Source organism: Mugil cephalus, chromosome 10, assembly GCF_022458985.1.
Source record: "Mugil cephalus isolate CIBA_MC_2020 chromosome 10, CIBA_Mcephalus_1.1, whole genome shotgun sequence".
Taxonomy (NCBI): domain Eukaryota; kingdom Metazoa; phylum Chordata; class Actinopteri; order Mugiliformes; family Mugilidae; genus Mugil; species Mugil cephalus.
The window spans coordinates 14,887,226-15,175,583 of NC_061779.1; the positions used below are offsets into that span (position 1 = coordinate 14,887,226).

At 43.3% G+C, this 288,358-nt stretch overlaps 7 protein-coding genes across 12 annotated transcripts; 4 read left to right on the plus strand and 3 right to left on the minus strand.

The window, feature by feature from the left end:
* The first annotated feature begins 495 nt into the window (after nt 1-495).
* roraa (RAR-related orphan receptor A, paralog a) lies at nt 496-173,140 on the plus strand. 3 transcript variants are annotated; one of them, XM_047595795.1, is made up of 12 exons: nt 496-880; nt 65,098-65,106; nt 115,169-115,198; nt 158,095-158,180; nt 159,573-159,714; nt 162,064-162,459; nt 163,080-163,201; nt 163,308-163,440; nt 164,453-164,560; nt 165,527-165,637; nt 165,845-165,957; nt 166,370-173,140. In XM_047595795.1, the coding sequence occupies exons 1-12, from the start codon at nt 727-729 to the stop codon at nt 166,532-166,534; spliced, it is 1,569 nt and encodes a 522-aa protein (XP_047451751.1). In that variant the 5' UTR covers nt 496-726; the 3' UTR covers nt 166,535-173,140. The 3 variants fall into 3 exon arrangements, with proteins under 3 accessions (XP_047451751.1, XP_047451752.1, XP_047451753.1); XM_047595796.1 differs by lacking the exon at nt 65,098-65,106 and having other exon boundaries at nt 497-880; XM_047595797.1 differs by lacking the exons at nt 496-880; nt 65,098-65,106; nt 115,169-115,198 and adding an exon at nt 127,669-128,473.
* Nucleotides 173,141-174,745: 1,605 nt separating this feature from the next.
* On the plus strand, nt 174,746-183,720 carry ice2 (interactor of little elongator complex ELL subunit 2). Of its 3 annotated transcripts, XM_047596918.1 has the most exons (15): nt 174,750-174,904; nt 176,153-176,254; nt 176,363-176,594; nt 176,683-176,802; nt 176,892-177,026; nt 177,192-177,308; nt 178,033-178,192; nt 178,785-178,966; nt 179,058-179,826; nt 179,914-180,083; nt 180,185-180,314; nt 181,759-181,843; nt 182,057-182,107; nt 182,543-182,786; nt 183,304-183,720. In XM_047596918.1, exons 1-15 carry the CDS (start codon nt 174,891-174,893, stop codon nt 183,448-183,450), a joined length of 2,658 nt encoding a protein of 885 aa, XP_047452874.1. In that variant the 5' UTR covers nt 174,750-174,890; the 3' UTR covers nt 183,451-183,720. The 3 variants fall into 3 exon arrangements, 1 of the variants encoding a protein (XP_047452874.1); XR_007113569.1 differs by lacking the exon at nt 183,304-183,720 and having other exon boundaries at nt 174,746-174,904; nt 181,495-181,843; nt 182,543-182,564; XR_007113570.1 differs by lacking the exons at nt 182,543-182,786; nt 183,304-183,720 and adding an exon at nt 181,495-181,653 and having other exon boundaries at nt 174,746-174,904; nt 182,057-182,112.
* A 181-nt stretch (nt 183,721-183,901) lies between these two features.
* On the plus strand, nt 183,902-188,280 carry anxa2a (annexin A2a). Its single transcript, XM_047596919.1, has 13 exons — nt 183,902-184,023; nt 184,602-184,660; nt 184,765-184,858; nt 185,751-185,845; nt 185,938-186,051; nt 186,179-186,269; nt 186,464-186,543; nt 186,633-186,692; nt 186,987-187,080; nt 187,167-187,262; nt 187,414-187,472; nt 187,743-187,865; nt 187,980-188,280. The coding sequence occupies exons 2-13, from the start codon at nt 184,613-184,615 to the stop codon at nt 188,037-188,039; spliced, it is 1,014 nt and encodes a 337-aa protein (XP_047452875.1). The 5' UTR covers nt 183,902-184,023; nt 184,602-184,612; the 3' UTR covers nt 188,040-188,280.
* Nucleotides 188,281-218,452: 30,172 nt separating this feature from the next.
* On the minus strand, nt 218,453-221,005 carry foxb1a (forkhead box B1a). Its single transcript, XM_047595315.1, has one exon. The coding sequence runs from the start codon at nt 220,436-220,438 to the stop codon at nt 219,497-219,499; it is 942 nt and encodes a 313-aa protein (XP_047451271.1). The 5' UTR covers nt 220,439-221,005; the 3' UTR covers nt 218,453-219,496.
* A 26,504-nt stretch (nt 221,006-247,509) lies between these two features.
* Nucleotides 247,510-258,630, plus strand: bnip2 (BCL2 interacting protein 2). Of its 2 annotated transcripts, XM_047596701.1 has the most exons (11): nt 247,510-248,507; nt 252,048-252,143; nt 252,263-252,330; nt 252,776-252,952; nt 254,081-254,263; nt 254,374-254,476; nt 254,547-254,678; nt 254,800-254,886; nt 254,974-255,072; nt 255,644-255,679; nt 258,014-258,630. In XM_047596701.1, the coding sequence occupies exons 1-11, from the start codon at nt 248,149-248,151 to the stop codon at nt 258,066-258,068; spliced, it is 1,395 nt and encodes a 464-aa protein (XP_047452657.1). In that variant the 5' UTR covers nt 247,510-248,148; the 3' UTR covers nt 258,069-258,630. The 2 variants fall into 2 exon arrangements, with proteins under 2 accessions (XP_047452657.1, XP_047452658.1); XM_047596702.1 differs by lacking the exon at nt 255,644-255,679 and having other exon boundaries at nt 247,511-248,507.
* On the minus strand, nt 258,362-265,188 carry LOC125014621 (beta-1,3-galactosyl-O-glycosyl-glycoprotein beta-1,6-N-acetylglucosaminyltransferase 3-like). The gene is made up of 2 exons (XM_047595865.1): nt 263,903-265,188; nt 258,362-260,053 (listed from the first exon to the last, which is right to left on the minus strand). The coding sequence occupies exons 1-2, from the start codon at nt 265,186-265,188 to the stop codon at nt 259,534-259,536; spliced, it is 1,806 nt and encodes a 601-aa protein (XP_047451821.1). The 3' UTR covers nt 258,362-259,533.
* A 4,804-nt stretch (nt 265,189-269,992) lies between these two features.
* Nucleotides 269,993-271,282, minus strand: LOC125015190 (beta-1,3-galactosyl-O-glycosyl-glycoprotein beta-1,6-N-acetylglucosaminyltransferase 3-like). The gene has a single exon (XM_047596888.1). The coding sequence runs from the start codon at nt 271,280-271,282 to the stop codon at nt 269,993-269,995; it is 1,290 nt and encodes a 429-aa protein (XP_047452844.1).
* Nucleotides 271,283-288,358: the final 17,076 nt, after the last annotated feature.

The window sequence follows — 288,358 nt, forward strand, 5'->3', positions numbered from 1 at the left end:
TCGTCTTCAGCTTTTCAGATCATTTGCAAACACATGATGATGGGAAATACTGACGATAAATATGGCGAATGTGGAAGAAAAGTGGCCCTATCTTACTGGGGGATTTGTGATTTCAGGAAGTTAAAAAAAGCCCACTTAGATATAAATATACATATGTATAAGCATATACATATGCATATATATATATATATATATATATATATACACACACACACACACACACATATACGGGTATGTGTTATATATATATTATAGTCAAGAAGTCAAATAAAGGCTCGTGTACAAATGCAGTTCCATGACATAAAGATGTGTTTTGTCATTCTTGACACACTAACATAACATATTAACACAATTTGTGCAACTCGGCTATAACCCAATAACACAATGCCTTGTTACACAAAGCCACTGATAAGGGTTGGACAGTTATAAAATATTATGATCCCCGTGTAAAACTGCGCAGGGTCGATCGGCGTGGATTACTTTCAGGCCTACATCTATTCTTCGGCTATTGACAACCTCTCCCTTTCCAGTTTCTCATGACTGGAGCTCTCACTAGCGCTGCTAGTGGACAATCAAACCTACACACCCACCTCCAGACACGCTCGCATTTCTCATTTCTTACTTCTAGTCTAAATTAGATAGCAAGACGTAGTGTCGGAGCTCACAGATCGCACACAATTAGTTCTAAGTACTAGCGGTAGTTAAACAGAAAATCCGAAATTCAACATGGAGTCCCCTCCAGATCCAGCGAGCGACCCGGGCAACAGCGCCTCGGAGCCGGCTACCCCGGTCAGGGAAACCCCGGTAAACCTGGAGACGCTCCGGAAAGCGGACCATCCAGCCCCGGTTCGAAGGCAGACCTGTTCAAGCACTAACAGAGGTAAGCGGACCGCGTTTGCCCTTTCTCTGGATGGAGGAATAGACGCCGATCGAGGAATTTTTAATCAAACTTCACAATGAATTAAAACGCGTCCCCATAAATAACTGCACACTAGTCTAAATCCTGCCCAACCACAGGCTCTTCATTATATATATATTTAGTTAACACCGCGGCGTTCGCTCGCTCGCTCGCTCGCAATTAGTGCTTCGGTGTGCGTTGCTGGTGTTCAGGCTCCTCTGACAGCTCAAATCATGGGGGGGTGATACGGTCACAGATGTCACATTTACTCTGACTGCAAGATTAATCAATTATCCAGGAACTCCGAATTGACCAACTGGACCTTCCCTCGGTGCCAAAACAGGTCGACGTGCGCGCTCAGACGCGATATTGTCAAAGTGTCGAAAGTGAACTTTGGGAAACTGTGGGTTAGTTTATCGATCAGTCACATTCTCCTTTGCAGGGACGTGTCCTCCGCTATCCCTCACACAGCACACAGCGCCGTCTGGTTGGATTTTTTATTATTTTATTTATTTTTTATTTTTTTACATCTCCAGCTAACAGATTTAGGCTGTTGCTGTGTGAAAGAAAAATCCGCCCCAGCAGCTGGAATTTGTTTAGTGCCAGCAAACACTGTTGCAAGCATGAAGACTCTGCACGGATTCAGCGACTCATCCTCCCCCCTCAGTTTCAAATGATTAGACAATACGCACCACACGAGCCTACATATTGTCAGCGAGCACGTCAAAAGTCTGAGTGCACTGACGCACGAGTTTTATTTTTATTATTATTATTATTATTATTATTTTTTAACATGATTTATCCATCACGTCCCGTCCATGTTGTACAGTACAAGACAGTATTTAACCACACCCCCTCTCGGCTGTCTCCAGCTCAGGCTAACCGGGCTCACCCAAGTTCAAAGAAAATAGTGATTTCTCTGCCGATTCCTGACGCGCAGAGTTAGTGCAGATACGCGGCGGTGAGGCGAACGGGTGTTATGTGTGACAATTAATTCACCGAACGGCGTTTTTTATGTGTGTGTGCATGTATGTGTGCGCACTCCTCCTGTGCGCAAGGGTATATTTAGAGTGTGATATGGTGAACGTGGAATGTAAGCTGGTTATGTAACAGGTTTAGCCATAAACAGAGGCGCGCAGCTGAGAGCAGAAATCACCACCTCGGATCTGTTCCTTCATAAAAAAAGAGTTCACTCACTTCCACACTGACCAAACGGCCGTTTTTTAGTGCAAACGGCGCTTCACTTCAGCGACTTATTTATCCAGCAGTGAAGGGAAACTGTCAGACTTGGTGGGTTGGCACGAGCCTCTGCGATTATGTAATAGCGGGGCAAAGACAGGTAGTTGGGAGGCTTCTTGGATTGATTTCTTTTTTCACAAGTCTGACTTTGAGACACTCCTAACCTGCTGACCCATATTCACCCCACCCTTTTATGCACAGGATTAAAAGTGTGTCTGGGAAAGAGAAAGACAGGAAAAAGAACGCCTTTGGTCTGTTATGTAATCCTGAGCGGTGAAAAAAAAAGTAGTTTCAGTGGGGACAATCTGCAGTTTTAAAGGAGTTTCTCCACACAGAAACTTTATTTCGCCCCCCTCTCCACCCGTTTATTCATTTTTTATTTTTTTGAAGAATAAAGGTGATATTTAGTGAACATTAACGGCGGAGAGGCCGAAGGAAGAGTTTGGCAAACTTTTTAAAACATTAGCTGTAAGCCAGAACTTGTCTGGAAATGGTGGTGATCAAATTCTTATATTATTTTTGTGTAATCTTAGTGTGTATTCTGTCACAGGGTCTTGCTCAGTAGGGGTAAGAAAAGATATATATATATTTCTTTATTTATTTTTTGCCTTTTAGCCTCATTAGGTTGACATCTACGGCACTGCTGTATTGTTACTGTGCCGCCGATCTGTTGTGGTTCACCATATCTAATCCACAGACTCTTAAAAATGCTGAAGTGCATTTACAGAACTGCTCTAACAGTCTATAACTGTTAAGACTCTTAACCGAGGTCACAAAGGACGGGGCAGGGGAGCAGAAGAAGAGCCTGCTTTCATGAAGAAATAATGACTAAATTGCTTTATTTAATAAAATGTTCATGTAAAAGTACACATGGAATTGCAGTGGCGTTGGCACAGAAGGCAGGATGGCTTCAAAAAATAAAAAAAATAAAGCCAGCCAAACAAACATTTACGGTCCACGGCAGTGTTACAAACTTGTAAGGCATTTTTTTTGGGAGGGGGGATTACAGTGCTTACTCTCGGGCTCGGGCTTTTCGGGCCAGCCACAGAAACCAACATCTGAAAGGCGGCGGACACTTGCTTAAGCGCAGTTTCCCTCTGTACGCCAGCTGTATTAGACTTTCTGAGGATGCATATTTCTTATCCTGTATGCGGAGCGTTTACTGTTTTAACCCTGAGTGCTAATACCTTTTAAGTAGAAAGGGCTTACATCAGCAGAAGCTCTGCCGTAAGACTTGAGTGGGTCAGAGAACAGGCCTTGAAGGGCTGTGGATATCATTACTGGGAAGAAGAAAGGGTCTTATTTTCGTGTAGCGAGATCTCTCCGTTTGAAAATTTGGAAATGATCAATATTAATGGCTTGGTTATGTAAGGTGACGGTGTCTGCAGCGGCTCGAAGCCTAACAATTGCGCAGGGAAGCTGTGTGGCAAGAATCTAGGTGTATAGGTGTGCTTTTAACATGTGTTTGAGTATCGAATAGTGAGTGTCTCAGTAGTGTTTTATCAGAGTAAATGACCCTGCCTGCCATGCTCGGCTGCGTTGTACTGTACATTGACAGTACAAGAACAAGGTTGTTATTGTTACATTAACCGTGAGTCATCGGACAATCATTTCCTTCGTTAGGGAGAAAGAGGCCATTATGAAGAACAAAACCCGTAACACTGTGCTGCTTTTGTGAAATCCTTCACCAGGTGAGGTGTGATTTGGTTTCACGCAGTACGTCATGCATACTAGTTTGCCTAGATTAAATCTAAGGATTAAAAAAAAAAAAAGAAGAAGCGGTTACAGGTCCTCTCCCTGTTATGTCACAACATTTATTGTCATCATGACTCGTAGATCATGTAATTATTGGCCTCGCAGTATGGAGGAAGTCTCACCTGACGCCGAAGTGCACTGTGACAAGAAAATATATTCTGTCTTCTCTTAATGAACACGTAACCAGCTGTTTTATTTTTGGGCAGCGGAATGAGAGCTCTCGGCAAGAGTGGCGGAATTTATTTAGTAGTTGTCGACAAGACAGATGAGGTGCAGGGACAAAACAAAAACAAAAAAAAAAGTTTTACACAAATCTCAGAAAGCCGGGAGTTGGCATGGGGCTTGCACGCCACTCGAGTGGACAGCAGCATTATTGTGGCTGTGGCATTCTCAAATTCAATGAATCGGGGCTGTCTGCCTGCTGGAGAGCATGAAGATACAGGTACAGGCTTAAAGCTGAGCATTCAGCTCGGACAAATCCAGGAGAGGAACTCCATTATGTGTCCGTTTTGTTTTTTTTTGTTTTTTCTGTCTGGCTGCCTGTAACATAATATCGAGTTTCAGTCGCCTTGTGATTTCCGTTCTAAAACTTGAGTGATGTAATAATATTATGAACCCTTTTCTATTGGTACCTATCAAACACTTAACGTTGTTAAATGTTAACAGTCGGCCCGGGTCTTCAGCTGCGCTCAGGGCTGTTGCGTCGGTGTGACATCTGCTCCCGGTTTAGACTTTGGCACCGTTGCCTCTGAAAAAAAAAAACGATTCCTCCCTGAGCTTCAAAGGTCAAATAATATTTAAGTGGGAACAGGCTTATCTAAACGGTGTACTGTACATGTCAGCATAACATTAGTATCATTAAATGAGCAGAGATCTTGTCGAGTTAGGTGTGAATCTAATTCTTTCTTGTTTTTGGTTTAAAATAATAGGGAAAGCGTGTAAAATTATTAAAGTGGATTTTTTTAATTTCCTGAATTCAACATGTTTAGTAAATTAATTATTTCACATAGGCACTCTGGTATCCCTATTTGGTCCATATCTGCTTTAATGTGCCTCAGAGTTCACTTTAGGGATGTTGTGGTAGCAAAACTTCAGTAGCTAGTACCAATGTTACTGGTATTCCTTTCCATTTAGACACAAATAAAATAAAATCAATCAAATCTTTGTATTTTAATGTATTTTTCTGAATGCTACACCTATGCTAATGTACACATAATGTTATGCTTAGACTCTCAGTTGCCCAGTTTTGAGCTAACGCTGCATTAGCCTGTGCGTGTTGAGTTGCTACCACAGATCACTCGTAGTACTAATACTAGTTAACCAAAATTATCTTTAGTTGTTGTTATTGTGCAGTATTTCTAGTACCCACAGTATCGAAGTACCTTCAGGAAGTATCGCTAAAACACAACTACCTTCATGTTTTCAGAAGTTTAGCATGGCTTTATTAGCAAGAGCTGGCGTGGGAAAAAGAAGCAGTGTTAGCGGGGCGTGTACGTCTTGCCTTAAGTTAACACAATACAGAACAGAGTGGAGTTACATTATGCATGTACCCTAAGAAAAAATGTTGCCACATGGGAAACATGACTGACAACCAGCAGGCGCCTATAGTTTCCAGAAATAACAAGCGATGACAAACAATCGTAGAGTTTAGTTTTGTGCCTTAAGTTTGCGTCTTACATTTGGTGTTTAAATTCCTCCAGTGAAATTCACTGATCCACTGAATGTACATAAAAAAGAGAGGTCAAGTCAAATCAAGGGTCTTAGTTGTGATATAACCACATTTTGGATTTCAAGTCAGTCCCTGGCATCCAGATTTTCGGATTTGTGAGACATCTCATGAGACAATTTAATGATTATTTATTTTTAGTTTTGCGTTTAAAGATCAGAAGATTTCAGGGTCAAAGGTTACTTTGCTTGATTGGTTTGTTTCAGCCCTTTTGGGGCCGCTACCAGGGGTTTATGTTATTATTATTTTTTTCTTTTGTATCCATTAACATTAGACCATTTAATCTTTTTATTATCTATCCCATGAAGGGATTGCAAATGCGTGCACTATAAGCTGTGACGATCTTTCTGCTGTTGGCTGCTCGGGATACGAAGGAAGCCGCACGAAAGGCCCCCCGTGGATTTTGCTGTAGGAAAATGTGCAGAAGCGCTGTTGGTCCTCCTTAGCCTATGAAAATTTGCACTCTGATGGAATATTGGTCGCTGTTAGCAAGTTACACACTCGGTAGCTCTCAGCAGACGTGCCATAGCTTGAGTTCTTCACTTGCCTCATGATTCTGTCTATAAACAGCTGGTCTAATAGCTTCAAAGTTCACGCGACTGAAATCAGCAAGTGGTTGTATAAGTTGTAATTGGTGCTGGTGTGTTACAAAACAGTTTGTTACTTAACTCAGGATGCCTACCGTAGAGACAGGATGATTAAAAGGGTGTGACGAACTAACCTTTAAAACACAACCACAGGAGTGCAAAACACAAATGTTTTGGTGTGGCTGTGTTTTTTCTTTTTTTTTTTTTCCGCCCCCCCTAGCTTTTAAATCAGCAGTTTATTTCAGGTGTGCGTCGAAGGTGATGCGCTGCGAGCCGACAGTGGTAAATATTAATTAAAGCAAGTTTAGAAACTTAACCTAGACCGGCTGTGAAAGTTTTATTCTGGTGGGGCGGCTTATTTTGGAGTCTGAATCACCAGTGGCTTAACTGGGGCTGGCGAGGAAATTTCTACTGGTGACAGACAGCAGTTTTGATGTGAAGTCTCCAGTGGTGAATGACAGCTCAGATCTATGGCCCATTTACTGAAGTTCGTATCTTAGATAGAAAAATTTGAATAGTCGCGAGCAGAAATACTCCAGATGCATTATTGGAGGGCGTTAAAGGAGTCTAAATTTAATGTGGTACACTGTGACCTAAGTACTGGTGCTGCTTGGCTCCGCGCTGCCTCTCTGATACCAAATGTGCCCCTTAGAAGAGGCCTAAAGGGACAGAGGTGGCGCGAGGGGGTGCGAGGGATCGCTCGGAGGGATTCGCGTGTCACATCTGGCGCCAGGCCTTTCGCATCTCCACCGTAGTGGGCGGTGGGAAGCTCTCGAGAAGGTAGGTGAGCTCCTCACGTGGGAAATCCAGTCAGGAACCCTCAGTCTCTCGAACCATTGCTCCTTTGTCTCTGAGCTGAAACGCGCCGGACGCGTACGTGAAACCATGCTGCTTCAGGTCATGTGAGTCTGCTCATGTGAACCTAAAGCCAGTGTCTGTTCTGCTTTACTTTTAACCACAAGTCCTTGCTGCGCGGGCCGAGGAGCGCCGACTGGCATGTGTTGAACACTGATTTATCCTCCAGCCCAGACGTTCTGAGCACGTGTCGGTTTTATAACAGGAAGAGGAAGCGTTGTAAAATCTAAAGTATGTTAGTCAAACAGCACACCTCAAGAGCATCTCAGCTGTTGCTTGCCTCGCTCTCTGTAGGCTAAGCTTTAAGGACACTCATGAGCGGTGCAGTGTGACACCTGACTGAGATAAAAATGGAAATAACTGTTGCGCGTTGTGCCGCGTCTGATGCGGGCGGAGAGCGGCGGACGTTACCAAGGCCGAATAATCCGCGTGCTTTCTCCTTTGCTTATGGTAATAATGCAGTTTACCCATGGCCGCACTTATTCTCGAGGTGCGTCGGATGTAACTGGTGGAATACCAGAAAAGCAGGTTTCGGGAAATCGTATAAACATGTTCTTTCCCTGCTTCTGTCCCACGCATCAGATCTCCCTCGCTGTTTTTTTTTTGTTTTGTTTTTTTTCCCGTCACCTCCGTAGCTGCTCCGGCGTTACTTCCCAAAGTTTATTAGCCACCTGAAATAAACAACAAACTTAGGGAGACATGAGCGATAAAACTTGAAAATCAGTGTCATTTCTGTTGGCTTGATTATTTATATTGGGATAACAAGCGCAACTTAATCTCATAAATAAAAAAGGGAGAGATACAGATCCGTCCCCTCCAGGTACTGCCACCACTTAATCGAATTAGCTCCACTCGCAGGCTTGACGGGCTCTTCAAACACCCCTGGTGACTTCTGAGTGCCGATTACAATCAGCTACTATTTTCAGCCTTTGATTAAAATCTGGTGAGGTTGGACAGATTTTTTTTTTTTTTTTTTTTTTTTTTGAGCCCTGAACTAACTAATTATTAACATTGCAGCCCATCTCTCTATTTTCTTGCCAGTTACTAAGGGCCAATGGGCTGAAGTAGTTACACAATACCCATATTATTATTCACGTACAATCGCTCCGTGCGAGTCTATTAGCGCTGAAACATCCCACATTAGTCAGCGTGTTGTCCAAACACAGTCACTTTGCTGACCTTTGTGTCACATTAAAATCAAAGAGGCCTTTTGTGTTTGTTTCATGTTCTAAGAGTTTCAGATGAATCACAGCGCTATAATCTTCGTCAAATAACACAGTTGCCGAGACGAACGTCCTCATTTGTCAGACAGCTGCAACCAACACAACTCTTTCGCTCGTGAAATAATGCAAGATGATCACAATTGTTCGCGCCTCACGCAGTACGTCGCACAATCATTGTAACGCGCCTGTCAAAGACAATCCCGCTCTTTTGTTACTTTCCAAAGGCAGCTTTTGAATATGAATAAGTCGCTAATGAATATTTGGTGCTTTGCGTGTGCCTGTGAATTGATTGCTTTAGGAGGCGTACTAAGACAGAGTGTGGCACGATGGGGCTCAATCAATGCGGCGGGTGCTGCCGTGCTGCTTCCTGACAGTGATTGAAAGACGGAGTCGCTCTTCCCCGTGTAACCAACCTCGAACCCTTACTCACTGACAAATATCGTCTGTCTGATCAATCAATATTTGCAGCTTTATTTTAGTAATGCAGGGCTAAAGAGGCAATAATTAACGCCACGCTGGGTTGTTAAAAGCCTATTTTTATGTGACAGACCGAAATAGACATACAGAAATAGGAAGATGAAAACCTTCGGTTGATGTTGGTGGCGGCACGTGGTGCAGACGTTCCTTATACGCTGCACTGTGAACCTCTCGAGAGATTTTCTCGCGGCATATTGATTTTCAAGTTAATGAACAAAACATTTTTTTTTTTTTTGCTAATTGTTAATGTCTAAGAACTATTCAGAGTTACAGCTACTTCAGTGACGCTCAGAAAGTGTCAGACATATAAAAGCCTTAAAAAAATTTCAGCATGACGATAGCCTTGTGCTTTGGCCGCAGGTTCCGCTCGCGCAAATTGAAATATTGTATGAAACGGCCTAACTGAGGGAATATTCATTCAGTGTCATTTTGTGTTAAACAAGTGTGGCTTGTGATGCTCATTAATTTCTGCTTGCTCCACTTGCGGTGTTTGGGCTCTCTTCGCTGGCTCACTGCCACAGTGTCTTCTGAAAGAGCCACTTCATCTCTGTCAGGGGCAGGTGGAAATTTGCTGCACACTTCTAATTGGACAAAGTGCCTTTCAAACTCTGAGCCATCATACACAGATCAGATTATCATACAGACCAGGTGTCAACCGAGGTTTTTCACCTCCCTCTTCCCCTTTTCTTCCCCTCTGGTCGGGTTTCAGAGCCTCCCTGGGTTGTGTCACTTTTTTCAACTTTTTTGCGCCCCCTGCCACACAGGTCAGATTGAGCCTTCTACGCAAATTAATCACAAGACTTGGGAACTTTTATTGAGCTAAAGACATCAACATTTAGTTGAGCGGTTTAACAGACGATGAGGATTTGATCGTCCTATAAACCTGGCCACCTTTAGTCTCAAATACTGAAACATTTGCTCCAGCCAGGAGGAGTATCTGAGGCTGCAGGCTAGCTCACAGAGGGTTTTAAGGTCTGCAGTCTAGCTCGGGGCCAGACCTCCCCGTGCTTGTAAAAGTAATGGGTGAAATCTTCAGATCAATTCTTCATCTAACAAGTTACCAGCGCAGAGAGCAGCACATCGCGGGGTGTTATTTTGTCTGTCTGAATCAGTTAAAAGCATAACTGTATGAATTTTGAATGAGCCAGGGAAGTGAAAAAGACTTATGGTCAGTGTCAGGGAAGAGGTTGTACAAATGTGCAGAGATGAAAGTTTCATTCTGTTCATACCAACGTATCTTTTTGTATTTATATTAAAAAGAAGAAGCAAAAAAACAAAAAAAGAGCAGTCTGCAGTGAAGGCTTCCCCGTGCCTCCGGGGGCTCTGTATCTCTTGCGTTTGTGAAGCGGCGAGAGGAAATGTTTAGTTTTCTGTTTAAAACTGAACCCTGGAAGGGCGCAGGTAATGTGTTTTGAAAGGTGGGACATTAGTGCGTAAGAGGTTTAGCGCAAGCCCGAACCAATTAGACTGAGTGTTGTTTTCATAACCGAGAGCCTATTTGAGCCCCTCACTTTGTGGCTGCGTTCAAAGCCGGCGATAAATCTTAAAGGATTGAACTCGGACCCCTTTCGGTCGCCTTAATGAAGGTGGCGTTCGCGCCGCGCCTCGTGTTTCTCGTGCGTAAAAGGTGGCTCGTAGCAACTTCGCACCTGGATTGTTGCTGCTCTGGCTGCGTTTCCTGGGGGAACACGGATGAGAAAGCAAAACGAATTAAATGAGGGATTAAGAGAAAGAACTGCGGCGTCACGTCGTATCACGGCGTCGTAACGACGAAGGCGAGACCAGTTGCGCCGGGTGATAAACGCGCTATCGCCGCTCTCCCCACACATCAGGCGAACGTGGCAGAATTTTGACATGCTCAATTGCTTATCTCGTCTGCATGTTGTCAGCGCAGATGTACTACACTGCGCTGATTTGATTCCCGGGCAAAGCAAAGTGGACAGGAGAGATTGATGGCGGTGTCCCCAGTCAGACAGATAACACCTGATTCTGCCTGCAGGGGGCTGGTCTAGCGCGCTCCTCTCCCCGCGCCTCGGAAATGCGTCGCAGGCAGTTGCCGGGGAGGTGAACCGTTCCTCCGCTCGATGCAAATTTCGGGGGGGGGGGGCGCGTTCGGAGAGGATCCCAAGACGATTGAGCCAACGTGGCCCCGAGCGCTCGGCGCCACATGATCCATGCATCAGCCGCACCTGGGAAAAACCCACACAGGCGTGTGGGGTCATTTGTTCGACACGGGCGCATCATGTAACGCACTCGAACGAGCACACATGAGTACCCGCGCGCTCGAGCACACCCTCGGAGGCGCACGCGTGGCCGGGTGCACACGGCGCTAATGAACGGCTGTCTGCACATGTGGTTATGTGTTGGAAAAATGTCTGGAGTACGCCACCTTTTGTCATGACCCGTGGTTCCTGTCACTTTTTACTTGCTCAGCGTGGGGAGCCTGTGCCGTAAAATTTATTGCTACATCCACTGTTTCTTACTTTTTGTCTTTGGTTACAGTTGCTGTGTTTCTATTACCCTTGGAAATGTGCAAAACCCAAGTATCGTAACACAAAACTGGTAACGGAAACGCCTACATTTCAACAAAATAAAACCTCAAATATCTCTAAAACATTTTCCCGTCACCGGCGTCACTGGAGATGATGCAGGGGGGGTCATGTGACCAGTTCACTTGAAGTCCATCTTCCTCAACAGCTCATTCGGAAAACACCTTTCAGTGGAAACACGTACACAAAGCGCAGTCGTACTTTATCGAAATTTCAGAAAAATCCCGTTTTTTTTTTGTGAAAAACTGCAATGGAAACGCAGCCAGTGAAACCTCAAATCGAGCAAATCTTTTTCAATATTTTCTCTGTTTTCCACTTACGCACATACCTGCCATCAGTGGTTGGGTGTCTTGTGACCAAAATGTGCTGCTACGTCCTCAAAAAGACACACAGTGCAGCAAAACAAAATATTCCCTTTTTTTTTTTTGCTTGCGTCGAGTAACAAGGTGTGCAGCACAGGTTCTCGTTGTGTGCGAAGCAGATGGTGAAAGGCTAGTGTATAATAGATCTCAATATTAACTGTAGCGCACGCTGGGAGTGTTGGTGGATGGCGCGCGGCGGCGTAGAAAGGCGAGCGATGACCTTCTGTCCCGTCATTTACCCTCCCGTGCCCCCCACACTGCTCTCAAATTACTTTGTTTTAGCCAATTAAAGCGGCCGGCTGAGCGTCGAGCGGGCGGCCATTTTTCGCTCACCTGGACCCATGTGACATTATCGCTCTGTCATCGGGAGAGATTGGGCGTGAGCGGGGAATCTCCGGGATGGCGACGTGCCACCTTAGACCCCACTGTGTTTACCGAGATTAATGCAGTGGCTCCCTCCGACTCGCAAGAATCAGTCGGCGTCCTCATCTGTTCCCGGAGATAGCGCCGCACTTGGGCCTCTCTCTGGGGTTCTCCGTGTCATATATGTATATGTGTGTGTGTGTGTGCATACTGTGTCTACATGTACACATATATCTTTAATGCACAAAATATAGTCAGTTTCTAAAAATTGCAAGAAATCTACTGTCTTGTTTTTGTCTCTGATCAAGATACCATATGCTAAGGAATGGTTCCCCATCCAAAAACCCTTTAATGGCTAAATAATAGAAAGACTGCAGACACAACAATGCCATGGCACGGAATGAGTGAAGGACCGGAGTGTGTGGTGTTTAACAGCCATACGAGCACAGATTATGTGCTTGAAGGGGCTGAACCGAGTGCCAGCAGTGACAGTTGGGCTGGGAATTGAGCGTGCCTGGGACGTGCGGCTTGACTCCGCTCGGAAACACCACTGGGTCCGGGGCTCATCTCTGCAGTCCTCCGCCTCCCTCCCCCCGGTAGAGGCACCGCGGCCCGCCGCTTCTCCGGGGGAACGGACGGGTCCCCCCCACCACTCCTCCCCACCACCACCACCACCACCACCACCAGCCCCCCCGCTTGATGAGCGCTCGCTAATGGCTGCTCCTTTGAAAGCCGACGGGCCCGTTTGAGGAGGAGTGTCTTTCACTTCCCTCCAGCCTGCCTTGGCCGGGCATTCGTCAGGCGGCCTGGCTTTGCTGTCCTGCCCGCATGACGGCGCGCCAAGGGGCTGAAACGTCTGTCATTTGTTTCGGTTTCAAATAAAAGTTGACGATTTACCAATAAAAAGTAAAAATAGCCTTTTGATGATGTCTGGAGGCATATGGAGAATAGTGTCGCGTTTGTGACACTTGGTGGCACTTTGTCAGACTGGACATAACAAAACACAAAGGAGATTTGTGATTTTCGCCTCTGATAAAGAGTTGCACGTCCGCGGTTTAAGGTAAAGCGAATGATTTGAGTGCAAAACGTGTGATAGGCGTTAAAATGCGGCGGAGGAAACACAGACTGAGGTTGCATTAACGCCGGCGAGCCCCTTTAATGTTTGATTGTGCATCAGTTCTTGTAATGACTTGCCAAAATACACCCTGATGTCATGAAAGGAAGCAGAAACAATTGCGGCCCCGTTCATGTTTTATTTAAGAGTAAGGTATTTTTACAGTTTCGGCTCCGCGGAAAGGACTGCAGCAGCAGTCTTGAAGAGATGTATTATTTCTGCTACGTAGAATTGGGAGGCCTGCGAAAACAAAATAAGCACCTGGGTTTGAAATTGGGCCACCAGACAGTTTGTACACTTCTTCCAGTTTGTCATACATCGATATTGTGCTGAAATGCACATCATATAAGTCAAGGAATGCGGCGAACATTTACAGTAAGTGCAGAGGAAACGGAAATTTTTAAGAGATCTCTGCGCAACGTAGCTGGGAACGATGCATGTTTTATTCGCACAGCTGATCAGCAAAGCTGCGAGTTATCTGGTTACTTACCTCAGCGCTGCCCTTGACCACTGCCCTGTCTTTTCACCCCAGAGGGAGCTGTTGTTCCCGTTGCCCTCCTCCTCCTCCTCCTCCTCCACCGGCGTCCAGCTTCTGGAGACTCCATTAGGAAGTTTGGAGTCGTCCTTGGAAATCTCCTCTCCGTAACTTCTCTCCTCTTTACTCTCTCCCACTCCGCTTCACGTGCACTCCCTTTCCCCCCCCCCCGCCTCGCTCGAAAACTGGGGCGAAGGTCAGGATGGCGAATTTGATATAAGAGCTGACATGCTTCCGTGGAGCACCTTGTCAACTCAAAACAATAGGTTTGCGGGAGCTGTTACGCCGAATAAAGAATGTTCGCATATTCCCACTGAAATGCCCTCCGCTAGACGTTCCCAAAAGAGATGGGAACATTTGTCTGCATACATTTCGCAGACCTGGCTCGGTGGAAAGTGGAGGTTGAAGCCAAATGAATTCATTTAACATGTGAGCAAATAACGTCGTTTCGCCGGGGGAAGCTGAAAAAAAGTCAACGGCTTTGCATGTCAGAGCATTTATCCTCGCGATATTCAGTTTGGTCATTAAAAGTTTGAACGGTCGGCACCGTGCTTTCCTATTGCGTTTTGCATAAATCGAAGCTCTCGTTATGAGCCGGCGTACAATGTTGCAGCTCTGTTAGACCACACGTTATGTCTATGAAGAAGTAACAGATGTTAGCGGTTGCATAATGGCGAGAAAAAAAGGGAGAAAAAAAAAAGAAAGCAGCCGGCTGTGGTGTTGTACAGCGGCGCGATCAGATAGTTTTAATTTGATCTGACCTCTTTGTCTCAGCGGTATCTCTGAGCTGCCTCTTGGTAGGATCTAACAAAACACGGTGTCACCAAACAGGTCAGGGCAAATGGAGACCGCAGCCAGAGGGCTAAGTGTGCTCCTTCTTCTTCTTCTTTTTTTAATCACAGCAAACAATTCGGTATTTTTGAAGCAATTCTGTTCCTTATGTCACCAAAGATGATCTTTAGGTATGTGAAATAATGGAAAAAAAACGCCCTCATTAGCAAAAAAGCGCGACTCTAAAATGGATGGATGGGTGTTAATATCACTGCTTGAGAGATCTTTCTCCAACCAGTTGTCACAGGCAGTTTCATCTCAAATTAAATTCATCTGGATATGACATTTTAATTGGAACACTATTCCCATTAATTGAACAAATTAGACGAAGTCTGCTGGGGCGAAAGGTAATCTCTGGGAGAGATGATTCGGAATTCACCGTTTAAAATGGGAAAAGGGAAAAAAAAAAAAAATCAGCTGCTCAGCTTTGTTTGTGAGGCAGCCAGTGCACGCAGGCTGCGCCGGCGTTCAGGGTCTCTGTGGCTCTCGGGGCTCATATTGTCTTCATTAAATGCGATTAAGGAATAGGTCAATTCAGTCTGCGTGGCTGCTTGAGCCAGGCGCTCTTCTTAAATGTCTTTGTCTTCATCTGCCTTTGCTCCGTGTTCTCCGGCAGTCCTGCGTGTTTACGCGTCGGGCCGAACGCTGTAGTGAGTCACGGCAGTTTCGTTGTAAATGCCGTCTTTGAGTTTTTTTTTTTTTTTTTTACGTCCACGTTTACTGCGCGAACGTGAGAACACACGTGCGTTCTGGGTTTTCATTCTCCTGCTCTCTGCTTGTCTGGGTGCACTGAAAGGCACCGCTCACCCTGCAGCTCTAAGCAGTTAATTGCGCCAAATAAAAAGCACCTTTAAAATTTTGCGGTTGCTTTCACTGACACATGCGGATACAGAAATGTGACGTTCCGGCGCTGAACGGGAGCCAAACACAGAGGTTTATTTAGGATTCACAATTTACAAATTGAGCTGCCACGTGTGTAAGATTGCAGATTATCTGTGTTCTTTTTTTTTTTTCTTTTTTTTTCCCTGCTTTGACTCTCTCTAAATAGAAAACATGTTGCGAATATTTCATTTCAGGGTGGCCACCTGTCAGTCTGGGTAGACTGGCATTTTGGCCAGGAGGAGAAAAAAAGAAAAACAGTGCCAGGAAAAACCAGGTGTAGATAAATATTGCACATATGCCATCCCATCATAAAGGAAATTGTCTACTCATCTTGCATGTGCGTGGGCCGAGTGCTAATAAACGGTTGTTCTATTATTCTCTCATTTTATTATCCTGCTGTATCGAATAAAAACCAATATCGCCTGCGTGTTTAAAAATAAATTACATTTGCCGCATTATTCTGCGTCAACCTGTGACCATTGAGCTGTAAATACTGGAACTGAATCACAGCGCATTTTGATCCATTTGTCTGCTTTCAAACAGAGAAAGAAATCCATGCTTTTCATCGACCCTGGAGGTTATTTTATATTTTTTTATTTTTATTTTTTTTTTTTAGCATCCTTGAAAATGTTTCCAAATTGAAACACTACTGACGCTTCTGATAAAAAAAAAACAAAAAAAAAACACTAAATAATAACTTTTCATCTGGTCTCGTGATTATGCAAAGTGGTTGCGAGCCCCTAATTGGAGCTCTCTGTAGTAAAAATGTGGATGGAAGGCAAGCAGAGCGTAGGATGGAAGGAGGAAAGGGAGAGAGCCAGACAGAGGGGGGCTCTTAGATAGCGAGGCCAGGGGGAAAAAGTTCCCCCATGCTTGTCAGAGTTTGAGCAAGTTCAGAATTGATGGAGCCCACAGGCAGCACTGCTAATTTTAGTTGAAATCACCTAAGTGGTTTGGCTAATTTATCCAGGCTCCTCGGCCTCAGCCCCTGGTTTCTGGCTCTCCCCTGCCTCCCCCTCCCTCCCAGATATATCCACAAAGCGTGAAGGTACCAGGAGGTGACAGTGGGAACAGAAGGGTATTTTGTGCCCAGCTGATTTGCGCGAGAGCTGGGTGGTTTCAACCCGTGTCACACATTTGGATATTGCTTGACCCTCATCGACGGCCCGGGTTCAACCGTCTATTCTGTAAAATGATTTATGCCACTCCGTATTTAATGGAAAGCGAAATGATGTTCGAACGGTAAAGAAAAACAGATGCACTCACCGGTTTTCTGTTAATGATATTTCGCATTTCTGCTATTTCTCGGTAGCTGTTTAGATATGAGGATTTAAATACGAGGGAACTCTTTTAGAGTGCCAGTGAGTCTGATTTGGTGTAATGACTGTCTGCCAGCTGGATAAACTGAACATGCTGAAGCTTAACAAGCAACATTGCTGGCTTTTGAAAATTTAGCAACAAATCACAGAGTCCCTTCCTTTGTGTGCCTTTTGAGCAAAAGTTGAGAAAAGGGAATTTAAAATGAAACTCTAAATTGCTATGAAAGCTGTTCTATTCTTTGTGGAGTCTCGTAGGCTTGGATTCAAACGGCAAGTTGTGAGTCTTGGATCCTGCTGGACGGGAGTGTTAAGCTGTGGGTTGTTGTGGGTATCATTTCTCACATGACGAAACCAGAACAGGTTGTCTAAACAACCAGCCCCACTCAGGGTGACTGAAGTGCGTCAAAACTTTTAGGCGTTGTGAGGTTTTCTAATGGGGAGTGTATCAACCTCCCGAGACCTGAGCTTTTATTTGGTCTGCGTTTTTAATTTCTTCTAGGTGTTTGGGATCAGTAGGATGTATAAAAACCATGTATCGGGAAGTAGTATTTTCTGAAAAAAACAATGTCCTCATATGTGGACACTGGGATTATTTTATTATTTATATTATAAAAAAAGTCACCCAATGTGTGAAAAAATATAAAACTGTTTAGTTTAATACCTGTACATGGCTGAGCAAAACCAGAACAATGAAGTCCCAATGTCCTCAAACGAGTACTTGCTAATTAGCTTGTTGCCATTGATAACAATTTGATAATAATTTGTTAACTTTGTGGGTCCTGTCAAACTAGAAACATTAATAAATAGGTTTCAACCATAAAATTCATTGATGTTTCTCTACCTCGTCCACTTTTGTCCCGTTTTTACACCGACTAGTGTATTTACCCTTTGCTATCACTAGATGGGAGCCAAAAATGTCCACTAATGAGGACAGCGGGTTTAATTGAAGCAGAATAAGCTGCGATAAACCCCAAAACCTAATGTCCCCATATGAGGACGTGGGGTCTCAGGAGGTTAAGTGGCATGGATGTGAACGCCAAGAAGCCCGATTTCTCATGGAGTAATTAGTGTCATAGTTGGTATACATTTACTTAAAATATACAATGATTTACTCATTATTAAGCGACAGCGCATAATTTAGAGCTGTTTGGTGTATTTAATTAATCCAGTAACAACAAAAGATCACTTGTTAGTGACTCTCTTAGACAGGATGCCTTGGGATTAATGAAAAGCCTATCTCGGAAAATGTGATCACATCTGCGAAGTTATAATAAAGCGCTCACAATAAAACGTGCCATCCGATCAGAATGGATGTAACATTACACGGGAAACATTTTAAGATGTTTAAACAGACGGTTCTGGCAGCATAAAAGAAAACGCTGCACACCAGGCCTGTGCAGTCATCCATTCACGAATCAATCATTCTGAAAGAAAAGTGCAGCCAAAACCAGGACGGTGAGGGGAGTGTGGCAGCCCTGGCGTAATGTTTCCTTGAAACACAGTCAAATTAATCTAATAGAAAAACTCCTGTTTTCTCAATATTTAATTTGCAGACAGATTAAATATTAATTGGTCTTCGCAAGAAACCTGTTAACCCCAGGTTCATATTCATCTGAAGGCAGCACAAAAGGCTACATTGCACAAGGCCGCTCTCACCAAACGCATGATTTGTTTAATTTACGTGTGATTAGATGAATTTCATTAACTGAAAGTGTGTCGTAACAGACTGTGACAAAAGATGGATAATGATGATGTTTCGTTGTTATAAAACCATTACGCTCTATACACAGTTCATAAATATTTGTAAAATTGTTTCCCCCTTTTGAAAGATATATCTCTATATAAACACTCGGCGCTTCCACATGGAGTGCAGGTTCTTGAAAGAATTTGCTTCGGCGCAGAGATGTTTGAAGTCTTGTGCTCGAGCCAGCAGTTTTTGGCAGATAAATGTAGGGGTTTTGTGTGCCAAGCACCTGGTCAAACTGCAAACAATGAGGGGCTTATGGATTCTCTTTATCCAGCGACGACTGAGACGATAGCGAGAACGTTAGAGCTCTTATGGGCCCTTTTAAGAAATGCTGATGCATGATAATGCTCAGCACTTTTGGACGCTGTAGAAATGCTTCATATACCATAAGGTTTACATGTAGTTGGAGCTCTACAGGCTACACCGTTTACATATTATTGTCTGCCTCTATGTCAAATGCACTTGTTTTTGCTGCCAGATATTTAAATAACTCATTGCCATAAGAACAGAGTAAACAGCCTGCCCGGTTTGCCAAGCTGACCAGCACAAAGAGGCAGCACCAGCTTCCTCCAATACAAATATTTGAATGAGGAATAAGTAAGGACAAATGTGACTGACTTTATGAGCTGAACGAGTAGTATGATACTGTATATAGACAGCATTTAAAAATGCAGAATTGAGAGTCGGTGCGGAGGGTCTTGTTGAGTCTTTAGCAGTGATCTAATAATGAGTTCCACAGATGGGTTTGTTGGCTGAAGCTCTGCAGAGTCCACCGTGTATGCAGTAGAGAGTGTCAAAGTGTCTCCTGTGCAGGATCATCTCCAGGTTTGGGGAATGGATGGTTTCTGCCAGACATGCTGGCAGTCGCTGGGCCTTCTCTCTCTCGCACTACCTGGGCTGGAGCTCAGCCAGGGTTAATTATAGGGGAGCTCCAGAGTCTTGTGTCACTAAGGATGGTAGACAGAATATTGTCACACAGCCATGTCCTATACAGAAAAGACCGGAGTGAACACGCACCGGCTCAGCCGGAGCCTCTGTGGCATTTCTCTCCTCCATAGTCATTTTCGCTGTAGGGCTGAAATCAACACTGGGCGAAAGCCGAATTACTGGCAAAATGTGCGTTTGGTGGTTACGTTAATACAAAAAAATCCAATAGAATAGCTGGTGATACTGTAATGGATTACCATGTCTTGTCTTAACACGTTAACACAGTGCTGGCTGGCATTGTATGGCACTCTGGAGGGTGGGGCAATTAAGTCTACTCCATTCTTTGTAGTTTAAAAAATAGTTTAAAAAAATATAGTAATCATTACACAACGTAACCAGCCATATTGCATTTTCTCCCTTATCGAAAACCCGCAATACAGTTAGACTGAAAAGTTTGGTCATAGACTTGGGTGTAAAAGGAACATACTGCTCGTTTATCAGAATTTGTTTTGGTTCAGGGTAATAAGAGTAGCTCTTAACGAACCTCAGAAGAATTCATATTCATGTTAGGTTTGTCCTTTCGGAAGCGCCACACTTAATCCTCTGACTGAAACCAGCAGTTGCTCTTCAGCTCCCTCCGCCAAAGCCCCACTAAATAACATTATTCCTGTTTGGAAGTGACAGCGTCTCACATCCATACGTATCTGAGCAGTAAGTGGACAGGACAAACACTGCAGCAGCAAAGATTACAGTGGGATGACTCATATGGTTCACTCTTGCATACATTTTTGTTTATATATATATATGTATACGCTGTGATGGAAAACAACACAAAGCCATGTTTAAAAATTAGCAAGAAGTGTCAATGACAGCTTTGATTTTCTTTGACAACTTAATCTTAACAGGCAGTTTTCTGCTTTTAGACTCATTTTTTTTTTTTTTTTTTAAAAAAGGTCTCTTCTACGACTAGCATGAATTTTCACACATAACATATCCATGCAAATTACTGAACACTGTCATATTCCTTAGAGGATTCCCAATTATTCTGTAATTTTAACACTGTTTCTTTGGTGCAACTCATGCAACAAATGCTCAATTTCTGCACAAATTCATTTCGCGAACTTGTTGTGGATTCTGCTGGCCTCCAGATGATGAGCTGCGGTGATTGCAGTGATGGGGCGACCTGTTTTGTTGTTGCATTCTGAAGTCGGACTTTAATTTCGACCACCTGGCAGCAACACTCCAAGGACGTCTGTTTGGCACTAACACTTTGGCATCGTTTGGCTCATTGACGTTTTAGCTGCTTAGGGTTTAGTCTTGTTTAATGTATTCAGGTGGCGCTACTATTTCCTCTACTGTACGCATTTAAACCAACGGTTCTAGCGTCCCCCCCTCAAGCAGGCTTGGGTCAACAGCTTAAACTGGTTCGTGTGAATTCGTCGGGCCGAGAATTTTCAAGGTCTTTCGCAAAGTTCCCCAAAGTGAACGTGAGCCGGAATTCCAAAAGCAAGTTACGCATCTATCAACTCTCATCTGGCTTTTCTCTAAAGTGTGTTACTTCCTACTTTTTTTTTTTTTTTTTTAACTTAGACAAGTGTCTAGTCATGGCAAGCTGGTGCACACTGGCCTAGAAAAAAAGAACAGCTTGTGTTTCTGAAGTTTCCTCTCCTGTCTAGTTATTTTTAAAACGCCCCATTTCCGCCATTGTTGTGGCATTGTTTTGACCTTACGCAGAACAATTTTCCCCAAGTCAAATTAGCTTTCACTATTCAAAGAAATGTTGTAATATAATAGTTTGACGGTTCTGCCAGGGAAATATGAAGAAATGGAGGGCCATGCCACTGGGGTTAATAATATTCCTCCTCTTCAACAAGTACCTTGGGATCCTAAGTGTCCTTGAAAGCAAACGGCATCTCACTTATGCTGGGCATCTTTCAGCACTCATGGGTAATAGCAGTCTACTTTCGGAAGTCCGTGCACAGCAGCGAATCAGGCTGCTTCTCATGCTTCCTCCTCCAGTGGTAGCGGTAACAAGTCTTGGTGGTAAAAAAAAAAAAAGAAATCTGAATGTTTCTGCGGGTGTAATGTTTTCGAGCTCGCTACAATAATAACCAGCGAAGATAATTGGCGAAATCCTTGTCTTGCTATTCCTTACATAATCTTCTTTGTACATGAGAAAAAAAAAGCATCTTCTGCGAGAGATCAATAGCAGCTCATCAGTCTTTTCGAATGCGCCGGCGTGAGAACTAAAGTCAGCCTTCATGCAAGTCAATGAGCACCTGGAGTGCTTTTCCCAGAGGCCGCTAAGTGCGCATAGCAAAGGGACTAGCGGGGAACTGCAGCGAGGTCTCGCAACCCGCTTTGATAGGACGGAGTCGGGGAAGGCTTCTCGCGGAGGCGCCGGGCCCGCCGAGGTTTACGCCACCTGTTTGTTCCCCCCCCCTTCTCCCGCGCAGCGCACATCTTACGCGCCGTTCTGTGCGCGGCCCGCGGGGAATAACGGGGTGTTAGATACAACAAAAAAGGTGACTGAGGAGTGCTGAGCTCGAGATTATGATTTATTAATCTGCACTCCTTTAAATTCCAAACCAACGGCTGTGGGTCTGTGACGCGCACCCTGGAGAGCAATCCCAAAACAGGGAACAATTCAGACTCGCCGAAGCAATGTCTCCTCGAACTGATAGAGGGAAGACAATGTAGTAGCGGCGAGGTGCAGCTGAGGGGCACGGAGAACAAAAGCTCTGAAGCCAAAGGTTCAGAAAATGGAGGTCACTGACAAAAAGCTGTGGTATGTGCTTCCCCAGACTATATTTTTTGCCCTCAAGCAGTTGCGGGTGTGCCGCAGCCTTTGGCTGTTATATGCTCAAATTCCATAAGAAGATAAGCTTCCGATATAAAGTTTTCTGTCAACTGTAATTTCCAAGGTGTAGTAATTGAGAAGTTGGATATGATTACAGTTAATTTGGTCCCACCTGTGAGACTCCAAACACAAAAAAAAAAAAAGTCAAAGTCAACTGTTCAGGTACAGCATTGGCCTCAGGTGTACTTTTCTACCGTGGAGATTTATCCAGCAGGAGAGATTTTTTTTTTTTTTTTTTTTTTTCCTGCCAGACATTTCTTTGGCAATCTTTCACTTCTTAACTTGGCTCTGCGATTGCTTGTACCAGCCCAGCCAACAAGGCGGTTAAAGAAGCAACGATGTCGAGGCGCGCACATTTCGGAATCCGATCCTCATTAAAGCCTTTTTTTTTTTTTTTTTTTTTTGTATGACGCGCACTCTCTCGCGTTGTCTTCACACGGAAAAACCGGTGGAAACATTCACGATAAGCCCCGTAAGAGAAGGTGTAATGTGAAATTAGAACACGCCGAGGCCATTCACCAAATATTTGGCCTTCGCAGTCTGTCATCCGCCGCGGCACATCCTGTGCAGTGTAAAATTTCACTATCTCCACAGAGCTGTCAGCTGCGCGCCAGCTCTCACTCCGGCTGCATATGAAGTCAATTATGTGCAACCATTCCCCCGTGGTAATACATAGATGTCACTCCGAATGTATTTCTTTTGGGGTTACTTTGATATTTTTAATGTGATGGCCATCCATCATTACAGATGTTGTGGTCTCTCGCCTGGCGTGTCAGGTAGCTGCAGCGGTCGTGAAAATGTGTTGCCTGTCCTAATAGGGCCAGACTCGTACGTGTTCCCGTGTGTGTCTGTTTGTGAGCGAACAAGAGAAACAGGGGGCTTTGGGGTCACCGTTTCAATTTAAAAATATGTGGCTTCAATAGAGAAAAAGAACGAAAATAAACAGAAGAATTGAGATTCCTGGATTAGATCGTTAATATATAAAGTGGACTAAGCTCTAACAGGCGAAAATAAAACCCACGGATGCTTTTCAGCTATTGAAATGACAACTTTGGTAATGAACTGTACTCATTTCAAAGTCGCAAGTGTGTCTTGAGGTTGCCTTTGTGTCGGCTGTCTGGGGTTTCCTTTTAAAGTGCTGTGTAAGTGAGAGGGCAAAGCGGCTCCTCTGTCCATTAGAGCAGAACCACTATCCTTCACCTGACAAAGTTTGGGAAAGGACACGGATGTTTCCAGTCTACTTCATAGAGTTCAGCCTAGCTCCGCCTTGGGAGCCCAAGTTTTTTTGCGTTTGAAGAGTGGATGTGAGGGGTAAATGGGACAGGGGGTGATGGGCCGGTGGGGGTCTGTATGAGCGGACACGGATGCGGGGATGCGAATAGATGGTCTAAAATAAGAAGTAGCCCCTTGGTCAGAGTCGTGGCAGATGGAGGCTCGAAGAATGAAATGATGCCAGCATTCTTTGTGCAGTCCGGTGCCAGCAGTGCACTCGATGGACCGCCTGAGACCTGGGTAGGGCCGATGTGATAAGACAGCTGCCTTAGCCTAACCTCCACAAGGTCATTTTGACCGGCGTGGACTACCCCGATGACGGGAGGCACGCGCGCGCGCGATCCTCGGCGAGACTGATGAGCCGAAAGTGAAACGAGTCATGATTTTTTTAAAACCACGGAACTTGAAAGAAGCGTTTTTCCCGAGAAGCGTTATTAACGTTTGCGCAATTTGAAGCGGGTCCTCGTACGGCGACGGCGGAAAGGAAGTTGTATTGGGTGTAAAAGTTTTAAACATTAGCGCTCTGTTTCTGAACTATGTTTTAAATGAGCTACCCAGTACTGTATATCAAAGCAGAAATTAGCATGGAGAAAGTTTGGAGGTGCTAATGACTTTGACTGTCCCTGTGGAAAGGCTTACTGTTCCGGAGAAGTTGTGGAGTAGCGTGTGGTGTGTGTGTGTGTGTGTGTGTGTCTGCGTTACGGAGCGAGAGCAGAGTGTGAATCACTAGTTAATAAATCATGCCAGATGAGTTTATCATGGAGATACAGAAGCTCCTCTGGGTCCTGAGCTAACAGCGAGTATCTGGGAGCTGGTACAACACATGATGAAATGCCGTTGTCATGTATATCATTTTTATAGCCCTTAACTTTTTACCTTCACCGCTGTCAAAGGGGCTGGATGAGTGACTGTGTATCAAATATCCCAGCGTGCTTCAAGGAGGAGCCGGCTGACTTATCAAACTGGAAGCACTCTGGCTCTCTCTGCGCTCGCTGCCACGGCACCTCAAAATCAGTCTTTATCAGCTTAATCCGGTTTGATTATCTGCTGGCAACAAATTAACTATTCTTGTTTACTATAATTGAGTTCTTCGATGAGCACTTGGCAATTCTGCCCAACTTTCTCATCTTTGCTTTCACAGGGGGCATTGATGGTATCTCCCCAGCGTGCGCCGGAGATGCGCTTATCTTTATGCAGATGATGCAGCTTGTCATCCACTGGGGAGTGTACGTGGATAATCATCATTAAATTGACTTGATAGGTTCTGACTTGGCGACTGAGTAACTTGTACCGCGCTCAAACGGGTGAGGGCGGAAAGAGAGAGGGAAAAAAAAAAGAAAGACCTTGATCGCGTCGACAATCTTCGCCGTTTCGGAATCATGCTTCTTGAAATCTTGTTTTATTTTTGAGTAGACGAAACTCTTTGGAATGACATTGAAGGCAAGAACGGGCAGTGCTCCGTTCCTCCTGCGCTCCTCCCAGGGAATAAAAGTCACTATAACGGCTATCTCAGCTAATGACTTGGGAGAACAAACCTTGGTCTCTTAACATCTAAGACTTATTATTTTTAGCTCCGGCCAATGCTAAGCTTATCCCTCTTACAGGGAGCACGTTTTGTGATATCAGATGTGGAAATTAAAGCTAAATGACTTAAGGGGAAGATTGCCCACACTGCAAGTAGGCTACTCTGACCTTCAATAAAGCTAAGCTTGACATGCCTATTTCCCCCTTTTTTGCTCAAGTCCTTTCAAATCAGTGGCTCTTCTAACACGACGGCTCGGCATTAACTGCCGTCAGTTTTCCTGCTTTCTCCCAGTTTCTTCCTGGAATTCAGGCAATGACAAGAAAGAAAAAAAAAAATACTTCAGCTCGTGTTTAGTTTCATATTAACATTTCACCTCAATTAATGTGGCATTAAATATTGATTGGAGTTAAAATAACTGGCTGCGCGCTTTCTGAACGGACAAGTACAGACGCCTCCTCGGCTTTGTCTCCTGTTGAGTTTGCTTTGCGCTGTTTGTTTTTGCATTCTCCAGCTCTCCGGATGGTTTAACATGCAAAGAACATTTACATAAACAGCTCATTTTCCCATGTTAGACTTTCTGTTTAGTCTGTGTGATTGAGAAACTAAGACGGAGATGATAACTAAAGTCTGCTTCGCCGTGTCGTTTGAAAGAGGCCTTTTCACAACACTTGTTGTGCGGATGCACTTGCGGCTTATTTTGTATTTTGTAACACCTCGGTGGGTGGACGGGACGGACTATTTTGAGTGTTTATTTTTATAGATTTCTTTTTTTTTTTTTTTTTTAACATGCCCACTCTCACCTCTGTGCCTTCCGGTTCACAGGAGAGCTCAGAGCTTCAAAGTTCCTGTTGATGTTTTTGACTCCTTCTAGTAATGAGATGAAGTACAGTGCATGAGGGGAAGAACTTTCAAGCTGCTTTTCCAGGGGGCTTTGGAATACATTTGGTAAAATGTTTATGATGCCAAAGACCAGGGCTGGCTTCTCATTAGCTGATCTGCTCGTTGCAAGTGTTACAGCGGCATTAGTCTTTTGGGTTAATCTTCAAACGTTCCCATATTTATACCCATCAAATACAAGTGACTGCCTGCGACACCCTTGTGTGCATTCGGGGAACTTGCTTAGTTAAACGCCACAGAATAAATGCAGAAATGTGAGCTAAACTTGACAAGATCAAACACACGGGGTGAATGTACAGACGCTGGCCAGTGTTCTAAGTGCGCTGCATTATTCATGTTCTCCAACATGGGGTTCCTAATGAGAGTCTGGTGGCTGTTTTTGGAGTCGGAGTCATGGAAATCAGCGTGACCCGCACTCGAGTCTGTGGACAAAGCTTCGCATCTTCGGTTGCAGCGAAAGTGGAATTAAAGGCCAACCAAGTTCATCAGCGCTCCAATTTGGGAGAGTTTTGATTCGAGTCCCAGAAATCGTTCCCATTCATCTCGGCCGTGTGTCTTTTTCACGCCCGCCTCTTGTAGTTTTGACTCTGCGCTCATAAATCTTTATTTTAAGCGTAATGTAGCATCAGTACGGGGGATGGCGATAATTAACGTCGGGAGCGAGACCGCCGCGCGCTCTTCCTCAAACGTGATGCTTAGTTCTTCCAAGCATAATTTCGAACTTCAAAAGTTTTCTTAACCGCACAATAGGCCATTTCATGATCTGCTGTAGACTTGACACTCCCTCCGGAGGCTCGCTCTCACATCACAGCAGCTAGGGCCTGTGGTTAAATGCAAAATTTACTGCTAGCATTGTAATAAGCCAGTGCAACAAAATAAGGATTATCACCCCGCGGCGCGCTGGTTCAGTAGGAGGACGATGAACCAAAGGCTGAGCATCCATCCTATTAACACCACATATCCCTTGAAGAGTGAGCAGCAGGCTGCAGCTGAGCATGTTGTCTTCATTCTTGAATCAGAATTGGCAATAACATATTCAGACTGAAGGGCCTCAATTAGACACTTTAAAACTCTGTGTAATTGGTGGCTTTCTGCCGATCGCCCGTGGATATGTAATGCTCAAATTAACACAGCTCAACTTTGTGGCTGTGGCGCTGTGATTGTCATGCAGTGTGGTGGTGGCAAGGTAACGGGGACGCAGTGATTTTCTTCTTTTTTTTTTGTGTGTGTGTGTGTGTGTGTGTGTGTGTGTGTGCTTTGCTCCTTCAGGAACCTCTGAAGTCATGCACATATTGCTTCAACCGCAGCTTCCAACGCAAAGAGTGTAATTATACACATTAAATACATGTGAGGGATCGGATATGTTCGGGCAGATGCACATTCCTCATCGAAATCCATCATATTGTTAACTTTATTATTATTATTATTATGGAGGAAAGGCTAATTATGATGATTAGCAATTACTACAATTAATAGCACCATTTTAAGTGATGCTATTAATACCCTAGATTTGTGAACTGTGGAAAGCTATAAAGGTGTTTTCTATTTTAAGCGCCCTGCAAGTTTCTAAATTGCTTTTCATTGATATTAGTTTGCCTCATTATGTTATACTGCTGCGGCGCCGTTTCCTTCCTCTGTTTAAGTTACAGGATTTATACAGTAGTGTCGGTGCGCGTCGCTCCTGCTTTGTGTTACTATAATGAGGTGATTGTAAAAGTGCAGAAAAGAAGACAAAGCGCTCGCTATTTAGCGGCTGACGTTCGCAGTTGGCAGTTGGTGTGGAGGCAGAACTGACTCATGTTACTGTAACTGACAGATGCCTGGCACGTCTTCCATCTGTGGTCAGGTAAACTGTGGAAACTGGAGGAAATGATTTTGGATCCCCTCAAATTATTTAACGACTTATGACACTGTAGAGACCCTTGAAAAAGTCAATAGTCAACGCTTTCAGATTCGGAGGAAATGTTTGGTTCGAGTTCAGGAACAATTAGTGCGACTGCCAAGTTGCTGTAAGCCTGTGACCTTTCTGTTATTCTAACGGTATCCATGAGCACCTAGCTACAGTATAAAAACATCCTGATCTGTGCAGTCAGGACTATTTCCTCCGTCAGTATTAGCTCCATAGCACACCCTTGTTGCTTCGCTGCAGCAATGTAGACAGGCCCGACTGCTCTCCAATTCAAACATGTCGGCCTCGCCGCGTCTTTGCCGCACGCACAAGCGGCCCTCTGTTTGCCCGCCGAGGAACAAACACATGTGTAGCAAGGGAAAGCGCTAACTTTGGCCTCTCAAGTGTGAGACCTCTCAGTTTAAAGAGCACCTCAGCGTGGCCACCAGACCCTTCCAGGAGGGACCTGGTTAGTGGCCAGGACCTGCGGAGCCCACCAGAGTCCCGACAGATGCCCACAGCCAGAGGCTGATGGGGTATGTGAGGAGGGCTTGTCACACTCACCCTGGTTAGGGGAGCAGCTGGGGGTCCAGTTCCGGCGGAGGAGCTCTGTCTGCGGATCAGACGCTGGCTCCTATCTTCGCGACTCCATGCTGGCTCCCTCATGAATGTTTCAGAAAAGCGCTGCGAGGTCTGCCTGGAGAGCCTGGCCCATGCGTGTGCCGCTCGGGCCGCCTCACCTCGCTACAGAGACGCGGCTCCTCGTCGAGGGGGCCGAGACGTGGTCGAGCAGAAGCAGATATTGACGACCCCGGCGGCTGCTTTCGCCTCTCCCCCCCCCCCCCCCTCCGAGCGCATAGAGAGGCAGGTGGGAACGGCACAGCCGGGCGTCCGGCCTTTCTCTCTCTCGCTCTCCCTGACTGTTAACAATCCTCGTATCGAAATCCTGTCAGCGCAGTGCTTTGTGTGTCCCATTAGCATTTCGTTGTAGTGTGCATCTTGAACGGCTCAGTCCACTTATGGAGTCGCTCAGTCTGGCAGACGTCTTGCCAACGGAGGTTACATCCAATACTAATGAGGCGTCTTTCACACCGAAACTACATCGGCACTTGGACACTTTACAGTTTGTCTCCATTTTCGCTTTATTTATTTGAATCATGAAAGGGAGGCTCGCTGTTGACAAACTGACAAAAGGACGAGCGCACATTAGAGGGAAAGACATTTGCGAATTCCTTTTCATTTCAGGGAAAACGGCGATTACCGATTCAGTTCACAGTTACAGTATTGTGGTATTTTGTCGTACCCAGTCAGCAGGGGTGTCTCCCTTTTTTTTCCCCCTGCGGTCATTGACTTCGGCTTGTAAGCTTCCTGTTTCCAATAATTAAAGGTGAAGTGTGTTTGCGCAAGTGTGTGTAAATGAAAAGGAGGGATGAATGTGTTGCTTGACTATGGGCTCCCTCTGAGCGAGTGCGGCGATAGCCTTTGCCCCGTACGAAGCGCTAGATGCTGCTGCTGCCCACTCGCTGACTAAGTAAAGGCTGCATTTGCATAATTATCTGTTTAATTGGTGGGCCAATGCCAGAATACAGACCCTTTTTTTTTTTTTTTTTTTGGGGCGAGCCACGGAGTCCACACACTAAATTTGTTACCAAGATATGGGGGGGCGAGATTGCGAAGCAAGCAAACTGCTAGCTCATGGGTTTCTTCTGCTTAACCTGATAATGGCTTGTGCTCATAAACACTTTTCTGCCCACTCACATTTTCGTGAGATAATTTGCCAAACGATTTTGAAAACCGTCGTGTTGCTCTGAAGTGACAAGAATATCCGCCGCGATTAGGGACTTTATCGTGTTACTTGTAATAAATGGTGGATTTCAGGAGGAGGGCGAGTACCACTTTAATACCATAGGCTTTGTGAGGCACGCGATTAATATCAGTTGTTAATAATTAAGGACAGACGCAGAGTTTTTAATCGTATAAGGTTGTGTCTGCACTGAGCAGCAACACATGATGGAGGCCCCATCTGCGTTTTACAGTCCAGTGACAGTGGAAAAGCATTAATGCCCCTCCCCCTTTCCTGAACGCCTCACACCCCCCCATCCCCACCCCATATCTCCATCCTGTTTTCATCTCCCAGGCTTCAGCTGCGGCCCTGTGAAATGCTCTACTGCTGAACAATTAACTGAGAGACTGTGAACTATGATTCATGTAATTAATATTTTGTGCAGAAGAAGTGGAAGAAGGATCGAGAAGGGAGGAAAAAAAAAAAAAAAAAACATAAAGCTACTTTTAATTGAATCAATCCCCGCGAACAGGTCAGGGGAGCGCGCTGAATTTATCTGCGCCATCCGATCCCCACTGGCCGGCGCCAGACATAAAGGTGCGCGCGCGTGTGATTTGTTTTTCTGAATAGTGTTGCGGACACTCCGAGCCTCCCTCCGAGAGACTACATTCAAGTATGCACTTATCTTTTCTCCTCACGCTGGCTTGGCGCGCTGAGAAATGCAGTATTTAGGAGGAACTATGCAAGAGGCTGTTGAATCGTTAACTTTGTTCCATACGACACTGCCTGAGCTCTGCGGGGTGTTGTGCTTTGGCATACAGGCTCAGTTTCCCTCAGTGGCAAAGCTTGCGCTCGCTCTGTGTGTAGGCTATCAGTGGTGGGTAGAGGGCTCCTTTGAAACTGACTGAAATCGTACGAGTGTTTGTGCCCACTGCTTCTGCATTTGCTGCGCTGGGCAGCCTCTGATCAGCCTGAGCCGTGCCTGCAGAGAGCTGGCGCAGCCTCCAATCCTATTCTATGTTCAAAGGTAAAGCAGACCTCTCATAGGCCCCTTCTTTGATGTGCTCTTCGACACCACAGTCATATCTCTGCCACTGCACATCTCCTGGCAGACAACAAGAGACAGTCCAAGGGAAGGAAGCGGGGAGAAGAAGAAGAAGAAGAAGAAGAAGGAAAAAAAAAAACCCTTAATTTGCAAGTCGCAATTCATTTCTACAGACATGGTTCACATTCAATTGCGGGCCTGTTTCTTGAGCCTGCTGGTATTATTTATGAGAAGAGGCACAACAACAACAACAACAACAACAACAACAACGGCACAAAGTGGAGAATTAAAAAGGGCTGCTGCATTTAAGCCTCCAGTGCTGGTTGGTTGAGAAGCTGAGCCAGGATTAGCAGTAGAACAATGAGTCTCCTCACAATGAGCATCCTCCATATAGCACATCACTGCATCTGCCACAGATGGAAGGCTCACCTATAAGCATTGGAACCGGAGACTAAATTTACCATTTGCTCATCAGTTGGTGGGTTTAAAAAGACTCAAGTGACATGTTATGTATCATTTAATCTGAAATACTATCCCCCGGCCAAAGCCCACAGCGCTCGCTTTGCATATCCTGCTACAGGGATTTAAATGAGCTGAAAATAATGCAAATGATCTCAACAAGGGGTTAAGTTTAACATCACTCAGCTTGTTATGTGGTTTGCCAAAGGAGGAGCATGGAACACATGAAATCAAATTCATTTTGGCACAAGAGGTATATGACCACCACAGCATCTCTGAGGAGTATCTGTCTTAATGATTTATACCACCACAGAGGCCTCTGAGAATTAGCAGTTGAGGGTGATATTCACGGCCTCGCCTCTGTGTTGCAAATGAGTGTCCCTCGGATGCCTAATAGGAGGAAGAGGAGCCGAGAAAAGTGAGGAGATGCCCCCTTTGCTGGCTTTTGTTGGGACAGTTTTGAGGGAAAAGGGATCGTACTCCCTTGTTTCCATTTTATTGTGGGGATAGTCTAAACACTTACTTCAGCTTGGTTTCTGAGTTATCACCTCGGCCTTGAGGAGGCTGAGTAACTCCCAACTTTGAGTTAGTGAGTCAGTGTTTAAGGTTTATTTATTATTGGTTGTCATGAAAACAAAGCGGAGGCCATTGAATGGACATCTTTGCACAGGGACACACCCACATGCGTGCTCAGCTCGGATAAAGTCAGCTGTGATTGTACCGTGGCGCTGATGAATACAGTGCAAATACATTCACTTGGAATCACTGGATTTACTTCCTGATTCCTTAGGGTAATATGTTCAGTGGCTTTGCATACATGCGGTAATCGGGGCGGGTGTCCGGTTTCACCCACTCTGTACTCATTGTGAACGCTTACCTTGCTCGCTGCCAGACAAGTTGTCATGTCGGGCTTGTCTACAGGCTCAACCATCGTAAGGGTGATTTGGCAACAGAGAGATTTGCTGCGCGCCACACCCATACTCTTTGGTGCTGTGTGAAAAAGTACAGTTCTGATGTGGAAAAGCAGCAGTTAATCCTCTGTGATAAGCTCTTTGTCAGCTGTTCATGGTACAAGAACAGTCAAGAGAATTCGATCCTTACAAGCGCACACGCCATAGTCGGGATTATGGCAGGTTTTGTTTGCACATTTGACAAACGGTTGAAATGGATCCTTGTGAATGAGTGGGATGTGCCGAGATGGATGCGGGAGTAAAAATATCTCCCTCTTCACCCCAGGAATCGAGTGCCGAATACACTTACAGGACCATATGGGTTTAACACTATCTTGGTTTGAGGTCATGTTTGTGAAGTACTTTCAAGGATTCATCTCACAAAATGACTCCATTTACAACTTGCTGTAGCTGTTTATAAGCAGAGGTGTCATACCGACAATAATGTGAGATTTGTTCACTTACATGCCAACTATAATTAGGGCATTTCTCTCATCAACCTATTTGATCTTCTGTAAACAGGCAAAATCAGTGATAATCTACAGCATCGTGCAGTGGAGTGTGACGTCTTGACATGCACCGTGGAGAGTTATGTCCTGGTTTATCTACTGCACTGAGGTCCAGTTGAAACAATGCTTCATTTAATTTCAGTGAGATTCAATCCAATGAATCTCACTGAAATGGGATAATGTGATTGAATGTAAAAGAGAGTATGGTGATGGATGGTAGAACAGCTCCTCAAAATTGAGGTCAAAGCGAGTAGAGCTCCCCCTGGTGGCTGACTGTGGTATAGGTCATAAGCTCCACCCTCTTCCTGGTAGTGGATGGCGCTTGGTCCAACCTAAAACATGAAAGCACACGTTAAAATATTTTTTTAAGGGTGGTTTCTGTCCATTTTTCGAATAAGATTTCATTTATTTGACGCTATAGAGAAAGGATGACCTGCCAACCTCTTTGTTAAGCGGTCCCATAGGACAGTGAGAGTGTGCAGACTCTTCAGATTTGGATTCACAAAACCAGGTGGCAATTAACGGCACACATACTACGTAACGAAGACATAAGACTGAGTGGAAAAGCCCACTTAAAAGTAACATACAATAAACAATTTGGAACAAATATATACTTAAAATAAATGGAAAAAATACACACCTGGTGATGAGTAGTGCAATGCCTCAACATTATATACAATATATACTTTTACGTGGAAAGTTGGCAAGGAGCCAATGCAGACTCTACACAGTCACAAAATGGCGCTACATTGTCCCCACTTTGGCCATTGTCAAGAAGTGGGAATGCATTGTCCATATTTATATACAGTCTATGCTACAGACAAGCATTACTAACTTATACAGCGAGGCAGAAGCCTGATAAGAGCTGTGGTGGATCAACCAAGAGGCAGCCAACACGGACTGAGAAATTAATTTGCTGGGAAACCAAAACATTAAAACTAAAAAAAGGTTGATTAGGTTGCAGTTAAATGAGACCAGATGTGTTACAGTCAGATTGTAAGCAAGTCAAGCACACAGCCAACAGATCACAAAATATAATACGTTCCTGAAAAACAACAACACTGCCGTCATTGGACTCACACAACTGCAATCTAATCATCTCTTTCAGACTTTTAGCATTTTCATTTAGTTATATCATGGCAAACTAATTTCTGATTAAAGCCTCTGCAACATGTCCAGCACCAAACGTTAGACAGTGTTAGTTAGCGTTAAGTCAGTGTTTAGGTCCTAAAAGGCCTGGAATTTTCCACAGTAACCAAACTTCACGTTAATGTCGATGCGTCTCTGTGGTGCTTGATGTAAAAATTACAAATCACAATATTTGCAAGCTAAAATGCTATTTACAAAGTAATTACAAAGCAACAATAGGTTTGCAACTTAGTCTGCTAATCCCAAGTGCAAAAAGGAGCCCGTTATTGCAGCTTTAATAGTGTTGTAGTGCAGCAATAACCCCATACTGCTCGTGCACACACTCTAAAAAAACACAACTAGAAACAATTCACTTCAATTGGCTTTTCTTTTTCTCTTTTTTTTTTTTTAGGGACACAACTGAGGCTTTTCTAATGGACTTCAATACGATCACCTATTTCTATTACTGGCCAGTAAAAATACCGGCTACGTGCGTCACCGCAATTTAGAAGCTCCAAGAATTGAGCACACAAAGAAGTAAAGAACATTTTAGTCCAACAACAAGCACCACACTTATATTCAGTATAATGATTTAATGCTCTCTCTTTCTCTTATGTGCACTTTTCAGAACTTTTGACGTGCTCGCAGCACACAGTACTTTATAGATTATGATTTTATTCTCCAGATGCAATCAAACCGGTGATATAAATTAATATGCTGGCTTTCCATGCTGCCATGTTTTTTTTTCTTTTATTTAAACGCTCTGCAATCATCATAACAGCAACGAACCTAAAATGTTAGCCCTCTACCATCTCTACCATCTATTTTATTACCTTATAATCTCCTGGACAGAGTGGAGCTTTGCAGCGACCAGCGCGTTTAAACCCATTGGAACCAATTGTAGGAGAAAGGCTGTCTTGGGATGCCCTCGTTGGAGAGCAGCTAGGCTCATTAGTTAAATCCCCACCGTGGGCTAATACAGCCCTCTAGGAGTGAAGGAGAGAGGGGGAGAGAAGAAGACATTTCTTTGACTCCTTCTCAGGGGTTTCTTTCCCACATTTTCCTGCATGCATCAGCAGCTAAGAAGGTGATGCACGTCGCCCGTTTCAAAGCCGCCTTCAGCGGTCTTTTGAAGCCCTTCATTGCCGGTTTTCGCCGAGCTGGGTGCTGTGCCGGTGGTCAGATGAAGTGAGTTTGTCTTGATCAAATATAGCAAGGGTCATTATGCTATTTACTACAATGAAAAATACAAATCTTTTTGTATTTTTTAAAAAAATATATAAGTTCTTGTTTCGGACATTGAACAAAATAGTCAAGATGTTTGCATACACATGCATGCAATTTGACCTTTTCCATTAGTAAGTGAGAGTAAAACTCTTGTTTTGTTCGTAATGATCGGGGAACTGGAGGCCACGATGCAGGCAGGTCCCCACTTAACCAGAATTTATCTTTTTGGCAGTAAGAGGAGGGGTTTTGAGGGCTGTTATCTATGGCCTCCCCCTTGAACAAGTAAACAGCCCATTTATTATTAACTCAGGTTTAAGGTAGAGCATTAATCCTCTCTGACAGTTTGCCTACTTGTTAAGGCAGCCAGTTCTTCCTCCACAGCAGATGGCTTTCAGCTGCTGTTACTCCACGATGCGGCCCCGCTAGATAAGCGAGAGCCCCTCCAAAGTTTGTGCTGCATTGTCTGGATCCGCAGTTAATGTGAGACAATTGCACTTATCAGTTTCGATGGCGTAGCCGCCGCGTAATTGGCAACATCGAGACGCGGCGGAGGCCGTTCGTCAAAGTCACGCGCGTGGTTCGTCGCTTTGAAGAATCCCTCGCCAGATATTTCATCTCCGTCTGACGCAGCCGCTCCAGATTTCTGGTCAATTGAAATGTTTGCTTCAAGTGCACTTCATCATAAATTTCAGACAGTGGAACAGGCTGCGGTGCTCTCCCGTTTGGATGACATAAAAGTTTGGCCCCTTCTTTCACTTTCCCCGCTGTTGCTGTTGATAATTGCACAAGAGCTCCTGTAGAGCCAGCTGTTGAAGTGTGTGTCCTGACTTGAACTCGCAAACTGAGTCACCCTGAGACTGCCTCGTCGGTTTTCTCGTCTGCCGCGAAGTCTCTTTCACGGTGGGACAATGGGATGACGTGCGATGCAATGTCTCCGTTCGGCCACACAAGGTTTGTCCGGTGACGATGCCGCGCCCGGTGTCTAAGTGGCGGTGCGCGCGCGGGGCCAATTCTTTCGTGTTTGGAATGAAGCTGAAGCTGTTTCTTTTTTTTTTTTTTTGTGTGTGTGTGTGTTGTTTTTTTTTTTCGTGGAACATCCGGGCTGCCTTTCTAGGAATCAAAATGGAGGAGTTCTGTCAGTATGCAGGCTACGAAAGCCAAAGCAGACTTTAGTACACTGAGGAAGGGGATATCTGTTTGCTCTCTATCAACACCGTAGAGCATGAATCAATGGAAGCCTGTGGGAATCGAGTGTGAAGCCGGGAGAAAAAGAGCCGAGGGAAGGAGGGAGCACTTTTGGACTAGAAGCCTTTGTCCCTCTTTTTTGAGTAGTGGTGTCTCTCTCTGTGTAACAGCCTCTGTGAGGAGAGAAAAAAAGTCCCCCCCCCCTCTTTTTTTTTTTCTTGTAAAAGTGAAGACAGGACTGACAGCAGAACTAATACTTGTAATTTATAGCTTGGAACTAAAGGCAGGCACTCAAAATATCTGTGAACTAGTCTGTCTTGTATTTGGTTGCTTCAGCATCTGGTTTTCCCCGCACCGAGTTTACTTTAGTGACATAAGGAAGGCAGCGAAAATGATCAAAGTGCGTCGCTGCAGAGAAACAATTTAAATTCCCACTTGATAAAGCCTTGCAAGCCTGAAAGTAATGGAATAAGTTCAAATAGCTGAACGGGATAAAAGTTACGCAGTTCCAGTGTTTCTCTGGAATATCTATACACTTTTGTCTGGAGTATCTATACGTTTCTTTTAATCTCAAACAGGGCACACAGCAGTGGGACTCGAATGAAGAAATTGTTTTAATGAACGCAGCTCTAATTCCCTCTTCGTCGCTGATTGTGAAGGAGGAAATGTATCCAACCACTGCTGAGATAAATCAGCGGGCATAAAGAGCCGCATGAATTATGACATGGAGATAATTCCATCATTCTCTCAGCTGTTTCACACATTCTTGTCTGCTCTGTTGGTTTTAGAGAGGGAACGTGAACGTTACTCAATAGAGTATCTGGTCCAATTAAGCAACTTTTTCCTACTGAAACGTACTTTCTCTAAGCCACTAAAACACTTGAATGCTGCCACATTCAGCCCCCGTGCCACGGCAAATACAGAGGATTGTCTTGTACAAACACTTTTGCCCCGAAATTGGGTCTTTTCCGAGATTTGAAGTTACTCATTCAGAAGTGCGCACGGAGGAGGAAAGGAAAGATTTGTTGGAATCATCAGCTATCCAAATGAAATGGAATATCTTATTTTGTGGGCATGCTTAATTTGGATTAACCATGTGAAAGCAATTTAACGGAGGCTTCCATTTACGGGGACGGCGGGAACAGAAAATGTCAATTTAACTGTTACCACTGGAAAGTATGAAATAAGAGTGGGATTCTTGTAACCGAGCTCTATTCCTAATTCATCTGTGTGCGTGTGTGTGTGTCTGAAGCTGTCTGTTCCTGCCTGCTCATAGCACAGACTCTCTGCTCTGATGTCACCAGCAAGGTCACATTGAAGGCACTGTATCCTCCCATTCAGCTGGAGGTTTAACCCCACCCCTCCGCAGCCAGACTCCATAGCTAATAAGTGGATAAGTATTTCAGCGTTAAAAAAAAAAAAAAAAAAAAAAAAAAAGAGGCGGGAGGGGGGGCACCTTGTGTACACAACAAATGTGGCACAGTGACGGTGTGTGTGTGTGTGTGCGGGCAAGACAAAGACTGTTTACATGCCGACGCGCGCTTACATCTGACGGCGCTCCTCGTTACCAGATCGCTGCTCCGTTTGGGAAGAGGCAGACGGGAGAGCTGAAGCCGCAGTACGTACGTGCTGCTGTTGCGCGCCACAGACAGGACATTTCCTCATCGTCACCTCAGATTGACCTCATCTCTTCAGTCAGACCAGACTACTGAGTAGCAGTGAACCTGAGAAGCACCTGTAAGCGCGAACCCATGCAGGCAGCGAACAAGGAGGGTGCAAATAACAATTTTGCTCTAGATCTCAGTTTAAATTTTAATCATGTGAAGGTAACCATGACTAGTGTTCAATCTACTTTAGTTCTTTAATGTGTTTTACCTTTATGGGGACTGTACTGTCAGCAGCATTATGTATAATATTATTAGTGCAGGCATCCGTGTGATCCCACATGTGTAAATCCCTTAAATGTTCACCTGAAAGTGACGCGTTAGCGACAGGGGCCAGCTCGGGAAGAGTTTATTTTGTGTTACAGGAGCAGGCAAGCAGGTGAGCCTGACTCTGCCTGTCAAACTAATGGGAATTAAAGGAACCAGCGGCAGCGGTGGCAAAAAAGTAACGCTACAGAGGCAGCGGATAAAACACATGGTCAGTATCGTCTCTTATAATTTCTCAAACTTCACACAGTCCCTGTAAAGTCAAACTTCCACACTGACGGTGTGGGACTGTCCCATAGATTTGCACCGAACAAACAATCGGTTATGTCATTGTCGGCTTACTGTTTGTGTGAGCTGTGTTGACAGTATGAAAAATAAAGGATGTGTAGGGCGATGTTGTATGGTGTTGGTCGCGCTGTCGAGAAGGAAATGGGACCCACTCGGGGGAAGGAAGGCAGCAATCTCAACGTACAGTATGTTACATCCTTTCTCAAGACAAACACCACCCTGTTTGTTGGGCTGCTGCACGGTGACTTAATTTACTGATTTGAAAGTGGATTTATTTCTTCTTACCTAATATACGCTTGCACTTCACAGGGCTTCCCCGTTTAGTGAACCGTTTTGTGATTAAAGTTAACTGAAATAAATGTCTACATCCAGTCTGCCTTGCTGATAAAACCACGTGGATAATAGTGAGAAACTTAACAAGGAGCATTCACACAATTTTAAAATCTGTAACTATAAATCCATTGAAGTTGATATATTTTGTGTTTATCTTTGCAGAGGCGTGGTAGTGACCTTCAGTTCTTGCAGCTTACTGGTCCAAATCAACACTCGGCAGCCACTGAGTGCATTAGAGTGTCATCTGTACACGTGTGAATGTGTCAGGAGAGATCGAGACTGAATTTGTGAGGTGGAGTGCATAAATGTGTGACACCAAGTGTGAGAGTGGCAAGGTAGAGAGGATGCATGTGTTTCAGTGTTAGTGCAAGACTATGCACACATGTGTGTGTACATATTGTCTGTGCACTGCGTAGCTTGTGTGCGTGCGTGTGTGTGTGTGCGTGCGTGCGTGTGGGCCTGCTCTACACTGCGCTGGGGGCCAAAACACTAGAGATTGCTTTGATCTGGATTCTCTGTGTCTCGTCCAATCACAATCATGTCACCGGCTCCCCACGGCAGGAGCGACTCATTCATGGTGCAGAGAGGAGACCCTCCTGCATGTTATTACTTTATATACACTTCGTTTTACAAGAACTATGTTCACAAAATGGCCACATCCGCATCCCACAGAAGCAACATTGATGGTCAGAAGGGATTTTACACACACTGGCAAAGGATGCGGCGCACCACCGGATGTATGTGTGTATTTAGGAACATCTGTAAAATTTGTCGGTAGAGACGATAATGAAGCAAGAGCCGAAACGTTCTGTCGGGTTTGCGCGCAGTGGATTGGATCTATTAGCGGAGGGGAAAAAAGGCATTTCCTCTGAGAAACTGGTAAATAAATAATACAAAAAACACTGACTATGCATACCCATTTGACCCTTCATTGCACACAGAGGTTTGTTAAAAAAAAAAGAAAAAGAAAAAGACAAAGAATCAGTCCAGCACAACCGTTGTTTACATCCTTTGTGATTCACAAAAATGCTTCTAATGCAAGAGACATGTCTTGACTGCAGCCAACACATGTTTTGACTGGAGGGTATGAAGACAAATTTCTGGCCAGTTTCAAAATGCATTACACCAAAATAGCTGCCTCAATGTGAAAGCACAGAGCAGTGTTTGTTTAGATGGCTGTTAAAGTTAGATGAAAAGACATTGTAATCAAAATGGATTAGGGAATTTAATTTGTCTTCCTCCTGGCTGTTTTGAAACTGCAACAGAGTTAAGGGTTTCTCTTACTCTAAGTATAAACTGTCTCTTGAAACACAATCAAGCCCGGAGGGTTTAGCCTGTGAGCATAAATGAAAGCTATTTCAGTGCATTTACAAATTGTTTCTGTATAGTAGCTTTGAGTCACCCAAATGCAAGAGAGATATGAACAGCAAAGGTCTATAAGTAACATTCATGGCTCATTCCTCTCATTCAGCTTTAACGCTCGCGTTGGAAAGTGTCTCGTATATAACACAGTAATGCTAATTTCCTCCTGCCTCGAAGCTGGAAAAATGTTGGAACAACTAAACCGAGTGGAGATTCGAATACACTCGTCCTAGGCGGAAAAAGAAAATGTGACAGCTGAAGCAGACGCGGCGAATAAATCATGTCTGAAATGTAACTTAAACAGGCCACAAGCTTTCGCTGCAGAGAGACAAAAAATGGAGACAGGAGAAATTGAACCGATTAGGAGAGTGTAACGTTCTGAATTAACAAAAAAATGAGGCATGGATGCTACATTTCCATAACATTTTCTGTCCTCGTTGTGTGAAATAGCTCTTTGTTTGTCCAGAAACTTGATGGTTAGCATTGCTGATTTCACAGCATACAATATCACAATATCTTATTTTGTGGGCATGCTTATCTATCTAAACCATAGACTGTATATAAATATGGACGATGCATCCCCATTTCCTTGCATTGGCCAAACTCATGCTATTTTCTCGGGGATGTGGGCGGTGCCATGATGTGGCTTTGGTGCCAGAGCCTGCGAGGTACGGTCCGAGAGTGGAGCCACACCAGTGACCCACTCACACTTCGCTCAAGTCCCATCCACTAATATGAAGTGATTGGAACCTATGACCTGTACTGCATCCAGGGTGAACTCTACTTGGGCTTTTTTAGGAGCTGTTCTGTGTAGGCCTGTCATGATAACAAATTTTGCCGAATGATATATTGTCCCTACAAATTATTAAAGATAAACGATATTATCGTCAAGAACTCCATTCCCATCCTGCTAGCGGCCCAGCCCCCAAAGCCCAACCCCCACTGGGGCAAAGGGAGTGGATGACTGACAGGAGGGTTCACTCCATTCATTCCTGTGGAACCAACACACCCAGGTGCTGAGACCGATGCACAGAGTGAACTCTCTTCTCATCCATCTTTGGTGGAAAGAGATATATTCAGACTCAAAATTAACGAAGTTGTTTGTCATTTATCGCGCGATTAATTGATTTATTGATTATCGTGACAGGCCTAGTTCTGTGTCCATCTTCATATTATCTATGGTCTAGATCAGGGTCTTCAGTGTTTAGCAGGCCACGGACCCCAAACCGATGGAGAGATTAAGTAGGGACCACCCTACCTACTGTATGTGTTCTATATTAAACTCGGCCTATTTACAAATAAATCGCAAAATCTTTGGTTGATTAGACATTTTCATAGATTTTTTAAGTTTCCCCTACAAATTAAAATTTCTTTAAATACACATTAACATGAATCCAGCATATTTTAGCAAATGGATAAGGGATAGTTTAATATAATATGCAAAATGATAGTAACACATATAATAGGTAGGGTGTCCCTACTTAAACTCGTCATCAGTTTGGGGGTCCTTAGCCAGAAAAAGGTTGGGTTACATTAAACAGCCAAACAGCACAGCTCCCTCTGGTGGATAGTATTAGTAGTAAAAACAAAGCAATGTAACATAAGTAACATTTAGTTTGAAATGGTTATTCATGTAACTGTGAAAGATGAACCCCACATTAACTGTATAGTCATTCATTTGCATGTGAAGTTACACATCTGTGCGATAGCGCCATTTATTTTTTTTAATTTGTGTTTTGTCTGAACTGGAGTTTCGGCCCAGCAGGCTCATCTCCTTTGTCGTTCAAGTTTCAGAGCGCGTTCGGCTTCCCGAATTATATATTTTCTTGAATTTAGACAGAGTAGTAATAGGAGAGCCCACTATAGAGTGACATCCTGACAGAAAGACAAATTTGTTGATAACTGGCATTGACACTGAGTGATGGGGAGCAAAATTGTCTGCTCCCATTACCTTTTGGAATTGAAATACATGTTGTGTCATCTCATTCGTATTCACGCCGCCTGTGCTCCTCACTTAACATAAAAGACAAAAAAAAAACACCGAAACTTTCACATTACCTGACATTAGTTCTTGAATAATTATTAGCAGTAGGAGAACAATTAGAAAACAAAGCCGTGGCATTCAGCTCACACCAATATACCTAAATGGATCCTAAGACAGATATCTAATAGAATGTGTCTAGAATGATATAATAACACGTTATTGCTATTATACGTGGGAATGCATATTCAGTAAATGAAGCTATTCACTCTGTTAAACAAGATGTGAAGCTCATCAGCGTGCGTTCACTTTTCTGCTGCACGCCAAGCCAACATTGATTGAATTTATGAAACGGCAAAATAAACTGATTCCCTGTCCAATTGCTGCATTAGGGATTTTTATTGGACTCATATTATATGATCACAAGCTCACAGCAATAGCCCGGAACAAATTGATTAGCTCAAAGAGGCAGTGGGTTAAAGGAGAGAGAAGAAAAAAAAAAAAAAAGGCATGCAGATGACTCCTTGTTACCAGACACGAGGACCAGCAGATGATGAATAGCGCGCCGAGCTCTCCGTCCAAACACCTGTGTGACAGGAACAGATTTTTTTTGCCCACTGGTGTTTAACACGTGGGGGTAAAGAGCTCAGGAAATGAACATGCAAATAAAACAATAATGCCTTCTCCCCTGCCTTGCGAAACAGAGAGGTCTTGCATCTGTGAGAGAGGTGGGATGTCTAACAAGAACTAATGCTGTTTATGAAAGCAGAGTTTTTGCATCTAATCACAATGTCTATTCCCATGGGCCTGCTAGTTCTTCATGCTCCCCTTCAGACTGGTAGTGCACCTCTCTTCCAGGAGCGCTGTATTTTTAGGATGTTGTGAAGCTTCCTCAGCTGCATACAGAATGAGACGCTCGCCTTTAGGGGGATGTCGAGTTTGAAGATGATGTCCTTTGGATTTGATTAATTCAGTAACGGAGAGAGAAGCTGTCCCTGACTCAAAATAGACTCCCTTTAAATGACTATATTGCTGTTGTTTTCTTACTTTTTTCACTGTTTGGTCTCGTTGCCACTTGTGAGCTCAACACGACAGGAAGCAAATAAATAGGGGAGGGGGAGGGGAAAAAAAAAAAGGAGGAAAGTTGCGGGGCCATCAGCGACGGGAGGCTGTTTATGAGCGGATCCACTCGCGCACACGCGTGTGTTTTACATGAGCACAGAAGAACAGGCTCGGCAGAGAGAAGCCTGTCGCCGTTCCCGGCACAACTGTCTTCTTTTCTCCCCTCCCCTCTTCTTCTCTTGTCTGCTGCCACGCTTGTCCAGAGCGCCGCTGTCTGAAGTTTACCATCAAGGCTCGCATCCATTGCTACCTGGCTCACTCGCGCTTTGCGTTTGTAGTGTATCTGCCCGTGATTTGCGGTGTCAAAAGAAAATGTGAGCTTCGCAAAAGAGCAGCAGAGTGAGCATTATGGACGCAGAGGTAAAAATGCAGCTAGTGATATAATGGTGATCTAATAGTGGACACAGGAAGACACACGGGTAGAAATTAAAGTCCATTTGCGGCTGTGGAAAAGCAGAATAAATGGATCAGGCTAAATAGGAGATTTTATTCTAACGCAGTAAGTAATTTTAAAGCAAGGAGCCTGTTCACCGGAGTCTTAGCGCGCTTTGTAATGGATATTTGTCTGATCCGTCTCATTTATCATCATCTGTGACTGGTGTTGCTTTAAAAAAACAACAACACCACCAACAAAATGCTGTCCCCACTCGAAGGGGAAAAAAAAAAACTCTCAAAGATTACATTAAATCTTCAAAAAAGATGTCTAACAAATCCGGTTGGGCTAGAGCGTGTCAATCACCTCCTTAATATCCTGGCTCATTTCGCATCTTGAAGAGAGATTAATGACACGAACAATCTTTACAACAATCCCCCAAAGATGAAAGAACTCTCGCACAAAAGCACATGTGCTACAACTTTGATTTAGTGGTTTAATACAATGCTAATTAGATCACATGCGGCGTCTCCTTATGAAATCTGCTCTCATCGTTCTAATTATAACGGCCAGATACGGCGTAATGGGACACATGTATTCGGAATCAAAGCGTCTGTGCGACAGAGGCTGGGGATCGGCGAGGGGACGCTGACAGCTGACATTGCGCGCGGACGCCGCGGACGCCCCGTTTCCGCCCGCGTCCCGTCAAAGTGTGACAATGCCACCTTAGTGGAGAGGTGGGCTGCTGTTGGCTGTTGGTGGTGGGGGGGGTTGGGAGGGCTAATTGTGCGCCTGTATGACTAGCGTGCAGCCGCAGGATGACTAATGAAAAATCCTCAGCCTTTGAACACGTTGTTCACCTCCTTCAGCGCTAATTAATGGCTCATTGGAGGAGGACGGTGTTTCAACCCTAGCCTTTTTCACCCATTATCCACTACTTTAACTTAGGGCTCCTCTGCATACTCATCATGTATTAAAGCAGCCCGAGCAACGTAAAGCCTCCGCCGAAACTCTTCCCGCAAAGTGTGTTTTTCTAATGAATTAAAGATGGCTTCCCCGCTCTCTGGCTGGTAAACAGTGCCGTTTGCCGCATAATCAGCATACGGATTTATCCAAATGAATGCCACGGTTGTGTTAAGAATTTCAGATGGTGTTCGGAAGTGAAAAGGGCATTAAAAGCCGCGCACGTGGGGCGCGGTTTGTACGCTCGTAACGCACAGTCGCTGCCAACGCCGGCGCTCGCGCCCCGTCTTATCAGCCGTGAAAAATGATCACACGTCCTGTTTTGTGTTTCAAGGAGACGTTTTCCCAGCTACGAATCCTTCGCCGGGGTGTGTCAGCCGCTGCGAACGGGTTTATCTGTACCAACGATGACCTTCCGTCATGATGAGGAGGGGGGGGGGGTACAGGAGCTGAGGATCACAGCTGGGAGTGGGAGAGTAGTTCCTGATCTGACAAAAAAAAATAAAACAGCCGCTGATGTGAAAATGGCTCAATTAGGGCAGCCATAAACTCGTTAGGGCCCACGTCGTGCCCGCCTGGGCTGGGGCCTTTCTTTTTTTTCCCTTTTTTTTTTATTTGCCGCTGCAGTTAATATTGCTTCAGCACATTAAAATGTGCGGTTGATGGGCGCTCAGGAGCCCTGGTTGTGTCAGAAAGTGCTCTCCTGGTGGACACTTAAACAAAGAGCGAGCCTACCGCGCTCCCTCGGCAGAGGCACAATTATCAATGCCGGTTTTCCTGCGGAGAGAACAAAACACGGTACGGCTCTCAGGCTTTTTTTTTTTTTTTCTTCTTCTTCAGGCTAATAGAAGGGCTTCACTCCTTCAGTTATACGGCTGGCAACATGATGTCAGCGGCAAAATATCTAGTAGCCATGGATCAAAGCAATAGCCTTAAATCATGGGTTTTGTCGCTGACAGGCTGCGACGATAAGGGTCCTTTTTTCCACTGCGTCTGTCTGCCAGGCAACTGAAGTAAGCACACCTTTTCTCATGCAGAGCCAAGATGTACACAGACAGATGATCACAGTGGCGGCCCGGGCAGCCGATAGCACTATCCTCCGGCTGCTGCCCACGTTTGTGTCTCTGACAATTAGACTCCAGGCTGACAGGGGAGCACGGTTCAGCCACTGTGTTAAGAGACTTTGTCAAACGTGCAGCCCATCAAAATGCACGGGCGGCCCCAGCTGAAGTCAGTCATCCCCTATTAACGATGGCCCTATTAGCTCCTCCCGTGACCTGTGAGCTGGGAAATGAAAGGCGTGGAGGTGCATTCATTTATATAACCAATGTCAGGGTGCGTCGGACATGGACACCCCTCGTCTCCCCCGCGCCTCATCAGCCTCTCTGATCAGATGGGGATGCATAATACATCAGACGGCCAGTAAGTGGAGGAAAGACATTCATCACTGTCCACCTTTCAAATTAAATCCCACAGACGTGGCAATCAGTCAGACGCATCAGTATTCAGCCCCGGCTGAAGGCTCTCCTGCAGAGACATCTCCTCCATTACAGCTTTACAAACCTTACTTTGGTGTAACAACTGTCCCCGCCGCATAATCTGTCGCACCAAACGCCGGTGTTTTTCCTCCCATTGAATTTCACTCAGATGTGTTGACGACCCGCTGTTACTGTCTGTATGGATTCATTGATACCGAAGCTGCGAGAAGAGTTTATACGTCTTACAACCTTAACGGTTTAATGACTTGGAGATGAGTGGGAGTGTGCGCCTCGCACACGCACAGACGAGTCCTACAAAAGACAAGTTTCCCTTGTGGTCTCGAAGGTTTTATTATGAATTGTTGTTTTGTGAAAGTTCTCAAGGCTGTGCGATCAAAGATGTTTAATCAGATTTTTTTTTCTCTTTCCTTCTCATGTTGCCGTCTCATTGTTGGTGGCCTCTTCAATCCGTATCTCAGGTAAGAAAGCGTTTTTTTTTTGTTTTTTTTTCCTTTCTTTGTCGAACCACAAACTAATTAATCGTAATCAAATATTGAGTTTAATATTCTGGGACAGACCAAGCCTTGCAAAGTTCACTTTTGCCAATTTTAATTCCCGTCAGATAAAACTTTCTGCTTCTAATTTTGGTAATGTTCAGAAGGCAGCCGGTCCTTGCGTGTGACGACATCTCCCCATCCACAAACGCATCTACAACATGTTTTCCTCCACATCGTTCCTGCAGATTAAAGGAAACACAGAGTTCAGCGGAAGACGTGTCGTCATCAGTCGGCCACTATAACAATAAAAGGCTTCAAAGGAGCATGAGCCTTAATTCAAACCCCGTCACAATAACATTAAAACGTTTTCGGAACTTTCCGCGGACATTTCATCAGCTTAATTCATTTTGCACTAAGCTCAATTACTTCCGTCATATTCCACTGAAAATTGCACATTAAATCAAAATCACTGTGCTCTGTTGCCGCTGAGGCACGTCCTCTCGCCGGCTCTGGGTCCACGGTTAATTACGTAGTACGTTAAGCCAATCTCAGCACTTCTGTCTGATGTGCTATGCAGTGGCCTCTCTGTTTCTTGGTTTTTCCCCAGCAATTAAGATGGTGCAAAAAAAAAGGATTTTCTGAAAGGCTTTTTTTTTTTTTTTTTACCCACTCAGACCTCGGGGATATACTTTGTCTGGGCCGTGTAACTCCTCATTGACTGATACAGACTGTGGTGCGACATGTAAGAGAGTTTCTAAGGATGCCGGGGTGCGGAGGAGCAGTTGTAGTGGGTGACCATCATGACCCTCAGCCACAGCTCCTCTTCCTGGATGTTTGGTTCAACTATAACACCTCCCCTGAGGCTATTCATTAAAAGCAATTAGTTCCATAGTCAGGGTTGTCTGTTGTGCGGACGGATTCTTCCTCGGAATATAGAAAAGGATTTCGCTGTGTAAGCTGGAGGAAGCTATAGAATAGAGGATGTAGTTCCACGAGCTAAACGTTTCCTTCTCGTGTTTGGGAATTTGCTTTGGAATGTGACCAGATGAGCCTCCGACTTTACAGCTAACAAACAACAATGGTGGTTAAATGAGCTCAGCTCTTTTACTGAAATAGCCGGCCAGTGTAACCTGTTCTATGTGCAGTGACTTGAAAGTGTGGAGGCATCGAGGCTGCTCTCGGAGCAGCTTGGAAGGTCTCCTCAGTCTCTTCTCATCAGATGTCTGGCTTTAATTTGTCTCAGCGCGCCCGAGGAAAGGTCATGATCCAGATGCTTTCACCCTCCTCTGCTGGTCTTCAGCTTTCCACTGGAGGAAAAGAGAAAGAGAGGGACGCGCAGAGTGGGAGGAATGCTGCGGTGTTTCTGGCGAGGCTCTCCCCTATTTCCAGCCCTCAGTTGTACATCCTCGTTTATAATGAGCGGACCTGTCCAACAGAGTAAGGGCTCATTTGTTGGTTAGGAGGGGGGGACTGGCTGGGATGACCGGGGACACCTGGATGTCTGGCTGAGATCTACATACTCAGGGTAGCGCTGAGGTGATTGAACAAGTCCCAGAGCGCACCTCGTCTCTGGGAGCCCTTCCGCACATTGTGACAGAGTCCCTCCTCTCCTCACTTTTTCTTTCCTTTTCCCCTCGTCTCCTCACCTCTAGGAGAAGCTAGCCTGTGATTATTATTGAATGGAAAAAAAGATAACCGCGTTGAGCTCGTAAAATGAATAATTTGCAAAGACAAGTCACAATACGTCTCCGTCAAACAGGAAAATGTGACGCCGAGGTTCGTTTGGAAGTCTCGCCAAAACATTATCAGACGATCCCCGTCGAGTCTGGCGCTACGAACGAGGAGGAGAGGAACTGTAATAGATATTAAAAATCGGGAGGTGCGTCACCCTCTTTTAGCCCACAAAATGAGATTGCATACACCGGGACAGATAATTGATGACAACAGGGGGAAAATGTTTTTAATAGGTTCTGACCTTAAGGCAATCATTGATTCAATTCGCCTCATCACAATTCACTAATTTCTGTGGGAGGAATAGCTGAGGGATTTTCAGTTTTATACGGGTTGGGGGCAGAGGGTGGGGCGGGGTGTGGGGGGGGTCTTAGATGGCTGGAAGCGCGCACAATTACTCACATGAAAGAGCTCCTGTTAAATGAGCTCGGCACTCAAGAAACAAACCTCAGAATGTGCATGTGTGGACGTCCGTGTGCATGTTAATCAATAGTCATGATTTATTCAATGAAGGGGTTGTCAGGAAGTGGTTGCGCGAAGTGTTGAGAGGCGGATGAGCGGCACGCAGTGGTTTGTATTAGTGTCCACAGAGATGATGGAGACGTTTTCCTTTTAACCGGAGCCAAAATTTAGTGGCCAGCGTGTATTAACAAATAAAACGTCTTTTGATGTAAAACAAAAAGATATTTATGTGCACCAGTTAATGAAGAGGAGCGCGTTTCTTGGGCAGTTGCTCTGGTTTCGCGCTTTTCCCTCCTTTTTCCCTCCTTTTTCCCTCCGTTTTCAATTGAACTGAATTGCGTTTAAATGAATGTGGCTGCCACTGCAGACAGTTCATTGAGGGCATACAGCCACTTTCTAAATTGGCTTCTGATTCATTTCTAATCTGGTAATGTCTAAATACTGCCTTTGGATCAGGGTTTTACTAGCTATGTCCTGAAAATAGAGTGAAAAACAAGCGGAATCAACCATGTCTGTGTTTGTTTGGCCCGCTTCGTTCAGGGCTCTTGCGAAATGTAACCAGCGTGGCATTGACAAAGATTACGGTCCCACAGGCCACAGTGGGTGTGCAGAAAAAAAAAAAAAAAAAAAAAGTGGCCTTGCTCTGGCAGTTGGCACTGAAACATATATACTTAGGCACAGCAGCATACGCTGGCACACAGCGACGTACACAAACACGCTCAGACACACACACACGCGAAAGCACATGGAGCAAAGAGAGGCAGACTTGCAAAGCGTCAACAAGGGGAGAGTCAAAGTCCAAACATCCGTAGCAAGTGTTTGACTCAGCTCAACCCCTCAGACGCTCTTAATGGAGTTGGCCATCCCTCCGCCCTCCACCCTGGATCCAGCCCAGATGGAACGCCACCACATCTCTCTCTCGCTCGCTCGCTCTGTCTCCATCGTCTTGTCGCTCGGCAAAAAAAAAAAAAAAGTGGTGGGAAGGGGAAGTTAATGGTATAAAAACCACCACACTGTCTCTTTAAGTGGGGATTAGAAAAAAAAAAGACGAGTGGAGGCCAAGGGAGAAGAGGGGGCTGTGATGGGGGAGTGTAAAAATAAGAAGCCCGGCAGGAGCGGCACTGCAAGGTCACCTCTGCTGTAGTGTCGGGCCTGTCGGATCGAAGGCATGGCTAAGGGGTTGCCGTGGTACGGTCCGGTCTCCCAGGAATGCTTCAGGAAGATCTCCTGCCATACCTGAGGCAGCCGCTCATTTATCTGGAATGCCGCGCTCCGACTGCTAACGACCAGCTCAAATTGGACTATTTTTTCCCATTTGTCAGTCGGCCAGCTGCACTGGCTCAGCTGCGCATCTGTGTGCAGGGGAAGGCTTAGGACAATGAAAGTTCCAAACTCATTTTTCTCACTTCTCTTCATTTTGTGTCCCCTCTTCTCACAGTTGGGAGAGTTTTCAGTATTGTTGCCGCCTGTCAGTCTAAGTAAGTCTCCCCCTGGTGTAGCGTTAATGGAGACAAGTGCCTTTGGCATGTGGCAAAGCATTTCCTTTGACATTTCGGAGGCCCCTGCACGGTAGGGGTGCTCTGTACGGCTTGTAATCTGTGTTGCTGGGGATATTTACCGTTGACGGCGAGTTCTCTCCTATGACGAGGTTCGATGTTTTAACTCATCAGAAACAGTTTACCCCTGTTTGGCCGTCTAATTTCATTGAATCACACGAAGCAGTTGAGAAAAGATCCGCGCGCAGCTCCGATACCTTCAATTTAGTACGACAACTCAACTACAAATTGCGGCAATTATCTGGTCCCGCTAAGTAAATAATAAACGCACGGCCCTGTGTTAGTTACATTACACAATACTGTACTGTACTGTACTGTACTGTACAGTCAGTGGCCACTTCCATGGCGGCGTTCAGCACAGCGACGGAGCCGGATCCTGTCACTCGTCAGACTATACCTTACCCCACCTTACTTTGTTCATTAAGATGAAATGAGAAGGCTTTCTGCAACATTTTTATCATTTAAATGAGCTTCCTCAAATAGGTCATTAATATGGAAATTACCCTCCTTCAGCTTTAATGCAAACCCCTTTCTAAGCCCAGGGAAATGCCAAGCGGTTACTGTAGGTTTACCCTGACTTCACAGACTACTTTACCAGGTTAATTCAAAGTCCTGCGCAATTTACCGTATGGATTATTTCTCTGATTACAAAGAGAAATCACTCACTAACGGGTTTACCTTTGAATGGTCAGCATGTGTGTGTGTATAGCACTAAATAAAATATTGTAGCTTACTGTATCTCCAGTTTATTCATACACACACACTTGACGTAAGAAACATTTAAAAAATATATATATTCACAGCTGAGATCCTAATGCCAAATGAACAAGGCATGCTATTATATGGTATATGATATGTTTTTACTAAAAATTGGAAGCAAGGAGGAAATGCTGTCCTGTACGTGAATGTTGGTTTTGGTTGAGAAGTTGGAAATATAACCGTTCACCCAAACCAGTGACAGGCATACTTTGATTAAAAGTTGCTTTAAATATATGGCTTTGTATCTATTTTTTTTTTTTTTTTACCTGTCTTCAAGCACAACTTGCTGATGTTCCTCTAGTAAAAAAAAAACACTGAAACACTGACCAGTCAGGAACTGGTCGAGGCGAGTCAGTCTGACAAGGTGTGAAAAGAGTCATGATCTTCTTCTCTCTCCCTCTCAGATCTCACTTTGATGGACTGCTTTGTAGTGCGAGGAGCTGGGCGAGCGCCGCTAAGCTACATTACAATATATGGCGTGTTTGCCCAGCAGGTGCCATTTCCCCTTTCGCCATAATATGAATCGCTTTGCATTTTTAGCGCGCTGAATGCCAATGTCAACTTAAGTATGTAGCGCGCGCAGACCCTCCTCGTTTAACAGCCTCCTGCACCACCTGGAAAAGGGATCAGCAATGCGCCGCTCGCTAAGCTCGACAGGTATTAGGGTAATGTTTTAAACTCTATTAGTGCTCGAATTTTAAAAGGCTAATTCACTAAAAACGACAAAACATCTCACCTGTTGTGGCACTCAGCCGTAAAGAGACACTCATTTCCTGGCGTCAGTGTTTTGTGCTTGAGCAGTGCACATTTGCGCATTTTTTGTCGGAAGACATTTAAAGAATTAAACAGCAGTGTTTCCTTTCCGGGGGGAAGAGCAGTGTTCCTGTTGCTCTGCGTGATCCACACACTGTACCTGACTGTGAACTCTTTTCACTCGATCTGTTTCTTTGGAGACAATATTTCCAGTGGAAACTGTGGAAAGTGAAAACAAACTTTCGAGGATTTGAGGATTTTTTCCAAAGATACAAGGACACTGACAAGATCTGTAGCTGTAGATCTTTTTTATTTTATTTTATTTTATTTTTTCAGTTTCGGGCACCACAAATGAAAAGAAATCAGTTAATGTATTATTTATGTGGTGTAGCGGTAGCGGAAAGCAACGCCAGTCTTAGCAGCCTAAGCTAACCAACATCAACTGTATGAAAGTTTTAAGGGCGCTATTGTAAAGGGACAGACGTGTCGTGCATAGGAGGTGCTTTCCGAAGAAAGAGGGAGACGCATGCATTGCAACCCAAGCAAGGAGCAAATCGTAAACACTAAACGTACAACTGCGCGCGGCGCTGGCTCCTAATTGTTTCTAATAATGACTATGAGCGGTAGCTGTGGTGTAATTAAAACATCTCGGGGGCCGAGGGTGAGAAGAGACGTGCTTTTATAGTGTAACCGAACCGATACTTTGGATTTAATGGAGTCGTGTTCAGTGCTGTTGTTTATCCGAGATGCATATGGCACTCTTTGACAGCGCAGCTGAAACCCCAGTCTGTCACTTAGTGGGCACGGCAAAGGAAAGGGGACGTGTCACGCGGAACATGGTGATGCACTGAATGAACGGTGATGTGTGATGACAGGCCGAAGCCACTGAACACACCTATGACTGGCTCCGGGCTAGTCTGCAGAGGCAGGTGAACTGCCTTTCGCGAACGCTGTTTTAATGTTATGTGACATTCCCCTTCGCTTGTCGCCAAAACAGAACAACTGAGCAGCTTCTGCCGCCTCTGTGTTTGCATTTGTTTGCTCGGGCCCTGTTTGCGGGACGCGGTTTTCGGGGCGTAATGAGGAGAGTGTGGAGGTGGCGCTCGGTGCCGAGCGTCAAGGTTAATGAAGTCAACGCGCAATTAACTCGGAGCGGACCTCGGTTGTACGGCGACCTCCTCGCCCTCTTTGATAGCGACACTGGCCGTTCTATTACGCGCCTTGTTTACCTCTTAGATTAAAAAGCCACAGAGTGGATGTTCCGCCGCTTCCCCGTGTCTGTCAACTTTGATGTCAAAAACTCACCACAGGATCCACACAGATTAATTAGTATGAGGGGTGGGGTTGGGGGGGGGGGAGAAAAATCATTACAAAGGCTAAATTTCCACTAGATGAATAGAGCTCTTTTCAAGTTCAGGGAAAAGGCCAAGATTCTTTCAACATTCTGTAGGTGTTTACCAAATAATCCCACACAACAAGTGAAGCAGAAACTTAATTGTAACTAATTAGCTCCCTAGAGGTTTAATTGGATCTGCATTCTTTATTCCCCAGTTTACCTGCAATATGTAAATCCCACATCCATGCTGAGGAGGGGAGGGAAGACGGGAGAAATGCTGGGGTACGGAGGAGCTCCGTAAAGGGAGGCAGAATTAAGTGAAGTTGAAAATCAGTCTGTAACAAGCTTAATTTCTGTCTTGTCTGGCTCTCCTCACCCATTCAGCACCCCGGAGCTGTTTCCAGCTTGTGTAATTGAATGTGCATTCACTAATGGTAGAGAGTTCGACTCATCTCGGAGGTCAGGTAATAAGAAGGCTTTGTTCTTTGCTCGGATGAGTTGCTAGCTCTCGATTGAAAGTGACTTTGTAGGCATTCCTATTGTTGTGTGGAAAACGTCTTAAACTCAAGAGAAGAAAATGAGCAACCTGCCTGTTTTTTTTTCTTCTTTTTTTTTTTTTTTTTTCTAACAGCATTCCTTTGAGGGAACGCACTTGTTTCTTTTTGCATGATTTCATTTAAAACGACGAGGCTCAAACCGGAGCACCACCATCTGTCCACCTTGACTTTGGAGTACCCTTTCCTGGGCTGGGACCTTTTCTGTTTCAGGTTCATCTGCACTGTCCCAAACCGGGGAGTGTGTGGTGGGGGATTGTTCATTTTTCCTCTTGACAAATTCCATGATGGGTCAAAGGTGAAAAAAGCTCCGCGGCGGCCAAAACAGGATATTACAGCTTTTTTCTTTTAGGTAAATCTCATTCAAGTCACCAATCAGAAAACACAATGAGACACTATTCGTCCCAGACCTTCAACCACAGCGCCGACATAACTGTCCATCCTGTTTTGTTTCTATAGCAACTGAAACTTTTAACTTGGCCTGACTAGGCCCGAACATAGTATAGAGTTGCTAAACTAGTAGAAAACAGATGTGGGCGGACCGCTTGCCAGATCCACTCCAAAGTAATTTTTGTTACGCAGCTTTCTTCTTTCTCATCACACTTCATCAACAACTCCTTTCCAGGCAGGCTCCAAGAAGAGGTTCGAGCTCCGGCGTGAGGATTGAACTCACAATTACGGCGTCGTAATTTAACACGGGCGGACGGGGCGAATGGCGAACCGTGAACAAAAATGAAAACATTTAGTCAAAAATGCGGAAAGCTCGGTTTGTGCCTGGTCAGTGTTTGCAAACACGACAATTAAACGGGCTGGAAAATAAGTGTCACGGAAGGTCGCAGTGGTAGCGCAGACAGGAACAGGGTGTGGAGCATCCAGCCTCAGAGGGTGTTACATCACCAGACTTTTCCCCTTTTCCATCAGGCCACACGTACTTCACCGCAGTGAAAGAGAAGAAAAAAAAAAAAAAGAAAGAAATACTGCAGGCTCAGGATTTTGGTCCTCCATTAGATAACCCAGACACAATAAAAAGAACCCGAGATACATTATGCTGCTCTTTTGTCGTCAGAAGTGAAGGATATTGGACCAAACGCGGATGAAATACTGTGCCTATAAATGTAACTTTAGAACTACAGTGGTAAACATTCACCCGCTCGCCAGTTGCACCCGCCACACCAGTGGAAATGAATACTTCTCCACTAAATCTTAGCTCCGTGAAGGATGTGGTGTTTGGAAAGTGTCTGAAATACCCAAGAGAGTTGTTGATTCGACTGTATTTTAATTTTGGTTCGTTGTACTGTTTAATTATATTGTGTTGTACCAATATGTGCTTGTGTTATTTTGACTGCCCCATTCTAGTCAGGGAGAGGGTTAGGCTACATAACAGAAACACATTAGTGCTTAATTCAATCCAGTTCGACACCACCACCGCACATTTTAAAATGCTCATAGGGTTTGATAACTATCTGTCTCACCCCGTTTCAACATAAATTAAACTTTACAGCAGTTATGAGGGATTTAGTGCAGGACTGGTATGTTAGAAAGTATTCATTTTCACCCGTGTACCTAATATTTTGACAAGTATTCTTTTTTTTGTGAGATTTAGAACTTTAGACCTTATGCGAGACAGACCATATAAATGCACAACTTAAAAATCAAAAGTAAAAATAAAAAGCAAGGTTCATTCCAAATTTTTTTTAAACATAAGTAAATGTTTAAATTTGTTTTATATCTTCACATAATCAAATATCAATTCTTAATGATATTTCTTCCTTTCTTTTTTTTTATCCTATTTGGGACAGAACTCTTCAGTATTTACAGACAAAGAGAGTAGCATTAAGTGGGACATTTAAGCAATTCTACTGATGACCTTATAAGAAAGACCCACAATGAAACCAGTTCAGTTGCAGCTGCTGTTCTTTTTAATGCAAATTGCTACTCTGGCGCAGACTATTAGACTTTAACAGTTAATTACAAACATTGCATGAAGGCAAAGACGAGTGTTAAATTAAAGCACGGGGTGCGGGTTGAGGGGGGAAAAGATTAAGAAATATAGTAATTTTTTTTGTCACAATTACATGGACATCACTTATTAAGCCTGTTAAGCTGCTGCTTTCGCTTTTAGATGCTCTGAACTTGGCGAAATTATCTTGTTAGCTAACTGATTAAAAATGCATCGCCACAGGGACTGCAAGTGGTTTTAGCAATATGTTTAAAAATTCTCGTGTGTTTATTTCAGTTTGGACCCCCTGTTGAAACGCTTGGCCCCGTCACCGTCCCCGTTTGCTTTAGTTTATTTGTCGAGTGCGCTCGTAGTGACGCACGCTAAGCTTTTAATTTGATAACGTGCTGTGGCAGCCTGGATGTTCGTATGAAAATTGTGGTGGGCTTTTATGAAGTAGTGATACTTATTCTAGGAGGTGGTAGCAAAAGTAGCGGCGGCGGCGGCGGTGGTGGTGGTGGTAGTAGTCGAACTAGCCGAGGCAGTGGTATATATTCCACAGATGAGAGTCTGGCACCGTCAGTGACAGAGTGGTGTCATGCCTGCCTGAGAAGGTTCATCATGAGCTCTAGCAAAGCATGTCAGGCATGCAGGTGAAAGACTGGAATGTGATTAGTCTGTCCTGCAGGATTGTGATAAGGGGCCACAGTTCATGCATATCAGCGACGGGGGGGTGGGGGGAGGGACTGTTCGACTCAACTCCCAAAAAGTGATACTTAATAAAGACTCGCTAAAAAAGTACACGTTCAAGTCCATCACCTTGCGTTTGCTAATTGAGCTGCTAAAATTCATTTGAGTAAGACATCCTCCTCCTGAAGAGGATTTTTTTCCCCCCGCTCCGCTATAGATGTCAATACCTGGATTTTTTTTTAAACACACACATATATATATATATATATATATATATATATATATATATATATATATATATATACACACACATTGATGATAGCAAACAGCGCTCCTTCGCCTCCTGTAGAAAATAATGATGGACCTCACAGTTCATGCATAATGCAAAGGCTGTGAAAATAGTGTTTCCTGAAAGCGCGCAGCACCGCCTTTGGACTTAAGTGAAATATAACCTGAATTTGACATTTTCTAATATCCTACACCAAACTTTTTGTTTCAGTGAGATAGGGGTGGTAATTGCTGCACCAGAAGAAAGACTGCCGATCCTTCTGGGTATTGCGGGTGACTGTGGGGACAAGGCGAGATTGGAACATGGTAATTGCTAAGACAAGGGCTGAGAATAAATGGGGGGGGGGGAAAAAGAATTCTTTACTGTCAGATAGAGGAAGGTCAGAGGCACAAGTGTATGACATCCATGCATGTTACAGTGTACTATTCACAATGTACACAGGGGACTGATACCTTTTCTTAGATATCCAATTCATCGCTTTGCTTTCTGACAAAGAGAGGAGATGATCTCCCCTGAAGTTCCCTCGGCTGCACTGAAGTAACAGGATGGGATACACGATGCAAAGATGTCAACAACGCTGGGTCACAGTGAATATCAGAGCAGGGCCACAGTATACTACTTTTTCCCTCCTCCCCGAATCATTATTTTATTATTTGATTAATGCCTTCACGCTGTTGTCAGAATGCTTATACATTTCCTCCAAGATGAAAGACAAACAGCAGCAATTTATTTCTCCAGATTAGATATTGATCACAGCTAGTGCGCTGGGCATCTGATGTCTTCCCTGAAAAATGAATGTCAAATGTTAAGCATCACTGCCTTTTATTCTCTCTCTTCTTTTTTTTTTTTTATTATAAAAAAAAGAAGCTCCTCACAGAGAACATCATAACCGTGGGTTTTGTGCACTCTTGATGAGAAACGTCTTCTGTTAGCGAGTCTCCAGCTATAATTTAATTTCTTTGACGTGGTCATTTATGATCATCCCTGCCCCATGTCGTGTCCCGTTCCTTACAATAATAATGTTTTTGTTTTGTTGTCTGAAACCTTCTCAATAGTGCTGTCCCATTTGGAGACTTAAGAGAGTGGACAGGCAGCCGGTTTACTGTGGCCGGGGGGGCACTGCGCGCTACGTAACAAAGAAAGAATGTCAGAGGGAAATAAATGGGACCAGTGTCCCAAGCATCAGCCCTGTTGTACAGGCTGGGTGTCTGGAGTAACCCTGTCTTTGGACTAGACTTTTTAATGTTACTCCCATGAAGACTGTGAAAAGAGAAATGGTATGCTCCCGTTGACACAACAAACAGTTCGGTCCATCTGAGATTATGACCTCAGTTAAAGGAGTGGACTAATAACTGCCACTGGCACAAAAAAATAAATAAATTATAGGAGAGAGAATTTGACTTTAAGCGATATTTTCTGAAATTAAGATTTGTACGTTTTTCCATTGAAAGCTGTGACTCTCAAAGTCTCGTTTTTGTGATAATCCCATAATTCTCTCAAGTTCTGCAAGACTTCACTGACTTTATTACGATATTTAGGTTTTGCGCATTTCTAGGGCTAATGGAAACTTAGCAATTGGAAGTGAGTATAGGCTGTGGGAGTGATGACCTTAGGAGTAGAGAAAAAAAAATGAACAGGTGGTACACTTGCAAACTCGCTACTAGGAAGTGTAAAGTTAGACATTATTATATCTTATTTAAAAGAGAAATGATGAGAATGAAGTGGCGGTTGAGCGGGCTGGTGAAGTACATGAAGAGAGGGAGCGGCGTTTTGAATTAGGGCAAATAAAATGTTATTTCCTGCGCAAATAAACATCTGCATCTCAACAGAACACTGAACCGTCCTCATGTTTCAAGCAGTCTGTTTATTACGCGTGTTGACATTAGGATTAGGTTAGCACTACTTTAGTATAAAAATAAGAAATCTGACTTTTATTTTAGTTCTGTCCTCTACGTTTTAATAAATTTTTCAATGCTGCATCAGAAAATTCTTTATTAAACCTTTCATGGGGAAATGACAGCATGATTGGTTTTAGATCATCAATAATAAAAAATATATATATGTATCAAATCAATGCTAGAAATCTTTGGAAAGGGTCAGTGTTAAAAGAAAAAAAAGCTAAAATTATCTCAAATCAGAGGAAATTACTAAAGGAATCTGTTTCCATAGACTTTACAGTAGCCTTGAATTCATCCCAGGATGCCAAGTTATTTAATTTAATTTCCCTCTGCAAATTATTCCAAGTGGCTGGAGCAGAAAACATGAAAGCTTTCTCTTCCGTATCTGTCTGTACACTGGGGACAGTCAGCAGATATGTGTCTGAGAGCACAATGGGCGAGTTAGTGGTTGACGGTGGTGGTACGGTACATTGCTGCTGATCGTGGCTACACACTGATACAAAATAGATGCTTAAAGGAGGAAGCATTGTTGCTTTTTAATAATGGTGTAAGAAGATAGTGATTTATGCACCTGAAGAATCTATTTTGTAACATGAGAGAGATTAATAATGTGAACTAATAGTGCTTAGACTTTGTGTAACTTAAGAATTGAATTTTGGAAGGAGTAAACAAATAACTATGTCTGTGCATATATGTACTGGGCCTTTAGTTACAGCACAGGAGGTCAGTACAGAAATCAGATGGTCTGGAATTCTCATTGAATACATGTGGATTCAGTTTCAGACAGGAAGTCAGATGACGTCTTCCTTTTGTTCAACATTACCTGACTAAAATATTGTATTTGTTCCTAAATGCAGACAAGCAATTACTTAAAAAAAAAAAAAATCCCACTTCTATTTGTAATGAGGACTCATCATCACAGCCCAGATCACTTTCCACCATAGTCTCCTTTCATTTTGAGCCATTAGAAGAAGCGCTGTTGCTTTTTGTTTAGTGCCAGTGTGGCAGCTGAGTGTAAATTATCTCGCTGATTTTGTCAAGGTAAAACAAACAGACAAGAAGAGCGAGACATCAATTACTGCAGTTACTCCTGGGGAAAATAAAAGCACTGGAATCTAATGAGTGTATTGTGTTTACCTGCTGTTATATCATTTATACCCCGTTAACCCATCCGTCACCCTTGTGTGTGTGGTTAACTGCAAGCCAAGAGCCCAGTGCTGCTCAGCTGTGGGAGAATTTTTTTTTTTTTTTTAAATCCACGAAATGAAACCCATCTGTATTGCATACCAGAAACACTTATCATAACATTTTTTTATTTTTTTTTAGCTTGCGCTCTTCTCATAAACGTTGGTGTTTATTTGCGTATCCTTTTCATTTCATGCAGATTTTAACCCTCAATTCCTGAAGTAATGCCTCTGACTTTGAAAAGCTCCTACACATCAGAGGAACACAGCTGATGATCCGCACTGCGAGCTGTGCTGTGAGTCACTGAGGCTTAGCAGGATCTACTGCTCTGACTCAGACATGTGCTGCCAGGGATAGCGGCTTTCTCCCCCACTTTTTATTGTCTCGCTGCCACAATGCTGCATCAGACAGCCATCTCCGACCGAAACGGTCCACCCGTCGTCGTCCCGCAGAAAGCGTAACTCGTCCCTCGAGTCTGCCACCTCAAAAACACAGACCAATCACGCCGTCTGAATGTCCCGTTTGGGTTTTTTTTTTCTTCTTCTTCTTTTTCTTTTTTCCCCCCACCAATACGTGATATTGCGTTAGGTGAATGCGCGTTGTCACGAGAGAGGAGCCTCTGTGACGGCTGCTCTGAAGCTGAGCCAGCTGCTTTAACAAAGCTGGAAGTCCAGTCTTAGTTTTGACAGTAAGAAGTGCACCATCTGGACTCTGAAAATGGAGGAATAGGAATGCTGCGACGATCAGAGGAAAAATATTGAACAGCGGGGGACAACAAGTTGAGCCACACTAAGAAAAGAAACACACACACATATATATATATATATATATATATATATGTATGTGTGTGTATATATATGTGTATGTAGACTCAGTTAATATGGAGTTCTCTGAAAAAAGGAAATGACGATCAGTAATGCACACTATGATGATGACCCCCCTCAAAGAGTGACATTTTTTTTCTGATTTCTTCCCCCTCTCCTTCTATCATTTTCTCTCCCAACCAAGAAATCCCTCTCTCTGTCTCTCTCTCTCTCTCTCTCTGTCTCCCTCTCTCGCTCCCTTTCATCACCACCGAAAGCCATTCAACATCTCCGCTTATAGGCATGCTATTATTTCTTTATTTATGTATTCCACTTTTTATTCCGAATCACATGTTAATGAAGGGCGTCATTATCAACCTTAAATATTTAATTTTCCGCTCTGTGTCTGCTTCCGAGGGAGGCTGACTGGCGAGGGGAGTGGAGGGGAGGATGAGGGGAGGGGAGGGTGGAAAGAGTCGTGCTGTAGAATCAGCCGTATCTGCATCCGCTGCTTTAAAGTCAGCTCCAACCAAAGCAGAAATGTAGCACTGTTTCCCACCCCCCCTCTCTCCCCCTCATCTGAAGTCCAGTAACAAGCCTCCCTTTTTAAACAAACTAACCGTTCAAGACATTTTTATTTGTTAGCGGGCGAGCTCCGGATTCGACTTCAGTATTGGTCTTTGCCCCCTCAGCCCCCGTCTCTAAACTTCCTCCCCAGCCTCAGCATTAGCTCCAGAGAGGCTGAGTGCCCTTGTGATAAGGTGTGAGGCCTGTCTGCCTCTGACTGACAAGCCTGCTCTCACCATGCCAGTGCCTGCTGCTTGATAAGAGAAAATGTCAGCGTGATTTTGGGAAATGTCATTTATCGCAGCTTTCTGGCCGTGTCTGTAACCCAGACTGATTATGGTTGCTGGACATTTATATCACTGGGGGTGGCTTGGAAAATTGTACGAATGCTATGTTTTTCCCTGATAACGGCACTTAATATCCCTTTTGCTGTAATGGATTTGATTTTGTTCCCTCACCTCTTCCCTCCCTTGTCTGCGTAGACTCAACACCATGCGCCGCGCTCGCCGGTTTATTTTATGAGGCGCGTATCAGACGCGCCATCAAAGTGTCTGCCGTGTGGAGGCGTTCAGATTGGGGATTCACTCCACAGCCAGACAAAGGCTTCCGCCATTCTCGTGGATCGTGCGGCAGAAACCCATGAGTTGAAGCGTATGTTTGTGGTGTGAGATTTAAGTGACAATCTGCTAGTGTTTTGTCACAGCGTGCGTCTGTGTGGGCTGCGCGGCGGATAGGGGACGAGGTGCTGTATTATTTAGAAAGACAATCCTCCCCGAAGATGAGTGGGTTAACAGGAACCATTAATTGGTTTAGCAGGATCTTATAGACACTAGTTCCGGCTTAGCTGCGAGGGAGAATCTGCACATGTGTTCAGATCTTCTTCTTCTTTTTTTTTTTGTCACACTATAAATGATGATGGACTATTTATCCTTCGCTTTTGCGCCTCCTCGGGTTTTGATTCGCGGAGCCGGGTTTGCCCTCACGTCATCACTTTTAATGTCTGATTTAAAACCTGAGCCGTCGTTTATAATTCAGGAAGTTTGCGTCTTTCCTCGGAAGAAGAAGCGCCCCGCCGCCGCAAACGCTGCACCTCTGCTCGCTCCGAGATTCTCGGAGCCCTTCTGTTCAGAGGAGGGTCTGCGATTCAGTGCCGTATATTTTTTCCCCTCATTGTTGACTCAAAGTGACATTTATGGGACACCCTGATAAAGCAATTCTTCCCGCCGCTCAGACCAGCCTGGTATTTTCAACACATTTTCCTCATTCATTTGTATTCACTTCTTTTTTTCTTTCTTTCTTTTTCTTTTTTTTTTGTCAGGGAGACCCTGCCTGCCTTTTATGATCCACAGCCCCGAAGTAGACTGAGACAGAAAGAAGTGTCTTTAACATGGGCTCCCTGGCAGCCTCTTGGGAGCCCAGTGATAGTGTTGTCCCCCCACTCTTAACCAAATTTATTGCTAGTCTGACTGTGGAAATCTAACAAAGGCACGGGCCCACTCTTCCCCGGTATATTTGTCACATCACTGCACCTGTGAGAGTCCCCGCGCAAGATGAATTCTAGGTTGGAGTGTTTGTCCAGGAATAAATCTCCCTCTCCTTTTCCATTGTCTTTGTTTGGGTGAGCTGTAGGCTGGGAATGAGCTCTCCCCGTCACATGAAGTGGAGTTGCTGAAAGCCGTGATAAATGGTGCTCTTTGTTGACACCTTCATTGGGTTATTTATGGCTCATTAATTGAAGTGAAAAGGAGACTTGTTGGCGCAGCGGGGGGAAGGCAGCGCCGGGCCTCCGCCGGCTGTGCCTCGCCGTGGCCCCACAGGCTTCGGGGGGAAAGCGAGCGATGAGGTGGTGAGGGCGAGGCAGCCGTCCCTCTCCCGCTCCTGTCCGTCTCCCGTTTCGCTGCGGACAGAGAGAGTGGACAACCCATTCATCAGGGACGGGTGGGGAGTAAAAGACTAAGACAGGCATGAGAAATTAGCCTCCGTCCTTCCTAATCACCTCTTGAATACATACGTAAAGAAACCTAAAACCTCTTGTTTCTAGTTGTAAATTATCTTCTTAACTAATAAGCACAAAGAGAACATTCAAATACGAAATATTCAAATGTAGCATCGCTGAAAAACCTTCGCGTTACGCGCGGCCAATTTGGGACGTTATGTGTGTTTTGGCACAGCTGCGCTCTGATTTCGTCGGAGGTTTACAATACTCGGTCTCTTTTTTTTTTCAGCCGCGCCACAATTTCCTTTGAGCGGTTTGAGTCTTCCGAGGAGAAAGAGCCACTTCAGACATAAGCTCGCGAGCGCACTTGATTAACAAGTGGATTAACTATGCTCGTTTCATGGGATGATGTACCTCAAAGCACTTCAAAGGCCACGCCGAGTGCCCATGAGGTGCGGTAATGAGGGGTTCTTCTACACGACGACAAATTTGGTGGCCTCGCTTCATGCGAACCTGATCATTTTCTCATTTTGTGCGCGCCTGCTCTTTTCTGTCTCCGCCGCTCCGTGCCCTGCTCTTGCTTCCTCTCGTATCACCCCCCCCCCCCCACCCCCACCCCCCCCCCACCCACCCCCATCCTTTTTTTTTCTCTCTCTCCCTCTCGGCCTCTCATCTCGCTCCATCTCTCCCCTCAGATTTCCAAGCATTGATCCCCTCCTTTATTTCTGCCGATTTGAGAGTCAAGACTCCTCCTCTGTCGCGCTCTGGGTTATCATTCTCGCCGCTGATTATCCTCAGCTCTTTTTTTTTTATTATCCATTTTGCTGTTTGTTTTGTGACTGTAAACCGAAAAAAAAAATTGCAGAATGACTCGTCGTGTTTCCGGATGCTGCCGAGGCCTTTCTGCGCCCTTGAACTGCTGGTCCAGGTTAGACTCCTGTAAAGCCCACGTCTGACATCTCGGCGCTGTCACCGCTGTCAGTCAACCCTCAGTGACGCCCATGTCCTCCAACACTTTTCCATCTCTCAACACCCAGGCTTCCGCCTCGATCTGTATGAGGGGAACATGTCCTGGCCTGTCATACACTCATCCAGAGTGCAGTTTAGGAGGAGGGGGGAGGGGATGGGGGGGACGGGGAGGGGATTCAATTTTCTAAGTGGCATAACGTCCTCCTGAGAGGGATTGTGAGGTTTCTCCGCGTCTCCGACAGTGGAAAGGCATGTACGGCTCTGCCACAGTGGAGTAGCCCGCTCACATTCGCTCTCTATCTCTCCCTCCCCGCATTTTTATTATTTTGATCTGGCAAGCACATGAGAGATAGTAATCTACACTTCAATTACATCGCACAAGTCATCAGATGCTATCTTGCGCTGGTGATAGAATGTGCTCTGAGGCAGCCCAGCGCCACTGTGAAACAGCCCCTGGAGAGCCACAGTCTCAGCGTGCGAGTGTGTGTGCGTGAGTGCGTGCGTGCGTGCGTGCTCTCGTCTGTGTTTGCCTACGCGTGTTTGTGTATCGGCGAGTGTGCGAAAAAAGGAGACGGAGCAAGCTGGAGAAACAGAGAGACCGGCAGACCGACGGAGAGAGGCAGAGAGTCTGGGAGCCGGCTCTATTTATCAGTATAACACACGTATTTGCCAGCAGGGTACAGTATTTAACCTCGGTTTGTCATTGCGGCGATTCTTATCACTTCGTTTCATTTAGTTCGCGACGAGCAGACAGTGCCGTAATAAGAGGGTGAATTTTGTGCATCGTTTATCATCGGAATTCCTGATAGTAACCAGCAGAGGGCTAATACAGATGTGTTTAAGGTCTTTGTCTACAAGACAACCACTTGTGCTCCACGCGCTTTGATGTGATTTATTGCACTAAGTGAGCTGTGCTGTTCCTTTTAATGCCATGCCCGATATTTTTTTTTCCCCCCATACATAAAATCTTGATTTATTTAACATCTGATATGTGTTGAAATATACATATAAATTGTCTTCTCTCTCTCTCTCTTTCTTTTTTTTCTTCTCGGTGCTGTGTTCTTCCTGGTCCTCATTTGATATTCGATACATTTTTAAAGGTAAGCCCTGTTCTGTAACCACACATCATACCCTTGATTTAAAACTGACTGTATTTGTCTTGTTTTAGCCAGATTTAATACCGTCCACAATCAAACACATTTTTCTTGTCCTTTCAAATGCAAAGACAAACGAGGTAAGTGACAAAAGTTTTGACCTCATCTCATGAACTCATTTACACAAAACATATACATACACAAAATAGAAGGATGGTTAAATGACTGGTTTAATCTGTTTAGAAGAGACCAGCATCATGCATCATTTTAATTTATCTATGGATACAGCAGTGGTGGAGACATTGGCGGTGGCCAATGTCAATCTTTGTCTTAAGAAAACCCGCGTACAGTTGCGATATTCTTCCACTGAGCGGCAGGTATTCAGTGGTCATGCTTCGCGCTCAGGAGCTCGGGCAAATCAAGACGGATGGCTGCGTTCCGTAGTTTTTCATCAGGCCTTAATGCGCACTTACACAATGACGGAGGGTTCTCTTAGAGGCCGACGGACCAAAGTTTGAGAACTGAGCTGGAAGGAGACGGCGCTCTCTGCGCCCGGCCATTTTCTTCCATCAGGGAGCCTGTGATGTGAGGCAGCCCTGGCAGAGCGCTCAGCGCTCTGCCCTGCATTTCCACTCCTGCTGAAGCAGCAACTGGAAACCCTCACCTACTACTCCCCCTCCATTAGGCGCCACTCCACGCAAGACAATAGATGCACAGTTCCTTGTGAAGAGCTCTCTTGTCATTCTCCAGTCATCTTTTTTTTTTTTTTTGCGCGCGGACCGTTCGCTTATGTCCTCCCGTCAAGATTCCGGCTGATGTAATCTACAGATGTTGAAGTGTAAGGGTGTTTATTGAGGAGTGCCGCAACATTAAGCCCATGGGCTGGATCCGCAGTATATAAATCTAAACAGCCACTTCTGTTTTTAATCAGAGGATCGGAGCGGTTGTGCGCGGCTCCAGTCTGTTCCAGGGGATGGGGTGGCAATGAAGATGTGCTCTCCGTCTTTGTTTGTGTTTCCCGCTGATAAAAGCGCCTTGATGTTTGAATATCCAAACGAATGAGAGAATGTAAATATTTTCTACCAGACATTTTGAGTGGGACTGCATGCGGCGAGGGTCTCCAAAGCACACTGCTGTCTAAATGAGTGGTTATTGACAGACCTTTGGCGTCCTGAGAATCCCATGTTCTTTGAATCTCTGGTACACCAGCAAATGTGATCCTCTCTGATGGTAGCATTTGAACATATTTTGATGTCCCTGAGCATTAAGGGAAGTGACAGCTTACAAATAAATCCATAATTATCACATCTGAAAGCCGCCATCCCAAACTTTATTTGCATACCCAACACTTGGAGGAATGCGGGTAATAAACCCTGAGGGTCTCCCAGACTCTGGCAAAGTCATGGCTGTCATCTCATCAGCTTCTGGGTCTTTCTCAGAAGCTAGCGAAAAAGGGAAAGGCAGACTGGAGTGAGACAATGCTGCTGTGTTAAAAAAAAAAAAAAAAAAGGGGAGCCGCACTAAACGGGCAGCACTGACTTAAGGTTCAGCAGAGCACAAAAGGAAACTGAAGGACAAGATTGTTCCCATTGTGTTTCCACTGTGTATTTCCCCATAGAGCAGGGTCTGCCAAGGCCCCGCGGGCTTCATTTCACCCCTTCAAAACCCAACATATTTCTTTGAGTGTCCTGAAGATAGGAACACAATGACTGCCTGTAGAATTTCATCTTAATTCTACCTTGGAACACAAAAGACTAATCACAGCCATCACAAAAGCGCTGTTCCTGCAGCCCAGTGTGTGATAGGACAGGCTCCGGCAGCATAAAGGCCCGGCCCTCCAGAGAGCCGGGCGCCTGGAAGAGGCAGTCAAATGGGAAGCGGAATAGGCCAGGCGACACCCAAGATTATGTCTCGTCCGCCGCGCGGGGAGAAACGCGGACCTGTAGGACCAGACATCTATCAGCCGGGGTCAGTCTGGGCCGAAGCAATAGAAAAAGTTATAATTTCACATCGCATGATGGGAACAAGGAAAGTTAAGCGATAGCAGCTGCGTGATATTGCGCCGAGGACGGGGTATGGCGTTGGAGTACAATGATCTAATATTCCTCCCATCATTCATTTGGTAAGAAGAATGATCACGGATGATTTACAATAGGCTCCGTGGAGGTGGTATCGGTGCGAAAATGCAAAGCAGTTGAGCCGGCTCGCATTTGGTTTATTCATGTCCCCGTTTCCTCCTCACCTCCTTCCTGCACATCCTGCGTGACGCTTCAGTTCGCACGGAAAAGTACCTGCAGTATATCGATTAAAAGGCTGGAGAAAAAAAAAAAAAAAAGTTTTATAATGTTTAGGATCAAAAGCGGAGAGAGATTTTCAGTTGACTCCGTAACTCCACCTTCCAAACAGACCCCCTCCCTCCCTCCTCCTCAACCTCCTCCTCCTCCTCCTCCTCCACCCCTGTGGCTCAGCCTCAGCACCTCCCCTAAAGGTTCATCTAAAACTCGTCTAATTGGTTGCCGGGCTTTAATTAGCCTGCCTCGTTTGCATGGCTGCCATCAGGAATTCAAACAGGGTGGAGTGATAGCTGACATTTTCCCCTCACTCCCCTCTTGCCAGAATCCTCCCCTCTGATTCATCTCATCTTCATTTCCCCAGATCCTGTTTTTAAAGTTTTATTTAGGGTGTCATTTATTTAACAAGGGATTATTTATTTAGCGCATCAAATCACTCTGGAATGAATATTTATATATTTGCGAGGGTTTTAAATATTTACATGGTCTCTCCATTTCTAGTTCTGGAGCCACTGTAATGAGTGCTGTTGTTGGATGTCGGGGGGAATAACAAGACCGGTTTCAAAGTGAAAAGTCCTTTGAATATATTTCTAACTTAATTGGTATGAATCTATTATCAAGCCTGATGCTCTGATCATAGTTTAATTGGAGGTATATTATTATGGAATGACTTTAGCGGCGGTTAATGATATTTCACTCGGCTGATGATATTCATTTGAATGCCGATGAATGATTCATGTCAGGGGTGGCGTGTGAAAACACTCGGCGGTGCCATGACCCCATGTTAGCTGCTCTGATGCACTCACAGACTGCTACTTGACTAAATTCCATTAATCCTCAAAGAAGCTTAGCCTTTTTTTTTTTTTTTTTTTTTTTTTTTTGCGCCCTGATGCTCACTTTCTTTCTGCATCTTGTTTTACAGAGACACCATTGTGTGTAATGGTGGCTTATGAAAGCGGATGAACGTTAACGGGGGTTGTGTCCCCGGGACCTTAACCACTCTTCCCGCGGTGGTGCGCCGTGCCGGCTCGAGAGGGCCAGTGGTCTCACCGAGCTTGCAGAGACAACGTGGAGACTCACTGCTAAGTTTACACATATCGGGGGGCCTTAGAAGAGTCTTATTAACAGCAGCTGCAGGCAGTGGGAGAACAGGGAGAGCGGCAGCACGACTGCTGAACCAGGGAACGCCTCTCCACGCTAGAACCCCCCCTCCCCTCCTTCTCCTTCTCCTTCTCCTCGGTCTTAATGACTAACCAGAATGAGAAGTGGAGGAGAGGAAGAGCCTGGAAGAGCCTGATTTGTTCTGCATGCTAAATATGGCCTGTAATCTTTATTCCTCTGAGTGCCTTATTAAAAGTGAAAGGAAGATGAAATCCCACCAGCCAGCCCATCCTTTCTGCTGTTTATTAGAGGGGCTTTTCCTCTGTTAATATTGAGGTTATGGTAACCTTACTGGTGATAGATGCATCTTGTGACTTCAGGTAATAATAGCAATGATTGATTCCCACCTGAACCCTGGAGGTGTAATCTAGCAGGATGGAAGAGATAAAGTGGCAGCCAGCGTCTGAGAGATACACAGAGAGGCAGATCCCATCCAACAGCGCTGTTTATCATCCAGCAGACAACAGCGCCCTGTCAGAATTTATGATGTTTCCCCTCGTCTCTAATTCATCATTCATTAACTACTCTTTTCTCCCCCTAAATCCATCTCTATTTGTTAGTTTTATCAGTAAGGTTAGGATGAAAAATACCTGCGTGTTACTTTTTGATTCCGCGGGAAGATGAATGTGATTTTTGACTTCAAGCGTGTCGCATCAGTCACATCTGATTTGATAATCAAAGGGAAATTCTTCCCCTCGGTCGCGGAGTTTGTTGTCGCGCCGGAGCCGAAGTGGCGCGGCAGTTGCCATCATTTGCAAAAATAGTTTTTTTTTTCTTTTTTTTTTTTTATTATTATTATTTCGAGTCGGGTAATTTATTTAGATTAATGCTGGGGCCGCATTTAAGCTGCAATTACATTTTATGGCAGAATTTCCTCAAAATATATTAATATGGGGGGGAAAAACAAAAACAACCATAAAACATTTCCGTGCAGTAATTTTCAGAGCGCAGCACAATTTCTGCATCATTTCTTTACCTTGCCCTTTTCTGTGCAGCTGAAATGATTCCCGCTTGTGAATTTTTCTATCATTATGTAAACAGATAACCGGAATCAGAGAGAATGTGATCAGCATATTTTTATGCCTGTATTTGCATTATGGCGCTTGTGTCGGAGCGCTAATGAAGCTCAAAGACAAGTGGAGTCCTATATAATTCTCTTTTTTTTTTTTTTTTTTTTTAAAGCCCCGCACCTTTCCTGTATTAGAGCCGCACTGGACGGCACATCTATTATTCCATTAGCAGGTAATTAATGACTCTCATTTGTGTAACTGTTATTAAGCCCTTTGAAAGATTGTTTGTGTTCAGATGAAATGAAACACATCCCAGAAGCCATCCATTGTGGCGGATAGATTAAAAGAGCAATAAGGCTCTTTGAAAAATGATATTTTATCAGCGGTAATTTTTCACCGTACCTCAGGGGCAGTGATGACAGGAAAACACTGCAGTCCTCCTTCATGTTGATATCCTTTTTTTAGTCAAACTACCAGGGGAGTACACTAAGTGTGATTTATTCATCCCTTGACCAGTAAAAGGTGTCAGCCAGGTGAAAATGGATGCTGGGAGAGTATTGACAGGAGAAATAGCAGTGCAGTTGTCCTGCTCTGTCATATCGTATAGGAGGGAGGGGACATGTCCTATACTCGGTCTCTTCCAGCGCGCCTTAAGAAAATCTATTGTCTGCTCCGTGTTTTTTATTTGCCGCTAAAGAATGAGAATTGCGGCTCTGTTTTAGATTTTTTTTATTTTTTTTGTCTTATGCAAGCACCTTATTCAAACTGGCTTTATCATTTTAATTTTTTTTATGCATTTAGTTTAGTTTATGTTGTATCCTAACAGTGCGTTGCATGAATCTCACACAGAAATTTCCCACATGAGCAAATCAAATTGCGTCTTTTGTTCATGGTTTCTATCTGCCAATGTAAAAAGAGATTGAAGTTTCTTTTCTTCCTTTCTTTTAGCCATTTTTTTTTATGCCATATTGAAGAATAGGAGGACGGGGTGGTGGTTGTGGTGGTGGTGGTGGTGGGGGAATCAAAAGCGGTGTGTCTTGTGAACAAACACCCAGCCTTTCCGAAGGAGAAGCTGTGTAAGGGTGTAAGGCAGGCACTGGCATTCCACAACTCCAGCTGGAAAAGGCACCGAGCATCTCCTTGGGATTTATATTTAGCATTTGCTATGCTACTTATAAAATATTTCATAAATAATGTGAATATATTAGACGGGGGAAGAGAACTGTCGCCAGTCATTCCATATGCACTGCCATAGCAACAAGATGTTCCGCCTTTATCTGTTTAGGGCCCATGATTCTTAAACTGTTCATTGCCCACGTTTCCTTTTTTAATCAGAGTGTGTTTGGGATCCCCTGCAGCAGGGATCTAGATAAAAGGATTAACTCTGCCTCTACTAGTTAACCACGTTTAGACTTTGCCAGGCAGGCCCTCAAAAATGAAAATAGATGGATTTCGAATGCCAGTATCAGTGCGTTCTGATTGTTTCTCATCGATGACACTGTAGTTAGTTCTGCAAAAAAACTAGGTAAATATTAGTTGTGTTTATTGTGAATGTTTTTGAATTTTATTTTGATCATGTGAATGATCTGATTCAGTGATTTGCTGCACAGAGTTTAAAGCTATTTTAAAAGCAAATTTTCTTTAACCTTTAGTAGTTTTTATATCAAATCATTCATGTATATATATGTGCTTTTTATCACAGCTCTCTATAGCTTTGCATGTTTTTTTTTTTTTAAAGTTAAGGCCTGTCACTGACAAATTCTGGAGGCACAGGAAGTTCCCATCACTCCACACTTTTCTATTTAGGAGGAGAAAAGAAGATGGAGATGTCTGCTCCGCTCTCCAAAAGCATTTAATGCACTACTGGTCAAAATCTGGCCGAGGCTTTAAAAACTACAGGAAGCCTTGACCAAGGTGCTGGCTTGCAGAAGATCCTTCTGGCAGGCGCCGTCCACATGTATTCATTACTGGTTTTGATCCAGGAGGCCTCGTCGGAATCCGGAGGCATTATGCCGTCCACTGCTGCACTTCCGTGTGGGTAGCACGGCGCAGGAGGAGAGAAGTGGCTCCTTTGTCACCGCTGTTAGCATTAGCTAGAGATTTGCATATATTTCTCTTGGACGCATTAAAGGAATACAAAAAAAAAAAAAAGAGAGACTAATTCACTATTGAAAGTCTCCCTTGCAAGATTAAAAGAGTCCCATTAGAAATGTATGACTCCTCATGTAGTTTGTATTTCATTTTATGTCCCCCCCCTCCCTTCTTTCTTTTGTTGGAGGCTTTGATTATTCGCCAGGTTGGCAGAAAAAAAAAAAAAAGCTCAGAAAAAATACAGCTGTCATCTTTGCTAATGTTACTTTGTTTTAAAATGCACTTGCCTCCTTTTAAGGCAGTGGCTGGTTTTCCTGGCGTCGTCTCTACAGACAGTTCAGTTTAATTCCGGAAAGGTTATGTCAAATTTTTCTAATTTGAAAAAATGGTACACATAACATGTTGCTTTCATTGGGCTAATTACTCAGAGAATTACGTTTCTAGTAAGAAAACAACTAAAGGTTTACAACAACAACAGCAAAAAAAAAAACAACCTTGTATAATTTTAAGCATTCTAGCGTTGATTGATGTTACATGATTTAATTCACTTATTATTATTTTTTAAATTGCTTTTTTTTTCCCCGTCCGTCCGCCTGTTCAGCTGCGTATCGCCAGCCTGCCGCCGCCGCCACCGCCACCGCCACGGTGGCACGGCGTGCCATGCAGACGTCTGAACGAGTACATGTGAACAGCACTCCCAGGGGGAGTGCCCACAATGCTTATCGCTCTGACCTGAATTCTGTGACGACAGACAATTTTACAAACAGCTGGGGATCAATCAAAGCCCACTTGAAATATGCCACCTGCCACTTTTACATTAGGAAGCACGCTGTTCAAAATGGAACATTTTCACTTGTATTTGTGATTATTTTACAGGCAAAGTTGGTCTCCTCATGGGGCCTCAAGTGCCAAATGATTTAGCCCCCCACCTACCCCCCACCCCTCTCTCCGCTCTCTCCCCTCTCCCCCCCTTCCCTTCCACCTCCACCCTCCAGAGCTGTGTGGAGGGAGGGGGGGGGGGGGATTTACTTTAAGTTGTTTCTAAGCCTGGGGATGCGTTCAACAAGGGAAGGATAGATACAGTATTTGTATTAAAGCTAAAATCCTGCGCACACCGCTCGCCACAACCCCCCATCCTACGACGGCGTCGTCTGGGGTTGAACGAGTTCACGATGCCATTAATAGACACACTCTTAAACAAAGTGAATGATTTGTACAATATATTTATGTGGCACTTTGCATGAACTGTTGATCACCCACTTGAACTTGCTCCCCTCAGGTAGAGGTGTACCTGTCCCAGTTGAGCCAGAAATCACTCCTCTCCCAGTAGGTGTCAGTGTTACTGCTGCAGACGGATGTCACACAACTCTCTGGAGCACTCGAATGTCTGAGAGCTACATTTTACAGGCACGACGAGGTGTTTCGAACAAAAGCTCATCGCCACTCAACAGGTGGCTCAAATTCTAAAGCGCGCAATTTATTCACTCCTCTCTCATTTGTTTATTTATTTCCTTCCTTCGCTAAAGTTTCCCTTACACTTCAGCGAAACCTCTGCTGCGAGGTTACAAACTCCCGTTTGTCTTGAAAAGTGTGCGACTTTGCCAGAGGGAGAATGCAAACTCTTGTGTCTCCAAAATACGAATCTGGCCTCGCAGCTCCGCAGTAGTATTCATTACATGTTCGCGGTTGAACTCCAACTTGTCATTACACTCCATGAAAATAAGGAAAACATTTCCTCCGCACCTTCCTGGGCTCGGTCAAGCGTGCTGAGAGTTGCTCCCAGACAAACCAGAGAGCGGGCCGGTCCAAAAAGGAGCGGAATCCATATAACCACGGGACGAAACAGATGTGTTGGCTGTGGCGTTTGAGCTGTGATTCTCCAGAACAAAAAAAAACGATGAGCCTACCCCCCTCCCTCCATCCGGTGTGTAGAGTTGTCAGTCCTCCAGAGAAGTGTTGGACACGAGGTCAGCGGAGCGCCGCAGACTCGCTGCATATGCTTCGCAAACTGTTGCTGTTGGTCAGGAGAGCATGCATTATAATCCAGATTAAACCAGATAATTAGCTCTTCGTGAGCCATTAATTCTGGCAGGTGAAGGGGGCAGAGGGGGAATAAATAATGTGCCTGTGTTGTGTGACACGGTGCTAAAAAATGGGCATCTTTCCAACAGCTCATTTCAACTCCTCTAAATTGGCCTCATTGTGGATGAAATATTAAATGGCCAGTCGGGCTATTAATGCTGACTTTTATGGATTGGATGCTGTTGTGCTTAATATACCGGTTCAGTTGTCCCTTTTATTTCTCTGCAGCGTGCTGTCTGCCTGTAATATATTGCACTGGGAGTGAACCCACTGGTACACAATGGGGTTTCAGCCCATGTGAAGCTTCCTGGCACAGCTCCAGACTGAAAGTGAGAGCGGCCTGAGCTGTGTTGTCTCAAGTGTGTTCTCTGCTGTGTAGCGTTGCCATCAGTGGTGCACCTGAATACGTTCAAGTTGCCTCCGTTTTGATTTAAACAACGCGCATAAAAATAGCTTCTTTATGCACAAGACGGAATATATTTTGTTGAGCAAATGTGCGAACTCTGCCTAACTTTAACAGCATCTTAAGGAGTAAGCTGTAGTTTTTTGTTTTTTTTTTGGTTGTCTGTGAAACATTTCTTTTATACTGGATCTTTTTTTATTATTATCATTATTATTATTATGTGGTGGTGCGAGTTTTTAACTTTTGTTTTGGCCCTGAAATATGAACACTTTTTATTTAAGCTTATATAAATTACAGATAACTGCAGTATAGTTTAACTAATGTTGTACTAGCTGAACCTTCTACCTGTCAACATTAGCATGCTAACTGGCTAAATATGGAGGAGGAGGAGAGAGCCAAACACATACACATAATACATTGGACGGATTACTGACAGATTAACGTTTTTGGTAAGAAAAAACTAAAGGTTTTCAAGAAAGAAAAAAGCCAACCCTGTATAATTTTAAGCGCTCTAGCGTTGAGTGATGAGGAAAGAGCCAAACATTCTTATGTCTCTTATGTGTAATGCATTCAGTTATTATTTTTGCAAATATTAAAATAATATAGATGCATGAACAACAATTCAAAATGCATCACATTTACATCCATCATTGCAAGCTTAATCATTATGGCTGGGTGTATCGATCTAAATATCATTAGTATCTATACCAAGGCTGGTATCGGTATCGGATCGATACTAGTGTGATGACATTGACACTTTTGTTACAGTTTCTCTTCTGTACGTTCAGTAAATTACTCCTCACCGAGTCCATGTGAGCGCAGCTTCTGTCCAAGTCGTCTCCATCCTCACCTGCAGCAAAAGGTGACATATGGACAGAGTTGGACACTCATATCCTAGCATCACAGCAGCATCGCACAGCTGGCGCTGTTATTGAAATGCGTCGGAAGAGAAAACGATTCCATGGGATGTAGACCCACTTCTTTGTTAGAAAATTTTTGTTATGTTGTTATATTTTATGTTTTGATTACATTATACCTTGTTCTTATTTTGTACTAATGACTTTTAGTCTAAAACAGTTGTGTGTAGTAAAAGGGGAATTATTTAATTTTTATACTGTTAAATATTTTTGTTATAATTGGTTAATAACAACAGATAATATATGTTCTGTGTTTTATCATAATCAACTAACTAAAGGCAAAATTATGAAGTTATTCAATGACCAAGTAAAAAGTACAGGTAAAAATTCGATATCGGCGATACCAGCGCAGTATTTACTTGGTACAAAAACTTCCCTTTGTTGCCCACTCCTATTACCATGGAAAATGCAAAAATTTGGGTTTAAAGTAACAACCTTGTAGAGAATTCAAGGCGCTGTCTCTAGCTAAACCCACCACACACGACAGCAATGACAGACAAAGCTCGTGGCTTTGTGATAAACACAGTGGATGAACAGAGCAGCTGAAGAGAAAGAATCTCTCTAAGGGTCGTTTCGTCTCATGGCGATTTAGCCTCCATATTTTCCGCACACATAACCAGGCAATTATTCGCTCGCTTTTATGGTACCAACTTTACGAAGTGATAATTGAGAGGGTTAAGTCATGACGTCTTGTCTGGAATAGTCGGTGTTGGGATTTTTGGTCATTCGCTTTCATTGCCTTGTGAGCTCATACGTTTTAATCACGTATCCCGTGTAGCTACGTACACGTTTAGCCGCATGTTGCTATGTTTTCGTATGGTGTCAAATGGCAGTTTTTACAGTGTTCATCAGCGTTTTAATGTCCAGCTAATACTGACATAAATAACATTCGAACTCTGGATGTCTGCTTGCTAGAATTACATTGACGGCGCTAGTGGTCTTCACAATCTGCACCTTTGTTCAGTGAAAAATGTTGGCTTGAAATCACGTATGCAATAGCTACATTTCTATTCATTGTATGTTAAGATTCTAAGAACATTTTCTTAAATTCATGTTTGTAACATGAAAGAATAGAAAAGTTTGTGTCTCAAAAGTTAATCAACAGGTAATTCGTAAGTCCAAATAGTACTAGGAAAGATATTTGGAAACTCATGCATCTAGTCTTGTCAGTATATATTTTCTAAGTGCTTGAGGAAAAACAAACAGAAGAACTGATTGATTTGAAATGATGTCACACACATCATGTTTTGAAATGATTTATGCATTTTGTCTCAATTAAATTGTATCTTAATATCGTAAATCATACTTTCAAGTTAAATTCCTAGAAAATCTTTGCTTAAAGTTCAGTGATCACAGACTGTGTGTGTGTGTGTGTGTGTGTGTGTATATATATATATATTTTTTTATACATATCTATTTTTAATAGATGGGCTCAAAAAAAAAAAAAAAAAAGGCAGGTCAGCCATAATTCCGCAGTGTCCTGGCATAAGAATCGCAGTCACACAGGCGTCTCCGTCTCCCGAAGAAGGACGTCCCCCTTCCAGCATCATCCACAGTGGGGGTGGATGCGGCTGTTTTCTGCCTAGGAGGAAGATGTTGGCCAGGGACCATAATGCCTGCAGCCGCTAGCAAAGCCCTCTAAAATATTCATCACATAGCTTTTCAGTGTGACTATATGTTTTTAGCAGATGGTTACATTTTTGAGTGGAGAACAAAGTTGTAAAAGGAATATGATTTCACTTGTTGCCATGGGAACAGAGATGGATGAAGATGTTTCATGGTTCGGTGGTTGCCTCGTCCGTGCTCGCGTGTGTGTGTGTGTGTGTGTCTGCGCGTGTGCGCGAATCTGTCTCACTTTGTCTGTACGACTCGGAGCGTACACATACTATATGTGTGCGCACGCGTCTCCGCACAAGAGAGCGCTTTATGTAACTGTTGAATTGGTAAGTGGGAAGCAGATTGCGCCGTCACTTAATTTCTTTGAAGGATATTATGTTAAGTTCCTCAGCGAAAGGTCAGCGCAGTTCCAAGAGGGGATCATTTCCTAATACACTATTACAAGAAGTATCAAGCTGCTAGTATTATAGAAATAATATACGCTCTTGTCAGAAGCTCTGTTCGCAGCGTGATTTATTTTGCTCTGTGGTGCTCAAGTGGTGCTCATTTCACAGTGTATTAGCTGACTGTCTAAATACTGATGATTCAGTAGCATGGCTACTCATTTTCACATGACACATGAAAGGGAGGATCTGTCGATAAATGCGACAATAACAGCAGCCCCAGTTATCTGGGTGTCTTTTCTTTTTTTTTTTTTTCCTTTTTTCATTTCAGAATGAGTGTTCTTCCATTCGAGAGGAGCTAATTAGATTGTGTGAGTTGCATGATATGGGGTCCTACACATAAAAGCCTCGCTGTGGAGATGAGCAACGGTTGCCTGTACCCCAGACAGCGCTGATAGCGGAGCCACTCCTTTAATTCCTCTCTCAAAAATCAGATCCTAATTGCGTGTCTGATTTTAGTAACTTGTTCAGCAATTTAAGAAAATTGCTTTTTGAAATGTAACAATTTCAGTGATCTTAAGCGCCTCATTTCTCATTCGGCGCACTCCGCCGAGGACCGTCTCTTTTCAGGCCTCATCAGACAGTAATTGAAAGGTCCTCCTTCTCCTGTAAACCAGTGACCCCGTAGAGTTTATCGCGCAGTTCATTTGCGAGCATGAAAAGCGGCGTCGTAACGAGGAAGGGGAAACAATTGTTTCAACGGCTGTCATGTTGACTTGTTCTGTTTGTTCTGTTACTTTGTGCCATTGTCACGTTTCCTTACCAGAGGCGACAAAACGGGCGTAAGAAGCACCCACACATGCGGCTCCGTGAGGTAGCGCACATGTGCACACTACATGCACCTATTACAATTTATTAAGTCTACCTCGGTGCTGCTCTAAGACACCAGGTGAGGAATGTAGTTATTAGAGGAGGCACCTGCAGACTGAGCATGGAGCCTTTTTTTTTATTATTATTTATTTCTTTTTTTTATTATTTAGTTCTGTGTGACAAAGAGGAAGACAAAATTTCCACCGAGGCATGTATGAGTGGTGAAGTGCAGCTTAATGGGATGGTTTTATTCATCAAGCGAGGTCTGTGCACTCGTCCACTGCGAAGCTGCCTTGAGGGACAGTGAGTGATTCCGACCACTCAGCCTCATTATGGAATCATATTAATATTTAAGGGGTTGGAATTGAGGAATAAAGAGGGTAATTGATAGCATCAAAATGGAAGTGTTTGAACCCTGCTATATTATTTAAATAATTCTAATAGCGCCTCTACAATATGTGCTAAAAACGCACAAATTCCCCCTTTCTCGTTCTTTCTTTCTTTTCTTTTCTTTTTTTTTTTCCGATAGCAGTCGTTGAGCAAGGATCTGACCTTTGAACTTACACGGGCAAGAACAAACGACACAAATCACTGGCTGATGAGTGGAGCCAAGCAAAGAGGGGATTGAGTCATAAAATAAGTAGAGGGGTTTTTCTCCCTTGCTGCAGCTAAACAGCTACGAGCCATCTTTCTTGCTTTCTTTTTTTTCCCCCTCTCCCTCTCTTTTCTTTTTGAGAAAGAATGGGGGCGAAAACAACACAGTTTGTATTTGTTTTCATTTCCTGTTTATTTTAATCTGGATAACCCCGTGTCGCGGGCTTGATCTAGCTCTAAGTACTCGCGGTGAGGACAGTAACCTTTAAAGTCCTCGCTCCCTGCATGTGTGCGCATGTGTGTGTGTGTGTGTTAATCAGCTGATTAGACTGTATGTAAGGAAAGTGACATGTAAGCATAAATGAGTCTGCAGGCAAGTAGGCTGTGAATGATAATGATGCTCTGGAGTTCTACTTAGCATAACATAAGGGACCGCTGCTTGCGCTCATGGCATTCCTCAGAACGCAGTCAGTGGACTTTGTTACAGACTAGCACTAATTAGGCTTTACCACGTTTAGCCAGCGGCTCTACAAAAACCACCATTGTGGCTTGTTTCTGGATCTTGTGCATGATTTAGCCCGAGCGTTGCATCAGCCGGTTCTGGGGATGAATGCTAACTTCTGCTGTTACCTGTTACGAGAGCGGCATATGGAGATGCAGACGTGCAGGTGCAAGCAGCCTGCTATTTGATTGTTACCTAGAGATTGATAATCATACAACAAAGTACAGAGAAAAAAATAAATAAAAAATAGGGCTTGCACACAGGCAGATTGCTGACAGATGCCAGTGTACCTGTAGCTCCTCATCGAATTGTTTTCCTGTTTTGGGGGGAAGAAGGTTTGAGACAGGCAACAGGCCTGTAGCTTAATAGATAATTATACATCAATGAATGGTGTAGAAATGATTACACAAGTTAATTGTCAATCAGATCATAAGTAGTATAAAAAACGGTATTATAACAATACTCCTCATAAGACTGACATATAAACACATTAAACTGAGCCATACAGTGAGACAGATTTCAGAGAAATTAAGATTGTGACCAATTCCATATATTTACACACTGGAGTGCTTAAAATTGCTTACAAATACAGCACATTATATGGTTTTATAATGCTCATAAATACTAAACGCTTATTTAAAATTAAGGGTCAATGGACCTTACAATCATGCTCAGAAAATGCATAAAGTCGCACCAACTTTTAATTGCATGCTATGCTGGAAGCTTTAAGTGCACCCACACGTTTTAAAGGCCAAATCAAAAACTGCCCGTTAAACTCCTACATGCCGCTCAAACAACTGCTCGCACTTAGAAATAATGCTCTGGGCAGCCTTCTCTCATTAGACCTCGTCAATGAAAGTGAATCTGCATACTAATAAGGCCTTGTTGCTTTAAAAAAAAAAAAAAAAAAAAAAATGTCTGCACGAGATCGTTTTTTTTTCTTCTTCTGCGCACGAAGTACGAAGAAATCGAAAAACAATGAGGAATTAACACCGCTGACGTTTGCTCGCGTGTTTTCTTTGCGTTGCTAATAGAAACGGTGGGCGTAGTAGTAGTTAGACAAAGGCCGCGTTGAATGAGGGATGTGTGATTAAGCAGGAGAATACTAAGAAGTTGTGTCTGTTGCCTGAGAAAAAGGAGGAGGAAGAAAAAAAAGGAAAAAAGACGTTAATGCACTGGCTGCAGCCAGTGAATTTTTCTCGCGGAGTGCCCGTGTTGGTATAAATAGATAGCCAATTTGTAAAATCGTCCGCCTGAACATAAGCATCTTGGGCCACTCTAATTGGTCAATTTCCCGCCTGTATTGAGTGCCTAGATTGATTTATTGCCTTTTTAAAAGGCCGTGGGGACCAACAGAACAGCTGTGCCAGCCGTCCGTGCCGGAACTGTTATGAAAACAAGGGACTGAGTGCTGAGCGTCGGACAGCAGTCACGGCGGCGAGCGGCGGGTAGGATGGAGCGGAGCGGCGCGGCGTGGCAGACAGCTGGCAGAGACGCTGTCTGCTGTCTGGCACCGCTGGAGATGCAGGATTTATTTCTGCAAACACTGCTGAGTGGAGAAGCCCTGCCCCGGTGGCGATCGCTCCCTTTCTCTCAAAAAACACACAACCAGGAATTTGCTTGATTGCTGCAACGCTTTAATCATACGAGGGCCCGCGTGTGATTGGAGCCAGAGAATAGACATTTTTCATGTCATGATATCCCCCCCCCATCCCCCCCCATCCACTTGACATGGAGAGGTCTCAGGGAGAGCGGATTTGAGTGTTCTGTCTCTCGGGGCTTGAGTGATAGCTCCCCAACCTGCGCATATCTCGGCTGAATCCAGCTGTTTGTGAGCAATCACAGTGATTTACTCCCCTGCCTCCTGTATCTGGCTGGAACGATTCCATCACAGGGGAGATTTAGAATAACGTATCCATCTACTCGTGCGCGTGTGACCCGCCTGAGCTTTGTTTCCCCGTTTTTTTTACGAGCCCCTATCAGAGCGCATCTCGGCGTTTAGAAACGCGAGGTGAATGGAGGCGTCTTTTCCCTCGCAGGCGGCTTTTGGGGCTAAAAGGCGTCGCACGAAACTGTTTAGAGGAGGATGTTTTTGCGAGACGCCTCTCCTCGGTGGAACCTACAGCATGAGTTATGACCTGTGTGGCTAGCAACACAAGTGTTTCTCGGTATGTCGAATGTTTGAAAGGCTGTGTAAGGGTAATTTGCATGTGCTCCGCGGTAATCAGAAAAATGCTTCCTTAAACACAAGCACATGACCATATTTCCTCCTGCCACAACACTTTTTTTTTTCCTTTTTTTTCCCCCTTTGTGTCTATTTTCTGTTTTTGATTAGTGAAAATAGTTTCCCGGTGGAAACCAGACATCGCTCGTGATGCACTTTAATTCCACGCGTGCGCCTCTCATCGCCTGGTTAGGTGAAACACTGCAGCGTTTCTGCGGAGATGTTCATTCTTTGAGATAATTCATGCCGAAGCATCTGCTATAAGCATCCGAGCCCAGCCATTGACTCCGGTTCTCTTGTGAGAGCCTTTTTTGAACTGTGATTCTTAGAAATTCCTGTATTTAGCACTGGGGATTGGGAGTCTGAATTTTCCACAGGCATTTGAATGCACATTTCGTGAGTCCTCCACTAAAGTTAAAAAAAAAAAAAAGGATAGAGGGAGAGACCAAGAGAGTGTGTATATGTGCAAAAGTGTGTGAAAAGAGGGAGATGGAGAGGGAGAGAGTAATCGTACAGTCTTCATCTAGTACTTAACTTTAGGAAATATGAGTCTGGTTGAAGATGAAAGGGACTTAATCTCAAATGCCTCAAATGCCTCTCTCCTCTTTCTCTTCTCGGTGCCTGCCGTCCACTGGGACTGGCCCATTCTAGCACGCTGGAGTGCATTATGTAATCCCCTCCAAGTCTCCACACCCCGCAGTAACGGTTTAATTAGGGGAGGGGAGGCATCGTTGCCGTCCCACCTGCCGTCACTCCTCAAACATTCGCCGAGCCGTTTCCATACCAGCGACCCCTCTCCCTCCGTCACTTGTCCCCCGCGCTTAAGTGGAACTCTTTCTCATCGATATATCTTTCTGAGCTGTTTTGATGAACTCTGAGATGCGGTTGGCGGCGCTCGTCTGCTCGCCGTCCCCGGTGCGGCTCGTGGGCCCCGGCCCGCTATCCTCTTTCCTGTTCCTCCAGCAGCAGCCTCTCTCTCTTCACCCCGCCCGGTCCCCAGCCTATCCGGCGTAGTGCGGGCGTGCTCCGTCTGTCGACACCTCCGCAGCTCTCGGGGTGTTTGAATGGAAACCATGCAGGCTCACCAGAACGGCCCCTTCAGAAACGGGGGGTTAATACCAGCCAAGGGTGTGATGTAACCGGGCCCCGCCACACTTGAGCTTTTCACTAGCCCGCCGTGTTTTAATAGATATTCAGTTCCATTCCAGCCCGGCGCTCGGTAAACATTTAGCGATTGTCAAGTAAGAATGTTTATATTTGTAGCACAGTGGAGGTTTACACTAGACGCTGAGGGATTCCTGTTGTTGTGTGAAGAAACACGAACCGCCGTTTGGACTTCGGCGGCCTGAGCCGCTCGCACTGTGTGCACAGGACTTATTAGGCGGTTTGCGTTTCACTTTCAAATAGTTTCACTTAATCCGTGTTTTTAAAGTGTCGAATGTTCCCAGATTCATTTTGGAAGAGGAGCAGGTAAACACCTCGAGTGTATTGTTATTTGTTTTCTGGTGCACTTGGTTTATTACGGGTGGAAATGTCGAAAACGGTGGCGACCGCAACCCAAAATAATGACCGCGAACGCAACGTGTTTGAAGCTCGGCGCCAGATACTTCCTTAACGATGCTCGCTTGCTGTTTGGCAGCGGCCGCGCTTCGTAAGTGGCTCGGCAGTTCAGCGAGCTCCCAGCGGACTGGTCGTTGAGCATTTACTGTTGAATTACATATTCTGAAGGGCATGTGTCCATACAAGCATTTTGCTCTGTCAGTAAGGGCGTTGGGGAGCGTCGCTATGACAACGCACGCTACACAACACTCACCAGCAACATTCAGTGCGGACCTCTCTGTCCTCTTTCGTGGTTGTTTCTCCCTGACGTAGCGTACAGCTAGGGACGGCGAGACGTGACCCGGACAAGCTCCTCCCCTGCGATTGTTAGCTTGAAGTGTTCGACGGTGACGACTCCAGCGGCTCGGTGAAAAGTTCAGAGATTTCTCCAATCAGAAGTGCGCGGCCTTCACCGAAAGACGATCCAGGCCGTTGTTTATGTTTTCCCCGGGTGAAGTAGTGCTGGGAAGAATCCCCTTTGATTTAGTCTAAGAAATGATTTATTTATTGGTGTCCAGCTTTATTGATGGTTTGTTGTTGTCTGGGAAAACATCTCTGTTGTTCTTTAAGCTCCTGAGGCCATTGGAGCGTCAGCGAGCGCAGACAGAGCTTTTACAGACTGTTGTTTGGCACTGATTGCACTCGTTGACTCTTATCAGTACATGTTTACCAGATGCTGAAATTGTCGTAAAGGGCTTTCAGGCTAGAAAGTCAATCTGTGGGTTTCACACATCTTTCACGAAGAGGGCCCTGTCCTCCCTTGTTCTGTTATCTTCAGAGTCATTAATAATATCACCTGAGTTAAATAATCCTCCAGTTACAAGTAAAAGATATAGCACCTTGAGTGTTTATATGTTATATATGTATAGGTTTGTTCAGTTGCAAAATATAAGATGCAGTGACACTGAGTGAGCGAAGATCATTAAAATGAAGCAGTGCTGCTTGACCGCCTGACCTGAGTTTGGTCATTCACAGTTTTCCTCCACTTCCATCGTTTACCAGTGCTGCGTAAATGTCCGCCGTTTGTTTTCGCGACAACTGACTTAAAATGCTACGACGTAAGTACTTCTTAAACAGTAGTTTCTGACATGCTCACGTACTTCATTTTCCCCGGCCTGGCCGACAATCACCCGACTCCCTGTGACATTTAAAGCAGTGTGGAAAAGTGTCCGTCAAGTTTCGATCGAGTTTAGATTCTTATCCGTCACCAGAATAATTAGGAAGGCGCCTGATTAGGCCCAGATTCACTGTGCGGCAAGATAAAAATCCTCACCCCCCAAAAAAAGAAACAGTCACAGTCATAAGGAACTATTTTCAGCTGCAGGAAGAGCGCAAAGTCCTGCAGCAGATGCTATTGGCCCCACTGAGTCCTGATCTGAACAACATGGAGCCAGGCTGGGATTACATTAAGAGGTAGAAGACACTGAGACAGCAACAAAACTGTGGCAAGTTCTCCAAGATGCTTAGGAAACATGAAAGAAAGTTAAAAAAAAAAACTAAAAAAAACTGCCCACCTATGAGAACACATTCAGTTTCAAAGAGAAAAAACTATTCATGCTGTTTTCTTTATAAAAGCGTTATTGCCCAACTTTTTTTTTTGCAGAGTATTAGCGGTTAATGGCCTTTGCGCTGAATAGAGAATCGAACAGCGTCTTGATGTGACTTGTTTATGTCGGCGCATGCTGTGGTGAGCCCTCCAGTGCTCGCCGTGTGAAGGGCTTATCGGTGAAAGTGGCGGGCAGCCCCACTTCAGAGTGGAAATCTGCCTCTCCCAGGAAGAGAGAGAGAGAGAGAGTCTCTGGGTCAGGATTCTCTCCGCTGCTGGCAGAAACGCGGCACATGCGAACGAATGCAAATTTTGCATAGGGTTAACCGCGCTTCCGTCACTGCTCTCGCTATCCTGGAGGGCTGAATAGAATTAAGCAGAATTTGATAATGACTTATTAAAAAAAAACTGTGGTTGAATAAATGAAGTGTGTTGTGTGGCCATTAGAGGATGGGAGCTATTACGTTTTGATTTGTGAAGCGGGGTGTGGACTTGCTAATCCGGAGACAGTTGGGGATGCTGGAGGGAGGAACCAAGCCATGCATATAATATGAGAACATTAGGTTGATGTACACAGACGGGTGCTTCAGAGCAAGAGGAATAGGAATGATCGATGAACTCCAGAAGGAAAAGATGACGGATATAAAATTAGCTAATTCGTCCCTTAATGCTTAAGCAGATCAGAGATACGGCGGTGTTGAAAATGTCAACACTCTACGGTTGTATTTAGCTCACAGCCTCCTCCTCGAGTCTGATCCCGTTTCTGAAAAGTCTCGAATGTTACAAGTTAAGGTCGAAAAGCTACATCTTTTCATAGACAGTTGTTACTGTATTATGGCTTGGCTGAAGCAGGCCAATGAGGATGGAGCATATTTTTTTTTTTCCCCCAGCATTTTCCAGACCTGACTGCCAGACCCCGTCTGAGACTGATAAATCACCTTGCCCCAGCCCTTCTCCTGTGTTTTCTTTTCAAATGTAGAATCGATGGATTTTTCCTTCATTTCATTGACCTGTGCATAATGGTGCTCTCACTCCTCTACCACTGGGAAAGAGCCCAGCGCCGCAGACGTGCTTGCCCAGGCAAAGACGGGCGGCCTGGGCTTTGTGTTGCTTATTGTTCAGCCTGGAGAAATTAATGTGCTGTGAAATTAGCATTTTATCTGACTGCAGATACAGTAATGGAGGCAATTAGAGTGCAGGGGAGAAGCAGTGCTTGGGGTAGTGGAGAGGTAAGGGACAATCCTCGAGCCGCGGGAGCCCAGCGGAGAGCTGCACAGCCGGCAACACAATCACCTCCGTCTGGCATGCGACACGAGAATGTCTGGTGGTTAATAAAGAACACATTCGCTCTATGAAATGACACTATATCATTTAGATGAGCGAACCACGCCGGAAAAACTAATGACGGCACAACGGCAGCAGCTTTTACTCACGTGTTAGCGGGATCTTTGTGCGAATTTGACAACGGAGCTCTGCTGTTGATACTCCGCACTGTATTTGACAGGGCTGGTGGCTGGAATTATTGGACTGGGATGGGAGCGAGGCAATGAATCAATGCGCATTTTGAGCTTTGATCATTTCTCATCAGTTACTTTCAGACGTGACATTGTGTATTTACAGCTGCAGGGGCGCATTGTCAACTCTCTTTATCACGTCTCCAGATTGAAATTGATCTCTCTGATTGTGAGCCGGGGGCAAGGAGATGGACCTTATCAGATGCCGAGGTGCTGCCAGTGCGCTGGATTGTCACCTGAAGCCTTGTAGATTGTTTATTTATTCTTCAAAAGACTCTGATGCGAGGCCCCGGGGGTCGAGCTAACATAATGCCGTGTTTAATTCTGTGAGTTTATAGACAGCCGTGGAACGGCCCGGTTACCTGCGCTGGTCTGCTGAGGTTGTACCCGTCTCGGCTGAATGTCCATACAGCGTTATTAGAGACTGTTATTACTGTCATTGCCTTCCTGTGTTATAATGTACCTATGGAACAGTATATCCCTCTGGATTTCCTCGAACATCCTGCCAGGGCCGGTGTCAAATATTGACATAGCTTTTAGTTACAACTGAAAAAGTTCCTTCAAAGTTCTCCCGCGTCGGGAGCAGATGAAGTGTTCTGTCTTTTGTCCACATGAGTGGTTTGTTTCTTCAACAGTAGCATGGTCAAGAAAAACCTACAACCTGATATTTTCCACTATAACATATCTGGCAAAGGTTAAATTGAAGCCATTTTTTTCTTTTAACATATGTAAACTAAATGTATATTAAATATAAGAGCAAATCCTACATATTAAATCGGTTGTTTTTCCACGAGTGACAGCTAATAAATAATGTGATTATGAGTAATTATAGTAATGTGACCCCCCGTCCTTTCTTGTTATTGCTAATTCTCTAATTTTCTGCAAACATGTGGGTTTAAGCAAGTGTAACAGGAACTTTATTTTTTCCCTTTTTTAAATCTGCTGGGGCGAAGCCAGCCACCCACCTCCGGTCCCCCCTCCGCTTTTCTGAGTAAAGACAGCATGACTTCTGCAGTCGGAGGATCACGCCCAATAAGAACATTATCCCAAAGAGTGCACTGGGCTGGCAAGAGTCTGAGATAATACCCCTTCCTCTTAAACTCCACCGGCTCCAGCTCAGAAAGTAGAGGCAGAGACGGGAAGACCTTACCAAATGATACCCCACAGCACCCACGAAACCAATTGTTTCCCTCGCCACCTTGTGCTTTAGGGGGGGGTTGGGACGCAGAGGGATGGCTGGATGTTTGCATAATATCCTTATTCTCAAACATGAGGGTGTAGTCTCTGTGTCCATTAGTGTCAACACGCCAGTGCTAAATGGGCCTGAGCTGTCTTTTCTTTTTAGCCGCGGCGTTCCTCTGTCTGTGTGGACGGCGGTAGTTGGTCCACAGGGTATTATCCATACTGATTGGGAGGCTGCGCTGCCTCTGAGGAGAGGGAGATAGATGAGGACATGCCACAATGGTGAGGTATGTGTATGATTAGAGAGGCGGCTCTGATACATGTCGCCGGCAGCATGTTTACGTGCCAAATGATGCTGATCGAATGGATGAGCGTGCGCGACGCCGCAGATGAATGAGAGCTCTTAAGCAGTCGTTTGCGAAATCTTCGGCGCGAGATTAGCCACATTACGCAGTGATACTTCTGAGCGACACCTTTGTCTGAAAGAGCCCCGTCTCGGAAATGCAAGTGGGATCCCCGTAGCCACGCGCCCGCCCTTCTCTCCCTCTCCCCTTCCACAGCTCGTCAAATCGAAAGGCTCTCTCCTCATTAAAGCCAGCGTTACGCAACCCCCCGAGTTGTCTGCTCAGCACTCGGCCCTGGCTCGCGGCGGACGAAACCCCCTCGTCTCAGATCCCCGCGCCTTTCTCTGCGCTCCCTGGCTGTTCTCAGACCAGGTGCTGCGGTCCAGGCAGACCCTCGAAAGGCGAAAGGTTCCAAATCCGCCCCGAGTCCAGCGCGATCACGAGACCCCAGGTCGGACGCGGGCTCGGCTCGGCCGGGGGTGTGGGGGTGTGGGGGGGGCCTCACATCTTGTTTGAGTTAACAACACAAGCTGAATGGCCTGTTTACAATCTCCGCAGCAGGGGCAGAAAACCTCACTAAATCCGTCTGGATGGCTGTCAGATGTGGAACAGATGTGGCGAAATGGAGGAAATTATGTCACTTCTTTTTCCCCTCTCTCATGTGACCGTAGATGACTAAAGGGCCGTGATCAGGGTGATGTGATTACGCACGGGGGAGACTCGCACTGTGGTGACAGTTGTTTTTTTTTTTTTCTTTCTTCACATGGCCCAAAGCGGGGGGCACAGCTCCTCACATGCATTACAATGCCCTCTACAGGTGTATGCTGGTGACGTTTTCTTTCTTTCTTTTTTTTTTCTCCCTCTTCTCCTAACTAAAACTGATTGCTGCACAGTCTTGGCTGTCGGTGTTGATGAGCACAATAGGTGCACGGCTATTGTCTGTATAAGAAAACCCTGCAGTGCTTTATAGTGTCACCTTCCTGATGGAGAGCAGATGAAGCCTCCAGTGCTCATAGACACACGCGGCGAAATATCAGTAAAGGCCACCAGCGTACACATTTTCTTGTAAACACTGCTCCTCCCGTAAAGGACCAATAGAGAGGTCGACCGGTCTGTGGCAGTATTAATAATGTACACAGGCAAAGGTAAGGGAACAGTGTGCTTTCTTTACCTCAAATATTTATTTGCTCTCATGGCCCTTGAAAGCTTCAGTGTGGACCGCGTGAGATGATTAAACATTGAGGTGTGTGTGTGTGTGTTACAGAAAGAAAGAAAGAAAGAACCTTTCTCTCACCATGGACTCTGCACCTCACCGGGGTCATTCAAGGAATGAGAGTGCGCTCGCTGCCATTGCTCAGGTGCATCCATCACAATGACTGCGATGTAAACAGCCACATATCCATTAAGATGAGAACACATATATATGTGTATATATAGCTATATGCCGCTTTGTGTACAGGCACGTTACCATCCCAGCAACATCGTCCCCTCTTCACATCATCGTCTTATCATTACGCACGGCGCTCATGGAGATTATGCGTTGACAAGTGTTTCTTTCAGCACTGACTTAATCCGGTTATTTGTTTCCCCCTATACCTTAGAAGGGATGTAGATTATGAATACGCGGAGAAATTAGACCTTTTTGTCTGTTCTTGAGCAGCCACCACAGAGAATCAGATAATGATCAGCCTGAGAGACCGGGCGCATTATGTGTATTTCATACGGGGAGAAAGGATTTACATTTTTGGAGGCTATTTGAAGTTTAATCAATGTAGTGAAATGGTCAATAAAGGCATTGTCAATTTTTTTTTTTTCCCTCCCCTCTCTTCATTCTGTCCCTCTGCACATGCTGACACGTGGCGATGCTTCATTTGCAACAATGAGTCTTTCCCTCTGTCTTTTGGATATTCTTTAATCTCTTATCTTATTAATCTTTAAAAAAAAAAAAAGGAAAAGAAAAGAAAAAAAAAGAAAGAAGGCTTTTTGCCGCAGGCGGCAGAAGAGGAATTTGTGTTTAGTGGATTCCTGCTCCCAGATGAGGAGAGCTAAATGAGTTTGGAGGCTTCCTGAATGCTCTATAATTGTGATGAGGCTCTGTTCCTCTGAACAATTAAAGATGCAGGAGCCCTGTCTCTTCTGAGATCCATCCCAGATCACTATCGTTGAGCCTTCCCAGAAAAATCACACACACAACGCCGCGGTCGGGTGATGACCACCGCTGTCTTCTTTCTGCCGCGCGGCTATTTTAACTTTAAGAGAAAATCTCAAGGTCGGCATCGTGCCCAACGCCATGATCAATTTATTACTTGCTGTCAAAGCATTAGAGGGTAGAAACAGAGGACTTGCCAGTTTCCCCAGTGGTCCAACAACCCCCCCCCCCCCCCCCCCCCCCCCCCCACCACCACCCACCACCACACTCCGCCCTCCACTTCTGCCACTAGTCTCACATAGCAGGCTTTATTTGTCCCCCCAGAACAAAGCGTAGAACAAAGCTTCATAGCCGTCTGGTGTGTGGAGCTCTGTGGCTATGCTAATGTCTCTAGGCTGGATGGAGTCTCGCTGAATGGGGAGAGCAGAAAAGGTAAATAAGCGTGTCTGGATGAGAGGTGGGGGCCAGCGAGTGAAAGAGATGAAGTAATAGCCTATTCCAAGGGTCAGCCCATGTGAATGCAAATATTTATATAAGTGATTAAAATACCCTCCCCACATCCCGCCCACTTCATTTAAATGAGGAACTAAACTGTAAAACGATTCATCTCCTTAAGGCAAGTCTGAAAGAGGAGGCAGGAAGAGCCGTTTGTGGGTGGAAAAAAAAAAAGAGAGAGAGAGAGAGAGCAAACAAATGGTGACGTAAATCTGACTCACTCGTCTTTTGCCTTCACAATGCAAAGATTAGAGCAGCAGGCTCTTTCGGGAATGCAGATTTCATCCCTTGCTTTTCTTAGACTTTCATCCTCGCAGTGACGAGCCTGTGGAATTTCACACTGTCACAGCCATTTCTTCAAAGGGTCAGAATTGCCGGCGATACTGTTCGGTTTTACCTCCGAACGTATATGCAAACTTTTTGTTTTGTCGGCAGTGCTTTGATAACTGAAATGAAGGCACATTGTTTTCACATAATGAAATGGCTGTGAATTTGTTAAACCTTTAGATCTTTACTCTTTTGTTTATCACAAGATAATATTTAATAATCCCCTTTGTGAGTTTGTGTCGAAGTCGATGCGTTCAACTTAAGGGTTGAATGTATTCGTTGTATGTATCACGTAGATGTGAGAACTCTAGACATTAGTTTTACGCCGTCCTCGACAACACCCATCGAATCAAATCTCTGATATGAACATTTCGGGTGATTTCTCCGCAAGATAGGCGCAACAAATGGATTCTCGAATCACTTTAAAAGCGAGACTTGCAGCAATTTGTCACACAGCCAATCAGTGTTGTCTCCTCGTCTGATACTGGTGGGGGAATCCTGCAGACACTTTGGAGTGGAGGCTGTATGAGTATGTGTCCTGCTCTAATTGAAATCAGGATGCGATAACACGCTCATTATGGAGGACGTCTGCAGACATGGACTCAAGCCAATATCCCTGCCAGGGGGAGGTTTACCTTAATGTGGTGTTGGTGTCGCAGACTTGACCACTTTAATATACATATATATATTTATATATATGTAAAGATATATCAATAATCAATGTATCAATAAATTTAGTATTTATTTAGGCTAGTATATATATTATATATTTATATATATGTAAAGGAATATCAATGACATCAATGTCTCATCAATAAATCGTCTGTATTGTATTTTAGCGCGTGGAGTGACTTCAGTTGCATCTGAAACTGATTAGCCTGTCATCAGGTAGCAACAACATCGTACCCGCTCAGTCTGGCGATATACATTTTATTTCAATGTCTTAATGAAACCTTTGTGCTCAGATATAACCTCGTTAAGCTTCATTAACACGTAGATGGCTAGCATGCATAGGTCTTCAACAGGGTTGAAGACCTATGCGACAACCTCCTGCAGGTTGTCGCAAAATCTTTGGTTGATTAGATATTTTTATATATATATATTTATTTAAATTTTCCCCCACAAATCTAAATTTCTTTAAATGCACATTAACATGAATCCAACATATTTTAGTAAAGGGATAGCTTAAAATTTAATGCTAAATGATGATAATAATAATAATGTATATTTATGAATAGCATTAGGTTGAGTTTAATATAGAACACATATAATAGATAGGGGGTCCCTTCTTAATCTCTCTATCAGTTTGGGATCCTTGGCCTGAAGACCCCTCCTCTACAGGCAAACCTGTTCATTCACCAGGTCTTAGATTATGAAAGTGTCTCCTTCAAAGTGCTCATAATGGGTAAGCAGAATGGGTAACTGTCACAACTGAAATGATAATAAATAGTTGTGGTTAGACTCTCGCAGGAGGACATTGATGTTGCATGTTTATTTCACCACTGAGTGATAATAGATTTTCCTAACACAGCAAAGTATGTGAGTCAGACTTCAAGATTCTGTCCACCTTTTTTCCTGAGTTCTGAATGTTGCCCGTGATTCATGGCGGAAGCTGTTTTTGCTCTTCCGGTAGCGTTTCCATGGTTTCAGTAGCGGTCAACGTCGCGGTAAATGTTGGCTTTTAGCTATGGATAGCGCAGAAATGGGCAAAATCGGACGTGGATACATAAAATGGATGTTTTAAAAGGTCTTGGGGAAAGTTCTGCGACAGCGCCTCATCCGTCATTTCTCGCAGACTTTGTTAGATGACTTGAAGCTGTGGCTGGATGTTAGTCATTGTTAACTACAGGACAATATGTGCCTCTGAGATGTAGTGGACCAGAAATAGAAAGTATAAAAACACTGCAAGTAAATGTATAAAACTGTCATTTGCGATTTTAATGTACATCCATTTGATTGAATTTTACATTCAAGTTTATCTCAGATTAAGACCTATAAGTCATTTTCAGTGTGTTACACTAGACATTGTATTTCATCGCAGTAGTACAATGAAACACAATGTGAATGGGGTGGTCTGCGTCATCGATCCATGTTGTGAAATAAAGCACAGCACTGCTTTTTAATCAAAGAATTGTTTACCTCGTTACCTTGTACTCTGTACTGTAATTATTCTCACCTAAACCCTGAGCATCCCCGAAAATGATGTCTTTACTGAAAGAAAACCAAAAATTTTAATACCACACATAATTTATACAGCGACAAACAGGAACCGACTTATGTGATCATGATTTACAGCATGTTGGAGCGATCTAGACGGCCAGTAAAAGAGCTGCATTATGAGCTTAGCTTGAGAAATTCTTTTGGACGATCTAATGTCAAAGGGAATTATTTCATTTCCTCCATCCAGGCCCTTTAGTGGTCATCGGGGAGCATTAGACATGCCGCTGCAAATCCCTCAGACTTTGGCGTGGCCGCAGCTTTGCTTGTATGCCCGCACCTTAAATCAGCTGGATCTCAGCTTGGCTCGCTACATCGGCTCTGCAGGTTAAAGACACCTTCCTGTCTTGTTTGATGAGGGCTGATGTATCTCGAGCTCACTCTGTGTATTAATATCAGTCAGATGCTGTAGCTGAGTTAAGTGGATGCAAATCCAGAGGCTTAATGCACATTTAATGTTTAAACTTCATCTTAGTTTAATATGTTTATATAGCAGTGTGGTTTCTCTCAAATATTTGAGTTCCTCAACAAAAATGTAACCCTAGAAATCAGATCAGTTTCTCACGTCCAATCTTAGTACTCTCTGTCTGTACTGTTATTTGCAGGAAATCAGATTTGTGTGATCACCACTCTGTTATTATTACAACTCACTGCGTTGCTATGCTGATGATGTGGCTTTCCAAGACAAAAGCATGAGAAATGGCCTCCACCCAAAGTGCTAGCTGACAAATTGTTGTTCTCCGTAGCGCTCTGGCAGCAGCATGAATTCAAAAATCTGTCCACAATCTTGCAAAAGGATCTATCTGTTATCTAGCAGGCAGCACAACACACTCGCTTACTGTAACCTCATCCTAAACCAAGCTTTATCCTCACCGTCGCATTAATCTCGTTAACCTCCTCTCTCCTCTTAAAAACATGTCTCCGGTTATAAGATAGAATGATTCGCACAAAATAGTCACGTTACAAGGTGAAGCATGTGCTACCGCATCTGTGGACAGAGCTACTTGACGGATTCCGCTGATGTCACAGATTCGAGGCTGTGAGTTTGTAATTTGGACGTTGGACGACAATTTAAACGAGGCTTCCACATACTTCCAAGTCGTCACATTTAAGTGGTAGCTGTGGAACCTGGGGCCTTCAGTGTAGGATGAGTGAGCCCATGTTATGTAACACTAAGCTTTACATAATAACATAATGCATGTACTGAAAGATCTTCCCATTGTATAATGGGACAACACTACACATGCCATGTCGACTATGGCACGTATAAGTTAAAATGAATAACATATGTAAATGAAACAGTGAATGCAGTCGTGCAACAATAAGTAAACATAACACGTAGGGTTGGGGCCAGTTCGTTTGCATTACCTCATTTCTTGCTAGATTGGTAAGACGTCATTCGCGCTGCACAGGAACGTGTGCAGTGATGACAGGCTTCTTATTATTCTGTTTGCCGTTATAAGTCGGTCCCCCGTACTCCGCTTGAGGATGATTAAGCTGGACATACGGTATAGGCGGCGCAGCGCGTTGACAGAAGCAGTTTTACGTCATGTCGGAGTACACGTGAGACCTTTCCCCACTAATCTCCCCTGCTGAGTCTCAATCACACAGCGGAGACCACTTGTAATACTCTAATCAGACAGGGACGTTTTTTTTTGTAGGTAGACTGTCGCCACATTTAGTGCGAACTTGTGAGATGCCTTTGGCAAACAAGTACCTCTGTCAAATTTGTAATAGTGAATGATGTTAGCTAGATTCGTTTAGTTTAGTGTGACACATTTAATAACCGAGCTCGCGAAGGGAAGAATGAGACGGACGGAGAGAACCACTTGTGGACACGATGTGAAAAATTAAACCACAATGACAAGAGACCACAACAGAGGGTGTTCATTCTTTATTCTCTTTAATCAAAATCTCATCCCATGCCTTCAATCCCGTTGTCGTTTGTATTCATTCACCTACTTGTGGAATAAATGATACAACTAGCTTGAAACGTGCACTGCCGTCTGAAATTTCCAGCCAACACTGGTGTGGCATTAATAACCATGAATGTGCATTTAATATTTACCGTGATGGATTACATAAACTCAAGCAAGAGTCTGATTATTGATTTTTCACACCCTATGGAAATAAACGGCAACCAACTGCTGCCAGAAGTGGTAGTAAATACATTTTTACGGCCCTTAGTATTCATTAGCTATTTAGAGTACTTGTAGTAAGGTGTTATAGATCTTTTATTTCTACAGCACGGCACGAAGTTAAAGAGACGTAAACGGTGAGGACACGAAGGCAATCTGAACGCTGGACCTTCATCGCCGTCTGTATGAGAAGGACATGAAAGCGTTGCGCCATGTGTGCCGCTTCTGACTAGCATGGTGGCGATTGGCACCGTCTCCTTGCAGTGGAGCTGTGGGGCTCTCACTGCCCAAAGCACTTCTATAATCCTGCATTTGAAGAGGATCTGTTCAGGGGACTGGAGACAAAGCATTCTGTGGAGGGTATCAAGTGTCCGCCACCAAAGCCTAACTCCCAAGGCTGCCCTCCAGGTGGGTTTCCTGTAAGCTGCAGCGAAACCGAGCTGAGGGCAAAGCTTCGTCTGTTGGATTTGAACCTGGTTGCCGTGCGGAGCCCTGGCATTGGCTGAGGCAGGATGAGATCACGAGCCACCTCCAGTTTGCTCCGCGTTTCACAAGGTCGACATAGTGACTTCTGACGTGGTTTGTTGCATTTTTTTTTTTTCCCGCAGCAATGCTCTACTGACCTACTTCCTTTTAATCCCTCGATGTGACTTTAATTGACTAGAGGGAGGGGCAGAGAGGAGAGGGGTGTGTGTCTGTGTGTTCTAAGAGAGGGCGGTGGGTGGGAACGGTGAAGGTAGGAGGGTTTTGAATGAAGACACAGAAGCAAACACGAGAATGGGGGAGATTTGGGAACTTGATTTTGTGATTTCCTCCTCCTGTCGCTGCTGTGTTCAGGCCACAAATTAATTTGATTCTGTTATGTAACTGTAATCATCATCCTCTCTAATCACATCAGGGGCTTTGTAAAACACCCAAAATAGAGGAATTGTGGGCTGGACAGGGGGCGGTGCAAGAGCCTGGCTGCTGAGGGCCAAAGAAAGTTAAGTAACGGCCCCTTCAGTGAGCATCTGAAAAGGATGAATGTGACAACTGAATGGGGCAACAAACCTTTACAAGATCTGAATGGGAGGAAGTTCTGTAGAAACAAACTACATGGTTACATTTAATGGTAGTTTTGTCTTCAGGCAAATACAGCTACAGTAGTGCTACTCCGCACAGTACGTGAATCCTCCTTATTTAAACAACCAACACTAAAGAAAACAAGTGTACGGAACATTAATGTGAGCAGCTGCAACGATCGTGCAAGTGGTTGACCAGAATGCTGATACTACGGTCATGTCCTATGGCAGGTTTTTCAAGCGCACAGGCCGTGGGCCAAAACCGATCCAACTGAACCCAACAGAAGAATCTGCATAGTCGGAAATTGACATAAAAGACATTAACTGCAATTTTCAGTAAAAATCTATTCATTAAAACGCCTAATTTGTCTGCTTAGTTTTACGTTTTAGTCACAGTTGTAGCTGCAACACAACACTGAGACCCTGAACTAAACAGCAGATGGCAGCAATCTGTCGAAATAACACTTTTCTTAAAAGATTTCAAGATGTTCATAAAATGTCTCGTAAAACAGTTCATTAATTGTAAATATTTTGTGCGCTTATGTGCATATGAGCTTGTATGTCTTTGGACTAAAACAAATGGAAATATTTACTACACGTTTGCACGTGCAAAAAAGGTACGCAGACATCATTACGCGAGCACACTGATGACGAAGCGCATCTTAAAGCCAAGCTGCAGTTATTGTTGTGAGGAGGAGGCGTAGGCGCAACGAAGGGCATCAGAGGGACCAAATCTTTTCTGCTAGCATCACCCTTTTTGGAATCGCACAAGCAAAAATAATTGAGATATATCGCCTATCCGCCCACCTGTTTTATTTGCTGAGGTTTTATTATGAGCGACAGCATTAACCAGACAGATAGCCTTCCATATAGCGTTTCTCCTGGTTATGTTAACATTTTTTCCAGTAACTCCAAAATATGTTCGTTTGCCTCTTGCATTAACCCCTCCAATTCCATGGCCTCACATAAATAGGGCGGTCTCGACCACTTTTGCAGCTGATCAAATTGGGTTGAATGTGACCCCCGAATCAAGGGGAGGGTCTATCCAGTCTTTAGCAGGGCTAACACATAGAGAAACAGCCATCCACACTCACACCTAGGGTCAATTTAGAGTCACCAGTTAGCCTGACGAGCATGTCTTTGGAGAACCTGGAGAAAACCCACGCAGACACATGGAGAACACGCAAACTCCACTCAGAGAGGCGCGAGCTGGACTAGCATTAGTGCTAACCACCGAGCTGCTGTGCCGCCCACTATCAACAGTGACAAAGTGAAAATATTTGAATGTTATTTGTGTTCTATTTTAGTGGGGAAAAAATCAGCGAATTGTCAGCTAGATGTTTCAAGTCAGGCTCTGCTTTGCTGGAGAGAGCAGAAAACTCTCAGCCAGGACTTTGTATTATCAAAGAATTATTTCCACGCGGCCATTTGATGGGCTTATGGTAGATTGTTGTTGCTTCATATCCTGGAGGGGGAGAGATGCCAAACAACATGACTGCACCCGTCAGTCGAGAAGAGTGCAATGCACATTTGTCTTTTAGCTGGATGACCGTTAACTCCTGGGAACCAAGTTGTTCCAGATGGGTCGAAGGTTAACTGATTTGGTGCGGCTTGCCTCTGGGGGTCTGATTGGGAGGCTGAAGACCCTGCGAGTGTCCTCTGTAAAGTGCAGTCCTGTGTCACTTACTGACACACTCATGTATGCTTTGAGTACCATTGGGTCCTCTGTCTGCTGTCTGTGGGAAGGGAAAAAAAAAAACGCACACAAAAAAACCTCACCATGTCTAGTCCTTTGTTCTCAACCTGAGCTGGATGAATACAGTCGTGGTGGAAATACAAGTGGGATGCTGCATCAACAGAGGTGTCTTGCTTCCTGTATCTATTGATTCTTTGTTGCCTTTCCTATTTAGTCGCCGGATCACACCGGAGCTGATGCACGCATGTAGACTTCATCTGGGCTCGCGGTGCAGACAGCCAGGCTTTGTACCTTGTTAGCGCATCATTATGTGACAAATGCGCGCCATCCACGTGGTTTTTGCTTTACATCAGAGCCGCCTGTTGGTCTGTCATGTGTTTGTTGTTGTGGTGGAAGGGCAGGAGGTTTGCGGTGTGCCTTCTCCCCTCCAGCTGAAACCTGTCAGTCCCCCTGGGGAGCTGGGCCCAGGTTTACAGGACAGCTGAGGCAGCCCTGACAGCCCGGCTCATCTCGTTTGGAGCAAGGCACGCCGCTTTGCCGCTTGCTGCCTGGACAGGATTTGTTCCCTTCCTGCCACTTTACATCCACAAGCTCTACATTTAATTAGAATCACTTGTCATGTCTCGTATATCACCTGGGCCTCTTGGTGTCAGCTGTCAGGCAAAGAAATGTGATAGTTATTCATTGCTCTGCAGAAGTGTAACAGCAAGGTCACAGGACAAAATGCACCTTGAGCTAACTGTACTTAATGTCTATGCGGGAGTGTGCGCGCCGCGTGTGTGGCATCGGATTCCTGGAATTAAGCCCTTATTTAGCATCCCATGCAAATTAGAATCATAAATTATTAATAATATTATATAGTAAGTCGCGCAAATGAACAGGGAGTCCGAGTGCAAGTCTAATGGTGGTCGATGGTGGGCCCTGAGGGGCTGAGTGGACTTTTAGAGGCTGTTAGCGGCCTTTGTGGGTGTTGGCCTGTGGCGCGGCTCGGACCGTCTTTGTGTAGAGCCCGACGAATCCCGGAGATTCACTTTAATGCAAAGGTTACCAGGCAACGGTGCGGCTCTCGGGGCACGCAGCCGCTGCTTACGTGAGACGCCGTGCCAAGATAATACATGCGTGATGGATGTAATAACGTCTGACTCGCGCTCACATGTGTGTGCGTGGCGCTTGCACTTTTAATCGCTCGCCAGGGATCCCCGCTCGTCGGACACTCACCTGCCTCCGTCTGGTGTTTGCGCATGCGACGCCGTGTAGCATGTTTGTTTTTACTTTTGTCGCGTTGTCCCTGTCACTTTAAATGGCAGTGTTTTTTTTTTGTTGTTTTTTTTCTTCCCTGGTCCCTGTCTTGTTCTCTGTCTCTGTCTCCGTGTGTCTGTCTCTCTTACCCTCTATCCCTGCTTTAACAGCCTGGTTATATAACTCAGTTTTCTTTCTCTGATATCCCAGAGCTCTTGCAGTCAGCTGACAGCACCCAAACGTCTGCTGGTAAACACACTGCTTTCTGTCTTTTCTCTCTCTGATTTTTTTTTTTCTTCTTCTCCCCACTTCCTCTTCACCCCTCCTACTGCCTACTCCTCAGCGATTAGGGATTGATTCTCTCCTCTGTCCCTCTGCCTCCTCTTCCATTGGTTGGGCTCCATATCCCCAGGCCAGTTTCCACATATTAGCACCCGAGGCCAGGGGAGGCGGGCAGATACGCATTGCCTGCCATGGCCCATGGATCCTGCAAGCCAGTGAAAAATGAGCTTTGGAGAGGCAATAAATTGCATCCAATTTAGAGATGAAGGCAGAAATAAATTTCTCTTTTCTGAAGTATGAAGAAAGGGAAAAAAGCCCCTAGATAATTTCTGTTCCGTCTTTTTTTATGTGAAAATTTCTTTGAAATATCCTTTTTGTGTTGTTCATTTGAATTCATAAAATAATTATATGTCTGCACTTTAGATTGCCTTTTTATGTTTCGGCAGGTTATGAAAATGATCATTCTTGTCGTCGTTGACATGTTTTGCAACTGGCTTGAAATGCGGGGGAGACATTTTGAAAAGCTGCATTTATCAGACGTGATTTGGCGCGCACGCACGCACTCACACACACACTCACACACTCACACACACTCACATGAGACCCCCCCCCACCCCCCACTCTCCATTTCTCATCACTGCATTATCCTAAATGAACTGTCCAAGAGGCTTTGGCTCTCTCGGCTCAGTGCTGCAGAAGTCGGGGGAGAATGAGAGAATGTGGAAGGTAGCTTTGGAAATGATGAAAGGAAGTGTCTTTTAATGACCGCGGCCTGCTCCCCAAATGTTTTCAGAAGCCAAGTGGCACCATCAAGGACCTCTGCGAAAAGCTTCTGAAGTAACGGAGCAACTTTGCAAAACCACTTCTTCCTGTGCAGCTTGCATCAACGGCGTAAGCCAATGGAGATCCTAACGCTCATTTCCCCCGCGGTGATGTGCAAGCTTCCTATTAGTCTCTGAAGCCCGAACTCCAGGCTGAGATGTTTCCCTTTGTGTTCAGGTAGAGAGTGTTGTGTGCCAGTGCTTTCCTGTGTATTACCCGGGCCTGCCAAAAAAACTGTGGAGGAGACATGGGAGAGGGGAGGGGAGGAGGGGGAGGGTTACACTCGGGAGAATTGCATCCCATTCTGTTTTGCTTTTCTTTTTTTTTTTCTTTTTTTTTGTTTCCAAGAGATGTTTCTTCTCAGTTAAAAGGCTATGTTTCTCAACACCATTTCAATGTGCTGACACCCCAACTGTGAGGTGTTGAAATTGGCAAAAAAACATTGTCAGCGCGCAGTGTTGCGGTGCCAGTGAACTCCAAAAGTACAACATGAAAGGGGTGATTTTGTGTATGTTAGGATGTATTTACTGACAACATCGCCATGCTGTTACTCATCACTGACTTCGCCCTAGGAGATGAATAATGTGCAAATGGGCAAACATTCTTTGTTTGCTCTTCACTCTGACAGTATTTGCTTTGGATCACATAGCAATGTTTTGTTTTGCAGCCAAAAAAAGGCACAAATAGATTTACAGTTCTAAGCTTTAGGTCCTTTGCTCGCTGCGTAATATTGTATTATTTTCACACTCGCCGAGGCCGCGAATCGGGACGGTGATGCGTGAAAATGTAAGGAAATGCAAATAGGGTTATCTCGAGCTAATGCGTCGTGTATTTTAAGTTGCATTACGTCTCGCTGTCTTACTGCAGCGTGCCACAAGCTTGTGCTGTTCATCTGAGCAGGCAGTTAGCTAAGCTCAGCTGATTAATAAATAACCATGCCATGGTCTTGGATCAGTGCACCTCTAATGTGCTCAGACTCTGCGCCTTGTTCCTGTTGCGTCTACTGTATATTCCGCTTGGCTTTGCGAACGCAGAGGAGGGGTGGGGCCGCATACTGTCTATCAGCGTGTCGTAGGAATGTCTCAGCGTGTAGTCATCAAATCCCGCTGTGGCATGAGCTCCCCTCATACTCCCGTATTTGTCTCTCCACATGGCCAAACGCAATTGGACGTGAGCTCCCTGTAGCTCAGCCCCCACCCACCGCCCTCCATCCGTCGCGTCCTCCCCTCCCTCCGCTTGTGTAAATTATGTAAGTGCAGGGGAAACAGCGGTGATGAGGCATACAGTGGTGGCATTTTTCGCTAACCAGGGTTGGGAGCGAGCTCACGAGCCCGCGAGTCTGCCTGGCGTTCCTAGTAGCGCGGTGCGGTGTGTGCACTCCCCCCCCCCCCCACCCACCGCTCCATCAGCTACACGAAATGCATTTTTAACCGGGGTTTTGCGGAGCAGCCCGGCTAGACGTGGCGAACGCGCGGGGTTGCAGGGTTCACCTCGCTGACTGTTCTCTAGTTAGGAGCTGACATCTCTAAATGTGCTGTCTGTGTATTGTGTAGCCATGCAGGGGAATTCTTCCACCGCGGCTCAGACGAGGCTCTGGCTCTGCGCTCAGCCCTTCTCATAAAATAACAATGGAGGAGCACTTTAAAACACAGACTTCACAGAACATGAACACTTGGCTCCAAAAAAAAAAGAAAAAAAAAGGACAGATAGACTTGTGTTGTTCTTTGTATTCTTTTAAGCTTTTCTGTGTGCTGGGAATTGGAACACTGTACTGTCATACAGCAGATGTAGCGCTCAAATGCTTAGATATCTGCTCGCATGTTTCATTTTGACTGTAATTATGCTTTTTGTTTGTGCGTTTTTACATTTGAGGCAGAAACAACACCCTGTGTCCCTTATCGCCCTTTCTTTCTTAACAGTGCACACATGTCCGCACACGATGCTGCCCAAACAGAAGCACAGACTAGACAACAATAGCTGCGTTTCCATCACAGTTTCTCACAAAGTAAAGATGATAGTTCTGAAATTTCGATAAGGCGCATTTGTGCTTTGTACGCGTTTCCATTGAAAGGTGTTTTGCGAATGAGCTGCAAATCTCATAAAGGTTTTAAGTATTAGAGTATGTTGTAATTACAATAGGAGACCGCTGCAACACCTCGCCACACGAAGTGGCGAGGAGAATTTTAAAGGTACAACATATATTGTATATTATAGAGTTTACAAAGACAGAGATTATCATGCAGTCGGCTAGCTTCCCACAGCTAAGAATACACGTCATGAAGATGATCATAACTAAAGCACGTTCCTGTAACGCAGAAATAGGAAAAGGTCTCCTTTTATGACACCAATCAGTGTCTCCTCTTCCGTCTGGACGCTCGTGTCCAGTAAAAATAACACGGTAAGAAGAATAAAATGAAAGCCATTCTCTGAATTTATGATCAACTAGTAACTTCGCTTCCACACACAAGAATGGACTTCAAATAAACCCGCGTCATCTATCTATATCTGAGATATTTGGGTTTTGCACATTTCTAGGGGTAATGGAAACACAGCAATTGGCTCAAAAATTGCTTTAGTTTTCATTAAAAAATATTAAATGTGCATGTAATCAGTGTGTCCCTTCTCAGTCAAACTTATCTTTGCTGTCCCACTGGTTGGTCCACATAAGACAGAGATGACATTTGATCAGTTAAGCACAACAATATACACTGCATAAATGAAACACGCACACCTGTCATCGTCCTCGTGTTTACCTTTATGGCATGGAGACATACTATAGACCTCTGCTGATGGGAATTCTCGCCCAGATGTACCCCAACAGGTGCCCGTCACCTGCCCGATACAGTTCTCTCACCCCTAGTCTGACCTGATGCACTCTTTTTGCTCGCCCCCACCACGTAATGGCCAGTTATGGTAGTTCTCTGTAGACTGAATGTAGAGGTAAGAACCATCCCTCTCCACATCCATGCGGTCTGTGAAATGCCATAAGTAAGCTTGTCCCATTTGCCAGGCGGAAATCAATAGGCGCTCTTCACGCGGCACTGACTTTGTCTGGCTTCTGACGAATAATTAAAGAGCCAGCTAGCCGCACGCAGCCATGATGACTAATGCTGCTTAAGAAATGCCTCTTGTACATAAATCAATAGCTCTTATTTGTCTCTCATCCTTTCACACCCTCTCTCCCTCTCCCTCCTCCTGTCTCTTGCTGTTTCTGTGTGTTTGCGCGCGCATGCGTGTGTGTGTGTTTATCAAGGCAGACAAAGTTCTCCTTTGTGCTTGTAGGTCAGTGTGTCACTGTGCCGTGGCGATGATGCTCACACATTTTGACAACTTCTGAGTGCAAAGTGAAAACAACAACTAAAAAAAAAAACAAACAAAGTATCTCCCTTCCCTCTAAAAAAGCAAGACCGATGCGATAGATTCAGTTGTTATACATGGATATGGTAACTCGTTCTCTCTTTCAGGTTCGACGACAGAAACCAAATAGCGCGCATCTGTTCGGGCTTCTCGCTCAAGTCTCCGGCAAGCCAAAAAACAGAGAGGCAGAGTAAATACGTGTGAAATAATGCATGGTTATGAGTGAGCGCCATGCACACCTTTCCACCATATTAGATTTTCATAATTGAATAAAACATGCAAGTGCTCTGAACATCCCCTCAAAGGGAAATGGCAGTCACTAAAGCATAGAAGCCAACTCGGTAAAGAATTGCAAATGAATAAGTGATGAGGAGCAAACGAAGTGTGTTATATGAGAACAAGGGAGTGATTTACTCTAAAACAATATTTGAAGCGGCAGGTGAACGAGGGGCAATAATTACATTGTAAAAGGAGCGTGGTTTTGAAGCGGCTGGCCGATTTTTGGGCGCGGACGAAACGCAACCCATACGCAGACCTGACCAAGGGGGCCTCTGTGGTAACCGTATTTCCAGCTGCAGACACGGTAAACAAACACACAGAAAGAGGAAGAGGGAGGGAGACGGAGGGGAAAAAAGGGGGGGGGGTACACTGTGGAAAGAAAAAAACCCCGAAGGTCCTTGGCAGCATTAGAGAAAGGCCTGGGAGGTTAGGAAACATCAAATCAATGCATTGTAATGTGAATTGACTGCTGACTTTGATCATCTGCCTTGGGAGTGCTTTAGCATTGAGTGCTGTCACAGTGGCTGGGTTAAGCAAATATGGCATGGGCTGAAATGGAGAGAGATGGGGAGGAAGAGACAGGTTGGAGGAAGGAAAAAAAATTGGGATGCCTGGCTATCATCAGGGACTAATGGGGACATTAAAATTCCATGTCTGCTTGGTAAATGGCATACTGTAGATGCTATGCATAGTTAAATTGATTTGTAGTTGTAGATGGTGAATATACTGTATATTAATGACAACAGAGTGCGTTGCCCTGGCGGAATCAGCACGTATGCACCCGGGTATTCTTTGGCTTTTAGGGGACTTACTTATGCTAGCAGCTGTCTGGGTTTTAGGGCGTGGGGGTGGTTTAATAAAATATATAAGTTTTTTTTATAACGTGGTGCCGTTGTATAACGTGGTCTATAAAAATCGAAGTTTCAGTGTTAATGGTGCCTTTTGTTTGAGATCAAGCTTCCTCTCCATTTTTTCTTTTTCCCTTTCACCGACTTTACATTTTTCTCTCGTCGCGGCCCTTTTTACATACATTCGACTTCAGCCGCTCTGCAAAAACACTTAGTCTTTTTACGGTGGAGGAGACCATACATACCATTCTCTCTCTCGGGCGCTGTGTACGTTTTGAAAAGATGGTAGAGGTCAGGGGGAAAAATCAAAAAAAAAAAAAAAAAAAAGAATTTAGCCCAGACTCGACTGTATTGCTGGGAGGACAGCTGATACGACTCCACTCAGCCCCCTCCAAAATGATGGGTCAGCCCTGCTTAGTGTCAGAAGCTGCTGATATCCTAGCTCTCAAAGTGGAAATGCTCTTAAGCCTTTCTCCTATAATGGAGTGGCCAGTCTAATCTTGCCCTCTCCGAGTGAGAGCAGGTAAGGAAAGGGGGGTTTTTTACCACAGCGCTCTGACCCTTTGCTTTGGCACAGTAGTGTCCAGATTACAGTGCAGTGCATGGAGAGCGTGCACATTCTTCTGCCCCCACAGCTGCACTATCCAGTATCCTCAGGAGGATGTCCCTCTCACAGAATCACACACACACACACACACACACCGATCGAGGTTTTTTGTCTGTGCCTCTGCTGTTGTTTAACTTATTTCAAACTAAATCGGCGAATTGTTAAAAGCGCATCAGTGGATTCTTTGTCCGTTTAAAAAAAAAAAAGAGAAAAAAAAAGAGAGAGAATCTAGCCAAACTGAGAGACGGCGAAAGCTCAGATGGTGAGCCCGACAGCAAAACATTGTGCGGTTATGTCACCGTGACAAAGAAAATACAAGGGAGAAAGAGATTCCTTGAGTCAAGCCGGAGCAGCAAAAGAGAAGCCCAAAACCTCTTGTCACCGTATGAAAAGAATAGCAAGACGACCCGTAGGTATTGGGCTGCTAGGTGCATCTCCTAACAAGCTGACTGTTCAAAGGCTTTTTAGTGCTCTAGAGAACATGAAAGGCATGTTTAAAAATTTAAAAGCCCGATCTGTTCCAGTGCTATGGAGCGGCAGAGGGAAGCAGATTTTTACGTCGCCATAATTCCCTGGTTGCTTGCTTTGTAAATTAATTAAGATGTTTATGACAGCTGCTTGCACCTAATGGAATGCTTATAGAGTATGCTATTAATTATTACTGCCGGCCACGGCTGCAAGCTTTCACGTTGCTGTGAATGTATGGCTGTGGCTGCAGTATGGATGTGGCCCCAGCCTCCACCTCCGACCCCCCTCTTGGCTTTGTTATTGCTTTGAGAGTCAGTAGGCGATCCGTGCATGCGCTGACGGTTTGCACGTTCTGTGCACTCTCGTCATGCCGTGCATCTGGTCGACCACAGCATTTGCGGCATTTGCAACTGCTTAAAAATTATGTAACATAGATGAAAAAAAAAATATATATATATATATGTTGTTGCAGTGCGCCAGCAATCACAGCGCTGATCTTAGGACTGACATCTCCCCAAACAACCATTTCCTGATACCTTGTGCAGTTGTTTGTGCAGCATTTGTACCGTGAACTGTACCTGACCTCCCGAGCCAAGAGGAAGTTCAGCAGTTTGCTCCCCACAGTTTACTTGGCTCTGGAGTGGAGAGTTGTTATGCTTTCACTAACGGGGGGGGGAGAATGAACAACTCTTACTGCTACGAGTGTGCAAATGCTAGTATGGCTAATTATAGTTTCTTTTCATATGACTTCACCGCACGTTCTTCCTCCGACATTGTTATGCAATGGCATATGAATAACCTCCTTGCCAACAGGAAGCTTTGTATCAGCAAGATACAGTAGGCTGCAAAACAGAAAACTTAAACTGTATATACGTTTTAAATCGCTGCGCGATGCCATTGTTCGGTTTGTCCTGCATTTAAGCACAGGTTTGAGCTATTTGGCTTCAATATTTCAGTTTCATTCTGCAGCCAAAATAAATATTTTTAGATTTGACACATTTTTTAAAAATGTCATTACAGCTTATTTCTGCTACGTCTTTAATTTTGTAGATAATTCTAGATAATTTAACAAATAGGGGGTCACAAGTCAGAAAGTATGCAAACCGCAGAAAAGGAAGGAAGCGCAGAATTGTTTGCTGCTTCCTCAGACGTCTAGTTACAGCGCTGATGGAAAGTATCTCACTCAACCCGAGCATTCAGACAGGTACACCCTGTGGTGTTGTGTTACCCAGGAGTCAGTGGGACAAATAAATAACCCAACACTGCTCATTCTGTTCATTACACCATGTGAGGTAGATTTGTATCCCTCTATCCGCGCAGAAGGGAGGCATCATGTCTCCGCTCTGCAGAGCTTTATCCCGTGTTATCCTCCGATTACATTTACATAGAGAATGCAGCGGGGAGGGAGAAGGCAACAAACTGAAGCACACTCCACCTGCACCGCAAGAGGCGATGTGTGAAATATGTATTCAGTCTTTCATCAACCTCTTTATCTGCCACGCGCGGGTTATCCTCGCGTGTAAAGTCGTCTGTTGTGTTAGCTTTGAAAAGAGGAGGCGGAAACTGTGATCTGTGTTCTATTAATCATAGTCCGGCTCCATGGCTGCCCCGTTCTCACACATGTGTGTAATTGCTGGGTATTTGCGCTTTAAGCATGGCACTTCTGCATGGAAATGGAGGAGTGGCTCCGCTGATGAACTCCCTGCTAATAGGACTACCTTTGATCTGCGTGGAGCACGGAGGGCTTACAGAACTTGCAGGTTTTAATTATGAAATACATGAAAAATAGATGCCGCGCTAAGTACCGACCATGACTGCAGTGAATCACAGTAGCAGCGCGCTCGCTAGTTTGCCTCTGCCTCCCCTTCCTTTATGTCCTCCAGTGCCTCAAATACCTCGATCCCCGTCTGCCCGACTCGCTTCGTTACTGCAGAGAAGCAAAAAAGACAAGTCCATGATATTAATTAGTGGATTGACAGACATGTAATTCATCTCAGAGGAAGTTTTCATTACATGGGAGCCTTCAGAGGGGCAGTTTGGCTTATTGGCAAGTGCTAAGACCAGACCTAATGGGGCTGCAGTTCCCTCCCTTTTGAGCAATTACAGCCAAGTCCTTATCAGCAGTGCCACGAGTCCACTGTTGTGGGACCTTGACTTCTAACGCACTCACATAGAGCGATCCTTCCCCATAGACCCTTGTTCATTAGACAAGTGTACCGTACTGCGCTTTACAGGGTGAGAATTGAGACTGAATGAGTGATGCTAATGAAAGGTTTCCTGTATATTTCTGAGTCAGCCTTCGCGGCGCTGATATTAGATGACATTAGTTTGTCATCAAAGCTCCAGCGTTGTCTCCCTCTAGGTGATTATACAAGCAGGCTTGAGCGTTCGGTCTATTGACAGACCTGGGCGGCTCAGGTAACAGACCGTCGCCGACTGTCAGGGAAGTATCGTCTCGCCTCTTCCAGTCCCGCCTTTTACAACTGCTGCTCTTGAGAAGATGATGTGAAACGCGTTACAGGCCCGGACAGGGGAGTTGAATAAACAAATCTTGGAAATTGCTTCATCTGTTAAAGTGACACATACCAGTACCTTTGTCAAAAAAAAAAAAAAGCTGTTTACCACTGTGGTTTCCTGAAGTAGGTGGCCTGTGAGCCGTTCTTGGCGACCATGCGTAGGCACTGAAAAACAGAAAAACAACAAAAGGGAAAATGAGTAAACCAGTAGACCTGAGATTATATTTATCTAACAGCTGTGCAGCATGAGTTCCTCGACTCATCTGAATAGGTCAACCCAAGGGGGATGCCACCGTTGGTCGACTGCGTGACTCTTACAACCCGCTATTGTAGAAAGTGCGTGTGTGGAGTGTTTGCCCCGGGAGCTGAAGATAATTGTGTCCCCACTTAAGGTTTCAACCTGTGAAGGGCTAAGGTAATCTAATACAACGGGAATATGGATTCACAAGTGTTGTCTCTGGGGAACATTACTACTGTTGTCTACAATACAGACAGAGCAAACCCTAACCTCAACGCTATAATAGCGCGATGTAGTTTTCAGAATTCATTGTGTGAATCAAAAGAACCGAAACTTGATGTTTTTACATAATTAATTGTATCGAGAAATAATCGTCCCTCTGACTAAATATGTATTTAAAATCTGCGCAGTTAAAGCCTTTATATATACACATATATAAATATGTACAGTAAATGTGTAAGCACAGCCAGCAGTGGTCTCTCCGTGCTGTTCAGCACGGCTCTGTAACTGTAAAGTAAAGCCAGGGTGGTCTGCTCAATGCGGTTTGTCTTTATTTATGGTGCGGGCTGAAAGGCTATTGGGTTTCATGTGTGGTTGAGGCTGGATCACTTGGAGATTACCGCTGAGCTGGGAACCACCAGTGCAGAGAGTATACAGAGGCCTGCCTGTGCTCCTGGCCCGTCTTTGACCACTGCCCAGGGCCTTCCTGCATTCATCAGGCCCCTTGAGACCTGCTCTTAGCGCCAAATTACTGTATCGTACAGCCAGAGCCAGGATCAGAGTCAACAACTTCAGATAAATGGAATTTATTATTTGAGGTGTTTTTTTTGTTTGTTTGTTTGTTTGTTTTGCCACATCCCTTCCTACCTTCCTGTGAACATGTTGTAAGTGGATGCAGTGCACAGATACGGCACAGTCGTAAATGTGAGTACAGCAGTCGCGTGAACTCGTGACATATCAGCGCCTCAGACATTGTACAAGAGTCATTTTTGGATGCTGTATTTTTCTAAATCTCTCAGATAAGTGGACCTGTGCAGTCGTGTCTTAACAATAACAATAGCACTTATCGCAGCGCTCCCTGTGGTACAATTAAAATTCCGTCTGAGTCCTCAGTCTGCCTCCCAGCCATGCCTGCTGTTTCTCGGCCCTCCTGGGCCACGTCAATTCCTCTGCTGCAATGTATAATTCACGAGCCACCAAACAGCACAGAGGACTCACCTGGAGACTCGCGGGCCCAGCAATGCAGAACTGCACTGGGGGAGTTGTTGTACATGAACCTGGGGGACATTCATAGGGATCTAAGGTGCGCGTGGCGCGGTGCCTCGAGTCGGTGAGGGCTCCTCTGATCTGAGGGTCACCCTGATAACGTCTCCCTTCCGTTCACATCTCCCACCTTCTTGCATATCCGTGGAATGGATGTATCCTCTCATTTTTTCTTGACCTTTCTACTTTCGTCTTCTGAAAGACAACTGTGGTGTCCTCTAAAACTAATTTGGATGTATATCTTCTATTTGCAGACAATTCCATAGTGATGCATTGGAGTAACCTGTGGAGTCTCAGAGTGGTTGCTTTTAGTTAAAACCAATTAGAAATGACCAGAAATAACAGCGCCTGGAGACAGAGAAGTCATTTTTCTTTGAGCCTCCCCAGAGAGTTGGCCTCTCCATGGATTAAGTGTTTTAGTATATTAGGGGGCAGCTGATTAGAATCATTGTGCTTTTTTAATCATTACATTTTTTACATGTATAGTTTATATCTGTATAATAGCTAATAAGGCTAAGTGTGTCACTGCAAAAGGGAGGATTGTTTAAATGACCTTAGGTATGAAACTTGGCCCTCAATAAGACTACAAAAGAACAACACGGAGAGCCTTGGATCAGCTCATCAAATTTCATGACTTTTGATGCGATGAACATTATGCATATGCGGGAGCAACCTTGCATCAAAGCTTTGTACTTTAAGCATTCTTCATAATGGTTTACCCATTACATAATTCTGCACTCTGATCACTTCCCTCCATCTTTTACTAAATGTACGAGTAGAGCTTCTTAATGCACGGCACCGTAAAAAACAAAAAAACATCCTGAACATCTGGAGCTGCGTTTCGAAGCTTTGTGATGGCTAATAACAGAAACACATTAATGTTTTTCTACTTATTTTCTCTCAGGAACGTAGCAGTCATTTGTTAGTCAGGCAGGCAGCGGCAGTCAAAGATGGACTGCTGAAGGTGGCTGCATCTATCATTCTTAAGATGACCACGGCATAGCCACCATTATTAACCAGCAACCTCAGGAGTGGCCTAAAATTAACAGTCCCATACAGCTACAATCATTAAGACAATAAGCAAACCTTCCATTATTGTCCGATGTTTTCTTTCTGAGAGGCCTTATTAACTAATTAGCTGTGGAGAGTGGGTACTGTTAGCATTCCCAAGGCCTTATGGTAGTGACCCGTACTTCCAGTTGGTGTCTAGCCATTTCCTCGCCGGACCCCTCACTGGCTCTTCCTGCAATTGGGTCTGTTGCGCCGGCTGTGTCCTTGTGTGCGCTGGGCGTGCAGCGGCGGCATGTGGAGCAGGCAGCAGGAAGCGAGCCTCCCTGTCTCCCCAGACTGAACAGTGAATGAGGATAAGTGAGGAGCGCCAGTCAATGAATCAAGCAGCAGGAAGGGAGCAGCCAGGGGGGGAGTGTGACGTCCCCACGGGAGAGGCCTCGCATTAGGAACTTCCTCGTCTGTGTGTTTCTGGCACAGGTTAAATGGATCGCTCCCATTAGCGCGCTGAGAGGACAGCTCCATTATATGAAGGAGACTGTAACTTTGAATGTCACGGTGCAACAACCCCAGAGCACGCCTCGTCTACCAGGGAGGCAGGGTGACAATAACCATCCATGATAATCATTCCCTGTCAGGCTTTAAGGAACCTGAAATTATGACGTACAGCCTGCCGCGCGCCTCAGACTTCATTACAGTGCTGTCACTTTGAGTCGCCTGCGATGGCACCGTGCTCCACAGCCGGCTGCAGCACTGTGGCTGCCAAACCCCAGGCTCACTCTCCTCCTGTCTAAGTGGCATGTTTACAGGATGTGTGGCCCCCTGCAGAAAGATGCGGTGGAGGTTAACCTCCAGTCATCTGCGCGGTACCGCTCTTCTTCCATTGTATCGGCAGCGTCTCACGATATGGTGATGTGCCGAACTGTTTACCAGTGAGAGAGAATAAATAACTCGTCAAAGCCCACGCATCGACGACAGTCAGCGCCGGTTTCAGACGAGCAACAGGCCTCTCTTTATCTCAACTTTCATTTCTATTAATGCCCGCGACGCAAACAGATGTTTTTAAAGGGAGGATGCTCGAGCTTTAAGCGTGTTTATAGCAGCCTGTTTGTCAGCCAAGGAGAGCTTCACCTCCAGACTGACCTCTGAACCTGCCATCCAGTGGAGAAGACAGGAGCTGGCAGCCATCGCCAATGTCAGTGCCCAGAGCTAACTCCTTCTTTCTCACCGCCTGACTCATTCATTGGCTTCGTGGCCCCTTCTCCTTGCCACCCCCAATCACGGGGCTCTGAATGACACATAGAGGAGGAAGTGGGCCCGCTCGCCACCCCTCCCGCTTCATCTAACCTGCATAGCAACAGGCTTGATGGGCCAATGTTTTTACTCGTGTAGTTTGTGACATATTGGAAATTTTTGAATTCGGTGGCCGGGAAGATGACAGTCTTTTTGCTTTCGCCCCTTCATTTGTAGTAACAAACATTCTGAGGAGGAGCTGTTTTTGACCTCAACTGGGACTGTAGTGAAGTCATTTGTTGAGCTGTACTCTGTAATACCTGCATGAGTACACACACAAATGTCATGAGGTTGTTGTACGGATTTCTGCTGACTGCACAAGTATTTAATATTTTTATGCTATAATAGGTAGGACAACTTAAATGATGCTGGTTTAAAATAAAATTTTAACTTGTGTCTGAGATAGTAATGAAATCCATTCTGTTATGAGACCCTATCGAGACACGTCATATTTCATATCGAGAAAGTCAGTCAAACCAAAATGCTGGAAATTCCCCAGGGTACATTTCCACTTTTAATATGTTCACGATAGTATGGCAATAGACATTTACTTTAACATAATTACTTTGTACTGAGTTCCTGTTTGTTCCTCAGTGTATTATTTAGGAAATGTGGTGATTACAGAACAATGGCCAGTCATTCCTGCAGCAATAGACTTAGGTTTAGACAATAACGCCCTCACAGTGCCATGACTTCTAACTTCTTGACTTTTATGGTGAAGGAGACAGAACAGCTTGTAAACATCACCAGTGTGGTCTGTGTGGCTAACGTTAGGCGAAAGCATTTACTGCGCGCACATCCTACACAAACTTGTGTTTGTCTCACTTCCCCTGTTGCAGACATTTTGCAAAGGGTTGTTTAGAACTGTAAGATCTCTGATTAGGCAAACGCCAATGTGCCAGCGCTTGAGATTAGCACCATGGAGCCATTTTAAAATCTCCAGAAATGTAAGTTCAATTCAATTAACAATTAACATCCATTCATGTGGATGTTACTCGTAGGTGATTTAAGCTCCTGCATCAATTTGACGGCGTAGCTTCGAAGCCCAGACCCCATGCAGTCCCTAATGCCGTGGCTTGACATGTGCCTCCCCGGAAATCTAACTATGCGTCGCAGACTGCAGGAACTGATTGGTCTGTTTATTAGTAGCGTGTCTGCACTTTAGGATTTCCATCTGCTTCTCCATCTCCAGATCCACAAAGATGGAACACGTAGAGGAAAGGTTAACCGAGCAGATTCAGAAACACAAACTTTCATATGACTCGAACGTTTCATTTGCCGTTGGTGAAAGTGAAGCAGGAAGTAGAAACAACCGAATGGCAAAAAAAAGACACAGCACAAGTGTAAAAGGCTTGCACTGGGGCAGGCTACATGCTCAGGTTACAGTGTCTATGACCACACCAGGTCACACCCACCCCATAGTAATGACAACACAACACAGACACAAAAACGGTTTAGGAACAACTCAAAAAAACATGAAGAACAGCACAACATGTTGACCTGGTCTCCAAATTCACTAGATCTCAAACTGATCCAGTATCTGTGGGATGAACTGGAAAAAGTCTGACGCACCAACACCCTTCCCCTCAGTCCATAGGAGTCAAAGGTCTCTAATAACAAGACAGCTGCCAGACACCACAGGACGCCCTCAGAAGGACCGTCTCCATTCTCTGATCAGCCACAACTGTTTTGGAGGTGCAAGGGAGAGGTCATAATATTAACTCTGATCAGTGTACATCTAATGTGAAATACATTTTTCCCTACATTAAATAACATCTCATGTGTCATTGACCAGACCGGTCTTAAAAAACTGGTTTGAGGATGTCTGTTTTAGGTGTCTGACAAAGGGCCAGGAAAAAGCTGCCTATTTGCTATTTCCTTCTAATACAATTTCCACTAAGCGCACCAGCTGTGTTCCTTCCATGGTCTAAGAACTTATCTTACCCATGAAAACAGAGAGCCGGCTAAGTGAATAATATAGTCTTTTACAGCTGCCACGCTGCAGGTCTTAAATGGACCATCGGCTATTGCTGGCCTCCATGTCATTTGGTCCAAGTGTAGAATTAAGACTGGATTCCGGTTTATTTCTCCCTGCCTAATGTCACAGTCGGACAGGACAGAAGGTTTTGGCCCTCCGCACTGGAACAATGCTAAAGCTCCATCGCAGACTGTCGGCCCCCGGGTGATTGCTTCCCCTCTTTCTGCTCAGTGGAGTTGATACCATTTATGTGTTTCCCTGTGTATGTCTATAGGAGACTGAAGAGCTTATTTGTTTTCCCCCTCGTTGCCCTTTGACTCGTTCCCCCCCTCAAACGTGTCTGAAACATTGTTATCTCTGGCCAGACGCCTTTTTCACAGAGAGTTATTGAATCATGTCAACTTGCCGTCCCCCGAGTTTCAAATGCAAGCTGTAGAAAAATTAGCCGCTGCTTCCGCATGTCAAGTGGGATCTATTAGTGTGCTCTCGTCCTGCAGAGCATGAGCCAGCCGAGGGCCACTGGGGACCTTGTCTGGCTGCGCGCTTGTCCGCGTCAGGCCCCTGGGGCTCTAGACCGATGTTGCATACGGGGAGAAGCAGCCGGAGCCACCGAGGGCAAAAAAAAAAAAACGAGGCGGTTCGTTCGATGAGTTGACACCTGAACGGGGTGAGGACGGGCAACATTAGCAACGGCAGCTCCAGCTCCGCCTCAGACACACCTCTGACTCACACGGGTCAGACTGACCACTTTTGTTTTAGCCCATCAGTCGCGCGTAGCCAGTTCAGCCCCATCTTTTCTGCCATTATTGCGATGGTGCATATGTTCTGTCAGACCTGTGAAATCCTGTGCGCGATTTCAAAGAAGTCAAGGCAGTTCTTGAGAAGTAATGCCTCTCAGATCAGGTCACACAAGACAGACATTTACTTCAGAAGTCACACCTGCTCAGTCTAAGGAAAATGTTTCAAATACTGAGATCTGTAAAAAAAACAACAATGAAAATCCCCCTTCCATTTAAACGGTTGAAAACAGATCGGACAGATGTTCTAAATGTCAATACTTGTCTTTAAGCTCTCACTTAATTGGTGAATGTTCATATGTTTCTCACTTCTGTGCACTGTCTCACTTGAAAAACAGTTACCTGATTTTTCCTTTTTGTGTGTGTGTGTGTGTGTGTGTGTTTGTTTTGCTTTTTAAAGGATTAACCAACTAACTAACTAACCAACATTGAGGTCAATGTGCCTCCATCCCCCTTGGGGCCACAGGCTTAGTCATGTGCTCAGGCCCAATCAGTGAGGATACTCCACTCATTAGCATTTCAAATGCTGTTTGTTTAGTTTAAATTTCCATTCACTGCCTGCAGAGAATAGAATTCCGACCGCATAGTTGTCACGGAGGTTCATGTTATACACCAGCCTACACACATAATTACCCGGGGCCTCCCACCTCACTGACCTTGGTCAGTCTGTTAGAACATAAGGTGTCCCTCTTTACTGCCATCATCACTGTGGGCCAGAGTCCCGTGTAATTTGGGGCATTTTTACATCTTGTTTGAATGTGTGTTTTTCATATTCGTTTGTTTTCTTTTCGCAGGTATCTCAGTAACAAAGAAGACACATACTTGTAAGTACACAGTTTATTAATCCTTTTTTTTATTATTTTAAAACAATTTTTTTTTTGAGGGCGTAAAAATATCATTTAGTAAATCTGTACTCAATATGAAAAGGAAAATCCCCACAGCAGAGATCACAGGACGATTGTGTTTGGATCTTTGTTGACTCTTTCACATCACCGCCTGTAAACGTGTTGTTCCCCGACTGCTACTGTAATAAATCAGCACCTTCAATTAGAGCCCTGCCATCCACGTTCACTGTTTTGTGTTTCGCCCATTTCCATACTGGAGAGAATATAATGATAACCCCAGAGAGGAAATTAAAATGCTGTGCAGTCTTATGACTGCTTGATAATCATGCACATTTGAAGCAGACGGCGTGGTGAAGCACCTCTTTGTTTTCTGCAAGGCCTTGCAGCTGAACAACACGGATGTGGTGTTGTGTGGTGGTTTCTAACCTTTGAGGCTGCAATAACTACCAGAGTTTGTGTTCTTCAAGTTCAGATCATATCACTGAAATTGAAAGATACAGACACAGTATGTGACACAGGCGAGATGCAAGGATTCTTTGTGTGCTACAACAGTTATCTTTCTCTAACCACTGCCTATTCAATTTCAGTCAGCTCATTAAGAATTGATGAACAGCCTAACCTGTAGAAATCAATGATTTCCAGGAGTTTTGTACTCTATTTTGACACGTGTGAAGTGCAATCGAAAAGACATGTAAAAACGCTTTTGTGTAGTGTTCTGCCGTGTGTGTGTGTGTGCGTCTACGTGTGTGTGTGTGTGTGTGTGTGTTCATACCCCACTGTGTGAATGGAAGAAACGAGCCCTGAAGGCTATCCTTTCGCTCTGATCGCTCTGATGAAACTTGTGGAGAGGGAAGGCCAGAGGGCTTTTCTGTAAGAGCGGTCGAAGTGTTTCAGATTGTGAGAGGCTGCATCTCCCCTTGTAAAACACCCCGGCTCTTTCTTACATCAGACAGCGGGGCAAAGGATATGATCTCCGACGCTAGACAGCTCTACCTTGCTCAAACAACCCCGTCAAAACAGCAGCGTGATTGTGTGTTAAACTATTTGCTTGTCTGGAGGGCCTATGGTCTTTTTTTTTTTTTTTTTTGGGTTGTTTTTTTTTTTTTTTAAATTCTTGATGTGCCCGTGAATGTTCGTGTTTGTGTCAGGGAATCTTCAAGGTGGAGCAGAAACGCTTTGACCCGCCATCCGGTACCCCACTATCTTAATTAGTGCGGCGCTAAGCACCTCTACACTGGAAGGGGGCTCAAATCAAAGAGCATGATTTAGGAGTCTTTGGTTCAAAGCCCTGGGCACAGACTGGACTACGCCGTCTCATTTCAGTGAGAAATATTCAAATCTTGTCCATGTGAGGAAATCAAAGTAAAGCCCCTTAACAAGTAGTTGATTGGTGTGCCTCGCAGACAGGAAGCGGCTGTAGATCCTCGTCAGAGCGGTGCGCAGGAGGAGAAGTTCAAGGGCCGGTTAATGGTCATTGAGAATGTGGAGTGAAGGTCTTTTTTTTTTTTTTTCAGAGGAGCCCGGTGATTATATGGCTGGTGGAGTAATAATGAGGGAGATGTCTCTGCCCTACATGGTTATGGAGAGGCTGGAGATCTATTTTGGTTCGCGGAGCAAAAACATTGGCTTCCCCACCACGCCAGTCCGCACTGCCACTTGTAATGTGAGCTTGGCAGACTTGTTTGAATGTGTGCGCAAGTATGTTTCTGTTTCTGAGTGTGCGTGCGTGTGTGTGTTTAGGAGGTCTTCCCAGTCCAACCCAGACCACAGGGACGGGCTGTGTCTCTGACTAACTCCCCACTCTGCCTGAGTGATCAAACTGCTGGAAGCTCCCCGCCATGCCAGTCCCCTCATCAATATAAATTACAGGGGCAGCTGTTCACTGGCAGACTCCTCTCTCCTCCTTTTCCTCTCCTCTCCTTCCCATCTCCTCCCCTCTCTCCTCGTCTCCTCTCGTCTCATCTCCTTCCCTCCTCCATCTACCCAAATTCACTAATCATTGAGCCATCAGACGCTGAGGTATTCTAGATGAAAACAGATACTCGCCATTGTGGCAATGGCTATGATGTCCCGTCTCCATCCAGGACTTACACGGATTAATAGTCTGAGGCTGCAGCTTCTCTCCTCTTTAACCGACTCCCCTTCTTTCTTCATTTCCCCCGACGGGGCAGCCCCCTTGCCAGCACTTCCTTTAACCACAAGACAGTAATTCTCAGCAAGAAGTCAGCTGTGGTTTTCCTGTGTATGTCCCTGGCAGTTTAGCGTGCGCTCTTATGTGGACTGTTGGTAGCGTCGTTGTATGGTTCAAACTTCTGAGAGAAGCGGCAGTAGAAAAAGATCACAGAAGTCGAATTCCGTCATAGTGTTTTCTTTTGTTTCATTTGTTTCATTTGTTGCTTTTGCGGCGGCTGACACCAGATACGGACCGTCACCTTCCTCTGCCTCGGCGGGGTCCGTGTGCCTGTCTGTTGAGACCTGTTGAGAGGGCTGGTGTGGAGCGGAGGCTCAGATGCAGCTGCTGATTACTCTGAGATTAGACGTCTCACCTCTAATCTAGCATCAGCGCGCTGGGACTCTGTCTCACAGCCCGAATAGCAGCGAGCTAGCTAACGCATGCACGCACGCACGTGCACGCAGGTCATGAAGCCAGGATGCTCTTCCTCGAACGGGGCAGATCTCCTGATTACCAACAGCTTATCCTCCTGCCTCTCTCTTGCAGCTGTAGATGCACAATGAACCGTTTGTGCGCTCACTCTTCAGACCATAATACGCACGACAAAGATCTGCATATCCACCAGAAGTTGCCTGTTTACAGTTTCCTTATAAAATATCAGACAAAACATACAGAATAGAATACCAATAGGCTAATCCAATAGAAACATAGTAACACCACAGCACATATATACACACGCGCGTTTGCATTCCTGTGTCTGGGTTTGGATTGAGAGTGAGAGTGGCCAGAGGGAGGCAGTAGAACATGTGTAACTCTGGGAAAAGAGCAAAGGAGACAGGTGAAGTTTTCTCCCTTAGGTAAACGGATGCTTTTTTTTTTTCCTTTCCCCCACCCTGTATTTATCCACATTGCGGTGGCAGACCTCTTACACTTATTGAGAAACGTGGCCCTTATCCCATATCTTCAGTTATTTGCGAGCAGCCTGATGTGCACTCAGACACAAATGGTACCGGCAGTTTAGTTTTTCCGAGGCTGCACGGAAAAGAGTCTAAATCATGTGGTTAGTCCTTAAAACAGAGTGCAGATTTAAAGGGGGATTATATCACTCAATACTCAAGAGTTTGCCGAATTCAGGCCTTTGTGCGTTTCACTCGTTCTCTCCAGAACTTCTCTGGTGCAGGTTTTTGAAAATACGCTAACAAGCTTATTAATCCCGCTTTTTCTGCCCGCGTTCATTTTTTTACCTTTGTGATGCACCTGCTTCACGGCTAAATAACACGACAGAGCCTGATTGGGCGTTGTGTGAAACATTAATGCATTGGCTCTGTGAGTTGAGGTATTTTCAGCCAATCAAACACGAGATTTATGGCCCTCAATAGCGCTGTACATTGCCAATTTAGGAGAATAATATGTCCCAGTTGCTGTCTAATTTTGCTTGGCAACAGGCGCACTCCTGTGGAATCGCCCGGGGCGGCGTGAGTTGTCTCTGCATAGCTCAGTGTTCCATGCTCAGTGGTTGTTTGAAGGTATTTCATCACATTGTTGCCTTGATTCAGCTCTGTGGGGATTTGTTAGTTGCACTCATGTGGGAAGTGCATCCAGTACATTGTTAAGCTCGGCGCTGATAATGAAGATCAGCCAGCCACAGTCCCCTGAGCTACGCGGGGAGAGAGATAGTCTAGTGAGACGCGCCGTGCAGACATAGTGGAGCGGGACGAGCGCACGTGGCAATACACACAGACACAAAGGAATCATCTGCACAAAACATACAGCGCTCAACTCTGCTGTAGTGTATCAGAGTGAAATAAAAAAAAAAAAGAAAGAAACACAATCCACATCTACCACATGCCGTACAGTGGATTATGTTAAAATACGTTTGTTCTAACTAAACGTTGTTCCAAGTTTATAAAATCGCCACTATGATGCTTAAACCTTAGTTGAGCAATATTGCAATCTTTTTAATGTTGTTGCGTTTTTTTTGTTCGAGCCGAAATTGACATTGCGGGGCCCCACTACGCAGAGCCTCTCTTTTCGGTGGAAAGTTATTTGATTCTCAGCATGGTACTGGAACTGGTTGTTTCCTCCTCTCCCAGAGCAACATTGAATGCTTAAATTGACACAATCTTTTTCTCCTTCTGTACTGTAGGTTATGTTTCATCTTACTCTATTTGTTTGTTCCACAAAGGCAGTATTTTCTTTTTGGACATTTTGGTTTAATCTATAATAGACGGCTATTTCTTTTCTTTTTTTTTTTTTTTTTCTGAAATAGGTCACTGTAATCACAACAGTGAGGGATGGACAGTCACTGTAAAGGGGGAAATCAATAGAGCTATCTATTTGTCGTAAACCAGGCCAACATGATTTTTCTCTATTTTTCCTCTCCTGCCATGTCTTTTCCTCTCCAACTCAATATGGCAGGTCCTCATTTTTCAGTAAAAGCATTATGTCTGCCATTTTGTAAAATTGCAAATGGCCTTTGTACATGCACTTTCTTTGCATAAGTTTCTGTGGGTAAAGACGCTCCTTTTTTATCACCTCCATGGGGCCCTGTGTCTTTCATAAAGGGGAGTGGAGTGTGGGGAGCCGTAGGGGTGCAAGACAGGTTTTTGTGGGGATGGCGAGGAGGGGGTGGGGGGGTGGCGCTCTGCTTTTGTTGGCTCCTAATCTGCTTCTTCTCTTGGTTGCCGGCTCTTTCAGAGAATTTGAGTTGAAGTGAAGAGAGACCTCGTCAGCTTTTCCTCACCCTTTCCCTTTTGTGTCCGCCGCGAAACTGAAAGGCCCTGTCGGTGCGTGTTGTCAGACCAGAAAACAAGAGTAAGTGACATGTGACAAGGACACAATGCTCGGATGGGCCAGCCAAAGTAAGTGGCCTCATCTGCTGCGGGCGATTTCTCCTACGCCGGCTGTCTCCCGCCTCAGGTGAAAGGGGCCGGGGAGGCGGGGAGGGTGGGTAAGGGAGGGGGAGGGTTGAGGGGGGCGGGGGGTTCTGCACCGAGATGGTGGCTTCTGCCAGGCGAAGCAGTTGGCATGGCTGGGAGGGCACGGCCGGCCTCGCTCAAACTGCTACGCGCAGTCGGCCAGCCTTTGCACAAGCGCAGGTTATCCGTCTCTCATCAGGTTTCCGATGCCTCATCGCTTTCCCGCGGCGTGCGAGCATTCAGCCCGGGACAAGAGTGTCAGCGTGTAATGAAAGGTTTGATTCATGGAGGGCGACGGGGGCGGGGGTCATGGAGCTTCTCCGGATATGATCCCGACTCACGCGGACGGGGTCGCTTTAAGAAAGGGCTCCGTAATTATGCCCTGGATCAGATTTCCCTGAACCTGTCACTACACCAGCTTGTTTCACATATTGATACATTTTAAAAGAAATAAATAAAACTGAAGAGGCACAAAATAAATAGATAAATTTTATTCTTCGAGATTCAGCAATGCTATGCATAAAAAAATCTGGCAATATCTATATACTATACATGATTTAATTACTGTAATGTGGTTAAAATATTGAATTAACTGTCCCCACTAAAAGAATTCCTTGGAATATAATAATCAACGTGCCTCAAAGAAGAAGAAGGGGAAAAAAAATGCTGGGACAGAATAAACTGCATACCGATCAAATAATAATTTGAAGCTCGGATCACAACTTTCTGACAAATAATGTCATGCTGTTCGGAAACTAAAGCAGAAAAAGAAGTTGCGTGCACAGAGAAGAAAGCAGACGTGCCCACAAAAGCTCTCGGTGATATTATACATTGACATTTGTGCTGATCGCATTGTGCCCATTTTGTTGAATCTGCTTTATTAGAGGAATCTTGTTGTTGTTTTTTTTTTCCTTTTTTGTTTTTTTGTATTTTTTCTCCTCTCTCTCTCTCTGAGTCGCTATTAATTTGTGTTTCTGTGGGTGTGCAGCGCGAGAACAGAGAGATGTGGTTAACCCATTGTGAAGTTAGCCGTCATCATTAAGATTCTGCAGATAACAGGCATGCGGATTCCTACTGCTCAGCATTATGGGATCTCAGACATCAAAGGCGGGTTTTCGTTCTACTGTGTCTGCGGCAACGGTGAAGGGGGGAGAAGAAGGGAGAAAAAAAAAACAGGTGAGGAGATATGGAGTCAGGAAAATAAAGCAGATTGGGAGAAGAGGGGAGAGCACGTACAGTGTGCGTGGCTTCGTGGCATCAGGTGACACAGTGCTCTATAATGTGTTTGATGCCCCATGTCCCCCCCCTCCTGCATCGTCCACCCTGATTAAGTGGCGCGGCCCTTAATAACGCCGTAGCTCACTGCAGCTGCAGGTTGGTTCACTTTAAAGATCAAGTTCATTTCTCACCGCGGTCATTAAAACGCAGGCCTGCGTAACTCCAAACTATTTACTTCCACATTTTTTTTTTCCCCATCTCCATTTCCTGCTCTCTCTTACCTGCGACACGGTTATCAACTCGGCGTAGCCTCCTTTAACATCCGGTCGATATAATAAAAAGTGTCGCCGGTGACGCTTTTGCCCGCGCAGATGCTTTAATATTATTTTACGCGTGTTACGGCGAAGTTCCCCTTAAATTCAGATTACTTTCTCTTTCAGCGTGGCGCCATTATGCCCGCACCGTTACATCAGTGTGAGCTGTTCTTCGGCGAGAGTATTGAATGTACAAGAGCGAGAAATACGCTGTTCTCTAGTATTGTGCTGGATTACAGAATCAAGGTCGACTCACAAGACACAGAGCAGCATTATCCCTTAATCCTGTGTTTTGGTTTCAAATAGCCTTTTTACACCTAATCTTCACAAGTAAAATGACAAACATGAATAAGAAAAAAAAAGGGGGGGTCGGTATTTAACTGTGCATTACCTGCAGTGTTGAGGTCGAAGGCTTATGCTGACTTACAGTGGCTCTATATATTTTGTGAAAGAACAGACAATCATGTGTTATTTTGTTGCAGCTGTATTACAGGGAGTCTTGTGATGAAATTCCCTCGGGCGGTTTCGGATGGATAATTCTGGGAACTTTCCCTCCAAACTATGACTCACATCTTGTTTGTTTTTTTTTTTTGCCTTGTGTGGACTGTGTAAAATTTTCGAACGAGGATACTGTTTCCCCCCTCATTTTCTTTTAACAAGTTTAGCTTGGCCCGGTGTCTACGAGCGCAGCGAGCGCGCGGCTCACGCGAGCGAGGGCGGCGCCTCCCCTTGACCAAGCTTTGGTCTCGGCGTGTCCGTCAGGCTCAGCTGCGGCGGCGCTTCGAGGAAACTTAAAGGTGCTGTGAAAGACTAAAAGTGGGCCAGCCGCTGCTGCCTCCTGTTGACCTACCTTGTTCGGAGGGTCCAGGTACAGACTGATGACAGGACTCCTCCTCAGTGGACCACATTACTAATGTGTGAGGGTGCGAGAGGAACACATCCAGTGATGAATCACTCCCCTGCACCCATGGCATCCTCATAAGTCAAGAGTAAAAAGTGTTGAGAGTGCGCTCGGTAAAGAGATCCTTCGTCCCGTCCACCGCGGAGAAACTCCATCCAGGCCCAGCGGAAGAGGGGAAGGGGGAAGGCTAAGTGGTGCACATCACGCATAGCCTGAAGATCTCCCTCAATCTTGAGGAAAACATTAGTCCCTCTGGTGGGGTCACTTGTTTTTTTTTTTTTTGTTGTTTTTTTTTTCCGCGAACCTCGTGGAACTTCGGAAAAGTTACTTTCATGCTTGAACGGAGCTGCTTTTTCATAAATGAGAGTAATCTAGTCTGCGTTGATCTGGAGTGCCTCGCTGGACCAACTGCATCACCTGAAGTCACAGAGAGAACATTAAATATGTGTTAATTTGAGCTAAAAATGTTTTTCTTCTGAGGGTCCCCGCGCTGAGCAGTCACAGAGAAGGCGCTGGCTCATTATTCATTTATAATTTACTTAATTTAATTGTGAAATTGTTCAGCTCAACCCGAAGAACGGCGTGTTAAAGGTTTCTGATCCAAATCCTCGGGATTGTTTTGTTTCTCTGTTGTTTCCTTCTAGCCTTAAGCCAGAAGGTTAAACTATTTTAGTTTACGCGCCTGCCTCCCCCCAGAGCTGATGTCGGGCTATGCCGGTGATGTTGGTGGGGGGGGGAGTGTGTAAGTTTGACGCTGGGTAATACATCACGCACTCCAGGGGGTCTCCCTGGTATGCTCCTCAATAATGAAGTTCATTCGTTAACTTCTCCCTCAAAGGCCAAGTTCCCCTGCTGCCCTTTTCAACAGCCACCGCGACTCTTACCGGAGTCACCCTACTAAGAGAAAAAAAAAAAGACACATCATCGTGCGTTGCCCCCTCGACAGGCTCAGCGGTTGCCTTTGCAGCGCATGAAGAATAAGCAGGTCCATTACCAATCCCTCATGCCTGGTTATAGCCATAATTATCACACGGAAAATGACCTGCTCTGTTTGGTTTGCCACAGAGGCGCCGCACCTTCCTAATCACCTCCTCCTTCCCTCCTATCGTCCCTCATGCCACGGAGATGGAGCTGGGTTTTGGGGGGAGTCTTGCCAGTTCATTAGAATTCACAGGGTTCCACCTCCCTGCCTAGCCAAGCTAAGCCTCTCACACAGGCTGCCATGCCTGCGATAATCTCCTCTCCTCGTTCCCTTTCGCTCCCTCTCTGTCTATCCTCCTATCCCTTTCCTCTCTGTCCCCAAGGGCAGCCGCACACAAAAGACACGCCGTGCAATTCATTGTTGAATCTGATTTCTATTGATCTATTGAGAAATTGTTCTGTGAGACATACGATACCGCTCCGGCAGCGCCGTTGAGCTCTCTTCACCGCTGCCTGTTCGTCTGATGAGCCAAATAAATAAAATGACCAGTGGCCCTGACTTAAATGAGTCTTTATTCAATCATTTTGTGAAGGAGGTGCATATTTTATTGTATTTTGTTTTATTTTATTTTATTTTTGTTTCATTTTATTCGTCGCCGTGTCAAACTATTTAACACCCAGCTCCGGTGGTGACATTCTGCCGCTGTCGAAGTGCTCAGGAAACAAGTTGAACCTTTCTCAGAAATAAAAGCGTCAACTTAACTGCTGCAAAACAAAAAAATGGTGACGGAATAGTGTCACCACCTCACTCGCACCTTCAAGGGGTCATTGAATGTCCTAAATTACGCGAGACCTGGTCAGTTTGCAAGGAACGATTTGGCCTTTTTTACGTAAAAATCATCCCAGACAAAAGCACGATGATTCAGTTGATTTTGAAATACTACAGACTTGCATTTTTATGTTTGTTTGAAAGGAATATTTAAATTTAGCTCCATAAATAACCCTGGCAGTAAAACAAAAGGCTATAGCCTTGTCAAACATTCACTATAAGGACTGTGTTGTTGATTCTGATTACATGACAGTTGACAGGTGCGTTCTTCACCTATGTAGGAATGATATGCTTTCATATCTCTTCCCTTTGACCCTGCTATTCTATAAATATTGAGTTGGTTGTGCGCACGCATGTATTTAGTGACGGATGGAGAGAGACGAGTGCTGATTTGGCCCCATGGCTTCTGTGCATATAAAGTACGACGGGCAGTTTGTTTAGTCACTACTGGTTTGATGGGAGTGTAACTGGAAAAAATTGTAAAAAAAAAAAAAAATCTTTACCTACAGCTGCTACCTCACTCCATGAAACACTTTGCGCTGCTGTGTGGAAAATCCATTAGTTGTAATGAGTTAACAGCATTTCCTGTAGCTACACATAACGCTGGCACAGCAGAGGCATGCGGTATGTTTTTAAACTCTCACCGCTCTTATTTAAACTTGTCTTTAAATGCAACCCTCCGCAGTCCTCTGGACATAACCCAATAGTGTCCTCTATTTTCACTGAAATAGATATTTCCTTTGTTGTCTGTGTGATTTATTGAAGTCTTCCCACAAGTGGAAGCCCCCAGGAAATTGCCTGGAATGGCCCTAAATTGGTTTATGATTGTGTGGTGTGGGCCGGCGCTGTTATGGTTCTAATATTATGCCCTCCACTCCTTGGCATCTATATTAAATTGATCTGTATTGTTTTCATGGAGTGCCTGTTGGAGCTTGTTAATTCCACCGCTGCTTCAGGCTGGCTGCACGGTTCCCAAACACCCGGGTGGCTCCGCGGAAGGAATATGAGCCTCGGCTCCTTCTCAAAAACGCAATCGCAACAGGGATGGGGACGCAAAACGAGGAAGCCTGAAACTCGGTTCGCGCCGCGGGGTTGAAAGGCGACAGGTTTCGACGGGGGGGCCGGCGCGGAGTTTGAAGAGTTAACGTGGATCAGCTGCGTGGTGAGGCTGAACATGGAATGGCTACTGACAGACTGCTAATGAGGCCATTATCAGGTCTCATCCTCTCCTCTCCTCCGGGGGCACCAGTGGATGTCCTGTACCACATCTCAATTGAATTTCATTCCGCCGGGCTTGTTTACAGTAAATACATTTGCTTGAATTAATCCATGAGGAGTGAGAGACGCGAAACCCGCCAGAATAACTCGCGCCACGCTGGGCCTGCTCCGGCTCACTGTCTAACGTATCGACCGAAACGCAACGGCTCCTCCACAACAGTTTCTTGTTTTGTACTCCCGGGTATAAAGACATTATCAAGTAAAATTATTCTATCGATTACACGGCGTCGTCGCCGCTTTAATACGCACAGACAGTTGACCATCAGTGACTTTGTGGCTTAATCAATGCTCTAATGAACACGTATCAGGAGCGTATTGGCATGCTGTCACCGGTAATGTGGAGCCGTCCGGGAGGAGTGTGATCAGGAGCTAATGAAGCAGCTTTGTGGGAAACATTTGTCCTTAGGGAGAACTGGGCTTTTAAGCGCAATTATATACAGCTGGAGGCGCAATGTTTGTGTAGCTTAAAAGGACAGGACAGGGCCAGAGCAGCGTCTGTCTCCACGTTGCTCCATAGAATAACGTTTAGTTTAGGGATCGTGAGCGTCTCAAACTGTCTGACTTTAATTACATGTGACATTTTTGTTTGAACACAAGTAGCCGCTGAACACGTTCCCTCTCAACTTCTGACGAACTTTTTTTTCCCAAATCTATTTCCCACATGCGAATTATAGATGAATAGAAAACACGCACTCCTTCCAACTTTCTCCTGATGCTCGCTCAGATTGTACTACGGGTGTTCTCCTCCTCTCAGATGTTCACAGATAACCAGCCAACAGACTCAACCATCGCTATCATGTCTTGTTGTTTATTTTTTTTTCTCCTTAACCGTACCTCGGTGTTAATCCTCCATGTGTGTGTGTGTGTGTGTGTGTGTGCGTGTGTTCTAGACCGATACAGCAGCCTGTTTCTGAGAGACGACCACAGATAGTGGCAGTTAAACAAGTTCCTGCGTGGGCCTCGGCCCTGACTCATCTGGTGAACTTTGAAGATCTTGAGAGGGGACGGCGTCGTCGAAACGAGACGACTGCGCCGCCTGTTACGTCACGTCGCTTCACCGTGACTCGTGTGTGTGCGTGTGTCGGGTTTGCATCACAGGCACGCTCCATTTGATTCGATCAGCCTCCGAATGATATTTTTGTTCATTAGGCGTCGCGCAGTAAGAGACCGCTGTTGACACAACCTGAGTTAATGTGTTCGGTGACTCTAATGGATCATAGATGTCCTAATGAAACGTCGCCATGGGAAGATTTATGTTCGCAAGCTGCTGAGTCCGTGCGTTATGTGGTTAGGAATGCCGCTATTAAATGAATCGAGTTCAGCAAAAGGCATCAAACAATATATATGAAACAATATAGGAGTGTAAGTATGTGATTGCTTTGTTAATATGAGTGTGGTAATTCTGTGGTAAAGATGCAGCGCTCGAGAAGGGTTATTAAAAGTGCAGAGAGTGTGAAAACCAAATTTCTAAATCTGAAATATTTATGATGTAAAAAAAAAATATATATATATTTTTTTTTTTCTCTCCGTGAACTTTTAGATTTGAAATATTGCAGTGTCTAAAGCCGAAGCTGTGTGATGTTTTTTTCCTTGAGACAAGATGATATGAGCACCAGCTTATTCGTGGAAATGCCAAATGGTTATTGGCCAAGGCTGGATTGCACTAAAACCAGAATATTGTATCAGAGAGAGGCAGCTGGTTAGGAGTCAGAACAGATTATCATATGAGAGAGGATGAGTGAGGAGAGGGGGAGGAGAGAGGGAGACGGCAGAGAGCGGCAGCGACGGGAATGGAAAGCAGGGGGCGAGAGTGAGGGGCGGCGGGAGGGAGCGGGGGAGGGAGAGGTGATAGTGAGAAACTCATCGTCTGGCCGCTGTGGGGCGGAGGGGATCATCCGAAACCCTTTCCGTCACTATCTCCCCTTCCTCACCTGTCGGGGAGAGCGTGCGAGGAGGAGAGGGGCGTGCGGGTCCCTCGGAGAGGTCAGGAGAAGATGCTGGGGCTCCACTCGTCTCCCCTCTGCGCAGGGCCCACCGCTGTTCACAGGCATCTGGCCTCACACTGATCGCTCATATCTACAGGCAGAGAGCAGGAGGAGAGCTTCTATCATTGAGCCACTGAAAAATTACAAATCCTCTACATTTTTTTTTTCTCTTATTTATTCGCCTCTCCTTTATCCATATTATTTTTTAAAATTTCTTCCCGTTTTTTCTTCATCCTTAATTATTTCTAAAGGCAGAAAGCCAAGAGAGTACAGAACAGGAATGTGGGAAAAAGAAGAAGAAGAAGAAGAAGAAAAAAAAAATAAAAACGCCGTCTGCTAGAACTGGTTCTGACTTTATCCTTGCACTAAAAAAGATAAGCCACGGAAGATAGTTAGAGTGTGCTGTGTCTAGCAAGCCGGCGCACAGAGCTCTGACTGCAATCAGTGGGAAGAGGGCCAGCTTCCCTGCCTGAGCTCTCAGCGCCCCTACTGGCTGCACGCTGTGCCAATCAAAGGCTAGTGGGTGGGGAGCAGTCAGACATGAACACTGATGTCACAGTCACATGGATTCTGGTGTGGTCATGCTCGGAGGCTGAGAGACAGAGCTGTGCTGGCCAGCTGCTGCTGAGACAGCAGTGGAGGGCTTTGCGCTGGTGATAGTTCTTCTCTTATGGACTCGAAGCTTAATGATGTATTTTGTGATTTCAGCTATGAAAGGTAAGAGCACAGCGCACGCTGATCCTGCACCCGGAGTAACAAGTAGGGAAGTACGGCTACGCTATTCATAGCCTGCCAACTCTTTGCATTTCATTTGCAAGGCATGAGTGTGACAGCAGTGAGAGGGAGAGAGAGGAGGGAGGGAGAGATACAGTAGTACAGTGCTTCTTATTGTGTCTAAGTCAGTTAAGCTTTTCTGATGTGTCTTTTTTTTTTTATGCATGCACAGGATTTCTTTTGTTTTAAAGTCTGTAAAGAGGCTGAGCTCTTATCTTATAAAAACAGTAAAGATAGTAGTATTAGATTTAGATTGCGTGTTATTTGCACTGTGCGTGTTTTCTCTCTGCTACTGTGGAAACCACAACCGGTGTAGTTTTAACATGTCTCTGACAAGACAGTTCCTGAGCTTCAAAGCAGAAGTTTTTTTTTTTTTAGTTTTTTTTTGTTTGTCTTTTGGCATAGATGCGAGGCAGCATGCAGTGTGTGTGCGTGTGAGTTGGGGGGGTTGGTTGAGAAGGGGGGGGGTCCTGTCGCTATCCCTTTCTGTCCCGTTCCTAATCCTGTTGTTCCAGTCCAGAGGACGTGTCTGTGCCACAGGAAGATGTGTGTGGCAGTGTTGAACGTGGGTCGCAGACGGGCGACAAGGCTCTGGCGCTACTGGCAGACTGTGATTCTTTGAGTTGATACCGGTGCATGTGTGTGTGTGTGTGTGTGTGTGTATGCGAGTGTGTTGTGTTCCACTGACCTATTTTTTGGGTAGTTGGGTTTACATGTGTGGCCATGAGAGCAGGACTGGGTCCTCCCAGTCGCTGTGATGTTGATCTAATATGCTTAATCCCAGCCCTTCCACCCCCTCCATCGTACAGGCGTGCGTGTTCACACACACATCCGCGCAGACAGACGCCGAGCGTACAGTCAGACGTGCAGTGCGACGCACACTTCTCCCATGCATGCTTGCACACACACACACACACACACACACGCACACACGCATGCACATAATCACATTTTTCTCACTTAATGCATTCCCATTCTTCCACGCAGAGGAACGTGAAGAAGAACGTATGTGCTCAAACGCACACGTGATACAATCAAGTAGCCTTCAATGAGCACGGTGAGGCACAGGCAGCTGTCACTCTGCGTTTAAAGGAAAATATCACCAATATTAATTTGATTCGTGCATGCTGCTTTTCTTTCTTTTCTTTCTTTCTTTTTTTTTTATCCCGCCTGTCTAAAAATAACACGCTCACTTGCGTTGTGTCTTTTTAAATGTCTAGAGTTGAAAAGCGGTGGAGCCTCAAAAGTGCCTCTGCGTCCAATAAATGAAGCAAATAAAATTCACGTGTGAAAACGTGTCGAAGGCAAAAATACTGTTACATCTGTAGCAATATTTGTAGTATTTACCGGAACCCTTACACATTTTCTTAAAATTTATTTCATGTATTTGCATATTTTTTGACCTCTGACTGCTGTGTGGTGTCTCGTATTAATTTCAGTCCTTTCTCTTTTCTTTTGTTGACGACCGTGTGTGAGAATTCTTTTATGAAGTGGAGCCTTTTGTGAGAAGCTGACAAAGAGTGCGGTCCTGTATCTTAATTTCACTGAGGCACATATGAAAAAGGACCTTTGACCTAATGTCCTTTTGCATGCGATTTACAGTGATGGGTTTTATGAAACCACATATTGTTGGGGTAAAAGTGACTGAGTAGCAGGTCTGTTTTCTTTCTTTCAAACGTGGCGTAGTAGGTATTTATTCCTCCTTTCCCTGCCACTCGTGGAAGAACGCTGTTTCGTGGTTTTATGAATTCGTTTAATTTGACGAGTAAATCGACGGGGCTGTCATTTTCACCTTTGTTGTTTCCCTCATCTCTGTGTTTTCCCACATGATACTTTCAGTTTGACTGTGGTTCGTTGGTGTCATTGCAGGACACTGTGAGGGCAACGTCAGAAAGGAAATCAAAATGTTCTAAATGATTTGAAACTGATTTAAATTTAATGTCACCCCGTAAACGGTCAGTGAAGCAGCACAGTAACTTATTAATGGGTATTTACCGGTGTGCTACTACGTGATTATACATGTGCTTTTTTTTTTTCTTTTTTCATTCTTTTCATCCTCTACCCTCCAAATAATGCTAATGTATTATAACAAACATCTCTGTGCCTCTCTGTGGCTTTGTCTTTACCCTGCACCACCTCCCCACTACCCGCCTCTCCCTCCCAGTTCAGCCTCTCTACCACACCACTGCCTCTCAAGTACCTAATTACCTGTAATGGAAACATCCCTCTCATTACCCCATGCAAATTAGCCAGCCTACTCAGCACAATTAAGATGAAAATTCCAATTACATAATTAAAGAAAGTTGTTTGATGTGTGGATAGAAAAGGTAAAAAGTGCGCCACATCCAGAGTACATATAATTAACCCTCGGAAAAAAAAAAAAAAAAAAAAAAGGATCTACTGTACTGTTGCAACAGTGTTTTCAGCGTAGTTGAAAGCGAGGCCCAGTGAGCCACTATACGCTGCATGCATGCAGGCAGCACATAAATATGTGATTTAGCACGAGTGTGTACTAGACTGTGAAAAATGTTCTGGGGCCCTGGAGAAGGTAAAGCCAAATATCTTGTGATGGGCGCTTTAAGGCTATGTTAACAAGGCTGTAAATATTTGCTGTAGATTTGCTACTCTTTGTCTCTTTCCATCAGTGGCCGATTGAAGTGCTCACCGCTCGGTGCTCCAGGCTCTCGCACATTACAGCAGAGGTTAACAAGATTGGCTATTATCCAGTTAGGGACTGAGGACATGAAGAGCCGAAGGATAAAATTGCCACAGATTAAGGTGAAGGCAAATATAGCACAAGTCACCTGCAAGGATTTAAAATAAAAGACCCAATTATTAAAAGAAAGTAAATACATTCTTATATTTTCTCATCTTAAAGGCATGCAGTTTAGGCTGCGATTAAATTTATTTATATTATTTGATTTCCAATTATAAAATGACACCCACTGTATTTTAATTTATAATGGTATTATAAATAATATTATTTCCTTGCTTTGTGGAACATGCCCCAGTGAAAATCTAACGGGCACGAAAACAAACAAGAGTCACGTAAACAGACAGAGGATGTGTGCTTTTGCCCTCTCTCGAGCTGCCTGAGGAAGTGGAATTGTGTCCCCACGGGTTATTAAAGTGTGTGAGGTGTGCCCATCTGCGCTGTGCACACTGAGACAAACGTCCAGGCTGCCCGGCTGTGTGTAGAGGGACTGGCTAATGAGATATTGACTGCCCATTGAGAGCATGGATTTTTGATTTGGCTCCATAGAAGTTGGGAAGAGATGGAGGTGCACTCTGGGGAGTAGAGGAGCCCGGGGACGGACGCTGGGTTCAGGACTGAAATTTCGCAGCAGCGTTTCTTATCGTGTTGTGATTCTTCTTCATGATTAGCAGTTTTGTTTCTGTGAATGTAATTATTAATTAATCACATATATCACACAGTAAGATGGCATAATAATCAGTCACATAAAAGGAAATATCACGTCAGTGTGCTGAAACAGAAACGCATGTGTTGCATTTAAAACAGCTCAGCAAAGTTCATGAACGAATTCATCAGGACGAGAGTAGGAATCCAAATTCACTCAGAGAACGACTGCGTTTTGTAGCCTTATCCGGGTACACAGCTTTTATACTGTACGCGCATTTATCTGCGACTTCACCCGAGCCACTGCAAGGGGTGCCCGACAGCTCTGTCAGTCATCTTGTCTTGTCAGTCACACCTTGTGGTTTTGACAGATTAGTCCAATCAGAGGCAAGGTTAAACGCCTCTCCTCTCCCGTGTCCAATCAAACAGCAGGACGCGACGAACAGCAGTCGCTCATGGTAGCCATGGCGCTGCAACCGGAGGACTCTTGCTCATTCTGAAACATTCACACCAAGTTCAGTCAGGGTTCTCGATTTGGCTCTCCAGTCAGGTAAACCACCTAGCTGGGCTTAGCCAAATGCCTCTAACTTAAAGGTAATTTCCTGCTTTACTTTCACTCTGTATTTCAGGAGTCACTTATAGATCCTTTGAAGTGTCTCCCTGTCATGCAGCATTTAGCTGCTGATAGAATACTTCCTCTGTCAGCACCCGTTAGATAATCATACACCACAGTCCGTGGACTTGAAGAACATTTTCACTTTCATTTTTTTTTTCTATAACTCCCTCTGTAGCATATATACAGAGAACAGAGGAGGGATGTATTTTTTGCTGCTGTCCCTGTTCACAGAAACCCTTTGATTTAAATTATTATGGTTCGTTATTTCCGGTTATGAGATCTTTTGACGTGCGTCTTCTCAGTGTGGGACCGTTATATTCTGTGTCGATATAATTAATGTGTTAATGTGTAATTTGAGATGAAAAATGTCTTGGCTTGAACCGCGTATACTTTGCCACTCGTGGTTTAGAAGTAAACAGTGTTTTAAGAGAGTGAAGGGTGAAGTTTTATTCCCCTGCACTTTCATTCTGAGCGTGTTTCGTACCGTTGGCTTTTTTTTTTTTTTTTTCCCTCTGTGTGCCTCTGGAGGGCTGTCCATTGGCTTTTTGAAGTTGCATCAAAGAGGAAATGGGGGAGAAAAAGCATTATTGATTTTGCGTTTTGTCTGACTCGAACACTGAGGACAGAAAAACACATAAGGAGTTTAGGTGTTGGCAGTGGGGCAGCTCCCTTCCTTCTCTTGTGTGCGCGCTGGAGGGAGATGGGGAAGAAACCGAAAGAGGCAGAAGGTGAGGAGCAACGGCAGACAACACTAATGCATCTTTCCCTAGAGTCGTATCCTCGGTCCTTTCACTTCCATCATTTCTCCTCTGCTTTTCGATTCCTAATGGGAGAGTAAATAAAGCCCATTACTGTACGGCTGGAGACAAACCTCTGTCTCTCCCCACCCTGTCGGATAGCTTTTCCTCCTCCTCCATCAGGCCGGTGACTCCCGAGGTCTGACAGCGCTCTACAGTTGACCTGCTTTTCCATGAAACACCAAGCTGCTCTCTTCTCAGTTGTAATCAGATCTCCCTGCAAGGCAAGCATGCTGGCAGCAGGCAAGAAGAGGGGTATTGTTTGTGTGTTTTATCACCTTCGTCCTCCTCCTGCGTCAGCCCGGCGAAGGAGACAACAGAGAAGCGGTTCTCTGGTGTTAATGTGACCTGTGGTGACTAAAAAGGAGCTCTCTGCGATGGCCGCTGCTAAGACTTTGTCATTTAGTGGCCATGTTGCATAAACTTTGTTGAAACAGATGCTGCATGTGGACTTTTTTTTTCTAGTAAAGACTAAACAGTGAGGGTTTGGGCAGAATTGCTGTGTGCTGTAGAGTCAGGGAACGAGGAGGGGTCAAAGGTCACATCAGACTAAGGCACGCTCCCCTCCGCTCCTTGGAGAGCTGCTGCGGCATCTAGGGATCGTGGCGGGGAAGAAAGGATGAAAAATGAGAGGCGCACGGAATTTTGATGAGACGAGGGAACAGGCAGCGTTATAACAAAGGTCGTCACAACATGCGCTCAGCCACTTGATTACAAAAGGGAGAGAAGTGTGTTAGGCGTTTGATTACATGTCCCAGCAGAGGCCATTAGGGGCTCTACTTGTGGGATGGCATCATTCACACTCATCTGATCCAGTGCCTGCGCTGATGAGCGAGCGACGAGTGGCGAATCCTCCTGAGCACTAGGGGGTGCTCTTCAAGGGAGACGCAAATTATCCGCGCCCCGGAGTTCCGAAGTTGCGACTGCCTCCCAACTTTGCCGCCGTTGAATGTCGCCACCAGGCAGAACGCGAAACAAACGAGCACGATGAACTCTCGAATTTCCGAGCGCAAGGTGCTCCCCTCTCCAACTGGGATGCATGAAAGGAATTTCTCATCATAAATAACAAAGAAAAAACAGCCTTGCCAGGACGCTCTGCTTAAGATTGATTTTTATGCACATGCATTCATTTGAAATAAAAGAAATGCTGCTTCAGTGCTAATTACAAAGATGAAAGGAGGGAGAATGTGCAAGGCAATGAACTTTGTTTAAAGGGACACCACAGACGTAGCTTATTCAGGGACATGCTGCTTTAATGAAACCCAACCCCATTAAAAACTCAAGAAGTGTGTTTTGAAACAGAAACTCTTTGTATGACAAAGAAAAATGCACTCAGTTGGCTTGTGTCGGCCTCCCCATCCTAATTTAGTGGATCACAGTCAACTGAACAATGTCTGTCCTAGACAATGAGCACATTTGTGTGTGTGTGTGTGTTTCCCAGCTGGAGCAAAGGGGTTAACTGGCAGTTGAGAGATCCTTGACCTATCTGAGATAAGCTCCCCGCCCCCTCTAGCAATCTGGAATATCTGATTGCTGATTATGAGTTTATTCCCCATCATGCTGAGCCTTTTGCATGTCAGGATCCATCCCTCCCTAGCAGAACTGATTAAGGAGCTGGAGATGATGCTACAGCTCTCAGCAATTGCTGAAAGTCTCTCAGAGAGCCTGGTAATCTGGAGTGCAGCTGGCAATCACCCACCACTGACTCTTTTGGAGGCTTTTTTGGGGTTGTTTTGTTGTTTTCAAGTGGGGTTTTTTTTGGCATATTGTTGTCTTTGTTCCCCTGGGCTTCTTGTTTCTGGATGAGAGCTTTCCTAGTGCTGAGCACAGGTCCTTGTCAGCTCCTAGTCCAGCCTTAACAACGGCAGCGTCAGCAAAGACCCTCGCTCAAAGTCTGAAGATTTGCTTATGATCGCCCTCTTACAGGAGCCTAATTTGGGCAAAAGAAGAATCTTCATCCTTGATGTCGAAAAAAAAAAAAAAAAAAGCTCTCTCATTTCTCATTTTCCGAGCTCCCACAATCCAATACTCGGGACAAAGGCATCAGATAAATTGAAATAAATAGCTCCTCAAAAATGTATCCCTGTGTAAACTTTTAAGGGTTTTTGTGCCGTTCAGTGGATTTCTGTCACAGGAAAACAAAGAGAGTTTTCTAGCAAAAAGACTGCAAGACTGCTTTATTTGCTCGCAGGGATCTGTCACTTAGTTACAAATCAGCAGCTGTCGACTCGAAGTTTCGTTTTTGTCAATAGTTGGAGGGGAGAGCGAGGCATTCACGTTCCCACTGTGCTAATGGCACTTTTATTGCCTTTAATGCCCGACTTGGGGCAATAGAAGAGCAATCTGCCCAAACAGAGCATTCTCAGTCACCCACTGTCAAACACATCACAGCACAGCTTTACTGCTTGTTGTCACCCATTGAAATTGCAATCAATACATTGAACGCTGTCTTGTTAGGACAACACACACACACACACAAAAAAAAAGAAGAAGAAGAAAAATCACCAGCGATATTATCAAGTTTCACAGGATTTGCATTTGAATCCTATCTGCCTGTGTAGTTAAACTAAAGGTAAGAGGGGAAATGAACACAAGCGCGATACTGTAGGGGAAGCACATTTTTCAAATTGAGCATGATCAGAGCTGAACTACTGTACGTCTGACATACCTTGCCCACATGAGGTAGTAAGGAAGTTGTTTTTTGATCTTTTGACACATGATTACGTCGGGCCTTTCCGCTTTGATCTCAGCATGGATTTTCTTCTTTCACTTGATGTGGGATTATTATAATTTATACATAAGGGATTTTGTTTTTTTTCTTTAGCCTCAGCAAACTCCAGTAAACATGGTATACATAGTAGATTAACATTGTGTTCATTTACAAATTCTCATTAGCGAGCCCTGAGGTAATTAATCAGAGGCCATGGTATGGAAGGAGATAGACACCGTTCAAATAATTTATTCCTTTCTGCTCTTACCGAGTGTGAGAAAAAGTGTCTGATCAATTTCTCCCTTAGATGTAGCTCTTTGAAGACAGGCAGTGTCTTATGAGAGTAGCACCACAGTATTTATTCTCTACAAACCCAGGGCTGCAGACCTTGCAGATGCAGCACAAACATTGCACAGCCCTGTTGCCTAAATCATCCTAATAGCCCACAATTCCCCCTAAATATAGGAATTGTATAACCCCAATTAAACCCATACAGGTGTAAAATGTTTGCTGTATTGGCCTTTCTTTTTCCCCTTCTGTGCAGATTATATGTAATTTTTTTTTTCTCCGAGCACCTGAGGCACTACCTCATAAAAGCATCTTTCTTTTGTGCATGGAAATGTAACCGAACAAAAAAAAAAGGTGTTGCTTAACGCAACCATCATTTGCCCATGCCATCTCTTGTTGCCGTGTGAATGAAATGTGTGTAAATCTTCAGGTATTGAAGATACTTGACATTGTCGTAGCTAAGAAAACGGTGGAGAGCCACGACGGAAAAAAAAAACCTAACCGAAAAGCTTTGATGCATAAACCTAACAGCAATTGAAAATTAATCCTGTCTCTCACTTGCCATAATCCAACCCTCCGCTTCCGAAAGTGACTTTATTCCAGTCATTTCTGCAAGCAATTATATGTGACGTATTGGGAGTCATGGGCAATCGACTTATTCCGCCATTCGTCTGTGAGGCCCGTGCAGTACTTTTGTCTCTCCTTTACGGAAGCTGAGAATAATTACGCAAACAATGCTGATACGTACGACAGTCTGCTCTTGATCATCTTTTCTATCTGAAGCATCAGAAACTATTCTTTAATTCTTAGTTGTATTTGTGAATCTTGTATATTTACCATATTCCTAGCAAACCAATATTCTTAACCCAATCCAGCTGCGTTTCCATTAGTTTTTAATGGATCCTCAATAAAATTTCTATTTTTGTACAAGTGCGCTTTGTACGTGTGTCCATTGAAAGGTGATTTGCGAACGAGCCGTAACTCTCGTAAAGTCTCGTTTCATAATATCCCATAATTCTCTTAAATTCTGATCACGCAAGGCTTCGCTTTGAGGAGGACGGACTTCAAATAAACTGGTCACATGACCCCCTGCGTCATCTCCGCTAACGGGGAAATGCGACAAAACGTGTTTCCATTGGCAGTTTTTTATTGCGATATTTGGATTTTGCGTATTTCTAGGGCTAATGTAAAACAGCAATTGCCAGTTGACTTAAAATGCACGGCTACCAATGTGTCAGCACAGGAATATCACCACACAAAACCGATTTAAAACTCCACCACGCTGCACGACACAGACAGATTTACCTGGTGCTGATTATTTCCATCAGAATTCTGTGAGCTCCTTTGGCAAAGGGCTTGAATTTGACAAAGATCCGTTCTTACCAAAAAAAAAAAAAAGTTCTGAGAGAGCATGAAGTACTAGTGCAACATCATTAACGTCTTCTCATATTAGCTACTAACAATTACTTTGTCGTGATGTAGTGAAACGGTGTCATTACACTTCTGCGTGAGATGTTCCTGTCAGTTTTTTTAATCAAAAATTACATACCTGTCTGAGCGTTGCTCTTTCAAAGGCCCGAAGATTCCGGCGCTGGGAGCCTTTTTTATTCTCTTCGGCACATGGACGGGATTCTGCGACTTTTTATTTTTATTTCTTTCACATCGCCTCTATCAAATAAAGGGGAAAAGCAGGGGTGGTGTATTTCGGCTGCTCAGAGGCAATCCAGAGGTTGTTCCGTTCGCATTGTGAACTAAATGTTATCCATAGGCAACAGACATTTTATGGCTGTTACCGGTGTACGTTTCTGAGATAGATTCGATGTCACAATAGTACATCCCTTGAGCAACCACAAAAGCTTCCAGTGATGAAGGTTTATTTTTAAAACTACAGGAAAGGCTTTCTGCAGATTAATTCCAGTGTATGGTTCCCATTGTGCAAGAAACAAATTGGGCTTTACGGAATTAGTGTGTTTGCTGCATAAATCTCAAATCTATTCCTGAGACATACGATTGTGCGTAATGTGATTGGATGTTTTCCGCGCTGCCGTTGCGTGAAAAAAAGGAAGCAAACCTTCCCGAATGGATTACCGTAGAGCTGGAAGTACAGTAATGATGGCTTGGTGCTTTCTTCATTGACCCAGGTGTGTTGTCTAAATACAATATGGATGTGCAGGGCTGCCTGTGTGCTGCGGTGTGCTGGGTAGACTATTTGCTGAAGGTCATTTGGGATCATAGCATGCCATTAATAATTCCTGAAAGCATCCAACATCTCCATCTGTTCTGGTGCATCCATCGCTCCACTTCAAAGACAAAGGCAGCATCTGCAGGTTAGCGTTAAACCTGCCCCCCGGCTAAGATGTTGGAGGTGGGATTCTTTGTCGAGAGAACACATCTCTGGTCATCAGGTCCTGCTGCTCATATATTAGCAAATTAATGTATGTTTGCTCCCACAGCTTGAACCTCCTGAACACATAAGTACACAAAGGCTACTGTATTGGGACTGCGCTGTGTGTTTTTCAGCTTCCACGGCTGAATCCGCCGGTCATGTGTCGCACAATAATTCCACACCTACCCTCAAAGGCCGCTTTCCTCTCCGCGGGGATGCAATTACCACCCTCCATCAGGGGGTCCGGTCCGTCGGCTTGACACGGCGTCGCCGCGCAAATTATCAAAGCTCGTTTTAAATGAAGCATTTAATTACGTGCGTCGCGCGCGTTTGCGTTGCGTTGCGCCGCGCCGCTCGCCGAAAATAACAGGCATTCACCTGGGCGCCCCGGCAGTCGGCGCAGTAAAATCTAAACAGGTCTCAATGACAAGCCCACTTCAGATACGCGGGGAGTCCCGCGGAGAGTAAATGGATGTTTGGCAGTGGCATGTGCTGCCCGGGCCTGGTGGGCACAGTGGGCGAGGAGGCAAGTGCCTGGCTGAGTGAAAGATGGCAGTGCGCGAGGAGAGTGTGTGCACACAGCTGAGGCAGTGACAGAAAACAGTGAGACTTCTGCTCCCGCTGCTCCCCTCTTTTAGCTGCCAATGATAGATCTCCACCTTAATTTGGTTAATATCACGAGTCCAGCTCCCGCCACGGAGGAGCTATTCCGGCCGCTTTTTCACGCAGACGGAGACGATCGCGAAGACGGGATTTTAGCCCGTGTTGTAATATTTAATCATCCGCCCCGTAAATATAGACACGCGTTGAGAGAACTGCTCGCAGTTATTACTACCTGATCCTCGCATGTGGTTTGCTGATAAAGCACCTGTGCTCATGAGTAACTCCACCATCTTTCAGCCCTGGGCTCTTGTACTGTACTGTAGGCCTGACCACGGAGTCCGCTCAAATCAGCATCAGCTCCGAACTGCTTAGCCTGGCTAATTTGAATTTCACATCTCTGCTGACTCATAACCCTGTCAGGACCTTTCTTCTTTATCATGTCTGCGCCTCCAGTGGATTCTCATCAGGGGCAATAAAAATTAATTATTCAGATTAGAAACTGAGCCACAATTACTATGATTTTTGTCAAGGCTTAAAGTTGGTATCTGATTGGGATCGTACCGCAGAACCCACACTGGCGTTGAAAGCAATTATTTTGCTGTATTTATTCATGACATTTCAGCAGAAGTTAATGGCTGTGTCGGAACAGGCAGCACAGATAGCAGGAAATGATTCTGGCTGATGACACACTCTCCGAGTAGTCAGGTAAGAGCGAGTGTGGCGCTGCGCCGGCCGCGGAACTGGACAGCAGCTCAGATCAACATGATAAAGAGGGACTGATTGAGCTCCGCGCATCCACAGGAAGCTCGGCGCTGGGGTTCAAGGTTATCTGGACAAATCAGACTCCTATTTCCATTCATCCCCTCCTCAACCACCAGCCAGCTCTTCCTGGGCAAACCAGCAAATTAGCAATTCTGATGTCTGCAAGCAGGTCTAGCAAGGGAATGCCTGTGAATCCTAATGCCGTGATTAAACTTTCATATCCGTCCGGGGGAAGTGCTGCATATACAAAATAAGCAATCTCTTTTTATTTTTCAGCACTTTAAGTAAGGCTGCCGAGATGGGCAAACATAAACCCTTCAATGGGGTTAAATAGACTGGGCCAAGGGGGAGGACCCTTCAGTCAAATCACTCAAGTCTTTTCCCCGTGATTAGAACAGGTACTGACATGCTAAAGAAACTGCCTGCACCTGCATCCATCTGCGCCGCGGCCATTATTTCGCCGTATCTCAGCATCATCCTCGATGTTTGCGAATCCGCTTGGTGCCAATTAACATGTTAAATGGCAATGTTTAAGGAAATTGAACACCCGGGCAATCTTATAGAAGAGTACGTGAGGGACAGGGAACCTCAGTCCAGACAGCGGCCAGGTCTGGATGTGGCCATTATGTAAGGCGGTCTTATCAGGCTCTACCTCCTGCTGAGCCACAGCCTAGCTTCCCCCTGCTCCCCCTTTCCCAATGCTCCCAAAACATGGGCCTTCATTAGCAGGGCTAAATATCCCCGTTCTCTGCAATCTCTATCATTTCTTGCCTTGAGGCAATCCGATAATTACCTGTTCTCATTCCCCCTCCTTCTGGCCAGCAGGGAAGTGTTCTGACTTGCATTAGTTTGCATGAAATATTATCAGAATATTGCACATTTCTCCATCCTGCAGCCTCTGACACAGGAAATATGGAGTCACAGCAGCCGTGATTGACAGGTGTCTGTCTTTCATGTTCCTCTGAGAATAGCGGCTTTGTTCTGGAGCCGCGGCGAGAATTCTGATGGAGGGAGGAATGCCGTAATGTGCACAACGTCTTTGTTGCTTTGTTTAACCTCCGTTTGTCATTATTTCCCGTGTCACATTGCTCTTTGTTACCTGCAGTGTAGGTGTGAAAGAACTCAGATTTTCTGAATTTAAACTCATCAGTGACTTTTTCCCACTGAAAACCACATCAGTGTTAGAATAGACTAGTATTTCTTTGTGAAATTGCAGGGGCTTGGGGGAGAACCAGATGAGTGCAGAGCATATAATGCCTGGAAGGGGAAGACACATCTAGAGTGGTTATGGTCGGGGTTATGGTCAGAAGAATTCCATCCAGCTGCACATATTCTGTCTCATATTATTCATTCCTATAAGTATAATGTCCAGTGGCTAAGCTTTACCACTAAAGGCAAGTCAATTCTGCAGAAATCATGTATAATGGAAAATTGTCTCTGATCCTGACATAACGCCAACTAGCAAACATGACTATTTCAAACGCTGCTCTCTTTACACCATAGTATCATGCATGGTATTTACCGAGTCTCGTTTTTTATGACAGCAAACATGACAAGATTGATTGGAGCTAATTTTAAAAAAACATCTCCGAATGTAATTCATGGACGCGTGATGAAAACAAACTTGCGGTAAGCAGAGGATCCGGCAGATACAGAGTCGCTGTTGAGCTTAAGTCTATTCAGTGTCTCCCCCCGCCTCGCCGAGGGAAGCAGTGATGATTTTGGACTTTGTGACGGTCACTTTAATCTCTAATGAAGGCTCGTCCCTGGCTCCGCTCGGCTCTCTGATAGGAGAGCAGTCATAAACAGGACCGTCAGGGGGATTGCAGCGTGAGCAGTGCAAATGGCAAAGAAAACCCCAGGGACCGAGCCATGGTTGCATTATGGTCTAATTCAGATATACTGTAGCCGAGGAAAGACAGACATTCATATGAGAAAACTCCTCCACTCTGCCTTGCTAGCTCACTGTGTGACAAAATCACGCTATATACCTTTAGACTCACTTTTCCCTTTTAAAATAAACATTACCCATATTAGTCCTGGCGTATACGTTACACTGCTGCCAGGTGGTCAAAGTATCCTTCATGATGCTCAGGAGTAGAAACTCTCAGGCTCATTCCAGCTGCAAATAAACACTCAGCTTTGAAGATTGCATTACAAATTGACCATAAAATTTGCGTCGCTAATTCAGTCGTGCCGTGTTAGAGCATATGCTTCGTTCAGTTTTATAACGGCACCATACAAATGAAGACAATTTCATGTTTAACATCTAGTGCAAGATGTAAATGTGTGCTCAAATGATTCTGTGAAACTGATTACTGGTTGCTCTGTGTTCTGACACATCCTGTGCTCATGCAGCATGTGCGACAGCTGGTTAGTAATTAGAATAATCTTCTCCCTGGTAGTGATTTAGCTTTCATGACTGCAGCTTACCTCAAATTGAAAATAAATTTATAGATAAATGCCTTTGCTGTTCCAACAAATTACGCCGCTGTAACTCAAAGGAGCCAAGTTGTTTATTTTGGTAGTAAAAGAGCAATCAGAGAAAACAAACAAAGCGCTTTATGAGTGCTGTCAGATTAATAATGATGCTACCCAGCGGTGATGATACAAATGATTATTTCTCTGCAACACTCTGCCCCACATCATCATGGTAATTATAGATACTATATCATTATTATATCAACTATTCATTACAGATTATCAAGATAATTGGAGCTTGCTCCAGGACTGCCAAGTTTGCTGTGCTGTCATTAAACAGGGAATTACTGTGCAAGGAAGAAACGCGCGCGTTTTGTTATCCACAGCAAACCAGCAGCGAACCAGTGCGGTGCGTTCGCGTTCGCTCTGTAATTTTCCCCGTGTGAGCAGAAATACGCGCGTTCCACGCACGCGGGGTGCGTTCACGTAAACAGGGTTAAGATGAGGTTATACACGCGAAACGTTGTTTTTCTCCCAGCTTCTGTTGTGGTGTATCTGGGCAAATCCCACGGTGATGAGGCCTCGAATCTGTCATGGAGAAGGCATAAGCCTTTCATATGCATAGCGGAGATAAGAGGCAGCCATTTTATCAGGCGAGCTGTCGCTCGTAACGCGCTCACGTGCTGCGCGTCCCCAGGAGCGTCTCCAGAAACACGTCCCTTTAATGACGCGGCCCCGCGCTCGCCAAAAAGGGAAGTCTGGATTGTTCCGAGCTCTAACCTGACAATTATGCCAATTACACAAGGCAACAATGTTGACAAACACACTGGGAGAATTGCTTCGGTTGATTGCTGGTTGTGTTTCGAGGTCCCCCGCTGTGAACTCTTCTGTAATTTAACTAGCGTGGAGGAGAACTGCAATTGGGTTTCTAGAAAATTCCCCAAGGTTTGTGCTCTTTTGTAATGGCGCAGCGTTTGTGCCAAATGAACGGGCAGAAAATACATTTCTAGTAAATCAAGAAGACAGAGGGACAATCAGGGAGATAAATCATACCCCCCGCCAGTCACCGCTTTCTGCACTTTGCTTCGATTCATAAAGCGTGTTGTGTTTCCTGATCGGGCCGGGGCAACAAGTAGAAAGTTGTTGTGGCGGATCGTGTTGCCTCTGAGGATTAGATCCCTAATACTGACCCACACCATTAGCTGCTACTTGTGTAACCCTCAAAGAGCGCTGCCGCTGGCACCTGAGCACGAAGCTTAGCTTCCTATGAGGTGATTCAGGAGACGCTGCCAATATGGAAACATATTCACAGTGGAGCTGCTGCTCACTCGCTACATACAGCGTGACGTGTGAGTGCTTGGTTAGAATGCACAAAGGCTTCTTCAGCACATTTTTTTTTCCGGCTAGAACAGCATTGTACCGAATCAGCCTATTTGCAAAAAAAAAAAAATGTTTTGATCAAGCACGAATCCCTCGCAAGAAAAAGATGATCCCTTTTATTTTGGAACGCACAGACGTATTGATCTCTGACTGTTTATGTTACTGTTTCGAAGCCTTTGTGAAGCCTTTTGACCAGATATCTTGCCACATACTTGCCATACACCTCATAGGAACATTTAAAAAAAGAAGAAAACAGTGAAGCCGGGAACCATGTACAACAATCGAGTTGAGCTCTGGTCATGTAAGGGCAGGCGCTGAGAGCAGCTTGGGTTGTGCTTTGACTGTGGTTGGGATCTTGAGTTACCCTAAAGCTGAAATCGGAACCGGTCAGTGCGTAGTGTAACTGCACAACAACGCAGGCAGTTCACTGCGCTGGCAGGGGTCAGAGCGAAGGGAGCGGAGCTCGGTCCACACATGTCCCTCTCGCTTCTCTTACGTAACGTGACGTTGAGCCGGAGTTAGCAAACATTAGAGGTCAGCTGGTTATTGGGACAGTGGAATTATTTATAGTAGAAAAATGAGATGGCTGCGCGAGGCAAACATTGGCTCTGTTCCTGTTATTTGTTATGTGTTAAAATAAATATTTTTTTGGCAGCTTTGTAATTGATTTAGTCCCAAAAAAAAAAAAAAAAAGGTAGAATCAGCTATTGCCTGTATCCTGTCCTTTGTTCCACGGATCTCTTTGTGCCTTTAGGACATTACGTTTTCCTGTCACATTATCATGTGTAACTAGTGCTGCTCGTTAGAAACACTGAAAGTGTGTTGCCTTGCGCCCACGTTTGATGAGACTAGTGAATCCATTCGTGCCGGCCAAACCGCTGACACCAGTGTGCAGTCCGCGGCCAGTTCTTTGATTAAGAACAGTTTCAAATTGCTTCATGTAACTCGCCCTTTGCATTAGTTCAACAATGCCGCTGTTCTCCCGTTTAGCGGCTAAGAGAGCCGTGGCATTTTGTCTTGTCAGAGTGAAACACCCAAATGAAATAAAAGCTGCGAAGATAAAGCACCGCATTTTTTTTTTTTTTTTTTAAACCCGGTGACTCACCTTCCTAAGTGCAGACTGAATAATGTAGGAACAATTTTTTTCAGGGTATAGTAGATTCGAAACATGATGTTGCTCTAGCCCGCCGCACAATGGGATTTAATCAGCGAGGAAAGTGATAAAAGGACGTCATACGGTCCAATTAAAACAAGAAAAAAAGTCTAACTTGCCTCCCTGAACTTTTCTGGGATGTTTTCACGGCATCATAATTATTGACACCGCGTGTGAAACCCAAATTTAGATTGCCGTTGGAAGTCTCCATCTTAATTCAGTCTTCTGGTTTTGATAAAAGAAAAAGGCAGTGTCAATCAGGTGAACTAATGGGAACGTGCATTTTGTAATTCCCTCAAAGGGAATGGTAAATTGAAAAGAGTTTGCAACCTTTTAACACACTCACACACACCGGCGCTGACAGTCAAGCTCCATTATCTGACAGCTGGAGAGGTTAAAAATAACTGTGCTTGCAGCAAATTAGACGTATCATTTGGCTTCTAAGTGAGAGATGAATCTTTGTGTGGATGCTCCTGCCATGCCGTGACACAGGGGCAATATATCAGCCTGTGTTTGCCTGTCTTTCTCATAAACTCCAAATGGAATTGTAAACAGATGAAGCAATTTTACACCAAATGTATTCTCTCCGAGTCGCTCCTATGCCACAGTGAGAAGCCCAGCCACCACAGATATATACATTACTGTCCCGTGCACTCTCAAGCCAAAGTATATAAATCATAATTTGGCTGCCTGCAGGGTTATTGCTATCGCTCAAAGCCAGTCCTCAAAGTGTTTTATATGTTGCTTTGCTATCTGATGATAAATCTGATGTTATTGCACATATGTGGGGAGGACTCCTTTTTTTTATTTTTTTATTTTTTTGTTAAGATCCCGCCGCCTGTTATTTCCCAGCTCAAAGACACAGGCAGATTTTTGCACGTGCTCCATAGTAGGCAGGCGCATACATAAAACATGCAAACACACGCAGATGAGCTGTATGAATCTCAATTCTGCTTGTCACTGTCAAGTTTTTCCGTGTCATTCAATAGCACTTTGCCCCCCCTGTGCATGCATTCTAAGTCAGGTGTCAGAAGGCTGAGGTGTCGGTTCCCCTTTAAGACGGTAAAATAAGTGTAACTGTGGGATCCTTGTTACTGTAAGGTAAGTAAAGAGATTTCCATGCGAGGCTTAGGTGACGGCGGAGGTGTATCGTTCCCTCTAAATACCTAACAACATCATTGTTAATTCATACCTATTTAATCACTTACTAGAGTAAGTGCGGGAAGGATGAGCTTTGTGTCATGTTGTCTCACAGGGTAATCTCTTGCGTTTCCTTGCTTAAGAGTCGAGCTATAAATTCGTCACGGACCGTCTATAGCCGCGTTCAACTTTTAAGTTTGAAATCTGCATTTTCACCGAGCACAGTGCGTCCCCGGCTCCGCCTGCTCGACGTGATTTATCTCCTCCCGCTTAACTGGCAGGTATTGATGTGATACAAGGATAAATACAGTAGATTGATGGAATTAAAGCGCATCCTATTGTTCCCATGCTGTGCATCACTGACACATGAGACTCATGTCTCTCATTAAAGAAAGTAAATGCTCCAGGCATCCTCTCTGCAAAAGCATCAAGTTTGTGCGTGAGTGTGTGTGTGTGTGTTTGCGCGCGCCCATGTGTGTGTGTGGGGGGAAGCTATCTCAGTTATTTTCGCTCTCTATAATCTCTCCCTACATGCACAATGGATTTAGCATAGCCTTGAATGGGCGAGGAAACAAATTGCAGTGGACTCCGAGCAGCATTCACCCTGCTGACAGACTCCTGGACATGTGATTACATAAAAAAAAAAAAAAAAGGGCAAAACAATTGATTATTTAATTAGCCTTACAGCCTTGCTTGTGGGAAGCAACAAAGCCATGCTGCTTGTGGCCGAGCTCAGTTGCTGAAACATCTCTGTCTTACACCCCTGGGCAATCCCCACCCCCCAAAAAAAAAATCCCTATATGATGCATCTAAGCCACTACAGAAATCTAATCTTAACTATGCAAAAAAAAAGAGGGAGCGGAAGAGAGAGTGCTTTCTCGACTTTACGTGCGCGGCAGCCTCTTGGCTCTTCATCTAAATTTTAGGGAGCTAGTGTTAACTCTATATTTGGATTCCACTGGAATGGATTAAGGATTCTTTACTGCAAACCCACGGGATTCTCAGAGACATAAAAGAGGAGACTGTTTGCATCCATGCTATACAAATAATTGCAGGTTTCAAATAGAGTGTAATTTCAAGCACCAGCTATATGGGAGAGTGTGGGCTTTGATGTACAAATCCACAATTCATGGGGGATTAGCACCCCAAAGGTTAGCAGTTGCTAATTACAGGAGATTGGTTATACATATCTAACAAGGCAAGAAGACAGCCTTAATAAATGTGAGGATTCATCAAGAACAAGGATAAGCGGCTGTGATAAGCGGACACGTATTTGAATCACCGTGGACTGATACCCTTTAATGCCCTTCTTCGCACGCAGCGAGAGGGGACTGCTCTGTTGTCTTAACAAACAGCTACCTTGTGCGATGTGAGATTTTCAAGATGCATTTGTGAACGCGGATTTGTGCAATCATATAAATTAACCTCTCAGATATTCTTCCGGTGGCTCTTACCGCAGCAGTTTCTTTTTTACTGTATTTCGCTCGCAGCGTTCAGTGCCGCATTACCATAATCCTTGGTTCCCTTCCACATTCCACCACTGGCTAAATGAATCTATTATTTTCGCCTGGAGCCAAAAAGATGCAACAAAATGCAACGCATTGAAGGAAATGAAACTTGTGATAAGCCACCCATTTTCTCTATAATAGCCTGTCTACAACAGACTTTTTACCCAGAGTTGGAAGTATCACTGCACTTGACCTTTAATAATCTAGAGTGTTGTAAGCTTAAAAGGAGGTTTCAGCCTAAACTAAAGAAAGGAAGGAAGGGGGGGGGGGGCATAATTCAATTCGGCACAGCGCATTTAGTCAGGCTCTGGCTCACTGGTCCTGTGTGGTGTTGATTCCCCTGACTGACGATGGCGGACCTGGCCAGTGTGGCCTCCTGTTTTCATACGGCCCTAAATTAAACATGTCCGAACCAAGGCGGGCACTTGCTCCGCCGCGGGAAATGCTTTTTCATCTCCTAATGAATGTGCCTGAGGGGGTCCCACAGGGGGCTCCACTTCACCCCTCATTAGTCCGGGTGCTGCCTCTGCCTTCATGTCGAGGAGCAACCTCCTGGAGAGGGGCCTCCCACTTTATCTCGGCGTCCCACGCTCTCCTGCCCCTGGACCATTGGACTGCGCTGCCCTTCTCCTCTTTTCCCTTTCACTCTCCGTCTCTCCCCGTCCTCGCTGCTTCCCCTCTCATCACAAAGAATCTCATCTTATGGCTGCAGACCTGGGATGACGGGAATGAGAGGATGGTCAATGCTCCTAATGTCATTTTAATGGCCCTTTATGCTCCGCTGTGTGATTTATTTCTGTATACACACTTCTAATGTCCTCCTAGAAGTCCACTTGACCGCCATTTCCAGAGTAAGTCAAACATACTATTGTTTCCGACCTAATAACGTGGAGTGGGACTAATGAAAACTCCACCGAGAGCTTCGCTTTCTTCTTGCCTTGTTGCCTTCATCATTTTTCTCAGGCAGACGCGATCATTATGTCAGGCGCTGAGGACAAGACACGCTGCGCTGTGGCCTTGATTAGCGGCAACAAGTAACAAGTGAAGAGCGTTGAGAACTGCGGAGGAGCCGTATCCTGCGCCAAGCTCAAAAGCTCCCTCCCAGCGCAGCCCCGCATACGCTCCCTCGCACGCGGAAAACACCGGCAGCTCCCCGTCATTAACGAAGCGACAAAACGCCGACGATTCCTGCCTGTTTTGAGGCGGCAGAAAGGGAAGAAGGATATACTGTCAGCTGACTCCGAGAGCCTTGGCGTGGCGGCAGAGCAGGGGCTGAAGAGCTGATTGTTATTCCGGGGGCTTTTGGGATGTGTTTATGCAATCATTAATCTTGGCACTTGTTTATTTGCCTGGGATTAGAAGCACGGCAGCACATTCAGGAAAAGCCGGTTCACCGAAAGGTAGCAGAGGAGCGCTCGGGCCTTCCATTGTAAGCAAAGTGTGCAAGGAGGGAAGCATGCTTTGCGCATGGCTGCTTAATCCTGCCATGTTAAACAAAACCAGGCCAGTGTTTGTAGGACTATGAAAACAGCAGTGCAGGGGGAATGTGCCTCACACGCTGTAAGCAGTCTGTGAACTCTGTGTGGCAGTAGATACTCCTCGTTCACCCCTGTCGTCTAGGAATGCCTTTCATACGGTCTGCCACGACCCGAGGAAACCAGGACGACAGCGGGGGCTGATGGACGGCTCCTCCGCAGAGGTTATTGAAGATTTGCGGTGCACCGTATAGATTCTTGGAAACCGTTTTTCTTCCAAATATGAGCTCTTTGAATTTAAGCTAAATTTCGAAGCTAGTTGAAATGGCTCCTTTTTTTTTTTTTTTAATCATCTTGCGGTTTTCAAAAAGATTTCTTGAGGTCTCAGCTAGAAAGAGAATAATGAAGAAGTAATCATCAACATTATTGGGAAAAAAAAGGAGTGTTTACACACCGCACAGAAAACACGAGCAGGAGCGAGTACATAATGCATGACATGAACATGTAATTTTCCCATCAAATATTGTATAACATGATGCGGTCTGGGATGAGGACCACTAATAAAGTGACATAACAGAGTGCTGACTCTTTGGCGAATCATTTACATTGGATCATTTGCTCTGATACTGACTGAAGTGAAATGGAAGAAAACATTGATTATTTTTTAAATGCCTCACAAATTCCAAGTAAATATTTTACATGTCTGCATTAATTCCAGTGGAGTCATTTTTGCACATTTAGCTGCGCCGAAGATCCGTGATGAACGACTGAAGCGCTCACAGTCGCTTATTAAGACACTAATACTCGAGTGAATTGTGTATGGATTAGATAATGGCTCTGTCTCACTCTAATTTTCTCTCCGCACACGGAATAGAGCACCGGAAAATCTTTGAAGGCCACATAGCGGCGCAGTGTGTGTGTGTGTGTGCGTGTGTGTCTGTACGAACATAGAATAGAAGAAAACAAACGTGATCCAGGTGGTAAAGGAGGAGAAGGAGGGAGGGAGGGAGCCCGGTGAGGCACGCACTTTGAGAAAGCTCTTCTTCTGGGGCCCCATGACACCGGTGATCTGTAGAAAGGTTGGGTGCCTCTAGTTTCAGCTCTATCAAGCTCTGGATCTTTGAGCAGCAGGATTCAGTATCCCAGCTAATGTAACAAGGCTCATTTGTCTCAATCACACGTCCCTGGAAGTATCGGCTGGCCATTGATGTCATTCATCTTCCCTGTCCTTGCCTGCTCTTTTACAGCTGATGAAAACCCAAGACCTTCAAGCAGAATGGCAGAGGCAGTGCTCATCAGCCCTGCTGTAAAAAAAAAAAAAAAAAGAAAAAAAAAGTGAATAACGGTGGTGCTGTGCAGAGCCTTCCTTGTTAAAACCAGAATAACGTTCCAGGTTTAATGGTAGACAAACTTGAGCGTGTTTTGGCAACTGACTGTTTGATTTGGAGATTTACTTTGACAATTGTTTAGCACCTTGTCACAAGACGGTGAGAGCGTCGACTTTTATCTTGGCTCTTCATTTTCTGTCTTTTTTGTCCACTGCTGGAGTCGGTACGCGGCGGCAGCAGCAGCAGCAGCAGCTGACAGATTTAACAGTCTATTTGGAACAGATGGTATTAATATAATAATTTTTGGATATTAAGAAATGTATGTACACTTTTTTTCTCGAGTCGTGACGACAGAAGTAAAATATATTCCGCCTTATTAGGCCGTGTGCCTGTAAAGTGGAATATATTTTTTGGGGGGGAATAATTAATAATTCCCTATTATTATATTACGATTTGCCGAGGTGTCGCGCCTCAGCGTTGACGCGCTGCGTCGCGGCTCGTTTCAGCTGACGTCAGCTCCGGTGGAAATAGTGAGTTGCGCCCCAACTGGAGGCTTACGCTGAGCTTCCCTCTTCGGTGGAGCAAATCAAGATCATGATTACTATCTGGCTCGTGCAGCTTGCCTCCGTTGTCTGGAAACATGTTTTCCTAAGGAGACCACAGAGGGACAATTACTGTCAGCTGAACTATTCAGCCTGCTCTGCATGTGTGTTCTGGCTGCGTGCCTCTGACCCACTGACCCTGAGCAGCAGCATGAGATGGGACCTCCAGCCTCCCTCCCCTCCTCCCCCCCTACACCCTCCCTCCCCAATATTCAGCGTAAGCGCGGTGATCAAATATGCACTATGCAAATGTCTAAATTACACACGTAAAAAAAAAAAAAATGCTCCGTTGTCCCTTTGGCGAAAAAGTCCATGCGAGAAGTTTTGATTTCTTTGTGCGGAACAGCAGAGCGGCCGCATTCGAAAACCCACAGCAGAATCCAGTTGTCTTAGAGAAATGCATACTAATACAGCAATTATAGCGGGAAGGAAGTTGTACAGTGTGGCAGTAGCAAATTCCCTGGTGCAATGGAACAAGGCTCTTTGTTGTTATGTAAAGGTTTCTGCGTGTAATTGCGGTGGATGTTTTTTTGAAGGATTCATTATTTATTTTTTCCCGGAGTTTTTCTGAAGGGGCCTGCTAAGGCTGCCGTCCCTGCAGGGAGATACGGGGGTCTGAGAAGGTGCTTAACCGAGGCGCCGTGCCGCAGTTGAGCCTTTAACCGTTGCCCACTTGGTTCGAGTGGTCGGACACTGCAGGCTCAGAGGCATCACATGATCCTCGGCTAAATCTTAGAATTCAAACCGGCAGCTCCTGCGCCAGTCAATCAGTCGGCCCTGTGTGATTTCAGCCTCAGTGGTTTGGAGTTTTGTTGCATCCCAATGCCTTGGCGCGCAGTGTGCGAGTTGAGCATGCACAACCGACTCGAACTTCTGGTGCTAAAGCTTCTATTTACATTCAAAGCAGCAGCTGCAGCATATTTTGCAAAAGGCCCAAATCAAATGATCTAAATATTAAGTCGAAGCGTTGTAAATATTTGCAATATTTTTTATTTTTTTGCAATATTCATCTCTCATGGCGCCGTATGACTAACCAGGGGATGGTAGAATGCGTAAGTGAGTGCTGTCTACAGATTGTGAGGATTTTTCCCAGGTGCACGCCGAGAGCTCCGCGCGCACGGAAGGGAAGGGGGGCGTGCCCTCCGGTCCCCGGCACCCAGGCACAACTTCGCTTGTCACTTCCACGGACGGGGAGGGGATAGGTGGGGGAAGATGGATAGAGGGAGGTAAAGAGTGATGGGGAGAGATGGTTTTGAGCTCAGGTGGGGTAGACAGGGGAGGGAAGAGGAGCGCCGCACACATGCTACCCTTCATGGTGCTCGTCTGCTCGGTAAACCCGGGCTTTTGTTGTTTCCCCCAGAGTGCAAGAAAGCAGACTCCCAGTCAGGAAGCTCGTCAATCTTTGCCACAACAGCACATAAATTAGTGCCCAAATTACTGTTACGCCGCTGGAGAAAGAGACATGGAGAGAGACGTCTTGCGCTGTGGTTTGGGAATACATCTTCCCCTCTCTCCAGCTCCCACCCACCCCCCCCTCATAGAAGGTGTCAGAATGCACTTCAATAAAACAGTCAAGTAAATACAGGGAGAGACATGAAGAGAGAAGCACTGCTGTGTTGTACAGGCATCTGGAGTTGGGCAGTGTTGAAATATTAATAGGCCTCACACACAAACAAACACAGAGATGTACGCATGAGTTCATCCAAAAAGCAGCCCAGGGCGATGGTCCAGACCTGAGCTATAGCAGAGTCACTGCACTGTTATGGAGGAATAATAGGGGGAAGGCTTAAAGAGCCCCATTTTTTTTTTCCTTTTCCTCTTTTTTTTTTTTGTAAACGGAAATATCTCTTCAAATGTAGTCGGTCTCTAGTGAAGGGGGATCACAGCTTAGGCAGCTAAATGATTCGAGGGGAATTAGCAGAGCTCAGCATAGAGACATCAAAATGTGTCAATTATGTCTCCTCCTTCGTCTAATCCGTTTGGTCCGAATATTTTTTATTTTATTTTTTTTGACGACGACATCGGAGCATCTGTAGGTTGAGCGGAAGCCGTTTCTAAAGAGTCGATACAGATGTGCGTGTTTACACCACGCCGCGCGCTTTCTTTGCGCCACATCGCAGTAAATACCATTAGAAGAGCTCTGTGATAACACACCAGCGGCCCCCAGATCCCTAAACAAATAACACATTTCTGCTATTCACGCTGGTGTCCTTTACCGCTGACATTCAAATAACCTTTCTTCTGCTGCATAAATGGGAATAAAAAAAAAAAATTAAAAAAAGTATTGTGTTGTGTGACTTCACATGACAGCGGAGCCCCGGCAGATGAAAAAAGAGGCAGAGTTGTGATTCCATCTCTTGTTAGGCTGTCGTCTCTCTACAGCTCGATCTGACTGTTCCGGGGTATCTGTTTAGAGAGGACTCTGTTTATCAGCCGACAGCCGATCTCCACTGCCAAATGGGAAGTTTCGCGGCGAAGAATAAATAGATGCACATAATGATGGAGGAGCGTTGTTTAGCGCTCATTTGCCAGACAGTTCGGTGCCTCGGGCCGTTTGTGTGTTGACCATGTGTACGGGCTCTGTCGGCCCTCAAAAGGAAATATGCTCTGCGCGGCTCTCCCGGGAGCGCGCACGTGATCCTCATAAGCTTTTGTTGTGTTGCAAAATATTTCAGAGGAAGAACATCTTAACGCGGTTAGCTTGATGGGAGGAAAAAAAAAAAAAAAATGTTAATCTGCTCACAGTGCTGTGCCCTGTCCAGTTCCTTACATAATCTCTGACATGAGCCCACTGGCTTGCGTCACTCTGTCATTGACAGCTGCCAACGCAACACGGCTGACACAAACATACAGTACACACACACACACACACACACACTCATGCACAGTGGAGCCAATGTGGTGGCGGCGGCAGTGGTGGTGGTGGTGTTGTTATTTTCGACACTTATTCGCATGCTTCCTCTCAGAATTATGTGCATTGTAAATGAGGCGACGCTTGCGTATGTACAGAACAACGCGGAGGGGCTCATTTGCGCATCCATCGTGATTCCGATTTAATGGTCCAATCGAGTAATGGGTTAAGCTCTCGGGCATTATGACGGTGGCCGGGGCATTGGTCTGTAATGTAAGGGATAATCTTAATCCTTGAACGTTATGTCAGTAGTCCAAGGGTTCAGTGGGAACAGCCAGGAGATTTTGACTGGTGATTTTCCACGTTTGCACAAGCGCGAGTGGCGTTTCCAGCGCCGTTTTATTTCGTGCACGTTACCCGCGTTGCCCCTGTTGAACGATGTAGAAGAGAATTACCTGGACCTAAATGAAAGATTTGTTTGTATCTGACAAGATTGCAGCCCACCACGGCATTTTTTTCAGGATATCTCTCCGCTTCGCCGTTTTATAATGTCTTTGGGATTCTTTATATCTTTGAATGAAGCTACAATATATTTGCGCTGCGTAGGGGGATTTTGTTTTGTCTGGCGGTGTCTGCCTATTCACTGCTTATGATAGAATAAAGTATGACAGAGCCTCCGTAAGCTGTTAGCGTGCAATTGGCAAATTGTTCTGGGATGCTCACATTTGACTGCTGTTTCCCTGCTCTTTCATAATGTAGTGTACTGTCTTAGCGGCGTGTTGATCTCACGGCTGCGGAGAAGACAGTGAAGGGCACCGGGTGAACATGCGGAGGCCTCGCTGCCCCATTGTACACGCGCTCTGAGTGACACGTCATCCCCTCAAAGGGCCTGCTGGTGTTGTGAATCAGTGTCCTTGAACTGCTCAGCCACAGACAGACAAAGAGCAAGCTTTAACATTCTGTTTGACCGTCTTTTCTCTCCGCCATGCCCGTTATCCGAGAAGCGACCAACCCACGCCGGGGCTGCAGTGCTGCGTACGCGGAAATCGGTCCTGATCCGCTGTCCGACCCTCGTGGTCATGTCCCCGGCGTGATTGTGCCGCGGTGTGATTTAAACATAATCTCGGCGTCTCAGCAGGTGTCTTTGAAGTGGCCCCGCGTGCGGAGGCCATCTCGCAGTGCTGTGAGGAGCGGCAGGCTGCTGGGATGGGCTTTAGCATGGCTGCCTGTCTGACTGTGCCTGGCTTTGATGTCGTAAACAGAGCAGGCAGGGCTGGCTGGCAGGAGAGCGGGAAGGCAGGGAAGGCAGGGGAGGCAGGGAAGGGAGGCAGGCGGGCAGGCAGGCAGGCGCGGTGAATGGGATCAGTGGCACTGCGCTGGTCAAGCTCAAGCAAGCCAGCAGCTGCCTGTTTCACACCAAGAGGCAGTTAACACCACAGCTCCTGTCAATAGATATTGACTGCCAGATTGGGAGTACTTATAAGTGTGGGCCTTTTTGTTTGATTGAGTCCCCTGTGTGAATTCAGTTTAAATCATCCTCAGTGTCTGAAGTGTAGCTTCGGGGGGCCCGCGGCCAGTCACTCAAAAGGACAAATATTGACCGATGGTTTAGGTTACTCCGTTGTGTCCTTGCTCGCTATTTATTCTCCTTGACCCCCCCCCCCCTCATTTTGAACGCAGCTCATCCTGGTGTGGAAATAGCTATATGTTCGGAGTAATTTCTTTTCTCGTACAAGAAACTGAGGAGCCTGCCTCAGCTGGTCCAGAGACAAACCCTTTTTACTGTTGAGTGCACTGAACATCCAGGGGCTTGTGCAGCAGTTAGAGTGAGAGTGTTAGCTGCTGAGACTGTGTGCACTCAGGGCCTTCCTGCTGCAGATAGGGGCTTTGTGAGGCATGCTTGTGTGAATGTATGCCCTGCTCAGCCTGGCACCCCTGCGTCTATACTCCCACTGCTTTCACCTGATGTGGCACAGCCTCTGTCAGGCCTGAGCGAGCGCCCAGCCAGCTCCGCTTCTTCAGGAGAGATGAAGGCATCTCGGAGCTATGCTGTGGGGGTGGGGGAAGCTAGCAGCAGCCTAAGCCTGGAGCTATCAGAGGCTGGAGCTCAGAGCCAAAAGCCTGTGGGCTGGATGGGGTGGGTGGAAGCTTGGCTTAACTTGGTAAGACAACCGTAGGCACAGCCCTGCACTGCCACCCAATGGCCGGGGCCCGTCACTGCAAGCTCCAGTGCGCCATAACTCCAGCTAGTCATAATTACAGCACGCTTCACTTGTTGTGAGTGCATGTCAGAACAAATTACGTAAGTAATGAGGCTGAAAATGCTAAAGGAGTTGAAACACACTGCACTGCTAATACTCATGCAGGGAGAACACAAAAACAAACAATAGAGTGCACTCATACAGAGACAGACCTAAGTGAAATAACAAGCAACTGTGCACAGTAAGGAAAAGATTAATTATAAATTAACCCTCTCTGTTAGGTTGTCAAAGCCCGCCTCCTGCCTGGATTTCCCTCTAATCCGGGCCGGCGAGGTGCATTGCCCTCCATTGTATGTGAGGATCGCAAATCGCAGGAGGTGTTGTCTGGAGGAGAATTAATTGTGCATGTTCCACCTCTCCCTTTTGTTCATTTTGCTAAAATGCAGGCTAATTCCAAGTAAACATGGCTGGTCTTGTTGACTCCAGCAGCGCGAGGAGAACAGACAGATTCTTGAATGAATAGAGTGCGGCTCCCGGGTTAGTGGATTAGAGGCTCTGTGTTAAGGGCCTCTCCCGGGCCTGCCTCGGGGACAAGGACATTATCCACATGACACGTTGCAGACTCCTAGGCAGCTGATTAAAATGGGCCGTGATCTCTGGATTGAACCCCAACAAAACCACTTTTGATGTGATCAAGCTAGTTTAAAGAGGTCGGTTGTTAAGGTGTACAGGGGGTATTTGAAGCGTCTTGTCTTTGGAAGAGACCCGAGGCATTAAAGTAGACGGTTAGGCCTGTAAGAGGCTGATGTAATGCTCCGACACTGTGAAAGAACCACCGCTTTTTTTTTTTTGTTTTTTTTTTTTTAATTCTTGTCATTTTTATTGCATCCCGTTAAGGCAAAATTATAATATTCTTCCCGTAATTGGGATGAGATTGTGTTGCAACAGCCCCCTCGTGCTCTGATTGGTCGGCCGCACGGTCGGTTGGAAAAAACCATTACGTTGTGAGAAAATATCCCGCGGTGATCTTTCCTCGATTTAGATCAGATAGCGGCGTTTGTCTGGCGCTGTAGTGCACTGTTGGGATGGCGGGGACTGAGATGCCGGAGATGTGGAGGAGGGCTGTGAGATAGTAATCTCTGGAGGGGCACGGGGTGGGGGTGGAGGTAGGGGAGGGATGCAGCATCAGTGGCTGCAGTGATAAAGCTGAGAGCGGTGGGACGAGCTGGGAGTTCTGTGTCTCTGAAGTCTGTGTGTTCTGTCTGTTCTGTTGTGTTGCCCCGTGGTCTGCTCCCGAAGAGAAGGCCAACGATGGATGGGGCCTGTCCTCTCGGTGCTTTTGTCCTCTATGGTGGGTGAATCACAGGCCTGTCAACAGCACAACACCACAGCCGAGGCGCAACTTAACGCATTTTTTTCTGTAGCGTACACAGAGGTCCACACACAGTCAGTGGCTCTGCTCTATCCAGCGCAGCGGGCATGTTATGATTCTTTGTGGCCACGGTGGATTTACTCCTGGGGTTTTTCTGGTTTTGAAATTTAAGAGGCTTCATGAAGTCAAGTTTTCCAACAGGGAATACACGTCCTCGTGTGGGTAAATGAGCCTTTGTCATTGCACAAGGTTAGCATTAGAACATCGCTGTAGTATATTAGGGTTTGTGGTTTCTCTTATGTAAGTTGTCTTTAGGAAGCAAAATGACTCTGTGTTTACATTGGCTGCTTTTGGGGACTTAAAATGGCCTCCTTCCCCTCACACACACACACACACACACCCACGCACACACTCACAACTCTGTAAATATTCAGCTAATGCTCTGTGGAAGTGAGGATTCAAAAGCCACCGGATGAGATGTTTTTAGAAGCACAGTGCTCTTTCATGTACCAACATGGATCCATGGTGAGGGTGCTGTACAGTGACTTGTGACAGCAAAATGTTGATTTTTTTTATTTTTTTTCCCCCTTTCGTTTCCCTTTCTTCTCTGCAGCTCAAATCGAAATAATTCCCTGCAAGATCTGTGGAGACAAATCATCAGGCATCCATTACGGCGTGATAACATGTGAAGGCTGTAAGGTAAGCGTCAACAGACCGAACCCCGTTTGTGTGATGGGAGGCAGCGCTGTGCGACGGCGTGCATGCGAGGGACAGAGGAGCCGAGAAGAGGATTGACGCAGAGGGTGGGGTGGTAGGGGGGAACTGAGGAAGAAAGTTGCTTGCCAGGAAGAACCGTTTGAAAATGTTGCTGAAGTCTTACGATGATTTGGAAGTTTAAACATACAGAGTGTGATCATTAAAGTGGTCAAGCACCACAGAGGACATCACAGAAAACCACAATTAGTAGGACAAAGTCATTCCTCTGCCTTGGTCTGCTTTTCCTACCCAGGGACATGTCTTTTTTTTCTTTTTTTTTTGGCTGTTTTTGCTTCTGCTGCAGCTTGCTGTTCTTGAAATAAAATGATCAAAAGAAAAGTGCTTTGAATTATAGCAGATTGTTGGCTGTTTGCTACAGTGCGTTGCTTCTATTGAAGCCACCTTTTGTACTGTTTCAAATGCACCAGCCATTCACAGTGAGGAGAATTTTGTGCTTAGAGTGTATTCTTGTCCCCATGCTTGTCACTAGGCACATCATTAGCATTCCTCAGCCAGCCTGCACCTTTGCTGTTTGCTCCTGTGTGTGTGTGTGTGAGAGAGAGAGAGAGTGTGTGTGTGTGAGAGAGAGAGAGAGAGAGAGAGCTTCCTTTCAGCTGTTCTTCTCCTCTCCCTCACACAGGAGCTGGAAGGGACAAAACACTAAAGAATAAACTGCTGAAATCTATCTTTAATGATTGCTAATTAGTCCAGGCAGAGAGGCCTTTAATGATATGTGCGAGTACAAAAGTTTGGACCATAAATCATAGCATTATTAAAGAGTGCTGCTTGTCACTGGCAGTTTTAGTCTGTTTCCATAATGGCTTCCATTATAAAGCAACTTGGCAGCTGTCAGCTGTTTTCTTGTAATTAAACAGCCAATGAGCAGCTAATTAAGACATATGTGTATGGAGCGGTAGAGTGGGGCATGTTAATGATGTGCTGGAATCAATTCATTAAGTCAAAGGATGAGGAATCCAGTCGGTGTGCATTCGCAGTCCTTAAGCAGTGCACATGCCTGTGCGGCGTTAATCAACACTAATAACCTCACTGAAGAAAAATACCATCCAATGTTATCATTCCTACCCAAACACATCATCCACATGCTGAAACTCCCTCTTTAAATGCCAGATGTTACCACCAGGAAAACACTATTGTGTATCAGTTTGGCTGGGGAAAAATAAAAGTATCTCCAGTAGGAGTGCTTCAGTAACCGATACACTTTGTCTGCGCTTAAACGCAATGAAGACGTGAGCGGATCCTCCAGCCCCAGAAAACGTTTCTACCTGCAGGCGTTCTTGCCGTAACCCAAGGGTGGTCCCGTCTTTTCCTGTGCAGGGCTTCTTCAGGAGGAGTCAGCAGAGCAATGCAGCCTACTCCTGCCCCCGTCAGAAGAACTGCTTGATCGACCGCACCAGCCGCAACCGCTGCCAGCACTGCCGGCTGCAGAAGTGCCTGGCAGTGGGCATGTCACGAGATGGTAAGTTCTTTGTGGAAGAGGAGAAAACAGGTGGGCAGGTGCAGCGGGGCGACACGGAGGGTGGTAAGGGGTGGCGAGGTTCCTGTGGACACTGACCTCCCTGCATAGGCGGGCAAGGGAGCAAAGAATTTCACCCATGGCGAGCAAAATACTGAAAAAGCAAAATTGATTGAAAAGTGATTGATACGGCTCATTCAGTACGTTTACGTTTACATGCATTTGAAAAAATTATTGCCTTAATCCAACTCTTACTGAAGAACTTGGTCATGGAAACGCATTTAATATGAGAGTTCTCCTTATCCGACTAAGACACCCAGATGATGTGACTGGAAATTGATTTTCTCCAGCATGTATACGCCTTAATCGGAGTTAAACTAGACAACATGTGTGCTATGCTGGTGTATGATCCCGGAACAAAAACATCCAAAAAAGCTAGTCACAGAAGAAGAAGAAGGTAAACAGAGAGAAAAACCACCTGAGGGATAGCGTGCATCTTACATGCACCTTAAGTAGTGCACACATTACGTACAAGATTAAAAATCTGTACTTTTTTTCATTCTTTCTGTTGTTTGAAATGCCGATCTGCATGAACGACTCTAGTTCATAGGTCTTCAACAGGGGGTCAGTCGAGGTACTGCAGGGGGGTTGCAAAATCTTTGGTTGATTAGACATTTTTATATGTTTTTTTTTTATTGTCCCCCACAATTCTAAGTTTCTTTAAATACACATTAACATAAATCCAACATATTTTAGTAAAGGGACTGAATGCAAAATGATGACAATAATGTATATTTATAAATAGCACTAGGTCGAGTTTAATATGGAACACATATAGTAGGTAGGGGCTGCTTCATCTCTCCATCAGTCTGGGGGTCCTTGGTCTTAAAAACATTGAAGATCCCTGGTCTAGTTTGTTATATGACAACCGGAAAAGGGGCTGTATTAACCTGCTGAAAAGACACATATCGCCACCTAGTTTGGAGGAGGAGGACATGTTCCTGTCAGTTATTGGATTTTCTCTGTTGCATGTAAACTGGGACAAGTACCACATTCAGTAAGTCAAATTTTGACTGACTGTTTATTACAAACATACACATTTTGTGACTAATTCACCTACACGATTTATTTAGTGGAGAGGCAAAGAAACCCCATAAAAAGGCAGACTTGAACGCATGGTAAGATGTCAGTCTGTGTTCACTGTCTGCCAGTAGCAGTGCTTTGTCTGTGGGCCTAATTTGTTGCTGTGATAGAAACTAGGTGTGATGAAATAGGACGTTGTTAGAGGTTGTCATTAGTGCGTCTGCAGCTGAGATTCCTTAATGGGAGCACACAGGTGGGGATGCGTGCAGGCGGGCTCCTGCTGTGCCAGGCTGGTCCAGACTAGACTGGGCTGTGGAGTTCCTATCAAAACAGAGAACTGCTCTCATATTTCTCTCAAAAAAAATCACAGAGCGGGTAAAAAAACAAAAAACAAGCAAACAAACATGCAGTCTATGCACTGAGACTGCCACGTCCTCACACGCACATTCATCCATATTCATGAATGTGAATGAACAGAGAAGTACATTAGCAGCGAGCGCGCAATACACATTCTCGCATGCACGTACAGACACACGTGCACACTCTCAGGACAGACGAAGGTGACTCTTACCTTCACTGAACACACCAGAGCCCATCTGCCTGCACTCTCCTCTGTGTCGCTCCACTCACTTTCCACCGTGCGTAGACAAACACGCACGCACACACACACATGCACACACACACACACACACACGGGGACCAGCTGACTTACTGCCAGGCCCCAGAATACCGGCCAAGGAGTCTCATTCTCAGCGCCACTGTTTAGTCTGGAAACCTTGAAACAGGAGGCAGCGACTCAGCGTGTCTCATGTTTGAGTGCCTGATAAGATGGTTCTCACTTCTTCCCTCTCTACTTGTGACGTTGTCCATTTTTGTAATGAACTCTGTCATTACTGACTCTTACCATTGCGATTTTTTTAGTTGCGTCAAAATTAAATCTTCAAAAGTTTAAGATCTTTGCCAGGCTTTTTATTTGTTGTCTGAGACTAAGGCGTCATTTAAAACATTTTAATATATTAGATTTAAAAACTGAGTAATATCTTTTTATATTGGGGAACTAGTTGAAACAACACACAAATGTATATACGTTTGGTTTTAGGGAAGTGTACGTTCTTAGACTCAATGACAGAACATGTGTACAAAAATGGCCATAAACAGCGTTATAGTAATGTTTGATTTCTGATATTTATTTTTTATAATGAGAAGATTGTGAATGCTGCACTGTTTTGGCCGTCGAGTCTCACACTTGTTTCGCCCTGCCAATCACAGCGGTGAAGTTTGGCCGCATGTCAAAGAAGCAGCGAGACAGCCTGTATGCCGAGGTCCAGAAGCACCGGCTGCAGCAGCAGCAACGTGACCACCAACAACAGCCCGGAGAGGCGGAGCCGCTCACACCTAGCTACGGCCTCTCGGCCAACGGCCTCACGGAGCTCCACGATGACCTCAGCGGCTACATGGACGGACACACCCCCGATGGCAGCAAACCAGACTCGGCGGTCAGCAGCTTCTACCTGGACATCCAGCCATCTCCTGACCAGTCAGGCCTGGACATCAACGGCATCAAGCCCGAGCCCATCTGCGACTTTGCCCCCGGCTCTGGCTTCTTCCCTTACTGCTCCTTCACCAACGGAGAAACCTCCCCCACCGTGTCCATGGCTGAACTAGGTGAGGAGAAGGAGAGAGAGAGGGAGAGGCAAAATGGAGGAGGGGGGGAGAACAACTCAACCGTGGGGCAAACGACACAAAGGTTGCTTAAAATAGCAGGAGGTTGGAGACTCATCTCCAACACTCATTAAAAGAGCCTCTTTTTTGTAATTAGTTTCCATTAATTAGGGCCAATCAGGATCCAGCAGGGCAGGCGTCTGGGGAAATCATTTTTTTAGGCTCCCCTGTGCCTAGGAACTCCTTTTAACAGATGTGTTTTCAAAACCATTTAAATTCTTATACTCAATATTTCTCCCAGAGAAAATGTGACCTTTGTTTCAATGAGCAACGTGGCGCCCCTCCTCCTTTCCATGCATTTGTGTCATAACTAGATTGGCTTTGCCTCAACCGTAAGCTATGAGCTTCCTGCAGGCAGTAGAGGGAAATGTCAACAAGCCTTTTCCCAGTCAAAAAAAAGCCCACGCGTATCCGCCTCTCCTCCTTCATGAAGGCTCAGTAAATAAATCTTCTTTTCCTGTGGCATATTTCATCACTGAGGTCTTCACTTTCACACAGCTTTGTGAGCAGCACTCAGATCTCAGCTGTGATCTTCTGGGTTTGTGACGATGTTTGTATTTCAGAGCACCTGGCCCAGAACATCTCTAAGTCACACATGGAGACATGTCAGTACCTGAGAGAGGAGCTGCAGCAGATGACTTGGCAGGCTTTCCTGCAAGAGGAGGTGGAGAGCTACCAGAACAAGGTAGTTTGACCGCATCTGGGGTCTGTCTGGGCCTCCACAGCACTTACGCTAATCAAAACCATTGTTTTAAAGCAGATAACCTATTCTCTGTCCTATCTTTCCTTAGCCCCGGGAAGTCATGTGGCAGCTGTGTGCTATCAAAATAACAGAGGCCATTCAGTATGTGGTGGAGTTTGCCAAGCGCATCGACGGCTTCATGGAGCTGTGTCAGAATGATCAGATAGTGCTGCTGAAAGCAGGTATGACAGCCTGTCAACATGGCCTGCTGCCGTCAAACTCACCCACCACTACCACCCCCCTCTGGCATTGTCACAAGGGCGTAGCTGACCTGACTGCACAAAGCCCTCGTCTTCACGCGCACTGACAGTGTCACAGAGAGGAGACCCCACCCTGCCCGTTTCCCCTCTCTCTCTCTCTCTCTGTCTCTCTCTGTTTTTCTCCATTCATTACATACATAGCGGAGACGGACACAACATTAGATAAGTCATGTGTCCCTGAGCTCAGATAATAACTATCATGTCGGCTGCCATTTTGCTCTCACTCTCCAGGCAGCAGTGATGTCTATTGAAACATCATATATATTTATATATATTTATATATATATATATATATAACACCGCTATGGCTCTTTGCACACTGTCACCTATATTTATGCCCAAATGGAGACACTCAAACTCAGAGATACAGATATAATTCACATCCTGTAAATAAACACCTCTCCCGGGCTTTTTCCTATCTATTTCCTTTTTTTTTTAATTTTTTTTTTTTACATTAGCACAACCAGTATGAATAATGAAATAAACACTGAGATCCCTCGTCAGACGTGACATTTTAAAACGGCAGCATCTCCTTTGAGGCAATAATGGCTCCCATTACATTTCCCTGATCCTCTTATCCACTCCCACAGAGTTGTACAAATTGTAGGATAGAATAAATACCTATCTGGGGTTGAATGAATAAGCACTGTCCCTATCGAAAGGCGCGCAGTTTTTTATCTGGCGTGTCGCTGCGGAGGATAGCCTTCTGCCGGTGATATTTCCATCCGCCGAGGCGACATCTTTTTCCCCCTCTCTGACGACAGGTTTCATTATTTCAAAGTGGTTGTGTTGCTCATATTGTGGGAGATTAGCACGGAGCACGATCATGTGTTTTGCACCCCTGACTGATGTGTAACTGTTAGGGAAGAGAGAAAAAAAAAAGGAAAAGAAACAAAGCTCAGATTCAGCATCTTGTTCCTGTCTGTCTCCACAGGCTCTTTGGAAGTTGTGTTTGTCAGAATGTGCCGTGCCTTTGACTCGCAAAACAACACAGTCTATTTTGATGGAAAATATGCCGGACCTGATGTGTTCAAGTCATTAGGTAAGTGGAGTGTGTGTGTGAGTGCGTGCGTGGGTATGTTTGTGTGCATATTTGAATGAGTGTGCGTGTGTGGTATTTGCGTGCGTTCCTTACAGTGTCTTACCCCTCTCCTCGGCGTAACAGCCAAAATTAGAGTCTTCTGTTCTGTTTTGCACAATGCTGAGCGCCTAGAAGCAAACACGGAGCACTCATCCTCTCCTCACCTGGCATTGCTGTCTGTACAGCGGTTATTTATGGTAGAACAGAGGTTGTTCCGGCGCTCGGCTGCATGTGGCTCCTGTAAATGTGGCACAAATAAAGCCAGACGGAGAGTCTTTAGGGAGAGTGCTATCAAAACCATCATTGATAATCTGACATAAAACATGTCGGGCGAAAAGCGAATGGCGTCCGCGTTTGACTGCCGGGATACTACTCAGATTTTCCACCATGGATTTCCAGCTTTTCCTACTGCCTTTTGACAAAATAAAAATGTGTCCCACAGTGGCAGCACAAATACAGAATTCTTTTTTTTTTTTTTTTTCCCCAGCGCTAGTTTACGATTCACCATAACTCTGTTTGTGCGCGAGTGAGCATGTGTATCTGTCCGAGTGTCCTGCGAGTTGTGCGCAGCGGGGTCCTCTGCAGGGGAGGCAGAGTGATGGGCTTCCCGAGCCGCGGTGGCATCCGCCTGTCTCTCTCCATCCCCGATAATTGATTTAACTAAAAGCCTCAATAGTGACCTCATTTTGCCTTGCGTAACGCCACCCAACTGCCAAAAGTGACTCGTCTGGGAGGCAAAACTCAGTAAAAGCATTGCCTGTTCTGCTTAAGACGCTCCCATGTGCTGTCAGCATGCCGCTCTTTTTCATGCCTCCCCCTTCCCCTCCCCCTCCCCGCGCGCCTCTCTCCCAATAAAGATCAAGAGTGAATGTTGTTCTTTAGTGTTCCTCATCCTAAACCCCCTCTCTCTGTCCTTTGCTGTGGCAGGCTGTGACGACTTGATCAGCTCCGTCTTCGAGTTTGGGAAAAACTTGTGTTCTATGCACCTGTCTGAGGATGAGATCGCCCTGTTCTCTGCCTTTGTGTTGATGTCTGCAGGTAGGTGTCATTCGCAGTGCGGAGACAAGAAGCCAGACAATCATTCGCTACAACAATGAGCGATGTTTGCCCCCGTGTTTTTCTCCCGCGATCGCACGTCGCCCGGCTCCGCATCCACGCTTCCCCGCGTGAGCCGCGCCCGACGCTTTCGGGGGGGCCCCCGAACGTGTGTTTTTCGTGCTAACAAAAGGTAAATTTGCCTTCCAGACCGGTCCTGGCTCCAGGAGAAGGTGAAGGTGGAGAAACTCCAGCAGAAGATCCAGCTGGCCCTCCAGCACGTCCTGCAGAAGAACCACAGAGAGGACGGCATACTTACAAAGGTACGGCACCGCACACCACACCCTCCATCCATTATCCCTGGAAGTAGCTGTCTGCTAAGCTCGCTCCGCTCTTGTAGCGGCGTAATCTCCCACTGTTTAGGATCTTTATCCACGGGCCATAAACCATTTTAACGCATTAGATTAAACAAACACTGATTCCTGGGGAAACATTCATAATGGGACACGGAATGCCTTTTTATCAGCGGAGAAGTGGCAATTTATCAATCGCAGCAGCTCCTTAATAGAAAATGTCAAGTTTTCCTCGTGCCTGAGCGCTTGTCTCAATATTTACAAGTCTGTTTGCCCCTGTGCGAGCTGGAATACACTGTAGGGAGGAATGTTTTTCACTACCATTGCTCCATGTCCTTGCCTCCCTGTGAATCTAAACAGCCTGTCTCCTCTCTCTCCACAGTTGATATGCAAAGTGTCGACACTGCGAGCGCTGTGCAGTAGGCATACAGAGAAGCTTACAGCTTTCAAAGCAATATACCCAGACATTGTGCGTGCCCACTTCCCCCCCTTATACAAGGAGCTGTTTGGATCAGACTTTGAGCAGTCCATGCCCGTTGACGGGTAGCAGCCCTGCCAGGTGCCAGTGTGCCCACCGTAGGGGAATGTGGAGGAGGAATCTGAGACACTTTACTGGTGCCCTGCACAAACCAGAGCGGACAGATGGCACGCTGTTCAACTTCTTCTTTTACATTGGAGGGGAGGGCTCGGGGAGTTGATTGTCAAGGTTTACTCTATTGAATTTAGTTCTCTTCGGAAGTCGCGTGGGACCTGACACCCCACGGGACGTGAAGAGGAGATAGGAACAAATCATTTCTGTTTGGTTGAACTTGACCCTCTTATGCGCTTTCTTAACACGGAGCTCCCGATTGCACTTCACCCGCGTTCACCAGTATTGACCGCATCCGACCGCAAAATCATGCGAGCGATTCTCGAGACACTTTCAAAAGCAGATGAAGATTTCTAGTTTAGAAGACGACCACATCAGTATTATTTTCCAGATGACACTCCCAAAACAGTTTTTGCATTTTTTTCCAGCGAAGCCTAACATCTCCATCCGCAGACCACACGACACGCCCCAAAACCTGAGTAAACAACTGACAAATGCGCACATTTTGGTCAAGTTCAGCCACTTTTTCTTTTTGTTTTATTTTCTGTTGTTTTGGTTTCTCTCTCTCTCTCTCTCTCTCTCTCTATCTCTCTCTCTCTTGCGTTCAGTCGTATTTTTTGGACACAGTGCTCAGAATGAAAACACGCAGCGACTTTGAGGGAGGTTCCATTGGCATGGTCATGCAGTCGGCGCCTCTCTACGGACAATCGTTTAAAAGAGAAAAAAAAAAAGAAACCTAGAATTCTGGTAATTCTAATGAAAACGCAATGATTTTAGCTGTCAAAGACTCCATCCACCATTGTTGCATAGTGAAATCATGTAAGGCCATCTGCTATTAATCCTTCTCTGGAAGGGTGCCCTGAAGAAGCACAGGGTACCGCCACAATGAAAAGGGTCCATTCCACCTGTTTTATAATGTACTACAGGGTATATGGTCATAAGTACTTACTATACAGAAAAAAAGTAATGTTTATAGAATCTATTTTAAATAACATGTATGATATTAGTAGTTAGACCATTCTTAATTGTTGAATTGATAAGGCACTTTTATTTACACCTTTCTTTAATTTAAGACTTGTATATTTACCTAGTGATGTGTTGCATGTGCACAAGAAATACAAGTTGAATCATGGTCACAGAGGTTAGTCCTGGGAGCTGCAGATGATACTGCCCTGGAAGCGTACGGGGATGTATGTTAGGATGGCTGGCGTGGTTGGCGAAAAAAGAGGCGCGGGTGAGAAGGCAAGTTAAAGACGCTCTTAAATGCCAACCTTGCACTCGTCAAAGCAGAGCCGATAAACCACGCGCTTTTGTCCGAAATACGATGGTTTGCATTTTTTTTTTTTTTTACAGTGTAAAACTTCACATGTGATTTAAAGAAGGCTACACACACACAAAAGAAAGAAAATAGACAAAGGAAAGTTTACCCCAGCCAGGCCTTAATGATCAACATTGTATTCAATAGCCATGTGGCTGCACTGGAAAAGTCACACACAGACTGCAATCCAATTGTTCCACCTAGTGGAAGAACAAGATACAACAAGCACGTTAGAAGCCTAACGGCGGAGACCCAGTGTCCAACCTAAAAAAAACAAAAAAAAAGCACATTCATGTTTCGTCGCCGTCTAAAGAGTGACTCTATCTGCCTCCTCACCTCAGCCCTCGGCCCAGCGACACCGCAACAGGACACAGAAGTCACAGGGAAGGGAAAGTGAATATTCAAAGCCTTGTCTGGTTGTAAAGCTTCTATTTTTGTAACTCGTTTTGGTTAATAAACTCATGAAAGAGAACGAGGGAGAGAAAAAGATGTCAGGTAGCACTTAACTATACTCCTGCAATAATTAGACTAGCTGTTGTCTGTATGGTTAGGGGAGAAACATAAAAATGGTAGGACAAGTGCTATTTTCAGAATGCTTTGTTGTCGTGCTTCTGTTTTGTTGAGTGTGTCTTTCTCGTCAGTGTGGTAGTAAAGTGGTAGAGAAAAAAAAAAGAAAAAAGAAACCCTGGATGTGCCAAACAGTAGTCGTTGCTTCTGCTTTCCAGTCTACTCGTCTGTAACGTAGAATGGATTCCTAAGACATTCCAGCAATCTCGGTAGCGACTTCTAGAAATATCTTTTAAAAAAAATGAAAAGGAAGTGAAAATGAGTTTAAAAAAAAAAAAGAAAAGAGAAAATGACATCCCTTTAGAAACCCATCAACGTGTGTTAACACATCTGTCACCGACTGTAACATAGAATCCAGTTGTTTGTCTTTTTTTTTGTTGTTTTTTTTTTGTTTTTCTATCATTCCTCTGCCGTGCAATTTGTACAAGGCGTTAATGCCTCGTGCTGTCACCCCTCAGGGAAGAGTTTCTTTTTGTGCTTTCTGTTTTAGAGGACATTTGTTTGTATTCACGAAGTTGTTTTTATTTTTTTTTTTTTTCAGGGATGTTCCATGAGAAATGGTTGAAAATAGGATTTAAAAAAAAAACAAAAAAAATCATCACTGAGTTGTAAAGAATCTCACATTACTGATGTCCATAAGAGGCCCTCCAGCCAAGTCTTAGAAAAAAAAGCGAATAATCTCATTTGTTAAAACAACAAACCCCATCACTTTTACAAACTGCCGTTTTTTCAGTAGCAGCGTGTTTCAGTCTCACAGAAGAAGAAAAAAAAAACCTGTTTTAATATTAAATGGTGTCGTCAGGGTCTTTACAAATGATAACCCTCTTTGTTAGAAAACCAAATATTCTTATGCAATACTAAATCTGTTTCTGTGTTTGGGTTGTAGTAGACATGCTGTACCTGAGTAATAATCTCTGTTGTGATCCAATCCTGTTTTGGATATGCACAAGCCCTCTTACGACTAGTAAACCTCAGTCTCAAAGCAAAAGAAAACCCAGTCTGGAACACTGCTAGACAATCCAGGTTGAGAGGCCCGGCGGCCCCCCGGCAAGAGCAGCAGAGAGGATGAGGTGTGAACGCTCAGGGAGGTAACAGGTAGACCGAAGAAGCAACTTGCTCTCCTCTGGAGCTGCGTTTGATTAGCTCTTTTGTGAATTAATGAAAAATTGATGAGCAGAGCTTGGCTGAATTTTTTTTTAATTATTTTTTTTATTTTATTTTTTTTTATTTTCTGGCATAGCACTCTGAACACATACACTTGAGAAAATGATGGAGAAACAACAAAAGAGATTTCTTGAAATTTATTCAATTTCGTACACGTTTCCGTGTTGCTTGTTAGCAATCACGCATTCGATTTAGGACTTTGGGAAATCTGATTATTGAGAGACGAAAACCGGTTGTTTTCTTGAGATGTGTTCAGTTTTGTTTACCTGCGAGTTTTCAAGCAGCCGAGCGTCTTTTGTTCTGCGATATATAACAAGCAATATGCCTTGTGTTTCAATTACGGGTCTCTACAGTGCAGTCATCATCCTTTTGAATTAACACACAGCCGAACGTACAATGTTTACTCTCAGTCGATGACAAAAAGTAATAAAGCCCCATCACTCTATTTTCATCTCCTTATGTGCTGGTGTGGTTGCGGTAGTGGCAGGAGAGCAGCGAATGGTCATCGGACGCACGGATGCGTGTGTCTCCTTCACACAGGCCTGAAAACGTGACGTCCGTCTGTATATTCTCATCCGAGGTGTCCCGGCTCCATGAAGGGATTAATGCTACGTGTGCTATTCAATCAGTGTATAGTATACAGTCAAATGTGCTGGTCCTTCTGTCTCTGCTCTGTTGTCTGTTTGTAAAAAAGCAATAGTGTGTGTGCGTGTGTGTGCGTGCGTATGTGTTTGTTCTCACTGTGTGTGAATAAAAATAAACCCCAGACAAGGCTTTAATAATTACAAGAGGAACAGGGTTATGTGGACGAGGAGGGTTTCGATTTCATTTTGGACTTTGGAAAAGAAAAAAGTGAATTTAAAAAATAAAAGGAATAAAGAGGTTTCTGGAAATGCTGAGCTTGATCCATCCGTGATAGGTGTAGGTTTTTAAAAGCATGACATAATGCCTCCGGCAATTCAACATCGGTCTGTGGGACTGACTACGAAGCTAACAAAAACAAATAATTTTTAAAAACGTGCCACAAATCCTAGACTGTAAAAAAAAAAAAAATTAAAAATTGTGAAAACGAATCGTCCTGACCGGAAATTGCAAGGGTCCGCGTTATGTCACGCTTCCAAGTTGCCGGTGTGTCACTCGGAATTACGTCACATTTGAACAAAACTCATTCTCCAAAGCACAGGTGATAAGAATTTATGATTACATTTAAGAATATAGTTTAAAGAGAAACGAAAAAAAATAAAAAATAATTGAAAAACAACTTTTTAGCCATAATCGAATGTCAAGCAATAATATATGTCCGTGTATTATTTTTCATTCTTTTGTGCATAATAGTCTTTGAACATCTGCATGTAAATACACCTCTTATTTATCACTATTTGGTTCTATTTTGTTGTTGATTTTGTGGACGAGTTTATGTTCCATCTGTATATTTGACCTGTTCTGTTCCCGGGTGGAGAACTAAGAACTTGACATGGCCTGTATGCTGTATATCTTATTTTCTCACTCTCTCTCTCTCCCTCTCTCTCTCTCTTTCTCTCCCTCATTCTCGGCCGTTTATTCACCATATTTAATGTTATTATTGATCACATGTATAAAGGTAGCTTTGTAACTTCTGTCTGTATAGGTAAGAGGAAAATACTGCTACTAAGGCCTACCCAGTGAAAATATTTATCTGTTTATCAATTACATCATATTGTACGATAACTCTGTTTCTATTTGCTTCCCTCCTTTAGGATTAGTTTGATAGAGATAGGGTGTGCTGACATTTAATTTTGTGTTGCCCTGATGTGTGGTGCTAGGTAAGTTAATTTTGTGAACCGAGTATTGATTCCTAAGCCTGGCCGCCCTATTAGTTCACTCATTTCATTGCGTATTAACGTATTATGGATATTAGAACTCGATAAATAAATGAATAAATAATGATAATGAAAATGATAGTGGTAAAAAATTACCCAGAGCCAGCTCCTGTATCAGTGCGCTCGCCCTGGGATAAGGCACTTATTTCCTTCTGACTTATAGCAAAGCTAGTATCTGCTAATTAACAAGCTATTTAAGGTTGCTTTTCTGGTTTGTGGAAAAATTATAATATTCAAACTGAAACAGCAGTATTGTGTTATTTTAATTTTTTTTTTCTTTGTCTGATTGTACTAAAAAGAACCACTCACTGAGGCTATAGTTTGTCCTGTTTTTAAGATGCTAACTATTTACCTCCTGTGTTTCGCGTTGCTCTCCACCTGATGCAGGGGAGTGGTGCCTCCATACGCTTTTTATTATTCCCCCGTTTTTAGACTGTCCCTAAACAGACCGGTGGCATAAGGCAAAGTGTTAAAAATGTACATGAAAGGATTGCCATTCGAAGACAAAGTTGACCTTCTCTCTCTTCTCTGTAGCAAATATCAGTAAGAATACTCTTGCAATAATACACACAAACGAATCACACTGAGTGCCTCTCGGTGTAACGACATGCATACATGGTTTTGATTGTCTCTTCTTTCTTTTCTTCGTGCTTTTCCAGACGTGTTCTGAAGTGACAATGTATTTTGTACATGGGGATGAATTCTCGCTCTCACGCCGCTTAAAAATGTTTTTTTGTTGTTTTTTTTTGTTGTGTTTTCGGATTTCATGTGCTGTTGATCATTTTTCACGTGGGTTGATGTCGAAGGGTTTCCGATGTATAGGTTTTAAGAGTGTACATGTCACCCCCCCTCACCCTGTTTCTGAAACTGGGACGTTTCTTTCGCGTTGATCTCGGACGGTCAGTAAACTCTCGTGGATGATGTTGCAGAACTGTTCACCTGCACACGTTTTTTTGTTGTTTTATTTTTTGTCTTTTTATTCCTTCTGATTAGACGAGCAGAAAATCCAAGTGTCTTCATTTTCTGTCCGTGCTTCTTTCTCTTTCTTTCTTTTTTTACTCGACTGAGAACGGAAGATTTGCTAATGCGTTGTATATTAAGTATTTGTATGTGTTTGTAAAACAGGTATACAACACATCTGGATTTCTTTAATGTTCTGTGTTCAATGTGCCCTCAGTCTGTTTTGGGGTATCTTAACATGAAGGGTGGGTGGAGCAGGGGTGGTTTCCTTTTCCCATGCAAAAGCAGTGAAAACGATGGGGAAAGCCGAAACTAGTGTGTGGTTGTCACAAATTTCTAAGTCACACGTTTGCTACTGATGTTAAATGGGGACAGATGATCATGTACCTTTTTATCCAGCTCTTTTGAACTCTCTTTAGCAGGTAGTCTATTCACAAACGTAGTTTTGCTCCTTCTTGTCTGATTCTTAAATATGAAAATAAGTATTTTGATTCATTTTGTAAATACAGCTGTAAAGAAAAATAAGAAATTTAATGTTGTCTTTTAAATACTTTTCATTCTAATATGAATGTTGTTATATTGTACTTAGAAACTGTACCTTTAATATTACCTTTATTAAAAGTGCATTGGACACATCGATTTTAGATGTGCTTTATGTGCTGTTATCCCATAATAAAATTTACCGCTTGTAATGGGCTTTTTCCTCCTGATTGTTTATCTGTCTCTGTTGTCTGCTCTCTCTTTCTGGGTCTTTTTCAGACAAATTAAACATACCTCATGTCTTGGAGCAGCGGTAGCTTTATTTAATCTACCTTGCCTAAATAGTTCTTTAATATTAAATCAAACCTGGCAACCTTACGCCACTGGAAAGTACGTTGTTGTTCAGTTAGGTCAATACTTTGATCTGAAAATGGACGACTGGCAAAGAAAATCTGAATAAATGTCCAATACATGTTAAATGATATTTTAATCCTCATTATTGTTGTGATTATCAACACTGAATACATCAAAACAAAAAATGTGTATGATACAGTTAATTCTGACAGTAATGTAATGTACTTTTAAATGGAGTGAAACAACACATGGAACAGAAATCAGTAACTTGAGTACAAATCTGTAGCAAAGGTACAGACAATGTTTCTTATACGACAAAGTCTGTTCCCCTCTAATTAAAAAAAAAAAAAAAAAGTCCATTGCTTTACTGAATGACTCAATATCCCTGCAAGGAATATACATTTTTCATCAAATTTATTCATGTAATACATTTACAATTCTGATAAGGAATTAGGAATTACAATGTGGAAAAAGTTGTAGAATAATTTTTAATTTTAAATCACATTTTTCCTGTGTCACCTTAAAATGCACCGATCAGCCACAACATTAAAACCACTGACAGGAGAAGTAAATAACACCGGCCATCTAGTGACAATATACTGTTCTGCTGGGGGAACTTTTGGACCTGTCATCCGTGTGGATTTTTACTTAGACATGTGCCACACATCTAGACCAGACCAGGCACCCTCCACCCCGTCGCAATTACACGCCTTGATGGCAGCAGGATGCAGCCTGACACAGGCAAAAATGGTTAAGACACAACTAAAAAAAAAAAAAAAAAAAAAAAACATGAACAACAGCACAAGCTGTTGATTTGGTCTGCAAATTCACTAGATCCCTCCCCTCAACCGATAGGACCCAAAACTCCCCCACTAACAACATGTTTCCAGACACCACAGGACACTCTCAAAAGGCCAATGTCCATTCTCTGATGAGTCACAACTGTTTTGACACACAATTGCACAATATTAGGAAGATGGTCATACTTTTACTGCCAATATAAATTCCAAAGAAAATGAAAAGTGTTTTGATTTAGTTTGGTCTCAGACATTGAGGTTATTGTCTCAGACAGGTGTGAATATGAGAATCTAGCAGCTAGAGATCCAGCTTGGTTGCCTTTAAGTGTCAGTTCTGGAGCTGGGAATTAACTGATCCCCAGAGTGCAACTAAAGCCCATAGCTTAAAGACAGACCTGTAGTAGACTGTGGCTTTCATTGGGACCGAGCCTCTGAGAATAACTGCAACCAAAATGCTCAGCCAAGGTTTGTTGGGCAAGAACAAGGGTTCTTCAGTTAGTGATTTCAGGAGACTGAGTGTTTGTAATTAAGAGCTTTGTTGCCGGCAATAATGTCGCAACATGTGCATTCCTGTGGGGAGTTCGTTAGTGTTTTGAGTAAATAGTGATGGTAATGGAAAAGTTATTTCTGTCAACCTGCAGTTCCCGATCCTCCTCCAGTGGGTGGCGGTGATGCACCGCAAGCAGGTTGCCACAAACTGTCAATTCAGTTGGAAGAAGAAGCGCGTCATTTCCTAGCTACCGACGTAAACATCCGTCACACGATCACAGAAACTTAAATGTTTTAACTCCTAGGGAGTGCTAACGGTGGCAATAATGGAGCTGGTATGGTAAGTAACATTTTCACTGCCTTGTATCCCAGATGATACTGTGTGACAGCTGAAGCAATTTAATGAATGACATACATATATTTAACTTCATGCTAGCTACGTCGTTCGCTAACTTGGGCTCACTCATGTGTGTTTTGGCTAACAGCTAGACGTGCTAACCGAACGGTCTTCATCTGCTTGTTCAATAAAAGTGTATTTAACCTAACCTAAGGTGACCAGATTTATGAGATGAAGTCCAGGGACATTTACAGCAAAAATAATTGAATTTTATCAAGATGAAATGAAGAAACAGAGACAATTGCGGTTTGCTTTATTTTTGACATATTTATTCATATTTAACTCACTACCGTAATATTTGTAGTCTGCGCGCAATGCGCTTTATTTCCGGCTACCGTAATAACAGGTATCGTAGTCTGTGCGCATCATTTTGTGTCTTATTCATAAAATGCTAAAATTGAGTAGATATTTGTTGACAGCTTTAGCCGGAGGACAAGTCCAAAACGGGGACTGCCCCTAGAAATCGGAGACGTCTGGTCACCCTGATTTTGTGTGTTTTCTGTCTGTACAAAGTCAAAACCGTGGTGGAACAAACCAGGATGCATCAAGGCCAACATAAACTAACTAGCCTGCTGGTTAAGCTGAAAGTATTGGCGATATTTTTGACTCCTAGCAGTTTAGCTGAGCCATACACATATCTCGTGTGGTTTTGTTACTGGCAAACTAATGCTGATGTGCGCATTCATCATATCACGTTTGCATGTGGGGGTCACTACTAAAATATTAGCAGCAGGACTTTTTGTGATCTTGTAATTAGAAGGCAGAAACCTGTACTCGCGTTTTGTGTATAACTCAGAAATATTAGTAATTGCATAATTGTTGATGATAATTACACTATTGTAGTAGCTGTAGTGTTTGTGACCATAAGTTGATGGTTATTCGGTCGTAGCAAGATTTGTTGAGATAAGATTTAGAAATAATTATGGCTCTGGTCATTTTTTCACCAACCTATTGAAATGGAGTTACTGACTTCAGGTCACACTTAATACAGGTATGTAGATATTTGTTCAGTAGTGGTATATGTCATTAGATATAGTAACTAAGTGAGTACATTTGTCACAACAGGAACAGGAAGACGTTTCTTTATCTTCTATGTGAAAAGAAGTCTCAGTATAGAGGCATGGCTCTGCAGAGCTGTTTGGGGAAAATATTTGCTCTGTGATAACATTTACTTTCTCCTTTTAATTTAAGGGAGGACGATCCACTCCCTGAAGCTCCTTTCTTTACCAGAGATCAGTATGACAAATATTCCCTTGCACCTAATATCAGAGAACTCTGGGCCTTTCTCCAAAGGTATGTCAACAAATAAATGTTTAAGTGATGCCCCTCTGGTGCATTTTCACTGTGTACATAACTAGTGAGTGTTTATTTGACATGTTTTTTGTTTTGTCCCTCTCCAAGTCCTTCAGAGAATGGCAGCATAAAACAGGAGTGTGATGTTCAGCCTGCCAAAGCCTCGTGCTCTTCCTCCATACAAGAATCTGTGGAGTCTAAAGATAAGAGTGAGACTGAGGCTGATGATGCCTATCCCGAACCTAGGTTTCCCTTCCCTTGTATGTCTAGCCTTTCCAGCCAAGAACAGAGGATATATGTTGGGTTTTTAAAGAGCAAGAAAACTCGACATCCTCCACAGGTAACAGCATATGCTTCTTAATGATCTTCAAAAAAGTAGATAACCGTAGTTCCATTACTTTATCAAATGATCTGGTCTAATATTTCAGAGTCTGCAAACGAGAGTAAACAATGAAGTGATGCAGTTCATGAGGTACCTGCAAGATGTGGCTAAAATATGCGCTGCTGACTACAGCTTCATCTCACAAGGAGCTTTGCAATACTCGGAGGTACTGATGCTACAACCTGTCATCAGCTCTGTGCGTTTTATGTCCATAAGCAGTAAAATATTAATTGCAGATTTGTTTGTTTTTTTTAGGAGTTCTTCAAGGGCTGTTTAGAGTGCATTAAGACAGTTCCTCAGCTCTATCAGATCCATGAGATGACCAGTTTGACAGGAGGAACGTTCAATCCAGGACTAGCGCTGACTTTTGAGAAACAGCTTCTAACCATGGTAATGCGCATTATGAAGGGCATTTCATATACTGCGGATTTTCAGAAATGTCACTGTCCGGTTTTTATGCACCCTTTCAACGTTCAAAGTATTGAATTGCAGAATCAGTCTTACGGTGTTGATTAACTCCTCCTGTTTCCGTGTCTGTACGCTTTATTTCTCCAGGGCAAAGTGAATATTACAGACCATGAGATAGTGCCTGCTGATGCTCAGCTTGCATCGGATTATCAGAGTGTTTCATCAGAGAATCCTCCAGCTAAAAAAGCTAAGGACATGCATGCTGTAAGCAATTGTCTCGCTTTTTTAATTGCTCCAATAAAGTAAGTCACAGAGATGTTTTAGTGCTAGAATGGGATTCATGACCGCAGGTCTGTTGTAACTTAATTTCAGCTGCTGCAGTTTTCGCCAGAGACACCAGAGGGTGGTCATGTCTTGCTCAGCAAAACCAGTGCTAATTGTGTTTCTGGCAGAAGCCAGGCCAGGCTTTCATTTATTATAGACCACAGGTGTTAAACATAAGGCCCCTGGGCCAAAAGCAGCCCACCAGAGGGTCAAATCGGGCCTGCAACGTAAATGTGGAAATCACATAGAAGACTGCAATTTTTAAATGAAAATAACTCTTATTTCTAAAAAGTCCACTGTTTTAGTCAGAGAAGTGGACAGAACACAACACCTGGACAAAACAGCAGATAAAAATGAGGCCAAATTGCACTTAAATTTATTTATTTTTGAATGATGATGATTAAAGACAAACATCATCCAAATTTACTTGTTTTTCTTTGCACTGAAACAAATTGAAGGAAATCTGGACTTGTCATTACTTATAGGTTATTATTCTGTTATGTTACTGGGCCGGCCCACTTGTGATCAAATTGGGCTGTTTGTGGCCCCCGAACTAAAATGAGTTTGACACCCCTGTTATGAACAGTTGTTCAGCTGCTTGTATTCATTTAATTAATTCAGTAGATGTCGTAGTAGCGTGATCTCTTCTTGTTTCTCTCTCCAGACGATCAGTAGTGATGGGAATGCTGAGAGACTGGCTGCTTGTTATGAGCCTCATGTCTGTCTGACTCGTGATGCTTTAGTCAGGCTGCTAGACAACCATGGCCCCGATTTTGAGGAGCAATGGGAACTGCCTGTTTGGGTGAAATTAAGCCCAGGAAAAGGTACGACGTCTTCAGTTGGCTGCTCAGACAGTCGTGGTGGAAGTTAACTGAACTCGAGCCAATTTAACATTTGCTTCCAATTTTTGGTTTCCTCTATTGCTATTTGCTTTCTGCTCTTATGCTAAAAGGGCGAAACAAACTATTCATCATTATTTAAAACATTTGTTAAACTGTAACACACACAGTACACTGTTACCTTAAAAAAATACAACACAGATTTGCTGTGGTTATCAGTGACACCATGTTCATATGCCTACATGCTTTAGGAGATGAGAGAATAGAAATAGTAATATGAAGTGACTTTCTGTTGTTCTCAGCAGATTTGAATTTTGAAAGCATCAACAACAATGGGCCCACGTAGTATCTAGTAAAATATAGCTTGTGATGGCATGTTTTAATATTAAAATAGCTTCATTAGAAGGATTCATACATGATACTTGATATGAAGACAGATTAATGAGAGAGTTTTGAGATTCTATCATTCATTTTTGTTTAAATGAATCGATCTGAGACAAGTCTCATTGTGTACTGATACTGAGCAGCCTCATGGTGGTGCTGTTTCACATAGTCCTTTATCTTGTATATCCTTCAGCTCGCAGTCAGAGGAAGACAGTGTTCATAGACTCTCCTCTACTGAAGACTGAAATGACCGTGCGAGAGAGGAGTCACATCTACCACGAGGAGAGTCTGAAGCTCTCCGTCACCAACAATGGAAGTGTGAATGCGTTCCGTTTAATGACAGAGTCTCTTCTGAGTGAGCAGCAAACCTCACTGGTATGTCAATGCTGAAACAGACATGGTCCTGTATATGTGATATGATGTTCTTGTTTGGCCAGGGCAATCATTCTTGCTTTTCCTAAATTAGGAGAGCTGCAAGAGAAACATCATGTCTTCTGAAAACAGGGGTCTTGATTTTGATGTGGACCTCACAGACCTGGAGACATTTGGAGAGACGCCTTCTAAAAGGTCCGTGATGCAGGAGACACAGAAGGAAAGGGCTGGATGCGTCGAAAGCAAAAAAGACACTTCCCTGCTTTCAAGTAAGAGGAAAATAAGTTCTCAAGAAGAGGTGAGCAGCTCGTCTGTGAATGATCCCATCACAGAGCCAGCTGTGCCGGCTGTGAGTGATACAGTCATACAGAAGACCGACCCAACGAGCGTTGACTCTGCCCAGGAAAGTGATGAAAACCTCACTTTTGCAGGAGACTCAGACGATGAGAAGCTGGTCATTGATGATTCTTTGTCTCCAGCAGTAACGCCTGCGAAACTACCTGACCCTCAGGCTGCAGCGTTCTCCACAAACACTCCAGATACACCTGCATCTGAGTCTACACCTGAGTCATCCCCTCATAAAGTTACTAGGTGCAAAAGACAAAGCAAAAGAGCAAAGGTTTCAGAGGATCAGCTAGGGGAGATCCTGCGCATGCAGACGGCCATGTTCAAGCATAACAACGAATCACCCAAATGCTCCAAGTCACCATCCCGAAGCACAGCACCGGTAGTTCACTCTCATCCTACATCCCTGGTAAAAGCCTGTGTGTCCTCGTATTTGGAAAGAAACCAAAATGAGGACGGCGAGACCTGTGCTGCTAGTGACTCTTCAGCTCTCAACGTTAATACTACAGAGCACAAAAGTTAGTGCCAGCAGAATTTCATTTTGTAAGATTTAAATTGTGTCTGTATGACTTGACTAATGATTATTGACATACACACACACACAGAAATACTTTCAGAAGATCTCCAGGCTAGTGCTGAAGATGAACAAGACTACGAGGCTCCAGCAGACGGGAACCTGCTTTACAAGCTCTACAGTCTGCAAGACTTACTGCTCTTGGTGCGCAGCTCTGTGTCATTAACCCATACCAGAAAAGTTGGCAACAGTCAAAACCAGGTATACGTATCAGTACAGCGTGTCCCCCAGAAGTTCATTTTTATGTTGACACATAAAAGTAATATATGCAGCAACTTTATTTATTTACGATTGTTTTATAGTTCGTGCCGGTGCACGTCTTGCCGAAGCTGGAGTACCAGTTGAGCTACGGGGTTGAGTGTTTAACCAGAAGTGAAGCGTGTCAGCTGTGGACAGAGACATTACTCCACTCCAGCACAGTTTCTTACACTGGTAAAAAGTTCACAGTTGCATGCATGCAATCCTACTAATTCTCTTAAAATCAAGTCACCTAAGTTACTGAAACCGCTTTAATTGAAAGGTAAAAGGAGTAGCCCTTTGGTCGTTCATTCTTCAGCATACACCGATCTGCCATAACATCATGACCACCGACAGGGGAAATTTACCATCCTGTGACAATTTAATGTTCTCCTTACTTAGACATGTACGCCCCACCTAGACCAGACCAGGCACCCCCACCCCAGAGCAGCCATCCCTAGCAGGATGCAGCCTGATACAGACACACAAAAACGCTTTAGGAACAACAACAAAAAAAAACATGAAAAACAGCACAAGGTGTCACTAGATCCCAAACTGATCAAGTATCTGTGGGATGTACTGGAACAAGCATGATTCACAGAGACCCCTCCCCTCAGAAGGCCCATGCCCATTCTCTGATGAGTCACAACTATGTTGGAGGCAAAAGGGAGACCTACACAATATTAATCAGGTGGTCATAATGTTATACCTGATTGGTGTAAGTGCCAAACACTTAGCCAAAGTAACATTTATGGGCCTTAAAAGCTGAGTTTTTCTTCCCTTCCTCACTGTGTTCAGCAGAGTCCACGAGGCAGATCCTCCCACAAACCAGTGGAATAGTCCGTAGATGACTCACCATCCTGCTGTGACCATGTAGTGGTTAGGTTTACTTTGTTGCCATGACTACAGCCACAACTAACTGTGGGGAATTACATAGATTGCCATGTGCAGAGTTCAGATAAATGTTGTTTTGAGCTTCAATTACGTTTCTATAAATGCATGTTGCCACTATACATGTGCCGCTTACCTGTGACTAAAGATTCAGGGAAAGACCCCGCCTGTTTTCTGTACAGGATTAATTGAATTGTTGACTCTAGTAGCTGCGGCATAATGACGTTTTATGTGTCTAAGGTAATGAAGCCTCACCAGAGAGGGAGTAAAATCCTATACGAGGCAACTGAGAATGTTGTAAGAAATCTTGTAATAGAAAGAAAAAAAACATTTCTGTTATTTGAAAAAATATAGAACATCTTTACATTAGTTGGATTACGCAACAAGCGCAGTAGTTCCTTTGTTATTTAGAGGTTCGTAGTTCATCATGTGGTTTATCATGTGGCATTTCACAACTGGGTATGGTTTATGGACGTGTTTGCAGGCTCTGTGACGCTTCATAATTGAAGAAAGTCACTGTTGAAATAGGCAGGACTTAGCAGCTGGAGTGGGGGACAGGAAAGAAGTGGAGACCCGCATGCAATCCGTACCACCCACTCAAGAACATAACAATACCGGCAAATCACCTCAGACTAATTACTCCGTAAGCGCTGGGATTGGCATGGATGATGAAGTGAAGCTCTTGATGTGCACACTCGCTGTCTCCCGTTCTCCCAGTTTATCTTTCAACCTCTTCCTCCTCCTGTAGCTCACATCAACGCGCACACATCAAAAGTGGCTCTGCTGAGAAAGCTGCCTGACGACTGGAAACAGAGCCTCTCCTGTGGTTTCAAGTGAGTGTGGATGGAATGGGTGTGTGCAGATGATTAGGATTAACCCACTCGCCCCAGAATGATAACTTTCAGGTTTTCGAGGTTTTGTCGTTTTGAGAGTCAGTGAGTTTATCCGTCTCATTCAGTAATCACCTCCAGTTTTGTTGGCGTTGAAATTTGGATCAACCAAAGGACATAGACTGAACCTTGGTGATATCTCTTTTCCATCCACAGGATTTCCAAGTCACTGAATATACTGCACCACCTACTAAAAAAGCTAACTGGGTGAGTTGTTAAGGACATTCATCATCTGCAAATATGTGAACTTTGTAGGATTGCTCTCAATTAAATGAATGAATGGCAGATTGGATCTTAAACTGTTTAATTAAGAACTATATTGTGCAGATAAAACACCTCTTACTTTATTGGAGCAATTAAAAAAAAAAAATCTGTGCTCGTCTTTCTTCACACTGTGTTTGAGCCCATGACATTTTCACCAGTTCACTATGACTTCCAATAAAACTCCTTTCATGTTGGTGCTGGAGAATTACGCAACGGATTACTCAACAGCACACAACAGACGTGTCACCTTCTGCTTTCTTAAGACTGTTTGCCTTCATTCCAGTCATCATTCATGCGGGAATTGAGAAAGCTTTGCAATGCTACAACATGTTTCAGTGCGTAAGTTTTGACTGAGACACACCCTCTGTGACTTTCTAGGTTAGAAGAAGGCCAGTACCTGATCGCACACAAAGCGGGAGAACCGTTTGTGACCCTCTTAAAAGCGGCTAATGGAAAAGTGAGTCGGGGCGCATACGACTTGCAGCAGGTCCACGGCTCCGTCCCACAACCCCCGGCGTCAGGCCCCGTCCCCTGGATACCTGTTGATCCGGCTGTGGTCCTTCCCTTCCACCAGAAACACGGCCGGGTCCCCTGCACCTTCCCACCAAAACCCTTCCAAATGGTGTGTATTTGATTTTCTGAATGTAGTTCCTGTTTGACAGGAGGCAGCGTGGAAAAAAATACAACAACAGACTTGGACACATAACGGTAATGACATGAAAGTTCGCTGGAAGCGAGTGTTAACTGGTTAATACTGAGGAAGTACACACCCTCCTTAGACACACACACACACACACACACACACAAGAACATTCTTATCAATCAAGCTGAACTAGCTGCTGCATAGTTTTTTTTATGAGCCCAACACTAACAATAGGGACAATAGTGAGCATCCAGAGCAGCTCAACAGGTCTTATTTGTGTCGTCTCTGAGACATTCATGGGATGCCTGTCTAATTTTCAACATAATAATGATGTTAACACATCTTTCAACTTGACAAACAGCAGCGGAAAGGGATGTAATAACAGTTCTTCAGTTCTTTCAACTGGTGTTTGTAGTTCAGAGGACGATGTTTTCAGGTGGAATTTAACATGTTATATTAATGCTACGCTATGTTTTCCCCTCCTCTGTGCTACCAGACTGCAAACAATGGGCCGCCGCACTCCAACAGCCACGGAGTCGGGCAGAAGAACAACTCGAAAGCTCAGGGCAACAAGAAGAAGGGCAAAAATCGCGCAGCCAAACGTAACAAATATATGAAAAAACTCATTCAGATGTCTGTTTGAAATCCTCTGTTTAATTTAATGTCATTCCTATCATGTGATAGGTGAGTGAGAGGAGGAGAAGCTGGACCTTTGTTGAAGGGAAAGGAAAGGAAGTCAGGCAATGTCTAAGATTTCATATTGGAAATAGGTTTTGCCCCTAAATATAAATGTGAATGCTGAGGCACTTTTACAGTATATAATCTATAATTTATATTGTTATTGTGTTCATTTTTTTGGTCTGTAATATTTTTGTAATAAATAAAAAAGCAACAATAAACGTTTGAGTGTTCATATAGGAGTTTGGTGATTGTCTGTAATACAGATGTTGTAGCGTTCTGGACTGTAGGAAATCTCTTCAAGGCATGAACGGAGCTGCAGTTACTGTAATAATGTTTGTGTGTGTGTGTGTGTGTGATGAAAACTTAACAAAGCGCCAGTCAGGGTGGAGTCATGAGTGCATGGAAAGGGGAGGGAGTTTGAGTCAGGGGGGTGAAAGGGGGAAGCCCTTTTTGTATGCGAGTAACTTACAAGTCCACACCCAACTCCATTTAAACTTCACCAGCACAAATCTCTGCATCAGCTTCCACATCTGAGGTAAGTTTGATTAATATTCTACATGTTTATGAAACCAGTGTCGTTCTCTTATCTGGATGAACTTTGCACAAACGGTGCTGGAATTTTCCAACTTCCATTTGCTAGTGAAAAAAAAAAAAAAAACTTCCATTCAGTTTGTATAAATGTTTCTTTGTGTCCTGATTCCTCTTTAATTCCTGTTTTCTGCTTTTTCTCATGCTCATGTGACTACTGTTATATTTAACCTTAGCACAGTGGCACTTTTTCCAGGGTGTGTCACTTTTGTGTTGCTCTCAGGGATGTGTCTGTCTGAACAAGGATATGAAGGAGCTAGATTGCCAGTAGCCTGTGACTGTTTAACTCAAATCTGCTCTGAATGTACATTTTGTCAACCAGTTAAAATAGGTTAATAAGAAAGTCTCTATGCAGTTGCCAACTTTTTACCAAAAACAAGTGTGTGAAAGTTGTCTGCCAACTGTTTAGTACACACTGCCTGACTGACTTAAATGATTAAATCTAAAGTAAAATAAACCCACCTTCTGCTCACGTCAGTGATGAGATTACAGTAAAATCTGATCACAAGGTTTCATCTGTTTCAGGGCGGTCAAAAATGGCTATGGTTTCAGAGTTTCTGGGACAGCTGTCCCTCAACACTGGGGTAATGTTATACTTCGTTTTAATCTTTATAATGAAACCTCGCACAGTCTTTATGCACTGCATACTATGTGTATATATGACGTGTTCATTCTCTTTTCTCCTCAGACCCTTGAACCCATGCACCCCACTGTGCTGCCCGCTGTGGACTTCGACCCTGACAGAGATGCAGCCAGACTCGAGACGGCCATCAAAACCAAAGGCAAGATACAAGAACTCAGTTTCTCTCTCAAAAAAAAAAAAAACAGTGCTTGGTTCTGCAGCCGCTCTCTCCAGATAAGTCCGGTAGATGGTATTTGTGAGTCAGCACCGAGGCTTAAAATGTTGGATCGTGCTGTGAACGCCTCTGTGTCCTGTTCCTGGTGGAGCTGTGCTCCATTGGCAGCGGCCTGACTTCTGACTCTTCACCGGCCCACCACATTTCATAATCGTTGTCATGAAGAATGTGTTCTATGTGTGTGTTGTTTTGATAAATGAGAATATGAAGGTGAAATTCCTCATGAACACGTCATGTGCTTAACTGAGCTGTCTGTACTGAGCAGCCTTCTCACATGAGCACATCTGCATCTTTTGAAACGATCAAGTAACAGTAATAAGGATTTTATCTGATCACTTTCATGATAACCAATGAATACTTCAGTATTTACCTATTAATTTGACAGAGAAAACTGAAATTGTAAACACTTTCTATTTCATTATATTAAACCTCATGACTGATTGAATAAGGAGAATTATGAACAAAAAGTCATCAGATTAATCACATTTGGATTTGCAGCCCTACATAATATTCTCAGGTTTTCTCCACATAGACTATCTTGTGAGGGGGGCCACTAGGAAGAATAGCTTGCAGTGAGGCAAAGGGAGAACCTAATAACAAGAACATAATAAATCATAAAAAAAAACTTTTATTTTTACATTATTAAACATCTGCACATTAATTTGGCTCTTGAACAGTCAATGCACAAATATTTTTCTTGTTATTTATATTTGTACCATTTCTTACTTAATTTAAATATGCTATGTATGCTCCTATCCTATGATCCTGTCATTTGAAGGAAATGCTGCATCTCAATTAACGTTTCCTCTTCTATCAGGAGTGGATGAGCAGACCATCATCGATGTCCTAACAAAGCGGACCTACTCCCAAAGGAGAGACATCGCCTTCGCATATGAAAAGAGGGCAAAGAAGGTACAGCTGAGCCGGTCAGGAAATCCAAATTGTGTTATCGATCGTCGTCGTATTGAATGAGTGTAATTCGGGTCATGCCGTTGTGTTTTTAGGACATGATCTCGGCCCTGAAAGGAGCACTGTCAGGCTCGCTGGAAACCGTGATCCTTGGGCTGATGAAGAGCACAGCCCAGTACGACGCCTCAGAGATCAGAGGATCTATCAAGGTAAATGGTGACGACTCCACCAGTGGATTCAGTTGAAGGGTAACACTGACCTCTGCTGGAAAAGTGGCAAATACAAATTACAAGTGGGTTTGAAGTTAAGTGGCGAATGTGTTTCTGTCTCTTTCAGGGCTTAGGAACAGATGAAGAAACCCTCATTGAGATTGTGTGCTCACGCAGCAATGATGAGTTGGTGGAAATCAAAAAGGTCTACAAAGAGTGTAAGTTTAAAACATCCTAGACTTTCATACACAAGACTAAATGTATATCCTGTATGTACTTTTCTAATACATGCAGTGATTTTGTGGACATTAGGATGCTGTAGTATCTATCAAATGCCTTTTATCTCGTCCTTAATGCTCTCTAACCAGATATCAAGCAGTCATGTGACACATTAAAATATAATTCCTCACAGTGTTCAAGAAGGAGCTGGAGAAAGACGTGGCCGGTGACACTTCTGGAAACTTTGCTAAGCTGCTCTTGGCTCTCGTGCAGGTGAAATATAGTCACGTCTCTTTTTTTTTTTTTAACATTCATGTAACAAAATACAGTTGACGCTCACCTGAGTCTTGTTACCTGTGCAGACCAAGAGAGATGAGCCGTCCGCTGTCGTGGACTACAAAAAGATTGACGCAGACGCCAAAGTAAGTCTCACTTTGTCTCGAAATAGAAACTGTGTTGATGCGAAACCTTTTATTTTAACATCAAAGGACGTAACTGTGTTACATTGGTCCTGCACAAATGTCTGTTTTTTTTGTTTTGTTTTTTTACATCAATATGAACAAACCTGTTTTAAACTGGAAAATGTGGCACTGATATTCATTTTTGCGTTTTAACTCTGGAATAGATATGGACATCAGCAGTAACAGGGATATTTTTATTCATGCCACTTAGTGTAAAATACAACAGGGTTAATGGTCTTTCTTTAACTCTTCCAGGCTCTCTACGATGCCGGACTGGGGACAAAAGGAACTGATGTGGCAACCTGGATCTCCATAATGTCTGAGAGAAGTGTACCTCACCTGCAAAAAGGTGCTACACCCAGTTTCCTTGAGACAACGCTCACGCTTAACTGTCGATTTCTGAGTAAAGTTTAATCCAGTTTTTGTGCTTCTCAGTGTTTCAGACTTACAAGAGCTACAGCCCCTATGACATGCAGGAGAGTATCACGAAGGAAGTTAAAGGAGACCTGCAAAAGTCCTTCCTGGTGCTAGGTACCCTTATCCTTTATCAGTAATTAATATTATTATGCTAGAACGTTACTTAGAATGACTTATTAATTCCTTCGAAAAATTCAAATGAGAATAATGTCAAATATTGAATACACTCTTGTATTATATTTCCTGCGTTTCTATTTTGTTCCAGTTCAGTGCTTCGAAAACAAACAGCTGTACTTTGCCAAAAGACTGAATGATGCCATGAAGGTACTCACACTACTGTTCTCTTCTTCTTGTTCTAATGTGGCTATTTTGAGGGCTAGTCTTTTTTTCTTTCTTTCTTCTTCTTTTTTTTTTTTTTTTAAACCAACAGATGTAAGAAGTACATCTGCTTCTGAAAGAGACGTTTTGCTGCAGGAACACAGAATCCAAGCTTAGCAAAAGTTATCTTACCACAGTGTTGCATCAGCTGCTGTAGTTAAGTATAGAGCCTCGCACAACTCCAGTAAGTGCTGACTTGTCTGCTTGTCTGCTCAGAGTAAAGGAGCCAAAGAGAAAGTAGTGACCAGAATTATCGTCTCGCGCTGTGAAGTGGACCTGAAAAAGATCTGTTCCGAGTACAAGGCCAACTTTGGACAGTCTCTGCAAAAGACTATTCTGGTGAGTGGATTTTACCACCGAGCGAGCCCCCTGGCCTATTACCGACTCACACTAAAGCTTGTTCTGTCACGCAGCCCATCTAACCTGCTCAATTTCTTTTCACCTCTTCTGCAGGAACATACCAAGGGGGACTACCAGAAGGTACTGCTTGGACTGTGTGGACCAGAGCAGTAAAAGTGAACCGTCAAAGGTCTTGCTCTCCACCGTAGGAAATGTGCACTGTAAAGGCGGGCTTATGAATCTCACAACTGGAACAACCTGCGCGACCAGAGCCCATCTTGCACACGTTTGAAGTACAAATACATTCTGCACACACAGCACAACATTAAAAGAGAAACGACCAGATTTTTGATACATGGTAATCAATGTTTGTTGTGCCAATACGGTAATAAAGTTGCTTTGTTGGACTACCTGACCTTACTGTTTTTGCCTCCCACTTAGTTTCCACTTTGTTCTTACTTGATATTTACATTAATAACCACCAGAGGGCGATATAGTTGCATTAATCTAATCTAAAGGAACCTCCGGTTCTTCTTTTTTAGGCCCTCTCACTATTTGAAAGCTGCCGAACATATGCAAAGATTTAAATTAAATGATGTAATTGATGGTGACTTACATCTCTACATCATCCTCCAAGCTGTAAAATAATATATATATATATATAGGCTAACGACAATTAGACAGCATTGGCGCAATCAGAGCGGTTTCGTCTAGACCGCGAATGTTAAACGACTGTTTAAATCCCTACCGTCGACTGCTTTATTTGCAAACAAGGTTTAATGAAAACAGAACAGTGTATGTTTCGATAATGCATTCGCCGTCTAAAGGATTGTGGGAAAACCGGCATCATTTGCCACCATGAACCTCCGTCAAGATGATTTAATCATTAGTGTGTTTTTCTGTGTTTGTTTGGTGCTAATATTTTAATTGAAAATGTTAATTTTACCTCCGGCAAAGTTGATTTGCATACCACTAAACAAGCGTCTATACAACGTGTTTCTGCTGTTTAGTTTGTGGTCTCTCAGGATGAAATAACCACCACAGTGTTGTCAAGGCATTTCTACTGAAGTGTAAGGAAAAAAATAGCCCCAAAAGGCACGATCAGTACTGCTGAGCACAGTGATGAGGAAACGATAGGAAGGAAAGTGCAATAACCTAATGAAAATAAAGTGGTGTACTGTAGCTCAAATATGATGGAGGATCATCTATTATTGAGAGAAATTGCCTGATAGAATAATGCTGCTGCCTAATATTCTCAATGGTTGAGCAGCTGAGGAGAGAGGTGGCTTCAAATTTTAACAAGGCATCGGATTTATGATCATTTTGTAATAATATTGATGAGAACATTAGCCCTTTGTGATGGTTTATGTTTATGGGCAATAAAAATATAAAATATAGTGTAAAGTGAGATAAAACAGTATTTTGCAAAGCAGCGAGGGAGATTTATGCGCGCATATGGTGACAGATTAATCTCTGCATCATAAAGAGAAAAGTACCACCATATTTTTCCTTTTTTTTTCTTTTTTTTTTTTTTATATGGATGTACAACATGCTGTTCTGTTCAAGGCCAGCCCGTGGGGACCTCCAGCAAACCCAAGGGGAACTCTCTTCTCAATTGAAACGATGCAATTTACTGTCCCAAACACTGGCACTTCATCATTCAGAGGACTTTAACCCCATGAATGTCAAACACGGAGCATGCTGGGAAGGAGATGGAATACCTCGCATTACCATAACAACTAGGGCCAAATGACAAGCACTCTGAAGCCTAAAAGGTGACGAATAATGCCACATGATTACCCAATAACGTTTGAATTTGACAAGAGCGTCCTGAATACTTTGAATCAACAAAAAGCTACACGAGGAGTTTTTTTTTTTTAAAGGTGGTGATAATGACTATTATAGTGACTATTTCCTCCTGTTGTGCGGCTGTGTCTGGGTGTTTTAAAGGTCAGAGACACCTCTTCCCTCTCTCTTCAAACACTCGTCCCAGTTAGATTGAATATGTGAAAAACCCCAACTCCACCCCAACCTCGGAGAAAAATCTCAGGCGGTGCTTTAGGCATCCAGCAGCATTAAAGTTTCACTATACAGCTGTATAGCTGCAGCTGGCCCGCCAGACATAGCAACTGCACATTGGGAAGGTATTAGTTTGTGCTTTTTATTAATTCATTGCACTGAACAGAACTTGCTGCGCAAAGAACCAACGGCTCCTCAATGTTTCCTTTCACTCCTCTCTCCTTGACACATCTGAACCCCGGCTCAGTATTTCTGTGCCGAGCACCAAAGGGTGTTTAATTATAGAGTAGAGGGCCACCAGGGTCTTCTTTTAATTGTGTGCATCTGTGTGTGTTTGCGCGTGTGTGTTTGCCTACAGCACTATAGGTCGCAGTCATACTCTAAATGAGAACTCCTACAGGCTAAGCTGGAAGACCCGCTCCCTCAACACAGCCACGAGAGCCGAGAGAGCCAGAGTTTGATTAATATTTTCTTAATTATCATTATTTAATTCAGCAAAACCACAGCTTCTTCAGTGAAAGCGTGGCCTTTGTCTCTGTGATGCTGAATATCCTGGCTCATTAAGGGCACGGAGAGATCCTGTATATGGTAAATAAGAGGCTGCGTCTCATGCTGCTGCCCCGGGGAGAGTTGGCACCACACTGAAGGACATCTCCTTCTAAAGAATGGCGCTCCGCTGATGTTTCTCTGCTCAGACCGCAGCGCCGGATCCTCCGCCTCTGGCACCGTCAGGCCCGCTTCCTTTTATGAGGCTCAAACTGAGACAACAGCACAGGCAGATGAGCGCCGTGCACTCGTCATGCCATCAGGCTGCCTCCTTTGTACAGTAGGCTGGTGATTGAAACAACATAAGAGAGGAGAATAAGGCCTGTCTCCTCTCGGGTTTTGGCTACAGTCAGTCCATCTACAGACAAAAAAAAAAAAAAAAAAAGACATACAGAGAAGTTTATAAAAGAGCTTTGTGTACATGCAACACATTTTATCTCTTTGAAGAGTTCTGCTTCTGTCAGGTTGAGAAGGCAGAGAGATTCTCAACAAGGTTACACTCGAAGCACACTGCGGATGATTCAGCTACGAGTGTCTAACGCTATTATTCCGCGGAAGTTAGACGAGTTCTTCGGTATTAGTTGTGCATTAAATCATATATAATACCAGTCACAATCCAGTTTGTTAAAAAGCCCGCCTGGAGACATCGCTGCACTTTGATATGCATCACATCAGCAGCGTTTGATGCTCAGAGCTGGACTGGATGCTGAGTTTTCTCTTTGCTTGAAGCTCTCTCTGTGTTAAATAAGAATACCCCGTGGCTGGTTATCCAACATGCTATATATCTATATCCTCCCCGTACACATATATATAAATATATGTATGTGTATATGTCGGCTGGCCCACAGAGACGTCCCTCATCCCCCGTGCCCATTCTCTGCCACTTGCCTGGGTGCCGGCTGTGTAAAAAAAAAGCAATTTTCTGGCAAAGAAAATACACTAATATTGTTATGATCCACCTCACCGGACACAAGGTTTAATCACACATGATCCACGTATGAATATGGCGTGTGCAGTTTGATGGGGCTGCGTGGCCCCAAGCCAGATACACTAATGATAATTCTCAGCGAAGTGGTTGTAATGGTCTGGCCTCGGCTTCGGCGCCTCCTCCGTTTGTTTGCACACGCCACTGGATCAGTTGGGGCGTGTGTACTTTGCAGCAGTGATGATAATATACCAAGAACTGCAAGGAGGAGGACAGTCTTTATCAGGGTGGCATATTAATGTTTATTTACACCATGTGCTAATAAGATGTGTGCTCCGCAGCTAGGCTAGGTGAGACAGAATGATGGTGGGTAATTAAACTGCTTTGCTTTAGATTCATCCATTATCCATACTCGAGCCTGCATACATAATGTAATAATGTAAAATAAGGCCTGTTGCAGCAGCGGACGGGGTGACCATTCTGAGGCGTTTTCATCCTTTGGAGAATGGCGTAAATCAATACGGCGTGTCAGCGGAGACAAAATGTATAGAGATCGCTGTGATAAATTGAGGAATTGTCAGAACACCTATTCAGTGGCGGGTGAGATATGACCCTTTACATGAAGCAGTTTTGCAAGAATACAAACACGCTGACAAGACTCATTTGTGTCGCAGCGTTTCACTCCCAACTTGTAGCCCGCTGGAGGTTTGGGATTGAAGGGGGGGGTCTTTAATCCATATTGTCATGATGCTTAATCCCATCTACTGAAGGCGAGCCCTGTTTTCAGTGTCCTTGTCAGACTGGCCACTGGAACCCGTGCACACACACACGCACGCACACTCACGTACGCACTCACACACAAACGCGGCCTCACCTTCATGCAAGAGATTGAAATCAGCTAGGCAGACACTCGAGCATGAACCAAATGTCAGCGACAAGCCACAGGGAGAGAAGAGGAGCCCGTGTTAATTATTACAGAGAGAAATCATACCGGTTCACCTGCAAGACATGCTATCCAGGATATCTGTGGATCATGAAGTCATTTTCTCTTTTTCCCCGCGGGGGGATACCAAGAGGAGACACAATTTCAACGAGTACGTCTATAAAAGCAGTGATTAACTTTGGGATGGATGTTTTTCGTTCCACGATCCTTTGCTTATCACATTATGAAACTGTGCCGTGTGTACTTCTCTAAAGTGTAACAATACACAGAAACCAGAGTGAGTTGGAGGAAAAAAACTGCAGAGTTCTTTTGTTCATCACAGTGTCATGGAATTGCAGATATTGTTTGAAGCCAGACGGTGAAGCTCTGCCCCTCTGACAGGAGAAATGCAAAGTTTTGGAAAGGTGTCTACAAATTTTTCTTTTTTTTTTTATTTCCTCTGCTCTGCTACTCTCATTTGATTTTGAACGTGTACGGGAGAGGAAAAAAAAACACCCTACCTCCTCGTCTTCTTCTTCTGACAACACGCTTCCCATGTGACACTTAACCTTTGGAGATTTCCCGTTCTCTCTGATCATTCACTGTTTGGTTCATGTTAATTAACCCTAGGGCACAGCAGAGACTTACAGGCTTTGAAGCTGAAGAAAAACAGCAAGAAAGCAGTAAAAGGGGGGAAAAAAAGGATTTTGTTGTTTTCTGTTTCTTTATGGCGATTAATTTCTATATCCGTGCGAGAGTCTTGATGGTGCCAGTGAGGATAATGAGTGGCGTGGGTGCTTGAACGGGTGGTGTGTCTTTGGGTTTGTTGTGTCCCTGTCACCGTTGGCCCTTCTCCCTGTGAAGAAGTTGGCCAGGGAAGCCTGACCTCCCTCAGGTGGCCATGGAAATGGAAATCAGCTCAAAAATAGAACACAAGATGGTTTTCATAGCCTTCAGCCTCCCCCCCACCAAATAAAGAAAGGGGATTTTTGTCTATCTCTTTTTATTCATTTTGGCTCCTGGCATAAATGGTCTTTTCTGTACTTGTGTGAAACACACAAAGCGCGTTTCTTGGTGAAAAGTGCCACTGGTGGCAGGCAGAGCAATATTGCCTGAGCCCAAAGAATATGCTGCGCATGTGAAATGATTTTGTTAACCATTTCGCTACTTTGTGATGGCTCAGAGAAAGATGTCTGCAGTGTACGGAAAGCAAGATGTGACCCCTGGCCTTCATGTCGCCTGTCATCCAACAACTGTAGGTACAGTTAAAAATACATTATCCGCCGCAGTCAGGTGACATACAGTTTACATTTCGCCTGGCATCCAGCTTTTTTTCCTTTTTTTTTTTTCTTCCTGTCTCTCAAAAGCACCTTTTTCTCAAAGCAGCAACGGGGTGAAATCCACCATTCCAAAACAGTGGAAATATTCATGAGGAAATCTGCTGGAAAAGACGAGCTGCAGCACAACCAGGGGCTTTATTCTCCTGGTTTTCGGGGCAAATCTGTTCCTGTGCTTCTATCTGACGCTTGTCTAAAGCACATAAAGACAAAGACAGGAAGTGTGATTAGCCATGGAGAATAGAAGTGCGGTGTTCCCTCCAGGATAAGTCTTGAGGTGGGACTGATCAAAGCTATGCCCAGAGACAGAAGGAGACTGAAGCAGCACTTTTTCAATGGCTATCGCTGCCTTAAGACAGGGAGAGGGAGGAGGGAGGGTTCTTCTATACATATTTCCCTTCCAATGTTTTTTTTTTTCCCTACAAAGTTGTTAATATTTTGTTACAGTACAATAGAAAACTGTTGAAGCTTTTACTGTGAAACTGTAAACTACAAGCTTAAATGTTTCTGAAACCCTCATAAACTAGATGGTTGAACTGAACTCTTTTTTGTGTCATAATCTTTTGTATGTCAGTAGTGCAACTTTACCGATTTTTTGCTTGTTACCTCTACCTCCTCAGTAGGGATGTAACGATTATCGGTATGACGATAAACCGCGGTAAAATTCCGGACGGTAAGTACTACCGTTTCAAATTTTAATTATCGTTTAAACCGTAATCAATTACCGCAACTGATTACCGAAAAACTCACGTTGATACTGCTCATTTCCTGGAGAAGCAGCAGCACCTGAACGGCACTCTCAGAAGCAGGTGAGCATGCGCAGTTTGCACTGTCTGTCCTGCGAAAACATGGCTGCCGGCACCTGCGCTCCCGGTTTCTGCGCACACTACTTGCTGAGGAACTTCAGGTACCGTATTTTTCGCATTATAAGACACACCAGATTATAAGGCACACTATCAATGAACGGGTCTATTTCCATACATAAGAACACATAGGATTATAAATCGCATTAAGCGCACAGTATGTATTACTCCACGAGGCTGCTGACTACCTTAGCCGTAATACTCCGACGTTAGCGGTTAGCGTTAGCGGTGCGGCTTCGTAGCTTAACTACCAAAGTCGTAATAAAACATTTTGACAGATGTTTGAGCCCTGTGTACCACATAAAATCGGTTCGAGGTCAGTAAGCACAACCAGAATTAATACATAAGGCGCACTGGATTATATGGCGCACTGTCGATTCCTGAGAAAATTAAAGGATTTCAAGTGCGCCTTTTAGTGCGAAAAATACAGTACATAAAACAGTGAGTTTTCTTTCTGTACCAGTTCTTGAATCTATAAGATTAGATCTAGTCTTGAGCAGTGAATGTAAAGAAAAGTATTCTTTAAAAAAAAAAAAAAAAAAAAAAAAAAAACTTGGTTAAAAGATTTCAGTGTGTGTGTTCAGTACTTTTTGAACATTTTGAACACATCTAACAATACCGTGATATTATCGATAATCGTTATAATTTTGGTCACAATAACCGTGATATGAAATTTTCATATCGTTACATCTCTACTCCTCAAACACACTGAGAAATGTCGCATATTCCAACTTTATTGGCTGCTTTTCATTGGACGAGTGCCCCTTTTAGTCGAGGAGAGACAAAAAAGAGATGCAGGTATCTTCAGTTGGCCTCGGGGTCTGTGGCTGGGAGTGCGAGTCTTGTGACGGACAGGGCGTGATGAGATGCCTTCGTTACAGCCAGTTTTAAGGAGAGCAGGTTCTCTGTGAGACTGGTTATATCAAAGGCATGACTTTGATATCCGTGCCTCAAACACTTACAGATGTTGTAATGACAGCTGCCTGCTGCTTTGGTTTTCATTGTTTTTCTCTGCTGGAAATTTCTCCACTATCATCATCAATATTTGATTTGTCTTTATGCAAAGCCCTTATATTCCTTCATGCAACCTTATGAATACGCTTAAGCTGTTTATCTTCACGGGTCACATGTGGATCATCTATTGCTACCCAATCTCTTCTTAATGTGCAAAGAACCTGGAAAAAAAATATATTTTTTAAATTTATTTATTTTTTATTTTATTTTTATTCAGTTTGTTAATTTACAACCTGAAGCTTCACAATCCCCCAGTGAAGCTCAGGAGCAGAACTTACCCGCTGTTTATTAAAATATTGTTAACATTTTGGCAATTGCCAGACAACCGTCAATATGCGTATTCATAAAAGCACAAATTTGAATATCTGCCTTGGCCTGTAAGCTCCTAAACTAGGAGACTAAATATATACTTACATTTTATTTCAAAGAGAAAGAAATCCTTTCTGGCAAAAAAGACTGGCTATGAAGAACTTTACTCAAGGATAGGAAGCACATCATTAAAATGGGGGAGAAATATTAAAAAGGGGGGATATGAGAGCGTGAAGATCTACTCGCCCTTGGCTACTCTGACTCGCTTCAAAAACATCTTGAGATCTTTCCCTCCCTCAGTCCTGCACTCTCCCTTGTTATTTGACTTTATTTGCTGGCTTCACACTGATCTGAGCTGTGGAGTTTTCCTCTAAATAATCAATCACATAGAGCTCCATAAAAGCAAAAGGATCCCTGTGAGGAGGCTCTTTTACCGCGTGCAGCATAAACACAAGCAGGGCACGAGTGCTGTGGTCCCTTCATGTCTGCTTGACACATCAGATTTCATCAAAGTCCTCAAGTGTACGTGTCCTCAAACGCATCCCTAGTCTGTGGCCCGGATAGCCTAATTATAATACACAAAAATGTGAATGCTGAGGGTGTCGCCTTTATAAAAAAAAAAAAAGTGTAGGTGTGGGGTAATTACCTGTTTTTGCTGCCCTCTGTCTGCTTTTCGTCTCTCATCATCGGTGACACGTACGGGGTACAGCGCTGTCAGCTCGGACCAAAAGATGAGCAGGGGGACATTAACACATTACTCCCGCTCCCTCATGGATAATGGAACAAGGTTTGCATTTGAATGATAAACAAAATGACTTGGAGACACTAGGAAGATCACTCGCACCTGCCCCCTCCTTGCTTCCATTCAAAGCTGAGCATTATGCAAAACAAGGGGCGAGGATTTTGGAGTCCCACGAACTCATCTGTGTATCTCCCAGGCATGTTGGACAATTATGAGTCAGTAGAAGTAACCGCACCTTGCTAATGCAATGCAGTGTGTTGTGCTCACTGGCCTTTTATCAGAGCACGGCGACTTTCATCTGCAAAGTTCTTCTGCAGATCCTGTGTTCTTCAGATTAGCATAGACTTTCCAAGAGGAGCCCTTAATCAGAAGCTAAAAAGCACGGTGGCCTCAGTGTGTCCGGACTGATAAATAATTCTGGAACCTGTCTCAACAATCAAATCAAATAAGCGAAAAAACGAAATAGCGATGTGCCAAAGTATACAAAGTAAATATATATTCATTTGGATGGGGAAGAGTATTCCGCAGCACATAGCTGCAGCACTGTTTATTTTCATTTATGAAGACTTTCAAATCAAAACAAACTAAAGTTATTTTAAGTTTATTTTGTTGCCAATAAACACCTGGAGGGAATGTTGTTCTGCAGCGACGCGCTGACTAAAAACGGTATTTCAAGTCTCCTGAAATCTGCAGCGGTGCAGCACAGACAGCGGCGCCATGCTTGAAGAGTGACTCCTCAGAACTGAGTCTAAAAAGAGAGCATTGAATATATATTGGTTAACATCCTTTAACGGCAGCTACAATTAATGTGTGAAGCTGTGCTTGAATCCCACTTTGTGCCATGCACCTGCCAATCACCATGTTTGTAGAGCTAGATCACAGCGTTGTTTCCCCACTGTATTCAGCTATGTATTTATTTCCACTGGTGTAAAAAAGGATTGTATTTACCGGTCTTTTGAAGATGAGGCGGATGTGCGCATGCTGTGCAAAGACTCGCAAATTGCAAAAAGGAAAAGAAGAAGAAAAGGGGGAACGCGGGGTTGGAAAAGCAAACTGTCTTCTGTGCGTGTGCGTGTGTGTGTGCAGTAAAAGTCGAACCTGGCAAAGTATTCTTATCCTTTAGCTCCACAGATCTGCTAATCATGTCCCCACTGCAGCATTAGCTTTAGCTCCTTTTAGATTTTTACGAATTAGGAACCTCAAGAAATATGCAGAGGATGAGGACTGAGCCTTATCCTCATATTGTACCAGTTGGGAGCTGCTAAAAATCTAAAGAGCTCTGTCTAATTGACTTTCAGCATCTGTTTGCTCTTCGTGTCTAAAGTAGCCTTTGGTGTGTGTGGCTTGTTCAACAGGGAGCGCCCTCCGGAGGTTGGAGAATCCAGAGAGGTGCCAATCCAAGACGTCTCGCCACCTTTCCGAGGTACAGAGCCCCGAAGACGCAGACGCACAGGCAGGCAGAAGTCCCTGGTTAGGACACGCCGCCGCCGTCTTTTATCAATGTTGACCAGCCGGGCTCCTCGTGGCTCCTGCTCCGCCGCGTCTGGGAGCTTCTCTAATCCCTCTTCTTTGTCATCTCAGGTCAGTAGATGTGTTTCATTTCCACCTTGAGAATTGTGACAAGGGGGGAAAACTCTGCAGGCATCATTTTGTAGATTTTTTTTTTTTTTTAACATTTTATTCCGAGAATGAGTTCAAACTTTGTTTCTCCTGAGATGCCCAGGAAAAAAAAAAAAAAAAGTGAGCGTTGTGCAGAACCAGCCTTCATCTACAGGGCTCTGTTTGTCAAAATCACCCTAACTCAATACAATCTGAGAGGACATCATTTCTCTTATTTCCCGGCAGCGCGAGGGAGGTGAGGATTAAAAGGATAAAACATAGGCTTTTATGTGTTGGCCACTTTGCTAATTAGATGGATTAAAATGCTCTGTGAAGGGAATTAATTTGCAACTGAATGGCAGTTAGCAGGCGAACGCGTACAGCAGATGACACAAACCCCTGAGGGTATTCCACGGTTAGTTTGGTACAATTTAGAAATTACACAACTCGTTTACTAAATAACAGGCTCATTTTTCCCTGAACTGCATTCTTTAGTGCCTCGCTGTCACTTGACTTTCAGATGTGTAGAAAATAGGTTAGTCTATTCCAGCGAACGAAGCCTCCTGGTAGCACTGCTCGCTGCAGTAATAGATCGCCATTTATAATTCATGAGAAGGCTAGTCCCCCAAGTTAATTTTGCCCAAGGCACTGTTTACTTCTGCTTTGTACTTTGTTTAAAGTCAGTTGTTGACAACTCTTGTACATGTCAAACTATCACCGCTAATAATTGCTTAAGGAGATAGAACTTTTGCAAATGTTGGTTCCACCAGAGGTATATTCGCCTCACCCTATGCAGAACTTCTTCAGATGAATTTTTGATTCATCTCCTTCTCGCTCTTGACAAAAAGTCCTCTGTAATTCAAAGCAATAGCTGTAAGAGAAATTATAAAAAAGAATAATGTAGCATGCTCTTCATAACATCCTAGTTTTCATATGAAATAGGAAACGTCTTTCTTACTCCTCTGCCCCCCCACCCCAGTCTCTTTCTCACTCTGACTTTCTTCTTTTTCTTCTTCTTCTTTTTTTTTTTTTTTGCATATTGACCAAAGAGTCGGCTGCGCTGGTAGATGATGGCTGTCGCACGCTGAGGATTGACAGAATCCATTGTAGGAGAGTAAGGGCCTTGGGCTCCAGCTCTGTGGGTCAAACCCCGTTCCTCTCTCTCTGAGCAGATAGCGACATTCTCTCAATCCAAGCAGTCACTTGATTAGTGCCAATTATCCGGGCTGTCACTTTCCCTGGCGAGGGTGGCCCAGGATGCGCCCCGTCCCCCACACTTCCCGTCTAGAGCGGACGTGCACTAAAAGTCTGCGCTCGTAGCTGTAGGCTGTGGGGATGATTTCGAATGCAGAGATGAGTGAGGGAGGGGGGATCGCGGGGAGGGGTGGCGGGGGGGGAATAAAAGAAACGAGGGAAGCAAGTTCTGAGTTTGACAGTGTGATAGCATTGACTTCCGAGACAGTTACAAGCGGAGTGTCACTTCTCCCACAAAGACGTCTCCCCAGGGCTGCACCGTCTTCCATCAGTCAGTCAGTCACCGGTTTAATATTCAGCTGTACACTGTCTACAGGACCCAACTGGGTTACATTCGCTAAGGTATACAAAATTCACATGTAAGTCTGTTGATTTTGAGTCTAAACCAGGGGTACTAACTTTAATATGCAGATGGTGAGATGTGTTAACAATAACTGTAATTTTGTAGGGCATAATTCATGTGGCTGAGCACATGTATTTAGGAGGGAGGGTGGGGGGGGGTCTGAAGGAAGGAGGCCAAAGATTTGCGAATCCAGAGAAATCTTATCAAATGTGTGTCAACAGCCGGGGCCAAACGTGAACAAACACACTAAACAAAGACAAGTACAGACAAAGTAATCAATATAGCACCAAAAGAAATCTGTTATTTTAATTTAAAAAAAAATCCTAATTATTCTTTTATAAACTACAGAACAAATCTCCCTTTTAATATTTTATTAAACCTGTCTCCTGTCTCCTGACGCTCGCTCAGATCAAGGCCCGTTCGTCGTCGTCATCTCCTCACCTGTTTTAGCCCCAGTCTCTCTCCTCGCACCGGTTCCTGGCTGCACTGTGTGCTATTTTTCCTGGTTCCCGAAAACACAATCACAGTGTTTTCGAGCCACTCTTTAAACACGGCTGCGGTGTATTTACTGATCTATTTCTTGCCGCGTTTTATGTTGTTACCGCGCCTCTTGTAAACTTCTCAGCATTCGGCAGCAGAGAAGGGAGACGCAGAGCTCCTCTAAACAGCAGAGGTTATCCTCGGCGCGGATGACTGCAGGGGAGTAAACACCACTGGAGTGCGAGTGAATATTTTGTACGAGCGGATATTAATTATTCATGCCCGCCTCATTGTGTATGATGATGTGTCAGGATGTTTGCCAATAAACAACAATATTCCTTGTAGGATTGATCCAATATGAAAAGTTGTTGAGCTAGTTCCTCGCAGTGTGAAAAAGTCTGACGGAGGCAGTGTGTGGGAGAGAGCCGAGCACTGGTACTTATTTATGGAAATATCAATATTGTATCACAAAAACCGTATCCCCTCCGCTTAGTATAAACGACACAATCAAAAGGGTAGTTTAGATCTGGACCGGGAGACGAACGCGAAGGATTAAGGAGAACGTGAAAACCGCCGCGTACAAAGCTGTGTAATCACGTCGGTTTGAGGCCGGAGGTAAAGTGGGTCAGTGCGGTGCTGGGATTTACTGGACCAGCGGAAAAGCACACAAAGAAGAAAAACACCGAAAAATAAAAACACCTTGTTTTAAAGTGTTTATTTTTTGCTCAAACGGAGGCTCTAACTAAGCGTCGTGGGCTGCAGAGGGATGAGGCCGGTGTGTGTGTAGGGGTAGTGGCGGTGGTGGTGATGGTGGGAGGGGTGGATTTGTGCTCTCTTTCATGGTTGCAGTGCCCCCGCCACCGTCTTTCTCTCTCTCTCACTCTCTCTCCCTCTCCGTGACGCCCCAGGGAATACATCACCGCACGGGCAGGACAGCAGGCCGGCATGGGCGTTATAATTGCCATCTCCTCCTAGTACACAATGTGCACTGTGGAGCACGGTGATTAAATCAAAAAACTCCTCTGCATCCCGGCTCTTTACCTTGCAGGCAAAACAGCAGGCTCCTCTGGGATAGGGTCATCATGCCCCCCCTCCCCTTTGTGTTCTGTGATCTTTTGCAAAGAAGAAGGAAAAAAAAAAAAAAAAACGGGGAGGAGGGGGGGTGCAGACTGTTCACTATTATGTACTGTTGGGGGGAAAAAAAAGAAGTTAATGGTAAAATCTTAAGACGTAATATTCATATGCAAAACTGAAATGTTAAATATTTATATTTGAACTGGTGGAGGAAAAAAAAACGGCAGAGGGGCAGAGAGCGAACAATAAGTTGCAAGTTCATGCTGTGAAATGACTGAAACTATTTTAATTGCAGCTAACATTTCTATTGGACACTTCCTCTTTTTTTTTTCTTTTTTTTTTTTACCCGCCTAGTTTTAGCACATCTTCGGTCATTAGCATCCCGGTTTAAATGTGCCTGCGATCATTAAAACACAAATAATTCACCTGGAGCCATAAAGAAAATTGGACCTTGGTTTTAATACAGACTTATCGTCCTTGTGCAACCTGCACCTACACACGGAGCGGACCATTATCACTTGGGTTAATGGCTTTGTTAATTCGAAGACATTAACAACTGCTCGCCTGTCCCCAATGAATGTGTCATACAAGGCAGGACTTGTATTGTTAAATGGGTTGCTAAGTAGATTGATTCCTTAGCTGCAAAGCACAGCAGTGATGTAGGCAAACAGGTTAATTAAACATTTACACACAAACGCCCAACCATCTATTGTGCTGCTCTAATTTATGGCATCAATATGCACTTTCATCAGGATCTTTTTTTTTTTGAGAGAGAGAGAGGCATATGTTTGCTCGCTCCATCCTAATTGGCACCGCGCCGGTTCTGCTGCACTGCTGTTTTCAAGGGGTGGCTGGGACCGCGGAGCTCTCCGCAGTCACCCATAATAGGGACGCAGCAGTCCCCGCGCTGTGCGGGGAGACACTCGGAAAGGAAAGGGAGAAGAAAAAAAAAAAAAAAGATTCAAGCACCTGCACCCACACCTCCACCTCCGCTCCTCTTTCATCTCCGGCACCGAACGCAGTCAGAGGAAGCATAAACACGGATTCCTAATCAGCTCTGTCTCCGCTGCCTCCACCTCTCAGCTCCCTTTAACACACACACAAATGCGAGTGTACACATTTGCACACAGATATACACACACACGCACACATATACACATATACATGGTCCACAACAGAGGCTTCCACGCAAGCCCTCAGAAGTACGAATGCGGGAGCGAGCGCCACACCTCTTCCAAAAAGAAATTTCTTTTTTTTTTTTTTTTTTTTTCTTGCTGAAATCTCTCGGGGTCACGAGGACAGGAAAAGTTCTGGCTTTTTGTTGTTTTCGAACAATTTCTACATTTGTGAGAGCAAAGCGGGATTTGGGCCAGAGGCGTCGAGTGTTTCCATCTTTCATGTATCCTCTGCTGACAGAAACTCAACCGACAGGAAGGCAGCGAGGGAACAATCAATCACCTTTCTTTTCAACTTTCTTTTTTGGCCCACATGTGTGTCGGTTAATTTGTTAACACTGGGGTGGAAGAGGGAAAAAAAAAGGCTTTTCTAGTTTTCTTCAGCGGTTGTCTGAGCGATGAAGCCTAACTGCTCCTGCTCTGTAGCAACGCCGAGCTATGATGAGTTCCAATGATCACTCCATATGCCAGGCCTCATTAGCTACGGATGTGTTTGCTTACAGCTTCGCCTAAATACCTCAAGTAGTAGATGCATGATGTTTTTCTTTCCCCTTTTAAGTTCTCTCCCTCACTTATTCACACATGCAAACACACACACACACACACACAAACTGGAAAAGCCTTTAATACACTTGCCAACCGTGGGCCTTGGGTAAGATTCCTTGAGGGCGATGTGTACCCACAACAGTGTCTCTCCCTCAGACATGTGGCGTGGGTAAACAACACGGTTAAGCCTAAAACAATGTGTGTCCCTGATGACTGCAATTATTTATGAAATCAAACACAATTCAGCTCTTTGCCAAGTGGGACAGCTCTCTAGATCACTCAACAAATCACCACTGTTTAATTCTCGCAATAATCCGGTAATGAGTTATGTAGTCGTTACAGGAAGCTTCTCTTCTTATCTTGACCACTGAGCTCTCGTTTGCACGGAGCAGAAACATTCATCAGCAGCAGCTTAACCGAGCAGGACATGTGTAAGCGGCGCTGGCTCGAGGCCGCTCTTCCTCAGGTTGCCCTTTTTGCATGCGACCACCGACTTATAGTGAGGCGAGCGTTAAATTATCATGTTATTGCTCCTGACTCTCGCGGTGCGGAGTGAGAAATGCCAGTGTCAGGACAGTATGCATGTTCTCGGGGCATTAGCCTCCGGGCGGCAGCTGCCGCGGATGGTATGCTCACTTTGTCATCCACTTTCTCTGCGCTGCTCGCAAAGAGCGATTAACCAGCGGCGCAACAACAGACAGACAGACAGGCAGGCAAGCTCATTTCTTCTTCCAAAAAGCGAAATTAGAGAGGTGGACTGGGGGCCGCGGCCATTCATCACAGAGGCGCCTGTTTATCTCGCTCACTTTAAAGAGTCTCGGGACTTTCATCAGGCAGCCGGCTCTTCGCACCTTTAACACGGCCAGCCAGCGGGCGCTGACAGGCTGCTGTCACCCAGAAACTTTGCGCGTTGTTAAGGTCCCTGACCTCTGTCTTATCGATCTTTCTCTCTCTGCCGTGTTCACACCTCCCCTTTGCTTGTAAATACAACAAACTATACGTGTCATTCGTGTGTAAACAGGACGTTTTAATTTCACACTGAGTCTTGATGGTGTTAGCTGAGTATAACTTCCAGGAAAAAAAAAAAAAAAATAGAATATATCTGGGATGTACGGTCATGTTTTCCCCACGGAGTCGACAACGTATTTCTCATATGCAAATAAATTGGCAAATTAAAAAAAAAAAAAAAAAAGCAAGCATGAAATATTATAAAAAAATAAATGTAAAGGATTGAAAACAAATCAGAAGAACAAATATATATGAGAATATATAAAAAGTACACGTGCAAAGCAGGATTTCCTGAAGCTTATGCACCAGGTAATGTTGCAGTGCAAGTAAGAAAACCATTCTGGTGGTAACATTAGCATTTCTTTACATTGCACATGTGTTCAAGTCATGATTAAATCTTAAATCCACACAGAAAAGACAAAAAGCACACAAAACATTTTGCAAACAACTATTGTGACACGCATTGTCCAATTTAGCTCATGATCATTGAAAGGGAGGACGAGGCGTTCACGCACCGCGGCGTGAAACTCCGCGGGCCGACACAGTGAAGAGATACCCCACATTTCCAGCGCGTACATTCTAACCCCATAAATCACAAGAGGAAGATAAATATGGGAGGGCAACTAAATTAAATGGTACTTAGCCTCGTGAAATGCACTGTAATAGATCTAAGGAGGAGGTTTAGAGAAACAAGGAGGTGCGTGTCTTCCCTTCTCCAGCCAGCGGTTGTGTAACCCTCAATGATGTCCCTTAACACAGAGGGAGCCAAAGATCATAACGAGACCTACTGGAAACGTTTCTCATTAACTGCCTGCATACCTCTCCCCATCATTTCACGGTGCCCTCCTTGGGAATATAGAAAGAGGGGCTTTGTCTGCTCCGTCCCCGAGCTCCTGTCAAAATCTTCTTAATTGTGATTAATTGCACACCGGTGAAGATTTCCTCCTGCCATGTACAAATAATACAACAATAATAATAATAATACTACAAATGATGGAACGCCTTATGCACCAAACACTGCATTATTCATTAATTACAGGTCTGTTTTCCCTAAAATAAAAATCCTGCAATGCATTGCTAGAGAGAGAGAGAAGAATGTTTTTTTTCTTCTTCTTCGTATTTCCACACTGACTTGAAAAACATATCAATTTCTTTGCGAAGAACGTCCTAGCTCCAGGCTCCTCTGCATATTGGAGGTTTTCCCTCTGTGGACTCAATTGTTATGGATGCTGTTTATGGTGCTGCTATGACAAGTGTGAAGGGCAGGCATGGTGAAAGATGTATCGCTCGCTTATCTGCTCAGTGTCTGAATATGTTATAGGATTGTAAATGACCCCGTATCGTGACATGAGCATCACAACAAGCGCCGCCGCCGCCACCGCCACCACCGCCACCACCACCACCACCCCACCTCTCCACTTTTCCCTTTCTTCCCATTTTACTCCTTGTGATAACTTTTTCGACAGAAAGTGACAAACACCGCTCGGGAGCCTAAACGTCTGTAAATTCGTTGGGTTTGCACGTGCGCGTGTGCCGCGCTCGTGTTTGGCAGCTCGTTATAAAACGCTTAAGATCAAATTATTATTTTTTTGTTGTGCCGAAATTCCCACTCACAATAGAAGTTTCTCCCAAGTTTGCGGAAAGTCGTCGCACGAAAACAGCTAACTGTGAGCAAAGTAGCAGGAATGAGTGACAAGAGGCAGACTAATGATAAGGTTTATAAGTTTTGATAGTTTTTTACGGCCTTTTGGTGGAGCTGAGGCACATCACTGAGATGTGCTCTTGAGCTGCACAGAGAACAATGTGCCTTTGAGACACTCCCCGCTGCACCGAGGCAGCCGCGTCCTTCCGCCTCTTGCTGCATATGCTTTATAGCCGACAATAAACCATTTTAGTGCAAAATAAATTGGGATCGTATTGAAATGCTGGCGCTATATATGTCATCGAAGACATACAGTTATTTTTTAGCAAAGCTGGAGCACAGTTTATCATCATGTGAGTGCTGCGATGGGTCTGTTCCACATCATTGGCTTCTCTTGCTTAGTTAGATTGTGAAGGTCAGAGTTCTCAAGCCTTTTATGGCTGTTTAACTTCGGAGAATTATCACATGGCCAGGTCCTGGCTGATATATGCTGCCTCAGCACAGCGTCACACTCAACCCGCAGTTTAGGTAAAAGATCCAATGCCATTATTTGGTCCAATTGCTAATATGTTGTAAATGACAACAAAGAAAACTAATAATTCTTAAGATATTTAACATAATGAAAATGTTCTTGGCATTTGATTGTGTAAGTTAACGATTCGGGGGCAAAATGTCACCCAAGTCCTTATGTTATTAAGCCGGTTTTGCTTAGTAGAGACGTATAGATGCATTTATAGACATTTTCATTTCATGCCATGATTGTAAAGCACTTGTTTAAAATCTTTAATATTCAAATAATGAATTCTCCAAAACGTCTACCTTGTCCAATTAATTTGTCATAAGAAAACCCATCAACACTCTCTAATTCAACAACTTTTCCAAATATGATAAACACCCCCAGCAAATGCGAGCGGCATCGGCACACGCTTCAGCCAGACAATTACCATAAGAAAGAATTTTTGAAAGTTCTCCCCCAATGAAAGCTTCAGGGGAGACGCCTTCTCCCCTAAAACACCAAGGTGACATTTTATTTCCAACTGTTAATTGATGTTCTGCTGATTAAAGCACATTTTATGCCGAGGACCGGGGGGGCTCTATTTCTGTAAGCTATCGGTTCGCAGGCGTAGATTGCAGCAGAGTTACAAGGCCCGGGCTAAACCTTGCATCTTTTTTATTATTTTTAAGTTTTGGCGTTGCATCAGAGGTCCCGTTTCTTCTGGGAAAGCTGCGGATAAAAGGGGCAGAGAAGAGTAATTAGCTTTTTAACATAAGTCCTGTTAACTTTGTTGCTTACACTGTCATTGTTACAGAAGAATGACAGCATATTTATGTTTACAGTCCTCCGTTTTACATAGTGTGTCCGCGGTAACGCTTCACAGTCCAAATGATATTGTATTGTAATTGATGATATTATTTCACTTATGAACGACCCGTGTCATTAATCTCTGCGCAATATTTGTTAGAGCAAAGCAGACTAATAATTCAGATCTGCTGCTTATTTATGGAAGTGTACAATTGATAAAATGCCAGGAAGCAGTAATCTTTTAAAGCACTTCGTACAAAAGCCTCTTTGTCAGAATAATCAACACAATCTGCATAATTTACATTACTTACTTAGATGCATGTACAGCCTGAGCTTAAAGTAAAGAAGTTTGTTTTCTCATGTTTGTGCCTATTAGCCACAAATTAATTAATCTACCATCCAAAACCCCATTAAGCCACGAGCTATATTAATACATCGCCCATTTCCTGGCATGCAGAGGAAGCACCGCAGAAGCGCTATTATTTTCACAAACATAATCACATTTTTTCACTGCAACAGTTGCACCCACGGTTTTGTTATGTATTCAGGAGCCGGCGAGAGCTGTTCGGGCGCGGGAGTGGAACCTGAGCAGGGAGAAGATTTTAAGCTCAAACTGGGCTGATTTCTTTTCTGCCACTAGGGGGAGAGGTGCTCCTCGCAGTGGAGGGCAATAACATGCAGCTATAAAGCACTGATGAGGCAGCTCAGTGAATGCTTATGAAGAGTCCTGAATTAGATTCACTCTCACAACCTTGGTCATCTTATTCAAAATGCCCTCACTCTGCTTTATAGCCCATGTATAACGACACATCCTGAGCACCAAAACATATCATTACCGGCGTCTCGAACTTGAGCATTCATTCAGCGTGGCTCCCTTCAGCCCTTTTCAGATTCCTCTATCCATCAGCGATGTGAAAAACTTCAGCTCCTCCATTTAATATTGTTTGTTTTGTTGTTTGTCAACACAACAGAGGAGATGTGCTTTTCTAAAGCCGTGTGTTAAAGAGGCACCCCGAAGAAGAATACACACAGCGTTGCCATGGAGCCCATTGATGTGCAAATGGTTTCATTTAAATATTTTTAAGAGGATCAGCTCAGATTACGCCAAAGTTTGACAGAGATAATTCGATGGCTTGTGTAGCAGCTTTGTTTGTGGAGACCATCATTCAGGGCACGTCAGACCACCTTCACAAGCCACATAGCCCTTTTAATGAAGTTTACTTTGAGAAAAAGGCCAAAGCTAGTACCTTCCCTTCTCCGTGCGAGGCTGTGTTGGGGGAAATCTCCTCAGACTTCATTAATGATTTCTCAAAGTTCATACATTATCCCTGACGCGACCGCGAGACGCTTAATGAGCATTAATGGCCGTGTGCAAAAAAAACAAAAGGTTGCTCTCTTATTTAATTCGACAAAGCTGAGTAAAAATGCCAACAAGCTGGTATAGTAGCATCAGGCGGATATATTTGCTCTTTTTCTTGCATTATAGATAAATGCACCATGGAGACCCCCCAGTATTTGGGACAAGGGAGAAGAGCTTAAATATTTATGCCTAAGCCTCTGGAGGCCCACTATTAGTAGTAAAATGTTTTACTTTCTGGGGCTGTCACTCTGCTCTAGCTCCCATTAACAACAGGGCTGACAGGGACCTCTGGGTCAAACACTTTGAGGCAACAAAAGGCCTTGATGAAATCACTCAGTGAGACCCAAATTACTTCTGTGTCATTGCTGGACAATATTTTCTCCCCAAAGCATTCCTGCTTCTGTTAACGCCATGACCCCTTCCACTGCATATGGAAAGGATTGTTTGTCTATAACACTGGGGGATGGAGATGAGGAGAAGTTCATGGACAATGTTCCCGGCTGTGTTCGCCGCCCCCCCACCTCCTCCTCCTCCTCCTACGAGCGGCGAGGCTCTCCTCCCTCTGTTTTGTTGCGCATTGTGAAAAAAGTTGATAAAAACAGGTTGTAAATGGAGATGGGCAGTTGGAAATGAACATGTTGGGGTGGAGCAGTGAAGCGGGAAATCCAAATATACAAGACCTCAAAGAGAACTGGCCAAAGCGGAGGGAGAGAAGCCCCGGGGATGCCGTGCACAGCTCGCTGAGATTCAAATAAGAGGGGCAATTGAGGAAGGTAACAGATCAACGTTTAGAATCCTTGAGATTTCTAAATGTGCTTTTGCTTTAATCGGAGATAAATACTTGTGTAAAGATCCAGATTATTTAGCTGTTATAATCTGTGCTGGAAAAAAAATGTCTATTTGTCTGGACTTAATTATTACCCCGATCCTATAAGGCGCACTCGAGTTTGTCGAGAAGTCCTGCAAGATGTATCAAAATAAACACGGATATGATCCCAAAAGAAAGAGTGGCACAATCGGATGAGCTCAAACAGTATCAAAAAAAGGGCCTGGAAAGGAATGAGCAGGCAGGGAAGCTTCAAATCCCCTCTCAACCCTAAGTGGGTGGTCCTTTCACTGTGGGTAACTGTGCAGTCGCCAGGCATTCGCACGGAGGTTTTGAGGAGGACCGGCTCTCCAGACGCAACATTCACCGTCCCAGGCCCATACATCCACAGAATTAGATTCATGCTACACTGACTTTATTTAAGCTAAGAGTCCTGGCAGTGGCAGCATTAAATGACAGCCAGTTCTCCGGTTCCTTTTTCCTCTGGATTAAAGGATGATTCAGGAGAGGAAGGCAGAATGGCTAAAGAAAGAACTCATTCAAGGGGAAAGAAGTCCATAGTTTATCTGAAAAAAGTAACTGAGACTTGCGGAGGTTTGCCAAATGCTGTTGAACGCTGCAGACATGTGTGAAGATTGACAGAGAGATATGGCGCGCAGGCCCTCCGCCGCCATCTCCACTCATCCACCTCCTCCCGACGACAATCACAGGTCATGCACAACGTCATTTACATTTACAATTTACATTTAAAAAAATAAAATAATGACATACATTCACATATGCATTTTTTTTAAATTTATTAAACTAAGCATGTTTCCAGTTATATTAATCATTTTCAGTTTAACAAAAATCTACTTTTACCACGTTTCCTCGGTCAGAACTCATTTAAATGTGTTGTGTTTACACAGTTTCGGCATGTCTTTTAATCTAATAGCCAATATTTGAGCGCCACCCAGGCATGGGAATGAAAAGCAGCCACGCAGCCTCCGAGCCGAGCACATAAGAACTGTTTAAGTTGGCCCCACAAGTCATACATTTCAATGATTTCAAAGAGACCCCCAATTAAAAGCTACAAACATGCCTTTGGAATGCGAACTAACACAATTAAAAGTGCTTCATGAGTGTATTAGAGGAATAAGTTGTGAATTAGCACTTTGAATACACAAGGCTGTTTTCACTCCCAAACTCTTTCACTCATTCAAGAAGCAGAGGGAAGGAGGTCTTTTTGAAGTCAGCCCCGTTCTCTTTCTTTTTCTTTTTTTCTCTCTCTCTCTCTCTCTGGGCAAAAGAAGATTGAGTCAGCCTAATCTGCTCCTTGTACATTTGAATGTCTTCTGCAAAGAGCTCATCCTGGCCGCTTGATAATGGCCCAGGTGCAGAGACAGTGGCCGTGCCTAACTTTGTCTCTGTGGGGGCTGTAAATCACAGGGAGAAGCCCACCCTTTGAAGATACGAGCTTGCTTTCTCCGCTGATTTGTGGCCAGAAGGGGCAAGCCCTTTTCCAGCCCCACACAATACCCTCACCCAACCGGGGAGGATGTCAGAAGGAGGTAAACTCATAACTCGCTGATATGCTTGAAGGCCCTCAATCAAGATGCACAACACACACTCCATGCAGCGCGAAGCAGCTCCTGGTTGCCAAAGGTCAAGTGGAGGGAGGCTTGTGTGACGGCGTCAGGATCTGGTCGCAGACGGAAAATCGTATGCAAACAAATGTTAATAGATGTTGACAAGTGCCGATGGAGACAAACAGGGCTCTTTGGACGCATTTATTTTATTCAAGTCCTCTATTTGGAGTGAAGCAAAGCCTGAACCTGTGACGAGCGCACTCTGTTCTTCAGTGAAATACAAGGCAATCTTAAAAGCTGCTGCATTTATTCAGAGCCCATACTCTAATAATTCTCGTATTTTGTGCATCATCTAAATAAGCTTACCTTGTAACATACATTTAACATAGTACACATGTAATACTTGTCTTTTCAGGCTTTGCACCGAGGCCAAACCCAATAATCCACGACACATGCACACACAAACAGGTCTCCGCTTTTTATTTGTCCGCTACAGTGCCATCTAATGATGCCAAAGAAAAGAAATTAGCCGGCCATTGCACGCTCCCTTTGACGGTGTCATTGAGGTGGCCAGCGCAGGGGCTGAAGCGGAGCCCTGTGAAGCTCCCTGTGACACACAGGCTTGCATGCCTCTGTTTGTTATTTAGATCCTTATTTACACTTGTTGTCGGAGACAGGCTGGAAGCACAGCAGTGGCTTCCTCCACGGGCTAGATAACAATGAGCTGTGGGGAGCAGCCCGGGAAGGCATTTAGCCCGAGCCCTGCCCCGTCTTGAGAAGAAGAAGAGGAGAGAGAAGTTTACTGCCCGTGAATCGCCTTCAATCCCCACACACACACACACACCGAGCCTTCCCTTTCCCAACTCATCTCTCTCCGACAGCCCGTAGACCTCGCCGCGGAGTGGAAGAGTTTGATTTCCCCGTCTTGAATCTGTGATGAGGCGTTGCGGCAAGTCCGGCACCGTCAAGTTGTGCTCTTAGATGGGGATGGATAATAAAGTAACACGGGCTTCTTCTCATCTGCTCTACTTTGCGAAGAAAGAGCGCGGCGAGCGAGTGATGTTCGTTTGTGGTTCTTAAAATGCTGCCCTGGCTCTTTCATCACATTTCATCATGTTCTGCCTTTGCTAAGGAGTTTAATGAGCCAAAAAAATAAAAAATAAAAAAAACACAAAATGAGATGAACACCACTTTTCCAGTGCATCATCACAAAAATTGCCATTTCTCTCAGCTCAGTTTGGCAAAACTCAACTGGAGATCTTTTTTTTTTTTTTTTTTGCAGGAAATTAATTAATATTGAGGCCAACTTGGTTGGTACATGGCAGGTAATAGCTGCCACAACTTTAATTTCAAGGATAAATGAATCAACAGGAGATACATAATTATAGCTGGAGGATCAACAGAACCTTGAAAGCTCGTTTATTGACACTGTATTACATCATCCGTAAAGAATCCCATTTCCTAAGTGTATTGGTGACTCTCATCATCATTACAGTTAGACTATAGTGAAGCGCGCAACTTACTGTATGATAAGAGTACACACACAATAAAAAAGAAAAACACATTTCATAAGTGGTGTTATCTGAGCCCTGGTTGTGTGTGTGTGTGTGTGTGTGCGCGCGCCCATTGTAACCTTTTTTTTTTGTTTTGTTTGGCAACTTCCTGAGAAGACAAGCGGTGTGTTCGGAGGTATCAGCAGCTGCGTGCTACATGCCTGTGATCCGGGCAGCTATTGACTTCCTGAGATTTGAATTAATTACTTGCTTCACAAGAGAAACTGGATTGCAGTGGAACCCCCTAAGAAGTCCAGTCATTCTTAGGAAACTGCCCCATGGACTTGCAGATGGTTTCACTGAGATGTGCTTTCCCATAGAGAACAATTACACAGGGGATTGTGGCGCTGGCATAAACCTGGAGCACACAGTCTCCATTCTGAACATTTGAAAACAGCCATAGGGGAGGTTTGTGACTTAACATAAATTAGACCACCAGGGAATGGGGAGATCTGAAGTGGCGGAAGGGCAATATTGCAGATAAATGCGCTGTGATGAGAGCTCCTGTATCCCAGAAGAAGGAACATTACACCGTGACACCTCGGAATCAGATAATAACCACATTAAAGCCTTTTTAATGTTTGACAAACTGCAACCTTATCTGCGACGCCGTGCCGGTCCGGTCGGTTCCTCCCCTGTGTGGTATCAGTCCAACAAAGGAGACAATGACGAGAGCAATTAATGACACGGAGAAACAATTACAGTTTATACTTTCTGAGGCCTGTGTGTTAGCCTGAAAGGGGATTAACTTACTGCCGCGTTTGTATTCTGCTTACATGCAATTGGCTCAAGGCCTTGTGTTTGGTCTTGTTAGTGCCAGCGGCCCCGTTTCCCAGTGAAGAGTACACTTCAGCTGTGATGAAGTATCCAGGAACGCAGAGGTTACCAGTGGCTGCTAATTAACCTCGCATTGTGTCCGCTAACAAAGAAACAAAGGAACAAAGTGGAATTTCAATGTAGGAGATTATCACAATCACAATGAGCGTAGTGCTGGATCATGCACTTAATAGGGATTTTCACACTGGCCGTGACAACATGAGATTAGATCAAAGACAGATGAAGTTACATTAACAAAACAATGTAGTCTTGTTATGCAACGGCAAGAAGCCATCTGGGCCTTCCCCGGGATCGGAAAAGGCTCCAAGTGCGCAGCGTCGACGCGGCCGCGCTCCTCGGCGACTTCTGCAGGACCGTGTTTGATTGTGGGAACTTTTTTATTGCGGCTTTGTTCCGTCTGAGAGGAGGTAGCGTCCTTCCTCAAACACGTGAAGACAAAGAGGAAACGGGCTGTGTGTTCTTCGCTGGTTATTGTTGCCTCTGCTTTTCTGTCCCACCGGCTGAATGGCAATTACTGCCGACTTCCTATCCAGAGAGGAGCCCGGGCCCGCTGAGGGTGCCCTGACCCTGCGGTATCCAGAGGGGAGAGACAGGAGCTGTCAAAACTTACACCTCGCCCCGCTCCCGTGGGGAGCTCTCCTCCAGCTGCTGCCCCACGGGGCTTACTGCACACTCCTGCTAATCAGCTCCATCTCATCTCTGGAAGGAACTGGCCCCGAGTGGATGCAGGCCTCTTTCTCACCTCTGCTACCCCGTGCACCTTTGAAGTCCTGTGTAAGTGTTAGTTTATGGCTGGAGAGGGCAAGATAAGATCTCAAGGAAAGGTGATAAATTAGCCGTTCGTCCCACGTTTAAAAGGGGAAATAGCGGGCTGCGAAAATCCACAGAATCTGTTACAGTTTTAACACCTAGCAGCTAAAGCACTTGAGAAGCGAAAACGCCGCAGTGTCAAATCTGTTAAGTACCTTCATTAAAGCAGCTTGTTTGTGCGGGGCGTTCGGCCGACTTCCCACACCGAGGCCCCCGCACGGACGAGCATTTGGTCAAAGTCGAGCTGGGGGAATTCCTCGAAAGCAGAATTAATAAATATAATTACGCGCCGGCCTATACGTCCGGCCGTTTGGCTTGAATAGACAAGACAAGCTGGGACAGGGCAGACCCTTTTGGCTCTCACAACACACCCTCCACAGGCATGCCAAATTAAACACCGGGGGAGCAAAACATACATTCGCAATTCTGATAATTCAGTCGAATTAGTCAACCGTCGTCCACCTGCGCAGCAAAACACAAAAACAAAGAAATATTAAAACCGCGCCAATTGTAGCCGTTTGCGTAACTGGTTCGCACACTGAAGTTGCTCAGACGTACATGTGAGCCAGGATGACATGACTGGAGCCTGAAGTTTGATGAATGTTTTTTTTTTTTTTTTTCCGCTGGTTGTGCGCTTCACCTTGTCTCAACCCGCCCAACCTGTCACACTCAGGCAATAACAACAGAGACAGCAGAGTGTTGTGCTGCGGACGTCTTTCTCACTCATATCATGTACTGAGAAGGGAATCTGTGAGCTTTCCTGCGCTATGAAAGAACGTCTCATCTGATATTATATTATTAGCAGCTTTATTTATATATGGTGACTTCTGTTCCTCCTTAAGATACTTGGATTTGGAAGAGCCAGGTTGGAGAGAGGTTAGTGTTTGCAAGGTGCTTTTCTTTTTTTTTTTTTGCTAAACTTGATGATTATAAAATTACATTTTTCTTAAAGAAAATCTAAATAAATATCTTTTTTAAAAATTTTTTTTTTACTATTTATAAAAAAAATTATTGTGATGCCATCATTGTGACAACAGGAACCTTTGCATTTACACCAGTGACAATACCCATCCTTATCTCCAGCAACAATTATCACCCCATTTCCTACAACCATTAAGTCTTCCTCTAAACATTTCAGCGGCACAGGTTGGCGTTTTTATTTATTTATTTATTTTTTTATTTAATGACGAGTGAGGCTGAGAAAAAAACCTTCCAATTTATTGTCTTAAAAAAAAAAAGTTTCACCCCAGTTTATGAAACAGAATCGGCGGCCTGCTGTAACTTCTGCGTTTAGCCACCGTCTGCTGCAGCTCAGTGGAATTTCGCCGCCGCCACCCGCTGACATAATTTGTTTCACAGTCACCACCCAGCAGCATGAATCAGATGTTGACACTCTAATTTCATGCACACATGGGTGTTTGGCTGAGCCAGCCTTGAGTGTTGCTGCACCCCCCCACCCCACCCACCTCGCCTCCCCCTCCAGCTGCCCACTATACCTGCCCTTTGCCCTCAGACGCAGCCATGTAATGTATTTAACCTGGGAGTCACGCATTATGACTGATGATTTAACCATATCAGTGTAACGTGCTCTGCGAGGACGGGAGTGAAACTTGTGGAGGATCACTCCTGCACAAAATTCCCAAATTTGTGAACTGCACAATTTGTTAACGTCAAACTATGTGTGATCTGTTTTTGTTGTTTATTTTTGGGCTAAATTGCCAAATGGTCCCAAACAAACACGTTTAAATGAATGATGGAAGCTCCTCTTCCACCCATCACCAGAGCCCCAAGTTGCTCCATTTACCGCTAAAATATATCTGTTTACCATGGTCCACAGCTCCATCTGAAAATATTTGTTTTACTTTGTTGTCTTTATATTTAAAAAAAAAAAAAAACACACACACACATGTACTTGCGAGATATAGTAAAATATAGCCACTAGCCATGTTTCAAAACCTCAAAAGGCTTGTCAAGGATTGACACATTTGCAGAGTATAATTAACGCATGTTTTGTCCATCACTGAATATTTTGACTTGGCTGAAAGTCGCCGCTGACAGCCAGCCTGCCGTGGGAGAGGGGATGAGCTACCTGGCGCTGCTCGCCTCTGTCCTCATTCTGTCAGCATCAAGTGTTTCCAACAACAGTGGACCGCCGCTGCAAACCGTGAACATATCCTGAAAATAGTGAAGACACTTCCCGATATCTGCCCCCCCCCCCCCACCCCCCACCCCCCCAAACCCACTTCACAACAAATCTGACAGCTCATCTCATGAGTGAGCATAAATCTCCAAGATAAACACATAAAAAAAAAAAATAATAAGTTGTTTGTGTACAGTGGAAGCCAGGCTTTTCTGAAACACTTGCTTCCTCTTGACGAATATCCAAACAGTAAACACACAGTAAATAACAGCACCCTGTCCCGTATCAGTTCCCTGTACTTGAGGTTAAGTTGAGTTTATTGCAGAGGCCACTGCCTGCATGCATTAAGCAAATCATAAATTATACATGCTAATTACCTTGGGCCTCCACTTTAATGAATTATTTTAATTAAACGACAACATTGGGCTTTTGCATGTGGTCTATATTTCATCCCCTGCCTAAGATGACCTTCTTCTTTGTCTAAGTGGAACATAGTTGGAGAGAACAAGGACAATGCAGACTTGGATTACACAACCCAGTTCATACTGATGCCACCGGACTCAAATAGCAAGAATTGGATTTATTGCTTTAATGGAGTGAGTGAAAAGCTAAATCTTATTAGAAGGAGGAAAACACTAAGTGTGCTGCTTACAAAAAAAAAAGGATTTTACCGTAAAAAAATTAATTTATTTAGTTAGAATATTAGGTTGTTTTGGTGCTGTTCACTCATCTCCTGTGACTACATTTTAATGCAGGTGGTTTCCCATTGATTCTAAGGGTTAAATTATTTTCCCCATATCTACAGCAGTACCTGAATGTGTTCACTTAGTGCCAACCAAAGAAGAGGCTTAATTTTTATTTATTTTTTCTTTTCATTTCACTTTCATTTCATTTTTCTATATCTGGAACCATAGCTGTAGGATGGAGAGCTGATTTTTTACCTCTGCTCGCCTTTTTTTTAATAGGCCTTTAAACTTTTTTTTTCCAATTCACATTTAAAATAAATTTACAATTAAAAATACAAACTTTATTTTCACAATTATTTTACTCATGTCAATGCATTACTAAGACCAAAAATCTAAATGAATCATAAAGAAATCACATAAACATGTAGTAAATATATATATATCAGACTGTTTTTTCGTTTTTTTTCTTGTATGACACAGGTGTTTTCTTTCTTTCTTTCTTTCTTTCTTTCTTTCTTTCTTTTTTCCTTCAGCTCGCTCAGCGGAAAAGTTCCACTTTACTCAGTTAATTTGGTTTTAATGCAATTGTCACAACCAGCCAGAAATACATCTCTTCTTCCAAAGTGCAGTTCTGTCCTTTCAGATTCATTTAATCGTCCGGAGTCAGAATTAATGTTACGCACACAAATGCGCAAAGTTGGGGTGGGGGGAAAAGGAGGAAAAGAAAAAAAAAAAAAAAAAAAAAAAAAGAACTAACACTGTTGTACAAACAGTCCGTGGGGGAGGGGTGGATTTAAATTCCAAAAGGGTCTCTCGGCTCGTTTCCTAGTTCCCCAGTCAGCAATGTGTTTGTGAAAAATCAGTCTTTTTGTCTTGCTGAAAAAAGGCTAAATCTACATTGGTGGCCCAGTCTAAGTTTACCATTCTTTGCGCTTTCAATACAAGTGAATGAGGGAGAATGAAGTGGCCCGAGACCCTTTATTTGATCTACTGGATTGTATAAAGTGACGGAATCCTAATGTATTTGTTTAATACCCCGAAATAGGCTGTTGCTTTCTATAGAGGAGGCAGAGAAATCGCGTTATTTTTACCTCGAGCCTGTGAAATTGTAAAAGCTCTTATGCATTTTGCATTTTTCTGTTTTGTTTGTTTTTGTTTTTTTGCGGAAGTTTCACTATTTATAAACCTGTTGAATAAAGTCGCTCGACGTGGCTCCCCCCCAAGAAATGTCGGTCATTACAGGATGGAATAAAAATTGGACATGGCATTTATTTAATTACCGTCTGTGACTTTTCGTGTGTAAAACAAATGTAACGCTATTAATTCGGGCTGTGTGCGGCGTTTCTAAATGTTTATTGTTGAGTCTTAATTGTGTTTAGCCCTGCTTGATGAATGAGCCCAGTTGTCTGCCCTGTGGCCAGGGCATCACAGCTCCATGCATCCTAATCGGCTGCACGATTCATGCCTCCCCACACACACACAGCCTGTCTGCTTCTCCAACACTCTGAAACCATACGTCTGAATACTAATCGTTGCTATTATTATAATTCATTTCATATTTATTAGTATTATTTTTCGTATTAAATTGATATAAAATATTATATATATCATTATAGAAGTAATAAGGGTTGAAGAATCATATCCCATAAAAAATAAACGATAATAATAATAATAATTCAAAATCTTAAATTAAATCTTCAGAAACATTTTGATTGTTTACTTCACTTTTAATGAGAAAATATTTCGATGACCAGACTTTTTTTTCCCAATTCATTGCAGACTGTTTGCACACTTTTCGAAAGCACGCATGCTTGCAAAAAATAATAAACAAACCAAAAACAACAATAACAACAACAGCAACAACAGTAACAACACAAATGTTTAGAATGCATGCTTTACCTAAAAAAAAAAAATTAAAAAAAAGTACAAATTTACAGCATCTGATACACATGGTCACCACAGCCTTTTAAATTAAATGCTTCACAGAACATTTTCTGGAAAATAGATATCTAAAACATAAAACTAAAAAGTGCATTTTACAACATCTCAGTATCAGTTATTTCTGCAGTATTAACATCTTGCATTTTGGAGGACGTCTCACAATACTACTTTTCAGTTTTGAAAAGGTTTTATAGCTCAGTTTGCTTTGCTTTCTTTTTCATTCTTCTTTTTTTTGTACAATGATGGATGAACAAACCTATTCCTATTTGGTATACCTTACCCATCGTTCCAGTGTTAAACGCAAAACAGAAACACGGAGCCATTGCCTCGCAGTTTCACCGACATTACAGTGGTCACACACAGAAACGGTGCAAAAGTTTTGCCGTTTGATAAAAACTGGAAAATAAAAACTGTCACGGGATTTGCAAGCACTTAAAAAAAAAAAAAAAAATCAAGAGTTGGTGCCGCCAAAACAAATCCGCCCCCCTGGATCCCCCCTCACCGGTGGCTCCGCTTTCTGCACTCAACGCTTCACGATAAAAAATGAAAAATAGAACTATCAAATAATTTATATTTTCAAGAGCAATACTTCGCTGTGCGATTCTGTGCTGGACTTGACACGAGTTAAAGCGACACATTCAACACATACACAAATAAATCGATATGCATCTGCAACTCGCCTTGATAGTTTCCGACGGCAGAAAATATAAACTTTGGGATTTGGCGACGGGGCCCGGGAGCCAGACAGCAGTTCGTTTACTGGGAAAGAAAGGGGGAAAAAACAAACAACAAAAAAAAAGTTCAGGTGGTCAGTGCACGGCCACAGACTGCAGTGTGGAGGGGCTCGTCAGAGTCTCGCTCGGGGTCGCGGGGCTGCTTTGGCTCGTCGCTGTCTGTGGGGAAGTCGGGCTCAGAGACTGCGGAGAGTTTGATAGAAACGCGGGGATGTGGGGAGGTAGCGCCGAGAAACCGGCCATGGAGGTCGGGGTGGGTTTGATTGGCACGGGGATGGCCGGTAAGGACTGTCCCCCGTGACACAGAGACTTTAAGGGGACGCCATAGGCACTGTAGTCGCTGCTCGCCATGGAGATGGGAGCCGCCGTGTCAATCACGCTGGTGTTGTACATGTGGGGCCAGGCTGTCGTCAGCTGGTTGTGGAGCGGGTACCCGGCGGACATGGACTGCATGGTGGAGAACGCCAGGCTTCCGGGGACCTTGTACTCTCTGGCGATGATGTTCTCGATGGCGAACGGGTGTTTGAAAGTTGACGTCTGGGACACTCCGAGGTTGTAAGTTGACATCTGGGGGAGGTGCGTGCCGGTGGCTGCCAGGGCGCTCAGTCTCAGTTTGGCTTGCTGCTGGAGATAATGGGCAGCGTCCGACTGCTTACTGGGAGCCAGGTGGTCGGATGCCCCCAACACCTTGAACCTTTTGCGGCGCCTCAGAAAGCTTCCATTCTCAAACATGTCCCCGCAGCTGGGGTGCAGAGCCCAGAAGCTGCCCTTACCTGGCTGGTCTGGACGCCGGGGGATTTTGATGAAGCAGTCGTTGAAGGAGAGGTTGTGCCGCAGAGAGTTTTGCCACCGCTGGGTGTTTTCCCTGTAATAAGGGAATCTATCCATGATGAACTTGTAAATTTCACTGAGAGGCAACATCTTCTCCGGGCAGCTCTGGATCGCCATGGCAGTGAGGGAGATGTAAGAGTAAGGTGGCTTCTGGTCGCTGTACGTGTTTCTCCCCGGACGAGGCATCCTTCGATATCTTCAGAAAAGCAATTTTTTTAAAAAAAAAAAGAAGGAAAAAAAAGTAGTCTCCTTTTAATTCCTTGGCGAAAGCTCACTGCTCGTCATGAAAACAACCGCTGGGTAAAGTTTCAGTGCGGGCAAAGCCGGAGTTGCGCTGCGCGTAAAAACAGCGAGATCGGGCGCCTCTGCAGTGTGCAGGCGAGCACAGGAGAGGACGGTGCACATTTATGGAATGACGGCTGCTGTAAGTCTTTCTCGCAAAGTAAGTCAGCTTGTCCCGCTAGCAGAGTTGAATAGACTTCATTTGGCGTCCTTGATAAGACTAGCTAAGCGTATGCCTCCATGGCCTTCCTCTAACCATCTGATAGTTTTATGTAGTGACATGAGCAGAAAAGACCCCTGTAGAGGCGCTCCATTAATGTGCCACCTCTTTGCTATCACATGACAATTGCCACGGGAGGCGGGGGCTGGGAGGAAGGCATAATCTGGTTTCATTTACACCTATTTACATGGACACCTTGGGCCAATGGAAATCATTTCCATTTGAAGACAGAAAAAGGGGGCGAAAGGGCTCGGTAACCGGAATTGAACTGCGATGGCACTCAGTGTGTGAAGGTATGCGCAATATTTCTTCAGCGGACTTTACAGTTAAACTTCACGTGTAGGCTATAAGCGATATTAAAGCCACTGTAATTTAAATATTTCGTGTCGTTATACAGTTATTTTGTATCTATTCTGCTCTTAATAGATTTTTTTTTATTTTTGCAGTGATGTACATAATGTGTGTTTTTTATTTTATTTTATTTTTTTAAATATGTCCACGGATTGTGTTAGCGTTCTGATCGTTTTTTTATATTGTGCGTCTGAGTGAAGCTGATTTCTCAGATAAAACGCCGAGAAAATGCATTTTGTGCTTTTCCCACCAGTCGCGCTATGACACTGTTTACGAAATGCAAACGCCACACAAAATTTGCCACGAGCAAGTTTGTTGATGAGCCGGCTATTAGTTTTACTCAGCTAATTTCGCCCAGAGCCGAGCGGAGGAAGTAGACGATATGAAAACACCACCACAATGCAAACAATGCTGTTCAAACTCAAACTTCATGAGGCAATCAGGTCCATTGTGTTTATGTAAAGAAGATTCCAAAGTACTTCAGAAATGCAAATAAACCCTTGAGGATGGTGTGGTGAAAACTGTATAAAATATCCATAAGTCAATTATATGAATGTGAAAACCAAATGGGAAGCCTATTTTGAGCTATTGCTATTCAAGCTTTTGGCCAGGGCCACCTTTCCGCTTGGAGGGTTTGCAATGCCAGGGACCACACACACGCACACGCAGATTTACTCATAATTTATGCTAATTTCCCCCCATAAACCCACAGTGCACCCCATCACCAGTCTGATGGATTACGAAAAGAAGCGCATTGCGGGGGACGCCGAGCTACTTTCACCCAGAAACGCAGGAGCTGGCTGGAGAAGAGCGTCCTCCCCTCTGTATGGAGACTGTTTAACAATCTAAAACATGCAATCACTGCAAACAGATAAATGAATGAATCCATTAAAAAATAAGAAGCTAACTGTTTTCCTTAACGCATTTAAATGCAAATGTGAAATAAATGTGCCATTATTGAAATAAATAGGAAACTTTCTTTTCCTGGTAACTAATCTCAAACTTCCAGCCTGTGGTTTCATTATTTTTTCCTGCAGAGTGGCTTTTAACACCTGTCATTTCACATTAATGTTCAGCTGAAAAGGTTTTGTCCGAAAGGAAGTGGCCCTGTCGACCCATCTCACACACCGCGGATAATGACAACACACTGCCAAGTGCCAAACGTCTTCTGACATCCAGCCCATTCATTCATTTAAATTATATATATATATGTGTGTGTGTGTGTGCGCGCGCGTGTGTATGTGTTGTAGATCAGGTTAACATGTCTATGCACAAGTCTGATCGGTCTGCGTTGCATATTTAGCAAATACGACAAATGCGGAATGATTATTATTATTAAAATCAAAATCCATTAAATCGGTGTGTTACTACGCACACGCCGCTTCGTCTTTTTACGCGTGATCATTTTATAGCTTCCCCCTTAATGTATAATCTTTGCCGATTTTATTCATTCGCGGTGCAGATTCGTGTCAGTTTGCAAGTTAACCTGCAACAATCGCATTAACCAGCCGAGCCACATAGGCAGTGATTTTCTTTTTTTTTTTTTTCTGACTTCTCTCACTCACAGACGGAGTGGCTTTTTGAGCTTCAGGGTTATGGGATATTGGTAGGCCTTTTGTCCCCGTCGAATGCACACACTGAAAATACCACCATGACTCTGAATCTGAATAGGGTTTTTTTTTTAGCTGCTCCCAAACTCCCGAGTTCAAGCAGCAGTAGATCAAGTCTGCACTATGTTTGGTCATTTGTAGAAACCCGAACAAAGGTTGGGATAAGCCAAATTGCATTGCACTTGTGAACCGTGCCTCGGTCTGAAGTATCCTTTATAGCAGGAGGGGACCAAGAACAATTTTGTGTGAGCTCTGAAAAAAAGAGAGGGCCGAAAACAAAGGGCACTTTCTGAAACATCTTAAAGTAGAGTAGTGAGGCGTGACATTCCCAGGGTGACGAGACACAAAAGCTGAGGTCATGGGGATGAAAAAGAGAATCAAACAGCCACTTTCACACGTCTGCCCTCCTCTGCTGCGCCCCCCGAACACAATAGGAAACAAATGTTGTTAAAAGAGGATCGATGCCATTCATCCTAAAGCAGCGAATGATAGCCAAACAATATTGTCACACTGAATCGAGTTGAGATATGCTGCCACCCAGACCTACGGAGAGGGAAAGAAAACTGCTATTCAGGGAACGATTAGGGGGAAATTTAAGCTCAGAGTGCGGCAGGAAAACATGTATTCAAGGGAAGAACTTAGTTGGAAATTGAGATTGATTAATACAAATAATAATAATTGTGTGTTTTAAAGTGTCAATTTTATTTTTACTATATTTTATTTTTCTTAATTTTATTTTAAATAAATATAAATGCTTTGAGGTACATAGATATAATCCTGGCTTCTTTTTTTCTTTTTTCTTTTTTTCCCTCCTGATTAATATGAAGCTCCGTGGCAGACTCCAGGCAATGTAGATTTAGGCCATTAACCAACCAATAAATAAACAAATCGTTGCTAGAGGTGTTAAAAGAAAAAAAATATCTTCGCATTTTAAGACAAATATTGATGAATGGAAGCAAATCGTCGCGATTTTCTATTTGAGTTGCTTCAATCTTTCTTCACGCGGATCATCATCAAGCAGGGCCGTGGATTTAAAGGGATTTGCTGTCTGCTGGCCCCCGTGTTAAACACACGCTCGGCGCGCAGGAGAGACAGCAGGTATGTAGCCGCGCTGCAAACTATATGACTCTCCACAGCCCATCCAATGAGGCCCGCGCTTCTAATTAAGTCCGTGGTGATTTCAGCCCCCCAGAGATATTTTACGGTGCAATTAAGGACGCGCTGATGATAAGGTATGAATATTCAGCAGAATGACAATTAATTAGCAGACGGAGTGCTCTCACAAGAACGTCCTCAATGGCAAATTTAGCCTATATGACGGGATATCCAGGCTACTTAAAGGCCATCTTCACCCTCCTCCCCTACTTTGAGTGCGAATTTAAAGAACTCTGAAGTTAAATCTTTACATGTTCCCTCTGATCTGATTCTGCGGTAAATACGTTTGATGGTTATTTTATCAGAGCCCGGGATTACGGCTCCTCCTCGCAGCCCAGTCCATTAGTTGTCTCCGGGTGGCATGAGAGGGGAGTACCTGGAAGAAGACCTCGGGGCATTCGCAACATATGCTCGGATTATGCTTAATGGTCTAATTACATAAATTAGGCATTCATTATACGGCACATCATCTGTAACAGATATCTCAATTGTATAGAGGCGGGAACGTCTAATTCAATTTGTCTGGGAATAGTTTCATCCAATTAAACGCAGGAAGATGTCAAAAAGGAGCCCACCACACCAATTAAAATAAATATAATGAAAAAAAATAAATATTTTTATTTTGTATGGTTTCAAATGGTATTTTTCCAAGTAGCATCGACACTAAGAGGCAGCAGTTTCACTCAGTGACCATCAGATGGGGACAGTGTAAGTGTAATTGGTAGCTAAAGGAATGATTTTATTTTATGCTATCTATCTATCTATCTATCTATCTATCTATCTATCTATCTATCTATCTATCTATCTATCTATCTATCTATCTCCACAGTATCTATAATATATAATAATATAAAAACACATCTGTCTACTGTATGACTATGAAATTGTCTTTGGGTTGAATAAATGTGTGCATGGTAAGTGTGTGTGTGTGTGTGTGTGTGTGTGTGTAGGAGGGGTGTCCCAGTTCATTGACTCCATATGGTGAGAAACAGCAGGACTGATGAGCGTACTACCTGAGGTCCGTGTCAGTGCTGTCGACTGTAACCAAAACAGAGGCCCCCTGACCCCCCCTCAGCATAATTCATTACAGACGAGGTAGACAGAGCCTCTTTCACTCTCATTTCATCATTTAGCTTTTGGTGACAGATGACTCCGTGACAACAAATCATCCCGTTAAACTGCACGCGATACTTAGCCAGCTGACAGATCCGAAAAGGCACGGAGCAAGGAGCAAAGCAAAGAGGGAGCGTGTGAGGAAGGTGGAAGTGGAAAACAAAAGTAAAGACGAGAGGAGAAGACGGGATAATATCAGTAACAATACGACAGAGTCCACATCAATACTGAGAAGAAAACGCCTTCGCTGCTTCCCTACGTTATAATGAACTAGATTCATGTGAACTATAATCATGGATATTCCAAGTCACTGTATACACTGATTAAAATGAGAGGATAATGCAATATTAAACGATGTGAGGTCATGATATATTAACAACAAACTCAACAGATGAGTGAACTTTCATGTAAGGAAGAAGATAAAAGGTTTTTATGCAAAAAAAGATAGGAATTAACATAGGTCAATCACATACAAAGAGTCATCTTTCACAGAAGATAAAAATGAGGTGGAAGGCTTTGAGGTGAATAACCATGAATCTGAGCAAGTGCACAATGAGGATGGGATCACAGGATGAAGAAATATTAATGAAGGTCTACCAGGTTTAAAGGGTGTTGGTGGTGGTGGTGGTGAAGGCTTTAAAATCTCAAGCTTTCAGCCGTCATTAAATACAACCGCACAAATGACAGGCGACATATTAACTGAAGAGTAGGAAGTAGATCGATATACTGGGTCGCTTTAAGTGAAATTACAACCCACTGAGGTCGTGGTTGTAAGTTTAACCTATAACCTTTAACCTTTCTGTTTGCATTTACTTTTCTATTATCATTTTTGCTGGGAAGGGGTGGTAGAAAACTCCTTTAAAGTGATGCCCTAAATGAATTACTCTACGAGCTATGGAGTAGAAAAAGCTTTGAACTCAGGGATCATTTCCGAAAAAGTTGACACGTCCTCTGCAACACCGTCAACACGTCTGCTCCTCTGGGGTTTAGCGCGTAAGACGTCTAACTGAGGCAAATCCCTTTTTTATTGTGAGCTTGCGTGCTTGGAAGGCACGGTCCTTTGTGCGGCTCATGTTCATCCAGACCTTGGCAGTGATCAGAACACACTTAACCAACTGGGACCAAATGAGGGGCATTTTGTTCTGTCTTTCATCTTATACATCAGGGAAATCCCTGGTCTCCACGGACGGTGAGCGGAGCCAAAGACCAGAACAGCACAATACACAGGAACAATACAGGAGTGTTTACAACACATGTAAACAAAAACACAGGGCTGGTGGTGGGGACACCCACGGGCAAGGTAAAAGAGTATGAAAAAATAAAATAAAAAATTGAATAAACTTTGCAAACAATGAATTAGTGTACACTTAAGAAAAGGAGAGAAAAATCAGAACACATACATCTATAGGATGACTCTTATTTTGGAGACAATGGCCTGTCTTAACTTGATGCCACTGACTGATTGTATTTAATGCGACAGGACTGCACAGCAATGGGCTCATGAACACAATGGCCAATCACCAAGTGCCACTTCTATTGATTTGTTTTAATTGGTGCGTGATATATGCCGCGGCAAGACTTACATTTGCATTGCTAAGCATAAACGAGCATCACAGTAAATCACGAAGAGCCTCAAAGGGAAGGAAGAAACGTTGCATGGTGCGCCGTGAATCGCTCTTTATTGTTGACCAGCTCAATGTGCCTCCCGCTGAAAGGTAATATGCATGACACATTTCCAGGCACTGATTCATTTGTTTAGTAATAGGGGGGCTAACCTGCGCTGAAAACATGGCAGCCGTGAGGAAAAAACAGAAAGGTCCCGTTAATCCACGGCTAATCAAAGGGGCACAGGAAGCAACCTAGCTAAAGGATTTTGTCACATTAATTAAGGCGAGACCTGAATATTTGTGTGTCTGTAAAAGCATAAGGCACAGTACAGGCTCTGCATCAATATTCCACCAGACTACGGGGGCACTGCCGGTGCGCAGAGGCGACCCCTTACCGGCGGCCGAGGCTCTTGGAAAGCATGGCTAATGTCTAGAGAAAAATATGTATTTATGTGTCTGAAATCCGGTTGATTAAGGGTTCTTAAAGCAGCACGGTAACCAATATACGAGCAGATTTATTTTTGAAGGATAGCAATAATAGAACTGATGAACTGTGATGTTGATTACTAGACCCTCGAGGGCCCACACTTGAAAATAATGTTGTTGACTCTGACCTATTCAGGCGCAAGTACTTCAGATGTGACAAGGCATTTGAATTATAGATGGGAAAGTACACACCGACTGAATGCACACAAAAGAATGCAATTGCGTTCCTATCAAACAAATTTAATCCGGAGTTGAGGTTTGTGCTATTATAATGCACTAATGGAAAAGCACAGGAAGAATCCTGCAAAATGTCAAGTGCCGCTGCACACCGGGAAAAATCTTTATTGGTCACAGCGACTGTAGGCACAGACAGAGTGTTAACAGGCTTATATCAGCAAGGGAAATGTTCAGTTCCCCTGCCTAAACCAAAGCTATTAGAATCCCAAATAATTAACTTTCTGCAGAATATCCAGTTGTCGTGACAACTAGGATGAGGAGATCTGCATGTAGAATAATTTTGATCAAAAGTATCCCTGTTTCATTCCGAAGAACAAAGGCTTCTTTTTGTCACTCCTATCTCCGGGTCATTCCATTCAACAACCGATACTAGATGAAGAAATTCATATGAATCCATCATGTTTTGATGTCAACAAGTCACTCACTAATGTTTCACACAAAAAAAAGACCTGGGGGGCTTTTCTCTTGTCTTTGTGGTGAACCTTTCAGTAGGTTGTAAGTAATGAAGTCTTGCACAAACACATTCTTGAAATATTTAAACAGGATTCTTTGCATTGAAAGTTAACAGCCCTGACCTGAAGGGTGGGGCGAGCTTTAATTTTAAAGTTAGTATTTTTGCACGGTGAAAGTCAGCGCCGGATCCGAACTACGTCCAGATCCCCAAAGCGATGTTATTCAATCATTACTCTGTTTATGTCTGCATCTCAGTGACAGACTTGAGCAGACCTTAAACCAACTCAGGTAATATGGCCTAATAAATCGGGACCAATAAAAAGCATTTAATCGTGAGTGTCAACATGATTAATTGTGCACTAAAATCCATGTGAGACCTCCTAGTCACGAGGGCAGTGAAAAGGCATTTTGCATTTCAGCATAACTGGCACCAGGACAAGCAGTTATGGGAGTCTATCCATGGAATGGTATGAATATCAAATTAATAATTAGTCATGTAATTTCTCCTCAGGAATTACTATGCCTCAAACTGGTTGGTGAATTTAATTATTAGCAGCCTTTTTGTTTCCATGTCCCTCTCATTACTGTCAGGATTGATGTAACGTAAACTTCATTAAAAATTAAAGCAAGAGTCTTAATTATGAGGCTACACTGACTGAAGTTAGAATTAGCCAACTCAGTGATGTGCAAATGAGAGCATTATTTAAGAAACATGCTGGAAGTAGTTATGCTAATTTCAAGAGTTCACAGTAGCAGACCTTTTCACTTGCAGTTGCATATTCATTAAACACACTATGCAAATTTAATGTAGCAGTCTTAGTAATGCCTTGTTAATTTATTCAGATTTATTGAGAACGACTTGTAAAAAGTACCAATTTAATTACCCTATCTCCTTGGAAGGTAAGGGATATGGCCAAGGTTTTAAACTGTGTAAATCAGGATTAGTGTGGTTTGATGGAGAAAAAGGGAATGAAAGGACACTGCCGTTAATAGCTATGCTTGAAAGACATATTGATTTACTCGAGACATGATCCAGGTAAAGCACACTCAACCGGACAAAAAAATATATCAAGGCCCATTTGTTGATTTTGTATGTAAGTTATAAACATCACTCTTTTGCTTTTTCACACAACAAAAGATGTGTGTATGAGGTGCATACAGTGTGGCAATAAAAAAAAAAATATTAAGAATAAAAACTAATTTTGTAAGCAAGCAATTCATGGTGCAGTCTAAAGTTAGTCTTTAGCATTTGTTGAACTTGTTGTTTTAAAAGTTACACTAGGTGTTTACACTGTCTTGGACTTTTTTAGGACTTAAACCAAGACTGCAAAAAAAACAGCTCCCATTTTAGTATAGACTTACTCCCAAAACATTACAGCCAGGGTTACATTTTGTGACCAATCCACCATCGCTGTTCTTTGTAATTTTTTCTATATTTAAGTAAACGACCAGTGTTCGTCAAAGGTCGCGGGACATGTTTTCATGAGTGTTAGTATAGAATTTTTTATTTTCTAAATGATGTTAAAACATTTGACCGTATGAAACTAGTCATGTTGGGAAAGTATTAGCAACATGGATGTAACCTGTACAACAGAGATTAAATCCGTGGCAACCTTTCTTCTCTAGCAGACCAGCAGGAGGAGCAGAGGAGCCATAGCATCGCAAAGTGAGATAAAAGTTTCAGATAAAAAAAACATTTAGCCTTTATTTAAAAATGAAATTATTGGGGTGAATATGATTTACCATTGGTGTGGCCTTTTTGTTATTGGAGAGCACTGAAAGATGAGAAGAAACTGATACAGGTGTTGCCTTCCTGCTCTTTCAAAGGTTGTCATTTGTTTAGTCTTTAAAGTAGGCTATGTAGATGTTACATTTATGAAAAATAAATAATTGATTGTTGTTTCTGAACTGTGGACATTTCTTTGAAACCTTGGACTTTCCAGGGCTATAGTAGCAGTAGCATCAACAGTTTGTGTGTAATTATAGTCACTGCCAGAAGGGGGAGACAAATGTTACACACTGAACCTTTAAAAAAATGTACAACAGACGTCTCTTATCTCGCATTTGAGTGACAGTGAGATAAACCGAGCCTTTCCTTAAAATCAAATACTGTTGAACCTGTCATGTTTTGCTAACACACAAGTAATATTTACAGTAATATTGCTGCCGTGGACACAGCACAATAAGTCAAGAACACTAATTCATTGAAACGTTTCTGTCTACATGACTTTTCAGTTGAGATTTCACTCATACTGCCAAACAAAACAGTCATTTGGTCCAACTTGGAAGAATCTTTGCAACACAAATCACTCTCAGAATTTATGGGGAAACAAATCATTTTATTTTCATGTAGCTAGAGCTCCAAATTACTGCTTTCAACAGCGAAGGTAAAAAAAAAAATAGTTTAAAAGCCATCTTTAACTTGTATTTTCCTGGCCTCTTTGGACTGCTGGCTATAAAGCTGTTACTGCTAGTGTTTGCTTACTCTGCACTGACAGGTTGAGTACACTGTGTACTGGACAGAAGAATGAATAAGACAGAGGCCTATAAAAGGAAGAATTCATTTTCCTCTGTGTGTAAAATGAAGTACTGTATATTAGCGACAATAAAGTGCAGGAGAGGATATATCTAAGATAAATCTTAGCTCCATTTTCTCACTGTTAGGACACCATAATTCAATCTGAATATGGAAAAGAAAAAGAACAGACCAATGTCAAAGAAGGAAGCTAGACCTAAAACCAAACAACATCAGCAGGGTGATTTGTTGAGATGAGAGAGAACAAATGCAGTTTACAGAGAACCTTGGTGTAAACAATGCCTAAAAAACTGGAAAGTGACCTTGCTGCTGGCTCTGCTTTTAAACACACATATCATTTTATATTATGTAGCCTATAGAAAATGTCAATACGCTGAAAACTCATTTTAATTGGAATACTCAGTACTTTCATATAGGTTGTTTCAGAAATTGTAGAATTTCTTAACTGTCTGCTTTTCTATAGTTTAGGTCCAGCAGTGATGTTTGATACCACCGATCTCCTTTCCGATCTGACGTTGAGTAAAATTCAGACTGGTATCGGCGATACCGATGCCGATACATTAACATACAAAAAAAAAAAAAAGGTTGTATATTTGAAATCATAGCTTCATAAATAATATAAGACATCAGAGTAATTTATTTATTTATTTATTTTAAACTCAGAAGTAGATTGAGGTCGCGGCCTCATTTACGGTAAAGCTGAACAACCAAAAAAAACAAAAAGAGAAATGGTGTTTCAACCACTAAAAAAAAGGATAAGTAGAATAAGACCATTAATATAAATTATTGTTTAATTATTAAGAACTGCTATAAAAATGAAAACTTGCATTTCAATTCTGATGCTGTGCTCTCCTCTTCTTTCCATCTCTTCATAAATGCCTCATGTTCTGTGTTGTGGTTTAACCCGAGACGTTTCACAAGGTTTGTTGTGATGCCACATTACTTACAATGACCGGAGTATCAAAGGTGCCGATATTTTGATTCGAGAATCGCTTTTATAGCTAAAGAACTGGTATCGGAGGTATCGATATTTCAGCATTGATCTCACTAATGTCCTGATCTCAGCAGTTCAGCTGGAGACTAAAATAGCAGCAGTGGTCAAAATAAGACCCAGGTTGCATTAAAAGTGCTGCATTCTTTTAAGTTTCCCCTCCAGATAAAATAGCCCCTTATCCGCAATCTGTAACTGTTGTGTCGGAGCCTATAAAATGCTGGTTCAATGAGAGGTGACCATTACAAACAACACAGCAATAAACATTTGCATCTGAGAGCATGTTTACTGCCTTGGACCAGATCCAGATATAAAGAATTACTGCACAGAGAAGGGGGTGTTAATTAATATGCACTTTTAATTCAATATGTAAACCCCCGAAGAAGAAAATAAACATGCCTGCACACATCTGGGCACGACCAGTTTATTATAATAAACCTAAATTTTACAGTCACATATACTTGTGGAACAGCGTTTGATCTGTATGCTAACAACAATCTGACAACAAAAACAACATCAGGTTGTTCAAAAAAAAAAAAAAGAAAGAAAGCAATGGAAAGCTGGTGCACTGTGCATCCAAATAATCTTGTTAGTTGGTCAGTTGTCAGTGACTGGATGTTTGTCCTCAGGGGCAGATTTGAAAGGGGAGCAGCAGAAAAACATCCTTGGGGCTTGTGAAGGAAAACGACAAATCCTTGTTTTGATAAAAAATAAATAAATAAATAAAACAACCTGCAGACGAGCACTGAGGGCCACACAGCTTTGACCGTAGCAGGGCAGAGCTCAGTGGCTGCATACACCACTCCAGGAGATAATTACGTTGCCTGGGTGTCTGTTCCTCGAGTGTGTTCATCACTCCCTGTTGTCCCTCAGCGGTCCCTTGGGGCGTGTATGTGGTATTGTGTGTGTGTGTGTGTGTGTGTGTCAGATGGTCCCTGCGAATGTGTGACGCAGACATCCAAACAAAAACTAAACAACGACACTAAAACCATTAAAAAACACACTCTGAACAATTAGCCTGTCCAGGGTTATATTTATCTCAAACTCATGGTGGGAAAAAATGTTGTCTTTTATTACAATCTCAACAAATAAAAATAGAAAAAAATTAATTCTTGAAAAAAAAACAAACGCACACAGCATTAACTAATGACGTGTGTAGGCGTTTGCACTGCAGCGCAAACACAACTGAGCTGATTACATAAATATTACATTACTTAATTATTTATGTGTTTGTTTGTAATTATCTAAAAAAAAATTAGTTGAAAAGGACAATATTTGTAAGTGGAATCACAGGATTTTTGTTTTGTCTATTGGAGCGTGCTTTAAAAGCATAAACATAGATAGTACCATTCTGCATGTTTGGGGTCAAGCATCAAATAAAGCTTGATTGTAAATGTAATGTATCAGTGTAGATGTATCACTATCAGCTGACATCTGCTGACTCATAATATATAACATGCACACACCCAGAGTATGTAACACTTTTGACGGGCGGAAAACACTATAATTAGTTGTCATTATCCGTGTGTACTCTTTCGCCTCTTTTAGGAGATGAGATTGTTAGATTTTCTGCTCAGTGTCGGATCAAAATCAAATATTTTTTCTGCCATTCACAGTGCTGTCATCAGAATTAAAATGCTGATTGTATTCATCCCTATTGAATCTCCAACTATAAGATGACTTAATATACATCCTTTATCATCTTGAGGGCGATAATTTCCATTTTTCTCACTAAGAGTGACAGATGTGAACCATCCCATTGACCATAATTAATCTGTGTTTAAAACGAACAGGCCGCAGAGTAGTGGAGGCATAGCCCAGGGTCTGGGGGCCCGTGTCACAGCACTCAGTCAGTCTGGCCCCGCGCATCTCAGTGTAATTATCCCATTGCCATGAATAATAGGACAAGGGGGATCCGAGTGATGCTTTGATAGAGATGAGATTAGTTTAATCAAGTTCATTGCTTGGGCTAGGCCACCGAATCTCATCATCGTTCCTCTCAAATCACCAGACCCTCACCCCACCCGCCAAAGCTCCATTTACGCCTGCCACATTAGCCCGAAAAATTTATGACATCGTTAGTTTTAAGTGCTGCCTCTGTTAGGACAATGCACATTTAAAGCAGAAGGCTTTGTGACAAAAAGGATTCATATTAAGCGGGGCACAAGCAGAAGTGCTGAATCTAACAATATCTTACAGGGCGAAGGCACATTTACAACATAGAAAAATAAATTGTGTACATAGCACAATAATTATATTACCCAATGGTTGTACCGGCCTATAAGAATAATAACAATAAAAACAAATCAATAGAGCTGAGTGTTTACTTTCAACTTGGGAATCTCATACATTCAACTATAACCTCGGCCAAGTAACTGATTTAGTAACACATCGAGATTCACCATAAAGAAAAACAGCTGGTTTTGAGTTTGAGTTTAGGCAACGCCCATTAGAAAGGCAAACATGGGATTCATCACTGTAATGTGTTGTCCCCTTGAGGCAGATATTCATGGTAAAACAGAAAGAACATCACAAGGCAAGCTGCGTATTTACAGACAACAAATCATTTTTGGCGAAGGCGACAAACCCAGCGTGCCACAATGGCACTCCCACACTGATCGTAGCTGGGAGAAATCCATGAACACAACCGTTACCCCGCAGCGCACCATCACTCTTCGCGGCCGGCCTGACGTCAGAGGACGGGGCTCAGACCGTCTACAGAGGACAACAACTTTGCAAACAAAGCCCTAAGTCAAGCCTCTTGGAAGTCCCGACTTTGACTTTCTCCTAGCTCAGTGTCAACACGCTGCTCCGCAGCCCCCTTCGCACAAAAAAAGAAAAATAAATAAATAAAAAAATACCACTATTACAGCACAATTTGGGAGCCATTCATCAAATAAGACATAGGATTAATTAAGCCTGAGGACTGCATTAGCCTCCCTCTTCACTCATCAAGGTGTACCCTTGGCCTGGGGTTAGGGATGGGAGGGGGGCCCTACGCTGGTTGTGAGGGGGGTGGGGACAGTAATATCATACCACCGCCATGTCTTTGGTGCACGACACATTCATGCTGGGAGAAAGAAAAAAGAAAACAATATGAAAATGACTTTATCCCCAATTTGGGTATGATGAACTGCATTAAAAAAAAGAAACTCCACAGGGGAATGCAACACAAGAGCTGTTCATTACATATTAGCTTTATGACAATATATTTATCAGAGGGAAAGGTCAAGCGAGTGACTGAGTGCCTAAACTTATTTCCCTGCTAAATCAAAAAAACACATATCCGTTTTCCAAGCGTCCTGGCTGTTGAGTTTTATGACAGCACGACATGTGACATTCAGCCTTTAAACATTGCTTTTGAGTAATTTTACACCCACAACCAGAACAGTGGCCAGCAGTGTTTTATGTGTTATGATGGCCTGTAATAAGTAAAGATAGCCTCCCCTGTGTGCAGAGACGTGACACACATACGTTCAAACCATGCACCGAGTTCATTAGTCCTTAGCATCCCATCCCTGACTGGAGAGGGTCACGCTTTTGATGAATGGACTGTGCAGCGTGTAGCTTCAGGCTAAGATTCAGCACCTCAAGAGGCAGAGAGGACCCAACTCCGGATAGAGCGAAGAAAGACAAGAAAGAACGGAGGAAATGAGGGAAAGAGAGGGAGATGAATTTGGATTACCCAGGAGTTCCATCTCCCCCGAGTCCTGCATCCAAGATACATTAGGAATCTAATGTGCTATTATTCTCTATCACCCCCCTAAGCCTAAAACATCTGTCCTTGGGGTTTCTGCGGTAATAGACAAGGGCTTTCGGACCCTTCGCTAAGACAAGACAGCAGCTTCTACAAGGGCCCTTGACGTCCCACCGACTTAATCTGCAAGTGCTTCCACAAAATTGACATTGCCTAGAGAGTATAGCAATCAGCAGACACTGCGTTACAAAGCATTTATATTTCAGCAGCGCTCCCACAGCCAGTGAAATATGACCTTTTGGAGAGAAAGAATTGCTTTTTCTTTTTACGGGGTTTATCAAAAAACTTGAAAAGAGATTGTTTTGCAGTTTCTTCAAGGTTAGCGGAAGTGTGTGTGTGTGAATTATTCGGGAACATGCGTGGTTGTGTTGCGCCAAGATATGCTGGATCTAGACTGTATACCAATAGTATTATCTAGCTGTAAGAGAAAATCATCCAGTATCATTATATTTAAATGGATGAATTTGCTTTGAAGGGGAGGATTTGTTCACTTTCAGTGTATTTTTCTCACAATCTTTTGCAAAAAAATTAAAAATTGAAAAATGCGCAGCACCCTTATCACTGATAAATTAAATCACTTGATCATCTACGATCAGTCAGAAATTATACCATTTTAATAATGACAACCACAGAAGCACCTGTACTCTTTCCGCGTGTTACCTGTGTTATAAACTGTGGCTGCTTTATGCTCCAGTTCCAAGCAACAGTTTCAATCCAAGTGTTTACATAAACTAGAGATATGTGTCCGGTGATGGTCTTCATTTTATTTATCATCAGCAAATCCCAGGAAATGGCTAAAACCAACAATGATTTTTTTTAACAAGTATGTATGTATCTAATGTAACAAAAACTATTATTAACTATTATTAAAAACTATTATTAAAAGCTATTAAAATCATGGCATTTCTCGAATTGTCATGAATGGGTTTGGTTGGGTAATGAACTCTAAATGGAATAAGAAGCGGACAATGCATTAAAAGTTTTCTTCAAAAAACAACCAAGAACAGAATGCCTAAAAAAAAAAAAAAGAAGCGCTCATGTTTAGAGAGAAGCTGATCCAGACAAAAAGTAAAATGACAAACAACTCGGCGTAAACCTGATAATCACGCCACACGTTTAGGGGAGTCTTGTTTAGTGTAACTCCATGTCAAAACAATGGAAGGCTGACATTGTAATTACAGCCTTAAATTCATTTCTTTGTGCTGTAAAACTCACCACTACCTGTGCCACAAAGGCAAATTACTTGCACATTTTTTTATTTTATTTTTTTGTAACTCCATAAAGTCAGAGAATAATTGTTTTCACATGACCACAAATGCAATATTCATGATACTCATTTTCGACATGAAAGATCTCTTAATGGAGGCTCGGTATTTGATGTTGTATTTCTACTAATTGAATTAAATTTAGTCAAAGACCAGAAATATTTGTCTTAAAGGCTTTCGGGCCCCCGAGGTCTGATTATAAATGCACCCCATTAAATGAAAAGAATATATCGTCACTCATTAATTATTGAAGAGAGGGAGAAAAATACTATGAGTACTCATTAATTTAAGAGAAATAATGTCCCACTGTTACACGCGACGGCATAACAACCATAACTTGCCGAAAGTCCCATCGTGCAGGGTAATGGAAACCATGCAACCTGTCTAAACAAGAAGTTTCTTTGCTAAAGAGACGATGTGGGCCGAACAGATGGCCAGAGCTGTGCCTTTCACTGCTGTTTCTATTGAGCAATTAAAAGTTTCTGGCTGTTTTTCTCTTATCCCCCTGAAGTACAGATTGCAAACATGACAAGAGGTCAAATATCTGCGAGGGAAATAGGAGTGGAACAACTGTTCCACCAAGCTGCTTTGGCCACAGCTGGTGTGCACGCGGACGGGTATTCACCTGAACGAGGACTGGTAATCACCCCACACCGAAGTGAATAATTAGTGTAATAATTACCAGGCTTAAAATGAATCTGCGAGCCGCCCTCTCTCGCAGTGCCATCAAGAATAACAGGTGTTGAAAGTGCCTTGAAGGGACAGAGATTAAAGATTATTTCGTTATCCTGGGTCTCCTTCAGGCGCAACTGTCTTGTGTTTTATCCTGTCATCCACGGCGAGGGTCGTGTGGGGGCTCATTTTCCTCTGGCTTGGCAGTTTTGGGAGCTGGGCATTTGACAAAGAGTGAATGTTGTTTAATCTGGGAGTGTGAGCCGTCCTTGAGCTTCCTGGACACTCCATGTCCACATAACCTCCAGCTACGTGGAGTTGGGTTGTACTAATGGTTGTTATTAGCTGCCACAATATGTTTTTCCTCGCACAAAAAAAATAAATAAATAAATAAAAATGTTGGTGTCACTGTGACCAGATTCACATGGACAACACCAGCACCCTCAACAAAACAGTCAATATGTCCCCCGGTGGTGGCCTAAAATGTAGCTAGATTTCTTAATATAGTGGACAGCACTTGTACTGGCTGCATGCACTCTTTGTTTTGACTTAAGCAATGAAGCAAGTGAGCCTAAGGGTGTTTGTTCTTGTAAGAATTACTTAAAGACTTGTCAAGATGCCACAACTCGTGCCTCAGTTCCCAGGCTCTTTCTCTGTTGGTTATTCAGGCTTCCTGTGTGTTTTTGAAATTGCTACAGCAGGTGTAGCACATCCTAGACACTGCGAATTAAATATTTGTTTCTAATGTCGAACAAAGTGTACTTTATTAGTCCCTGTAGTATTACAGCGAACGGGCAATAAGTGATCATTATATTTCCTGCATCGCTGTGAAATCTCGGTAAGGAGCCACAATGCTGCAATAATGCTGCACAAAAGGATCCGGCTGCATAAATTCCTCCGTGTTTCCATTCAGCGGTGAAAATGTGAATGTCTATGCAAAATCAAGATGAATGTGCGGCTGAAACAGACATTGGTTGATATTAGCGACGATGTGACATCCCGCACTTTATCTTTTACCGGGGCCCTGTTGTCTTATAATGTTATATCATTAGTTTCCCTGACAATGATTTAGCATTCAGCCACCTACCCCATTGACCTGTGCTGTGTTTAAATGTAACCTTCTTTTAGCCCCAGCCGTCATTTGTCACTTCGGAGCTGTCAAATGTGCACAAATTGGCCACAACCTGACGCGGCCGGTGACAGCGAGACACAGAGGGGCTGCGAAAACAGAAGCGGGATAGTCCGCTGCATCCATTACATTTACATGGTCTGGGAAGGTTAGCAAGTTGTTCCTGAAAGATTACCGCCTCTAATTTCTTTGGGGAGGATGGGACCTTGGTTCTGCTGCCAAGCCTGCTTTTCAGGTCAGGGCCCCCTGAATGTTAACTAAGATCCAGGAGCAGGTCAGCAGGCAGGCCGAGGGACCAGCGGAAAGCCAGAGCCCTACACTTACACTGTCGTGCAGAGAGTCGCCATCCATCTTTGGCAAGATCCTAATGATGCATTCTGGGTGAGGTCTCCGGTTAGGAAGGCTACCCGGGTAGTTCTCCACTGGTGCCTCCCCGCTGCTAAGCGCAACCCCAGTTCAGAATCCTCTGCCAGCAGAAAGACACCAAAAAAAAAAAAAAAAAGAGAAGAAAAACTCTCCAGCAAGTAGGAAGCAAAGGTGTTTGATGTCCTCGCAACTGCTCGTCAACCCTTCGGTTGTCTTCTTCAAGCTACGCTGCAAGAAAAATTTCATGTGGTTCCACAAAGACGCCGTCTGCTTTCAGTTTTTCTATTTTTACTTTGATCTAAATTATTAAACCGTTTCAGCTCCGTCTCAGACTGTGAGGAGCACTATGTTTCTGCAGCTGCCGTGGCTCTGAATTACGTTTCAGGATGCCACTCAGACATCGGCTTGTATGGTAAAAATGATAAGTAGAATGTGTCCAATGAATGCACCTCAGAACTATGTACTGAAGGCATCCAAGTGAATGCGAGCAAAAATGTCTGCTGCACATGGGCATAATGTATGCAGCTCCTGCATGCACACGCTGACAAATCCATAATGTCTCAATAGTTAACAAAAATGTAATGAAATTCACTTTAATCACAACAGCGTCCAACTATCTCTGTTTAAAATCTGCAATAAACTAATATCAGTTTCAATAGAATTTCATTTCGATATATTCACATAGTAAACTGTGTTAATACATATGGTACAGTCATTTACAGAACACAGTATGTGTCATACACTACCTAGAATAAACATGTCCTAATAAACACTTTCATTACATTGAACGCATTTAATCTGTTTCTGATATCTGTCGTTTCTTTCTCACATTAAATCTCATTCGTGACCAGGTGACATTAAAAACACACAGGTTAAAAAGACTGTAGCTTTCAGAAATGTTACCCGTGCCATTTTATCTAATTTGGTTTACAATGAAAAGGCCAATTAAAAATAGCTTAATTACTTTGCTAATAAAGCAGAGGACTGACTCGAGGGAACGTTTCATCGGAAGTTAATTATGCAGTCTGGTATTCTCAAACGTTCTCGGCAAACGTACAGTGGGTCTGTAAAGCTGTTGTGCGCTCTGCTTCCATTCCATATTTGCATAACAGCGAGAGCGTCATGTGTTTTGCTGCTCCCACCACATGCAAAGACTTTGTTTAGAAAACGCTGGTGTTATTTGCACGTGTGGAGATGCGATGCATCATACCTCACCGGATTCAGTTCCTGTGACATAAGGGAGTAATCCCAAATGTTTGATTTTCAAAACATGAGTATAATCATATATTTATGTTGTTGACGCTCGCAAGTACACAACGCAGTGCAGCATTAACGTCCACGTAATACAGGGGCTACTGAGGCAGTTTAAATGGTCCGTATGGAAACAAATCAGATGAATATAAATTAGTGATACCTTCCTGCGGTGCATGAATTGAATAGAATTCCTCGCCGCTTTCAGACGTCTTCACTGAGTGGTGCTGTGAAGCTCCCTGTTTTTCAAGCCCTTCCGAGGTAAATGATGCTTGAACAGCAGGAAGATCGCTCATTGTTAACCATATGGTTTTGTGCCAAAGGTCACCAGTGTTTCTGAGGGTTAATATCAAATGCCCAAACACAGACAAGAGGGACCATTGCATATTAATGACGGTGTGTACTCCCTTGAGCAAAGATAGGGAAGGAGGCAAAACGGTGTTTTTCCTCCTCTTCTCATAGTGTTAATAATAGTACTTTCATTATCAGAGGGCGAGTGCTTTCCCTATTCAAATTACCTGGCTAATATGATGATATTTCTAAACTGACCATCACGTCACGTGATGCTTTGAAGTCGCATTTAATTAAATAACACCGTAAAGGGATTCAATGGAAAGTGTGTTTTTATTTCCCACTTTTGTTTGCAGACATTTCCCTTTACTCTACCAGTGAGTGGGCGCAGTCTCCCCTCAGCTACAGCAAGACACGCCGCCTTTTAACAGTTAAATTAAAACATATGGCCGCTCAAGGCCATTCCAACTTCACGTTAAAGCCTTTAGGCTCCAGCTGCAATACGCAACCAAAACAACTATCACTTTATGTGAGAATTAGCAAACAGTTATCATTTCTGTGACATAAAAGGCTCCGTGCCAACATGCGCTGAAATAATAAAATATTGAAACGTCTATGAAACATAAATGTGAATCCTTGCTACATCTGTCTCTTGCTAATTGAGTTGCTACCAAGAATGTTAGTACTCTGGAGAATAATTTGTCAGTGCAAAACATGGAATGGACCAATTTATTGGTTGCTGCGGGCTGTGGAGTTCCAACACTCTTTGATCAACCTTTTTAGGTCAGTATCTCTCGAAATACAGAGAGGAGAATTACACAGCAGAGAAAATATTTCATCTTTTTTAAAAGACAAGGAAAACTATTCTTGTAGTTGCACTGTTTGGCTGTTAATGGTGAATAAATTCTTCAGAGGGCGTGAAGACGGATAGGAGAAAATAAAAGCTTTTGTGCATAGTGTTTATTGTTTTGTGTGGATGGTAACTTAAACATTTATTGTATAAAAAGTGACAGAAAGTGTAATTATAAGTTTTGGTTTATCTCATCACTCGGCGAATGTAAGATGCACGCGCTGACAGTTACCCGGTAGGCTTTTTTAAATTAAGTGTGCTTCAAAGAGTTCTGTGTTAGCCGAGCGGTTGATCCATCTTTGATTTTGAAAGATTTGTGGCATTTTGACAATCGAGGTTTTAAAGGTTGTTTGAGATTGCCGTCTACTGTTCCTTTTTTTGTCCAACAATATTAGAACTCTTTACGGAGTAAGTAGCAGATGTAGTGTGTTGGTCTTTAAGACGAGCGTCCTCAGTGGACTTGTTTTATTAGGTCAATAGTGCTGTACGATGCTTCTTAATACAGATGTATATTACGTCTGGATCATGTAAAACTAAGGCCATATTCAGTGACTTGGCATTTCAAGAATAAACACAAACCTAATTTAATAATGCTACAAATGTTACTTTCTGCGTGGAGTGTGTGGACATGCACGTTGGATTAATATGTGACTGAAAATTGGCTTCGAGGGTGCATGAATACTTCTCTCTGTTTTAGCTCTGTGGTAGGTGACCTGTACAAGTAGTACCCCGTCCCTTGTCCAATGCCAACTGGGATACGGTCCAACCCCTTCGCGAGCCTCTACAGGATAGTTATAGATGTCATACCAACTGCATATTGTCACTTGATATTAATCTCTGTTTGAGCAGTCATGTTTCTAGGTAATCGTACATCTGGGTGGCCCCAAAGGCAAACAGAGGTAACTGTCTAAATCCTAACTGCAACTGGAAATCACATAAGCATATCCTACATCTACAGCCCAGTGGTCTATGAGAGGGTAAAGGGCTTGTGATTAATTTAGCAACTACGGTATCTGACAGCAATAAATGGCAAATATCCTAAAATCGAGTATTTATACAGCATGCACCAGCAGCCAAACGTGTGGACACACCTTCTCATTGACTTGAATGAATTATTATACATCTGAGAAATCTCTCAGATTCTGAGTCTTCCAGCTTTTTCTGTATGATCTGACTCTGTCTTTGCCTTTGTCCTTTTTTTTTAATTATTATTATTCTACACTGAATACTCAAGAAAGATATCTGTTTCTCCCTGACAACCTTTGCCCTGGATGTGCATAAAGACTATGTTTACTGTTTGTAAAGGGTGCTTTAGTCCCGCCGGCACCCTGGGACTTGTAACCATGGAAACTAACAACAGCTCCTATGGCGACTGTTTAAAACCGTCGTTCGCGTCTAGTCTCATTGTAGCGTTTTTACAGTAGGTGACAGCTGGCTAAATCAAACAGCGTTGGAGAAACTATACTGTAACCTGGTGTGTTTCCTCAAAAAAACAAAAAACAAAAAACACCACCAACAACAAAAAGCAATGTTGTGTGTTGTGTAATAAATAAAGACCTTTTTTCTCATTTCTCATTTCTCAGTTATGGGAAAGGTTCACGACTGTATTAAATGCTGATTGCAACCTTATCCCATTCATTATGTCTATGAATGGTCCCTTGGTCACATGGCGGGAAACTGTACAGTTAGGCTGGCAGAAAAAGGAAAAATTGAGTGGTACCTTTAAAAATGCTGAATTGCTTTAATTAATTTGGAAATAGTAGTAGACTTAGTCAGTGGAGGTCTACTCTCTCGCGTCCCTTCAGAAACGCTGTCTCAACACTGTTACCATTGCTTTGTTGGTCCGTGCCCACGTGAATGTAAATGAAGCTTTGTTCTACTGGTGTTTAAATTAATGAAAAGACATGCTCTCAGTATCAAGATGATGTGATAGAGGAAAATCGGGAAACGCACGCCAACAAACACCGCGTATCTCAGCATTGAGAGTCTTATCACAATATGTGCTTAATATTAACAAAACAAGGCCTCTGTGAAAAGACTCGTGGGGTGATCAAAACTGGGAGGAAAAGGGTAAAAAGTTATCACTGAATTCAGACACAATAAACTAAAACGTGTTTGCTCGGAATATATCCACACTGCATAACAGGGAGGTCATGCAATTCAGTTTTACTCAAAACATTTCAACGAGGCCCTCAAGATACGATATCAGGTTGTGCAGCGCGCTACATCATTAACTCACACATGTACGGCGTCTCAGAGGACCTTTAATTTGAGTAGGAAAAGTCTGTTCCTTCGCTGTGAGGTTAAAGAGTGGGTGACAAGTGAAGAAAATCACAGCGGAATGCATTAATTAGGTAGACCTAAAAGCATATTTATCAAAGGCTAAGCCATATGGGAATTATCTTAGAAAGGCTCTAATAAAGACGGGACAGGTTAATAGAATAAAAGGCCTTGAACAGAATGTGTGCTTATACATAAAATACCAAGCGGATCACACATGTAAACCAATGATTAGGATGTTCGGATTAAATGTGACGGCAAGCAGATTCTTAACAACTGAAATGACCTTCGCGTGGTCTGACAGTGACAATTGGCTTCTCATGTTCGCTCTGATTAAAATGTCAGAGCCTCTGACTCGTTTCAAGATTCCACATGAAATAGCCCAATATTTGCTCAGAGTGGGAAAGACTGATTGCATGAACTTGAATGTGCTGATATCAAAAATAAATATTTAATGAACTCCCTTAATCAAAAAAAAAAACTAAAAAAAAAAAAAAACAGCACAGTGGTGCGCAGAAGAAATAAACATCCCGGCGTTTCTGGCTGAATCATCTAAATGGTGTCAATCACGAGTGAATGAGGAGGGCCCCGTTCCCGGATGGTGATGACTGATGGCCCTTCAGCGGCGGTTGAGACAGACGGAGCTGATTGAGGGAGCTTATCTTTATGGTGGAGCCATGGAATTGTTAACAGGATGTGATGGCTTGCGTCCGCCGAGTTGAGCTGGGAAATAAAGCTGTTGGGCTCCGGCTGCCTCGCCATCATTCACAGAGGTAATGATCTCTGTCTGGCTCAGAAGTAAGTAATGGTCTGCCCACAGGTTAGTAAGGGCATGACACAGCTTTGAACTTGGACAAATGAGCACAGGTCAGAATGCTGATACATTTATAGTAAATTTAATAGGCAATTTAATAAGGATTAGAATGTGCTGTAAAACGTAAGGTTCGTGAAGTTTAAGTAAGAGATGAACGCCCCCTTTATTTCTGCTCATATGCATTTTGGGGTATTATTTTTTTTCTGATGTAATGTATTGCAGCTGCAGAGCAAAAAGAATTGGAGGAGAAAAAAAAAACTATGAATACAGTCCTTATGATTTAAGAACACACACAAAGGAGTTCACGGTAACCATATTGTGTAAATGACGGCAGAGACGATATTCTCTGTGAGATCAAAATGGATGCAAGAATCTGTTCAGAGGAAGCAGTCAAAGATCCAGCTCCACTCAATTATCTTCAGCAGGATAATTAATCAATTCAGTATGCACATCCAAGTCTCAGAGGCGTCTTTGAGATAATTGTTCTCATTGACTTGAATAATTATTTGTTTGCTGATTTAATTATTTTCACATTTGGAAAACAAATGAACGTGTGCTGCTGCGTACTCCAGAATATTTTTTTTCTTCTTCTTTTGATGTTGGTAGGTGAAAATTCACTAAGATGCTTGTGTGTGTGTGTGTGTGTGTATTGAACTGAAATAAACAGCAATTCTGACGTTACGGTACATCCAAATGCAGACTTTCTCTTGAGAAATAAGCTGCAACCAAAATTCTGGATTTATGTCATTATGTGTATTTTTTTTTCTCTAACCTTAACACAAAGAGGGTCAATAGAACTTGAATTGTTTCTGCCTTGTAGCATCAGTGCAAACTTCACTGAATCAAAGGCTAATATTTCTCAGATAGTAGGTCAGCTCTGGGTTACAGACGCAATGTCCTCATATTATGACAGGCACGGTGAAAACAACTGTCGGAGCCCTCGGTTCACAGTGTTACAAGTATGTAAAAGTGAGACCTTGCGGCTACCGCAGCAAACAGCAAATTATGAGGGCCTTTTTAATGGCACTCACTAGTATTTATCATGCTGTTTTAAATGTTTTGCTCATTTGTTTCCATTAAATATTTCATCTTCCCTTAAATATTCATTTAACTTCCTCTTTAAATTTTTTACCAGTCTCTTTGCAGTTGCCATCTTCTTGCCTCCCTTTTAGGCTTTGCAATCATAAATAATTATTCATCTACATCCAAAAAGAGATTGCATAAAACATGCACATGAATCCTTTTTGTCTTTTCTCATTAGTGATATACTTCGAGTAGCCTAAATACTTCCCGCTACCCCACTTATGGAAATTGGTAGGAGAACCTTCCTAATGATTCTGCTTCACAAATAGGATACAGCCTCCATTTCTGATCCTCGCGCTCATCCCTCCGTTCATGGTGAAATGAGGGGTCTGCTCCTGATCCGGAGTTCACATGTTACTGTTTAAAGGAGGATTCATCCTGATGCACAACACAATGCTGCTGTAGCTTTCACTGTCTGAAGCAACTGCTGGGCTACAGTGAACTTATAAACATAATAATAGCCATAACAATAAATGTGGGAAAGGAGTTTTATAGTAATGAAGAATGCAGTGTAATGCTTAAAACGAGAGCAAAAAATACACCAGAGTCAAATTTCTACTCTCAGCCAGTTGAAAATAAGGCGAGTTTAGTAGAAATATAAATAATGTTATAATATTGCCGTTACATGTGTTAATGGTGTCATCTGGCTCAACAGTTTTTCTTTCTCTGCTAAACAGGCAACATTTGTCTTAATTTGCTGGATAATTTCAACATTAGACTCATTAGCATCCAGCACCATGGTGGAAGGTGGAAGGGAAGCATAAACTCTCAATTTGCCTGGATTATCCCTTTGTGATGAGGCCTAATGATCCAGCAGAGTAAATAGCAATGTGTTAATTAGAAATTACACTGAATGATCCGCTGCACACAGAGGAAGCATTAACCAGGCAACATCATTATGTTAGATCTACAGCTGTCTTTCCTATTTTACTGTGAGGTCTGAAAATAAAAGAGGAATTACAAATATCCCCAAAAGACAAAATATTGTGCATTTGTTGAGGCTGGCTGCTGTGCTCTCTATTATTATTGTTATTATTTTCTTAAATACAAGTTTGTCTTATTTTATTTTAAAACTGCACTTGAAGGATGATAGCAAATATTAGTTTGGAATAATCAATATTAAAATATTAATAATAAACAAGTAGTATGTTATTGTTAAATTCAGACAAGTTTGTAAATGTAAAGCAGGTTTTTACAACTGTAACTGCAGGTGGCAGATTTCTTTTCAGTATTTCAGAGTTTGATCCAATTTACTTATAACTCGGGTTATGGCAGATGTATAAATAAAGGCAGATTTCAGCGTGTAAGTGGGCATCTGCCTCCACCTAGTGGCGCAGGTTAATCACTGAGGTTGAAGACGGGACAAATGACAAGAACAGCAACTGTATTAAAATCTGGTTAAAATTCTATTTGTGGAAATAAACATAATTAACAACACATTACATTATTATAATCATGTAAAAAAAATTTTTTAACACCACTGAAGAGTAATTAACAGTGAATTAAAGAATCTTTAATCCAACTGGTATATGCTGCACTACTACACTGAAAATCTGAAATTTCTGTTAGTCCTGATCTGACTCTTGCACAATGCACCATGTGTTATATCATGTTACCATATTTCAAAACTTCAAAAGTTTTTGTATGTGTCTAATGTATGAAATCATACTGTCATATAAAGCATAATAAAGCACAAAATGGATATTCTACAAAATAAAATAAAATCATGCGGGTTGATTACTATTTTTCTCGACTGCTTAGAAATAATCAACCGATAAAAACGAGAGAGGATAGGAAAAATCAAGAAAATAATAAAAAAAAATAGACTGAAAATAGTCTACTATGGCATTTGGGACAACGGGAGAGAAATTCAGGGGGAAATTAATCAAAAATTTATTTTTAGACTTAATTTTGGTGCACAACGGCATCCACATTTATTTATTTATTTTTGATATGACAACGTCGGCTCTGATGATCACTGGGTTGAGTTTTTACCATTTAAAGTGCTATTTTTCACTCAGCAGAGGGCAGTGGAAGCGACACCGCAACAGTTTACGGAAGTACCGAAACTTTCAGGGTTGCCAGGTGTGCTGTTTACCAAGGTTTACCACACATCAGCCGGACAAACGGGACCCATGTTGTGATAAAAATAACGCCCTAGTTAAATTGCTTATTTCAACAGTTGAAGAGCATTCGTAGGCAACAATTTATCACGTTTGTTTTGATTGTTTAGACCTACGAGACAGCGAAAATAAATGAATAGTTGTAATACTCATTAAGACATTTTAACGTACAGTATGCCAGTGACAAAAATATTAAAATGAAAGAACGGCGAGGCGAAATAACTAAATGTAGAAACTTGGTGAGATTTTTGTGATTATCTCTGCTTTAGTGGTTGGTGTAAATGGTTCACGTAGGAACCTGCAGGAAACACAACTGGCAACTTACCGGGACCCTGGAGCCGCTGTGTTTCCAGCCTCGATAGCGGGCTAGCGGCGTTAGCAAGCACCAAACTTCTGTCTTTACGTTACAGAGCCTGGTGTTGTAAAAAGAGGCACGTTAAATACACGGAAATCTGCTTAAACGAGTCCACGGACTCGAGTAACGGACGAGTGGTGGGATTTGTATGGTTTATAGAAGGTGTTTGCTCGTTTCTTTTGTTTTTTTTTTTTTTTGCTTACTGGCGAAGTTAGCCAACTGTTGTCCAGGAGAGGTTTCAGACGCGGAGGAAGGAAGGAAGGAAGGAAACCGATCAGTAGGATCGCTGCTAGTGTGAGGCTAGTGTACACTTTTGGACTCCCGAGTTCACATCTGTGACGCATTTAGGAAAGGTGACTATTTGTGCACCGACTGTGACATTTGACACTATTTGGTTAATTGGATATGCTGTTTGTTGGTACACCCTGCTGTTAGCAACACGTCTTGGCTGGCTAGCATCACGGCGGGCGAGAGCTAGCCCGCTAGCCGCAAACTTCTAAAGAAGTTGTGGAAGACCGATTTGGTTTTAGCTGTCTTGATTGGTTTGGGTAATTAGCTGACCGGGGATTTAAACTCTGTCCGGCTCTTCTCACGCTGAGCCGCTCTAGCGACAGGACTCATGGCCTCGGATGTGCTTGAGAGTGAAGGGGTTTTGAAGGGTGTGAGTGATACGAGTTTGAACAATAGAAGCCCAGATATTGGCACACCCAGGAGGACTCGGGAGGACAGGCATACTTCCAGCCCCTCGTCTTCCGGAGTGTCGGGAGAAGGCGACGACGAGGACTTAAACGGACTGCAAAGTAGCATAGCTTCCACAGTCGAAAATGGCGAAGAAGCTTTTCAAGGCAGCCTCACCGAAACTAGAGGTACGCCACAGGAAAGGACAACTCCAGACAATGCGCAGAAGCGGCCCGGGGAGAGGAGCTCTACCCCGGTGAGCCTGCCCCAGCCCCGCTCACCATCTGGACCCATTGGAAGGTCTGTATTAGTACGTTTAAGGCCACTTGGAAACATTAGCACGCTCCTGGTTTCATCTTTCAATAGCAAGAATGCTGTTCTTCATGCAAAGGTTCTATTGTTTTTTTGTTGTTTGTTTGTTTGTTTTTGTTTGTTCTGTTTTTAAAGTCCACTGGATATAAAAGTTGTTTGAGAGGCCAGAGTTTCTCTATTGTTATTTCCAAAAAGCAGCGCCACTTTATTATCATCATCATCATTATTATTATTTGTTGTCTCAAATTAAGACATTATTTTTTTTTGCAACACTTGTATCACATGAACAAATACATTAACTGGACCCCATTCTTGCTTGAAACATGTAACCTGTTGCATTAAATGTTGTACAGATTTACGTTTCTCTGACTCATAGTTGGACAAACAGGTCATAACAATGACATAGACCGATCAGCCACATCATTAAAACCACTGACAGTGACACTAACACTGACCGTCTTGTGACAATGCAACGTTTTGCTGGGAAACATTTGGACCTGGCATCTGTGTGGATGATACTTTGTTACTTAAACGTGTACGACCCACCTAGACCACACTGGGCACCCTTACCCCATAGCAATGACGCTCCTTGATGACGGCAGTCATCCCCAGCACGATGCAGCCTGACACAGACATGCACACAAAAACAGTTTAGGAGCAACCCAGAAAACACAAAAACAGCACAAGGTGTTGACCTGGTCTCCAAATTCACCAGATACTAAACTGATTCAGTGTCCATGGGATGAACTGGAACAAGCGTGATCCACAGAGACCCCTACTCTCAACTCATAGGACCCTAAACCCTCCACTTACAACATACTGCTTACATCCTGTTAAAAGACACCACAGGACGCCCTCCGAAGGTCCACGTCCATTCTCTGATGAGTCACAACTGTTTTAGAGGCACAAATGAATGCATTAAAATATTACAGTCCCCTGCTAAATGACTTTAAAATTTCAGTTTGTGTCAAAACGACATAAGAGAAAATGTGTGATTCGCTTGAATGCACATTTTGAGTGATGTTGCTTAGTTCTCTTAATCTGAATTAAGCACAAACATGTTTCTGTTATTTAGCTAGGCTCTCTAACAAAAATAGGTTTGATAAAATAATTTGTGTCAATGCAACACAATACAGTGTCAATTAGTACAACATACCCCAGCCTCCAGAAATGAATTACAATAGTTCCAACACCCATCAGTTATTTTAAGTAAATACTGACTACCACAACCTCCCTGAAGGTTAGTGCAGGACTGTTATATTTGTATATACTAGTGTATCTAAAGAAACAGCAACTGAGCGTAGACTCTGGCTGTTATGGTTTTTGTTGTATAATATAGTAGAGTAGTATGTGAACACATGCTATTATGTCCCACCTCAGGCAAAACGACAGGATCATACTAAAGCATTAATCATGCAAACATTAAAAACACCCAACACACTCAAACACTCAACACTTGCATGTAAAAACACTATGAACAAAAATGGGAAACTCAATCAACCACCATTTTTTTTTCATGTTCCGGACACAGGGCGAGGTGTCATGCACACCATCACGATTAAGTACAACTTTTGGCACATGATGGTTGTCGCAAGACTATTTTAAATATAGTCATATGCAAGTGTGGACTTATGTGCAAGGGCAACATCGTACTGTGACTCGTTTGTTTGTTTGTTTTTCTTTTTTAATCCTCAAATAACCAGCCATTGTATTAGCAGTGTCATGCATTTAAATTAGCTGGGAACTACATTCAAACCAAAATATCACTCACTACCCAACACTGACAGATGTGTCTCTCATAGACTGTAATACACAGGCCCCGGAGAAGTCGTACCAAATTGCATTGTCATGCCTTAAGGGAACTAACTTCAATACACGCTTCAATACAAAGCACAGTAATGGACTCTAACGTTTTTATGATGAAAATAGAAAGACAGCAATGATAAAAACTGTATCATACAAATATTGCTTTTTTTTTATCTTATCATGATAACATGGTCAAGGAAATTGACTTATCAGTTTTCTAAACTCACCCACACAACATCTAGATTGACATTTAAGTTGACTATTTCTCTTGGAAGAGAAGTGTCATCATAGTCAAACTATTTGCTATTTATCTGCATCTTAATTCAGTTCTCTGCTAGTCAGTGCACTATTATTTTTTTTTGTAGTTTTATTTCCCTTTGACTTCCAAACATAGACAGACCTAAACAGGCTGAAGACCCAAACATATGTAGACAAGGCCCTTTGATTGCATTCCCGGATTGGATGTGGAGGATTAGCAGTATGCTCAACCACACAGCTAAACTTATACGTTATGAAATGTTGAGCACTAAATGCCCAGAATGTTTTAGTGTCTGGTGGCGTGTATATGATTAGTGCACCAAAGGGAGCTCTGTACAGCGAAGAAAGTGATACCACGGTCGGCATTAGCAAGTTTATAAACTAAGTCCTTAACACAAGCTTTTAAGCTTTTCAAGAAGCCAGTGAACTGATTATGTGGCCAGTAGTGAGCTAAAACTCTTGACCATTCTTGAACATGGGACTGTAGCAGTGCGGCACACAGCATCCGTGCATTAACTGGTACAAAAATGCACCACGATGAAAAGTAAATAAACCTTTTTCTGTACGAGACTTAGTTCACAATTGAAATACATACAGCATGACTTCCCAACACAATCAGGGCTTTCCTTAACTTGATGCTAGGCTTTGTTGTAAGTGTTAGGTAGGATTTGCCACAGCAAACAAACGTATTACTGCTAACGTGCAGCAATTATTTGGTCTATCCAGAAAGCCATATGGGCACAGGAAGATGACGCTTAAAAGTCTCAAAAAGTGTTTGAATGCTAAATGTACACTGTGATTAATAATTTCGATAAAACAAACTTGGGAGTAGTTTTTATTTGTATTTTGGGAGGGATATGTTAAACTGGCACGAACCCTTATCCAAATGTATGCACAGTGCTTGAAAGATTATTTTACTGCCATCTGTTAAAGCCGGTTATATTTTGCTCGACTCGTGAGTCATGAAGTTAACAGTAGAGGTTGCTGTTGGTCTATCATTATTATGTACCTCACGCAGGTATCAATGATTGTTCAGAAAGTTGAGAACAATTTATTTATTGTATATATATTTTATTTATTCTGCTGTAATTCATTCGTCTTCAATTCAATTATTTATGGCAGAAATATTATGTATGTATAGTGTTTAACACAGTTTTTTATGTCCAAGGTAAGTTTAGCTGTTTTATTAACCTTTTAAAAGTTTTAGTTGCTGACGTATTAACCTCGGACAAAAATTGTTTTTGACTCCTGGCACATCGGTAATCAGCATTTCCCCTCATAATCCTTTAAGGAGTTTAAGTCAGCGTTAAAAGATAACCAATTATGCATTTGGATTTCACAAATAATCTCTGTTCCCCCAGTTCCTGACCTCAGTACAAGTATTGTAGTATAACAGGATATCTGGGAAATCAAAGACCGTGAACCATAAAACATTGCTGAACTATTTTGTCTTTCCTTTCCCAGCCTAGAGCGCCAGGAGTCCGTCGCCACAACAGAAGCCCGGCTGAGGATGGAAGGAGTTGAACTTAAGGAAGAGTGGCAGGATGAAGACTTTCCGCGGTAATTTGTCAATCACGCACGGATCACGCTTCCCAGCTTTGTATCACATGTTTGTGTTTTTAAAGTCACATGAACCACAGACCGACCGAATGAAAGATTACCTTCTGTTCCGATTTCAGGCCCCTCCCCGAGGAAGAGGAACTGGACGATGAACTTTTCGCAGGAAGCTCTGAAGAGAGAGAACCGGGTAATGACAACACAACACTGCTTCACGCGTTGCTACAGTGACCAAGGAGAACACGTTGACATTTTTCTAAGTCAAGAGAGTTAGCGGTTGCTGTCATCATTCTTGTTTGTGCATTTTAATGTTCAGCTGGAACTAACATGTGGTCTCAACAGTCTTATTTGGTCAAATGAAAGGGTAATTTTGAGGCTAGTTCTTTTTTGTTCAGAATCCTCTCAGGCAGAGGTTTCTTTGCTGAGCTACAGTTGAACGACGTGAACAAAAAGGAGTACCCCACTAAAAGACTGAAATGTGGAAAGGGTCTCTTGATCAGACTACTAAGACTTCACTTCGATTTGGTTGATTTTTTCTTAAGAGTGAATATACTTGCACAAAGGTGCAGAGACGCGGAACCTGTAAATGGCTGGCACAAGAAGTATAAACACTAATGAACTGGCATCTGTCCTAGGCTATGCCATGAACCATGACAAGAAAGCCAAGAAAAAACTTCCAGCACCGGACATCAGTCTTACACTCGACCGCAGTGAAGGTTCGCTTCTCTCTGATGAGCTGGATGAAAGCACAGAGCTGGACCTCGACGAGATAGACACACCCTCAGACAACAGCAATGAGTTTGAATGGGAAGGTAAGGCTGTCGCACAATACTCTGGGTTTGCGCTTGCCCCTAAAATGCAGTATTCCTACTGAGCTGTGCACATGGTTTCTGAAAGTCAGTATTCTGCTAATATTCCCATTTGCCTCAAATTCACAGCTAACTGAAGAGCTGACTGGCCGTTCATTTTACGGTTCATGTTATCCATTGGCCTTTCATTCCCTTGGTTTTACAGGTTTGCCTTGGCAGCTGACGGCCCGAAGTGTAGTTAAAATGTGTTTTGTCGTTTTTGTGTTTCCACATTGCTGCCTTCCTCTTTTTCAATTGGAAGAATTGTTTCCATTGTCTGCCTGGAAACAGGCCGCAGGCCGGCAGCAGGTTTCTCTCTTCCTCGTGGTAAGGTCACTTGGACAGCCTTCATTTTTTTTCCCCCCGTGCCAACCAAGAGTCAATCAGCCCCCACTCTCCACATCATTTCTTCAGATGTTCACACAAATCATGGGAGATTTCAAACACTTACTCTATGTAATGTTTTTGCATTCGTAATTTTTCCTTTCTTTCAAATATTCCAATGTTTGAGGAAACAATAGCAGCTCATCACTTCAATGGTTTAACAGACACTGCACTGCTGTATTTGTCAGATTGACTTGTAATCTAGATATAGGGACCATATATTTTTTTTAAAAGATAAAAGCATGCTCGTATCATGTATTTGCTGTATTGTGGAAAATGGATGTTCACACAAAACCCTCGTAAAAGTGTGTTGATGTGATTTGGTTATTTTTGATTCTGCTTGCTGCATGCTTTGTTATACACGACCATTTGTACACCTCATCTTGAATCTTGAACGTAATGCAGCTGTACCTCCTGCTGAAGATGCCTCAGGTATTGTATCCATGAAACAATAGCACGGTGTTCCCACGATAATGTACAGGAACAAAAGTGAAATGGACACACGGAATTGGAGATGTGATTGTTGCCAGTGATTCAGAGGGAAAGCATGCACTCAAGATACAAAAGATGAAAGTCAAATTAAGATGCGAATGACTGTGTGATCTGGAAAATCTGTAGCCTTTTTGACCAAAGATCCATCTGATCTGCATCTGAAACGCAGCGTTACAATATTCAGCGTGTTGGTTAAGAGCCCTCCCTCTCCTTTAGATGATCTCCCTAAGCCGAAAACCACAGAGCTGCTACAGAAAGGTGTAGAGACGGTGCAGGAGTATTCGGCCATGGACGAGAGGGAGGAGGGTCGCCGCTGGAGGGTGTTTCGTATCGGAGACCAGGATCACAGAGTGGACATGAAAGCCATTGAACCATACAAGAGAGTTATCAGCCACGGAGGTCTGTTACATTGCAGTGTGATGCCGGTACACGCGTAAACACAGTAAATAAATGGATTATTTTTCATAGGCAGTAGTGCTCACTTTTGATGTTGCAATTTTTCATCGCAGGTTACTATGGGGACGGTCTGAACGCCATAATCGTGTTTGCTGTGTGCTTTATGCCTGAGAGCAATCAACCAAATTACAGATACATCATGGACAATTTATTCAAGTGAGTGAAGTCCTATGTCTCATTGACCACGCTCTTAAACGCCAGCGCTAATGTGACGTTCCCGTTGCAGGTATGTCATTGGCACACTGGAGCTTTTGGTTGCTGAGAACTATATGATTGTGTATTTAAACGGGGCGACCTCCCGGAAAAAGATGCCAACCGTGGGCTGGCTGAGAAAGTGTTATCAGCAGATTGATAGGAGGTGAGCTGAGTGGTTAAATGTTTCTGAGAACCCAGTACGAAGACCAACAAAATAGCATCATTATATTGCCTTGCGTGCTTAATTGCGCTACTCACCCTCTCATCATCATCTCTTTGTACAGGTTACGGAAGAACTTGAAGTCTTTGATAATCGTGCACCCGTCGTGGTTTATTCGCACCCTTCTGGCACTCACAAAGCCATTTATAAGGTAACTGGTGTGTAAGGTTGTTACGCTTGAGGTAGCACATTATGATTTATCGTTCGATTGTGACATTTATTGTTTCTTTTTTTACAGCTCCAAATTTAGTCAGAAAATCAAGTACGTGTACAGCTTGACAGATCTTGCCGAGCTGGTTCCAATGGAGTATGTGTCAATACCAGATTGTATCAAACAGTAAGTATGCTGCAGCACTTTTCATAATGCTTTTAAACGTATAACTGTAGCATTTAATATGTCTGAGAGTTAAAATAAACACATAAAACAAAGGGACATACAGAATTTTCCTCTGATTGCAATTATACTTAAATGTAGAAATGGTGCTACTGCTCAATACAACCTCTTCCACCGTCTGCAGTGCCGCAGTATTCTGCTTTTTTTTGGCCGGTGTAGCCAATATGTCGGTGGTGTGCGTCTTTTCCTAACACGCCTTCGATTTGGTCCAACCCCCAACCCAGTTTGACAGAGTGCGACTACGCACACAGATTAGATTTCAGAGTGTCTCTTCGGCGCTTGAAAGGGCAATAGCAAATCCAATGTGATGACTAAACTTCACCGTGCTGCTGAATCTAATAAAGAGCAACAGACCATGGAAAGGTGCCTTCAGGGACTCTTTGTGGCGAGTAAATGTGGCAGATCTTCTGTTGTCACAGCCAACACAAATGCTGTCTGAGTAATATGTTTTTGTGGTTGCTGTTGGTTGTGTATATACATTTCCATAACGCCGTTTCCCTGCCCCCTTCTTAAGGTTTGACGCCGAAAAAAATAGGAAAAGCCATAAAAGGTATACATGCACTTTCACTCAGGGTCAGTCTCCGCATTCCTTTGCATTTCATCAAACTAACAATGAAGCGATCAGTTGGTTTTCAGAAATGCACCAAGCCACCTAATTCTCCTACACAGATTTGTAGTTGGATGATTTCCTGTTGCCCCCTAGCCCACATCAACTACTCTCTTCCCCAATGTTTCGCATTTTCCTACCACCTGATTTCAGGATTCCGAATGAACTCATTTAATACCTGTTTGGTGTATAAAAATAGGTGCCTTGGTGATTGTTTAACCAACTAAATAAATGTTTGGAATCAATTCCATAAAGTTTGGTTTTTCATTTATACCTTCAAAATAATATCCTCTACCTGGACGTTTTTAAAACCGTCCCTTTCTTTGAAGGCCAATTTAGCCTTTAGTTAGAAAAGTACTGATGAAGCTGATTGTGTTGATACTCTCCGACATGAATGTGGGGGCATCAAGACAGACTTATTTGCATGTGTCCTGTATAAAATAGGTTTGAGGTTTGGTGTGCTTGACATTTGGTAAGTTTTTCTGTCTGTTAAGTTGACTGTGGTACAAGGAGTTAGGAAGTAGCTCGTCTTAGTCACTGTGGGTTGTGGTTGCACGGTGACCATATCCTCACATGGCTCCTCTTCTCAGTAACTGACTCTCACTGAACAACCAGCTTGTTCACCTTCACAGCTCTTTGCATGCGTCACTGCATACCCACAGCCTGCTGATGTTTGGTAGGTGCTTTGGTCGGCCTTGCTCATGCACACAGAAACATTCTGCTCTTAACAGATGACCAATAATTATTCAGTGAAAAACTGACTTTACAAATGTACTAAATCCTCACACATTGTCGTCTGTCTGACTTTGGCTACGTTTACATGGATACCAGTATTCTGTTAATAATCAGCAACATCTGAATCAGAACGAAAGCACCTTGTGTAATGACCTCAGTCAGGACAGTCTGGCATGAGTGGAAAGCAAGTTCCACCACATTGAGATGGTGGATATGAACATAGTCACCATGTGAACTTTCAATGATCCTTTAGTCTCTTAATTATGCCCCGAGGAGTAACGGTAGTGAAACGTGTTATGGCAGTCAGCCTCGCATGACTGGAAAGCAAGTTCAATCACAGATATTAGATGTAAACATTTGATAATTCCTTGGATTGCAAGATATAGGACTGGATATCGTTCAACAAGTTTCTGTTTGACATTGCAGTAGCTGTGGTTGTCAACTCCACTACAGCTACGTATCAGTCGGTTAACAGGTATACACTAACACACATACACATTGAAAGAGTCTGTTAGACAAATAGCAGCATGTTCAACATGGTCTTAGCAGGACAACTTAGCCCCCACTTAGCTCTTTCCATTCTGGCTTCACTTCAAAGTGTTGTTAACAATAAATTCATACATCGTACAAATAACATTAGGGGACCAACCTTTGGACTGTTAATCTCACAATGTCTTATGAAAAATAGCACCGTATTGGCCCCAGTTTGTAAAATAGTTCGGGGAAAAGCAACACAAGTTTTACTCTAAAGTCTTTATTATAGTTTGGAAAAAAGTTAAAATTATTACTTCTGTATGAAAGATTCCAGATAATAGATCTGAAAGGACAAATTGTGTCTCATTTTCAATAAATATCCATTTGGACAGAAGAGTCGTCTAATCAAGAAACTGAATTTGTTTACAACACATAAGCTCTTAGTTATTATCGGACTGTCCAATTTTGTGCAAAGGTATTGTTTTCTCTGTGCTGGTTGAAACACGGCCCAAAACAAAATCCAAACAGTGCGCTGCCAGACACATTCTGATAAGAACTGAGCTATGCCAAGCTAATTCATATTTAAACAATATGTAAACTGTTTATTTGTGATATCAGATTATTTGGGATAAAAGAAAAAAAAAAGGTCCATGTAAATGTAGCCAGTATTTGCAAATGTGCATTTAATTTTAAGCACAAAGTCTTCTTATTATATTTTTCTTATTGCCATGTTTGTAACGTGCTGCAGAATGAAAGCAAACTGTATAAATAATACATTTTGATCTTCTGGAGTTTTTACTAAAATATAAATCAGTCTTAGAAAGTTACAGGAGAAGTAAAAAAGTTGTGTGTTGGTGTGTTTGTTCATAATAAGGGTAAGGCTATGATCTTTGGCAAGTTGTTTATATTGAATTGTTTTAAGGTACAAATATGGCACTGGTACATGGGGAACAATAGAGATCGCTAGAAGTATTTTTTGTGAAAGAAGTCCTGCAGTGATCCTAACCCTGTCAGATAAGTACCCTCACAGTCACGCTGATGCCTGATGACCATTTCATCCATTTGCAGAATTGACCAGAATATGCACGGCAAAGCGGAGATGGCAGCTGCTGCTCCAGAGTGAACCTGCTCACACTGCAATGTGGAGGAGAGTGATGAAGACTGTAACTGCAGACACTCCTCTGTTCATGTTCTGGGCGACGTGGCTGGAGACTTCTTTGCATCAGGAGAGTGCCTTTTTGAAAATCTGCTGCCTGTTACAACTCTTTGCTGTATTTTTTTGCGCCAAGCAGCTTGATCATGAGCATTTTGTCCACATGCTGTTTGAAATGTTTTTAATCATTTTTATTTACCCTTGTATATCATGTCAAACCTATCAGATTTTTTTTCCTTAGTTACTGGTGTATGTACACTTTATTTAAGGCACTCTGTTACAAGTGGTTGATGCATGTTCTGCTTTATTACCTTTAAATATATATATTTATATTCAATGGGTGTCAAAGGAGAGAAATTAATATATTTTTATTGTTAATCATTTGGGTTTTAAACTACATTTTAGGTCTCTGGCCCATCGAGTGGCATTTCATACAACAATTTACAACGACACCTTTTTTTCATTGTTCACTGCTGATATTCACTGTTAAAGTCCTGCCTGGGAAAAATAAAGTTTTATTATTTTTTGTTTATTAATCTTATGTTTTTGCCCCTGATCAGCCCCTCTGACTTGTGGAATGTAAATCTGAGAAGTAGGTTCTATCATTGTTTCTGCCAAGTAAAGCCATGAAGACACACTGTTTTATTTTTTATTTCTTACCAGTGCAATATTATAATTCCTTGATAAAGGAATAGTAACATATTTACCTGTTACACAATGTGACATTTTAAGTCATTCCGTTCTTTACAAAAAGGTTAAAATAGTTGATCTGTTAAGAGTGAGTCATGGCAGAAAGGACTCAATCAGTGATTCTAAGTGACAGTGTGTCACCAGTTTGTCTTAGTAAAGAAATTTCTTTATACTTTCATCAGGTTTGTTGACAGATAAACAACATGAAGACACTGCAAACTTAACAGAAGATAAAATAATGATGATAATAATTCAAAGGAAATGAATGTTGAAACAAAGTGAAAAATACAACAGTATAATATCTGTGTAAATGGTAAATGCTCACTATGAAGGTATTTAGGGAAGGCATCGGTTTGATGTCTGTCTCTGCCCAGCCCCAAATGCACATGGCAACTCATGTCACTGAGCTGATGGATGCACACATCACCTGTCACGCCCTTTACAGTCAGTAAAGGTTGGCCACAGCACAAAAATCCGTTCAGTGTTGGATATAAATGATAATCACCACCTGTCAGTAAATGGCATTTATTGTTTAATGCTTGAGGTGTGACGCTGTTGCAGTTTTAAACAATAATCTTTCTTGTTTTTGCGAATAGTTCCCATGAAACCAATTACATCACTTGTTTAATGACTTTTGACTTTGTATTTGAGTGTTGAGCTTAAGCTCAGGCGTCTCTTTTACTAAACCTAGAGTTCCCAAATGCCGAGAATGTCTGCAGCCTAATGCCGTAAATTATTACACGTTTTACGAAATAATTGAATGTTGATCTGTTAAGACTGGGTCATGGCCTAAAGCTTTGAAATGCAGAACTGACTCTAGACACTTTATGGCAACGTCATCGATCTTAGGATCAAACTTATTTGCAAAGAGGTGGTGTTGTCTCAGGAGCCAGCGGAGGTCCCCAGCCCCATACACACATACAGCTCTCCTATATTCACCCGTGCAGGGGTAGTACGGAGCTCCTTTTTCCACATCTCCTGCTAAATAGCTCCACTTCACCAAACGAGCAAGGGCTTGCATGTCAGACATGTCGTACTTGATGTTAGCAGGCGCTGATCCAGGAACAGTGGGCATCCTCTGCAGAGTGGCCCACAGGTGCTCATCAGGGCTGTATGTGTCCTTTTCCCACTCCAGAAATGTCTGCACCTCTCTGTCCTCTATCACGTGTTTCACAAAGGCTCTTGTCACCACAAAGTAGGCATTTCCTTGGAACATGGGGCTGCTGATGGGTGGAGGGCTCTTCCTCACGTCTGTCCGGATCACGCTGTCAATGACATTGGGGTGGGGGGTGTTTTTTTTTTTTCTCAGGATGTAAAACTAAAACTACTCCACAGTAAGTCTTCTTTTTTCTTTTGTTAGGTGCAGAGGTTTCTAGTTCCACAGAAAAACTTACTTTACAAATGTTCTAAATCCTCACACATTGTCGTCTTTCTGACAGTGACTACAATTGTATAGATACCAGTATTCTGCTAATAATCAGAGCAATATCTGAATCAGAACGAAAGCACCTTGTGTAACAATGTCGGGGCATCAAGACAGATTTATTTGCTTGTGTCTTATATAAAATAGGTCTGGAATTTGGTGTGCGTGACATTTGTTTTGTGTCTGTTAAATGGCAAGCATGTCCTCACATGGCTCCTCTTCTCATAAACTGATTCTCACTGAACAACCAGCTTGTTCACCTTCACAGCTCTTTGCATGCGTCACTGCATACACGGATACTAGTATTCTGTTAATAATCCGAGCAACATCTTAATCAGAATGAAAGCACCTTGTGTAATGACCTCAGTCAGAAAAATCTGGCATGCCTGGAAAGCAAGTTCAACCACACTGAGATTGTGGATGTAAACCTTTGGTAATTGATTGAATGATATAGGACTGGATATCATTCAACAAGTTTCTATTTTACATTGCAACAGCCATGATTGTCAACACCACTACAGCTGCATATCAGTCGGTTAACAGGTATACACTAACATACATACAGATTGAAAGAGTCTGTTAGATAAATAGCAGCATGTTCAACAAGGTCTTAGCAGGACAACTTAGCCCCGCGGTTAGCTCTTTCCATTCTGGCTTCACTTCAAAGTGTTGTTAATTATTGTTGATCATTTGGGTTTTAAACTACATTTTAGGTCTCTGGCCCATCGAGTGGCATTTCATACAACAATTTAGGACAATGTGACATTTTAAGTCATTCCGTTCTTTAAAAAAAAGGTTAAAATAGTTGATCTGTTAAAAGTGAGTCATGGCAGAAAGGACTCAATCAGTGATTCTAAGTGACAGTGTGTGACCAGTTTGCCTTAGTAAAGAAATTTCTTTATACTTTCATCAGGTTTGTTGACAGAGAAACAACATGAAGACACTGCAAACTTAACAGAAGATAAAATAATAAGAATTCAAAGGAAATGAATGTTGAAACAAAGTGAAAAATACAACAGTATAATATCTGTGTAAATGGTAAATGCTCACTATGAAGGTATTTAGGGAAGGCATCAGTTTGATGTGTGTCTCTGCCCAGCCCCAAATGCAGATGGCAACTCATGTAACTGAGCTGATGGATACAGACATCACCTGTCACGCCCTTTACAGTCAGTAAAGGTTGGCCACAGCACAAAAATCCGTTCAGGAGTTTCTCCTGGCGCTGAGTGCACTGGTTTCCTTCTGGACAATCAAACAAGTCCAACTGCTCCAATGTGTGTCTTATTGGTACATTTACAGAACAAGGTGTGTCTAACTGTGTTGGATGTAAATGATAATCATCAAGTGTCAGTAAATGGCATTTGTTGTTTAATGCTTGAAGTGTGACGCTGTTGCAGTTGTAAACAATAATCTTCCTTGTTTTTGTGAATAGTTCCCATGAAACCAATTACATCACTTGTTTAATGACTTTTGACTTTGTATTTGAGTGTTGAGCTTAAGCTCAGGCGTCTCTTTTACTAAACCTAGAGTTCCCAAATGCTGAGAATGTCTGCAGCCTAAAGTAATTGAGTTGGCCTAACTAGAACTAGGCTTTAAATTGTTACATCTTTTTTTTTTTTTTTTTAAGTTGAGCCAGCACATCATATTTTAGAGCGTGGGGAACAAAATAAAGTTTTATTTATTTATTATTATTATTGTTATTATTGTCTCTGATCAGCCCCTCTGACTTGTGGAGGGTCAACATTTTCGAAAGCAACAATGTAAATCTAAGAAGTAGGTTTTATCGTTGTTTCTGTCAAGTAAAGCCATGGAGCCACACCATTATTTTTTTTTTTTAACCCTCTTCTTTTTATTTCATACCAGTGCAATGTTATCAATACAGACATAATCATACGACAGAAGTCGTATGGTGTCTTAGTAAAGAGAAATCTTTATACTTTCATCAGGTTTGTTGACAGAGAAACAACATTTGTTTTTGTGTCTGTTAAATCGACTGTGGTACAAGAAACTAGGAAGTATCTCGTCTTAGTAACCGTGGGTTGTGGTTGCGTGGCATGACAAGCATGTCCTCACAAGGCTCCTCTTCATAAAAATCTGGCATGTCTCGTAAGCAAGTTCAATCAAATTGAGATTGTGGATGTGAACCGTTGATGACTGATTGAATTGCAAGATATAGGACTGGATATCATTCAAAAAGTTTCTATTTTACATTGCAATAGCCACGATTGTCAACACCACTACAGCTACATATCAGTCGGTTAACAGGTACACACTAACATGCATACACATTGAAAGAGTCTGTTAGATAAATAGCAGCATGTTCAACAAGGTCTTAGCATGACAACTTAGCCCCGCGGTTGGTTCTTTCCATTCTGGCTTCACTTCAAAGTGTTGTTAATTATTGTTGATCATTTGGGTTTTAAACTACATTTTAGGTCTCTGGCCCATCGAGTGGCATTTCATACAACAATTTACGACGACACCTTTTTTTCATTGTTCACTGCTGATGTTCACTGTTAAAGTCCTGCCTGGGAAAAATAAAGTTTTATTTTATTTTTTTTTTTTATTAATATTATGTTTTCGCCCCTGATCAGCCCCTCTGACTTGTGGAATGTAAATCTGAGAAGTATGTTCTATCATTGTTTCTGCCAAGTAAAGCCATGAAGACACACCGTTTTATTTTTTATTTCTTGCCATTGCAATGTTATTATAATATGACAGACGTAAAGCAGATTATGACAAATTACCTTCTATAACAATGTCCTGAAAATACCATAAAGAGCTACAGATGATATTGCAAATTTAGACATTTTAGTAGTTTGATAAAGGAATGGTAACACATTTACCTGTTACACAATGTGACATTTTAAGTCATTCCGTTCTTTACAAAAAGATTAAAATAGTTGATCTGTTAAAAGTGAGTCATGGCAGAAAGGACTCAATCAGTGATTCTAAGTGACAGTGTGTGACCAGTTTGCCTTAGTAAAGAAATTTCTTTATACTTTCATCAGGTTTGTTGACAGAGAAACAACATGAAGACACTGCAAACTTAACAGAAGATAAAATAATGATGATAATAATTCAAAGGAAATGAATGTTGAAACAAAGTAAAAAAAATACAATAGTACAATATCTGTGTAAATGGTAAATGCTCACTATGAAGGTATTTAGGAAAGGCATCGGTTTGATGCGTGTCTCTGCCCAGCCCCAAATGCAGATGGCAACTCATGTCACTGAGCTGATGGATGCACACATCACCTGTCACGCCCTTTACAGTCAGTAAAGGTTGGCCACAGCACAAAAATCGGTTGAAGAGTTTCTCCTGGCACTGAGTGCACTGGTTTCCTTCTGGACAATCAAACAAGTCCAACTGCTCCAATGTGTGTCTTATTGGTACATTTACAGAACAAGGTGTGTCTGACTGTGTTGGATGTAAATGATAATCATCAAGTGTCAGTAAATGGCATTTGTTGTTTAATGCTTGAGGTGTGGCGCTGTTGCAGTTTTAAACAATAATCTTCCTTGTTTTTGTGAATAGTTTCCATGAAACCAATTACATCACTTGTTTAATGACTTTTGACTTTGTATTTGAGTGTTGAGCTTAAGCTCAGGCGTCTCTTTTACTAAACCTAGAGTTCCCAAATGCTGAGAATGTCTGCAGCCTTATGCCGTAAATTATTACACGCTTTACAAAATAATTGCATGTTGATCTGTTAAGACTGGGTCATGGCCTAAAGCTTTGAAACGCAGAACTGACTCTAGACACCTTATGGCAATGTCATCGATCTTAGGATCAAACTTATTTGCAAAGAGGTGGTGTTGTCTCAGGAGCCAGCGGAGGTCCCCAGCCCCATACACACATACAGCTCTCCTATAGCCACCCGTGCAGGGGTAGTACGGAGCTCCTTTTTTCACCTCTCCTGCTAAATAGCTCCACTTCACCACACGAGCAAAGGCTTGCATGTCAGACATGTCGTACTTGATGTTAGCAGGCGCTGATCCAGGAACAGTGGGCATCCTCTGCAGAGTGGCCCACAGGTGCTCATCAGGGCTGTATGTGTCCTTTTCCCACTCCAGAAATGTCTGCACCTCTCTGTCCTCTATCACGTGTTTCACAAAGGCTCTTGTCACCACAAAGTAGGCATTTCCTGAGAACATGGGGCTGCTGATGGGTGGAGGGCTCTTCCTCACGTCTGTCCGGATCACACTGTCAGTGACATTGTAATGATACTGCCAGCGTTGTTTCTTGTAGTCATTGGTGACTTCAGACTCCATGCTGTTTCGCCCATTGAGAGCCTTCAGTGCCTTTACCATCTCTCCATTTGTTTTAATGGGGAAGTCTGTGCCACAGGTGTTAAGCAGGTACTTCCAGTCCACCTCAGAGTTCAGCAGATCTTTCATGCAGTTCAGGTCCGCCTGTACTCGAGACCACGAAGCATAAACCACTCTTTCTAATTTACTGGCTACAAACACATTGGGAAAGCATGAAACAATGGCTATCACAGCATCTTGAAACCCTGCGGAGGATTTCAGGTCCATATGTACACAGTAGATGTTCTGAGGAGCGTAAACAGCTCGTAGAAGTCGCTCAAACATCTCAATGTTCTCATGGATCACCATTGAGTATGCGATGGGAAAAGTTTCCTCCTCTTCACTCAGAGGGACTGTAATGAAACCTCTCTTTTTGATGTATGCTGGACAGTTCTTTGTTGCATTAAGGTAGAAATCCTCTGAAAAAGTATTCTGCTTTGTCCTGAATGCCAGAAGTCTTTCTAATTCAGTCTTCTTTTTCTGTACATCTCCATTGATGATAGCTGAGCAGGCAGGCAGGTCAACAGAGAATTGCTTTGGTATGTTGAGATCCGACATTGGCAACGTACCAGTTTCCCAAAGAACAAAGGAAAGCAACATACCCATTAGGATGAGAGAGAGCGTCTTCAGCAGCATGTTGCCCCTCTTGAGCCTTAGAAAAGACATTTCCTTGCTTGAAGTTACTACAGGACAGGTCAAGTGACTTTGTCTATTGAAGACACAGTTTGATCAAGTGAGGACAGACTGCAGTGTTTCAGTTGTTACAAGAAATGCAAACTGATTCATCAACTAGAGGTGTGTCATACTAAGGTGTGGGGGAAAAAAATCTGAAGAAGCTTCCTGTGATTTGTGGCAGAGGATTTAGCCCATTTTACATCCTGGTATTTCCTTTGTTTTTTAACATAATGTTTATTTTATTTTTCATTGCAGATCATAACCTCATTTACTCAAAAACATTAAACCCAATTCACCTCACAAATGTATAAGCACCCATTCAAAACATAAATTAATAAATAATAATAATAGTAGTACATAAAATAAATTAGATTAGAAGTGTGAAATAATGTAGCAGACTTACAAGTCAACTCAGGTTGTAAACCATATTAACAGTTTCCTCTTCGCCCTTCCAGTTCTTCCATCAGACCAGTAGTAATAAAACATAAAATTATTACTACACTCTGTCACAACCCACATCCTCAACATATCCAACCAATTCACAGCTTCATACCAATATATCAGTAAGTATTTTCAACACCAGTGGATGGACTGTGTGCACTTGGTGGGACACAAATGGAGTGTGTCATGAGAAGTGCTTTGGAGACCTGGGGTCACAGGAACACAGTAGGCTACATATGTGCCCGGCGTCAGGACTCTACAGGCGGACACACTCCCTCAGCGACAAAGACAAGGAAACACCATGCGGGTAATACGATCCATGCCGCTGTTGCTATGGTTTTAAGAGTGTTTACTTTTATGTGCAACAATGCTACGGTGACAAAGTAATTTCCCTTGTGGATCATTAAAGTCTGTCTAAGTCTTAGTCTAATTTCATTTAGCCTGAAATTAAATATTATACTTCCCTTTACAACAAATCATTTACATTTCACTTAATATAAAAGTCCAATCCATCTTTTCACAAATAAGTCTTTAGTATGAAGTTAAAAACAAATAATTATGCATATGTTTTATCGCTTTGGTCAGCCTTGCTCATGCACACAGAAATATTCTGCTCTTCACAGATAAGTAATAATTATTCAATGTGATGTTAGAGCATTTCGACAAGTATAAACATGTCAATTTAGAGAACCAATGACGTTGTAGAAGTTTTTTTTTTGTGGTGATGGTGGTTTTGCTTTCTCAGAATGTAAAACTGAAACCACACCACACTCAGTTTTTTTTTTTTTAGGTGCAGAGGTTTCTAGTTCCACTGAAAAACTTGCTTTACAAATGTATTAAATCCTCACACATTGTCGTCTTTCTGACAGTGGCTACGTTTCCATGGCTTTACAAATGAACTAAATAACGTGTTGTTGTCTTTCTGACAGTGGCAACATCTGAATCAGAACGAAAGCACCTTGTGTAACCGCCTCAGTCAGGACAGTCTGGCATGAGTGGAAAGCAAGTTCCACCACATTGAGATGGTGATGTGAACCGTTGATAATTGATTGAATAGGAAGCTTCATCCAGTGATCCAGTAGTTTCTTGATTATGTCCTGACCGATCAAGACGGGTTGGGCAGAAGAGTAATGGTGGTCATATACGACATCTAAGCACCATGAAGTTGAATTTGTTTACAACACATAAGCTCTTAGTGATTGTTGGACTGTCCAATTTTGCGCAAAGATATTGTTTTCTCTTTACTGGTTGAAACACGCCCCAAAACTCAATCCAAATAGCGTGCTGCCAGACAGATTCTGATAAGAACTGAGCTGTGCCAAGCTAAAATAACATTTCGAGTCCATGTAAACCTTAGGTGGTGAAAGAAAAAAAAGGACGACATTTTTTTGTCATTGTTCACTGGTGATGTTCATTGTTAAAGTCCTGCCTGCAGTCTAAAAGATGCTTCATAGAGTTGGTTAGTATAACTTTTAATCAAGAGCTGTGCCTTCAGGGACTCTTTGCGGAGAGTAAAGGAATGTTCACGGATGCAAGACAAACATGTGGCAGATCTTGTATTGTCACAGCCAACACAAACGCTGACTGAATAATATATTCCTTTCCTTTTTATCAAACTAACAATGAAGTGGTCAGTTGGTCGACTTTTCTCCACTCTCTCCAAAACCCAAATCAACGGACACCCATGTTAAGGCAGGGAGTGTGACGATCCCTCCCACAACAACACAATTAAAATCAAGTTTGTTTAACCTAAATAACCTCGGAGAAAACAAGGCTAACCGTATTGCTGGTACTAAAGTAATTGAGTTGGCCTAACTAGAAAAGTCTTTTGGCTTTAAATTGTTAGCACATCATATATTAGAGCGTGTGGAACAAAATAAAGTGTTATTTATTTATTTATTATTATTATTATTATTATTATTATTATTATTGTTATTATTGTCTCTGATCAGCCCCTCTGACTTGTGGAGGGTCAACATTTTCGAAAGCAACAATGTAAATCTAAGAAGTAGGTTTTATCGTTGTTTCTGTCAAGTAAAGCCATGGAGCCACACCATTATTTTTGTTAACCCTCTTCTTTTTATTTCATACCAGTGCAATGTTATCAATACAGACATAATCATACGACAGAAGTTGTATGGTGTCTTAGTAAAGAGAAATCTTTATACTTTCATCAGGTTTGTTGACAGAGAAACAACATTTGTTTTTGTGTCTGTTAAATCGACTGTGGTACAAGAAACTAGGAAGTATCTTGTCTTAGTAACCGTGGGTTGTGGTTGCGTGGCATGACAAGCATGTCCTCACAAGGCTCCTCTTCATAAAAATCTGGCATGTCTCGTAAGCAAGTTCAATCAAATTGAGATTGTGGATGTGAACCGTTGATGACTGATTGAATTGCAAGATATAGGACTGGATATCATTCAAAAAGTTTTTATTTTACATTGCAATAGCCATGATTGTCAACACCACTACAGCTACATATCAGTCGGTTAACAGGTACACACTAACATGCATACACATTGAAAGAGTCTGTTAGATAAATAGCAGCATGTTCAACAAGGTCTTAGCAGGACAACTTAGCCCCGTGGTTGGTTCTTTCCATTCTGGCTTCACTTCAAAGTGTTGTTAATTATTGTTGATCATTTGGGTTTTAAACTACATTTTAGGTCTCTGGCCCATCGAGTGGCATTTCATACAACAATTTAGGATGACACCTTTTTCATTTTTCACTGCTAATGTTCACTGTTAAAGTCCTGCCTGGGAAAATTTTAGTTTTATTAGTATATTATTATTATTATTATTATTATTATTATTATTATTATCATTATTATTATGTTTTTGCCCCTGATCAGCCCCTCTGACTTGTGGAATGTAAATCTGAGAAGTAGTTTCTATCATTGTTTCTGTCAAGTAAAGCCATGAAGACACACTGTTTTATTTTTTATTTCTTACCAGTGCAATGTTACCAGTAAAGGCATAATAATATGACAGAAGTATTATGACAAATTACCTTCTATAACAATATCCTGAAAATACCATAAAGAGCTACAGATGATATTGCAGATTTAGACATTTTAGTAGTTTGATAAAGGAATAGTAACATATTTACCTGTTACACAATGTGACATTTTAAGATATTCCGTTCTTTACAAAAAGGTTAAAATAGTTGATCTGTTAAAAGTGAGTCATGGCAGAAAGGACTCAATCAGTGATTCTAAGTGACAGTGTGTCACCAGTTTGTCTTAGTAAAGAAATTTCTTTATACTTTCATCAGGTTTGTTGACAGAGAAACAACATGAAGACACTGCAAACTTAACAGAATATAAAATAATAAGAATTAAAAGGAAATGAATGTTGAAACAAAGTGAAAAATACAACAGTATAATATTTGTGTAAATGGTAAATGCTCACTATGAAGGTATTTAGGGAAGGCATCAGTTTGATGCGTGTCTCTGCCCAGCCCCAAATGCAGATGGCAACTCATGTAACTGAGCTGATGGATACAGACATCACCTGTCACGCCCTTTACAGTCAGTAAAGGTTGGCCACAGGACAAAAATCCGTTCAGGAGTTTCTCCTGGCGCTGAGTGCACTGGTTTCCTTCTGGACAATCAAACAAGTCCAACTGCTCCAATGTGTGTCTTATTGGTACATTTACAGAACAAGGTGTGTCTGACTGTGTTGGATGTAAATGATAATCATCAAGTGTCAGTAAATGGCATTTGTTGTTTAATGCTTGAAGTGTGACGCTGTGGCAGTTGTAAACAATAATCTTCCTTGTTTTTGTGAATAGTTCCCATGAAACCAATTACATCACTTGTTTAATGACTTTTGACTTTGTATTTGAATGTTGAGTTTAAGCTCAGGCGTCTCTTCTACTAAACCTAGAGTTCCCAAATGCTGAGAATGTCTGCAGCCTAATGCCGTAAATTATTACACGTTTTACAAAATAATTGAATATTGAACTGTTAAGACTGGGTCATGGCCTAAAGCTTTGAAACGCAGAACTGACTCTTATATATTGTGTCTTAAATAAAATAGGTTTGGAATTTGGTGTGCGTGACATTTGTTTTCGTGTCTATTAAATGGCAAGCATGTCCTCATGTGGCTCCTCCTGATTCTCACTGAACAACCAGCTTGTTCACCTTCACAGCTCTTTGCATGCGTCACTGCATACATGGATACTAATATTCTGTTAATAATCCGAGCAACATCTGAATCAGAACGAAAGCACCTTGTGTGACAACCTCAGTCAGAAAAATCTGGCATGCCTGGAAAGCAAGTTCAACCACACTGAGATTGTAGATGTGAACCTTTCATAATTGATTGAATCGCAAGAAATAGGACTTAGGCTTTACAAAATAATTGCATGTTGATCTGTTAAGACTGGGTCATGGCCTAAAGCTTTGAAACGCAGAACTGACTCTAGACACCTTATGGCAACGTCATCGATCTTAGGATCAAACTTATTTGCAAAGAGGTGGTGTTGTCTCAGGAGCCAGCGGAGGTCCCCAGCCCCATACACACATACAGCTCTCCTATATTCACCCGTGCAGGGGTAGTACGGAGCTCCTTTTTTCACATCTCCTGCTAAATCACTCCACTTCACCAAACGAGCAAGGGCTTGTATGTCAGACATGTCGTACTTGATGTTAGCAGGCGTTGATCCAGGAACAGTGGGCATCCTCTGCAGAGTGGCCCACAGGTGCTCATCAGGGCTGTATGTGTCCTTTTCCCACTCCAGAAATGTCTGCACCTCTCTGTCCTCTATCACGTGTTTCACAAAGGCTCTTGTCACCACAATGTAGGCATTTCCTTGGAACATGGGGCTGCTGATGGGTGGAGGGCTCTTCCTCACGTCTGTCCGGATCACACTGTCAGTGACATTGTAATGATACTGCCAGCGTTGTTTCTTGTAGTCATTGGTGACTTCAGACTCCATGCTGTTTCGCCCATTGAGAGCCTTCAGTGCCTTTACCATCTCTCCATTTGTTTTAATGGGGAAGTCTGTGCCACAGGTGTTAAGCAGGTACTTCCAGTCCACCTCAGAGTTCAGCAGATCTTTCATGCAGTTCAGGTCCGCCTGTACTCGAGACCACGAAGCATAAACCACTCTTTCTAATTTGCTGGCTACAAAAACATTGGGAAAGCATGAAACAATGGCTATCACAGCATCGTGAAACTGTGCAGAGGATTTTAGGTCCATATGTACGCAGTAGACGTTCTGAGGAGCGTAAACAGCTCGTAGAAGTCGCTCAAACATCTCAATGTTCTCATGGATCACCATTGAGTATGCGATGGGAAAAGTTTCCTCCTCTTCACTCAGAGGGACTGTAATGAAACCTCTCTTTTTGATGTATTCTGGACAGTTCTTTGTTGCATTAAGGTAGAAATCCTCTGAAAAAAGATTCTGCTTTTTCCTGAATGCCAGAAGTCTTTCTAATTCAGTCTTCTTTTTCTGTACATCTCCATTGATGATAGCTGAGCAGCCGGGCAGGTCAACAGAGAACTGCTGTGGTATGTTGAGATCCAACATTGGCAACGTACCCGTTTCCCAAAGAACAAAGGAAAGCAACATACCCATTAGGATGAGAGAGAGTGTCTTCAGCAGCATGCTGCTGCTCTTGAGCCTTAGAAAAGACATTTCCTTGCTTGAAGTTACTACAGGACAGGTCAGGTGACTTTGTCTATTGAAGACACAGTTTGATCAAGTGAGGACAGACCGCAGTGGTTCAGTTGTTAAGAGAAACAAACGGATTTGCCCTCTAGAGGTGTGTCATACTAAGGTGTGGAGGAAAAAATCTGAAGAAACTTCCTGTAATTTGTGAAGAGGATTTATCTTCACGGATAAATAAGAATTAGTCAGTTAGATGTTAGAGCATTTCGACAAATATAATCATGTCAATTTAGAGAACCATGATGTACAAGATGTTTTGGGGAGGTGTTTTTTTTTTTTTCTCAGGATGTAAAACTAAAACTAGTCCACAGTAAGTCTTTTTTTTCTTTTGTTAGATGCAGAGGTTTCTAGTTCCACAGAAAAACTTACTTTACAAATGTTCTAAATCCTCACACATTATCGTCTTTCTGACAGTGACTACAATTGTATAGATACCAGTATTCTGTTAATAATCAGAGCAATATCTGAATCAGAACGAAAGCACCTTGTGTAACAATGTCGGGGCATCAAGACAGACTTATTTGCTTGTGTCTTATATAAAATAGGTCTGGAATTTGGTGTGCGTGACATTTGTTTTCGTGTCTGTTAAATGGCAAGCATGTCCTCACATGGCTCCTCTTCTCATAAACTGATTCTCACTGAACAACCAGCTTGTTCACCTTCACAGCGCTTTGCATGCATCACTGCATACATGGATACTAATATTATGTCAATAATCCGAGCAACATCTTAATCAGAACGAAAGCCCCTTGTGTAACGATAGCAAGTTCTACCACATTGAGATTGTGGATGATGACTGATTGAATCGCAAGATATAGGACTGGATATCATTCAAAAAGTTTCTATTTTACATTGCAATAGCCATGATTGTCAACACCACTACAGCTACGTATCAGTCGGTTAACAGGTATACACTAACATACATACACATTGAAAGAGTCTGTTAGATGAATAGTAGCACATTCAACATGGTCTTAGCAGGACAACTTAACCCCGCGGTTAGCTCTTTCCATTCAAACTTCACTTCAAAGTGATGTTATTATTGTTGATTATTTGGGTTTTAAACTACATTTTAGGTCTCTGGCCCATCGAGTGGCATTTCATTCAACATTTTACGATGACACCCTTTTCATTGTTCACTGCTGATGTTCACTGTTAAAGTCCTACCTGGGAAAAATTGTTTTATTATTTTTTCATTATTATTATGTTTTTGCCCCTGATCAGCCCCTCTGACTTGTGGAATGTAAATCTGAGAAGTAGTTTCTATCATTGTTTCTGCCAAGTGAAGCCATGAAGAAACACCGTTTTATTTTTTATTTCTTACCAGTGCAATGTTATTATAATATGACAGAAGTAAAGCAGATTATGACAAATTACCTTTGATAACAATGTCCTGAAAATACCATAAAGAGCTACAGATGATATTGCAGATTTAGACATTTTAGTAATTTGATAAAGGAATAGTAACACATTTACCTGTTACACAATGTGACATTTTAAGTCATTCCGTTCTTTACAAAAAGGTTAAAATAGTTGATCTGTTAAGAGTGAGTCATGGCAGAAAGGACTCAATCAGTGATTCTAAGTGACAGTGTGTCACCAGTTTGCCTTAGTAAAGAATTTTCTTTATACTTTCATCAGGTTTGTTGACAGAGAAACAACATGAAGACACTGCAAACTTAACAGAAGATAAAATAATGATGATAATAATTCAAAGGAAATGAATGTTGAAACAAAGTGAAAAATACAACAGTACAATATCTGTGTAAATGGTAAATGCTCACTATGAAGGTATTTAGGGAAGGCATCGGTTTGATGTCTGTCTCTGCCCAGCCCTAAAGGCAGATGGCAACTCATGTCACTGAGCTGATGGATGCACACATCACCTGTCACGCCCTTTACAGTCAGTAAAGGTTGGCCACAGGACAAAAATCCGTTGAAGAGTTTCTCCTGGCGCTGAGTGCACTGGTTTCCTTCTGGACAATCAAACAAGTCCAACTGCTCCAATGTGTGTCTTATCGGTACATTTACAGAACAAGGTGTGTCTAACTGTGTTGGATGTAAATGATAATCATCAAGTGTCAGTAAATGGCATTTGTTGTTTAATGCTTGAAGTGTGACGCTGTTGCAGTTGTAAACAATAATCTTTCTTGTTTTTGCAAATAGTTTCCATGAAACCAATTACATCACTTGTTTGATGACTTTTGACTTTGTATTTGAGTGTTGAGCTTAAGCTCAGGCGTCTCTTTTACTAAACCTGGAGTTCCCAAATGCTGAGAATGTCTGCAGCCTTATGCCGTAAATTATTACATGCTTTACAAAATAATTGAATGTTGATCTGTTAAGACTGGTTCATAGCCTAAAGCTTTGAAATGCAGAACTGACTCTAGACACTTTATGGCAACGTCATCGATCTTAGGATCAAACTTATTTGCAAAGAGGTGGTGTTGTCTCAGGGGCCAGCAGAGGTCCCAAGCCCCATACACACATACAGCTCTCCTATATTCACCCGTGCAGGGGTAGTACGGAGCTCCTTTTTTCACCTCTTGTGCTAAATCACTCCACTTCACCACACAAGAAAGGGCTTGTATGTCAGACATGTCGTACTTGATGTTAGCAGGTGCTGATCCAGGAACAGTGGGCATCCTCTGCAGAGTGGCCCACAGGTGCTCATCAGGGCTGTATGTGTCCTTTTCCCACTCCAGAAATGTCTGTACCTCTGTTATGTGTATAGATTTGTGTATGTCTCTCTCTTGCTATTTTCTGTAGTCCTGCAGGTGAGAGGTGGAAGGTTGGCTGCCAGCCTGTGTGAAGAGCTGTGGATTGGCTCACACTCCAGCCAATCAGAGAAGGAGGGACATTTGAAAGGCTTCTGTTGTGTTGCTCTCTCTCTCTCTCTCTCTCTCTCTCTCTCTCTCTCTCTCTCTCTCTCTCTCTCTCTCACTCTCTCTCTCTGACTTCTTTGTTGGATAGGTAGGTTTGTGGTGGGGACAAGGAACCAATGTAAGACTGGGGTACCCTCTACATCTGCACACATTTTTTGATTGATTTATTGTGTATTGCAGCACACTTTGATATTCCTGTTCACAAAAATAGACTTAAGAGAGAAAGAAGAGGTAGATTCTAGAGAAATTGGTGGATTTAAATGTCCTGAGTCCAGTCCAGCCTGTGGCTGAGGTTGCGGCTGATGATGTCCTTTGTAATACAGCCGGTGTGTTGTCACAGGGCATCGAGGAGCCTGCTGCACTATCCACACCTCCTGCAGACCATGCTGGGTGAGCTGCACCAGCTACGTTGCCTCATTTTGATTCTTTCTCTCCTCCATACTCACAGGAGTTCAGTCAGAATTCCAAACTCAAGGTACGCTCAACTCGCCTTCAGCTGAAGGCCCAGGAAAAAGAGGCAGAGTATGGTCTCCGCCTACAAGTACGAAAGTTAAAAATTGATAAACAGATAAAGAAATGAAACTAAAGCAACTTGAGGTAGAGGCTCTGAAAGTCTCCTCCAGTCCCTCATTGAACATGGCTGACAGGTCCGCATATGTTCACACAGTAGCCACTAAACAAGGTTTTGATGTGAGTAAAAATATTGCTCTGGTGCCAGCATTTCGGGAGGCCGAAGTTAATTCCTGTTTCAGTGCATTTGAATGTATAGCCTCAGCACTCGACTGGCCAAGAGACATGTGACCTATCCTCCTCCAATGCAAACTGATAGGTAAAGCACAAGAGGTAGTGTCTGCTCTTTCCTTAGATGACAGTTTGCGATATGATGTATTATAGGAGGCCATTTTGCGTGCTTATGAGCTTGGTCCTGAGGCCTATAGGCAAAAGTTTAGGAATCACAGGAAATCGAATGGACAGACTTTTGTCTAGTTCTGTTGGAAGATTTTAAAGGCTCTTTGCCAGAGAAGGTGGTAATGTTCTTTAATGAACAGAAAGTGTTGTCATTATCCAAGGCTGCTGTTCCTACGGATGAGTTTGTGCTAATGTGTTTGCATCTTCCCCTCAATCTGACAAACCTTCTGTTGTACGTTCCACCAGACCTGATTCTGGTTGTTTTGCCCCTGAAAAGGCCAAAGGGTCCTTGTCCCCTACACAAGAGAACCATGAGTGCTTCTATTGTCATAAAAGAGGCCATGTTGTAGCTGACTGCCTGTCGTTAAAACGGAAACAATTACCCTCAACTCCTCAGCAAAAGGATGTATGTTTGATCAGAACGTTTCTAACACTTGTTTCTGAAAAGTCTGAGGACATTAATGATGGACCTGACTCCTGTTTCAAACCCTTTATCTCAAAAGGTTTTTGTCTCATTGACTGGGAATTCAAAAGACCATAAAATGATCCCCTTACTGAGAGACTCAGCTGGTTCCCAGTCAATCATCAAGGACGGTGTCTTACCTTTGTCATATACTACCTCCTGTCAGTCTAGTGTTAAAATACGGGAGGTCGGGTTGGTTAATGTGCTTGCTCCACTACACAGAATCCATCTCCCGTGTCCTCTATTTAGTGGGTGGTTCGGCGTAGCAGTTCTCCCTGACTTGCCCATTGCTGGTGTTTATTTCCTCCTTTGTAATGACATTGCTGGGGGAAAAGTGAATCCAACTCCAGTGATAGTGGAGGTTCCTGATGCACTCAGCACTTCTTGTAACAGCCAAGAATCTCTTGAAATTTTTCCGGCTTGTGTAGTCACCAGGGCTCAGACAAAGAAATATGGAACTGGCCTGGCTGACTCCTTCTTTGTAGATCAGCCAGCTGGTACTGAAACTCCAAAGACTGAGAATCTGCCAGTGTTCCAAGCCAATCATGAGCAATTCGGTTTCCCAAGTACAGAGGTAGTGGAGCTGCCAGCCAGAGGAGTTTATGTCAGCCCAATAGAGTGATAAAACACTAAAAAACTGTTTGTTTTCTGTTCTTGGTATTGAAGAAGCAAAGGGGAAGAAAGTGGCTTACCTAATGGACCATGGATTGCTGGTCTGCCGTTGGATTCAAACTCCTGACCGCAGGCGCAGAAACAGATTGTGTCATGTGAACATGAAGCCCTACTTTACACCAGAAGATGGAAGTGGAACATCTGAAGTTCCAGAAGTAAAAGAAATTGTGTTACCTGTGTCTGTTTTCTCAACAGTGAGCGTCGCTGAAGAGGATGGGCTGGTTATGTGTAGTGCCACACCACAAGGGGTAAGACTGAAAAATTCTGAGCTACTTTCTGATTTTTCTGGCTCTTTGTCTCACCTTCCTGATGATCATCGTGGTGATGTTGAGAGTTTAATATCTGGCTTCCCATGCTTGTTTGGTGACATCCCCTCTCAAACTACTGTTATTACACGTGACATTGTCTTAACTGACCCAAAACCCATGAAAAAACATGCCTATCGGGTTAATCCTGCGAAGAGGGAATGCATGAGGAAGGAAGCAGACTACCTTGTGGAACATGGATTCGCTGTACCCTGCTCCAGTCCATGGAGTTCACCATGTGTCCTGGATGAGAAGTCTGACGGCAGTCCAAGGTTCTGTACTGACTTCCATAAGGTGAACTCTGTGATCGTCCCTGATGCACATCCATTGCCACTCATTGATGACTGTATTGATGAGATTGGTCCAGTGGAGTATGTCAGCAAACTTGACATGCTTAAAGGTTACTGGCAGGTTCCGTTAACACCACGTGCCTCTGAAATCTCTGCTTTTGTCACCCCAGATCATTTTCTTCAGTACACTGTAATGCCTTTTGGTCTCTGCAATGCTCCTGTTACCTTTCAGAGACTGGTCAACAGGGTCCTGGGTGATGTTCCACACTGCAAGGCATACTTGGATGATATTGGGGTATATTCTGATGACTGGAAGTCTCACATGGCTACCTTGAGGGACGTGTTCAAATGTCTTGCTAATGCCTCGCTAACTCTCAACCTTCAAAAATGTGAATTCGGGAGAGGTTCCATCTTGTATCTTGGTCAGCAGGTTGGTTGAGGCCAGGTGCGCCCTGCGGATGCAAAGATCACAGCGATTGCTGCAATTCCTGTGCCAACCACCAGATGAGAGTTGCGACAGTTTCTGGGTATGGCTGAATACTACCGCAGGTTCTGTAAAAACTTTTCTACTGTGGCAGCCCCATTGACCGCACTAACAGTCCATCAAAGCCATTTGCTTGGTCTAGTGAGTGCCAACAGTCTTTCGAGGATCTAAAGTGCCTCCTCAATTGTAACCCTGTCTTGTCTTCTGCAAACTTTTCCTTGCCCTTTCAGCTAGAAATTGATGCAAGTGCTGTTGGAGCTGGGGCTGTACTGCTACAGGAGGATCTTCAGGGCATCGACCATCCTGTAGCCTACTTCTCAAGGAAGTTCAACAAACACCAACTCAGGTACTCAACAGTCGAAAAAGAAACACTTGCATTGCTGTTTGCATTGCAGCATTTTGAGGTTTATCTTGCCTCCAGTGTTAACCCTATAAAGGTTTTCACAGATCACAACTCCCTAGTCTTCCTCTCCAGGATGTACAACACTAACCACCGCTTAATGCGTTGGTCCCTGATTGCGCAAAACTACAACCTGGAGATTGCTCATAAAAAAGGGGTCTGGGAATGTATTCGCTGATGTCTTGTCACATGCATTATAGGTAGGATTAGTTAAATTTTGCAAACCTTTGGTTGGACTTGTGTGGGTGAGGGTGTTATGTGTATAGATTTGTGTATGTCTCTCTCTTGCTATTTTCTGTAGTCCTGCAGGTGAGAGGTGGAAGGTTGGCTGCCAGCCTGTGTGAAGAGCTGTGGATTGGCTCACACTCCAGCCAATCAGAGAAGGAGGGACATTTGAAAAACTTCTGTGGTGATGTTCTATCTCTCTCTCTGACTTCTTTGTTGGATAGGTAGGTTTGTGGTGGGGGCTAGGGACCAAGGTAAGACTGGGGTACCCTCTACATCTGCACACATAGGCAAACTATGTTATCACATTAGGTCATGGATTGCTGCCGAGACTTACCATTGAGTATGCGATGGGAAAAGTTTCCTCCTCTTCACTCAGAGGGACTATAATGAAACCTCTCTTTTTGATGTATGCTGGACAGTTCTTTGTTGCATTAAGGTAGAAGTCCTCTGAAAAAATATTCTGCTTTTTCCTGAATGCCAGAAGTCTTTCTAATTCAGTCTTCTTTTTCTGTACATCTCCATTGATGATAGCTGAGCAGCCGGGCAGGTCAACAGAGAACTGCTGTGGTATGTTGAGATCCAACATTGGCAACGTACCAGTTTCCCAAAGAACAAAGGAAAGGAACTACAGGACAGGTCAGGTGACTTTGTCTGTTGAAGACACAGTTTGATCAAGTGAGGACAGACTACAGTGTTTCAGTTCTTAAAGAAACAAACTGATTTTCCACAGAAAAACTTACTTTACAAATTTTCTAAATCCTCACACATTGTCGTCTCTGACAGTGACTACAATTGTATAGATACCAGTATTCTGTTAATAATCAGAGCAATGTCTGAATCAGAACGAAAGCACCTTGTGTAACAATGTGGGGGCATCAAGACAGACTTATTTGCTTGTGTCTTATATAAAATAGGTTTAGAATTTGGTGTGCGTGACATTTGTTTTCGTGTCTGTTAAATGGCAAGCATGTCCTCACGTGGCTCCTCTTCTCAGAAACTTATTCTCACTGAACAACCAGCTTGTTCAACTTCACAGCTCTTTGCATGAATCACTACAAACATGGATACTAGTATTCTGTTAACAATCCTAGCAACATCTTAATCAGAACGAAAGCGCCTTGTGTTACGACCTTAGTCAGAAAAATCTGGCAACATTTTAGGTCTCTGGCCCATCGAGTGGCATTTCATACAACAATTTAGGACGACACCCTTTTCATTGTTCACTGCTGATGTTCACTGTTAAAGTCCTGCCTGGGAAAAATAAAGTTTGTCAATGTCCTGAAAATACCATAAAGAGCTACAGATGATATTGCAGATTTAGACATTTTAGTAGTTTGATAAAGGAATAGTAACACATTGACCTGTTACACAATGTGACATTTTAAGTCATTCCGTTCTTTACAAAAAGGTTAAAATAGTTGATCTGTTAAGAGTGAATCATGGCAGAAAGGACTCAATCAGTGATTCTAAGTGACAGTGTGTCAACAGTTTGTCTTAGTAAAGAAATTTCTTTATACTTTCATCAGGTTTGTTGACACAGTAACAACATGAATGCATTGCAAAATTAACAGAAGATAAAATAATGATGATAATAATTAAAAGGAAATTAATATTGACACAAAGTCAAAAATACAACAGTACAATATCTGTGTAAATGGTAAATGCTCACTATGAAGGTATTTAGGAAAGGCGTCGATTTGACGCGTGTCTCTGCCCAGCCCCAAATGCAGATGGCAACTCATGTTGCTGAGCTGATAGATACAGACATCACCTGTCACGCCCTTTACAGTCAGTAAAGGTTGGCCACAGGACAAAAATCCGTTCAGGAGTTTCTCCTGGCGCTGAGTGCACTGGTTTCCTTCTGGACAATCAAACAAGTCCAACTGCTCCAATGTGTGTCTTATCGGTACATTTACAGAACAAGGTGTGTCTAACTGTGTTGGATGTAAATGATAATCATCAAGTGTCAGTAAATGGCATTTGTTGTTTAATGCTTGAAGTGTGGCGCTGTTGCAGTTTAAAACAATAGTCTTTCTTGTTTGTGTGAATAGTTTCCAGGAAACCAATTACATCACTTGTTTAATGACTTTTGACTTTGTATTTGAGTGTTGAGCTTAAGCTCAGGCGTCTCTTCTACTAAACCTAGAGTTCCCAAATGCTGAGAATGTCTGCAGCCTTATGCCGTAAATTATTACACGTTTTACAAAATAATTGAATGTTGATCTGTTAAGACTGGGTCATGGCCTAAAGCTTTGAAACGCAGAACTGACTCTAGACACCTTATGGCAACGTCATCGATCTTAGGATCAAACTTATTTGCAAAGAGGTGGTGTTGTCTCAGGAGCCAGCGGAGGTCCCCAGCCCCATACACACATACAGCTCTCCTATATTCACCCATGCAGGGGTAGTACGGAGCTCCTTTTTTCACATCTGCACACGTAGGCAAACCGTGTTATCACATTAGGTCATGTGTTGCTGCCACGACTGTATTTTTATTATTTTTGGATGTTTTGTAGCCAGTACAGTCAGCCTTTTGTTTTCTCTTCTTTTCACACAGAGATAGTTGAGCTAGGCGCATTTTGATTGTAAATTGTCTATTTTATTTGGCACAAGCCCCACCGGTCCCTCTCTCCCCCCACATTGTTTGAAACCTACATCTGTTGTGTAGCTTTTTACTTAACTATTGTAAATAAATCTCTTTTCTTTAACTGCCTCCCATCATCTCTGAGTTTTCTTTGTTGATTGTCAGCGTTTCCAAATAAATGGAAACGTAACAATTGGGGGCTCGTACGGGATCAACCTGTTTTACCTTCTGACAATCAATGAGAAATTACTTGTGGGGTTTTGTTTGGCATGTGACTGAAAATGAGTTTCCACTTACAAGACTTTGTTGACAATCCCTCATTAGAAAAGATTGATGTGTGTCGCAAGGATGATTTATTGTGTATTGCAGCACACTTTGATATTCCTGTTCACAAAAATAGACTTAAGAGAGAAAGAAGAGGTAGATTCTAGAGAAATTGGTGGATTTAAATGTCCTGAGTCCAGTCCAGCCTGTGGCTGAGGTTGTGGCTGATGATGTCCTTTGTAATACAGCCGGTGTGTTGTCACAGGGCATCGAGGGGCCTGCTGCACTATCCACACCTCCTGCAGACCATGGTGGGAGAGCTGCACCAGCTAAGTTGCCTCATTTTGATTCTTTCTCTCCTCCATACTCACAGGAGTTCAGTCAGAATTCCAAACTCAAGGTACGCTCAACTCGCCTTCAGCTGCCGGCCACGAGAGAGGAGTTTATGTCAGCCCAACGGAGTGATAAAAAACTAACAAACTGTTTTCTGTTCTTGGTATTGAAGAAGCAAAGAGGAAGAAAGTGGCTTACCTCATGGACCATACATGGTCCGCGGTTGGAGTGGCTCATGACAATCTGTGGGCTGGACATTTAGTTGTCAAAAAGACTTATGATGGAGACATTTCTTCTAGCCAGGACTCAAGTCTGATGTGGTGCGCCATTGCCACTTGTGTCATGTATGTCAGGTAACTGGCAAGCTAAACCAAATGGTTCCTCCCGCTCACTCTGTCCCATACCTGTGATGGTTGAACCATTCGAAAAAGTCATTGTTGACTGTGTGGGCCCGTTACCAAAGACCAAATCTGGCAACCAATTTCTTCTAACTATTATTTGTGTTTCCACTCGGTTCCCAGAGGCTGTTCCTCTACGGAAGATCACAGCTCCAGTTGTCAGTAAGGCACTTATGAAATTCTTTACAATGTTTGGCCTTCCTAAGGTGGTTCAGACCGATCAAGGTACACATTTTACGTCCTGAGTGTTTTCCCAGGTACTGAAAACCTTTGGCAGTAAGCATGTGACTTCAAGCCCTTATCATCCTGAAAGCCAGGGGGCACTCGAAAGGTTCCATCAGACCTTGAAGTCCATGCTCAGGAAACACTGTTTCAAGTCTGGCAAGGACTGGGATGATGCTGTGCCCATTGTGTTGTTTGCTGCTCGTGAAGCTGTACAGGAGTCACTTGGATTTAGTCCTGCCGAACTGGTGTTCGGACATGAGGTTCGTGTCCCCTTAAAGTTTCTCAAAGACCAACTTCTATGGCCAGAAGGGAGGAAAGTCCATAGCATCCCTGAGTATGTGTTGAAACTTAGAGCTCATCTGCAGCATGCCTGTGATTTGGCCAAAGTCTTTCTATCCTCTTCTCAGGTCAAAATGAAGAAGCACCATGACCAGAAAGCTATTGCCCGCTTATTTCAACCTGGTGACAAAGTTTTGATTCTTCTATCTCTGGTTCTGCTTTGTCTGCAAAATTTTCCGGTACCCATGTTGTGGAGAAGAAAGTAAGTGACACTAACTTTGTCATTCAAACTCTTAACCGCAGGCGCAGAAACAGATTGTGTCATGTGAACATGAAGCCCTACTTTACACCAGAAGATGGAAGTGGAACATCTGAAGTTCCAGAAGTAAAAGAAATTGTGTCACCTGTGTCTGTTTTCTCAACAGTGAGCGCCGCTGAAGAGGATGGGCTGGTTATATGTAGTGCAACACCACAAGGGGTAAGACTGAAAAATTCTGAGCTACTTTTTTAATTTGTCTGTTTTTTTGTCTCACCTTCCTGATGATCATCGTGGTGATGTTGAGAGTTTAATATCTGGCTTCCCATGCTTGTTTGGTGACATCCCCTCTCAAACTACTGTTATTACACATGACATCTTCATCGACATCGAGACTGGAAGTCTCACATGGCTACCTTGAGGGACGTGTTCAAATGTCTAGCTAATGCCTCGCTAACTCTCAACCTTCAAAAATGTGATAAAAGATATGCATAATCATGCATATGTTTTATCGCTTTGGTCAGCCTTGCTCATGCACACAGAAATATTCTGCTCTTCACAGATAAGTAATAATTATTCAATGTGATGTTAGAGCATTTCGACAAGTATAAACATGTCAATTTAGAGAACCAATGACGTTGTAGAAGTTTTTTTTTGTGGTGATGGTGGTTTTTCGTAAAACTGAAACCACACCACACTCAGTTTTTCTTTTTTTAGGTGCAGAGGTTTCTAGTTCCACTGAAAAACTTGCTTTACAAATGTACTAAATCCTCACACATTGTCGTCTTTCTGACAGTGGCTACGTTTCCATGGCTTTACAAATGAACTAAATAACGTGTTGTTGTCTTTCTGACAGTGGCAACATCTTAATCAGAACGAAAGCACCTTGTGTAACCGCCTCAGTCAGGACAGTCTGGCATGAGTGGAAAGCAAGTTCCACCACATTGAGATGGTGATGTGAACTGTTGATAATTGATTGAATAGGAAGCTTCATCCAGCAATCCAGTAGTTTCTTGATTATGTCCTGACTGATCAAGACGGGCTGGGCAGAAGAGTAATAGTGGTCATATACGACATCTAAGCACCAGTGATTGTTGGACTGTTCGATTCTGCGCAAAGGTATTTTCTCTTTACTGGTTGAAACATGCCCCAAAACAAAATCCAAATAGCGTGCCGCCAGACACATTCTGATAAGAACTGAGCTATGCCAAGCTAATTAACATTTTGAGTCCATGTAAACTTTAGTTTGGGAGGTGAAAGAAAAAAAATTCTGAGTGTTTTTCTCACTATTTTAAGCATTTCTTTTAATGAGATCGTCAACATTTCTCAACACAAACACATCCAAGTATCACTGATAATTCAACAATATAGTAGCTTCATGTTGTGGCCGTCACTTTTAATTTTTCCTCCTTCGATTCTGAGAAAGTGTTTTGGATAGCGGGAAAGCCTACACTTCCCATAATCCTCGACCACCTATGATTTGTCACTCCCCTAGACGTCTGATACTGATGTCTGACTGAGACTTCCACCTCTGTATGAAACGCTCTGCAATCACATAGTATTTTCCAGACTGATTCAGGGTCTGAAAGGGAACAGATTTAATGTACATAATGCTTTGTTAGGTTTATTATTTTCTTTTCACACCTAAAACACATTTATAGATTCATTCACCACTCCCGTCAGTTTTGGACGCTCTGAACTCCAACCAATCAGACGCAGCCAGTGTATGCAAAGGTTGATGGGAGAACGGAGAGACCTTCTTAAAAGAAGAAGAAATTGATTGTCTTCCTCTTTGTAATATATATATACATATATATATATATATGACTACATTGAGAAAGTGATAAATGTTCAGCTTCAAAAAAACAAAGGCGTCTGATTTTGGAAGCAGTTTAAGACCTTTAAAAATGACTACTGTGTCCTTCAGAATGCTTGCTAAATAGAGTATAGTAACGACTACACGTGGCTACTGATGCATTAGCTATTTAATCCACCAATGATGGATTAAATCTATTACAAACATTAAAGGAGTTGTATGTTGCAAAATAGCCAAATAGCCTCATCATTGTTGTTATCAATGTTGTTATATCATGTGGATTGCTTTCATTATGTGTTTGTTTGTGTCACTGAGTTCTGTCAAAATGTCTTTCCTTTTAGTTTGAAAAATGAGTGATTCAGACGATCTTGAGTTGGAGGAAGAGCTTCAGGGTGCCGACGAATTTCTTCAGGATCTGGAGGTAACATTATTATTTTTAAAAGATGTAGGGGAAACAGTTGTTACAGAGGGAACATTCTTGTCTAATTTACTGTGTGGAGTCAAAGTTGTATTATATATATATATGACTGTGTATACATACAATTTCTATGAAATTAACTTAAGATGTTTGATAATCTTTGCTTTAATCATGGACTGTATTTTAAGTGTTCCAATTTTTTTCTTGTTAATTGTGTAGAATGAGGCACAGGGTGAACCTCAGACAAGACCAGTGCGCTGGAAAAAACGACGGGAGATGTTATTCCTCAAAGGCCGTCATCCAGTCGAAGTACTAGTGGCAAGGCACATTATTCATGCTCACAACTTTCATTCACCAAAGAATTTCAGTAAGTATTTCAGTAAGTAAGTAAATATTCAATCTCTTCTTTTTTTTCTCAACTGATCATCATCATCAATGTCCAGGTGAAGTACCTAGTTGTGATGTTGCCAGTGTCGACCCAACAAAAGCTACTTTACCTACATTGATATGTTGATTTGATTTTTTAAGTTGACGTTTACAGTTGAGTTAGGCAGAAATGTATAGGCTGTTGTGCAGTCCTAAGCCATACCACCTACAGTATTTAGTTCACTTTGTGGCAGCGTTTCTTTATTTTTTTCTGTTAGTGCTTCGTCAGGAGCTCCTTCAGTTGTTGGAGGATTGGGAAGAGGATGCAGCAGCGACTTGTGAGACGTCATCTGAGTTGACTGCTACTGACTGGAAAACACGGAGTCCTGCTAAAGTGGAAAGAGGCCAGGCCTTCTCTTATTGACAGTATGTTGGCTACTCTGGATCCACAGAGTCTGTGATATTACAGTTCACACACACTTTGTCCTGCACAACAGAGAGGCAATAACAGGAGTCACTACATCAAATGCTTTCCAAAACATACATTTTATTAATAACAATAAGTGAGTCTTGATTGCAGTGTTTGCAGTCATTACTTGACCAACTATAGGAAGTCCTTTGTCATAGCATTTACATCAGGTATGTATAAAAATGTCCATAACAAGAACCACGACGTGGCATCCATCAAGGATGAAGCCATTATCATGGTTTGTACAGATTTCTATATGACATTAAACTTTTATTCGGATGTTTTCGATAGCGAAAAAAAAGTCTTCACTGCCCATTAGCTTGTTGTTGTTGTTGCCCGTTCTCACTCCCAAGGCGTAATATACCGACGATTTGTCACGCCCCTAGATGTCTTTTACTGACGCAAAAGGTGCCCTTCCACGTCTGTTTGAGAAGCTTGGTGGGTTGTTATCAAAGGTTCACATCCACCATCTCAATGTGGTTGAACTTGCTTTCCACATTGAGATGGTGGATGTGAACCATTGATAATTGATTGAATAGGAAGCTTCATCCAGTGATCCAGTAGTTTTTTGATTATGTCCTTACTGATCAAGACAGGCTGGAAGGAAGAATAATGGTGGTTACATACGACATACTAAGCACAATGAAGTTGAATTTGTTTACAACACATAAGCTCTTAGTGATTGTTGGACTGTCCAATTTTGCGCAAAGGTATTGTTTTCTCTTTACTGGTTGAAACACGCCCCAAAACTCAATCCAAATAGCGTGCTGCCAGACAGATTCTGATAAGAACTGAGCTGTGCCAAGCTAATTAACATTTCGAGTCCATGTAAACTTTAGGTGGTGAAAGAAAAAAAAGGACATTTTTTTCATTGTTCACTGGTGATGTTCATTGTTAAAGTCCTGCCTGCAGTCTAAAAGATGCTTCATGGAGTTGGTTAGTGTAACTTTTAATCAAAAGCTGTGCCTTCAGGGACTCTTTGCGGAGAGTAAAGGAATATTCACGGATGTAAGACAAACATGTGGCAGATCTTGTATTGTCACAGCCAACACAGACACTGACTGAATAATATATTCCTTTCCATTTCATCAAACTAACAATGAAGTGGTCAGTTGGTTGACTTTTCTTCACTCTCTCCAAAACCCAAATCAACGGACACCCATGTTAATGCAGGGAGTGTGACGATCCCTCCCACAACAACACAATTAAAATCAAGTTTGTTTAACCTAAATAACCTCGGAGAAAACAAGGCTAACCGTATTGCTGGTACTAAAGTAATTGAGTTGGCCTAACTAGAAAAGTCTTTTGGCTTTAAATTGTTAGCACATCATATATTAGAGCGTGTGGAACAAAATAAAGTGTTATTTATTTATTTATTTATTATTATTATTATTATTATTATTATTATTATTATTATTATTATTATTATTATTATTATTATTATTATTATCGTCTCTGACCAGCCCCTCTGACTTGTGGAGGGTCAGCATTTTCGAAAGCAACAATGTAAATCTGAGAAGTAGGTTCTATCGTTGTTTCTGTCAAGTAAAGCCATGGAGCCACACCATTATTTTTTTTAACCCTCTTCTTTTTATTTCATACCAGTGCAATGTTATCAATATGGACATAATCATACGACAGAAGCAAAGCAGATTATAACAAATTACAGTCACCGCTTTGTCTTAGTAAAGAGAAATCTTTATACTTTCATCAGGTTTGTTGACAGAGAAACAACATTTGTTTTTGTCTGTTAAATCGACTGTGGTACAAGAAACTAGGAAGTATCTCGTCTTAGTAACCGTGGGTTGTGGTTGCGTGGCATGACAAGCATGTCCTCACAAGGCTCCTCTTCATAAAAATCTGGCATGTCTCGTAAGCAAGTTCAATCAAATTGAGATTGTGGATGTGAACCGTTGATGACTGATTGAATCGCAAGATATAGGACTGGATATCAAAAAGTTTCTATTTTACATTGCAATAGCCATGATTGTCAACACCACTACAGCTACATATCAGTCGGTTAATAGGTACACACTAACATGCATACAGATTGAAAGAGTCTGTTAGATAAATAGCAGCATGTTCAACAAGGTCTTAGCAGGACAACTTAGCCCCGCGGTTGGTTCTTTCCATTCTGGCTTCACTTCAAAGTGTTGTTAATTATTGTTGATCATTTGGGTTTTAAACTACATTTTAGGTCTCTGGCCCATCGAGTGGCATTTTATACAACAATTTAGGATGACACCTTTTTCATTGTTCACTGCTGATGTTCACTGTTAAAGTCCTGCCTGGGAAAAATAAAGTTTTATTATTTTTTCATTATTAATATTATGTTTTTGCCCCTGATCAGCCCCTCTGACTTGTGGAATGTAAATCTGAGAAGTAGTTTCTATCATTGTTTCTGCCAAGTGAAGCCATGAAGACACACCGTTTTATTTTTTATATCTTACCATTGCAATGTTATAGTAATATGACAGACGTAAAGCAGATTATGACAAATTACAATCTATAACAATGTCCTGAAAATACCATAAAGAGCTACAGATGATATTGCAGATTTAGACATTTTGGTAGTTTGATAAAGGAATAGTAACATATTTACCTGTTACACAATGTGACATTTTAAGATATTCCGTTCTTTACAAAAAGGTTAAAATAGTTGATCTGTTAAGAGTGAGTCATGGCAGAAAGGACTCAATCAGTGATTCTAAGTGACAGTGTGTCACCAGTTTGTCTTAGTAAAGAATTTTCTTTATACTTTCATCAGGTTTGTTGACAGAAACAACATGAAGGCACTGCAAATTTAACAGAAGATAAAATAATGATAATTAAAAGGAAATGAATGTTGAAACAAAGTGAAAAATACAACAGTATAATATCTGTGTAAATGGTAAATGCTCACTATGAAGGTATTTAGGGAAGGCATCGGTTTGACGTCTGTCTCTGCTCAGTCCCAAATGCAGATGGCAACTCATGTCGCTGAGCTGATGGATACAGAC

Bases quoted from the DNA above. Each gene is read 5' to 3' on its own strand.
- roraa (XM_047595795.1), top strand. From the start codon at position 727: ATGGAGTCCCCTCCAGATCCAGCGAGCGACCCGGGCAACAGCGCCTCG. The intron at 163,441-164,452 runs GTATGACAGCCT...CTGTCTCCACAG, and splicing joins GATAGTGCTGCTGAAAGCAG to GCTCTTTGGAAGTTGTGTTT. The intron at 165,638-165,844 runs GTAGGTGTCATT...TTTGCCTTCCAG, and splicing joins CTTTGTGTTGATGTCTGCAG to ACCGGTCCTGGCTCCAGGAG.
- ice2 (XM_047596918.1), top strand. The intron at 179,827-179,913 runs GTTAGTGCCAGC...ACACACACACAG, and splicing joins TAATACTACAGAGCACAAAA to AAATACTTTCAGAAGATCTC. The intron at 181,844-182,056 runs GTGAGTGTGGAT...TTCCATCCACAG, and splicing joins AGCCTCTCCTGTGGTTTCAA to GATTTCCAAGTCACTGAATA.
- anxa2a (XM_047596919.1), top strand. From the start codon at position 184,613: ATGGCTATGGTTTCAGAGTTTCTGGGACAGCTGTCCCTCAACACTGGG. The intron at 185,846-185,937 runs GTACAGCTGAGC...TTGTGTTTTTAG, and splicing joins ATGAAAAGAGGGCAAAGAAG to GACATGATCTCGGCCCTGAA. The intron at 187,473-187,742 runs GTACTCACACTA...TTGTCTGCTCAG, and splicing joins GACTGAATGATGCCATGAAG to AGTAAAGGAGCCAAAGAGAA.
- foxb1a (XM_047595315.1), bottom strand. From the start codon at position 220,438: ATGCCTCGTCCGGGGAGAAACACGTACAGCGACCAGAAGCCACCTTAC.
- bnip2 (XM_047596701.1), top strand. From the start codon at position 248,149: ATGGCCTCGGATGTGCTTGAGAGTGAAGGGGTTTTGAAGGGTGTGAGT. The intron at 252,144-252,262 runs GTAATTTGTCAA...TTCCGATTTCAG, and splicing joins CAGGATGAAGACTTTCCGCG to GCCCCTCCCCGAGGAAGAGG. The intron at 254,477-254,546 runs GTGAGTGAAGTC...TTCCCGTTGCAG, and splicing joins ATCATGGACAATTTATTCAA to GTATGTCATTGGCACACTGG.
- LOC125014621 (XM_047595865.1), bottom strand. From the start codon at position 265,188: ATGTCTTTTCTAAGGCTCAAGAGGGGCAACATGCTGCTGAAGACGCTC. The intron at 260,054-263,902 runs GTAAAGCGTGTA...TGTCATTGACAG, and splicing joins GATCAACATGCAATTATTTT to CGTGATCCGGACAGACGTGA.
- LOC125015190 (XM_047596888.1), bottom strand. From the start codon at position 271,282: ATGTCTTTTCTAAGGCTCAAGAGCAGCAGCATGCTGCTGAAGACACTC.